Source organism: Nomascus leucogenys, chromosome 6 (assembly GCF_006542625.1).
Source record: "Nomascus leucogenys isolate Asia chromosome 6, Asia_NLE_v1, whole genome shotgun sequence".
Lineage (NCBI taxonomy): Eukaryota > Metazoa > Chordata > Mammalia > Primates > Hylobatidae > Nomascus > Nomascus leucogenys.
The window spans coordinates 61,617,074-61,905,431 of NC_044386.1; the positions used below are offsets into that span (position 1 = coordinate 61,617,074).

At 40.0% G+C, this 288,358-nt stretch overlaps 3 protein-coding genes across 3 annotated transcripts; 2 read left to right on the forward strand and 1 right to left on the reverse strand.

Moving 5' to 3' along the window:
- The first annotated feature begins 10,347 nt into the window (after nt 1-10,347).
- LOC100604454 (fibrous sheath-interacting protein 1) lies at nt 10,348-127,311 on the forward strand. The gene is made up of 12 exons (XM_030815112.1): nt 10,348-10,427; nt 17,719-17,851; nt 23,883-24,066; nt 28,423-28,577; nt 30,267-30,360; nt 61,077-61,172; nt 63,140-63,264; nt 64,701-64,811; nt 76,175-76,333; nt 89,040-89,177; nt 90,247-90,302; nt 127,164-127,311. Exons 2-12 carry the CDS (start codon nt 17,726-17,728, stop codon nt 127,309-127,311), a joined length of 1,392 nt encoding a protein of 463 aa, XP_030670972.1. The 5' UTR covers nt 10,348-10,427; nt 17,719-17,725.
- A 65,626-nt stretch (nt 127,312-192,937) lies between these two features.
- LOC115835486 (fibrous sheath-interacting protein 1-like) lies at nt 192,938-217,151 on the forward strand. Its single transcript, XM_030814339.1, has 2 exons — nt 192,938-193,442; nt 216,878-217,151. The coding sequence occupies exons 1-2, from the start codon at nt 193,151-193,153 to the stop codon at nt 216,922-216,924; spliced, it is 339 nt and encodes a 112-aa protein (XP_030670199.1). The 5' UTR covers nt 192,938-193,150; the 3' UTR covers nt 216,925-217,151.
- Nucleotides 217,152-220,349: 3,198 nt separating this feature from the next.
- THBS1 (thrombospondin 1) lies at nt 220,350-236,713 on the reverse strand. The gene is made up of 22 exons (XM_003266711.4): nt 236,561-236,713; nt 235,880-235,975; nt 235,041-235,600; nt 234,102-234,177; nt 233,606-233,805; nt 233,371-233,493; nt 232,252-232,345; nt 230,296-230,469; nt 229,598-229,774; nt 229,114-229,287; nt 228,727-228,854; nt 228,459-228,611; nt 227,794-228,012; nt 227,194-227,301; nt 226,467-226,626; nt 226,194-226,312; nt 225,026-225,260; nt 224,601-224,828; nt 224,160-224,431; nt 223,631-223,728; nt 223,386-223,525; nt 220,350-222,459 (listed from the first exon to the last, which is right to left on the reverse strand). Exons 2-22 carry the CDS (start codon nt 235,944-235,946, stop codon nt 222,452-222,454), a joined length of 3,513 nt encoding a protein of 1,170 aa, XP_003266759.1. The 5' UTR covers nt 235,947-235,975; nt 236,561-236,713; the 3' UTR covers nt 220,350-222,451.
- Between the last annotated feature and the right edge of the window lie 51,645 nt (nt 236,714-288,358).

Here is a 288,358-nt window from a genome sequence, read left to right on the forward strand (position 1 = left end):
ACCCAGATAATACCTTTGGCTTGGCTGTATGAACTAGGCAATCATGGGCTACAATGAATTCTACTTTTCTCCCCATATCTTCTCTATAGCCAAGAAGAAAGATTTCTTCTTTCTTCTTTTGTGTATTTTTACAGTGCTTTTAAGAATTATTGCTACTTTGTTATATAGATTTAATTTAAGTAATGTTGGTTTGCTTTAGAAATTAATTTAGAACCCACAAAATATTTTGGATTAATATGTCTAAGATATTGAGTTTAATAAGTCAAAGCATCCTAGGATTTATTTATTTGTAATTTATCTTCTCATCTACTTTAAAAAAATCTAAAGTGTATGCAATACAAGTACCTTTGCATCAACCAAAGGTCAGTAGAATATTACTTAGAAGTTCTTAATTTTAATTTATAATACTTTGTCTTAAAGTTTATTCCCTTGATAACATTTGGCTTCTTATTGCCTGCTTTATATTTAGATATGATGTTTCACTGGAGGATATTAAAGCACAGTCCATGGGCTTTCTGTAGGAAATGATACAATCTCTTTTTTGCAGATGGGGAAACTAGAGACACAGATGGCCACGTCATTAGCCCTAAGAGATGAAGCAAGTTAGAGACAGAGCTAAAAACAGTACAGAAGGCATTAAAGCCCAATTCTTCCACAGCACCCTCTAAAGTAGTGATGATCATTATCATCTATCATTATCATAACTATTTTTTGAATACCCACTTGGCACATATCATTAAACTGTACTGGGGACTAGATGAAAATCCTTGATGCTTGGCAGCTGTTTTGCTCAATGTTGTTTTCCAAATTTACTTCTTCTCCCTCATGATTTCCCCTGTTTTGTTGTAGAGGCATTCAGTTTAAAATAAATGTTAAGATACTCTTGAAGGAATGCCAAGACTGAGGTCGCTCTGCGGAGAGCACTCAGAGGCATCTTCTTATGTCTTGTGTCCTCCATGTTAATATCTTCGCTTTTTTTTTTTTTTTTGAGACTTTTGAACATGAGCAGACAGCCAAGGATGACCAGTCCTCTGAGGAAAGTATCTAACATACAGGCAGATGCCAAAACAAACACACAAGAAAAAAAAAATTGGGGGGAAAAACAGGATATACAAAAAGAAGAAAACTTAAAAAAAAAACAACAACCCATTCTTAATCTCCTCAGGGAGACATAAGAAGATGTTATATGGCCTTAAAAGGACATTCAAAGGGTCCTTCAGAGGGCCTCACTCTGTCACCAAGGCTGGAGTGCAGTGGCACCATCATAGCTCACTGCAACCTCAAACTTCTGGGCTCAAGAGATAATTTTAAAGAACTTTTTTGTAGAGACAGGGTCTTGCTGTGTTGCTCAGGCTGGTGTTGAACTCCTGGGCTCAAGCGATCCTCCCACCTCCCCCTCCCAAAGTGCTGGATTATAGGAGTGAGCCACTGTGCTTGGGCCTCCTTGTTAATTCTGCACTGGGTTTACTTAACTTTAAAAGTTTCTGCCATCGAATCACTTTCACCCATTGCCCACATTCCTGAGAGTCACTTGATACTCTTCCCTGTAAGGATATGAAACATTAACAAGATTCATTTATTCATAACAGTAAATATGATTGCATTTGATACATGCTATTGTAATGGAATATAAAGTGTTCAAGATATGGTCCCTGCTCTCCAATGATTTCTTTTGATGAATGACAAGTCTTTCTTAAATTCAAAAGATTTCTTTCTCCATAAAATTCTCATTTACTTTATATAGTGATAACATTTTGAATTTGGAAAATTTTAGCCTAGTCATATACCACCCCTGTAATTTAATATAAAGAAATTGAGGTCCAGGAAATTAAGTGCTTTGTCCAAGACTATGGATCAGAACTTATGATTCTTTTTAAATTTTTTATTTTTTTAACTTTTAAGTTCAGAGGTACATGTGCAGGATGCGCAGTTTGTTACGTAGGTAAATGTGTGTCACGGGGGTTGGTTGTACGGAGTATTTCATCACCCAGGTAGTAAGCCTCGTAACATTGGTAATATTTCCTGCTTTTCTCCCTCCTCCCACCCTCCACCCTCCGATAGGCCCCAGTGTGTGTTGTTCCCCTCTATGTGTCCGTGTGTTCTCATCATTTAGCTCCCGCTTACAAGTGAGAACATGTGGTATTTGGTTTTCTGCAGAACTCATGATTTTTTTTGTTTGTTTATTTGAGATGGAGTCTCGCTCTGTCGCCCAGGCTGGAGTGCAGTGGCGCCATCTCGGCTCACCGTAAGCTCCGCCTCCTGGTTCATGCCATTCTCCTGACTCAGCCTCCCGAGTAGCTGGGACTACAGGCGCCCACCACCACGCCCGGGTAATTTTTTGTATTTTTAGTAGAGACGGGGTTTCGCCGTGTTAGCCAGGATGGTCTCGATCTCCTGACCTCGTGATCCGCCCACCTCTGCCTCCCAAAGTGCTGGGATTACAGGCGTGAGCCACTGTGCCTGGCCCTTGCTAGAAGATTTAACTCAGAAAAAGTGACCAATGAATGATAGAAAATTGAATGCATGGATGCAAGTATCCACTCGAATACAAAATTCTCACAAATTTGGGTCCAGGTAATGATCTCTAGGTTCATTTAAAAAATTGTTGGCAATTTTCACAAAAATACCATCATCAGTAGCAAGCTATACAAGATAGATGAGCATTTAATGCACACCAGATATGAATTGAACCTGATAATTCATCTACTTTTCTTTCATTCTCCAGCATGGATTGGATGGTTGCTGTTATTTGACATAAAAGTACTCATTTTATTAACAAGTGCAATGAAAAATTCAGTATGGTGTCTCAAGAACATATTAATTTCCCTATTTCAACAAAATAAAGAACAGTGCTAGAGAGTTATCTTCCCATTGTTTGACAGATAGGCTGGTAAACTGAAGTCTGAAGGATGAAGAGGCTTGCCCTTCCATAACAGAGGTGGGATACATATACAACTCTCATAAAACCTAAGCCAATTCTTAATCTGTTCTATTGCATCGTTCTATAAAAACAGCGCACTTCTCTTGTGGTTTTGCTTAATTCCTTGTTCGACAATTGCAGGGACAAGACAGATGGCTGTTACCATTACCCAGATGTTTCTAAACAAGCAATTCTTGCTGCCATGCACGTTGAGCAGATGCCTTTTACATTGGTATGAATGTTGGGTTGAGATACATGAGCAGGTCATTTCCAAAGAGAGCAGAGACTGCTTAAATCAGAAAATCCCAGGGTCTCAGAGCTGGAAGTAGTGGTAGAAACCTTTATCTACCTCTTATTTACTAGACGAAGAAACTGAGGTGGAAAGAGGTTAAGAGACTGGGCCCAGGCCACACTGTCCTTGGCAAAGACAGGGCAGAAAATTCAGAGATGTGTATTTTAAAATGTGTGTCAGTGATGAATTACAAAAATATAAAACATAACAAATTTTGAACTAAATTAAAACACTAATTTTAATTTGCCTATTATGGCAAAATGAGGGGAAAATAAGCCAGCTTCTATTAAGAAAGGAGTTTGGATGATCAAATTTTAAGAATGTAAACAAGAAAACCAATAGTCTTCAAAGTGATGACTAGTTCCTAGTGTAATAAACACCGTATGTTCAGATAGAAACATTACTTTGGATTCGAGCTAAGAAAAAGATTGTGAAAGAAATAAAGTGAGAAGCTAAGAACGCCAGGATGAGGCTTAAATATTGTGATGGCCTGACCCATGACTGATGAACAAACCCCTGGGGTGGTTTACTTCTTATTTCCTTATGTCTGAGATGTTAACTCTGAGAAAAATCATTTCCATACCTTGCTGCTTAACACCCTAAATATTTGGCTTGAATATGTTTCTAATATGGCATCTTAATTATTTTAGCTTCATTTTTTGTTAAAATATGTACAAAGTTTACATAATAATGAAGGCTTACATAACTTATATACTAAAACTTCATTTTAGTATTGTAGGAAAACAGCCTGTTGCATAGCAAGATGACCAATGTGTTCCTGTAGCATAGATAAACCCCCACAGAGATGCTTATCTAACCACCCCAGGGGTCACGAGTTTTGCAAGAAGGCCTGAGGCATGACTGGCTGCACATCTTTTCCTAAAATCTTGCTATATAAAAGATGCTTTCTGGAGGGCAGGTGCGGGGATCCACTGTCTCTCTGGCCGCCGGAGACATGGCTTCTCTTTGTAAGCCCCTATTGAACGTTTCTTTCTGAGAAGCTGGACTTGTCTGCTTCTTTCATTGGCCTCTCAGCTTCCTCGGCCTTTGGGGGTAGGTTTCCTAGACCTGCTCACCTCAACCAAGTACATAGATCAGGAGATCCAATTTAGAACAACAAACTAACAAACCCCTATGGGATTAGAGAGACCAAGCTCAATACTGAAGTTAGGTTTTGGATTCAGAGACAAGCATACCTGTAGGTTGAAAGCATGAAGCATGAAACCCAATGCATGGGCAATGTTCAGAATCTGTTGGTTTCAGCCCAAGATTGATAGTTGCAGTGAAATTTCAGCCATTATGTGCAAGCAGTGTCACATCCATTCAGCTGACCGAGGAGAGACACTAATCTCAGTGGGCATCCAGCAACTGAAACTGCAGCTGGCCTTGGGAAGTTTCTGCCAACTCTTTAAATCTTTACAGGTACAGAGTTGCTGCAGGTGACCAAACTTTGTACAGTAAGATCATGAGAAAGTTAAGCAGTCTGTTACTTTGAGGGAATTTCCTCAGAAAAGAAGAGAAATCGATTTTTTTCTCCTTTCTGGTGAGAATGACTCACTTGGCAGAGCCGATTGCTTTAGGGCCGACTTGACATGACACCTTCCCCCTGCAAATGACTCCGGATATTATAACATACCTTCATTTTCATTGATTTACTTTACTATCTTTAAAAACAACCCTCTAGGCCAGAAGCATGTAGCTGCACTGCTCTGTGTATGTGTGTGTTTGTGTGTGTGTGTACGTATGTGTGCACTGATTTTTACACAATTTCACAATGTCCTGGAAGTTTCTAGCCCCCTATGTTGACATTCGGATCCCTCGAGCCAATTAAATAGTTATATGACAATACATGATCTAACTTCTTTCACTGAAAACAAACCTAAAGTCATCACTATGTTTTTGGACCAATAGGCATTGAGAAGTCTTTTAAACAATGGAGACATCCACTGACCAGCAGCTACTTCTGTGTAACACTCCACCGCAGACAGGGAGAGGAGGGAAAGAGTTCTATAGGGAGAGCATTTTTCAGTCTCTAGCCTGCTGTTTACAAAGGAAGTGCTGGATGTCACTGTTCACAGCCTCCGTGTAGAATAGCTGCAGGGGGCTCCATGGTGCCTCCGGGAGCAATGTCCTTGCCAGTATTTATCCTCTAAAACATTAACTTGAAGTCAGTGGTTCATCTGTACCACAAGCACCAAGGGACTTGTTAAAAATGCAGATTCCTGGTCTGCATTCCAGACCCACTGAATCATGTAATAGGACTAGAATCAATATTTTAAATAACACCTGAACTGATCCTTCTGAACAATAAAATCTGAGAACCCATTTGAATCGGGTTTATTTCACAGCTTTTAAGTTCTAAAAAATGTACTAAAATAAGGTACTAAGCATATACGAAACATATACTTAACATGTATTTTACTTTCAATAAAAATAGCATTAAACCTGGGCAACATAGGGAGACCTCACCTCTACAAAAGAAAAAAAAAAATTCAACTGGGCGTGGTGTTGCATGCCTGTAATCCCAGCTACTCATGAGGCTGAGGTGGGAGGTTGCTTGAACCTGGGAAGTTGAGGCTGCAGTGAGCCATGATCATTGTGCTACTGCACTCCAGCCTGGGCAACAGAGTGTGACCATCTCAAAAAAAAAAAATAAAAACAAGTGTTACTTGTTCCAGAACCTGATTGTTGTTTCTTTCCGGCTTTATTTACTTCCCTGTTCATGACCCTTGCCAGCATGGATGGCACTGTGGCCAAGCAGGATTGGGAGATGCTGGAGGGAGTACAGTTGCTATAAAAGGGGTACATGGAATAAAACATGTATTTCTTTTTAAGTCTACTGATTTAATGTAAATACAGGTGTGTGAGAACTTTCAGTGTCTCAAAGTCACCATGGTTTTTTGATATTATTTATATGTACTAACATTTTAAAAAATGCAGTTTTTTTGAGATCAAATTTTCACTTTTTCTATTTGGGTGGCTATTTAAAGACGCATCCAAGCACAGTTCAAACATACAAGATACTTCAGTTCAGTGGTTTCTTGAATTACACCTAAAATCCAAACGAACGTGTTTCTGAAAGCGGCTGCCAATTGTTTTTTTTTTTTTAAGAGGACAATCAGCACCATCTAGCGGACACAAATATCTCCTCTTCTAGAATTCGGACCCCCGAGGAGATGAAGAGGGCAGGCTTTGGAACCTAGGCTGGAATCCCAGTGCCAGTTAGTTCTCCAATGACCTTGGGACAATTACTTACCCTTTAGGTGCTCTGCTTCTCAACTCTAAATCCAGGTAATACTAGTGCCGACTCATAGAATGTTATGAATGAAGTGAAATGATGCTTCGAAGGCAAGTCTGAAACACTTTGTAAATGTAATTTTTCAGTAACACTAAGCATAGATTCACAGGACATGGGAACTGTCCAGTGATAAACACTATTATCTGCTCTCCAGTAGAAATGGCTATTCTACACAAAATCCAGTGTGTAGAATCTATGATATGAGGCTTAATGAGATCCCTCTCCTACCATATTGTTACATTTGGTTGAAGTTTATGGTGAGAAAAGGGAAACTGGGGCAACAAGGCTGAAATGGTAGCTGGTGCCCAGATGGCAAACAATGCTCTTGCTTGCTTTCATTCACTCAAATCTGACTCCACTCAGAAGGAGGATGTCAAGAGTAGGGAGAGACTGCAAACAAAAACAAAACCTAACTCTGAAACTAACACTGCCACTTCCATATGTCATCAACCTGGAATGAGACCAGGGAAATTTTAGCTTCAAATATCTTGACTCTAGAAGAAATTTTTATGAATGACTTTGAAGGGCACAACACTTTCCAGGATGTGTTTGCGATTTTTGAAAATGGAACTGCAGAAAACACAGTATAGACATTTGGTGCTCTCGGACTTACATCCGAATGTTGTTTTGAGGGTGTCACCTGCAATAGCTGACACAGAAGTATTTGGGGAAATTAAAAACAAATACACAACAAATGCAATTTATTAAAGCTGGCCCTTAAGGCACACACAGCCTCTCGGCAGCTTACAAAACGGAAGCATCAGGAGGTAAATAAACAACGTGAGAGTGACACACAGACAAAACAATTCAAAATGAGATAAATAGTTTTATGCAAAATATAGTCAATAGCGACTTAGTCTGGAAAGGTTACAAACAGTGAAGAGACACAAAGTTTACGTGGAGCCCGAATTTTATTTTCACTTGCTTTATATGCATCTTATGTTGCATTTTAAAAGCAACAGTTAAAAAAATGAAAACAGTAGTAATCATGTGCACTAATCATAGGTCCACTTTTTCTTAGTTCAGCCCCTCCCCCCCAAGAAATTGGGAAGGTATTGTTTTCTCAGTGGACACTTTAGTCACCAGATTAAAAACCGGAAAGAAGGGCCTTCGTTTATGGTGTATGAGAATTGTGCAGGCACTTGGCAATGATCTTGTCTTGCCGCTAGGTAAACAGCGGTCGGTGGACGGGGAGCATTGGCATCTAGGAGCCTGTTAGTCTCGGGTCTCATCTGATACTGAATCAGCATTTTTTTTTTGAATCAGCATTTTTAAACAGATTCTTTGGTGATTTGTCTGTACATTAAAGTTGAGAAGCCCTAGATTCATTTGATCTCAGGTACACCCCCGGTTGAGTAGTTTATGAAATCTCCCCAGGTGGTTCTAATGTGCTGTGCAGTTAAGCACTGCAAAACTAGTCCAACTTCATTTTTCAAATGAAGAAACTGTGGCCCACAAAAGCTTATGTATTTACCTAAGATAACCTAGCTGTTTAGTATCAAAATCCAAATAATGTCGTCTCTCTTCTTCATAAAAAAACAAAGCAGGGTTGAGGGGAGAGAGGGTAGGGAGTGTGGAGATGGGGATAATTATTTTATACAAGGTGGCTGGAAAAGGCCCTCCTGAGGAAGCAGATGCCTGAGGAAAGAGAGGAGCAAACCACGTGGATAGCTGGGAAACTGTATTTCAGGCTGGTCTGTGTGTTTGTGTGTGTGTGTGTGTGTGTGTGTGTGTGTGGTTATTTAGATTGGAGGAACAAGTGTTTCCAAATTTCTGACAGATACTGATCTTTGGGATGCAGAAATAGGAAATCAGAATTACCAGCTGTTCTCAAAATCTTATTCTTAAAATATTCCCTACCTTCTTCATATTCTTTACTAGTTATTACAAGTATCTGAAGCCTTTGTTTAAAAAATGAGAACTATTAAATTTAGAAGTGTTTACAAGAACTGGAGTTTATAGCAAATATTCAAATTCCGGAAAACACAGAGAACATCATAGAGTAGTATTCAAATAATAGATCTCCTAGCAGGGTTAACTGTACTACCCAGAATCATGGGTTGGAAACTGCCAATTTAAGGATTTACTTTGAATCCAAAACTCGTTACTTTTTTGAACACTGCTCACAGAATTTGTATAAAGTATACAATGAGTATCAACCTATTTGTATTTTATTTGCAAGAATGACTCACTGCCAGCAGCACACAGGGCCAGGAACATACACTTACATGGCACCAATTACAAATAAGACTGACTGATGAGATTGTGGCCATGCTTTCCCAAGTGCTCCTGTCCTGGTTCCTGAAAATGTTGACCTCAACATCGAAATAAGCATTTCCTGCGCTGGTTTTCAACTTGACATTGGTGAATTTCTTCAGTAACATCTCTAGGTTGGCTGCTAAGTTTTAATTCTCATAGGAGAATTAGGATACTTTCTCCCATTTTCTTCATTTTGCAACTTTTTTTCTTTTGAGATTTGGAAAGCCACATAAATTCCCTGGGAAATGCTGGGAAAAAATCCCTGCACAGAAACACTTAACAATGAGGACAGTGAGGCTGGAACCAGGTTTACCAGGGGAAAGCAGTAGGTAGGAGTGGAGGTCAGAGAGCCAACAGAAAGCCTTATCATTTAGAGATGATGTCAGTATGGACCTGAATGGAAGCACTGAAGTTGTGACAAATGTTTGGATTCTGGATATATGTTGAATGCTGAGCTGATAGGACAAATTGATTGTAGAGTGAGAGAGGAAGAAGAATCGAGGACGACTCCAAGGTTTTTGGTCTAGGCATGGCAGGCTGAAATTACCATTTGCTGAGATGGATAGAAAGTGGGTGGGGGACTCTGGAGAAGTTGTTTTTTCCCGTGTGAAGTTTGAGATGCTTACACATCTAAGTGGATATGCCAAATAGGCAGTTAGGTAAAGGAGTCTGGAGTTCAGGGAAGTCTGGGCTGCTGATAAGATGCAGGATTCAGGAGCATAGGGATGGCATTTATAGCCAGGCTTTTATTCCCAGCACTGGCCTAGACTGCAGCTGTGTTCTTTCAGCAACTCAACCTATGACCATTTGCTTCGCTGAAAAAACCACATCGTACCTAGTTACAACAATGAGGACAAAGGGGCCCTGAATGTGAAAATACCCTGTAAACGGTAATTTGCTGTTCAGACTGGAAAGCAGGAGAAATCTGATGGCACTGGAGGTGAGGAAAATCAGTTTGTGGTCGTAGGGAAATAATTTGCGTGCACTGAGAATTAAGAGAAACTACGAAATGAAAGAAGGTGCAAAAAGCAATTATAACTTTTTGGACTGTAGCCGAATCTGTGCAAAACTCATTTTAAAAATTTCCATAGCGCCCCAAATTTACTAGAGCTTCACATACATGGTCTTTCTGAGCTGCACAAGTCTTGTGAGAAGGGAATTATCATTGTTCCCATTTTACGGAGGAGGAAACTGTGCTCGGAGAGGATAACTGACCTGTAAGGCATCACAGCAATATGAGGGACAGAGATACATACACAAGCATCCAGACGTCCCCGTTCTGAATCCAACCTAAAGACGAACAAATCGCTCCCAACCCCCACCGTCGGCAGCGAAGACGGAAAGACACAGCCCGGCAGTCCCAGCTCGCAGGGCTCCAGCACCCGCCGGCCCCGGTCCCATTTCCGGATGGTACGGCCCTTTCCCCTATCGCGAGACCGGAAGCGTCGCGCATCTGGTTGCCAGGGAAACAGCGGTCCCAGAGGCAGGAGGGATCTGGACCGGCGGCTTCTTCCACCACCAGAGAGGCTGCGGTGGCGGGAGAGACCCCTCTCCTCTCGGGGGAAGTGGCTGGCGCGGCGAGTGTCGGCGGCGCGCTTCTGCGGCCATCTGCGCCCTGACTGACCGCAGCCAGTTCCTCGAGGAGGCCCGGCGGGAAGGTGAGGGGCAGCGCAGATGAGGGCGGAGCTCGGTCGCGGGGCGGTGCGCCGAGCAGTGGGCGGGGCGGAGTTGCGTCGGGCCGCTCGGCACGTAGATGGACTGTCAGGGAGAGCGGACAGGGCCAATGAGAGGGCGGGGGCGGGCTCATTGGGGGCGGGGCCCCAGGGACGTCTGCCTCCGCGGAGGTTGTTTCTCCATGAATCATCTAACATTAGGACCTGTAACCAAGGTTCCCACTTTCCCGAGATCTAGATCTTCCCACCAAGATCTAGAACTGATCACCAGCCATTTAAACTAGACTGTAAACGGCAAAGGATGCAAATAGGCATTTCACAGGAAAAATAAAAAGACACAAACAGCAAACAATTGATTAGAGACTCAACTTTTCTCGTGAAGAAATGTAAACCAAATTAACAGATACCTCTTACACCTGTCAGACTGGAGAAGCTGAAGCAGCTTTGACATAACCAGATGGGCCCCAGGCCAGTGTAGGGGAAGTAGTGTAATTTGGTGCAGCCTTTTTGGAGTACAATTTGGTGAACTACCAAAATTTGAAAATAAGTGTTCTTTGACTCAGCAATTCTAATTTATTTTATGGATGTATGAGCATAACTAAAGAAAGATTGGCACAAAGATATTAATTTAAAATTGAGGTATAACTTACTTATGGTAAGCCTCACCCATTTAATCTACAGTTCAATGAGTTTTGATAAATGCATACAGTTATGTAATTACCAACTACTGCAATCAGAATACGGAAGTTTCATCATGAACCCAAAATTCCCTAGTGCTCTTTGTAGTTAACCCCTCCCCTGGCCCCATCCTTGGCAACCACTTCTTAGTTTTTTTGTTCCTGTAATTTTGCCTATTCCAGAATGTCATATTGATGGAAGCAAACACCCTGTGGCCTTTTGAATCAGGCTTCTTTCAGCTTGGCATCATGCAGTTGCTATTCATTCATGTTCTGTGAATCTGTTGTTTGTTCCTTTATGTTGCTGAGTAATAGTGAGAGGTGAAGCCAGCTGGGCTTCTGGGTCTAGTGGGGACTTGGAGAACTTTTCTGTCTAGCTAAAGGATTGTAAACACACCAATGAGCCCTTTGTGTCTAGCTAAAGGATTGTAAACACACCAGTCAGCACTCTGTCTAGCTAACGGTTTGTAAACGCACCAATCAGCACTCTGTAAAAATGCACCAATCAGCGCTCTGTGTCTCACTGAAGGTTTGTAAACACACCTATCAGCACTCCCTAAAAATGGACCAATCAGCTCTCTGTAAAATGGGCCAGTCAGCTCTCTGTAAAATGGACCAATCAGCAGGATGTGGGTGGGGCCTAATAAGGGAATAAATGCTGGCCACCCGACCTAGCAGTGGTAACCCACTCGGGTCCCCTTACCCATCGTGGATGCTTTGTTCTTTTGCTCTTTGCAATAAATCTTGCTGCTGCTCACTCTGGGTCTGCACTACCTTTATGAGCTGTAACACTCACCTGAAGGTCTGCAGCTTCACTCCTGAAGCCAGTGAGACCAAGAACCCAGTGGGAGGAAGGAACAACTCTGGACGTGTCACTTTTAAGAGCTGTAACACTCACTGTGAAGGTCTGCAGATTCACTCCTGAAGCCAGCGAGATCATGAACCCACCTGGAGGAATGAGCAACTCTGGATGTGCCATTTTTAGGAACGAACAACTCTGGACATGCCATCTTTAAGAACTGTAACACTCACTGCGAAAAGTCTTGGCTTCACTCCTGAAGTCAGCAAGACCACAAACCCACCAGAAGGAAGAAACTCTGGACACATCAGAACATCTGAAGGAACAAACTCCAGATACACCATCTTTAAGAGCTGTAACACTCACCGGCAGGGTCCGTGGCTTCATTCTTGAAGTCAGCGAGACCAAGAACCCTCGGGAAGGAACCAGTTCCAGACACAATAGTCCATTGTATGGATGTAAGGTAGTATATTTATCCATTTCCTACTTGAGGCACGTTCAGATGGGTTCTTTCCAGTTGTTGACTGTTACTAATGAAGCTGGTATAAATATTCATGTACAGGTTTTTTTGTGTGTGTGAATATGTTTTCATTTCTTGGGGAAATATGAATGAGATTGTGGAGTCATATGGTAAGTATATGTTTAACTATAAGAAACTGCCAAGCAATTTTGAAAAGTGATGATTTTGCATTGTCATTGGCAATATGAATGTTACAGTTGCTCTCCAACTTTGTCAGCACTTGGTATTGTCGGTTTTCTAAAAAATTTTTGTCATTTGAATAGGTGTGTAGTGGTATCTCATTGTGATTTTTATTTATTTTTTTGATGACTATCTTTTCATGTGCTCTTTTGCCATCCATACATCATCTTGGGTGATGTGTGTGTCCAAATCCTGCTTTCTTGTTATTGAGTCTTGATACTTGTTTATATATTCTGGATATGAGTCCTTTGTCAGATGTGTGTTTTGCAAATATTTGCTCCTAGTCTTTGGGTTTTGTTTTCCTTGTCTTAACATCTTTTGAAGAGTGCAAGTTTTAAATTTTGATGCCTTCCAGTTTATCATTTTCTTTTATGAATCATGCCTTTGATGTTGTATCTAAGAAATTTTTGCCTAACCCACAGTTGCATGTTTTTTTTTTTTTTTTTTTTTTTTTTTTTTTTTTTTTTTTTTTTTTTTTGAGACGGAGTCTTGCTCTGTCACCCAGGCTGGAGTGCAGTGGCGCAATCTTGGCTCACTGCAAGCTCCACGTCCCAGGTTCACGCCATTCTCCTGCCTCAGCCTCTCCGAGTAGCCGGGACTACAGGCGTCCGCCACTACGCCCGGCTAATTTTTTTGTATTTTTTTTTAGTAGAGACGGGGTTTCACCGTGGTCTCGATCTCCTGACCTCATGATCCGCCCGCCTCAGCCTCCCAAAGTGCTGGGATTACAAGCGTGAGCCACCGCGCCCGGCCTTGCATGTATTTTTTAGAAATTTTATAGTTTTGGCCGGGCATGGTGGCTCACTCTTATGATCCCAGCACTTTGAGAGGCTGAGGCAGGCAGATCACTTGAGGTCAGGGGTTCGAGACCAGCCTGGCCAACATGGTGAAACCCCGTCTTTACTACAAATACAATAACAACGACAAAAAGAACATTTTATAGTCTTAAGTTTTACTTTAGGTCTGTGATACATTTTGAGCAAGTTTTAGAATTGCTTTTAATAGCAAATATTCTATACACAACTTAAGTGAACTGATTAAAACAGTGCTACATCTATGGGATATTACGCTGTTGTTTGAAAGCATGACGTATATCTATAAATGGTGATATAGGAAAATATATAAAATAGATTTTTTTTTTTTGAAACAGAGTCTCGCTCTGTCACCCAGGCTGGAGTGCAGTGGCGCGATCTCGGCTCACTGCAACCTCTGCTTCTCGGGTTCACGCCATTCTCCTGCCTCAGCCTCCTGAGTAGCTGGGACTACAGGCGCCTGCCACCACGCCCAGCTAATTTTTTGTATTTTTTAGTAGAGACGGGGTTTCACTGTGTTAGCCAGGATGGTCTCCATCTCCTGACCTCATGATCCGCCCGCCTTGGCCTCCCAAAGTGCTGGGATTACAGGCGTGAGCCCCCGCCCCTGGCCAAAATAGATTGTTAACTGTGAAAAAGCAAGTTGCAAAGCACCATGCCATTTGTGTGTGTGTTTGCGTTAGGGAGGAGTCGATGAGTATAAAGGATAGAAGGTTTGCATATGCCTAAAAAAAATGAGACTTGGAAGTCTCTGTTAACACTAATTCTTGGGGTAAGCCGAATTTTGACTTAAAACATTTTTTATATTCACCTGTATTGTTTTTTTTCTGCATGGGCAAGTATTTCTTACAGAATACACAAATATATAAAGTAAAAAACTGACCATACGTAAATAGTTTTTAGACATAAAAATAATGAAAATAGTCCCATTTTTTAAAGGCTTGCTACTCATAATGACTAAACAGAGGAGGATTCATTTTCTTTTGATTGTTTTATTCATCTCAAAATACCAAATTATAGCAGCTATATGTCCCCATTTTGGCTTTAAATCATCTGTGTTGATTGCATTTCTCACAAGCCAGTATGAAAAACTTTAAATTAATCTTGTTTGAAATGAATGTTACAAAAAGTTGGCACTTGTTATAATTTAGGTTCTGGTCATATATCTAATCTATCTATTTTATCAAGTATCGTGAATTAAATACGATTCTCTTTTGAAGTGTTTTAATGTCATAAGAAAATACTTATTATGTAGTGGTGAGAAACACATTAGTCCAATTTTGTTGAAAAAGACATAGAGTAAAAATGGGAAAGAGATGTACCAATAGTGTTTAGCTCAGGGTGGTGGGATGTTGGGTGATTTTTATTTATTTTCAAATACCTTTTAGTACATTCTAGAGATCTTTCTATAATAAATGAATTCTTTAGTTATAAATACAAGATATAGTTAATAGAAAAACAGAAAATACAGATAAGCAAGGGGACAAGAACATCCAGAAACCCACCAATCCAGAACCCCCTACCCTTACTTCCTTGATGTGTCATCATCTTTCAGGTCCCTTTGTGTATATTCCTTTAATTAGAGAAATTGGACTTTCTAAAGCAGGATTATTGACAATTTTTATGTCTTTCTTTCTCTATTTTTTTTGATATGTGCATTTCTGTTTAAAATCTTTACCCAGTTTTCTATTAGAATTTTCCTACTGACTGGTAAGAGCTCTAAATATGTGAATATATTAACCTTTTGTATCTCATCTTTGTTGCATTTATTTCCCCAGTTTCTCAGGTTCCTTTTAATTTCACTTAGAGTTTTTTTTTCATGTTTGAGACTCAAGAGCATTAACTATTATGTAGCTACATCTGTTAGTCTTTTCCTTTTTGATTTATACTCTTAGTATCATGCTTACTAAGTCATTAATTCCATAATTGTGAGATTTATCTTTACGTTTATGTTTATAAATTTATCTTTATGTTCCTTCCAGTCTGTTGGAGATTTCATATTTTTTATTACTTATAAAATTAGTTTTTACTTTTATTAAAGTATTATGTTCAACTATTGTTTGGCTTTATCAATCTCTGGACAGTCTCTGATTTCCTATGGTAACAGATTACATTTCTGATACTACCCGCTTCCTTTTGTGCACTCCTCACTCAGTATAATTAAGGCATAATACTTGGTTAAATCAACATTCAATGCTTACGTAATTATAACTATTTACATATTGTTTGATTGCTTTTTTCTTGTACAATGCTTTATTTTTCTTGTGGAATTTCTATGTGGCAGTTGCAATTTCTTCTCAAATGCTTAAATACATCTATAAGATCCAATTTTAATACCCTTTACCCATACCTTTTTCTAGATGGCCAAATTCATAAGATAGTCTGTTATTGCGTCCCCACCTACCTCAGGAACTGCGTTTTATTTAATTTATTATTTTCAGGAGTGAACCTAATAGAACAGACCTATTTCTAAAGCAGAATGAAAGATTTGTGGAGCCGTTTAGCTGATCCAGGTCATTGTTGGTTGCCTGTGCCTCTGCCTTTATTGACATGTATTATGCGGCTCTGCGCATGCTTCCATCTCATTGCTCCCTCTGCAAGCTGTAATAAGTCTCCCTTGACAGGCTGCTTTGGGCGTTTACAAGACATTTGGCCTTTTGGTGACTTACGCTTTTTGGTTGTGATGTGAGGGGCCAGGGTGATTCATCATCCCACAATAATAATGTCAGTGCTTTCCTGAGTGAGCCCAAACTCTTTTGCAGAGTTTGAATAATGTTGAGATCAATGCTTTTTTTATTTGCTGAGATGGGAAGAGCTGACCTCCTGGTCTCTTAAACACAAGCTTTGACACATTGAATGGTTGGAAGCCAAGCCATAACATCGCTCTGTGTACCTAGGTGAAGCCTCAGCTTGTTTATATTTGTGCTTTCTCCTGTGTCCACAGCTTCTCTGGACCCTGCCTCTGCTGTTCAAAAAGCAGAAGAAAGATGAGTCATTTTGTAGGATAAGAAAAGGACATTGTTGGGTAGAGGCAATTGCCTTTTTCATTTTGTTATGGTTGAATGTATAATTGATAGGAATTTAGGAAAGGATTTGTTCTAAGACACCCATTCACATGTAAAGCCGAATATGAGAGGGCAAAAGCTGGAATTACCCTCTTTCTTCCATTTGACTCAGCATGCATGTTGCCGCAATGTCACAGGACAGATCTGGAATGGTCTTGGTCAGCTACACGGTTTGGAAGGATCAATGTGCCTGCATCACTCACTGTGTCTCTTTAGCTTATCTTGCTTCTGGAAATAGCACTAGACATAAAGCAGCCAGGGTGGTGAGAGGCGTGTGGATAATATCATGTGAAACACAGTTAAATAGATTGGTAATGTGTAGCCAGATAATGAAAATCTATCCTCTAATAAAGGAAGTAGGGCAGAAATAGAATTACGGGTTTTAGAAGGGGAGGGTTGATAAAATGAGAGCAGTGCCCTGGAGATAGGTACTCCATGAAAATGCATCCCCATGGGGGAGAGGAGAAATCAGAGCTGAGAGGGAACAAGGCTGAACTAGAGTGGGCAAGGCTAGAAAAAAGAAGGCAAAACTGAAAGAAAGCAGCAGGGGGACTTTGGGAGGCCGAGGCGGGCGGATCACCTGAGGTCAGGTGTTTGACACCAACTTGGCCAACATGGCGAAACCCCGTCTCTACTAAAAAAAAAAAAATACTAAAATTAGCTGGGCGTGGTGGTGGGCTCCTGTAGTCTCAGCTACTTGGGAGGCTGAGGCAGGGAGAATTGCTTGAACCTGGGAGGCAGAGGTTGCAGGGAGCCAAGATTGCACCACTGCACTCCAGCCTGGGTGACAGAGTGAGACTCATTTAAAAAAAAAAAAAAAGTAAGTAGCAGGAGGGCCTTAGCAAATCATTAAGATGAAGTGGATCTTGCTTGAGAGACAGAGGTGCCCCTGAGTGTTCCCTTGGGGAAGACCAGGGACACGTAAATGTTTTTTCCTGGAGGCCCAGGAAGCAACCGAGATGGCATTCACTTCTGTGTTCTCTTTTAGCCATATTCAGTATCTAACATCCTGGGCAGTATATTTTATCCATACTGTGGCATAAGATTGAACAATCCATGTACACAAGATGTCTTTTGGTGAAGCTGGGGAACCCTTAAGTGTGACTTCAGTAGCAACATAATCTGTAAAACAAAGCCTCTGAGTAATTGGATATTAATACTAACTAATGAAAGATTTAAATATCCAAGTCGCTTGGTATTAAATATTTTATTTGTTGTTCCAGGATTTCAATGGATATTATAAAGGGAAACCTAGATGGAATTTCAAAACCAGCTTCAAATTCAAGAATATGCCCTGGGAGCAGAAGTTCAAATGCTTGTTTGGAGGTGCTCTCAACAGGACCAGGATCCTTCAAGGTAATTTACTGTTTAGAAAAGATTTAAACTCTTTTCCCCAACCTCTCAGCAGTTGATGAAACTAAGGTTGTTGTTAACATCCCATTTAAAATTTTCTCCTTAGATGATGTGTTTGGGGAGCACTTGCAGATTTCTTGGGTTTTTTTTTTTTTTTTTTTGAGCGGAGTCTCGCTCTTTCACCCAGGCTGGAGTGCAGTGGCGCGATCTCGGCTCACTGCAAGCTCCGCCTCCCGGGTTCACGCCATTCTCCTGCCTCAGCCTCTCCGAGTAGCTGGGACTACAGGCGCCCGCCACCACGCCCGGCTAATTTTTTTTTGTATTTTTAGTAGAGACGGAGTTTCACCGTGGTCTCGATCTCCTGACCTCGTGATCCGCCCGCCTCGGCCTCCCAAAGTGCTGGGATTACAAGCGTGAGCCACCGCGCCTGGCCTGATTTCTTGGGTTTTAATCTAGATTAACATGAAAAAACTCTACTCCATTCCTTCCCTCCCTCCCTCCCTCTCTCTACTCCCTCCGATCCTCTCCTCCCTCCCTCCTGCCTTCCTTTTTTTCCTTTCTTTTTTTGGAGTGTGGTTTATTTCTCTACACTGTACTTTGTTAAAACTTGTGCATTGACTCTTTTTTTCTTTATAAGGAAGTTTTGTATTCCAACATCTAATATACCACCATTGGTTTTTACTAAAAACACTTACTTAAAAAGATTCAGTATTTTAAAAAAATGGTTTGGTAAAGGCCATGTGATGTATATTTGGGGTAGGTATATTGTATTAGTCCTTTCTCACATTACTGTAAAAGAACTACCTGAGACTGGGTAATTTATAAGGAAAGGAGGTTTGCATGGTTCCACAGGCTGTACAGGAAGCATGGCTGGGGAGGCCTCAGGAAACTTAAAATCATGGCGGAAGGTGAAGGGGAAGCTGGCACATCCTACATGGCTGGAGCAGCAGAGAGAGTGAAGGAGGAGGTGCTACACACTTTCAAACAACCAAATTTCATGAGAACGCTGTCACAAGAACAGCAATGATTCAGTCACCTACCACCAGGCCCCTCCTCCAACACTGGGAATTACAATTCGACATGGGATTTGGGTGGAGACACAGAGCCAAACCATATTAGATCTTATCTGGCTGTGACCTTATTTTTTTTTTCTTTAGCCATCCCTTTTTTTTCCTTAAAATATCTAGACTTCTAGACTTGATTTTTTTACTTAAAGCATTATTAGTTTTCCCATTTATTTTTTAAGGTTTTAGGAAATGAATAATTTGAACATTATAATGAAAAATTTTGGCAAGTTAATGAATTCATACTCATTTTTTTTTTTATTTGTAGACTAGATTCTGCATTATGGAACTCTTAGAGTTCTGTCTGTCATGATGTGGTTCAAGAATAGCATTCTATGTATTTCAAGCAGAAAGGGATTGAATACAAGAGTTAAACCCTGGACAACATTGTGAGACCCTAAGTCTACAAAAAATTTAAAAAATTAGCAGGACATGGTGGCACATGCCTGTAGTCCCAGCTACTCGGGAGGCTGAGGCAAGAGGATAGCTTGATTTCAGGAGTTCAAGGCTGCAGTGAGCTATGATTGTGCCACTGCACTGCAGCCTGGGTGACAGAGTGAGACTGTGTTCCCCCTCCACCTCCCCCACTGCAAAAAAGAGTTTAGTTCCTCAAAATCAACGGAAGACCTCAAAATCAACAGGCGACCACCAGCAAGAAAGGGAGTTGAGGGAGGGGCTTTCCCTGGATTATGGGTTCTCAGGTCACGCCACCAGAGCTGTAATCCAGAGATCAGAAAGTTGCTGCTGCTGCTTCCGCCACTGCCACAAGTCCCTCAGAACCACAAAGCTGGTGACTAGACATGCAGAGATGGCTGCCTTTGATATTTTTCTGCCAGCTTCCTATCAGGAACTTAGGACGATGCTTCTACCTCACGTCTGCTTTCTAAATCTTGTGCAGGTTCATCTAATTGGATTATCCTAACATACCTCCAGAACCCTAGCTGTAAGTGACTTTGTACAAAATACAGTTTTGTTTCATCTAGTCCTGCATCATTACTATATGGTGTGTTAACTCTTACAGCTTTGTAATAATTACTGATACCTGATAGTGGCTCTTCCATATTATTTTTTTTCAGGACTGTCTTAACTATCCTTGGCTTTTTGCTCTTCTTATGTATTTTTTTTTTTTTTTGAGTCTTGCTCTTTTGCCCAGCCTGGAATGCAATGGTGTGATCTTGGCCCACTACAACCTCTGCCTCCTGGGTTCAAGTGATTTTCCTGTCTCAGCCTCCCGAATAGCCAGGGCTACAGGCACACACGAATACGCACACCTAATTTTTCTATTTTTAGTAGATATGGGGTTTCACCATATTGGCCAGGCTAGTCTTGAACTCCTGACCTCAGGCGATCCACATGCCTCGGCCTCCCAAAGTGCTGGGATTACAGGCATGAGCCACCGCGTCTGGCCTATATGTGCTTTAGATCAGTTTTTTAAGTTCTGAAAAATCCGGTTGGGGTTTTGATTGAAATTGCTTTGACTTTACAGATTAATTTGGGGAGAATTTCTAACTTTGTGATATTAAATCTTCTCATGTATTAATATTGTATCTCAATTGATCTATTAACTTTTAATCGTTAGTTAAAAAAATTCACATACAATAAAATTCACTTTTTGGTGTATAGTTCTATGAGTTTTGGCAGATAGATTAAGTGATATAACTACCATTCCAATCAAGATATGGAACAATTTGTTCCATCATCCCTGAAAACGTTTTTTCATTCTATTCCTTTGCAGATAATCCCTTGTCACCCTTAATCCCTTACAATTACTAATCTATTCCCCTTCTCTTTTCTTTTTCCTTTTCCAGAAGGTTGTATAAATGGAATCATACAGTATGTAGCTTTTCACTCTGGCTTTTATCTCCTAGCATACATAATACATTTGAGATTCATCCATGTTAATATATGTGGCTAATTTCCTTTTTAAAAAATTTTAAGTAGAGACAGGGGTCTCACTATGTTGTCCAGGTTGCAAATTTTAGAGTAGCGTAGAATTAGTATTCCTGCTTATTTATTTCTGGGTGACAGTTTTTTTAAGCAGCAACTTCATGATATTGATACTTATACATATTTTAATACACAGATTACTATTACTTCATTCAAGACTTATTAAAAGGAGAATATCAGTGATCATGTAAACTCAGATTTTATTTGAACCTGCTAAGCTACAGGTTAAACTCTAGAATATTTATTAGCCGATCTGGACTTTGACACTTATATTGAAAGCAAAGTTTTCAAAGTTGTGATTTGTGTTAATCAAGTTCATAGAAAGTCAGTAAAGTTCACCTTAGATTGGGGAAGAAAGCTACAAATATATTGTTTGCTGACTGCTGATTGCAAATCATTCAGCGTCTAGAAAACCTTACATATTGTTTGATTAATAAATCTTGGTGTGCTAGTTAGTTTTATTGCTCAGATTTGTCTCTTATTAAATTCTTACCAAAGATTTTCTTCACAGCATAAAATAAGCTTAAAATATTAGTGTTTTAGTGACATGTATTTAGTGATAATATATTTCTCATTCTAAAAATTTTGGCTTGTTGTTGCTTATGCATTTTTTTTTAAAGAGCCAATAGTTGTATTTTGTGTAAAAATCCCATGGGTTTCAAGTAGGAATCTAAATACTAGTAAGGGGTTTCATGAGGTATTTGCGTTTCCTGTGATTAACATAAAGGTATGGAATGGGGGAAGTGGAGCCATGAGAAATGGAGGTGGGGCTGGGCACGGTGGCTCATGCCTGTAACCCCAGCACTGTGGGAGGCTGAAGTGGGCAGTTGAGCCCAGGAGTTTGAGACCAGCCTGGCCAACATGGTGAAACCCCGTCTCTACTAAAAATACAAAAATTAGCTGGGTGTGGTGATGGGCGCCTGTAATCCCAGCTACTCGGGAGGCTGAGGCAGGAGAATTGCTTGAACCCGGGAGATGGAGGCTGCAGTGAGCTGAGATCACACCACTGCACTCCAGCCTGGGCGACAGAGTGAGACACTACCTCAAAAAATAAAAATAGGCTGGGCACGGTGGCTCATATGTGTAATCTCAGCACTTTGGGAGGCCAAGGAGGGTGGATTGCTTGAGCCCAGGAGTTTGAGACCAGCCTAGGCAATATGGTGAAATCCCGTTTCTATTAAAAAATACAAAAATTAGCTGGATGTGGTGGCATGCACCTGTGGTTCCAGCTAGTCAGGTAGGCTGAGGTGGGAGGATCGCTGGAGCCCAGGAGGTCGAGGCTGCAGTGAGCCGTGATCACACCACTGCACTCCAACCTTTGCAACACAGTGAGACCCTGTCCAAATGTATATATATTTATATAGAGATGGGATGTGATGTTAAGAATGAGGAAGAGAGAAAAATCATGCATATAGGCCACAGAGCAGAAGAGCAAGGGGGTTAGGAATGGAGAGACCAGTGGGCAATGGGTTGGGGAAGACAGTTGGTAGCTAGTGGGGTGGGAAACTATGGGAAAATTTGTGTAATTTGCCTAGTTCTTCAGCTTCACCTTTGTACCTCATTACCTTCTGCTCTTTCTAAGTTAGGATCATATGAGATGATGGATGTGAAAGGTCTTGGGGTACCCTGAAATGTGCTATCCATCTAGTCATATTTTGTGTATTCTTTATTCCCCCATGTGAAACCCAGCTGCAGAGGAAGGTCTGCTAAGTTCATTTATACCAATATAAATGACAGACAGAACTTGTGTGACTTCTCCCAGAAATGTTAGCATTTTCACAGGACAGAAGGCCTTAAGGATTAACTGGATATTGTGGAATTACAGGCTTTTTCTGGCATTTGGCAGAAATATGTTTTTGAACAGGGAACCCTGTTTAACCACCTCCCAGATTACGCAAAGTAGACACTATTTTGCTTATTTATAAATTGGGCCTTCACTAGTTTCATTTTCTGCTAGGTCTGTTTTCTTTTCTGTTAATTCATGGTAGAGAAACTTACACCATAGGGTCATTGTGAGAAGTGAATGAGGCAGGCCGTGACTGATAGTAATTCTTCAATAAATGATGGCTATGATTATTACCGCTGGGTTTATGTCCTGGCTCAGGCAGGGACATACCCATGGAGGCCTGCATTCCTGGCAGTTTCATTCTCAGCACTGCCCATCTTCCACCCTGGGGATTCACGAGGGGACTGCAGATTGTGGTGGAGAGTTGAACATGTGGTGCAGAGAGAACACAAAACCTACGGAGGGCTGAGAGCAGATGGGCTGGAGGAGACAGTCTCTCTGTTGGGAGGGGAAAGGTACTCATTTGAGAAGGGGCTGACTCTCTCTCTGAGGTCTTGCCTCTCTCCCTTGGGCTGTGTTAACTTCTGAAGTGATTTTCATCACAGTTTACAAACCCCAGGGCCTGTGATCCCTGCTTTTCCCTTACCCGGCCATGGAGGTCCTTTTCTGTTCTCTCTTAGGAAAACACAGCTGTGTCAATTGGTGTTTTCAAAATGAACTTTGCTGAAATGTAAAGGGAAACTAAAATGAAATAGAAAAACTGTGAATAACGTAGAAATAAGTAAATGACCAAAGCACAGGGTTCTGATTAGGAGACTCTCACTAGAAAGCACATCTCAACTCAGACTAGCCACTTTTCAGCCATTCTGTAGCAACATGTGGCAAGTGGCTGTCGTATTAGACCTTTGACTGCCCATCCTGGTGTAAGCTCAAGGAGCAGGCCCGTCTGCCTTATCCCAGAGCCCGGCAGATAGCAGTTCCCTTCAGGACTGAGGTAGACTCTTCTCCATTATTGCTAGGGATTGCTGAAGAATGGTGCAAATATTATTACGTGGAATTGTGTAGTTAAATTACATTTAATTAGAGTGTTATATTTCTAGAATACTTTAATGCTAGTGTATGCATTTATGTACATTCTCCATCTGCTTCCATTAGTGTCAAAATATTCTAGAAATGTAAAGTTTAAAAAAAACCAGTATTTTCAGAAACTGTTTTTTTTTTTTGAAATTACTTTTAGGGCAGTACTGCAAGCAACTTGAACTCTGGAAAAGAGGACCACTCTGAAAGCAGTAATACAGAGAACAGAAGAACTAGTAATGATGATAAGCAGGAAAGCTGCTCTGAGAAAATAAAATTGGCTGAAGAGGGATCAGATGAAGATCTGGATTTGGTTCAACATCAGATAATCCCTGAGTGTTCAGGTAGGATAATCACTAGGTGATTGGCTAATGATAATTACAAATGTTATATTTAAGTTGTTAGTTTTACCTGTGTTTTTATCAACTAAATATAAATAATAGACCAAAAAAAGACATAGACTATTTGTGAGCAATCACTTTTTATTTATAAGAATGTTAAGAGCCCTTAAATATATTAGAAATATAACAAAATATGTCATTTAATAAAATTGTGGTCATTGTGCATTAATCAAGTAGGGAGTATTTCTGCATTTTATGATGCAATTTATTGATTTTTTGATGACTAAAATTGTACAATAAAATATATGCTATAATTTATAGGGATAGTCCCACCCAATAACATTTGGATTTTCAAAGATGACATTTTTTATGCTGGTAAATTAATTCTAGTCAGATTGAATTAGAATAGTGTTTCTCAAAAAGTGGTCTGCAGAGCCCTGGGGTATGGTGGGAGATGGTGTCCCTGAGACCCTTGCAGGGGCCCTGCAAGGTAAAAGCTGTTTTCAAAGTAATACTGAGATGCTGTTTGCCTTTGTGTCCATCATACTGACGTTTGCACTGATGGTATAAAAGGAATGGTGGGCAAAATTGCAGTGCTTTATCATGAATCAGGACAATGGCACCAAAATGTACTAGTAGTCATTGTATTCTTTGCAACCAGGCACTGGCAGGAAAAAGAAATAGCCGGTGTCACTGGCTATGAATCAGTAAAAACTATCAATTTTATGAAATTTTGACCCTTAAATATGCATCTTCTTAACATCCTGTGGGGCAAAATGGGAAGTATACATAAAGCAATTATGCTGTATACTGAAGTTTGAAGGTTGTGTTGAAGAAAAGTACTTTTGTGATGGTTGGAGTCGAGAGCTGAACTGGCCACTTTTGTAATGGAACACCATTTTTACTTGAAAGAATGACTGACAAACAATTCTCATTCAGATGGGTATTTGGTAGACTTCTTTTTAAGAAAATAAACATGTTACTTCGAGGATAACTACTGACAGTATTTGTTGCCAACGGTAAAATTTGAACTTTCAAGTGAAAATTACAGTTTTGGAAAACTGCATATGTCACTGTGAGGTTGATAGTTTTCCAATACTTAGACTTTTCTTATAAAAATTGGTGGCAATATTAACTGATGCCATTGTGTAATGAAATGTGTTAAGAGGTTGAAGGTCTGCGTAATTTATTTAACCACTGTTTTCCAAATGATCAATGTAGGATAAAAGATCCATTCAACGTGAAATATAGATCCATGGATTTTAATGGAGCAAATACATAAAGCTCACTGATTTGATTACAGATTTCACTTAACAGTTAACCTGTAGGAAACCACCCCTGTTAAGTTTTGGTGTAGTATCAAAGAAGACTATCCAATTATCTGAATAGGCTATTAAGTTTCCTCTTCCTGTTTTAACCACGTATCTGTGTGAGGCCAAATTTTCTGCATATACTTTAGCCAAAACAACAGATTACAATAGGATGACTGTCTTCCTATGAGAATATGAGAATCCAGCTGTCTTCCCTTCATCCAGATATTACAAATTTAAACAATACCACTCTTCTCACTAATTTTTTTGCGAATATAGTTATTTGTCATAAAATGTGATACTTATGTTAACATAATTAGTAATAGCATGTTTTTTTATTTTTGAAAGTGAATTAATAAGTAAATATCTACTTTTCAGTGTTGATTTCTAATATGTTCATTATCAATAGCTATAACTCACATAAGAAAAGTTAAACTATTTTTAAGGCTGTAAAGGGGAGCTGAGAAAAGTTTGAGAGCTGTGATTTAGAGTATGTTTGGGATGAGATAAACTCTCATTGTTAGGTCAGGTGACTCAGGATTATGGTTTTCAGGAAACAAAGTGAAATGGGAGAGTTCCCTTATCCCCCTTGAAGGACGTGTGACAAGGGTACGGCTCACTTCTTCAGTGCCTCCCTGCTCAAACCCCTAGAGGGGGCAGGCAGATGGGCAGGTGCAGAGGCCATGGGGAGTGCTTTTGAGCTCTGACCCCATGGCAGTGTCTAAGGGTGAGTGTTTACAACTCCCAAAGCCCAAGTGGGAGTGTTCCAGTGTGCTCTTTCAGCTTTGCCATCTGCTGGTGGCTTGTGTTAATCAGCTCAGTTAGACCATCTGCCTTATCACAAGGGCAGAGGGCTTTGCGTATCCTGGGTGCTTGCCCTGGTATACCAGAAGAATTGAATCACATGTTGGCTTGGAGGATGAGTGCAAGGTTTTATTGAGTGGTAGAGGTAACTCTCAGTGAGATGGATAGGGAGCTGGAAGGGGGATGGAATGGGAAGGTGGTCTTTCCCTGAAGTCAGGCTGCCCAGTGGCGGAACTCTCCTCTGACTGCGTCTGGCTGAACTCACCTTGGCATCCGCATTGTTCTGTAGTCACTGGTTTGCCAGTGTCTGCTGGTGTGTTCCTCTGCTCCTCTCAATGTCCAGCCACTTGTGTCTTGTACGCTTAAGGTCTCGGGTTTATATGGGCCCAGGATGGGGATGCCCCCAGAGTGGGGCAGGCCAGAGTGGCCTTGGAAAATGCAACATTTGGGTGTGAAAATAGGAGTGCCTGTTCTCACTTAGGTCCATGGGCACAGGCCCAAGGGTAGAGCCCTCACCAGGGACTCTACCTTTCTCTACCCAGCACTCCCCTGTCCCCTTCCCATCTCAAAGATATTATAATTGAGATTAGCTGCTGACACAGTTTACATTGGATTTGTTTATATTGTTTTAGTACTGCATGAGTTACTTCAAAATGCCTGCTATATAGACTACCTATGTTCACGGAGCCTGAGAATGCTAGGATTGGCAGTTGGGAATGAGAACTAGAAGGTGTTGCTTTTGAAGTACATAAGCAATAAGATTCAAGGAACCTCCTTATTAATAATATCCTTTTTCCTTTTTGGATAAGTTGCTTTTCTCTTTCTTTTTTTCCTTTAAGAGGAAGTGATGGAATTGAGAGCAGTAGCTCACACCTGTAATCCCAGCATTTGGGAGGCCCAGGCAGGAGTATCACTTAAGCCCAGGAGTTTAAAACCAGCCTGGGCATCATAGTGAGACCCCCATCTCTACAGAAATTTTTCAGAAAAATTATCCAGGTATGGTGACATGCGCCTGTAGTCCTGGCTCTGGCTATTCAGAAGCTGATGTGGGAAGATTGCTTGAGCCCAGGAGTTCGAGGTTGCAGTGAGTTATGATCATGCCACCACACTTCAGCCTGAGTGACAGAATGATATCCTGTCTCTTAAAAAAAAGTAGAAGAAGAAGAAGTGATGTACATTATAGGGAAACATCACTGAACTCTTTGGGTTTTCAAAAGTTGATAAATTTGGCCTTATTTAGCACAATATGCCACTTCTAATAACCTGGGGTGACTGAGACTTACTGTTTGAGCATTCATGCTTATTCATTGCTGGATTATCAGCTTTCATCAGATTTAAACGGAGAGAATATCATCTGTGGCTAAGAGGCTAAGAGCTTTGGCTCTGCAGTCAGACAGATTTGTGTGGAACCTGACTGGCATTTACCAGTTATATGAACTTGGACATACATGTAACTCAGTTAAAAATTAGCTTCAGTTTACTAATTTGTAAAATGAGAACAGTGATTATACCACCTCAGAGGGTTAATATGAGCATTAAATGATATAATGTTTAAAAATAAAGCACTTAAAACTGTGCCTATCAGGTAACTCTATAAATGTTAGTTATTATTGTCATTAATCATAAGTTAATGACAGAAGTTCTAAAGAGTCTTTCATTTCAAAGAAGTGACTATCAATTGTACTTTAAGAAATTAGAACAAAGGAAGCAGCATAGAAAAAAGATACAAGCTACGCAGAGTACTTGTTCTGAGTTTTTTTTCTTTCTACATGTTGCAACCACTTTGTGTCACTGAAGACATACGGCTTTCTGCTGTAGCCATTTGTGTACATGCCTTCTCTTTCAGTTAGTCTGAAGCAGCTTTAGGACAGGATTCTTGTCTTATTCCTTATTTCCTATTTCTTAGTCATGAACATAGAAAGTATAACAGAATGAAGGAGAAAGAATTTGGGATTTAAAATCATGAGAATCACTTCTGAGTCCAGTGCTATAATTTGTTATGTATTTGAAAGGACCCAGTTATCTCAACTGTAAAATAGAGATAAATGTCTATTTCATAGGGTTGTTAGATAGTTATATAGACAAACACATGTGAAAGCACCTTGTAGATTGAGATACATGGTACCAATATAGTAGTTATTACTATCAGCTATAAATATTTGTTGAATGAAAGAACAAATTATAAGAACAAAACAAAACTTTATAGTTTTACTACAAACCTATTTTTACTTTCAACACAATATAGATGAACCCAAATTAAAAGAATTAGATTCTCAACTTCAAGATGCTATACAGAAGATGAAAAAACTTGATAAAATATTGGCAAAGAAACAACGCAGAGAAAAAGAAATTAAGAAGCAAGGTCTAGAAATGAGAGTAAAGCTGTGGGAAGAAATTAAGGTAAGAATTATCTAACCTTATGCTGACATGTAAGAAACAAATTCTCCTGGCTGGGCATGGTGGCTCACACCTGTAATCCCAGCACTTAGGGAGGCTGAGGCAGGAGGATTGCTTGAGGCCAGGAGTTTGAGACCAGCCTGGACAACATAAAGAGACCCCCATCTCTACAAGAAAAACTAAAAAATTAGCCAGGCATGGTAGTGTGTGCTTGTTGCCCTAGCTACTTGGAAGGCTGAGGTGGGAGGATCCCTTGAGCCCAGGAGTTCAAGGCTATGCAGTAGCTATGATCATGTCACTGTGCTCCAGCCTGGCTGACAGAGCAAGACACTCAAAAAAAAAAAAAAAAAAAAAAAAAAAGAATTTCCTCTATAAGATGAATAAGAAAATCATGGACCATGGTGTTACTGTGGCCAGCCTTTATTGCTTTATTTTGTGGAGGTGGTGGCAGTAGTATGTATATGTGTGTATACGAAGGAGTCATAGGGGTGATATTTTTCTGGAACCTGAGAAGAAAACTTGGTCTGCAGCATTCAGATTTCAAGCACTGCACTGGCGTGTTCATCTCCCCAGGGACAGACCCAGGGTACCACGTCTCCTACCAGCAGCAGGCTGGTAAAGTGCTGGGCCCCTCCATCTCTGGAATAGGAAAGGGTATAATAGCTGCTTTCATCAAGTACGTATGTCTGCTTTTTCTTCAGCAGCCTTATAGTTCGGAGATAAGTAGACATAATTTAACCCTCTGGTTAGCTTTATTATTTGGGTAAACCTTTGTGACAAACAAGTTTTGGGGAGTTGACTGTTTCCTGTGCTGATCAAGATCTTTGGGAAGCTGTAAAGTGCTTGAGGTCTGGGACCATACTTCATTTGCTTCTGTCTCAGCAAATTCCTGGTGCTCAATGAACTTTCCTTGGCCTTCTTGGACCTCTTATTCTCTATAATATTGAGGGCTTGAAGTTGACTAGATGTTGACATTGACTTGGTATATAGCTATTGGCTCATATTTGAATTTTGACCGTCAAAGGAAAGCACCTTTAAGGTAAGGAACCTCGTCATAAGAGATTGGTTGTTTTTGATAAAGTCCTCCTTGAACAGTTGACTGACTTCTGGGAAAGTTTCCTAGGCAATAATATGAATTAAAAATGTAGTAATTAAAAATACATTTTTATGAGGTTCCCAGGAAGTCCATTGGGATGGAAAGAAAGAAACATCCAAAATGCAATGCTTTAAACTAGAGAAATTGTTTCTGGAAATTTTAGCAGAAAAAGTTAGTCTATCACTTTTTCCTATTGAATCTCAAAGCAAGTTTTTATTTCCTTTGAAGCAAGAACTATAAATGGAAACATAATAAAACATAGTAACAATCTTGAAATGTCTGAAAATTTTTAATTTGATGATGTATCTTTAAGTTACTCGCAGATTATAAAAATATCAAGCAGAAACTTATGATATTTTAAGCAAGGTAATTATCATATAATGATAGGCATATACTCTGACTCTATCTGGGAATACCCATTGACAGAATTTTGTGAGAACAGAGAACATTTACAGATTTCCTCAAAAAAAGAAAAAAAATAGCCTGAGACTTCTCGTTTGTATGTATGTGATTGGGAGCCTTGTTGGAATTTAAAAAATCAATGATTATAGTTGCCTTCTTTTCCCATGTTTAAATTTTAATTTTTCTTTCATTAGTCTGCAAAATATAGTGAAGCTTGGCAAAGTAAAGAGGAGATGGAAAATACAAAAAAATTTTTATCTTTGACTGCTGTTTCTGAAGAAACTGTTGGTGAGTAGATGGAGATGTCATTCAACTTTGTTTTTATCTGAGTCGTGGAATATTTGGATTAAAGTAAAATTAGCAATCCAATTTTTATGTCCTGTTCTGTGTGAGTTTGACTGTTCTTTAGGGAAGTAATTGATCACATTAGGTAGGATTATATGAAACTACTCCGAGCTTAGGTATGTTTCGGTGTCTTTAAGTGTTTGTGGCTGCTTGACGGTAAGGGGGACAGGGCAGGGACAAACTGGGAAATAGACAAAAGTATGTCATTGCCTTTACTTCCTGTCTCTTTTAGGTGTCTTTAGACCCCACTTTCTGCATACAATTCCCTAACTGCCTACGAGCCCGTGGAACTCCTTTTGTTAAAATCTATGACTGATTTGTCCTATTTCCTGGTCTCTCACAGTCCTATATTTTTGAGATGAGCCAATTCTGCACATTTATTTCTACCTTTCTCCTTTGTTTGTATGTATATTTGTGAATCTTCTTTTTTGAAAACAGAAATATTATGGAGTCATGTAACCTTTAACCCATTTATATGATGGTGAAAATTTTAGGGATTAGAAACATTTTGTATTTTTGTATATCCTAGTTGAAACATCAAAAAATACTAGTCTGGCCTATATGAAATTCATAGATCATTTACTTTTTGCATCTTCTGTTTTGTTACGGAGGTAACACATGTATAATCTATATAAGAAAATATTGGTTAAACCGAAAAAATTACCGTCAGCTAAATTCTCAACTTGTAGAGATAACTGCTATTAATATTTTAGTTTACTCTTTATCTTTTGATATGTGTTTAATGCAAATATCCATGTATATATTTTGAGAATAAAAATATGATCAAATTATATATGTATATGGTATTTTGTAACCTTTTCCCAATTTGTATTTCACGAGCACCTTTAACTGTCAATAATAGATGTGTGTGGTAGTTTGTTTCCAAACAGCTACCATTAGTTCCTTCCTTTTATTTGTGTTCATTCTCCTCATTTAGAGATGGAGTCCATGTTTCCTTCCCATTTCAGTCTTGGCTATCCTGGAACAACTTTGATTGATATATTACAGCAAAAATGATACTATGCCATTTCCAGGCCTTGTCTTTAAGAAAACAGGCAATTTCTGCTTTCCTTAGAAGGCTCACTCAGAGGAAGACCAGCCATTATGTAAGAGGTCAGGTTACCCAAGGCTGCCATGCTGTGAGAAACCCAAGCAAGCCATATGAAGGGGCTATGCAGAGAGAAGATGATGGTGGCCAGTTGCTGGCTATAGTGATTTTGGTAACGTCTCTCTCAAATTCATGTCCACTTGGAACATTGGAATGTGTCTTTATTTGGAAACAAGGTCTTTGCAGAGACTTAGTTAAGATGAAGTCTTACTGGATTAGGGTGGGCCTTTAAAAAAGAGGAGAGGACACAAAGAGACATAGAGCCACAGGGAAGAAGGCTGTGTGAAGATAGAGGGATGTAGCTACAAGCCAAGGAATGCAAGGATTGCTGTAAGCCAGAAGAAGCTAGGAAGACCCAAGGAATCATTCGGAAGGAATGCACTGCTGACACCTTGATTTCAGATATCTCTTGATTTCAGATATCTTCTAGAACTGTAGAGAATAAATTTCCGTTGTTTTCAGCCACCCAGCCTGTGGTAAATTGTTACAGCAGCCCTAGGAAACTGAAACACTGACTGTTCAACAGTTTCAATGCAGACACTGAATAAAGGAGCAAGCTTGGACATTTCAGCTCCACCAAACACAATGCAGAGAATAACCAAGGCTAGACATACGGCCCCCTGACCTGCTCCAGGCATCTCCAGCTAAAGGGAGCTACCCAGCCATCTGAGGTCCCATTCATAGTGGAGCAGAGATAAATTGTTCCTGCTGTGTCCCTCAAATTCCTGGCCCACAGAAGCATGAGCATAATAAAGTGTTCGTTCTTTTATGCCATTAACTTAAAAAATTTTTATTGTAAATTGACAATTTATATTTATGGGGTACAAAGTAATACTATGATTTATGAATACAATATAGAATAATTAAATCAAGCTAATTAGCCTATCCATCACCTCAAATGCTTAACATCTTTTATGGTGAGACCATTTGAAATTTAGCCTCTTAGCAATTTTGAAATGTATAATACATCCTTATTGATGATATTCACCACACCGTGCAATAGATCTCAAAGAAAAACCCTTATTCTTCCCGTCTAACTGAGACTTTGTACCCTTTGGCCATTATTTTCTCATTTTCCCATCCTCCAGCTTCTGGTAACCACCATTCCACTCTGCTTCTATAAGTACAATTGTTTTGGATTCCACATATAAATGGGAACATGTAGTATTTGTCTTTTTGTGCGTGGTTTATTTTGCTTGGCATAACGTCCTCTAATTCTATTCATGTTGTTGCAAATGATAGAATTTCCTTCTTTTTAAAGACTGAAAAGTACTCCATGGTGTATATACACCACATTTTCTTTATCCATTCATCTGTCGGTGGATACTTAGGTTATTCTGTAACTTGGCTATTGTGAGTAGTGCTGCAGTGAGCATGGGAGAGCAGACATCTCTTTGACAAACGAATTCCAAAGCTTTTAGGTAAATGCCCAGAGGTGGGATTTCTGGATCATATGGTAATTCTATTTTTAGTTTTTTGAGGATCCTCCATACACTTTTCCATAATGGCTGTAGTAATTTACATTCCCACCAATAGAATGCAAGGGTTTCCTTTAATCCACATCCTCACCAACACTTTATCTTTTGTGTTTTTGGTGAGAGCCATTCTGACAGGAGTGAGATGATATTTCATTGTGATTAATTTATATTTCCTGAATGATTAGTGAGGTTGAGCATTTTCTGTGTATTTGTTGTATGCCATTAAGTTTTATTTTTTACTTTTTATTTTGAAATAATTTTAAATTTATGGAAAATTTGCATAAGTAGTACAGAATTCCATATACCCTTCCCCCCAGCTTCTCCTAATCTTACATAACCATAGTGATTGAAACTCAGAAATCAACATTGGTATAATACCATTAATTAAAGTATAGACTTTCTTAAAACTTTACCAGGTTTCCCATTAATGTCCTTTTATTTTTATTTTTTTTTATTTTTTTATTTTTTTATTATACTTTAGGGTTTTAGGGTACCTGTGCACAATGTGCAGGTTTGTTACATATGTATCCATGTGCCATGTTGATTTCCTGCACCCATTAACTCGTCATTTAGCATTAGGTGTATCTCCTAATGCTGTCCCTCCCCCCACCCCACAACAGTCCCCGGAGTGTGATGTTCCCCTTCCTGTGTCCATGAGTTCTCATTGTTCAATTCCCACCTATGAGTGAGAACGTGCGGTGTTTGGTTTTTTGTCCTTGCGATAGTTTACTGAGAATGATGTTTTCCAGTTTCATCCATGTCCCTACAAAGGACACGAACTCATCATTTTTTATGGCTGCATAGTATTCCATGGTGCATATGTGCCACATTTTCTTAATCCAGTCTATCGTTGTTGGACATTTGGGTTGGTTCCAACTCTCTGCTATTGTGAATAGTGCCGCAATAAACATACGTGTGCATGTGTCTTTATAGCAGCATGATTTATAGTCCTTTGGGTATATACCCAGTAATGGGATGGCTGGGTCAAATGGTATTTCTAGTTCTAGATCCCTGAGGAATCGCCACACTGACTTCCACAATGGTTGAACTAGTTTACAGTCCCACCAACAGTGTAAAAGTGTTCCTATTTCTCCACATCCTCTCCAGCACCTGTTGTTTCCTGATTTTTTAATGATGGCCATTCTAACTGGTGTGAGATGGTATCTCACTGTGGTTTTGATTTGCATTTCTCTGATGGCCAGTGATGATAAGCATTTCTTCATGTATTTTTTGGCTGCATAAATGTCTTCTTTTGAGAAGTGTCTGTTCATGTCCTTCGCCCACTTTTTGATGGGGTTGTTTGTTTTTTTCTTGTAAATTTGTTTGAGTTCATTGTAGATTCTGGATATTAGCCCTTTGTCAGATGAGTAGGTTGCAAAAATTTTCTCCCATTTTGTAGGTTGCCTGTTCACTCTGATGGTAGTTTCTTTTGCTGTGCAGAAGCTCTTTAGTTTAATGAGATCCCATTTGTCAATTTTGCCTTTTGTTGCCATTGCTTTTGGTGTTTTAGACATGAAGTCCTTGCCCACGCCTATGTCCTGAATGGTATTGCCTAGGTTTTCTTGTAGGATTTTAATGGTTTTAGGTCTAACATATAAGTCTTTAATCCATCTTGAATTAATTTTTGTATAAGATGTAAGGAAGGGATCCAGTTTCAGCTTTCTACATATGGCTAGCCAGTTTTCCCAGCACCATTTATTATATAGGGAATCCTTTCCCCATTTCTTGTTTTTGTCAGGTTTGTCAAAGATCAGATAGTTGTAGATATGCGGCATCATTTCTGAGGGCTCTGTTCTGTTCCATTGATCTATGTCTCTGTTGTGGTACCAGTACCATGCTGTTTTGGTTACTGTAGCCTTGTAGTATAGTTTAAGGTCAGGTAGCGTGATGCCTCCAGCTTTGTTCTTTTGGCTTAGGATTGACTTGGCGATGCGGGCTCTTTTTTGGTTCCATATGAACTTTAAAGTAGTTTTTTCCAATTCTGTGAAGAAAGTCATTGGTAGCTTGATGGGGATGGCATTGAATCTATAAATTACCTTGGGCAGTATGGCCATTTTCACGATATTGATTCTTCCAACCCATGAGCATGGAATGTTCTTCCATTTGTTTGTATCCTCTTTTATTTCATTGAGCAGTGGTTTGTGGTTCTCCTTGAAGAGGTCCTTCACATCCCTTGTAAGTTGGATTCCTAGGTATTTTATTCTCTTTGAAGCAATTGTGAATGGGAGTTCACTCATGATTTGGCTCTCTGCTTGTCTGTGATTGGTGTACAAGAATGCTTGTGATTTTTGTACATTGATTTTGTATCCTGAGACTTTGCTGAAGTTGCTAATCAGCTTAAGGAGGTTTTGGGCTGAGACAATGGGGTTTTCTACATATACAGTCATGTCATCTGCAAACAGGGACAATTTGACTTCCTCTTTTCCTAATTGAATACCCTTTATTTCCTTCTCCTGCCTGATTGCTCTGGCCAGAACTTCCAGCACTATGTTGAATAGGAGCGGTGAGAGAGGGCATCCCTGTCTTGTGCCAGTTTTCAGAGGGAATGCTTCCAGTTTTTGCCCATTCAGTATGATATTGGCTGTGGGTTTGTCGTAGATAGCTCTTATGATTTTGAGATACGTCCCATCAATACCTAATTTATTGAGAGTTTTTAGCATGAAAGGTTGTTGAATTTTGTCAAAGGCCTTTTCTGCATCTATTGAGATAATCATGTGGTTTTTGTCTTTGGTTCTGTTTATATGCTGGATTACATTTATTGATTTGCGTATGTTGAACCAGCCTTGCATCCCAGGGATGAAGCCCACTTGATCATGGTGTATAAGCTTTTTGATGTGCTGCTGGATTCGGTTTGCCAGTATTTTATTGAGGATTTTTGCATCAATGTTCATCAAGGATATTGGTCTGAAATTCTCTTTTTTGGTTATGTCTCTGCCAGGCTTTGGTATCAGGACGATGCTGGCTTTGTAAAATGTGTTAGGGAGGATTCCCTCTTTTTCTATCGATTGGAATAGTTTCAGAAGGAATGGTACCAGTTCCTCCTTGTACCTCTGGTAGAATTCAGCTGTGAATCCATCAGGTCCTGGACTCTTTTTGGTTGGTAAGCTATTGATTGTTGCCACAATTTCAGAACCTGTTATTGGTCTATTCAGAGATTCAACTTCTTCCTGGTTTAGTCTTGGGAGGGTGTATTTGTCGAGGAATTTATCCATTTCTTCTAGATTTTCTAGTTTATTTGCATAGAGGTGTTTGTAGTATTCTCTGATGGTAGATTGTATTTCTGTGGGATCGGTGGTGATATCCCCTTTTTTGTTTTTTATTGCATCTATTTGATTCTTCTCTCTTTTCTTCTTTATTAGTCTTGCTAGCAGTCCATCAATTTTGTTGATCTTTTCAAAAAACCAGCTCCTGGATTCATTAATTTTTTGAAGGGTTTTTTGTGTCTCTATTTCCTTCAGTTCTGCTCTGATTTTAGTTATTTCTAGCCTTCTGCTAGCTTTTGAATGTGTTTGCTCTTGCTTTTCTAGTTCTTTTAATTGTGATGTTAGGGTGTCAATTTTGGATCTTTCCTGCTTTCTCTTGTGGGCATTTAGTGCTATAAATTTCCCTCTACACACTGCTTTGAACGTGTCCCAGAGATTCTGGTATGTTGTGTCTTTGTTCTCGTTGGTTTCAAAGAACATCTTTATTTCTGCCTTCATTTCATTATGTACCCAATAGTCATTCAGGAGCAGGTTGTTCAGTTTCCATGTAGTTGAGTGGTTTTGAGTGAGTTTCTTAATCCTGAGTTCTAGTTTGATTGCACTGTGGTCTGAAAGACAGTTTGTTATAATTTCTGTTCTTTTACATTTGCTGAGGAGAGCTTTACTTCCAACTATGTGGTCAATTTTGGAATAGGTGTGGTGTGGTGCTGAATAAAATGTATATTCTGTTGAACTGGGGTGGAGAGTTCTGTAGATGTCTATTAGGTCCACTTTATGTAGAGCTGAGTTCAATTCCTGGATATCCTTGTTAACTTTCTGTCTCGTTGATCTGTCTAATGTTGACAGTGGTGTGTTAAAATCTCCCATTATTATTGTGTGGGAGTTTAAGTCCCTTTGTAGGTCACTGAGGACTTGCTTTATGAATCTGGGTGCTCCTGTGTTGGGTGCATATATATTTAGGATAGTTAGCTCCTCTTGTTGAATTGATCCCTTTACCATTATGTAATGGCCTTCTTTGTCTCTTTTGATCTTTGTTGGTTTAAAGTCTATTTTATCAGAGACTAGGATTGCAACCCTTGCCTTTTTTTGTTTTCCAGTTGCTTGATAGATCTTCCTCCATCCCTTTATTTTGAGTCTATGTGTGTCTCTGCACGTGAGATGGGTTTCCTGAATACAGCACACTGATGGGTCCTGACTCCTTATCCAGTTTGCCAGTCTGTATCTTTTGATTGGAGCATTTAGCCCATTTACATTAAACGTTAATATTGTTATGTGTGAATCTGATCCTGTCATTATGATGTTAGTTGGTTATTTTGCTCGTTAGTTGCTATAGTTTCTTCCTAGCCTCGATGGTCTTTACAATTTGGCGTGTTTTTGCAGTGGCTGGTACCGGTTGTTCCTTTCCATGTTTAGTGCTTCCTTCAGGAGCTCTTTTAGGGCAGGCCTGGTGGTGACAAAATCACTCAGCATTTGCTTGTCTGTAAAGTATTTTATTTCTCCTTCACTTATGAAGCTTAGTTTGGTGGGATAGGAAATTCTGGGTTGAAAATTCTTTTCTTTAAGAATGTTGAATATTGGCCCCCACTCTCTTCTGGCTTGTAGAGTTTCTGCTGAGAGATCAGCTGTTAGTCTAATGGGCTTCCCTTTGTGGGTAACCCGACCTTTCTCTCTGGCTGCCCTTAACATTTTTTCCTTCATTTCAACTTTGGTGAATCTGACAATTATGTGTCTTGGAGTTGCTCTTCTCGAGGAGTATCTTTGTGGCGTTCTCTGTATTTCCTGAATCTGAATGCTTGCCTGCTTTGCTAGATTGGGGAAGTTCTCCTGGATAATATCTTGCAGAGTGTTTTCCAACTTGGTTCCATTCTCCCCATCATTTTCAGGTACACCAATCAGACGTAGGTTTGGTCTTTTCATATAGTCCCAAATTTCTTGGAGGCTTTGTTCATTTCTTTTTATTCTTTTTTCTCTAAACTTCCGTTCTCTCTTCATTTCATTCATTTCATCTTCCATCAGCGATACCCTTTCTTCCAGTTGATCGCATCTGCTACTGAGGCTTCTGCAATCTTCGCGTAGTTCTCGAAACTTGGCTTTCAGCTCCATCAGCTCCTTTAAGCCCTTCTCTCCATTGGTTATTCTAGTTATCCATTCTTCTAATTTTTTTTCAAAGTTTTTAACTTCTTTGCTATTGTTTTGAATTTCCTCCCGTAGCTCAGAGTAGTTTGATCATCTGAAGCCTTCTTCTCTCAACTCGTCAAAGTCATCCTCCATCCAGCTTTGTTCCGTTGCTGGTGAGGAACTGCGTTCCTTTGGAGGAGGAGAGGTGCTCTGTTTTTTAGAGTTTCCAGTTTTTGTGTTCTGTTTTTTCCCCATCTTTGTGGTTTTATCTGCTTTTTGTCTTTGATGATGGTGATGTACAGATGGGTTTTTGGTGTGGATGTCCTTTCTGTTTGTTAGTTTTCCTTCTACCAGACAGGACCCTCAGCTGCAGGTCTGTTGGAGTTTACTAGAGGTCCACTCCAGACCCTGTTTGGCTGGGTGTCAGCAGCGGTGGCTGCAGAACAGCGGATTTTCGTGAGACCACAAATTCAGCTGTCTGATAGTTCCTCTGAAAGTTTTGTCTCAGAGGAGTACCCGGCTGAATGAGGTGTCAGTCTGTCCCTACTGGGGGGTGCCTCCCAGTTAGGCTGCTCAGGGGTGAGGGACCCACTTTAGGAGGCAGTCTGTCCGTTCTCAGATCTCCAGGTCTGTGCTGGGAGAACCACTACTCTCTTCAAAGCTGTCAGTCAGACAGGGACATTTAAGTCTGTGGAGTTTCTTGCTGAGTTTTTGTTTGTCTGTGCCCTGCCCCCAGAGGTGGAGCCTACAGAGGCAGGCAGGCCTCCTTGAGCTGTGGTGGGCTCCACCCAGTTCGAGCTTCCTGGCTGCTTTGTTTACCTAAGCAAGCCTGGGCAATGGCGGGCGCCCCTCCCCCAGCCTCGCTGCCGCCTTGCAGCTTGATCTCAGACTGCTGTGCTAGCAATCAGCGAGACTCCATGGGCATAGGACCCTCCGAGCCAGGTGCGGGACACAATCTCCTAGTGTGCCGTTTTCCAGGCCCGTTGGAAAAGCGCAGTATTAGGATGGGACTGACCCGATATTCCAGGTGCCGTCTGTTTCCCCTTTCTTTGACTAGGAAAGGGAACTCCCTGACCCCTTGCGCTTCCCGAGTGAGGCAATGCCTTGCCCTGCTTCGGCTTGCGCACAGTGCGCTTCACCGACTATCCTGTACCCACTGTTAGGCACTCCCTAGTGAGATGAAACCGGTACCTCAAGCAGAAATGCAGAAATCATCCGTCTTCTGTGTCACTGGGGCTGGGAGCTGGAGACCGGAGCTATTCCTATTCGGCCATCTTGGCTCCACCATTAATGTCCTTTTTATTTACTAGTATCCAATCCAAGATCCCATGTTACATTTCGTTGTCATGTCTCCTTAATCTCCTCCATGCTGTGATAGTTTCTCAGTCTTTCCTTGTCTGTCGTAATGTTGACCCTTTGGGAGAGTATTCGTCAGCTATTTTGTAAAATATCCTTCAGTTTTGGTTTATGTGATGTTTTCTCATGATTAGATGAAAGTTATGAATTTTGTCAAGCATAGTCTGGAAGTTATGTGCCCTTCTCAGTCAATCACATTTGGTATACCTAATGCTGTTATATATTATTATTGGTAATGTTTCACCTGGATCACTTTGTTAAGATGGTGTCTGCTGGTTTTCTCCACTGTAAAATTACTATTTTTTTCGTTTAACATTAATACATATCTTGGGGGAGATGCTTTAAGACTATGCAAATATCCTGTTTCTTCTCCAGCTTTCACCTACTAATTTCAGCACCAATCTGTAGATCTTGCCTGCAATAATTTTTACCATATGCCACTAGATTTGGGTGATTTTTTTAATGCAACAATAGATAACTGGAACGATGTGCATGAGCATTATTTTTAATGATTATGTATTAATTCATTAGATGGATGTGCCATCATTTGTTTAACTATTACCCTTCTGTTGAACATTTAGATTATTCCCTTAGTTTTTCAATGTTTTAAATTACACATGTTGCAATGACATCCTTAGTCAATTATTGCAATGATTACCTTCTGTGGTAGGCTGAAAAAAAACCACCCCAATCCCCCAAGAGATATCTATGTCAAATCCCTAGAGCCTGTGAATGTTACCTTATTTGGAAAAAGGGTCTTTGCAGATGTGATTAAGTCCTGGAATATTGAGATGGGCCCTAAATTCCATCATAGATAGCCTTATCAGAACTAGATGGAGGGAGAAGAGGTAGATAAGGAAGAGGAAAAGGTGCTGCAATGACGGAGGCAGAGATTGGAGTGATGCAGCCTCAAGCCTGCTGGCAACCACCAGAAGCTGGAAGAGGAAGGAACAGAATTTCCTCTAGAACCTCTGGAGGGAATGTGGCCCTGCTGACACCTTGATTCTGGATTTCTGGCCTCCAGAACTGTGAGAGAATAAACTTCTGTTGTTTGAAGCCACCAAGTTTGTGGTAATTTGTTAGGGCAGCTATAGAAAATGGGTATACTTTCGAATACATTCCTGTAAGAGAAATACTTAGTGCAGGGTTGAACTTTCACAAGATTTTTATTCACATTGACTTACTGAAATCAATTTAGACTCTTACCCACATTGTATCTGAATATTGTTTTTCTATGCCAACAGTGGATTTTGTAGTTATTTTTAAGCTTTGTTTATTTAAAGTGGAATCACAATAATTTGTATTTCTCTGATTATCAGGGAGGTTATAGATTTATTCTTTTGTTTAGCCAAGTTGTGAGTTACCTATTCATGTCTTAGTCTCTTTTATAAAGTGAGGTATTCTTTATTGATTTGAAAGACTTTTTTAATATTAAGGATGTTAATTATTTGTCACAAATACCAAAAGCATTTTTCTAACTTTTTTTTAAATTTGTGACATTTCTTGCTCTAGTTAGTCACTTCCTTTATGTTATCATTCATTGGTACTCTGCTTTAAAAGGCCTTTTATCACATGGATACATATGTAACAAACCTGCACATTGTGCACATGTACCCTAAAACCCTAAAGTATAATAAAAAAAAAAAAAAAAAAAAAAAAAAAAAAAAATAAAAGGCCTTTTATGTCTCAAGATTATATAAAAATATATATTTTCCTTTCATCAGTTATAATTTAATGAAAAAATTTAAATATTAACCCACTTGAGATTTATTTTGGTATTAGATATGAGGTAGAGAGTTGATTTCGTTTTTTTGCCCCAATTTGCTAACCAGCTATTCCAAGACCCTTTATTGGTTAATCCGTCATTTCCCCACTTATTTGAAATGCTAGCTTTATCATGTAGGAACTGGGTTTATTTTCAGATTTTCTATTTTATTCCATTAAAATTTCTGTCTGTGCTGATGTTAATACCACTCTATTTTGTTTATTGTGTCTTTATAATATATTTTATTAGGGCAGTATTTTGGAATAACATGTTTTTCTCAAATCTATTTTTTTTCTGAGTTTAGCAATGACTACATTATTTTTTAAAAAAGAGATTGCAAAAGCACCTCTAAAGCTATATCTTATGAACTGCTTTTTTATTTGTTTAAATGTCTGAAGACCAGTATATGAACGTAGTCAGCTTGGAAAAGTACAACTTACTAATATATTTCATTCAATGTTTATCAGTAATTCTACACCTTCATAGAAATGAGACTACACCTCTTATTCAAAAAAAAAAAAAAAATCCATGGACAGTGTCAGGAATGAGATTCTGGATGTTATAGTATCTCAACATCTATAGTTTGGAAACCAGCAGTCAAATACTGATTTTTCTAGTGGATAGGGCTTTTCTGAAAGACCACACCTGCTTGTGGTTGACTCTGGAGCAAGCAATGGAAGACAGGCCACTCTGTAAGTGGATCTATGGTGGCCTTTTAACCTTAACCTTTTTGGTCACAGAGTTCACTACCCAGTGAACTTTTGGTCCTGGAAGGCAAGACATTTGTTTTCAGTTGCCCTTTTTTCAAAACCAAATCAAAACTATCAAATATGTTTAATTTTTAAAGCTCCTGGCATGTATATTTGGCTTAAGTCTATGTCCACATTGTATTTCTGGAGTTATGTGGCTGCTATAGGCCCTGTAGACACTTCCCATAATGTTAGATTAGTCCTGATGTTCTAACATGGAAGTTAAGTGGACTTAATGATACGAAAGCTGGAGCTGCAAGGGGCTTGAAAGCTATGTTCAGAGAGAATCATTGTTTTAAACATGATGACATTATTAAAGCTTCAGTTTTTGGTTCAGACTTCTTAGCTATTATGTATTGGCAGTGTGTGCAAAGCAGGTAAGATGGAAAAGTAGGGTCAACGTAAAAGGAAAAGGGAATACAAGATACTGTTAGGTGAACCAGATGTCTGTTGCCCTTCACTCTTGCTACTGACTGTCTTAATTAGTTCACACTTGACCAGTTCACCAAAATGAAGAGGTAACATTATTGTATTACTGGCTTCTTCAGATTTAATTAGAATCTTTTTTTGATGATTGTTCTTTTACAGAAAAGCCAAATTCCTTAATGAAATTTCCTGCTTGCTGTTTACTTCATAGACATATGTTTGGGAGTCATTTACTGCCACACATATCTGGTTTTTTTTTTTAAATTCTTAAAAACAAAAACGTAGTTAGCATTTACTTTAGGCTGCATTATTAACCTAATTATATTAATTTGTATTTTGGACTACTCTAAAAGAGGAAACTTTTGGAATAATCAGCTTAAACTTGGTATTATTAGCAGAATATTTTCACTGCAAGTATGAAAGAAATAATTAGAAACACAACAGTCCAGTTTGACCTCATGCCACGGATTTTTGAAAGTCTCATATTCTTGCTGTTTCAACATAAGCACTATCATAAGGTGGTATGAAGCTACTTACATCTGTTCTACACTGAAATGAATTTCCCGTTACTCATTGGATCTCAGCTACTGTTTTAATTAGAAATGTATAAAAATTTAAAAATTATTTTAATCAATCATATATAGCCATACATTTCTAAATAAGATATTTTTATAAGTGTTATTAGGAAAACAGGAAAATTTTGCCTTTTTTTCCTGTATGATAATTTTTTGTTGCCAGCACAGTTTAAGGCACTTGTAAATTGTCCAGTAGGTGGCAGCATCTAGTTACAATAAGTACTTTAAAAAGCCTTAAAGCATTAAAAAATTTTTTAAAGCTCCTGGCATACATTTTTGGCTTAAACCTATAGAGCTCCCATTGTATTTCTGGAGTCACGTGACTGCTGTACACTCTTCAGACACTTCTTATAATGTTAGATTAGTCCTGATGTTCGAACATGGAAATTAAGTGGACTTAATGATGTGAAAGCTGGAGCTGCAAGGGACTTGAAAGCGATGTTCAGAGAGAATCATTTTAAGCATGATCACATTATTAAAGCCAGACCTATTTCAGCATACCTATCAATATACCCAAACCTACTGTCTTTCTGTTTTTTGTCTTTAAACAAAGGGAGAAATTCTTAGGGTGGATATTTTTCTTTTCTAGTCAGTTTTTCTTATCCTCTTATTTAAGAGTTAGCTTCAGGTTGGGTGTGGTGGTTCATGCATGTAATCCCAGCGCTTTGGGAAGTGGAGTCAGGAGGATCGCCTGAAGCCAGGAGTTCGAGACCAGCCTGGGCAACTTAGCAAGACCTTGTCTGTACAAAATATTTAAAAATTAGCCAAGCATCAGGAGGCTGAGGTGGGAGGATTGCTTGAGATCAGGAGTTTGAGACTGCAGTCATGCCATTGCTCTGCAGCATTTGTGGCTTTGTGAAACCCTATCTCCAAAAAACAAACAAACAAAAAATTAACTTTAAGGACTTTGGGCTGATGGCTGAATGGCAATTTCCAACCTGTTTTCAGCTTCCAAAGCACAAAACCCATCCCAGTTTGCTTATAACATCACAAATATGCAACAGCAAATAAATGAAAAAAATAACTGTAGTTGGATAGTGCATTTACTTTTATTTATAGGTGCTAAACACAAAAGAGGCCTTGACTCCAAGAGAAAGTTGAAAACAACATTAAATTGATTTACATCACATTTGAACCTTATAATCTAGACATATTAACCTCACTGGGATTTTGAAGTAAACAATTTTGTACTTGCTAGAGATCTCTGAAATATTTTAAAAGTCTGTCCCATCCTGTTACTGAGGGGTCACTTTTGGGTATTTTTAGAGGCATGTTGCAAAAATCAAAACTCTTTACAACACCAGGAGTTTTCCCTTAGTTTCTGTCATTTATCTAATGTATACAGGTAGAATTCAATATTCTTTGAGACAAATACATCTAGTGACAGGTTTGCTTATTATCTGCTTTTGATAGAGGTTGTTATTTTTGTCTTTGTCACATTTCTCTCTTGTATTTCTAGTTCCAAATATATAAATGAATATAAACACAAAACATCAACATCATAACCAATTAGGCTTTTTAAAATTTGAGAATACTTTTTTCTAGGTGCCTTTTCTGTGAGATTCAGATGTATGATACTTCTGCTCTTGGATGCTTGGGTTAAATACTCAAAGAAAATCTGGTACTCTCTTTCTACTCTGATATGCAGAGGATAGAGGGAGGAAATCACATAACTGTGCTGACTGACACAGGCAAGGATTTTGGTTTTTAATTTCTGTTGGAGTCTCAGCATTGCTTAGCAATCTCTTGCATTCTCCAAAATGGTGATTCCAAACTATTACTATGTGCGTCATCTCCTGTCTTCTGCAAGACCTTCACTGTCTTGGTTGGTCTTCCTTTCCAGAGAAAATGAATCTACAGGGTAGGAATTCCTTTTATGTTTGTTCCTTCTGTTTCTAAGCTTCATCCTGACTGTGTTCATTCATCCCCTCCCTCTTGCTTCTAACTTTAGATGGAAGGAAGGTACTCTTATTCTCTGAGGCCAAAATCAGTAACATCCCATCCCTTTCACTGTGTTCCTGGCTGTTGGTTTGTTTGTCATTCCATTTTTTCATCTAGAGCTTCAATCTCTGTGGCTCTTTCCCTTTAACTTACCATGTTTAACTCTTCTAGTCCTAAAACAGAATCAAAAAGCCATTGAACCAATGAATAACCAACAGAACATACAAATAAGCCTTTTTCCTCATATTTTTTTTAACCTTACTCTAAAACAGACACCACTCAGTTTCCCTCTTCTCCTCAAAGGTCAGACTTCTTGAAAGAATAGTCCACATCTCTTGGTGCTACCTGGTCAATTTCCATTTACTTCTTAACTTTTCAGTGTCTGTATTTTCTACTGTCACACTATGGAAGCTGCTTCATCAGTGGTCCTCCTAAATTCGAAATCTAATGGCATACTTCCAGTTTTGATTGTACTTGACATCACTGTAGAATCTGACACAATGACCTCTCGTAGCGTAGCACCATTTTTACTGGATTTATTATTCCCTGCTGGTTTTCTTTCTTTTCTTCCCTTCCTCCTCCCTATTATTGAAACCTATTCCTTCTTTTATATGTTTTCTCTGCTTTGGTTAACGGTTGCATCCCCACCTAGTCTCCTAAACTAGAAACTCAAGAGCCAGCCTCAGTTTCTCCCTTATTTTTCTTTTACACTTTTCCCCTGAGTTCCCCAAATGAGTATCTGTTCTGCCCTATCTGTATCTGACCTTTTTTTTTTTTTTACCCCCATTATTAAATGGTTTGATCTCAGCATTTCTCTATCAGACTATTCAAACAGTTTTCTGTCTCGCCTCCATGGTGTCATTAATTTCCTGCATGATCATTGTACTGGTTATCTAGTGCTGTGTAACAAATTACCCCCAAAACATGGCAACCTAAGCCAACAAACATTTATAATCTCACAGTTTCTGTGGGCCAGGAATCTGGGAGTATCTTAGCTGGGTGGTTCTGACTCAAGATCCCTCGTGTCAAATGGTTGCCGGGGCTACAGTCATTTGAAAGCTTTACTGGAGTTGGAGAATCAGCTTCCAAGCTCACTCACATGGTTGTTTGCAGACCTCAGTTTCTTGCTGCCTGTGGGCTGGAGACCTTAATTTCTTACTACACGAACCCCTCCATAGGATGCGTGTATGTCCTCACAACATGGTAGCTGACTTCTAGAGCACATAGTAAGTGCTCAACAAATTGAGTTATTATTGGTAATCCTGGGATTACTAGACATTACTGCATCAACAGGAACATGGTCTGTGTCTCTTATATTATCATTTATATGTCAAGGAATTTCTGCAGGTTTCATACATCTATTAGCTGTACATAGGTCTTATATATCTTTTTATTGTTATTACCCTGATTGGTGTTTAGCCTATCATATTTACAAAGGCTTATTAATGACATAGGCAAAAGTTAGTGACTTTTTAGACATTTATAATTTGTTTTCTATTTGTGCATTTAACTAAATTATCTTATTAATTTTAATTATTTTTACTTGTTTACCTTTTTTTTTTAGTTTATGAACATATCACCAGGAAATAATGTTAATTTTTGTGTCCTTTTTAACAATTATTCCTATGCTGAGAACTATAAGAACTTAGTGTTGAAATTTATTGAATGCATTTCAGTATATATTTAAATTATAAATTTTTATTTCATGTCCAACATATTTAATGTTTTAAAATTAATAGATTTAAATACTAAATGAATCTTTTATTCATGGGCCAACCTTTCTTGGTTCTGGAAGATTATTCTTTTAATTTAGTACCAGATTTAAATGGATGAATTTATTCAGACTTTTTGCATCTGTATTTATAAGCAAGGTTAGTTGTGTTTGTGTGTGCACACACAGGTGTGTGAAATGTTTGTTATGGTATAGGGAGTGAAGTTGGGGGTGGAGAGTTGATGTATGTGTGTTTGCTTTGTCAGGCTGTGTGAACTTCATAAAATGAGTGGGGGTGGCTGCTCACTTATTTCTATGATTTGAAGCAGTTTATATAACACAGGGATTATCTGTTCCCTTAAAATTTGAAAGATTTCACTGGAAAAACCATCTGGTTCAAATAATTTCTTGGAGGCAATTCTCTGACTCTTTTCTCAGCTGCCTTCATATTTACTATTCTATTTCAGGTTACTAGCTATTCTGGAGTCAATTTTGGCAATGCATCCATGTCACTAAGATTTTAAAGTATCCACTTCATGAAGATTTAAAAATTTAATAACATACAATCTCAGTATTTTAAATAATAATTCTTTTTCATATTGTTTGTACATCCTCTTTATCTCTAATTTTGTTCATGTTTTCTCAGTCTTTTTAATCTGGAAGTTTTTTCTAAACTTTTTATTTGGGCACAGTTTTATATTCATAGAAAAATTATGAATATGGTACAGAGATTTCCCCTATACCCACCCCTAGTTTCCCTTATTATGAACATCTTGCATTTGTATGGTTCATTTGTTTCAACTAGTGAACCAATATTGATATATTCAGATTTCCTTAACTTTTACTTAATGTCCTTTTTTTGTTCCAGAATCCCATCCAGGATGCCACATTCCATTTAGCCCTCATGCCTCCTCAGTCTACTCTTGGCTATGACACTTTCTCAGACTTTTTTTTATTTTTAATTACCTTGACAGTTTTGAGGAGTACTGGTCAGGTATTTTGTAGAATGTCCAACAGTTGGAATTTATCTCATGCTTTTCTCATGATTAGACTAAGAGTATGTGTTTTTGGGAGGAAAACCATGGAGTTACAGAGTCATTTTCATTACATTACATCATATTATTAACATAACATTGCTATTAATGTTAACTCTGTTCACCTGGCTGAGGAAATATTTGTAAGATTTTTCCACTATAAGTTACCGTATTTCCCTGTCCTTTTCCACACTGTACTTTTTGGAAAGAAATTGCTATTTGCAGCCCCTGCTTAAGGAGTGGTGCTGGGAAAACTTGCTAACCATAGGAAGGGGATAAAACTGGATCTCTAACTTACCATGTACAGAAATCAACTCAAGATGGACTAAGGATTTAAATATATAAAAATTCTAGAAGAAAACCTGGGAAATACTCTTCTGGTTATTGGCCTAGACAAAGATTTTATGACTAAATTCTCAAAAATAATTGCAACAAAAACAAAAATTGACAATGGGAACCTCATGAAACTAAAGAGCTTCTGTGCAGCAAAAGAAAATATCGATACAATAAACAGACAACCTATAAAATGGGAGAAGTTATTTGCAAACTATGCCTCCAGCCAAGGACTATTATGCAAAAGCTATAAGGAATTGAACAAGCAAAAAACAAATAATCCTATTAAAAAGTGGGCAAAGGATATGAACAGACACTTCTCAAAAGAATACAAGTGGGGAACAAATGTATGAAAAAATGCTTAACATCGCTAGTCATCAGAGAATTGGAAAGCAAAACCGCAATGAGATACCATCTCACACAAGTCAGAATGACTATTATTAAAAAGTCAAAAAATAACAGGCATTGGTGAGGCTGCAGAGTGAAGGAAATGTTTATACACTGCTGGTGGAAATGTAAATTAGTTCAGCCATTGTGGAAAGCAGTTTGGAGATTTCTCAAATAACTAAAAATATAACTACCATTCAACCCAGCAATCCCATTACTGGGTATATACCCAAAGGGAAATAAATTGTTCTACCAAAAAGACAGCTGCATGCATGTGTTCATCACAGCACTATTCATAATAGTAAAGACACGGAACCAACCTAGATGCCCATCAATGGTGGATTTGATAAAGAAAATGTGGTTTATATATACCATGGAATACTATGCAGCCATAAAAAAGAACAAAATCATCTCCTTTGTGGCAACATGGATGCAGCTGGAGGCCATTTTCCTAAGTGAATTAACACAGAAACAAAACTAAACATTGCATGTTCCCACTTATAAGTGGGAGCTAAACCCTGGGTACACGTGGACGTAAACATGAGAACAACAGATACCAGGGACTCCATAAGGAGGGAGGGAGAGACAGGGACAAGGGTTGAAAAACTTTCTACTGAGTACTATGTTTACTATCTGGGTGATGGGATCAATAAAAACCCAAACCTCAGCATCATGCAGTATACCCTTGTAACAAGCCTGTAGTGTACCCCCCGAATCTAAAATAAAAAAAAAAAAAAAAATAATGAAAGCATCATTGCTGTGAATTTGTTTCTGAACATAGCTTTATCTCTGTAGCACACTCCTGTATGTGGTTTCATCATTTTCCACAAGATGTTATGTTTTTATTTCCTTATTGATCTAATAGTTATTTAGAAAATGATGATGACTTTCTTTTCTTCTCCAGAATTTTGTATAAGTCCTATATTTTAAAAACGAATATAGAGTCTCATAATATTGTGGTCATGGTTTTGATATTTTTAAAAATAAATTTTATTGTGTATATTTAAGGTATACAACATGATATGAGATACATATATCTATAAATATATATGGTAAAATGGTTACTATAGTGAAACAAATTAACATATCAGTCACCTCACATAGTTACCCATTTCCTCTCCGCAACCCCCCATCATGGGAAGAGCAGCTATAATCTACTCATTTAGCAAAAATCCTGAATGTAGTACACGATTATCAATTATAGTCCTTGAGTTGTACATTAGATCTTTAGACTTGTTAGTCCTACATATCTGCTACTTTTTATCCTTTGACCTACATTTTCCCATTTCCTCCCAGTGTTCTCTCACTAGGTAATCATTGTTTTATTCCCTTTCTCTGTATATTTGACTTTTTTTTTTTGGATTCCACAGATAAGTGAAATCATGATCACTCAGTATTTTTCTTTCTGTGTCTGGCTTATTTCACATAGTATTATGTCCTCCAAGTCTACCCATGTTGTGGCAAAAGGCAGGTTCTCCTTTTTTAAGGCTGAGTAATATTCCTTTGTGTGTGTGTGTGTGTGTGTGTGTGTGTGTGTGTGTGTGTGTGTGTCTGTGTGCGTGTATGTATTACCGTTGCTTTATCCATTCATCTGCCAATGGACACCTGGTTTGTTTCCGTATCTTGGCTATTATGAATAATGGAGCAATAAACATGGGAGTGCAGATGTCTTTATGAGGTGGTGATTTCATTTTCTTTGCGTTTATACCCAGAAGAGGAATTGCTGAGTCATATGGTAATTCTTCCTATTTTTAATTTCTTTAGAAACCTTCATACCGTTTTCCATAATGGCTCCACCAATCTGTATTCCCTCAAACAGTATACAAGGGTTCCCTTTTCTCCACACCCTCACCAATACTTTTTTTTTTTTCTTTTTTTTCGAGACGGTGTCTCGCTCTGTCACCCAGGCTGGAGTGCAGTGGCGCAATCTCGGCTCACTGCAAGCTCCGCCTCCCGGGTTCACGCCATTCTCCTGCCTCAGCCTCTCCGAGTAGCTGGGACTACAGGCGCCCGCCACCACGCCCGGCTAATTCTTTGTATTTTTAGTAGAGACGGGGTTTCACCGTGGTCTCGATCTCCTGACCTCGTGATCTGCCCGCCTCGGCCTCCCAAAGTGCTGGGATTACAAGCGTGAGCCACCGCGCCCGGCCCACCAATACTTGTTATCTCCTGTCTTTTTGATAATAGCTTTCCTAACAAGGCGTTATCTCACAGTAGGGTTGATTTACATTTCCCTGATGATTAGTGATGTTGAGCACCTTTTCATATTGTTGGTCATTTTTATGTTTTCTTTGAAAAAATATCTATTCACTTTGCCCATTTTTAATCAGGCTGTGTTTAATTGCTATTGAGTTGTATGAGTTCTTTATAAATTTTGAATATTAACACCTTATCAGATATATGATTTGCAAATGTTTTTCCCAATCTGTAGGGTTTTTTCTTTTATTGATTGTTTCCTTCGCTAGGCAGAACCTTCTTAGTTTGATGTAGTCCCATTTACTTATTTTTGCTTTTGTATTCTGAACTTTTGGTGTGATACCCAAGAAATCATTGCCCAGGGTGATATTAAGGCACTTTCCCTCTATGATTTCTTCTAGGAGTTTTATAGTTTCAGATTTTATGTTTTCGTCTTTTGTTCATTTTGAGTTGATTTTTGTGTATGATGTAAGATAAGGGCCCAATTTCATTCTTTCGGATGTGGAATTCCAGTTTTCCCAGCACCATTTATTGAAGAGACTACCTTTTCCCCATTGTGTCTTCTTGGGCCCTTGTTAAAACTTAATTGACTGTATATGTTTGGATTTATTTCTGGGATTTGTATTGTGTTCTGCTGGTCTATGTGTCTGTTTTTATGCCAGTATTATACTGTTTTGATTACCTTACTAATACTAATTTGATTACCTTTCTGTGTGATGCCTTCAACTGTAGTTTTTCTTTTTCAGAATTGCTTTCGCCATTTGGGGATCTTTTGTGGTTCCATATGAAGTTTAGGATTTCTATTGCTGTGAAAAATATTATTGGGATTTTGATAGGGGTTGCTTTGGGTAGTGTGGACATTATCACAATATTGAATCTTCTGATCCATGAGCATGGAGTATCCTTCCATTTATTTGTGTCCTCTTGAATCTCTTTCACCACCGTTTTATAGTTTTTAGTGTCCAGATCTTTTACCTCCTTGGTTTAATTTATTCCTAAGTACCTTATTTGATTTTTTTGATGCTATCATAAATGAGATTGTTTTCTTGATTTTTTAAGGCTAGGTTGTTTGTGTATAGAAATGCCACAGATTTTTATATGTTGATTTTGTATGCTTCAGCTTTTCTGAATTTATTTATTACTTCTAATAGGTTTTTTTTGGTGGCATCTTTGAGGTTTTCTACATACAAAATCATGTCATCTGCAAGTAGAGATAATTTTACTTCTTCCTTTCTGATTTGGATGCCTATTATTTCTTTTTCCTGTCAGATTGCTCTTGCTGGTCCTTCCAGTACTGTGTTGAATAGAAGTGGTGAGAGTGGGCATCCCTACCTTATACTAGATCTTAGAGGAAAAGCTTTCTGTTTTTCCCCATTGGTTGTGATGTTAACTGTGAACTTCTTCTATACCTAAACTCTTGAGAGTTTTTATCAAGAAAGGATGTTGAACTTTGTCAAATGCTTTTTCTGCATCAATTGAAATGATCATGTGGTTTTTGTCTTTCAATCTGTTAATGTTATTTATATATCACATTGATTGATTACATACGTTAAACCACCCTTACCTGCCAGGGATAAATCCCACTTGATCATGATGTGTAGTCTTTTTGATATATTGTTGAATTTGGTTTGGTAATATTTTATTGAGGATTTTCACATCAATGTTCATCAGAGACTCCTGGTCTGTAATTTTCTCTTTTGTGTGGAGTCTTTTTGTGGCTCTGGTATCAAGGTGATACTGGCCTCATAAAATATGTTAGAAAGTATCCCCTCTAGCCCTGTTTTTTTTTTTTTTTTTTTGGAAGAGTTTAAGAAGTATTGGTATTAATTCTTCTTTGAGAGTTTGGTGGAATTCAGCCATGAAACCATCTGGTCCTGGGGTTTTCTTTGTGGGGAGGTTTTTAATTACTACTTCAATCTCTGTGTTTATTGTAGATCTGTTCAGGCTGTCTGTTTCTTCCTGATTTAATATTGGTAGTTTATATTTTTCTAGGAATTTATCCATTTCCTCTAGGTTATCAAATTTATTGACACATAATTATTCATAATAGTTCCTTTTGATACTTTTTGTTTCTTAGGTGTCTGTTGTAATTTCTTTGTTTTCATTTCTGATTCTAGATATTTGAGTCGTCTGTGTTTTTCTTAGTCTAACTTTTGTTGATTTTGATTTTTCAAAAAAACAACTCTTAGCTTTATTGATTTCCCCTTCCCTGTGGCTTTTCTGTCCTCTCTTTGATTTATTTCTGTTCTGATCTTTATTATTTTCTTCCTTCTGCTAACTTTGGGTTTAGTTTGTTATTTTTCCAGTTCCTTGAAGCATAATGTCAGGCTACTTATTTGAGATCTTTCTTGTTTTATAATGTAGGCATTTGTTGCTATAAACTTCCCTCTTAGAACTGTTTTTGATATTTTTGAATTTGTTGAAATTTTCTTTATAGCTTAGTAGAAAGGTTCTCAATTGTAGGAGACATTTGGATGTGTGCATTTTTGGTTGTCATAAGGATGTGCTGCAGGGGAGAATGAGGGAACTACTGGAATTTATGCCACTATGCCAGGGGCCAAGTTTGCTAAAGGTCAGGAATTGCATAAGGAAGCTCCACACAGAGAATTGCTTTGCCTGTAATATGATTAATACCCCCAGCGAAAATTCACCTAATATATGATTAACTTTTATAAGTGTTCCATGGACACTTGAAAAGAAGGACTATTTCTCTCTGTGGAGAACAAACTGAAATATGCAAAATGTCCTTATAACTTGTCTACTTGATTTGCATTCATCTTAGAGAGTTCTGTTAAGGTCTTTCAAAATAATTGTGCTTTTATTAGTTTCTGAAAACTGATTGGAATCCTTCAATATAGTAGAAAATGCATATTATTTGTGAAACCAAAAAAGAAGACCCTGAAGAAAGAGTGTATTAACATGAAATGACAAGAGGATGATTTAAAAAAGAAGCTGAGTAAGATGAGAAAGGATTACAAGGAAAAATAGGAAAAATGCACTTATTGGAGTAATGAGCATAATTAAGACTGCAGGAGAATCAAGGCAGTGAAGGATGCTCCACAACATGAAGGGATAAATAGATGAGGAAATGATGAAGTAAATGATAAGGGTGGAGATAGGGAATAGGAATTCCAACTAAAAATTATAGAAATTTCTGAGAAAGTAAACTAGTATCACTATTACAGAAACAATGATCACAGGAAATTTTTCTGATTTAAAAATATTATATATGCACTATTAATGATAAAAGGCCAATACCCATATATACACAGGCAAGATTCTGAGAAATCTTACAAGCATCCAGGCCCAAATTAGAATAATCTTATTTTACCTATAAAAATGGAAGCTGAATTCAGATATCTTTCTTGCAATAAAGGAAAAATATAGTAACTAAGGATTACATATTGCTTCTGTTATTGTGGTGTGAAGACAACAGAAAGACATTCTTAGATATGGTAGAGTGGATAATTCACTGCTAATATTGTTTTTGGAATAAATGTACTTGAAAACATACTCTAGGCAACCAGCAAATGAGTCACAATGTACAATCCAGGATTACAGAAGTTGCTATATAAAGGAATTATCTGTGAGCATTATAACCAGCCAAATACAGAGGTGAACAGAAAGAAATGTATGTTTATAAATCCAAGAATTACTCTACACTAGAAGATAAGAATAACCATAGGTAGGCCTAAAAGTCCAGATTATATTAACAGAGGCTGAAAAGTGGGAGAAAAGTGAGGGTAAGTAAAACAATTCTAAATTCCTTGTACTACTTTAGAGGAGAGGCAGAAAACCATTTTTTGTTCTTGACTTTCTTCTTCTTTTTTTTTTTAAGATTATTCCTTGTCTTTTCTTTCTTTTTTTTCTTTTTTATTATTATACTTTAGGTTTTAGGGTACATGTGCACAATGTGCAGATTTGTTACATATGTATCCATGTGCCATGTTGGTTTGCTGCACCCATTAACTCGTCATTTAGCATTAGGTATATCTCCTAATGCTGTCCCTCCCCCCTCCCCCCACCCCACAACAGTCCCTGGAGTGTGATGTTCCCCTTCCTGTGTCCATGAGTTCTCATTATTCAATTCCCACCTATGAGTGAGAACATGCAGTGTTTGGTTTTTTGTCCTTGTGATAGTTTACTGAGAATGATGGTTTCCAGTTTCATCCATGACCCTACAAAGGACATGAACTCATCGTTTTTTATGGCTGCATAGTATTCCATGGTGTATATGTGCCACATTTTCTTAATCCAGTCTATCGTTATTGGACATTTGGGTTGGTTCCAATTCTTTGCTATTGTGAATAGTGCCGCAATAAACATACATGTGCATGTGTCTTTATAGCAGCATGATTTATAGTCCTTTGGGTATATACCCAGTAATGGGATGGCTGGGTCAAATGGTATTTCTAGTTCTAGATCCCTGAGGAATTGCCACACTGACTTCCACAATGGTTGAACTAGTTTACAGTCCCACCAACAGTGTAAAAGTGTTCCTATTTCTCCACATCCTCTCCAGCACCTGTTGTTTCCCGACTTTTTAATGATGGCCATTCTAACTGGTGTGAGATGGTATCTCACTGTGGTTTTAATTTGCATTTCTCTGATGGCCAGTGATGATAAGCATTTTTTCATGTGTTTTTTGGCTGCATAAATGTCTTCTTTTGAGAAGTATCTGTTCATGTCCTTTGCCCACTTTTTGATGGGGTTGTTTGTTTTTTTCTGGTAAATTTGTTTGAGTTCATTGTAGATTCTGGATATTAGTCCTTTGTCAGATGAGTAGGTTGCAAAAATTTTCTCCCATTCTGCAGGTTGCCTGTTCACTCTGATGATAGTTTCTTTTGCTGTGCAGAAGCTCTTTAGTTTAATTAGATCCCATTTGTCAATTTTGGCTTTTGTTGCCATTGCTTTTGGTGTTTTATGTTTATATAACTTAGACTTCAAATTAAAGTGCAAACTTTCCAAATTGTTGTATAGTTAGGATTATGATTTATAAAGGAGAAAGGAAAAAAAGACAAGAAAATGAGCATTAAAAGAAAGGAAGAAAGGGAGAGAGGGAGGAAAGAGGAAGGAAGAAAGGAAGAATGGAAGGATGGAAGGAGGGAAGGAGGGAAGCCCAAACAGGAAAACCATTAGGGTCTAACAGGGAAATCACTAATATGTCTAGTGATGTACATGTTAGGTGAGGCAATGAGTGTACTCTTTTAAACTAGCCTGTTAAAAGATACACTTTCACATTGGTTTTCTTATCATCCCTTCTTATTTCACTCAGTTCCCCCCTTCTTCCCCCTTTATTTTTATAATCCCATCCTCTTGTCTTTTTACATTCATCAGGTCTTTCCTGTGACTTACTCCTCTGGTTTCACAAATGTCATATATTTTGATATATTGAGGATGCCAACAAGTTTTTAGAAATTTTATGATTTTTTTATAATTATTTTCAAAATATCTGCTGTCCCATTGATTACCAGGATGCTGTTTCATTTGTTTTTCATTTTTTTTTCCTTCTGTGTCTTCTCATCCTCCAGTGAGGTAAAATCCATCCACACCTGCCATTTACCAACAGAGCAAAAAGGCACATCTGCCTTGAGTCTGCTCATTGTCCATCTGGATGCTGGTAAAATTGTGATCAATGTTCATTGCTGATTTCTGCCTCCTTTCTGTCCAGTTGTTTTGTAAGAGCTGCAGCCTCTGAATAGATGTAGAAAGAAGTATGACAGCAGTTGAGTAACAGCATTTGAACTGCCTCAAGAAACAGTGTTGTTGCTCAAGGAGATGGGGACTCTAATTTCTGGTTGATTTTTTCCTTTTATCTCTGAGTCAAGGGGCTGCTTTCCATCTAGATCTAAGTCTGCCCCTGCGCTGTTTCAGTAGGCAAAGCTTGCATGGCTACTGATTGCTTTTCTCTTTCCCTTTCTATCATTTGTGTTGGTGGCAATTGCTTCCAGATTCTGGAAACAGATAACAGTAGATCCGTGAATGACATTGTTTCATTCAACATCATGTTTTTTTATTTTTAATTTTTATTTTTTAGAGACAGGATCTCATTTTGTTGCCCAGGCTGGAGTGCAGTGGCATGATCACTGCTCACTGCCACCTTGAATTCCTGGGCTGAAGGGATCCTCCCACCTCAGCCTCCGGAGTAACTGAGATTACAGGTGCATGCCACGATGCCCGGCTGATGTTTAAATTTCTGTAGAGATGGGGTCTTGCCATCTTGCCCAGTCTGGTCTTAAACTCCTGGGCTCAAGAGATTCCTCTCGGCCTCCCACAGTGCCAAGATTACAGGTATGAGCCACCACGCCGGGCTCAGTGTCATTTTATTATAACATTGATGAGAAAAAAAATGGATTCCCAGCTAGGGCCACTGTCTGTATGGAGTTTGTTTGTCTTTCCCCTGTCTGCATGGGTTTTCTCCAGACACTCTGGTTTCCTATCCATCTCAAAGACGTGCATGTTAGGTTATCTATGTGGTTCCACTGTGAGTGAGTGTGGGTGTGTGTGAGCACACCCTGCCATGGCATCCTGTCCAGGGTGCGTTCCCGCCTGGGACTCTGAGCTGCCAAGATATACTCTGGCCACCCGAGACTCTGAATTGGAATAAGCTGATAAAGAATTACCTTACTTATTTTTATTAATTTTTCTTAAATGTACTTATAGCCCACATTTGTGTCAGTGTTTAATATTACAAGTGTTTTGGTCTTTATTTAGAAGTTTAATAATGTTTTTGTGACCAGAAATGTGCCATAGAAACTTAATTCTTATTTATATTAATTAGATTGTGGTAAAATTGATTTTGTTATATGTCGTTTTGCTTAAAGTCGCAGTTTCCAAGAATCTATAGATGATGTTAAGAGAGGATTTACTATACTTGTGTATGGCATCTAAAAATTGTATGGCATAATTCAGTATTCAGAAATGAGGCTCTTTTTCCCTTTCTGTTTCTCTCTGCCTTTTCTCAGGGTGGTGTCTGGGTTCGGGAGGACGCTTGTGTAGCATCATGGCCTGGGGTGGCGGGGGGTGGCGCGCACATCTGGTCCTTACTGTTCTCTCAGAGGCATCCCGTCCTGCTTGGTCTGTGGATATGGGAAGCCAGCTGGGGCATCTGCTGACTTGTAGCTGGTCCCATTTAGCCTTTGTCATCTGCCAGCAGATGCTGATGTTGTGTGTTGTCCCTGCCACATCCTCTCTGGTGGGAGGCTCTGTGTCACCCCCTCATCACGACCCCAGTCTTCTTCACAGGGGCATGTGAGAGCTTCTGGTCTCCTTCAAGCCACAGGCCAGCCAGCCATGGGGAACTGTGTGTGTGCGTGTGTGTGTGTGTGTGTGTGTGTGTGTGTGTGTGTGTCTGTGACTAAGGAGAAGAGAGAGAGAGAGAGAGACAGACTACTTCAGCCTCTGTCTCCCTGTAAGCATGCCACACTGCCTTTGCTTCTCTGCAGCTGTCATGGGTGGGTGGAGAGCACTGTATTCCTGTGTGCGGGGTCTCCCCTCAGTTCCAGGTGTACAGTGAGGCAGAGCTCACTCTGCCCTGGGTTTCTCCATCCTTTTCAGGTTCTCTATGTACCTCTGGGATTTCCCTTCCAGGGGCCGTGCCAGGGAGTAGCTTAATACCTGTATCACTTGTGTCTACTCTAAACTCATCCCCTCTGCTAGTCTTCTAGGACCTGTAGGTCCTTATTTGGGATGGGCTTTAATTTCTTCCGTGGGTGGCAGGAAGCAACTTAAATCACATCCTGCAATCCACCTCTTTCAGGACTCATATTAAAAACTTAATCATCAACATTTTGGCTCATGATCTCTAAAGGGAGATTTTTTTTTCCTTCTCACATGAATGTTTGTAGTGAAGAGAGGAATTTTTAAAATTTTCTTATTAACTTTGAATTTTGATGTAACTTCAGATTTAAAGTCATAGGAAAAGTACGAAGGATTCTCAAATACTCTTTATCCAGAGTCTCCAAATGTTAGCATTTTACCACATTCTCTTTGTCTTTCCCTCTCCACACAAGGGCACACATATACACACATACATGCACGATTCTACATATAAATCAGGAAATGATTATTTTGCAATTATCTATAGGCTTTACTGAAATTTTGCCTATTGTCCCTCTAATATCCTTTATAGCAAAAGGAAAATCTCTGGCTATGCATTAGATTATTGTCATACCTTTTAGTCTTGGTGTTTTATGACATAGGCATTTTTGAAGACAGTGGGCCTATTATTTTGTAGCATGTCCTCTAGTTTGGGTTGGTTTGTTTCTGCTCGGTTAGGTTCAGGTTATGTGTTTTTGGCAGGAATCCCACAGAAGTGATAGTGTCCTTCTCAATGAATCAGATCAGGAAGTGCATGATGGTGATTGTCCTGATACTCACAATGTTAACTTTGACCACTTTAGATGGAAATGGTGTCTACCGGGTTTCTCCATGGTAAAGTTACTATTTTTCCTTTGGTAATTAATAAATCATCTTGTGGGGAGATAGATACTTTGAGGCTATGATCCTATTATTCCTCAAACTGTCACCCACTAGTTTTATCACTCGTTGATGATACTTACCTGAGTCAGTTATTATGATGGTTACTAAATGGTTAATTCCATAATTTCTTCTACATTAGTTGTTTTTGAAAAAGAAGGAAGAACTTTCTAAAGGGAGACTTTTGGAATTCAGAAATTTTTTTTTTCCTCCAAGGGTTAAGCTCTTGCAATTGAATGCCCAACTTTTAAAACTGTTGTCTTTTAAACTCAAAGCCAATCGATGGCACCTTTGCTGTAGGTAGTACCCACCTCTCTCTGAGGCAGTGAATACCACTGGGATGATGGGCAAAGAGCCACAGGGTCACAAGAGTAATTTCAAATTTTTCTTACCACCTGCATGACACTGGTCTCAGATAGTCGCTGATCACCTGTGAGGGTTTTCTATATTGTAAATTTTCATATTTTTATGTCTTTTCAGGTGTTTTAATATAAAATTGAGTGAACTGTTATCATAAAGGAATTATGGGATAGAAAAATATATTACCAGTTCAGGACTGTGATGTAAATGTAACTTAAACTGATAATAAAATGTTGCCGAATTGCTGACTTGCTGAGCCTACTTTTAATGAATGTTGAAGCCCCCCTAATAATAATGGTTGCAACAAAAAAATGAAAGTTCAAAAACAATTTTAAACCTTTTAGTTTACTAAGTAGTTTACCCCTCTCTCCCCAGGCTTACACCACAAATTTGCTTGATTAACTCATCAAAGATTGTACAGAGATTAACAGTGTAATGTCAACCACAGTTCAAAATTCATTATTATGAATTCCAAAGTAGAGAATTGGAATTGATGAATTAGTGTTTGTAGCAGAAGTTTTGTGTTTTGAATTTGGTGATTGTGTGTTGAGGGTGAATGTATCTTCTGCCTGCTTCCTTTGTCTGTATCTGGTTTGCTTTCTGGGAGAGGTGGTGGATCCTGTAATATCCTCAAGACTTCCCATGTTTTCTGAGGCAAAACCATTTCTGTGCTACAACCTGGCAGATTCTTTCACATTAGGGTATAGAGACACTTTTAATAAAATGTTTATGTTAGCAGCAGTCTTGCAAATATACAGTGTCTGAATTAGCTAATAGAACATAAAAATAAGCTACATTGAAACAAAGAAGTTGAAAAACACAATATCCTATTTTCTTTATGGAAGTGCCAAGAAAATACATCAGAAAAGAAGAAAATTAACTGCTAAGAGTCTCACAACTTATCTCTCACATTCCTTTATCTTAATGACTGATCACATATTTGAAGTCTCCACCTTGGGGACCTAAAATCAAAAAAGAAAACCATAATTATAGTTACTCAGTATGCATATTCTCTGTATTATGAACATCAAGATTTGGGTGCATTATCTCTGGAGAGTTAATGTGATATTTTAGCACACTCTTACACATCCTTTTTGTGCTTAAGTTCTAGGGAAATGCTGTTTAACTATCTTACTTCTGTAGTTTGTTTCATTGGCTCCTGTATGTCAATAATAGTGGTTGCAACAAAAAAATGAAAGTTCAAAAACAATTTTAAACCTTTTTGTTTTCTAAGTAGTTTACCCCTCTCTTTAAATCACATAAAGGTGATTGTCATTTCTACTTGGAGGTGACATTGACATTGCCTTAAGAAATTTATGTGTGTGGAGGGGATTGAGGAACACTGGAGAGAATATTAAATGTTATCTTTTTAAAACAATTTTGTAGACAACTACTTAATTTATTTTGTGAGCATTGAACAGGTGATTTTTTAAATCAACAGGTCCTTCTCATGAGGAGGAAGACAGCTTTTCCTCAGTGTTTCATACTCAAATCCCTCCAGAAGAATATGAAATGCAGATGCAGAAACTCAATAAAGGTATATTTAAATTTGTGTGATTATACACATTTTCACAAGGGAATACTGGCTGTATACAGAAATATTCATGAATGAAATAAGTTCATGTAATTTAATCCAAAGGTAAATGGAAGCAGGTAGAGTTCAAGATGACACAAGATTGGTTATTGTTGCAGCTAGTTGTTGAGAGTTTGTTACACCATTCTACTTTGGATGCTTGAAATTTTGTATAATAATAAAGAGTTTTTTAAAAAAAGCTGGCTGGAAGTAATGAAAACCTGGCTTAAGCAAAAACAAGTCTGTGAAAATGATTTTGGTGGGAGGCAGCTTTCTTTGGTTCCCAAGAGCATATGCTGTGGTTAGTCATTCAGAGGTTGGCTCAGTTCTGCAATCCTAGAGAAGAGGCTGAGTGATCCAGCTGGGTCAGGGGCCTACCCCTGGCTCAACCAACTTGTCCAACCCAGCAAGGTTTGGGATCACTGTAGGAACATGGCAGCTGTGTCAATACCAGACTGGAGAGGAGAAGAGGACATTTCCAGTGAAGACAGTTCTGGCCAGATAACCCAATGTGTTTTCCCTACTGTTATTAGAAATATGTTTTAAAGAAGCTCTGTGATAAATGTAAACATGGCTGTATTCAATTTGTATTTTTTAAATGTTGTGTTGCTTAAGAGTATATGAAACTTCAACTGAATGAATAAACAAATGTCATATTTCAACTAAAAAGACTATATACAACTTGAATTATGGAAAGCAGTGTTATATTTTATATCTATTAGGCCACTCACCAAAAAAGTAACTCATACTTTAACTATTGGTAGTTGATTTAAAAGATAATTATGTGATTGTTAAAAAATAAAGCCCCAGGTATAAAGCATAGGTTTATTTGCCTGTAAGCTTATATAACTTAAATTTGAGTAAAATATTTTTTTTACTCAAAGCTACTTTTGTTTGAAAAGAATTTTAATCAAGAGATCTTACTCTTTCCCTTGTTCTTTCCAGCTATTTTCATCAAAAAATTTTTAAATGGTTATATCTGTATTGACTCTTTGATAACTAGCTATAACCCACCAATTGACTAGCTCCCTTAATCCTTTTTGTTCAGGTAACCTCCCTTATAAAACAAAATTAACTTTTATATAAACTTTGTCTGGATTGAGCTTGTGACTGGTGTTTTTTTCTTTGGTGGACTTGAATGTGGAAATGCATCCTGTTTTGTAGGGTGAACTGCATGCACTATATAAGGAGACATTTCTTCTTCGTGCATATTTTCAGAGCTTTAATGAAGGGTTCACATGATCTTGTTTTAAAATATTTTAATGTGACACATAGAAAACAAGATATTTTATAAAGGGAATATGAATCCACAAGTATTTTTCTTATTCTTATTTTGAGCACTCAGTGTCTGAATATCTCAGACATTGACTCAAGCCTCTTCCGAAAGGTCGAGGAAAATTGGCCAACTGAGATGGGCTCTAGGGGTTTGTGCAGATGGGAGCTAGGACATGGGATGCTAACTCCCAGACCTTGCTCAAAAGACAAGCGAAACAAAATGCACTGTTCAGAAAGCGTGATGGCAAATTAATAGAATAGCAGGGATGACCTAGTCTTTAGGGAAATTTTTGTTTTGTGTCAAGACTGAAATAAAAAATATATTTTAAAGTCTCCTTAACATCAGCGATTTCTTCTTCTCATGTCTGTCTTGAAGTTCTATTGATATTTCCCATCATTCTCATGGAATCAACAGGAAGAAGTTTGATACATGATAATGAATTACACAAGTTTTATGAGAACTTCATTTGAAGCTACAGTAGCACATTTATCTTTTTAAGAATAGATCTCCATTATATATTAGGTTTCTGGATCTGGAATGTAGAAGTTAGTTCTTCTGTGTGTTTTATTTCTTATATAAATATATGCTTAAAGTGAACGTTTAGCATAATTGACACTTTTAATTATGAAAAAATTTTGAACTTTTTTAATATTAGATTTTACCTGTGATGTGGAAAGAAATGAGTCATTGATCAAATCAGGAAAGAAACCTTTCTCAAATACAGAAAAGATTGAGCTCAGGGGTAAACACAACCGGGATTTTATTAAGAGAAACATTGAGGTATGTACTTAGAAATTCAGAAGCCAGAATTTGGGGCTAAATGAGTTGAAAAAATGGCAATAGTTTTGTTCAGTGTCTTTAAATATTTTTTCAACCATCCTAAATGTATAAATGATTGAATTAGTAGATATAATGAAAGAAAACTTTTATAAACCAGTACTTCATTATTTCTATGTTCAACCCACTACATCCTATCCTATCCTATCTCTTTTTAAAAATGCTAGGTGCATCTATCATTTATTTCACTGTCCAGAAATAGTCTGTTTCCTGCAATTTGCAAAACATTTATTTAGATAACAGCTTTGGACAATGTTTCTCAGATTTTAAATTGCATATTAGTAAAATTTTTTTTTTTTTAAGTAATGAGACTGATTTTGTAGCTAGTTCATTTAGAACTTTGAATCTGGAGAAGCCAACTGGTTGTCCGTCTCTTTGCTGGACCTCCTGGCAGCTGGTCACTGGCCCTCATTAGCTTCTGCTTCAAGCACCTATCTTTGGTCTTACAGGCCTTGCAGCCTGTCTTTAAGGCAGACTCAAACTAAACAAGGGCACATAGGTTCCTGGGTTAGACCAGAATGTGAATTAATTAATTGACAACAAGAAATGTAGTGAGGAGGACAGAAGCTCTGCACACCCTTGAGCAGCGTCACTAGAAAACTGCATGGGCCAGTGTGGAGTATTGACAAGAGAGAGTTAAGTAATTTTTTACCCTTCAAGCCTGATGCTTTCCCTATAAGTCGCACATCATTTCCAGGCAGACTGGATTCGTGGGTCAGCCTGCCACTGCCAGGACTGGCCTCTGGGGCTCTTGATTTTTGTGTTCCACATTCACAGGATCTTCTTCAGGAAATTTTCTCCATCTTGTTCTGTCTCTGTCTTTGCAGTGGCCTGTTGTATGTTTATTTACTGTTCAATTTTCCTAGAGTAGTAGAGTTCCCCCCTTATCCAGGTTCTTGCTAACACAGATAGCAGGTCTACCATAGATTTCTCTTTCCCCTTTTTAATAGTAACTGAATATTTAAATTCCTCATATGATGGTCTTGAAATTTAAAAGCACTTTCATTTAGTGGAGAAGTACCCCAAAGAAAGTGGCGAGAAGATTTCTTCCAAATGTCTCAGCAAGTATGTTTTTGCATTTATATTTTTTATTTATAATAGAGAGGTTTGAAAACTGCTCATATTATTTTTTAATAAAATGTCTGTTGGAATGGTTAACAGGAGGGCCTGCTTATAGGGATAATATCTTTGGATATTAGAGAATGGCCCTATACAAAAATTTTGGTATAAAATAAAATTACCTAGAAAATGTAAAATGCCTAATCTTGCAACTTTTCTCTTTGTGTATCTGTAGTGTAGAAGTCTCAGATTCCATTTTTATTTTCCTGAACTATGAATTTCTTTGACTATATGATATTTTCCATTAATAAATTCTGTAGTTGGCCAAGGAATCAAGAAACCCAGTGGTTATGGTTGACAGAGAGAAGAAAAGGCTGGTTGAGCTTTTGAAGGACTTGGATGAGAAAGATTCCGGGCTCTCCAGTTCTGAGGTACGTAAACTCTGATAGGGAACACTACAATTCTTAATTTAGATTTTAAAAAATCATATTATTGGCCCATTATCACAAATTTACAATAATTTTTCAGATTCTGAGACATTATTCTCTGATTTTAAAAAAACCCTGTTTTACTAACACAGGAACAGATAACAAAATAACGCAAGTTCTCACTTTTAAGTGGGAACTAAATGATGAGAACACATGGCCTCATAGAGGGGAGCGACACACACTGGGGCCTGTTGGAGAGTAGAGGCTGGGAGGAGGGAGAGGATCAGGAAAAATAACTAATGAGTACTAGGCTTAATACCTGGGTGAAAAAATAATCTGTACAACAAACCCCCATGACACAAATTTACCTGTATAGCAGACCTGCACATGTACCTCTTAAAATACAACAGACCTGCACTTGTACCTCTGAACTTAAAATACAAGTTAAAATTTTTTTAAAAAAATCCTGTTTTATACAATTATTTTTATTGAGGTTTTCAAATTTATTCTTGGTCAATTCATTATTGACTTTCAAAGGATTATTTAATGTCATTCTAAGAAGTGTTTACACATTGGTTATCACAGTAACTTCTGCCTGTGATATGATGTGCTTATTACTGATGACATATGAATGTGTTTTTCTGTCTCCTTTTCTTGTTGTCCCTAAACTGGTTTTGTGGTATTTCAGTGTAGTCTTCTTCAGTAATCCTAAAGAATTCCATCCTGTTCCTGCCCAGTTAACTTTGAGCAGCCAGTTCCCTGGAGAGTCCTGGGGTTAACAGGAGGGCCTGCTTATGGTGATAAGTCCGGGTGGAGACAGACTAAACTGAAAGAGGGGAACAGCATGTAATGGGGGTGAGGTGGGGCAAATGCAGGTATTTATAGGGCCCGGGAAGGTCACCTAAAGAGTGCTGTGGCCCAATGTTTGCACTTGTTTACATACTAAACTTGAGGAATATTCTTTGCTTCTGTGAATAAATACACTGTCCTATGTTCCTTGAAGCACTTAGCTCTATTGTATATCTTTTATTCCCCTGCATTTAATAAGGACATGATGGAGTGAATGCTGCTGGCACCCTGCCCATATCCCCTTTCCCTGACACCGGTCTGTGCATCCATGCCCCAGCCCTGTGCTAAGGGTGCACAGCTGTCCCCTTCCCCTGAGAATTTCCCTGAGCCAAACAGCCGAGGATATCACTCCCTCCCTACCCTAGGCCCCTTACCTAAATGTGAGATTAGCTCTGTGGTGCAGTGTGTCCTCCAGAGCTTCCCCAGGGATCAGACTGAAGCTGGTCTTCAGCTGAGACCACATCCTCTCTTGGCCCTGTGCCCTTGCCCTCGGCTGTTTCCCTCATGTCCCTGGTCCCAAAGGCACTCTCCCAGTGAATCACTTGAACAAGAATCCTTGTCTTAGTTTCCACATCTAGGGACACAGAGATTCGGAGCATAGTTTTTTTGCTGTAAGTCCAAAAGCAGTGCACATGCAGTGACCTCTGTGGCCCACAGGGGAGGGTGTGCCCATCCAATGGGAGCTAACACTCGATGTCTGCTGGTGGCGGCGCATGGAAATCCCAGGCCAGGCCTGCCTGGATCCTCCAATTTTTCAAGGGAAGCTAGAAATTCAGATTTTTTGTGAGAAACATTAAACTTGTAAAATGTTCACAACTGCTCCTATTTTAAAAAGTTCTGCTGGGCAAACAAAATATCCTTCCCTTCCGCCAAAAACCAAAAACGTATCTACAGAATATCACAGATAATAATCCTCTAAATAATCCTTCCTGAGATGGTGAGGTCCCAGTGGGGGCTGTGTCTAGGAGCAGGTGAAGGTGTTGCTATTCCTGGGGCTGATGAAGTAGGGGAAAAGGGTGGGTGAGAGAAACTGCTAAATGCCCACATAATTCTGAGATATTTTAGCTTTGCTGATTCATGGTATAGTCATGTGCCACGTAATGATGTTTTGGTCAACATGCATATATGACAGTGGTCCCATAAGATAATAATGGAGCTGAAAAATTCCTGTCACCTAGTGACACTGTAGCTCTATATTTTAGAGTGTGCTCCTTGTACTTATATATAAAAAAGTGAATTGTAAAACAGCTTCAGGCAGGTCCTTAGGAGGAATTTCAGAAGCAGGCATTGTTATCATAGGAGATGACAGCTCCATGCATGTTACTGCCCTTGAAGACCTTCCAGTGGGACAAGATATGGAGTGGAAGACAGTGATATTGATGATCCTGACCCTGTGTAGGCCTAGGCTAATAGGTGCATTTGTGTCTTAGTTTTTCATAAAATCTTAAAAATAAAAAAAGAAAATTTTAAAATAGGGAAAAGTTTACAAAGAGAGAAAATATTTTTGTACAGCTGTATACTGTGTTTGTGTTTTAAGCTAAGTGTTATTATAAGAGAGTGAAAAACAAATTTAAAAGTTTTAAAAGTAAAAAAGTTACAGTAAATTAAAATTCATTTATTATCAAAGAAAAATATTTTAAAATAAATTTAGTGTAGCCTAGGTTTACAGTGTTTATAAAGTCTGCAGTAGCAGCCAGTAATGTCCTAGGCATTCACATTCACTCACCACTCACTCACTGACTCACCAGAGCAGCTTCCAGTCCTGCAAGCTCCACTCATGCTTAAGTGCCCTTTACAGGTATGCCATTAAAAAGATTTTTATACCATATTTTTATTGTACCTTTTCTAAGTTTTAATATGTTTAGATTCACAAATACTTCCTATTGTGTTAACAATCACCTACAACACAGTAACTACAAAACATGCTGTACAGATTTATAGGCTAGGAGCAATAGGCTTTACCATGTGGCCTAGGTGTGTAGTACACTCTACCATCTAGGTTTGTGTAAGTACACCCGATAATTTTTGCACAATGACAGAATTGCCTGATACATTTCTTAGAACACATATCCCTGTCGTTAAGCGACACATAACTGTAATTTGTCTACTTTATTAACAAAAGCTTAGATACCAGTAAGAATTAAGGGATCTGGGTTTCATTCTGGTCTTGTTATTAATTGTGAAATTGGGTAAACTGCTACCCATGGTCTCACTGCATATCAAACTATGGCGATAGATTTTCTTTATACATTCTAGGAATGCTTTCATAATGACTTTTTGTTAATAATACTGCCTTTTGCATATTATTTTGGTTAGTATTTATGTCTCGTCTTTCTAGTTTAAGGTCATCTCTATCATTTTAGTTTTTGATCTTTTACAAGTACTATGTAGCTAGGCTTTTGCTGTTGCTTTTGTGTCTTCATCTTTAATTGTTTCTTCATCCTTTATCTTTTGTTATTATCAATATGAGGATATTTAATTTACTCATATTCATTATGACCACATACTTTTTGAATCTTTTCTTGACATCAAACTTTATATTTTATTTATCATATTTGTTTTTGTTTACCTCCCTATCCTCTTGTGGTTTGGAAACTTAATATCCTATTTCTGATCTGGTACTGTTAACCTTCAGGTTTTAAAAATACATTAAAATGCATATTTTCTTTTCAACTTCAATAATTAGTTTCTAAAATTTCATATTTTAACAAGATTGGATCTTTGGTGTACTTTCATTTCCCTTGTGTTTCGTTTTCTTTCCTCCAGGATATATTGAAATCATCTGGAATTTTAGTTCTAGAATATTACACATTTTAGCCTTTACCTTTAAAAACAGTATGCTTCTTGTATGTTAGGAATCTCTCTAAACAAAATTTAGCCAAAACTTTTAGCCACATCATTAGCTGTGTATTTGGACTCAACGAATTATTTATTTGTATAAATCATTCCTTGAATTATTTTTCTGGAAACTTTCTGAAAAATTTTGCTCCAAGAAATGGTGAAGTGTGGATAATTTTTGAGTGTTTGTGTATTCAAATATTTATTTTTTCCTCCTTTGAATGTTAGCTTAGCAGATAACTAAATTCTACTTGCAAAATCCTTTTTTTCTTGAAGCATGTAGGATATTCTCCTTATTTTGGAGTTCACAGTTTTATCAGATTATATTTGTATGTGTCTTTGAAAACATTTAAGTTCCTGCTTGGTACTTTGTAGGCTCTTTCTTTCTGAAGGTTCAAATCTTCCTTCAGCTCAGAAAATTATCTTCTGTTATTTCTTTCTTTCAATCATCTCTTTTTTCTCCTTTTAGGATACCTATAAATGGGGTATCAGCTGAGAATGTGATCGGCTGCCACTAACAGTGGCTTAAACAGTAAAGAGTTTATTTTTTTCTAGTAACAAGAAATCCAGGAGTGAGCTGCTCATGTCTTTCTGTCCTCCTGTTCTACATTCCTATGTGGATTTTGTCTTTAGGTTTGCAAGATTGCTGCTGCATCTGTAGGCAGTGTGTCCATTTTCCAAGCAGACAGAAAGAGGGAAGGGTAAAGAGCAAAGAGACTCTCCTCTGAGGCTTTGCTTTTTCACTGGGGGTGGAATGGTGTCCCTATGACTTCTACCTGCACCTCACCAGCCAAGCTGTATCGCATAGCCATTTGTTCAGTATGTTGCTGCAAGTGAGAAGGGGGATTCAGGTATATGACTTTCTCTTTTTTTGTAGTAGAGGTAGAAATGGGGATCATGTCAGTCAGTAGACAGTGTCTGCCACAGGTGGCTATAGGACCTCTTGGATCTCTCTTCCAGGTCTTATAACATCTTTCTCATAATCTTAATCTTTTTTGTCATTTTGTACATATGAGCTCATTCTACAGTTTTCTAAGTTGGGTTTCAACCAGTCTATTCTGCTGCTTAGCCACGCAGCTCTCTTTTGAGATTTTTAAAGCCAATTGTTTTTAGGCCCAGCGTGGCGGCTCACGCATGTAATCTCAGCATTTTGGGAGTCCAAGGTGGGAGGATCACTTGGGGCTAGGAGTTTGAGACAACCCTGGCCAATATGGCGAAACCCCATCTCTACTAAAAATACAACAATTAGCCAGGTGTGGTGGTGCACACCTGTAATCCCAGCTACTTGGCAGGCTGAGGCAGGAGAATCGCTTGAACCTGGGAGGTGGAAGTTGCAGTGAGCCAAGATTGTGCCACTGCACTCCCACCTGGGCAACAGAGAGAGACTCTGTCTCAAAAAAAAAATATTTACACTAATATTTACTAAGAGTTCTTTCTGCAAGTCCTCTTACCTGATGTGGGAGGTAAACATACAGAAATTCTAGAGTCAGATGGATGGTGACAAATTTTAGAATAGAAATTCAGAGGAAGAAGCAGTGCAGCAGGAAAAGTTTAGGAAAACTTTGAAGAAGGAACCTATTTACTATATTCTCAAATCATTCCGAACTTCTTGCTGTTCTCAAATTCTCTGTGCTCTTTTAAATCTGTGTTTTCAAATGTGCCCTTTCCTTTATGAAGTGCCCCACAACCTCATCTTTGACAAATAAATGCACAACTTAAAGAAGATGACTAAAATGATAATTATGTTTTAATTCCCCTGAACTCTTGTTCTCTAGTTGTTCTTTTTAGTGGCATGCATAATTTTTTTTTTTTTTTTTTGAGATGGAGTTTCACTCTTGTCGCCCAGGCTGGAGTGCAATGGCAGGATCTTGGCTCACTGCAAGCTCTGCCTCCTGGGTTCAAGTGATTCTCCTGCTTCAGCCTTCCAAGTAGCTGGGATTACAGATGCCTGCCACCACACCTGGCTAATTTCGTGTTTTTAGTAGAGACGGGATTTCACCATGTTGGCCAGGCTGGTCTCGAACTCCTGACCTCAGGTGATCCGCCCACCTCAGCCTCCCAGAGTGCTGGGATTACAGGCGTGAGGCACCATGCCCAGCCGTCATGCATAATTTTATGGATGTAATCTTCTCTTGAATCTCTCTAGGACACGGGGCTGGTACCAGTTGGGCCCATGGCCTGTTAGGAACTGGGCTGCACAGCCGGAGGGGATGAGCAGTGGGCTAGCGAGCATCACCACCTGAGCTGCGCCTCCTGTTACATTAGCCGCAGCATTAGATTCTCATAGAAGCACGAACCCTGTTGTGAGCTCTGCATGGGAGGGATCTAGGTTGTCTGCTCTTTTTGAGAATCTAATGTCTGATGGTCTGAGGTGGAACAGTTTCATCCAGAAACCATCCTTTCTAACCCCATTCCCCCCAGTCCATGGAATAATTGTCTTCCAAGAAACCTGTCCCTGGTGCCAAAAATGTTGGGGACTGCTGCTCTAGGATACTTATTTAGAATTTAAAAAATATTTTCATCTATGTTGGGAACTCACACTTGCAGTGAATGGCACCCGCTAAGCCAGATGTCTCTACTACCACCCTCGCCAGTGAAATGGGTTTGCATCCGATCTCAAGTCACTCACATCTAGTAGTACTGAGTCGGGGAGTCTGGTGGTGGACCCTTAGTTACCTGCCTGAACCCTAGCTATAAAGGATGCTGGTGAAGAGCATTTTCTGTTCTGTCTTGGGAAGGTAAGATTCCTAAAAGCTAGAAGTTCCCCACACATAGCAAGGGTGTATAGAGGCGCTAGACAGATAGAAAAACATGATGCCATTTACTACCTTTTACATATATCTTATTTCTGTAATGGCATAGTGCATAAAACATTTACATTTCTGGTGAATTTCATCTGACATGCTCTTTTAACTTCAGTGTCATTTGAAAATAATCCCATTCAGACAGAATTTAAAATTTATTAGCCACTATTTCATCATCGATTTCATAGTTTTACTTTTTTGTGATTCTTTATTGTTTATCATTTAGGCTATATGGTATTGACATCACTTTTATTTAGGAAAAATTACCAGAGTTTGTGAGTAATTAGGTAATATATTTTAAAAATTATGCATAACTTTCTTTTTTTTTTAAAGCTGTCCATGTTTATCTTCAAGGGAGAGCAATAGAATTTAAATCAGAACCTGGAATTCTGTCAGTTTATTAGAGTTGTGTGCCTTTAGCTAACTGAACCTCACTGAGGCTCAATTTCTTTATACCAACTTACAAGTGTATTTAAAAACACTTATGACTATATCATAATCCTTATATTGATATACTACAATCTACCCACTTTTCCCCTATTTTTAGACGTTTTATTATAAATAGTGTAGCAATAAATTTTTTACCAGTCAGTGTTCTGGGTTGCAAGTAACAAAGATGGACTTTGGCTAAAGCAACAGAAAATGAATTTATTGGGAGTCTTGAGTAGTCCATAGACTCAGTGGGAAGTTTGGGGAACCAGGTTTGTACACTGGGCAGATGTCCAGGCAGCCATAAACATGGCTTTAGGAACAGCCTGGTTAGGGGCTGGGTGCCCCTGGCTCCACAGCCACCAGACATTTGCTTTCCATGAGATGCTCATTGCTGCCACCATCACTGTCCCTATTAATATTTCCCTGCACCTTTGCTTCTGTCCCTCAAGGTTCAGGGTGTTTGCTTTCGATTAGCTGAATCTAGGTCATTTGTTTGTCTTCCTGATATCAGAGGGTGGGGAGGAATGTCTTGTCGTGATCCTCCCCTGCCAAGACTCACACACTGTTTGGTTTCACTGAAATGGACTGTGAATGCCAGGGTCAAGAGGATAAAAATATAAGAGTCTTTGTGCCTCTGATTATCACCTAGGGCTTAATTCCTGGTATTAACATCATGAAATCAAAATGTATGAAATAAGTTTCTTTGCCCTCTACTTGACACGTTATTCCAAATATTCTTCATGATTCTTCTGTCCTCTTTTTGCACTAATGCTTCCCTTTACGAACTTATCCATTCTCATAGCCCCCAGGGTTTGAACCACTGTAGATATGTGGGTAAGTCAAGTGTATTTATTTAATCCCAAGTCTCTATCTTGAATTTCACGTAAACATATTTAACTGCCTAACATAATCTGTGGATATCCTAGGGGGATGTCTGCCAGTTTCAAAAGGTCCCAAACAATTCATTATCTTTCTCTCCAAACCTACTTCTTCTATAGAATCCCTAGTTTAGATAATGTGACCACCATAACCTACTTCACAAAATCAGGAACTTGTTCTTTTTTTTTTTTCTGGTAAGGCCACAACAAAGTTTATTATTTTTTAAGTCATTTATTTTAAATCAATAAATACTTTTATTTTAGGTTCAGGGGTACACATGCAGGTTTATTCTGTAGATAAATTGGATGTCACAGGGCTTTGGTGTACAGATTATTTCATCATCCTGGTAATAAGAATAGTACCCAATAGGTAGTTTTTCGATCCTCTCCCTCCTACCACCCTCTGCCCTCAAGTAGGCCCCAGTATCTGTTGTTCCCTTCTTTGTGTCCATGTGTACTCAATGTTTAGCTCCCACTTATAAGTGAGAACATGTAGTATTTGGGTTTTCATTCCTGTGTCATTTTGTTTAGGATTATGGCCTTCAGTTGCATCCATGTTGCTGCAAAGGATGTGATCTCGTTCTTTTTTATGGCTGCATAGTATTCCATGGTGTGTATGTCCCAAATTTCCTTTATCCAGTCTGTTGAAAGGCATTTAGACTGACTTTTGTGAATAGTGCTGTGATGAACATACGCATGCATGTGTCTTTTTTTTTTTTTCCTTGAGACAGGGTCTTACTCTGTCACCCAGGTTGGAGTGCAGTGATGTCATCATGGCTCACTGCAGCTTCGACCTCCCAGGCTCAAGTGATCCTCCCACCTCAGCCTCATTAGTATCTGGGACTACAGGTGCATATCACCACATCTGGCTAATTTTTAAAATTTTTTTGTAAGGATGAGGTTTTGTCATGTTGCTCAGGCTGATATTGAACTCCTGGGCTCAAGCCATACACCTGCCTTGGCCTCCTGAAGTGCTAGAATTATAGGCATGAGCCACTGCACCTGGCCTGTATGCGTGTGTCTTTATGGTAGAATGATTATATTCCTTTGGGTGTATACCCATTAATGAGATTGCTGGGTTGAATGGTACTTGTGTTTTAAGTTCCTTGAGAAATTGCCACACTGCTTTCCACAATGGCTGAACTAATTTACATTCCTACCAGCAGTGTATAGGTATTTTTCTCTGCAGCTTTGCCAGTATCCGTGGTTTTTTGACTTTTTAATAATGGCCTTTCTGACTGGTGTGAGATGGTATCTCATTGTGGTTTTGGTTTGCATTTTTCAAATGATTAGTGATGTTGAGCGTTTTTTTCATATGCTTGTTGGCTATGTGTATGTCTTCTTTAGAAAATTGTCTGTTTGTGTCTTTTGCCTACTTTTTAATGGGGTTATTTGTTCTTTGCTTATTAATTTCTTTAAGTTCCTTATAGATTCTGGATATTAGACCTTTGTTGAATGCATGGTTTACAAATATTTTCTCCCATTCTGTAATGTGTTTACCCTATTGATAGTTTCTTTTGCTGTGCAGAAGCTCTTTAATTAGGTCCCATTTGTCAATTTTTGTTTTTGTTGCAATTGCTTTTGGCATCTCCATTTTGAAATCCTTGACAGGGATTATGTCCACAATGGTATTTCCTAGGTTATCTTCCAAGGGTTTTATAGATTTAGGTTTTACTTGATTTTTGTATATGGTGTAAGGAAGAATTCTGGTTTCAATCTTCTGCATATGGCTAGCCAGTTATGCCAGCACCATTTATTGAACAGGAGTCCTTTTCCCCATTGTTTGTTTTTGTCAACTTTGTTGAAGATCAGATGGTTGTAGGTGTGTGGCTTTATTTCTGGGCTTTCTCTTCTGTTCCATTGGTCTATGTGTCTGTTTTTGTGCTAGTACCATGATGTTTTGGTGACTGTAGCCTTGTAATATAGGTTGAAGTCAGGTAGCGTGATGCCTCCAGCTTTGTTCTTTTTGCTTAGGATTGCCTTGACTATCCAGGCTGTTTTTTGGTTTCATATGAATTTTTAAATAGTTTTTTCTAATTTTGTTAAAAATGTCATTGGTAGTTTGATAGGAATAGCACTGAATCTGTAAATTGCTTTGGGCAGTATGGCCATTTTAGCAATATTGATTCTTCCTATCCATGAGCATGGAATGTTTTTCTATTTGTTTGTGTCATCTCTGGTTTCTTTGAACAGTGCTTTTTAATTCTCATTGTAAAGGTCTTTCACCTCCCTGGTTAGCTGTATTCCTAGATATTTTGTTCTTTTTATGGCTATTGTGAATGGAATTGCATTCTTGATTTGGCTCTCAGCTTGGGTGTTGCTGGTATATAGAAATGTTATTGATTTTTGTACATTGATTTTGTATCCTGAAACTTTGTTGAAGTTGTTTGTCAAATATAGGAGCTTTTGATCAGAGACCATGGGGTTTTTAGGTATAGAATCATGTCATCTGCAAACAGAGATAGTTGAACTTCTTCTCTTCCTATTTGAATGCCTTTTATCTTTTTCTCTTTCTTGATTACTCTGATTAGGACTTCCAGTACTATGTTGAATAGGAGTGGTGAGAGTGGGCATCCTTGTCTTGAGGAACTTATTCTTTATCCTTGATCTTTATGTCTCCTTTTACTCTTCCACAAAATTATCTCCAGGTTCTGTAAATTCTACTTCCTATGTATCTCTGGATTCTGTTCTGTATTCCCAGAAAACATTCCTTAGTTCAGCCATTCAGCACTTTTGTTCTAGATTATAGCTATTGCTTCTTAACTGGTCTTTCTGCCTCCACTCTTGCTCTCAGTAGTTCCAGTTTTAAAATACAGACCTGATCATGGTTTTTCTTTGATTAAGGTCCTGTTTTCTCCAGCCTCTTCCTGCTCACAGAGGTTAGTTGATCCTTTCTGGTTCCCATGGTGCCCAGGGCTTACCAGCACTCTTCACACCTTGTTAAAATTGTTGTTGCCAAGAAATTGAGAACTCCTCGAGGGCAGAACCTTGTGATATTCATATTGAATCACCAGTGCCTAGCATAATACATATGTTCAGTAGGCATTATTTTTGAATGAATGTAATGAATGGGTTTTATGAGATAATGTGGAACAAACATTAGTTGAATGAAAGATGATCAAGTAAGTTTGTGAAACCCAAGCAACTGATTTTATAGATGCTATGTTACTTTTAAGGGACAGAGCTTGAAAATACCATGTCCCATTACAGGGTAAACCTGATTTCTTCCTACTTAACATGTCACAAAACATTTTTTTGAATGTAGATAAATGAGAATGTCATGAGAACCAGACTGTGAAACTAAGAGATTTGTTCCACAGGGGAGCCCCCCCTCAAAATATTAGAAGATACTTTATACAGGCTGGCAGATAACAAAACCAGGAACTATTTCATATTATTCTTTTACTAACCCAATGTTAATTCTGTTTGCGTGTGTGTGTGTGTGTGTGTGTGTGTGTGTGTGTGTGTGTGTGTGAAGTCCTGGGCACTGTTATAGCCACTTGAAAGGTATATTTTGGCAAAAATATAGCCTGAGAATGACCTCGTGACCCTTGTTTCCTCTTAGGGTGATCAGTCTGGCTGGGTGGTCCCAGTAAAAGGATATGCACTCGCAGTCACCCAGCATCAGCAACTTGCTGAAATTGATATAAAACTCCAAGAACTCTCTGCAGCCTCCCCAACAATTTCCAGTTTTTTTCCAAGACTTGAAAATCGGAATAATCAGGTATTTGAAGAACCCGTAGACTGTTCAAGTTAATGTGTGCTAAAGCTGTTCACATAATTTTACAATCTGGTTGTTAACCAGTTGCTTTTTCCAGTGATCATAGTTTCATAACAGTGTGTATATTCCTTTGGTTACTTCCACTTTCTACTCACTTTTCTTTCATTTGGTAATTTTCTGGGATGGCGTCACTGAGGAAATATTTATTTTAATATTATTATATCTCTATGATTTAAGCTAAATCTTGATCATGATCAAGAGAGAAGGGAGAGAAGAAAGCGGATATGGCACTCATGAGTCCTTTGAGAGCCTTATTTTTCTTTATTCCTGTGGCACTAGGTATTAGCAGTGGCAGCCATTGTCCCTTACTCCGCCACATTCTTTTAACTCCTTTAACATCAAGCAGTGAAGCACATTATGTTGACTTCTCTCCTATGAGAGTTTTGAAATGAATGTGTTTCTTCTCTCAGTAGTTCCCTCAAATATTCTTTTACAAAGCAGGTGCGATGGCTCACGCCTATAATCCCAGCACTTTGGGAGGCCAAGGTGGGTGGATCACCTGAGGTCAGGAGTTCAAGACCAGCCTGGCCAACATGCAACATGATGAAACCCTGTCTCTACTAAAAATACAAAAATTAGCTGGGCGTGGTGGTGCGTGTTTGTAATCCCAGCTACTCGAGTGGCTGAGACAGGAGAATCGCTTGAACCCAGGAGGTGGAGGTTGCAGTGAGCTGAGATAGTGCCACTGCACTCCAGCTTAGACAACACAATGAGATTCTCTGTTAAAAAAAAAATCTGGTAGAAGGTGTGGTGCATCAGAAAAGTAAATTTCTCCCTCACCTCTGTATTTTAGTACTTCATGGAATCTGGTTTGGTTTGGGTGGTAGACTGAGGAGAAAATGTATGATTGCAGAAGAGATTAATAACCCTTTAGCAGCTTTGTAAAACTTTTCACCAGATCATTTTCTCTACAATTGTAGATGGCCGTGATCTTCATGGACCATCCAAAGATTTAAATATCAGTAGCCTATAGGTAATCCTTCTGATTTATAGTAAGCACTTTCTCTAAGCTGTCAGTTGAAGGTTGGGGATCTAGCTTCATGCCAGTTGAAGCAACCTCAGGGGAAAGGAGCAGTATGAAGGTGTCCCAAGGAAATAGTTTTGTGACTGGTTGCATTTCTAACGAACAGGAACGGCTGCTTCTGACCCTTTAAACAGCAGTAGTGGTGCTGTTGTTCCCACTATCGATTTGAAATTCTGCAGTGGGATTAAAATTCTTGGAAAACAGAGATAATTGGAATCTTCGTCCTCACTCAAATGTGTCCCAGGACTTTGTATTTTATTTTATTTTATTTATTTTATTTTTTATGGTGGAGTCTTGCTCTGTCACCAGGCTGGAGTTCAGTGGCGTGATCTCGGCTCACTGCAAAGTCCGCCTCCTGGATTCAAGTGATTCTCCTGCCTCAGCCCTGAGTAGCTGGGACTATAGGCGCCCGCCACCACGCCCAGCTAATTTTTGTATTTTTGGTAGAGATGGGGTTTCACCATGTTGGTCAGGATGGTTTCTATCTCCTGACCTCGTGATCTGCCTGCCTTTGCCTCCCAAAGTGCTGGGATTACAGGCGTGAGCCACCGCATCCGGCCATATCCCAGGACTTTGACATGAGTTAGGCTAGTTTATTTATGTTACTGAATTCTATTTTTCAAAAAGGAGGAATTATAGATGGGATAATAAAATGTTTCAGAGATACTCTTTGTTCTTTTCATGTTTCAGTTGATTTTTGTCGTTGTTGTTAGATTTCAAGGGTAGCTGAAATCTCAGAGCTGAACTGTGGTCTTAAATATAGAAAATGTTTCACGGCTGTCAAATGAAGTGAAGTCTGTGAAGTCCGAGGCACTGATACCGCCGTCCAAAAGGTGTATTTTTGGCAAAAATATAGCATGGGAATGACCTGGTGACCCTTGTTTCCTCCTCTTCTTGAAAGAGATAGAGAATTCAGAGATTTGTTTGGCCATTAGAACTTCAAGTAAAAAGCATGAACATGGTCCCATTTTCTCATCATCAACAAAATCACATTTTCAGAGTTCACATTTATGATTCAGATAAGACATTTTAAAAATAATGAAAGGGAAAACCGGTACATTACATTTTTGTTACATACTGAGATTATTATGTGTTTTTATGTGAAACAACATATATTTGGAAACAACATATATTTGAAAGAACAGGGAAAACAACATTTTGGGACTCCCATTGGATGTAGAAACAAAAATGTAATGTAGTTGTTAAAAAGAAATAATTTATGCTTCTTGCATGCAAAAAAAGAATATCTTTTGAGCTTTTGTTCAATTTCCCTTTGGCATTTCTTCATTTCTAACTAAAACCAGCATTGCACATTGAATTTTCAAAGCAGAAATGCTAACATGGCAAAGTGTTTTAGGGATATTATTTTTGGATTGGATTACGTTTTGTATAAATACACTGTATCTTGAATAAACCCTGTGTATCTATGTAGTTGATGAATGAGTTCCAATCAGTTGTTAATCCACAAATATTCATAGTTCATATTCACTTTAACTCTTCTGCAAACCATTAACTCATCAGTAATTTTTCTTCGTCCTCAAGAAAGAATTTCTTTTAAGTGGAATATAAATTTCTGTTTTTGAACAATTGATTCAACACATATTGAGTGCTGCTGGATGTAAGGAATTGTAGAGAACTTAAAGATTAATCAGGCAAATAAAATACTTTGGAATCAAAAAGTCTCACTTCAGGCTGGGCATGGTGGCTCACGCCTGTAATCTCCGCACTTTGGGAAGCCAAGGCGGACAGATCATGAGGTCAGGAGATCGAGACCTTCCTGGCTAACATAGTGAAACCCCATCTCTACTAAAAATATGAAAAAACTAGCCGGGCGTGGTGGTGGGTGCCTGTAGTCCCAGCTACTCGGGAGGCTGAGGCAGGAGAATGGCATGAACCTGGGAGGCGGAGCTTGCAGTGAGCTGAGATCGCGCCACTGCACTCCAGCCTGGGGGACAGAGTGAGACTCTGTCTCAAAAAAAAAAAAAAAAAAAAAAAAAAAAGCCTCACTTCAAATTTGGCTCTAGCATTTACTAGTTCTGTGGACTTGGGCACTAATTAGAAGCTTTCTAAACCTCATTTTCCTTATTTATAAAATAATGGTAATATTCTTTAGGGTTCTTGTAAAGAGTAGCTGAGTTAATACTTCCCTATGGGAGGTATTGAGTATACATAGAAAACTGTGGACAAGACAGCACAGGCAAGTGCTATAGAAAGCTTTTTTTTTCTTCAAGAGACAAGGTCTCGCTCTGTCACCCAGGCTGGAGTACAGTGGTGCAATCATGGCTTGCTGCAGCCTTTACCTCCTGGGCCCAAGTGATCCTCCAACCTCACCGTCCCCAGCAGCTGGGACTACAGGTGCACGCTGTCACACCAGCTATTTTTTTTTTTATTTTTTGTAGAGATGTGGTCTCACTGTGTTCCCTAGGCTGGTCTTGAACTCCTGGCCTCAAGAGATCTACCTGCCTCAACCTCCCAAAGTGCTGGGATTACAGGCATGAGCCACCATGCCCAGGCTCTTAGAAGGCTGTAAGTAAAGTGCTGTGGTGGTTCAGAGGAGAGAGAGAGAGAGTACATCCAAGGAATATTCAGAAAGTCTATTTCCATAAGTGAGAGGCTGGAGGAGGAAGAGGAACTAGGGAAGGAGGCAGATGGGTCAGAGACACAGAAGAAGACCACCATTATGTATCACGAGGCTGAAAACTGGTGGCCTACAGCAGTGATCCCCAACCATTTTGGCATCAGGGACTGGTTTCGTGGAAGACAATTCTTCCACGGGCCCAGGAAGGGGGATGGTTTTGGGGTGATTCAAACATGTTACATTTATTGTGTACTTTATTTCTATTATTATTACATTGTAATATATAACAAAATAATTATACAACTCAGCTTAATGTAGACTCAGTGGGAGCTCTGAGCTTGTTTTCCTGCAACTAGACGGTTCCATCCAGGGGTGATGGGAGACAATGACAGATCACCAGGTATTAGATTCTCATAAGGAATGTGCAACCTAGATCCCTTGCACGTGCAGTTCATGGTAGGGTTCACACTACTGTGAGAATCTAATGCTGCTGCTGATCTAACAGGAGGCAGAGCTCAGGCGGTAATGTGAGTGATGGGGAGCGGCTGCAAATACAGTTGACGCTTCACTTGTGCCTGCTGCTCACCTCCTGCTGTGGGCCCTAGTTCCTAACAAGCCACCTACCAGAACCGTCCATGGCTTGGGGGTCAGGAACCTGTGACCTATAGGACAAATTAAGCTCCCAGATGGGTCTCCTTTTGCTTACAAAGGGTTTAAAGATTTTATTTTACCCAACATTTAAAAATTAGGTAAATTCCTATAAAAATCCAAATTTCTAGTTCTCTCTTGAAAAATTCAAATTAGAAAATATGTCAGCATTAGACCTAACTTCTTGCTTGGCAATTACCGTATTGAGCTGAATAGCAACTGCTCTTTCTATGGGTCACAGATTCTCCAGTTTGCTGCAGTATCCACCACTCTATATTGTATGGCAGGCCCTAAGGCCCACTTCATGCATTTATGTTACTTGTCCAGCCTTTGCAGAGATCATCAATACATTTTTGAATGCCTGCTTATTTCATAGGAGACACTGTAGTGGCTGATGTAGTGTCCAGACTAGTATGAAGCTTGATCTCTGACCTCAAGGTAGCTTGTAGGATACCAGAGGATATGATATAAACATAGAACAAGTTGTGGAGTGACTGTGCAATGAAACAAGAACCACCACCAGATGGGCGCTGATCGGATGAAAAGTACGGAAAGTGTATGCTGCGGGAGCACAGAGAAAGGAAAGGTTATTTGATGAAGGCATGATATTTTTAAAATTCCTTTGAATATTTATCCTTGTTGGTCAAGAAAACAGTTTTCTGAACAAGTTGAAACATAGACTTTGTGACTTATCCGTGTATGGTAACTATAAGGTAGTAAGTTGGTATGCATATAGATTTAAGATGATAAATGTGGTTGAGTCAATGTGGTTGAGTCAGAATAGCTTGAGGAACTCTAGGAATGTGGCTCAGAGATGAAGGAGGTGTTGGTCTTTGTGAAAAGGGCAGATAAGAAGTCTTCTTTTCCTTATGGGCTCGCTGATTGTGCTGTTCTCATATAGATGCCCTGGCCCAGCGCTCAACTTTATGGCAATGTTTTAAAAGCAGCATTTGGCATTTACGTATCTGATTTCCTTAGCATAAATCAAAGCTTGTGGTCACAGTCAAAAGAAAGAATGGCATATTACTGCTCTTTCTGTAATGTGAATAATATGTGGTTGCAGTTTTTACATCTGCTTTTTATTTTCATTTTGTCTTAGCAAGAGAACTAATTGGAGCAATTTTTTCTTAAGATCTGTGGTTTAACTGTGCATACTTTTCTGTATCCATCTCCCAATCCTCAACAAATCAGTTCGTTCTTTCCACGTATTGTAAATCCCACCATAAAACTGAGTGATGTTCTATAATTTAGTTACCATACTTCTTATTTGCAGATGTATCAGATTCCGGTTCTCTCCCGAAATATCTAAGATATAGGAGTTATTTAAGCATTCAGTTTCTTAAATCCTTAGCAACCGGATTCAATAGTAAATTCTATTCCATTTGGCTCTTATATACAAGTATAGTTTATTCATCTCTCATGAAATCAGTTTTACTAAATCTAGAATTCCAGTTCACTGTTAGATTTTTTTTCTGGTTGGGGAGGGCCTCAGAAATGGCTCTCCTTGACAGGAGGCATTGCTGTGTTCTTAAACTAACTAGTTTAATTAAATATAAAGGTCCTCCTTAATTTGATTTATTTTCTTATTCTTGAAATATTGATTCAATTGTATATAATTTGGTAAGCTCAAGAAAAAATTAGCAAACATTTGATTGAAGAAAATTGTAGTTTATATTGATCTCCTTTCTTGCCAAGATCATGCTATTATTGCTGACAGCAACAATTAATTTTTTTGGTCTCTTCCTGTCTCAATATTAGCTAAAATTGAGGAAATACAGACCATTGTTTGACATGTAATTCTGAAAGATGTTTTATTATTGGGTCCAGGGATTTGTATAGTTCCAGTAAGGGCCATGGACTCCACTTGACCCCAAACGTACTTAATGTGTTGGTTGAGGGCAGGAATTTAGGATTTTTTAGATGTATGCTAGTCACAGGCACAGAAATCTTATTGACCATCTGCTCATTTCCAAAACCCATAGAAGCCACAGGAGCATGGATTTCTGGGTTTGAGGAACAAACAAGAAGTTACTTCAGAGCTCTTTACCTCCAGTGCCAATCTGTTAGATCTCCAGTTAAATCTGGGAAACTGCCCTTGCCACCTCCATTTCACAGATTACTGTGAAGTTTATATTTCTTTGCTTTCCTCTGTTGAGCTTCTGATGTAGTCAAGGTTTCCTTCATTTTATGGCATTATTCCAAGGTGATAAAAACAATCTGCCTGAAATATTTTTCCCTACTTTTGGTACTGCCAGGCACATGATCCATCTGATGACAGGAAATAGCAAGAACCTACAGAAATGTATAGCATTATCTTGAAAACGTAGGACAAGCTGTCTTTATTTAGGCAGGTTTGTATTTTCCCAATCCTTAACGCATGCCTTATTTGCATATCAGATAACTTAAGAAGCTGTGGGTAATTTCCTCTGTTTGTGATTTTTGAAAATGAGTTTATTTTGCTTCAAAGAACCCTTTTGGCCTAGTCAACACCACAGATAATTTTTCTAAGGATAAACTCAGAATCTCTTGGCAACCAATTAGTCAAATCAACAAGTATCTGTTGATCTTGGCCTCAGGGACAGTTCTCTTCTTGTGGCATATTGAGGAGAGCTTTTATTGAATTCTCCATAGAAGCATTCCTATATGACCCAGAAACACAGAAATGATATGTTGGTCAGAGAATCTGATTAAACATTTCTACTATGAGAAATCAAGATATTTCCTGATGATCACAAGGACAGATAGTACTGGTTGGCACTTTGTTGTGACAAAAGAATCTTTCCTGGCACCACAGAGCTTTTTGCAGCTGGGCAATTTTCATCAGCCTCAGTGGCAACCTTTTCTTGCTCCCTCTTGGCCTCTGCTTTCATCATACGATATTTTTCAAATATTTGAACTATATGGTTATGCCGTCGGAGGCCATGACTGAAGAAAGCTGTTATATATCCTTTGGGTCTAATTGTAGAGAACTACAGACTCATAAGCTATTAGCAGGGGAAATAACTTTCTCAGAAGTAACTAAGACCCAGAAAGAGGAGGTGACTTCCTCAAAAGCACACAGCTGATTGTTCCAGCAGAACTGAAGCTAGAATCCAACCTTCTGGTGTATACCTCTTAGGTATGGAGAGTCACATTGTCAGAGCAAGACAAAAATGGCTTTGGCAGAAAAATTTATTAAAAATAAAAAATCAGTGGCTCACGTCTGTAATCCCAGCACTTTGAGAGGCTGAGGTGGGAGGATCCCTTGAGCCCAGGAGTTCAAAATCAGCCTGGGCAACATAGTGAAACCCATTTCTTCTTCATACAAAAAAAATCAGCCAGGCGAGGTGGTGTGCACCTGTAGTCCCAGCCACTTGAACTTGAGAGGCTGAGGTGGGAGGATCGCTTGAGCCTGGGAGGTCGAGGCTGCAGTGAGATGTGGTTGTGCCACTGCACTCCAGCCTGGGTGGCAGAATAAGACCGTGTCTCAAAAAAAAAAAAAAAAGGTTTGTCTGCTTATGAAATTGATGCGTGTTTATTGTAGGAAATTCAGGAACTACAAAAAAATAAGAAAAATAAGATTAAATAATCAGGATTTTTACCAAGTTAATTATTGTTAAATTTCCTTCCAGTCTATTTCTCTATACACACACAGACTATATATATATATATATATCTATATATATACACACACACATATATACCCACACATATATATAAATATATATACATATGTGTGTGTACGTGTGTGTGTATATATATGTGTGTGTATATATATATATATATATATAGATAAATAGATAGATATAGATATGTTAGAGTTGTTGACAAGAAACAGAAGGAATACCTAGCTTGGATTTTGAAGATAATTATATGAAGGGACTATTTGTATAGATTTAAAGGAGCTAACAGTGGATGTTGGAACACTGAGAGACGAGCCACAGTGGACGGGGGAAGAAAAAGTGCGTGGGAGCTCAGCGACAGCTGGAGTTGTGGGAGAAGAACTGGCCGTCTGAAGTTGTAATAATAGAGGACATGGGCAAAGGGTTAGCCAACCCCAGCCCCCTCAGCATGAGCATTTGAGCTGTAGTTAGTTTCCTAACTCTGTTTCCTTGGCAATCTGAGAAAAGTTGGAATGCTGAATAGGTTAGGAGGCGACTTTGCTTATGCTTAAAATGATCCCTGGATTGGGAGAATTATAAAGACCTGATGGAGAAGCCATATTTTGGGCATCTCTGACTGCAGTGATTCTTGTGGCTGGGCACGTTTCTTGCTGGGTCCCTGGAATCGGTGTGCCTATGAGGGCATTTCAAGGCACAATGGCTCCTGTAGGATATGCGGATTTTAAGACAGGCAGCTTATAGCTGTTTTGGTCTTTATACCTGTATTGTTTTGGCATGGACTGTAGCAAACACTCCCATTGAAAAGGGATACCTGATACTGCCCTGCTGTGTTTCCTGTCTTATATCCTTCTGAGTAGAGTGGCTCTAAGTTTGTCCTCTGTTAGTCTTTGAGCATGAATATGCAGTTGAATCTAAGAAAACTCTGCACATCTCAGGGATACATCACTGCCCAAACTGTGATGCAAAAGCATGAGGGAAAGGGGAAAAAATACCCCAAGCTCTCTCTCCTTCTGTCCTGTACTCTCCCCTCACTTTGACTAAACCTAACCAGAAGATGGAGCTCAAGGAGAAACACTCTGATTGTCCCAGCTGTGGCAGGTGCGCACCATAGTTTATCATACTTCTATTGATGGACACTTGGGCTGTTTTCAATTTTTAGCTGCCATGAACATTTGTGTACAAGGCTTTAGTTATATATTTTAATTTCTTTTTGATAAATTCATAGGAGTTGAATTTTTAGATCACAGGATCGACAAACATTTAACTTTTTAAGAAATGGCCTGTTTTGGCGTGGTGGCTCACACCTGTAATCCCAGCACTTTGGAGGCCAAGTTGGGTGGATCACAAGGTCAAGAGATTGAGACCATCCTGGCCAACATGGTGAAAACCCGTCTCTACTGAAAATACAAAAATTAGCCAGGCATGGTGGTGCATGCCTGTAATCTCAGCTACTCAGGAGGCTGAGGCAGGAGAATCGCTTGAACCCAGGAGGTAGAGGTTGCCGTGAGCTAGGATTGCGCCACTGCACTCCAGCCTGGCAACGGAGTGAGACTCCCATCTCAAAAAAAAAAAAAAAAAAAAAGAAAAAAGACATGGCCTGTTTTTCAAAGTGGTTGTACCGTTGTATAGTCCTGCAAACAATGTAAGAGAGTCCCCCTTGTTTCACACATTTCCAACATTTGGTGTTCACAGTTTTTTTCATCTGGGCCATGCTAGTGGCTATGTAGTAGTGTCTTATTGTGGTTTAATTGCATTTCCCCAATGACTAATGACTTTGAGGAGGTTTTCATGTTCTTATTTGTCATGCACATAGCTTTTATGAAGTATCTGTGCAAGTCTTTATAGAATTTGATTCTCATTTGATTAATTATTATTGTCTATTTGATTATTTTTATTATCAAGTTGTAGGAGTTCCTTATATGTTCTGGATACAAGTCCTCTGTCAGATTTGTGTGTTATGATCGTTTTCTCTCAGTCAGTGGTTTGTTCATTTTCACAATGGTGGTTTTGATTAAGCAACATTTAAAAATGTTGTTAAGCGCAACTTATAATTTTTTTCTTTTTGTGCCTTGTCTTTGCTTGCCCCAAGATTTAGAAAAAATCATAGTTGTAGATTATTAAAATAATTTCAATTTAAAAATGAAATCCAGGGTGTTTTTCAGATTACCATGTGTCCTACTTCATAGGTGGTGTATCATCATAAAAGTTTATAAAATGCTGACTGCTTAGCATTGCAAAGAGACCTTGATACCATTTTTTCCAAACTTCCTCCTAACATTAGAGTTCCTTTAAAAAATTTCTGATAATAATTCAGCCTCTAGATGTGTATTAGTCTGTTCTCTCACTGCTATAAAGAAATACCTGAGAATGGGTAATTTATAAAGAAAAGAGGTTTAATTGGCTCACGATTCTGCAGGCTGTACAGGAGGCATAGCAGCTTCTGCTTTTGGGGAGGCCTCAGGAAACTTACAATCATGGCAGAAGGTGAAGGGGAAGCAGGCACTTCTTACATGGCCAGAGCAAGAGGAAGAGAGAGAGAAGAGGGAGATGCTACACACTTGTAAACAACCAGACCTCATGGTAACTCACTCACTCACAATCATGAGAACAGCACTGAGGGTACAGTGCTAACCCATTCATGAGAACTCCACCCCCATGACCCAATCACCTCCCACCAGGCACCACCTCCAACACTGGGGATTACAATTTGACATGAGATTTGGTAGGGACAGAGATCCAAACCATATCAGGATGCTTCTAGAGATTGAAAGCTACCAGAAGTGAGAAATGAAGCCAAATATAAAATAATCACTTCTTGAAATTGACGCACTCTTTTAATAATTTGCTTGGTAGAATTGTATACAATAATAATTTTACTGAAATTCATTGCTAGTTTGATGAAAGTTTCAAAAACCCAAATTACAATCTATTGGCCAGTGCTTACATAGCTTTGGGATTATAGTTTGCATTAGGATACAGAGAATAAGGTCAGCCATGTCACTGTCTAGGCAGTGACAGTGTGGTAAGTGCAATGAAGGAGCATGTGGCGTGGCTGAGAGAATAATTTGTCCTTCGTGGGTATGTCAGGGAATATTATAGAAATATGCTTGAGCTGGGCCCAAAATGGGTAGGAGTCTCAGGAGTTGGAGGGTTGGAATGGGGGGAACTAGTAGTAGTGAATATTGCTGCAAATTTGAGTCTGAGTCTCAAGCAGTGGGAAATGAGATGAAGAGATTGGCAGGGCCTAAAGCATGAATACTTTGCACCTTGTTCTGTGTCTTCCCTGCAAAAAATGGAATCAACAGGGTGACTGGTAGCATCAAGACCAGCCAGGAGGCTCAGGCAGCAGCCTAAGTCAGTAGTTCTTGAATTCTCAAGAACTTCAGTTTATTAGTCCTTAGTCTTTTTTTTTTTTTTTTTTTGAGACAGAGTCTCATTCTGTTGCCCAGTCTGCAGTGCAGTGGTGCGATCACAGCTCACTGCAGCCTCGACCTCCCAGGTTCAAGTGATCCTCCCACCTCAGCCTCCCAAGTGGCTGGGACTGTAGGTGTTACCATGCCTGGCTAATTTTTTTTTGTTTTTTATTTTGTAGATATGGGGTCTCACTGTGTTGCCCAGGCTGGTCTGTAACTTCTGGGCTCAAGGGATCCTCCTGACTTGACCTCCTGGAGTGTTGGGGTTACAGGTGTGAGCCACCATGCCTGTCCTGTCCTTCCCTTTTGAATCAGAATCTCTTGGGTAGAGGCTGATCCTTTGGATTTTTTCCTGGGCTCTGGAGGTGATTCTGAAGCTTACTGGAGTTTAAAAACTGCTGGTGAATGATGAGGATATCTTAACTAAGACAGTGAGAAAGAAACAAGTGCCTTGATTAGAGAAGTATTAGGGAGTGGCAACTAGATAGTATTCCTGGTGACCATCTCTATGTGAGGAATGAGGGAGTAACAGGATTATGGCTTGAGTGATTTCAAAAATGTCATTCCTGCCCATCACTTATATGGCAACACAGAGCATATGTGTGTGAGAAAGGAAGTTTAATCTTAGATACAGGACCAAATTCCTATCAAGAAATGCCCATTTTTATCACCCAGAAATAACATTAACTTTGGGAAAATATGGTTCTGTCAATATAAATATTGCAGAAAATAATGAAGTACTTTCATTATATAATACTTAGTCTTTCCAAAGGATATATTCAGCTCGCATTTGTTGCTTGCCTACTACATACTGTGATGACTTTTAGCCTAGATCTATTATTACTGTTACTGTTTTACAGATGATGAAACTGAAGCTCAGAGAGGTTAATTCATTTCCCTCAGGTCAGTCTAGTCAGGAACCAGGCAGGGTGAAGATTCAAAACTTCTGACCTTGCCAAATCCAGTTTTCTTCCCATTATTACACAGCTGCTTCTAATAATATGGATGGGCAGGGTTTTTTCCTTCTTATTTATACATGATAAACTTGAAGTCCAGAGAAAAGTCCAAGGTCTCAAGCTGGCAAGTATCAGAACAGGGACCAGAACCCAGGTTCCTGTTTCCTGGCCCAAGCTCTTGTCACTGTCTCCTTCTGCTTCCCAAATGATTACAGAAGCTGGGTTCCTCTCCTACTTGTTATATGTACAGTTGGACCTTTACCTCCTAAAATGGGAAGACTTTAAAGCGTTATAAATATTGTTTTGAAGGGAAGAAATAATTGTTTGAGAAGCAAAGCTAACCCTCAAGGCTCAGTTGCTTTGAGGTGGTATGTGACAGCACATTTCCAGCCTGTGAATGATGTTTTTTTTTTTTTTTTTTTAATTAGGAACCTGACCGCGATGGTGAAAGAAATATGGAAGTGACTCCAGGAGAAAAGGTACTTAGGAACACCAAAGAGCAACGCGATCTGCATAATCGGCTGAGAGAGATTGATGAAAAGCTGAAAATGATGAAGGAAAATGTGGTAAGTCTTTCTTTTCGTTTTAGTTAATTTTTTTAAGAAAAAAAATAGAGGCAGGGTCTCACTATGTTGCCCAGGCTGGTCTCGAACTTCTGGGCTCAAGTGACCTGCCCACCTCAGCCTCCCAAAGTGCTAGGATTACAGGTGTGGGCCACCACACCCGACAATCTCTCTTATTTAAAGTTTAATTGTAACCAACACTTGTACCAAAAAAGGTTTCAGTCCCTTTTGACTGTTTTATGACTGTTCTCGTGTGTTAAATCAGCCATCTGAATTTGTCAGTAACAATGTGAACAAAAGCTAAAAATATAATTCATAGGACTTTGATATTCTTAATTTAAGCAATTTATATTATATAAAACATTAAATAATGTATAAAACATATTCTGACTTCAGATAGTGTGTAAGATACTATCTGAAGTCAGAATAATAATCCATAATCCTAATATTCTGACAGTGACACAAATATATGTTTTTCGTGGAAAAATTTGGTAGTTCTCCCTAAAATCATCCCTATGTTTTGAACTTATAGCTTAAATTCTGTCACTTTTTGTGTGTAATTACTAATATATTATTAGTAACTAATTAATTTTAATGCATTCCAAATCTTTCTTGGCCTACTTCATGTTTTTCTTGCTTAACATAAAGACATGTCATTACTGATGAGTGAAAACTCTTAAAGCAACTAAATTGTGAGCTGGTTGACGCTCTGAACCTGTTAGAAATGCTCTATCATACTATGATTTTCCAGCTACCCATAGAATGTTTTCAGCTGGATACCTGGATTTTACCTAAAATTAAACACATCAAGGCTGAGCTTGTGATTGTGGTCTTGCAGAATTACCTGCAGTAACCCCTTTTGGTCTCCTACTAAATTCTGCTATCTTTGGTGATCTTCAAGCCTCTTTGAGTTTTAACCAATGTGACTAGTTTGTTGCCATATTCTTCCTGAGTGGCTTATGACTCAAAATCTTTATTTTTTTGTCCCTACTTTTATCACCCTTTTCTCAGTGTTGTCACCTCATGCCTTAGCCACTTATAACCTGGTTTTTGTAGGATTTCTTGTTTCCAGTCACTCCCTTCTCTCATTATTCCACTTAATATGCTGCATCGTGGAGTAAACATCAGGTGAGTGATTTTAAAATGTGATCCCCTTCAGAGCCCCTGAGAGTGTGCCACAATCCCGTCTTCACACCTTGTAATCAAGCCCAGCTGAACTGCCCCTCACTGCCTGCAGGCCCACAGATAGCTGCACTGACACAGAGCCTAATGGAGATCAGGGCCACCTAATGAGAGTTAGGCAGCAGATCTAAAGGGAATGAATACATCGTGCTTCTTTTATAGCTCATTTTTATTTGCTTTGCATGGGAAATCTCATGGGCATTATATTTCAGGGAGACCTCTATTTCCATTTTCAGAGAGATTTCTCTGATTCTGTTGATGAGATGAAGTAGAAGAAGTAGGAATGGGCCGGGTGTGGTGGCTCACGCCTGTAATCCCAGCACTTTGGGAGGCCGAGGCGGGCGGATTGCCTGAGCTCAGGAGTTCGCGACCAGCCTGAGTAACAAGGTGAAACCCCGTCTCTACTAAAACACACAAAAAATTAGCCGGGCATGGTGGTGTGTGCCTGTAGTCCCAGCTACTTGGGAGGCTGAGGCAGGAGAACTGCTTGAACCCGGGAGGCAGAGGTTGCAGTGATCCGAGATTGCGCCACTGCACACTCCAGCCTGGGTGACAGAGTGAGACTCTGTCTCAAAGAAGAAAAAAAAAAAAAGTAGGAATGGTAGGGAAGTGTAAGGGGGCTCCTGGCCAGTCATTGTAGTGGTAATGATGGTACATTGTAAATTCGATGTGATTAATGAAATGTTTGTGGTTTGGTTGGTTTTGAAAACTGTTGGTACTTCCTCTCACCCCATATCTGCCAATCCAAGGCGGGCTAAGCCTGTCACTCCCCATGATCCATTCTCCTGATTTCTGACTGCTGTGGTTTGGATGTTTGTGTCCCCCCAGAATTCCTGTTGAAACCCTAGTCCCCAAGGTGATGGGATTAGGAGGTGGGGAATTCGGGGAAGTGATTAGGTCATGTCAGTGAAGCCCTCGTGAGTGAAATTAGTGCCTTTATAAAAGAGGCCCAAGGGGACTCATTTATTTGCCCCTTTTACTATGTGAGGATGTAGTGAGAAGTCACCCCTATCAACAAGGAAATCAAACCTGCCAGCTCTTCGATCATGGACTTCCCAGCTTCTAGAACTGTGAGAAATAAATTTCTGTTGTTTATAAACCACCCAAAATACCATTATTTTGTTGCCCAAACAGACTAAGACACTGGCCATTTATCACATACCTTGAACATGTGCCTGTTATTTTCTACCACGTCTCTGCCATTATTTAATTTTTGGCTCAAAACCAGGGTCCTTTAAGAAACTGTAAGTCATTCCAGTGCCTTATGAAATTTGGCTACACTTAAAGGGATGTGATAAATGTCAAGAGTTGGTTGTTATCCAAGTGGAAAAGAATAATATATGAGTAGATAAGAGCAATTATTGAATACCAACTATGAGCCAGGCACTGTCCCAAGTATTTCGCAGATACTAAAGTATTTAATCATCACACTGCTCCATGAGATAAATACCACAGTCCTCATTTTATGGATGAAGAAATGGAGTCAAAGAGAGGTTGACTAATTCCTTGACGTTATACAGCTAGTAAGTGGAGGAGGTAGGATTCAAATGGTTAGCATTTAACAACTATGCTGTTATTGCCTTTCCGGGACTTGCTTTTCTTTTCATGATTAATGTTTTTTTTTGTGAATTAAAGTGTGATAAACTTGTTATAATCAGTAACATTCATGAGCGAAATGTTTGGGTTCCCCATACAAATTTTATTTTCATAGTTTTTTGTTTTATAGTCAACACTTTCAGAGGCTGCCATCTGCATGATAAAGGCCCATGAATGTTGATCTGTACTGCTTTATGTTTTTTTTTTTTTTTCTGAGACAGAATATCACTTCCGTCACCCAAGTTGGAACGCAGGTAATCCTCCTACCTCAGCCTCCTGAGTAGTTGGGACTACAGGTGTGTGCCACCTTGACCAGCTAATTTTTTTATATTTAGGAAAGACAGGGGTTTGCCTTGTTTCCCAGGCTAGTCTCTAACTCCTGGGCTTAAGCATTCTGCCCACCTTGGCCTCCCAGAGTGCTGGGATTACAGGCGAGAGCCACCACGCCTGGCCCTGTTTTATGTTTTCATTGCTTAGTGTTTCATAACTGTAGATTCATAACTGATTTCATAATTGTGGATTCATATTGTGTACCATGTGACCTGTTGAGGGGAAGATACTGTGTGTTTCAAACTCTGAAAACACACTGTATCTCATAGATGGCTAGATATTATTTCAACTGGGAATCTGGAGACCTGAGTCCTTGTTTCAGTTTTGTTAATAGCTTGCTCTGTAACCTTGAATAAATTACATAGTTTCTTAGAGCAGGGGTCCCCCACCCCTGGGCCAAGGACTAGGTACTGGGCCACTCAGCAGGTGGTGAGCAGCAGGTGAGGGTGGCTTTGTTTGTATTTACAGCTACTCCCCATCTCTTGCTTTACCTGAGCTCTGCCTCCTGTCAGATCAGTGGCATTAGATTCTCATAGGAGCATGCGTCCTATTGTGAACTGCACATGCCAGAGGTCTAGGTTGCATGATCCTTGTGAAAATCTAATGCCTGATGATCTAAGGTGGGGCAGTTTCATCCAAAAACCATACCCCTCTCCCACCCCCCATTGCCGAAAAGGTTGGGGACCACTGTCTGAGAGACTTCATTTCATTGCTTTAAAGTCAAGAGAGTAGTGCAAGATGACCTCTGTTCTTTTGATGGAGATTCTTGGCACACTTATTTTTGATAAGAAGTGATATTATTTGTAATATATAGTATCTAAAACTAGTTTGTGTATTTCCTAAATATTTGGTATTAATTGGATTAAATCTTCTATTGAAAGTTACTTTTGAAAGTTTAGTAACACTTTTTAGGAGAATGCAAGATTGTCTTTTCTATATACAAAATTAGTCTACTGCCCTCCAACCAGAGAATGTGGTTTCTGAATGATAGGAAATGGCCAACTTTGCAGTTTTGCCTTATTCTGCCTCCTGCAATGGAACATCCTTTCAGGATTACTGGTGGAAGAGGTAATCTGTGGCCATTGAATTGGTGATCTAAGGATCAAACCCATATCCTCTTTTAGGGATGGGAGAAGAAAGAGTGAGCTAAGGGGCAGTATAGGAGCCCTGTGGGGTCCTGGAAATGCCTGCATCCAGGATTGATTTGTCAGTAAAGGCTGGAAAAGTATCTTAATTCTGTGTTTCCGGATTAGGCTGAGGCTTCTGATTCACATTTGTCTTGGTCAAGACTGGTTGAGGAAGTGGGATTTGATTTAGTCCGTAGGAGGTGGTAGTGTTGGCATCAGTGGATTTAGCTATTAGGAGCTAGGGGAAGTAGACACAGTGAAATAAGATGGAAGCTCACACATTTACTATGAAATTCAGTAGGCATATAGGGGTCTTGAAAAGCAGCTCTGAGAGTGGAGGAAGGATGAGCCGTGGGTGCTGGAAGCAGCATGTGTGAAGCACATCTGTAGAATTTCCTTAGTGTGAGTCAACAGTGTCATACAGCTGCTCTGGGACACATTAAGAGAGAAGTAAGCAAAATGGATCATAGTTAGATATTAGAGTGACCAAGATGAGGAAGAGATGTAAAACCAGGTCAGATGAAGGATTGTTAATGGGGCTACATGTATTTATTTAGCCCAGCAAAGAAGAGACTAGTGCATGTATGTTTTGTGTGTGTTGGTTGGGGTAGGAGGGAAGGGGAGTGGTTTGGTAGAAAAATCATAGATGGTAACTTCCCAAAGAGATTTAAAGGGCTAACATGTTAAATGTTAATTTGATTCTTTATAGTGGAGGAGGAAAATGCCTGGTGATTGGGAAGCCAAAAAGAGATGTATTTCTGGTAAATATTGAGGAAGAAAGTTAGAATTATCTCATTGGAAATGGTCTGTCTGGGACTAAGTATTCAAAGTAGACTGGAGTGACACTGGCTGGGTAGAGAGAGTGTTGAAGTATCATGGGGTGCTGGATGGTTTAGGTGAGTGTCTCAGGCACAAGCAGGCAGCCTGTAGATGGTGAGTAGGTGGAGGAGCTGTGCTTTGAGCTCTTTACACATGTCAGGGAGTTTGTGCTGAGCCACCTGCTGCTTGCCCAGTTGGTTCCCACGGTGTTAGGTGTAGTGGCTTTAACTACGGGTAAGAGTTTTTCCACCAGGTTAGCTACTTGTATCGAGACAATTTGAGATGTTGGAATGAAGAGATAATGGGAGTATCTGCTTTCATAGAGTAGGCGCCATAAGACAGCCCCCACAGACAGTCTTTTCATCATTTGCCATACAAGTGATGTTTGTCTCTGGTACTTCAAACCAGACAAACAAGAGAGCAGTTTTCTGTTGGTTCGGGTGCTCTACAGGCTTTTCTGCCCATCCAGTCTTCTAACCCCACTCTGCTCTAAATCATTTCCCTGGTCCTATTATGTAAGCTTCATATAGGGGTCATGGTGGTTAAGGGCCAGACTACTTGGGGTTTGAATCTCAACTGTGCACTTAGTAGCTGTGTGAGCTTGGCAGGTCCCCTGAACCCTCTGTGCTTCAGTTCGCTAATCTGTAGAATGGAGATAATTACAATTACTTTAACACTCACCTCTTAGGGCTGTTATGAAGTTTAAATTAGTATATATAAGGTACTTAGAACAGGGTCTGGACATTTTAAGTGCTATATACATTTTTATTATTAACATAATTAATACGGCATTTACATAAGCTTGTTTCCAGGATAAGGGGGGAAGGACATCGTATGGAGGGCAACATTGAAGATGGAAGGGTAAGCCTTGGAGAAGAACCAAGGTATCCTTTTCCTGACTCAGGGTGAAAGAAAGGAAGGGTGGGCCAAGAAAGGCAGGCTGAGAGATGAAGAGAAGGTGGGCGAGGCCATGTTTCAATGTTCTCTACTTACCCTGTAAATTAGCGACCTCTCCGTATGGTCAGAGTGGGAGGGTAGAGTGGGGATTGAAGAAGGGTAGGAAGGGACTGGAATAGAGCCAGTGAATATGAGAAAAAAGCCATGGGCTACAATCAGGTAGCTCAGGGGAGGTTGGAAACCCTGCTGTGAAATGGAGTCAGTCAGGAAGCCTGAAAGGTTTCTCTGACAGCCCTCAGCAGTCCACCAAAGCTGGAGATGAACGATGATGAGTTAAGGCAAGGGTGAGGAGAGGTTGGGTGATTGCAATGAAAAATCAAGGGGGCAGAGGAACTGGTGGCAGATACCTATGGGGGCAAGGGAACTGGTGGCAGTTACCTATGAGACCATAACTGAAAAATTGTAATATATATACCTCAGATATCAGCTGGGATCCTTTTGCCTCGCTTTCACCCAGTTTCATAACTTATTGTACCAACACAGAATAGAATACCATCTGCCTATCAAAAGAATGAGGTAGGTCTATGTATCTTGAAAAGATGTCTGTGATAGAGTATTAAGGAAAAAGCCTGTTGCAGAAGACAGTGATCAGTGTGATTCCTTTTTTATAAAAAGAGACATAGAAAAATCCTGGAACAATATACATATACCAAATGCTTAACAGCAATTACTTTTAGCGGGGATTGGGATGGATGGGGAGGCGAAGAAAGGAAGTTAACTTTTTGTAACCCACAGTATTTAAAGGGAAAAGTGTGTTGGGATTATGGTGATTTTTATATTATTCTTGTGCTTTTCTTTATATCTCAGACTTTCTGTAATATACATGTATTGTATCTATAAACAGAAATAAATTAATGTTTAAAAATGTGGAAAGCATCTATGTGTACAAGAGATCATTGCTTATTGTATCTCAATAAGTGGTTTTTATATATTTAGAAAAATAGAGTGAGTCATCACAAGGAATAATATTCAGCCTTATTAGCAATTAAAATTCATATTCAGACAACCTGTAGGAACTATATACACCTGTTAGGCCAGCCAAAAGAATGACAAATGTGATATCATTATGTGTCAGTAAGAGTGGTGTAAAGATTGGGACAATGATAATTGGACATTATTGGTAGCTTTTTGAATGGGTTATTTTTTTCTCCTGGAAAACAATTGGTCAATAAATGTAACAACAGCTATAATATGATTCATATTTTTGACCTTTATAATTCTACTTTTAGGAATATTTTCAAAATAATAATGCCCAAGGAAACCAACCAACCAAACAAACCAAAAAAAACCCAGGAAATAAATGTTCTCAAAGAAGGGAATGTCAAAGCAACTTATATAATATTAACCCATTTAATACTATGGTAGGATGATAAAAATGACAAGTATGTGGACTTTGTCAATAGAAGACTTTTAGAAGACTTTTTTTTTGAGGCATAGTCTTGCTCTGTTGCCTAGGCTGGAGTGCAGTGGTGTGATGTCTGCTCACTGCAACTTCTGCCTCCCAGGTTCAAGCGATTCTCCTTTCTTGGCCTCCTGAGTAGCTGGGACTACAGGCATGTGCCACCACACCCAGCTAATTTTTGTATTATTTAGTAGAGACGGGGTTTTGCCGTGTTGGACAGGCTGGTCTCAAACTCCTAACCTCAAGTGGTCCGCTAGCCTTGGCCTCCCAAAGTGCTGGGATTACAGGCGTGAGCCACCGCACCTGATTAATGTATAACTTTTAATTGAAAATATATGATACGAAACATAAAAATAAACATTTAAGATAGATTTTTATCAACTATGTTTTATATATATATATATTCGTATATTGGCGCATATGTACTAACAACCATCTGAAGGGAAATAGAATATGTGCTGTAACTTACCTTTATTAGATAATTTTCTACTTTCTATTAAATTGCCTTTATTCCTAAAGAAAGGGGAGCCATAATTGAGGCAATTTTATTATATCACTCTTTTATTTAAGGATATTTTGCTCCGTTAACATAATGATGGACTTTTCGAGTAATTTAAATGAATATTAACAATAATTCATGATTTGTCTCATTTTTCAGAGGTGTGAGTGTTCCATTGTGACAATAAAGATTTTTTGTTTTTTTAAAAAATAATGAACATTTTTGACTTCTAGGGTTAGGTAAAAATACCTTTGATGAAGTTGCATAATGATCCTATCTTTCACAAATCAAAAGAATTCCATTTTAGTTTTTGCATTTTAAATAAAAAATCATCAATCTGACCTTATCCCATTGATCCCACTAATGATAAAATACTCTCAAAGATGTTTTGTTAGTATTGTTAGGAAAAACTTTCCCTGGTTCTAGTCATTCCAAATGCATTGACCACACTTTTTAGGTCTTTTTTGTGTCTCTTTTTGATTCTCAGTTTGAACTTCATTCATTTTCTTCGTCATTTGAAGTCTCTACTATTTCTATCCACATTCTTTCTCTTTTCAGTTTCCTGGAAACCACTGAGCTTGGCCTTGTTTGGTGAACTGCATTGTCATTATTGCATCAAAATGTTTAGCACTCTAAGCCCTGTTGCTGAGCATTGAGGATAAGAATGTGGCTCACAAAGAATGATAAATCCTCTCATTCTGATTCTTATTTCGACATGCTCTTGTCATTTAACCTGATATAAGCATATATGAACCCCAGCCAGAAGACTGGAGTGTTCTTTCTGCTTAGAGAATGGGTTGGAAAGTCTATATTCAATTGTTACACATGCTATAGATTCAGAATTCTTGAATGTGAGAGCTAAAGGGGCTTGGAGGTCATGTGGGCCAGTTCCATGGATTAGAAACCAGTCTTGAGCAGCTAAATGATTTTTCAGAAATAATCAGAAGCCCAACTCTTCTGACACCTCAACCTGTGAACATTTCAATAAATCCAACCTCTGTAAGTCACATCTGTATAGTTCAGCCAATTTCAGCTAAGATTTGTGGCCACCCACAAATGTAGGCTTTATTCTAAAACCTTTAAGCTGTTACCAACCGGATATACATCTTTTCCACATTCAACACTACTCCAAACAGACCTGACATATTTGTGGTTAAACAGGAAGACCAACTAGTGTGCTTTGGTATTCATACATTAATGAAGGTCTGAATTGGAAAAATAGTTATACTTTGGTGTCTTTGTTTAGAACTGCAGAGATTATTTTAATCTTTTTTTCACTTGTAACAGGTTTTAGAAACGTGGATAAAATAATAACACTGCCACATATAATTGGTATTTAGAGTGTACAACTTTTGTTCTTTCTGTAGATGGTGGCAGGTGTGTGTAATGATGCAAAACATTTGGTTGTAAACTTTGGAGAGTGAGATTTGTACATTAACAGAGAAATGTTAAAAAATTTGTTCTCTTAGTCATAGGCCCGTTTTGAAACAAGCAAGTAGAACGTAAAATTTTCAGAATTATGTATTTCTACATCACTTAATGCAGAAACCTTAACAAAACTCCTTGCAGTGGAATATTATCATTTAATAGTTGAGAATGTAGTACAGTTATAGATATTTGGCTGATGATCATGAATTATCCTGCAATGAATAAATGACCCAGTAACCTTTTAAAAGTTATTGACTACATAGATCAATATAATTTATGAGAAATTTAAAACATAATTAGCTGGAGTTCTTTGAGAGGAAAATGTTTTTATTTATTTATTAATTAATTATTTTTAAAAATTTTACTTTAAGTTCTGGGATACATGTGCAGAATATGCAGGTTGTTACATAGGTATACATGTTCCATGGTGGTTTGCTGCACCTGTCAACCCATCATCTAGGTTTTAAGCCCTGCATGGATTAGGTATTTGTCCTAATGTTTGAGATGAAAATGTTAAGGATAGTTGGATATTTTTTCATTAACTTACTTTGTTTCAGCTATCATTTTAAATCAATTTATAAAATATATTAGTAGGTTTCAGTTTCAAATTCATTTTGGAACAAGAGAGGTTATAAATATACTTTGTATTCTACCTATACTGTAAACATTTAAAAAGTTATTAAAGATGTTTGGTTCTGGATTATGGTTTTTCACGTGTTGTGATAATGCAGATGGTATGTTATAGAAGATGTAGGCATTGTGCTGTTTCTGAACAATAATGTGCCGTATCTTGAGAGGCACCTTAAAAATGACAATTATGGGCCGGGCACGGTGGCTCACGCCTGTAATCCCAGCACTTTGGGAGGCTGAGGTGGGTGGATCACCTGAGGTCGGGAGTTCGAGACCAGCCTGACCAACATGGCAACACCTCATCGCTACTAAAAATACAAAATTAGCTGGGCGTGGTGGTGCATGCCTGTAATCCCAGTTACTCGGGAGGGTGAGGCAGGAGAACTGCTTGAACCCGGGAGGTGGAGGTTGCAGTGAGCTGAAATCATGCTATTGCATTCCAGCCTGGGCAACAAGAATGAAACTCCATCAAAAAAAAAAAAAAAAAAAAAGACAATTATGATAGTAACTTTGTTTTATAATATTACTTATTTTTCCTTAAATTCTTATTGTTGAGCAGAGGCTCTAGAAATAGGTAATAAGACTAGTTAGGTTTTAACATAACTTACCTTTTGCTTTCTGAATTAGTTTTTAAAGTTCATTCGTAGAGGCCATGTGCTGTAGGTGTGATTACATGGAACAAGTACAGGTACATGCTTCAAGAAATAAATAAATGTGAATATAATTAAGTATAATTATATAAAATAATTATTGTAAAGATTATAATATGTGATACACATACACCATATTTAAACAGTATAGCACTGAGATAAAAGAAAAATGTATACATAAACATACTGATTTTAGAGGTTGAAATGAAGCCTATTATTTGGATGTTGACCCAGGGTAGTAATATGCCACATGGGACTGTTTACAGCCCTTATGCAAATCTCCGGAGGGGAGAGTTCCAGTTCTAGCTGTATGGCAGACTAGATGTTAAGAGAGACCGTGCTTGGGAAAGCAAACCTGAACATGCTAGATAAAATATATTTTGAAAAAGGTAGTTTTAAAAGCATGGCTGAGCTGGCAGAAATGTAAGGGAATTCCTCGGAGGGTAGGAATGACAAGACACTATGTGTCAGGAGGGGTAAGTGACTATTGGAACAAACATTGGTCCCTGTGGTATCTGTTAACCTCTAAAGGCCTAAAGTGTGGGTTTTAACCAGGCATGTGTAGGGAGCACAGGAAACAGAGCCCAAGACAGGGTTGAGGTCAAGTCAGAGCTCTCACATAGAGTCAGCACACCAAATGGTTAACCCCAAGTGGAAACACTAGGAAGAATCTGCTCTGGAGAGGGCATGGTGGGGACATAGATAACTGTCTCTGCTTTGGTTGTGGGTGGAATGGAAAAGAAAAGTCCCCCATGAGAGTTACTCACGATAAGCCTGCATGAATGTAGGCTTTGGGTTTGAGTTCATACCACCTGTAGGGCCAAGTTGAATGTTCAGCTGAAAATGGTCTCAGATTGGCAGTAACCCCAGCTCCTGGTAGAAGGAAAGGGAAACCTCTCTGGAAGAACACAATAATTTAAACCTAGACCTGAATAAATTCCCACAAATAAAATTGAAAGGCCATGAATCCACAGTAGAGGACTCCTCCCATCCCCAACACATAAAGAAATAAACTATCATGAGCAATCGTTAATTGAAAAACCACACTATAGAGTCAGTTCCACGTAGACTGCAGAGTTTGGAGTGGTCTATTTCAGAATGTAAAATATGTCTGTTTAATATGTTTAAAGAAATAAAATGAGATTTGAGAATATGACAAAGATTTGAAATGAGACCAGATAGAATTCGTAGAAATGAAAAGAGAATGTTAGGTGGAGATTCTTGGAGTTAGACCTTCCTTGATCCTTTAAACAGGATCCTGGCACTTACATCTATTTTCCCTTCATCATTCTGTAGCTTTTTTAAAGCTTTGCACCATCCCTCTAGTGAGAACAACATCAGTTTTTCAAACCAGTCAGAGAAAAGTTGTTATCTAGTTTTTCTAGAACAGCATGTTAGCCTCTGAGACCTGGGGCAGAAGGAAGAAAAAGAGATACATTATAATCACACACAACCTACATTTGCAAGAATATTATTTTTTTGCCAGTAAGATGGATTTTTTCCAACTTTTTTTGCCCTTCTTATTGCCCTTCTTAGCTTCTGCTCTTTGTTCCTTAAAATGTTAATTCTTATCACCCCAACTTTTTACATTATACAGTTTCACTCAAAAAAAACACAAAACCTCATAGTTTATTTGGAGTAACATCCCTTTACCCTTTAGCTCTTGTAAATGTTGTAAGACTACATTACAATAAAGTTCTGGTGAGTCTAATTGTTGACCAGAAAGATTGTTTTTTTTTTTTTTTTCTTTTTTATTTTTTATTATACTTTAGGGTTTTAGGGTACATGTGCACAATGTGCAGGTTTGTTACATATGTATCCATGTGCCATGTTGATTTCCTGCACCCATTAACTCGTCATTTAGCATTAGGTGTATCTCCTAATGCTGTCCCTCCCCCCTCCCCCCACCCCACAACGGTCCCCGGAGTGTGATGATCCCCTTCCTGTGTCCATGAGTTCTCATTGTTCAATTCCCACCTATGAGTGAGAACATGCGGTGTTTGGTTTTTTGTCCTTGTGATAGTTTACTGAGAATGATGTTTTCCAGTTTCATCCATGTCCCTACAAAGGACACGAACTCATCATTTTTTATGGCTGCATAGTATTCCATGGTGTATATGTGCCACATTTTCTTAATCCAGTCTATCGTTGTTGGACATTTGGGTTGGTTCCAACTCTTTGCTATTGTGAATAGTGCCGCAATAAACATACATGTGCATGTGTCTTTATAGCAGCATGATTTATAGTCCTTTGGGTATATACCCAGTAGTGGGATGGCTGGGTCAAATGGTATTTCTAGTTCGAGATCCCTGAGGAATCGCCACACTGACTTCCACAATGGTTGAACTAGTTTACAGTCCCACCAACAGTGTAAAAGTGTTCCTATTTCTCCACATCCTCTCCAGCACCTGTTGTTTCCTGATTTTTTAATGATGGCCATTCTAACTGGTGTGAGATGGTATCTCACTGTGGTTTTGATTTGCATTTCTCTGATGGCCAGTGATGATGAGCATTTCTTCATGTGTTTTTTGGCTGCATAAATGTCTTCTTTTGAGAAGTGTCTGTTCATGTCCTTTGCCCACTTTTTGATGGGGTTGTTTGTTTTTTTCTCGTAAATTTGTTTGAGTTCATTGTAGATTCTGGATATTAGCCCTTTGTCAGATGAGTAGGTTGCAAAAATTTTCTCCCATTCTGTAGGTTGCCTGTTCACTCTGATGATAGTTGCTTTTGCTGTGCAGAAGCTCTTAAGTTTAATGAGATCCCATTTGTCAATTTTGGCTTTTGTTGCCATTGCTTTTGGTGTTTTAGACATGAAGTCCTTGCCCATGCCTATGTCCTGAATGGTATTGCCTAGGTTTTCTTGTAGGATTTTAATGGTTTTAGGTCTAACATATAAGTCTTTAATCCATCTTGAATTAATTTTTGTATAAGGTGTAAGGAAGGGATCCAGTTTCAGCTTTCTACATATGGCTAGCCAGTTTTCCCAGCACCATTTATTAAATAGGGAATCCTTTCCCCATTTCTTGTTTTTGTCAGGTTTGTCAAAGATCAGATAGTTGTAGCTATGCGGCATCATTTCTGAGGGCTCTGTTCTGTTCCATTGATCTATGTCTCTGTTGTGGTACCAGTACCATGCTGTTTTGGTTACTGTAGCCTTGTAGTATAGTTTAAAGTCAGGTAGCGTGATGCCTCCAGCTTTGTTCTTTTGGCTTAGGATTGACTTGGCGATGCGGGCTCTTTTTTGGTTCCATATGAACTTTAAAGTAGTTTTTTCCAATTCTGTGAAGAAAGTCATTGGTAGCTTGATGGGGATGGCATTGAATCTATAAATTACCTTGGGCAGTATGGCCATTTTCACAATATTGATTCTTCCAACCCATGAGCATGGAATGTTCTTCCATTTGTTTGTATCCTCTTTTATTTCATTGAGCAGTGGTTTGTAGTTCTCCTTGAAGAGGTCCTTCACATCCCTTGTAAGTTGGATTCCTAGGTATTTTATTCTCTTTGAAGCAATTGTGAATGGGAGTTCACTCATGATTTGGCTCTCTGTTTGTCTGTGATTGGTGTACAAGAATGCTTGTGATTTTTGTACATTAATTTTGTATCCTGAGACTTTGCTGAAGTTGCTAATCAGCTTAAGGAGATTTTGGGCTGAGACAATGGGGTTTTCTAGATATACAATCATGTCATCTGCAAACAGGGACAATTTGACTTCCTCTTTTCCTAATTGAATACCTTTTATTTCCTTCTCCTGCCTGATTGCTCTGGCCAGAACTTCCAGCACTATGTTGAATAGGAGCGGTGAGAGAGGGCATCCCTGTCTTGTGCCAGTTTTCAGAGGGAATGCTTCCAGTTTTTGCCCATTCAGTATGATATTGGCTGTGGGTTGGTCATAGATAGCTCTTATTATTTTGAGATACGTCCCATCAATACCTAATTTATTGAGAGTTTTTAGCATGAAGGGTTGTTGAATTTTGTCAAAGGCCTTTTCTGCATCTATTGAGATAATCATGTGGTTTTTGTCTTTGGTTCTGTTTATATGCTGGATTATATTTATTGATTTGCGTATGTTGAACCAGACTTGCATCCCAGGGATGAAGCCCACTTGATCATGGTGGATAAGCTTTTTGATGTGCTGCTGGATTCAGTTTGCCAGTATTTTATTGAGGATTTTTGCATCAATGTTCATCAAGGATATTGGTCTGAAATTCTCCTTTTTGGTTAAGTCTCTGCCAGGTTTTGGTATCAGGACGATGCTGGCTTCGTAAAATGTGTTAGGGAGGATTCCCTCTTTTTCTATCGATTGGAATAGTTTCAGAAGGAATGGTACCAGTTCCTCCTTGTACCTCTGGTAGAATTCAGCTGTGAATCCATCAGGTCCTGGACTCTTTTTGGTTGGTAAGCTATTGATTATTGCCACAATTTCAGAGCCTGTTATTGGTCTATTCAGAGATTCAATTTCTTCCTGGTTTAGTCTTGGGAGGGTGTATTTGTTGAGGAATTTATCCATTTCTTCTAGATTTTCTAGTTTATTTGCATAGAGGTGTTTGTAGTATTCTCTGATGGTAGATTGTATTTCTGTGGGATCGGTGGTGATATCCCCGTTTTCGTTTTTTATTGCATCTATTTGATTTTTCTCTCTTTTCTTCTTTATTAGTCTTGCTAGTGGTCCATCGATTTTGTTGATCCTTTCAAAAAACCAGCTCCTGGATTCATTAATTTTTTGAAGGGTTTTTTGTGTCTCTATTTCCTTCAGTTCTGCTCTGATTTTAGTTATTTCTAGCCTTCTGCTAGCTTTTGAATGTGTTTGCTCTTGCTTTTCTAGTTCTTTTAATTGTGATGTTAGGGTGTCAATTTTGGATCTTTCCTGCTTTCTCTTGTGGGCATTTAGTGCTATAAATTTCCCTCTACACACTGCTTTGAACGTGTCCCAGAGATTCTGGTATGTTGTGTCTTTGTTCTCGTTGGTTTCAAAGAACATCTTTATTTCTGCCTTCATTTCATTATGTACCCAATAGTCATTCAGGAGCAGGTTGTTCAATTTCCATGTAGTTGAGCGGTTTTGAGTGAGTTTCTTAATCCTGAGTTCTAGTTTGATTGCACTGTGGTCTGAGAGACAGTTTGTTATAATTTCTGTTCTTTTACATTTGCTGAGGAGAGCTTTACTTCCAACTATGTGGTCAATTTTGGAATAGGTGTGGTGTGATGCTGAAAAAAATGTATATTCTGTTGACTTGGGGTGGAGAGTTCTGTAGATGTCTATTAGGTCCACTTTATGTAGAGCTGAGTTCAATTCCTGAATATCCTTGTTAACTTTCTGTCTCGTTGATCTGTCTAATGCTGACAGTGGGGTGTTAAAATCTCCCATTATTATTGTGTGGGAGTTTAAGTCCCTTTGTAGGTCACTGAGGACTTGCTTTATGAATCTGGGTGCTCCTGTGTTGGGTGCATATATATTTAGGATAGTTAGCTCTTCTTGTTGAATTGATCCCTTTACCATTATGTAATGGCCTTCTTTGTCTCTTTTGATCTTTGTTGGTTTAAAGTCTATTTTATCAGAGACTAGGATTGCAACCCCTGCCTTTTTTTGATTTCCAGTTGCTTGATAGATCTTCCTCCATCCCTTTATTTTGAGTCTATGTGTGTCTCTGCACGTGAGATGGGTTTCCTGAATACAGCACACTGATGGGTCCTGACTCCTTATCCAGTTTGCCAGTCTGTGTCTTTTGGTTGGAGCATTTAGCCCATTTACATTTAATGTTAATATTGTTATGTGTGAATCTGATCTTGTCATTATGATGTTAGTTGGTTATTTTGCTCGTTAGTTGCTATAGTTTCTTCCTAGCCTCGATGGTCTTTACAGTTTGGCATGTTTTTGCAGTGGCTGGTGTCGGTCGTTCCTTTCCATGTTTAGTGCTTCCTTCAGGAGCTCTTTTAGGGCAGGCCTGGTGGTGACAAAATCACTTAGCGTTTGCTTATCTGTAAAGTATTTTATTTCTCCTTCACTTATGAAGCTTAGTTTGGCGGGATAGGAGATTCTGGGTTGAAAATTCTTTTCTTTAAGAATGGTGAATATCGGCCCCCACTCTCTTCTGGCTTGTAGAGTTTCTGCTGAGAGATCAGCTGTTAGTCTGATGGGCTTCCCTTTGTGGGTAACCCGACCTTTCTCTCTGGCTGCCCTTAACATTCTTTCCTTCATTTCAACTTTGGTGAATCTGACAATTATGTGTCTTGGAGTTGCCCTTCTCGAGGAGTATCTTTGTGGCGTTCTCTGTATTTCCTGAATCTGAATGCTGGCCTGCCTTGCTAGATTGGGGAAGTTCTCCTGGATAATATCTTGCAGAGTGTTTTCCAACTTGGTTCCATTCTCCCCATCATTTTCAGGTACACCAATCAGACGTAGGTTTGGTCTTTTCACGTATTCCCAAATTTCTTGGAGGCTTTGTTCATTTCTTTTTATTCTTTTTTCTCTAAACTTCCCTTCTCTCTTCATTTCATTCATTTCATCTTCCGTCAGCGATACCCTTTCTTCCAGTTGATCGCATCTGCTACTGAGGCTTCTGCAATCTTCGCGTAGTTCTCGAAACTTGGCTTTCAGCTCCATCAGCTCCTTTAAGCCCTTCTCTCCATTGGTTATTCTAGTTATCCATTCTTCTAATTTTTTTTCAAAGTTTTAAACTTCTTTGCTATTGTTTTGAATTTCCTCTCGTAGCTCAGAGTAGTTTGATCGTCTGAAGCCTTCTTCTCTCAACTCATCAAAGTCATCCTCCATCCAGCTTTGTTCCGTTGCTGGTGAGGAACTGCGTTCCTTTGGAGGAGGAGAGGTGCTCTGTTTTTTAGAGTTTCCAGTTTTTGTGCTCTGTTTTTTCCCCATCTTTGTGGTTTTATCTACTTTTTGTTTTTGATGATGGTGATGTACAGACGGGTTTTTGGTGTGGATGTCCTTTCTGTTTGTTAGTTTTCCTTCTACCAGACAGGACCCTCAGCTGCAGGTCTGTTGGAGTTTACTAGAGGTCCACTCCAGACCCTGTTTGGCTGGGTGTCAGCAGCGGTGGCTGCAGAACAGCGGATTTTCGTGAGACCACAAATTCAGCTGTCTGATAGTTCCTCTGAAAGTTTTGTCTCAGAGGAGTACCCGGTTGAATGAGGTGTCAGTCTGTCCCTACTGGGGGGGTGCCTCCCAGTTAGGCTGCTCAGGGGTGAGGGACCCACTTTAGGAGGCAGTCTGACCGTTCTCAGATCTCCAGCTGTGTGCTGGGAGAACCACTACTCTCTTCAAAGCTGTCAGTCAGACAGGGACATTTAAGTCTGTGGAGGTTCTTGCTGAGTTTTTGTTTGTCTGTGCCCTGCCCCCAGAGGTGGAGCCTACAGAGGCAGGCAGGCCTCCTTGAGCTGTGGTGGGCTCCACCCAGTTCGAGCTTCCTGGCTGCTTTGTTTACCTAAGCAAGCCTGGGCAATGGCGGGCGCCCCTCCCCCAGCCTGGCTGCCGCCTTGCAGCTTGATCTCAGACTGCTGTGCTAGCACTCAGCGAGACTCCGTGGGCATAGGACCCTCCAAGCCAGGTGCGGGACACAATCGCCTAGTGTGCCGTTTTCTAGGCCCGTTGGAAAAGCGCAGTATTAGGATGGGACTGACCCAATATTCCAGGTGCCGTCTGTTTCCCCTTTCTTTGACTAGGAAAGGGAACTCCCTGACCCCTTGCCCTTCCCGAGTGAGGCAATGCCTCGCCCTGCTTCGGCTCGCGCACAGTGCGCTTCACCGACTGTCCTGCACCCACTGTTAGGCACTCCCTAGTGAGATGAAACTGGTACCTCAAGCAGAAATGCAGAAATCACCCGTCTTCTGTGTCGCTGGGGCTGGGAGCTGGAGACCGGAGCTGTTCCTATTTGGCCATCTTGGCTCCACCCCCCCCATTATACAGTTTCTTAATTGGAACACATACCAGATTTACTAAATAAGTGTGCTCCCTGATCCATTAAAATTTTTTTTTTAAGACAGGTTCTCACTCTGTCACCCAGGCTGGAGTGCAGTGGTGCAATCTTGACTCACCGCAACCCCTGCCCCCGGGGCTCAAGTGATCCTCCCACCTCAGCCCCCTGAACAGCGGGGACTATAGGCATGCACCACCACGCCCAGCTAATTTTTGTATTTTTTGTAGAGGCAAGGTCTCACTATTTTGCCCAGGTTGGTCTCGAACTCGTGGGCTCAAGCAGTCTGCCTGCCTCGGCCTCCCAAAGTGCTGGGATTACATGAGTGAGTCACTGTATCCAATCAAAGCTATATTTTAAATGGGAACTCACCTGGAATGGCACAAAAATTCTGTGTCCCAATTTTTGGGTTCAGGAAATCTATTCATCCTTTGCAGATGCTCAAGAATCTTTGTGTAACTGGATTCTGCTGCTGAATTTATATGGGGACCTATGGGCTGCATAGTGGAGTAGTGAAAGCCTTGTATAGACACTGGGGTAGGCAATCTTTCCTCTCTGCTCAAGGCCATAGGACATCCCTTCATATATTTGTAATAATTTTCTCTGGAGCTCAAAATGGAAAGCAATGGGCTGATTATTATTTTGACAGTCATAATTTGTGACCAGACTTTAAAAAAACATTGTGGTTAATGATGTTGCACAATTACTTTTTGTCTGTCACATAGAAAAAACAAATCCAGATTTAATTTAATGCAAACAAATAAAGAAAATGCTCTGCTAAGAGTATAGAGTCAAGCTTTTGACCTAGTGGGAGAGGCTGGGACTGGTTGACAAATATAAGGCAGAAATAAATGACATGAGAGAAATAGAAATAAAGTGCTATATTTGATCAAAATAGAGAACAGTTATAGCAGAGCGATTTGGAAAGGCTTTGTGGAAAATGTGAAATCGGAATTGAGCCTTGAGGAATGAGTAGGGTTTCATTTGGTATAGAAGGGGGTGGGTGTTACAGAAAGAAGACACTTTGTGGAAAAGGGCCAGCTTTTGGAAAGCTTGGGCCATTATAGGGAACAGAATTGATCAGTAACATTTATGAATTAATCATACAAAGTTCTGACTTTTTGCCAGTGCCATAAATATATATGTCATTTTAGAAACTTGAATTTTGCTGAACCAAGAACTTGAATCAGGCTTTCTGCAGGGCTCTTGTTTGGGAGTGAATCACTTAGTGAGTGAGTGAGTGCTCCCAGCTGAGGGCCTGGCATCCTCAGCCAGTGCGACTCTCCCATTCTCAGCTTGGCATGGCGTGGGCCTTAATACTTGTGAACTACTGAAACTATGTTTCTATGTCTTTTAAAAAAAATATCTTCTAGTGGTAGTGATTGAAAAACAGACAGTGGTTCTTATTAACAACAACAATGCTTCAGGAATTTGAGTGGAATACTGAATTTGGTATTGGATCAGATGGGTGACAGGAGTGTGGAATTTTGCAGATGACTCAGGAAGAAACTCCTTTTTACATTGGAGGTCTGCTTTCATCCACTCCGGATGAAAGGAAATAAAGTTATAAAAGTAGAGTGAGGCCATGTTGAATAGCAGGCTGTGACTGGTGGATAAAGTTTTCTGAGCAGCTTTTTGATTTAATATGAACTAAACTTTTAGAAAAGATATTATTGGCAGGTTGATGATACTTTTACTATCAGCAAAGATACATGCTGAAAGTTGTTATAAGAACTATTCAGAAAAGTGGACGTTCAATAAAATGAAATGATCCACATAATAGACATTATATTCTCAAAGTTTCCATTCTCCTAACTTTGTGTCCAACATTAAGATTGTGAATTTTGTTGGGTTTTTCTTTAATCCCCTTATCCCTAGGCATTTATTCCTATGCCTAACAAAATTGCAATAATATTTGTGAAAATATAGCTATGGTACACATTAACAACTGCCTACCCCAAATCCATTTACCGTTCTTCCTTACTGGTAAAATTCTAGTTAAAAATACTGTCCCAGACTCCCTTGTAACTAGGGTGACCACATAAGTTAGTTCTGGCCAGTCAGATAAAAGCGGAAGTCTCCTGATAAAAAGAAAAACAGCTGACATGTGCCTTTTGCCCTTCATCTTTTCCCTTCTTGGTTGGAGCATAGATACACTGCCTGAACCTTCAGGAGGCATCTTGAGACCACAAGCGCAGGTCAGAAAGACAGAGGAGGCTAGGGCAGTTGTCCCATCATAAAGCTATTGCATCACCTCTTCTCTGTTTACCTCTGACCAATTTCTTAACTTGGAAAAATAAACCAACCTTGGTTATGCCAGGCAGGTCATTGGGTTTCTTTTATGAAAGCAATCCTAACTGATACAGTAGCCCACTTTTGGGCAGGTATCAAATGGTTAACATTCCTCCTGGTGCATTGGGAGAATCCAGGGAATGAATGAGTTTTGCGAGGGAATTGTGGTGGCACTTTAGTGTGTTTGCCCTGTGGGAAGCGAGTTTGAACCCCAAACTGAAAGTTACGCCATCCACCAGCATTGGCAAACTATAATGCCGCTCCAGTGCTCAAGTGTATGTGGCACAAAGGGGCAGAACACCCCTGGGGAAAACACTGATCATGAGGAGTGCAGAGTGCTCAGATTAAAGTAGAGCTAAAGCTTCTAGTAAGCACAGACTTTAATTTTGGGGAAAAGGAGTAACTAGTGGCAGGTGTTTTACTGAGTGTGGTGGAGGGAGCAAACCTCTTGAGTAATGCCACTGATGAAGACCTGTTATTTAAAGAGAATACTGAGTATTTGCAGAGTTACAGAAATGGCAATAAGAATCTCAACATGATGAACTAGCATTCCAGACCAGCACCGTCCAACAGAAACACAATGCAGCCACATAAGTAATTTTAAATCTTCTGCTAGTCACATCGAAAAGGTAAAAAGAAGCAGATGAAATTATATTTAATTCACTATATTCAGACATCATTTTGACATGTAATTAATATAAACATTATTGTATATTATATATATATATATTTGAAATCCAGTGTGTTTTGTACACTTATAACACATCTTGATTTGGACTCAGCCACCTTTCAGGGTCTCCATTGCCCCATGTGGCTAGTGGCTATTAACAGGGCAGTTGCAGAGTAGAAAAGGGTGATTTATGTAGTACTCAGATACATTGGTTTATTTTTTTAAAAAAGTAAACATTTCCCCAATATTCTAATTTTCTAGGGGTGTAGAAGAAACAGGCATTAGTAGGATTCTAGGAGAGTCTAAAAATAGTGAAGAGAGAGGTCCCATAGAAGTGTCTAGCTGTGTGTTTTTAAAGTGAGTCTGATGTGGGTTGTTAGATTTGATCTAAAAAATGATGGCCAAGAAATGAAAATTGAAATAAAAGAATTATTGAAACCATATGTGTAATCTTGGAAAAGAAAGAATATGCTCAATTTCACCTCTTGGACATATTGAGAAGTAGGAGAAGTGTGTCTTTGTAGAATTATTCACAATGTCTATCTAAAATGATGGAAACTTTATTGTTTTATCATTTTTCTGTTACAGGCTTTTCCTTCCTTAAATTGGGAGTAATAAGAGAAGACAAATTTGGGGAGCACAGGGCAGAATATCTTACTTCATTCTTATAGCTGCTGAACTTGATGTCAACTCAGTTTGTATTTGATTCCTGAAGTTAGAATATCTCAGAAATCTTTCTTTGGACACTATTTGCTAATGTAATTATTATTTATCCCGGTTCATTCCATACATGAAGTATTCTGGAAGGGTATTTAACTCTTCACATTCTTATTGGCCAACCAGTATCTAATACATGGAATGAGGTTTCAGGCCCTGCCTCTACTGAGGCGCTTCCCACTGGCAAGTACTAGAGAATATTTTTAAAGAGTCTCTGTGGACACACAGCAAGTTTTAGGGTTTTTTGTTTTTCTTTTTGTTTGGTATACCTAGAAACACACTTTGTGAATGTGAAGGGTTCTCTTGTGCCCAACTAGAAATAATAGCTGACTGCCTCTGAAGATAAGGATGGAGAATTTGTTGAAAGATTTCTCTTTAATTATAAAGTGGTTATGCAAATGTGATTATAGTTTAAATTTATTTTCGTAGTGAAAATAGCTTTTGGGGGCATTCAGGCATTCTAGAAAAATATAAAGAAGAAAAGAAAAATTATGCATACAAGCATAGTTAACACTTGGTCATTATCCTGTGAGGTTTTCCCTATTCACATGTACCCCAAATGCTCACCTCCCCCCATCCCAACACACACACACACACACACAGACACACACACACACACACACACCCCTTCCCCCTCCTCCTTTCCTCTCTTCTTCAATCTCCTTCCCTCTCCTCCCCTTCCTTCCTCCTTTTTTTGTCTTTTTACAAACCAGGATCATATTCTACATACATTTTATAGCCTGCTTTTTCACTTAACAATATGTTATGGTACTATATGAGTGTGTCTATTGAATGAGGCCTTTCTCTGTTCATTTCTAGTAATGTCCAATATTGTTATTATAAACCATGACAGAGTGAACATTTGTTTAATTATTGTCTTAGGATATATTCTTAAGTGGAATTGCTGAGAGTGTATGTGTAGAGTTTGGCTGTGTGTTGCCAAATTGTCCTCCAAAGAGGATGTGTAATTTATTCTTGCACTAAGAATATTCTAGAATGCTATACCTATAGTGTTAGTATTCTTTTTTGCCAATCTCAGAGTTTAAAAATGATATAGTTGCTTTAATTTATATATATTTTTTGGTTACTAGTAAATCTGGACATGTTTTCAGTTGTTTATTGGCAGTTTATGTTTCTTCTTCAGTGCATTGCCCATTTGTATCTTTTTTCATTTATTTATTTTATTAAGGCATTCTTTTCGTTTTGTACTGGAAAGCTGTCTTTATATATTTAAAACATATACTCTTTGTCATGTATGTTACAGATTTTACTACCTCTAAAGTGTTAATTTTATTTACTGTTCTACAATATTGAAAAGTTTTGCGAGGTGCTATTTTTCTATCTTATTTTCATATGGAGTCATTTGTGAGAAATATATGCTGGGTATTGCAGCCTGCTTTTTGTTTCTTGAAGTGATCCATCAAAGCATTTATATACTTTCATGTATAAGCCCTGCATCATCTCTAGAGTGTGTTTTGAGTAAGTAATGTCAATGAAATCACCATCTAATTATGTTCTTGCTAAAGCGCCTGCTATTACCTTTGAAGTTTGCTGCTAATCTCTTCTTACCTTCGTTTCTTAGTATCTAAGGTTTAGATAAGCAGTGACAATTAAAAACATAGAAGAATGTAATTTTTTTCTTGAGCGAGTCTACTTTTAATATTTGAATTGAATGTTAGCTAAGAAGTAGTAAGCTCACTGTTTTAATTTTTATTTATTCTATCTCTACATTGTGTGCAAACACACATGATCAACATCAATGGCCTAAGATTATCCTTCAGAAAATTTTCTTAGCAACTCAAACAATGTCCTGTAGTCAGTGGGCTCCTAACAGTGTATTAAGATTTAAATATCTGTCAAAAAGCAGGAATTTGCATAGTTTGGGAAGTCTACCCATTGTCATACTTCTGCATATGAAAGTAATATGGGCCGGGCGCGGTGGCTCACGCTTGTAATCCCAGCACTTTGGGAGGCCGAGGCGGGTGGATCACGAGGTCAGGAGATTGAGACCACGGTGAAACCCCGTCTCTACTAAAAATACAAAAAAATTAGCCGGGCGTGGTGGCGGGCGCCTGTAGTCCCAGCTACTCGGAGAGGCTGAGGCAGGAGAATGGCGTGAACCCGGGAGGCGGAGCTTGCAGTGAGCCGAGATTGCGCCACTGCACTCCAGCCTGGGTGACAGAGCGAGACTCTGTCTCAAAAAAAAAAAAAAAAAAAAGAAAGTAATATGGTAATATTAAATTTGACTGTGAAAAATAGTAATATTAAATTTGTGTCTATAAGAATTTAAAATTATATAGGGGACCCAAATAAATATAACTCATGGGTGTATATAAACAATAATTTAAAGGCTTTGAAGGGTAAAGTGTGTAAAGTAGAATGTGATACTTTGGTAAGAAAACTTTATAGGCAGAGCTTGAGTTATCATTTAGAGACAAGGAGCAGAGTGAGACAAGCAGAAGAGGAACAGTTGGGTACTGGGTGCCACAGGGTACAGATGGGGATTGGCAGCCATGGAAGGCAGGCTGACAGAGAACACCAAAGGCAATGAAACACCAAAGGCAATGACCAGAAGTGTATTTTGATGTAGAGGTCAAGGACTAACCCCGGGTAGGCAGCTAGTACCTTTTCAAAATGGTGGCATGGCATGGCTATTGCATACAGTTTAAGAAAATAGGTGAAATGCTGGCATATGCAAATGTTAGGGAAGTACAACCTACATAAAAGCAAGACAGAGTTCTAAAACCCTATTGTTCTATGATTCCGTTTGCTGGGAACATGTAAACCCTACTGACAGCACATCTCTATTACAGATGTATGGGCAGATAAATGGGCTAAGAAAGAGATTATGTGATTGATTATGACCTTTCTATAGTACCTGACTTACATTAAGTATGTATTTTTTTTTTTTTTTTTTTTTTGAGACGGAGTCTCACTCTGTTGCCCAGGCTGGAGTGCAGTGGCGCGATCTCGGCTCACTGTTAGCTCCGCCTCCCGGGTTCATGCTATTCTCCTGCCTCAGCCTCCCGAGTAGCTGGGACTACAGGCGCCCACCACGACACCCGGCTAATTTTTTGTATTTTTAGTAGAGATGGGGTTTCACCGTGTTAGCCAGGATGGTCTCAATCTCCTGACCTCGTGATCCACCCACCTCGGCCTCCCAAAGTGCTAGGATTACAGGCGTGAGCCACCGCGCCTGGCCTACATTAAGTATGTTTTTAATACTTAAAACTAGTTGACTAAAAATACCTTTAAAAATGAGTCTTTATATATATATATATATATATATATATATATATATATCTTTTTTATTTTTTTATTTTTTATTTTATTTTATTTTTTGAGATGGAGTCTCACTGGCTGGAGTGTAGTGGCATGATCTCAGCTCACTGCAACCTCCACCTCCCAGGTTTAAGCAATTCTCCTGCCTCGGCCTCCTGAGTAGCTGGGATTAGAGGCACCCACCACCACACCCGGCTGATTTTTGTATTTTTAGTAGAGACAGCGTTCCCCATGTTGGCCAGGCTGGTCTCAAACTCCTTACCTCAAGTGATCCACCTGCCTTCGCCTCCCAAAGTGCTGGGATTACAGGTGTGAGCCACCATAACCGGCCAAAAATGAGTCATAATATAATTCAAACTTTGCACGTAAATATGTATAAAGTCATGAACTTACATAGTGACTGAGGATTTTGCATATATAATTTGAGTCTTTTCAAAGTTGACTTTGTTTTATGATGCTTGCTGGTTTTAGCCATCTATTTTAAACCATATGTTCCCTTTAGACAAATTTCATAATTCTTAAAACTTTGATATTCTGATTTCTATATTCTTGATACTGAGTTAGGGAATTCCTAGTGATAACTCATAGTAAATTAGTAAATGCAATTAGATTTCAAGGTCTCCATGGCTATGATGGTTACATGCTAAAATCCTTGAATTAGAGTGACCAAAGAAAAAAATAAATCACTTGGTATCATTTGCAGAGAATAATTATTCCTTTATTTATATAGTGCATCATAGTTTGCAAAGGGCTTGTTACTGCAGTTTTTAAATTTATTTGACAAATAATAGTTGAATATATTTATAGGGTACAATGTGGTCTTTTGATGTGTATATACATTATAGAAAGATTAAATTAAGCTGATTAATATATATCCATCACTCCACCTCCTTATCATTTTTTTTGTGATGAGAATATTTAAAATCTATTTTTCTATGTTCCTGCAGTTTTTGTTTCATCTTCATGAAAACCTTGGAGGCAGGTGGCATAGCTATCCCTACCTCTATTGTTACAGATAAGGACACCAGACATAGGGCTTTGGTGACTTGTCCATAAGCCACATCTGACTTCCAGGAGCGTTCTTTAAACACATACAGCCTCTATCACTATTATTTGATTGCAACTCCTCAGTTAGATGATACCTGAAAGCAGTTTTCTTGATTTTCTTCTCCTTTGTATATAGTATTCTATTTTGGGCCTTAGCAGAGTTGATATTCAAACACAATATCTGAATGAATTCTTTTACTGAGAAAGGTAGTAATATAGTCCACCTTAAATAGATGGCTAAAATACTTAGATCTTATTCTGGCTGATGTTTTGGAAAAATTAGATGTAGGGACAGGTCAACAACCATGCGTTCAGTTTGATTCCTTCGCAGAGACTTATCGTAGCAGTTAAACACAGCGAATAAGGTGGGCAGACAAATCTTTTCATTGGCCCATGATCATGGAGTGTGCCTCAGTCATTAAATAAATCTGCAAGGGCACAAAAAGTGGTTGCTTCAAATCATTTTTATACTGTTTTTGTGGCTTATATACTTGGCTGTTCAGGAGCTACCAGACCATAAAATCCAGCCAGTGAGAGCATTGGAAGTCACGGAGCTCAAAGGTTGATTACGTGGTGTGAAACTCTATTGTTTTGTGCATGTGTTAAATAATTGCTGTCAGTGCAGGACTGATAAAAATTCCCGGCTAGTAATAACATGAATGCACTTTATGGCTTCAAAAGGAGATAAAAGAAATTTCTTAGTCAGCACTTTGGCGGCATCACAGCTCATGTCAGTTTTGTTATTGTGAGGACTTTACTTTTGGCAGATGCTCTCCCTTCTGGCAGCAGAGCTCTAATTACCATATAAATTAAGCTGGGAAGTGAGCGGAGGGCATGCAACTCAGCCCCTTCTGCCTTGTACCCAGGTTTCCAGGGCTGCAGTGCCAGGCAGGCATAGCGTGGGCTGACGCCATGGAGAGGGCTCCACTCCCCTTCTCCCCTTTCTTCCCATTCAGATCCATTAGAGGGACATTAAGCGGCTTAGCTGCTGTGCAAACACAAAGATCATTCTTTTTTGTTCTTCTTTTCTTTCTTTTTTTTTTTTAAACCTAGGGTCTTCTCTCTAATAGCATTCCAGGAATTAGCCTAATCCATCCTGCTTTAATTCATAGGCACTAATTATATTTCAGCATACATTCTTACACACTAAATTATAAGTATCCTTACTTTAATCAGTTGTAACTAGTCCTTAAATTGAGGGTTTAGTACTCTCCTTTTATCGGATAACAGGCTTTGCTGTGTTATGTGATGGGATTAAACTGTTTATTTAGGATGTAGAATTGAAGACGTGGATGATGTGTTATTTTTTTTCCTAAAGCACTCTGTATTTTCTTCAGCCAGAGTGTATTTCAGAACTTCCTAATGACCTTTTATAATTTGTAAAATGGTGTCTAATGTTTAGGTCCTTTTGGGATGTGAACTGACAAGCACAATTTGTAGAAACATAATTATAATGCAGGTGAATAATCGTTTATAGTTGCAAAGCATTTCACACATAAACCATTCTGTTTGGTATTTAAGTAGCCCTCCAGGTGGGTAACTGAAGGATTCCTGTGAGGTGGTCACTGAAGGCCACATAGTTGGTAGTGCAGCTGGTGTGGAGTGCAAGTCTCATCTCCCTCTGGGGGTTCTTTCCTTCCACGTCACACTGCTTATTGACTGGAGTTCCCCCTACATTACAAAGCGCCTAATAGATGATCTTTTCCTATCAGCATTAAAAAAATTTTCTTTTTCAACTTTGTAGAAAATAATCGTTTTGCAGCACTTAAAGAGAATCACTTGCGGGAATTCTGTAAAATTTTACATTTTACTGACAGCACAAAACAGGAAATTGTTTTTTCTTTTTGGCAAGTAATTGCTAGTCTAGCTTTTAAAATTATCTATCTATCACTCACTCTCTATCTGTCTATCCCCTCAACAGGGCTTTAAGCCTCTTGAAAGAAGTGTAAAGAAGATAGACTGATGACTGCCCCCCTGGTAACTGGCACTTCAGAGAGGGTGAGAGAATTCACAGATAATTCTCTTTTCTGAGCTAGGAAGGAGTCACATTAGTTGAGAGACTTCATCACTTTCAGTCCAGTACTTCCCCAGCCCCGTGAAAAAAAGTGTACCCATCAAACAATCCCCTTCTGCCATCTTTATCGTATCAGGATCTCTCTTCTTTAATAGATGAGACTCTTTGGAAAAGACTTTAATTGGCTGAGGTCACAGACTCATCCCGGAACCTAACTTCTTGAAGAAGAACATTCTGCCTTGGCAGTTTCAGGCAGGCCCACTGGGTCACTGTGCACTGTCCAGAGGTGACTGGCTGAGGGAAAGAAGGGGCTGAAATCTGCTGTGTTCCATTTGATGAATGGTGCTTGCTGGCACACTGCTTCTTCTTACACAGGAGGCTCCAGTCACTGGCCAAGCCTTGCAGTGGGGCGACTTTCATCCGGGGCCACTGCCCTGTTGCTGGCACTCAGAGCAGGAACAGTTGCATCCCCATCTAGTTGGTCACTAAAGACAGACACTTCTTTTTTTCTTTTCTTTTCTAAATTGTGAGGAATGTCCAGGCACTTGCTCTTTAGCTGTACATGGAAAGTCACCCTTCCCCAAAGACTGGACTTAACCCTATTAATTATGCAAATATAGTGCAAATGAGTAACCATGATTCTGGGAGAAGAGTGACAGGAAATTGGTGGCGAGACAAAGTCTCACAGTGCTGATTGCCTGTATAGGGGCCAAGGAACTGCCTGGAGGAAATGGAGTCCAACTCTATCCCTTTCCCTTTTTTGGCTCAATTTTACTTGAACCTCTCTGATGGATTGATGTTGCCCCAGTGGAGGTCCCTTGGAAAGAAAGGACTCCAAGGGGCCCAGAGGGAAACTCACTATGGAGAAAGGAGAAGGTTGAACTGGCTAACATTAGGGCCTTTCTAGGCTCATGAGGGAGGGCTCATGGCTGAGCCTGGGTTTCTGGCACAGCATTGATCCTCTGACAGTGTATGTGAGTTAAGGTAAAGCAGCAGTCGCCTGGGATCCCAAGTGTGAGGCATCACTGTCGTCTTTGCAGGGATCTGGAACACCAGGGTTTGTGGCAGCAATGGACACAAGTGACAACTCTGTGATTTTACCAGGAGTTGCAGCAGCTAGAAATGTGGACTCATCTTGGACTGATCAGGCTTTCTATTCTGTTTTGAGCTGGTATTTGGAATCAGGACAGACCTCAGCATTTTTCAACAATTTGGGGTAGGGCTGCGGAGCAGCGTCAGGAGGGAGATACTGGAATTGCTGCTAATAACATAGACTAATGGAGTCTCAAAACCAGTGAATTGGGAAAAGAAGAGATTGGACTATATTTTACCCCACAGTTATGAAGGGAGTCATATCAGTGTATTCTTTCTCCTTAATGTCTTTCAAATCCTTTATCTCTGTCTTACCACATTAACTGATCCTTCTGCAACTAGTCTGTTCAGTCCATTTCCACACTGCTGCAAGAATGATCTTTCCAGAATGCAAATATGATATGTCACTCCCCTGATTAACATCCTATAATGGCCCTGTAACCTTTAAGATGAATCCAGATTTCCTGGCTGGCTGTACGCTTTTCAGCCTCATCTCTCGCCATAGCTCCCAGTCCACCCAGCGTGCCCACCGCTGTGAACGACTTGCTGTTTCCTAACATACAAACCTTCTTTATGCCACTGAGTCTTTGCCCATGTTATTCTCCCCTGCTTTTCACTTTCTCATTCTTAAAGGCTTATTCAAATATCTTCTCCTTTATGGTAGAAAAACTCCATTCCATATCATCTGAATCCCAACCTGAAAGCCTAATACATGGGTGCTGGCCTTCTACCTAAAAGGCTGGTTTAGAATGAGTGATTTTCAGCATGAGAAATGAATGACTTAAGAAAACCCATATCAGAAGAAGAAAGGTAGAAATATAATGATCATGGACTCAAATGATTCTCCATTTGCCTCTAACATTTTCTTTTTGAGGACTTCAGTGATTTATGCCATTTGTGTGGGCATTTAGATAACTAATCTTACTATTATTATAAATATAGTAATTTGATTATGTATGATATTGTGATATAATAAGAAATATATATTTAGTCTTTGTCCCCAATTCCTGACACAGAGCTCCTGAAACCTTTGTAATATCCTGAGTGAGAGGGGTGATAGGAGCAACTTTTGTTGTAATAGTTGGTCTTAGTCTTCGGTTTCTGACACAAGACTTTCTAAGACCCTTGGACTCTCTGGAGGGAAAAGAGTGTCTTGTTTGCTAATGAGATAACTGGTGACTGGAGGATCCTATTTAATTTCAGGATGAAGGCTGGTCACTGGAAAGACCAAAGCATGATTAGAAGGTTGGAACTTTCAGTCCACCCTAGATGTCCAGGGAGGGGAGACAGTCTGGAGATTAAGCTCATCACCAATGACCGAAGAATTAATCAATCATGCCTATACAATGAAGCTTTCATAAACACCCCTAAATCATGGGTTTTGGAGAGCTTTTGGATTGGTATACATGTAGAGGTGCTGGGAGGGTGGGGTGCACAGAGAGAACAATGACATTCTGTGCTCCTTCCATGTACCTTTCCCTGTGCATCTCTTCTGTTTGGCTGTTCCTCAGTAGTATCCTTTACAGTAAAGCAGTAATAGCAAGTTAACTATTTTCCTGAGTTCTGGGAGTCATTCTAGTTGTTGAACCTGAAGAGTGGATCATGGGAACCCCTGATTTATAATTGGTCATTCAGAGAGTCCAGGTCAGAGAGGCCTGGGATGTATCTACCTGACATCTTCATATGTCAAATAACTCATCCAAACTAGTTAACACCACTGAAAATTCTTGGTGAAACAGACCTCTAGAAAATACACTTCCCCATTTTTAAATTGTTCTTAGTAATTCACTAAAATTTAGCCTCTGAAAATTTTTCCAGTGGTAGGCTCTACTTAGGAGGCACAAAACTGGAGAAGGACACCACCTCACCCACAGGTGTTAGGCAAAGAGATTGGGTGCTGGGTCAGAGCCACGTGAAGCAGGGTTTTAGAGGGCATAGGCCTGTATGTATTTGAACACTCAACGTGGAACAGAGCTGTGCTTCTGCACAGGACTTAGAATCTGGAATACAAATAGGTATTTTTCTCTTCAGTCCTATACCTTTGCTACCCAGTTTTAAAAGTTTGTGGCTTTCTGGAAATCACAGTACAGATGGTCCCTGACTTATGATGGTCAATTTGATGATTTTTCAACTTTACGATGGTGCAAAAGCCATATGCATTCAGTAGAAACCATACTCGAATACCTATACCAACATTCTTTTTTTCACTTTAGGTACAGCTTTCAAGAAATTACATGAGATATTCAACACTTTATTATAAAATAGGCTTTGTGTTAGATGATTTCTCCCAACTGTAGGCTAATATAAGTGTTCTGAGCATGTTTAGGGTAGGCTGGACTAAACTATGATGTTCAGTAGGTTAGCTGTATTAAATAAATGGATTTTTGGCTTACTGAATTTTCAACTTACAATGGGTTTATCAGGATGTAAGCCCATTGTAAGTTGAGGAGCATCTGTATTCTGATCATTATCGTCTCCCTGAAGTTGTGGTTTCTTATAGGTATGTATGTTGTGAATGCATACGATTGCATCAGCTGGTCTGATTTCTCAGCAGTGACTAGTCTGTCTACTTCTGCTTTGTATTCAGAGACATTACCTATAAGCAGAGTTGGTTGCTTCCTACCAATATAGTTCCACGGATGCTTGGCAGGCCCCTTAGCCCAATAATATGCCTCTCTTCTGATTCCTAGTGCTTGAAGTTCTTTGGCTTGGTTTGGTTCCAAATTTCGGGAGTTAGAGATTCCTTTAAGAATCTCATTAAGGCCGTGAACCTCTTTCCTGGAAAAATGCTCATATAGATGTACATAAAAACGTGTTCTTGAACTCTAAAATTAAGAACTCCTGTGTTAGGTAGAGGTAAAGCCTTTCCACAATTAGAAAAGAGGCTTAAAATGTAAATCAGGCAAGGCAAGAGGATACATTCATTAAACAAGCATTGATTAAGGGCTTACTGTTTACAAACACCATGGGTAGGTTTTGGGCATACAGATTAAGACCTGGTCTTCTTTCTTGACAAACTTTTAGCTTGGTAGAGGAGGCCCTCATGTAGACAGAGAGTTACAATGTGAGGTATTCAGGCCTGAAAAAGAGGTGGATACAAAGTGCCAGGGAACCACATGGGAGGTAGGGACCAACTCTGCAAGTGACTGGCACATGTTTACCTTAGAATAGAAATGGCTGATTCTAGACCCTTGCCTCAGTCAGTTTAGAAAGGTGAAAGCTGGGTGCGGTGGCTCATGCCTGTAATCCCAGCACTTTGGGAGGCCGAGGTGGGTGGATCACCTGAGGGCAGGAGTTTGAAACCAGCCTGGCCAACATGGTGAAACTCCATTTCTACTAAAAATACAAAATTAGCTGGGTGTGGTGGTGCATGCCTGTAATCCCAGCTACTTGGGAGGGTAAGGCAGGAGAATTGCTTGAACCCAGGAGGCGGAGGTTGCAATGAGCCAAGATTGTGCCATTGCACTCCCACTCCAGCCTGGGCAACAAGAGCAAAACTCCGTCTCAAAAAAAAAAAAAAAAAAAAAAAGAAAAGAAAAGAAAAGAAAAAAAGAAAAAGAAAGGTGAAAGGGCACTGGGCGTCAAAGGCAGGAGTGTTATTGAGTAAGAGGCTGCAAAGCGGGGAAGGACACAGATTGGAGAGAAAAGGAGAGATTGAGATTGCCAAGGAGAAACCTCACATTTAAAAAGTTTACTTGGGACCCAGCCATTTGTAGCTGCCTGAAACTGGGGTGATATTTTGCAAATAGATACAGACAAGTAGGCAGAACTGTCTGCCCCATGCTCCTGCCAACAACAAACAAAACATAAAACATAATTCCAAATAAGCAAAATGCCCATTACTCAGACTTTCCCTTTGAATCTAATAATGTCACCCAAGTCTTGGGAAATTTGCTAATTGTTTGTAGATCCTACAAGGTCATAATGTAGACCTGTTTTAAAAAATCTTTTAAAACCTCAATATATTTATTTGAAAGGGATGAAGAAATGATATACATTCTACCCAGTCTGCAGGATTACTTGACACTTGCCGTCATAGGCTGGGACTCAAGAAGTATTAGAGGCCACCATTTGTTTTTTCAGTTAGTCACAGCTTTTGCTCACAGGGCTTTTGAAATTATTTTAATTCAGTTACACATATAGTTAAAGCTGCTATACCAGATCAAGTTCCGTAAGATGAGCAGTCTCTAGAGTCATTTTGGTGAGTCCTTTTGTGTGTATTTATAAGTAAAGAAGTTTAATTCAGTTAATTGCCTTTGTCAAAGCATTTTGAAGAGAGTGGCACTTTGTATGGAAGATTTCATTCTCAAATAAGCACCTTCTATGGGGAGGGGCAGAATAGACTCCTGTTATGTACATTTAGAAGATATTTGTGATAAAAAGGATGAAGACAAATTTATCTCAGTTCTACATTGTAATACTGGAACAATGCATTGCCAAGGGGCGATAAAGTCACAATACCAATTTATATTGACGGTTTGGTGAGATATTCTTCTGTGATTATACACCAAAGGCTTATATGTAGAAATTAATGGGAAAAGTTTCTAATTAAAAATATATTTTCTGATTTTTTAAATTTAGTTTTTGTTAAAGTGAGGCACCTGTGTTTTGAATTTTATACTGCTAATACTTTGGGAAAGCCATAGTAGAGGTGGAAATATGGTTTTGAGATGAAGCAGTGTGAAGGTGCCACCTAGTGGTCACATAATCACGTCTGTGTTCTCTTTCTTGCCCGTGGAAATTGGGTACCCGTGGTGGGTTTCCTAAAGAATCCCCTTGTAGACGGTGAATTCGATTAGCCTATTGCTGTCCTTGATAGGATAAAGTTTTTACTTTTACTTTCTGGTCACTGAAATTATCCTCCTCCAAATTTGCTATTTGAAATTAGTTTTGTTAACTGGACAGCTCTTGTTACCCTTTTTGCTAATATTTTTAGCTAATTATGTCGGCAAAAACTTGGGTTAAATGTAAAAATTATAGTGTAGTCATAGTTTCCCATTCCATTGGAATGGTCTGACATGTAATATACAGAGAACATGCAGAATGTCTGGAGTGTATCGTGGGACACAGCTAAAGCCTGGGTTATGGCCAGCTGCTGTGAGGTTTCATTAAAGGCCTTTCTTGTTGTTTTGGGATTAATCTCTCTTTAGTAGAATGCTGTAGGAGAAAAAAGATCAATGGAAAAACTCATCTTTTATATAAACTTTTTTTTTTCAGATGAGATATGTTCAGTAAGCACATACCGCATTAGAGAGATGGCCGTGGATGGCTGACTACAGTCATTTCTTTTCTTTACCCTTAAACCACATGTAACCCAGAATTGAAACAAATACTTGTATTGAGGTTTTCCAAAACAATTAGTGATAGAGATCTTAAGAAGGACCAGAATTCCTGGAGGGTGTTGTATATTTTATCTTCTCAGTGCAAGACGTCTTTGAGGTTTCCTTTGCCATCAAAGGCTTTCTATGTGTGTTTGTTGAGGATGGCAGGGGGATTTATAGGAGAGGACTTTCACTGAGATATAAAATAATTTTCCCCAGGAGGATTTTTACTTTGCTAGTGTTGTTTTGGTATCTATTTTGGGCAATATTTACATTAAAAACTTAACATCTGGTAAGTACTAACATTTTATCTTTATCACACATGAACAATTTTTTTTTTTTTTTGTCATGGAAATCCTCATGGTGGAATTAACTAAACATTATAGAAAGTTCAGGAGGGCTCTTCGGAACAACAGAGACTTTAGCTAAAAACTTTCCCTAAAGATGCTCTTGGAATTTGTAAATACAGCCCAGATAGTACACCAGTCATTTAGATTTTAAAGTGTGTGCTGCATACCCAACACTGTCCTAGGTGGACATTGCTGAGAAAAATACACAAAAATAGTGTGATTTATAGGAGTCTGGGTTCTCAGGCTCCTCAGAAGAGGCAGTATCGAGTCAAGTATGGAGCCAAATTGCCTGTGTTTGAGTCCGTGCCCTGGCCCGGACTAGCAGTGTGACCTTGGAGAAGTTACTTGACCCTCTATGCCCCAGTTTCTTCATCTGGGAGAGGGGATACTAATAACTTGCTTTGCAGGGTTGAGCTTTCGGAAAGCACTTAGAACAGTGCCAGGATATATGGCGGGAACTCCATCAATACACATCAGCTGTTTCCATCCTCACCACATGGTAAAGCCCAGGCACCGCACACAGGAGGACAGTTCAACGCTGTATTTGATTGAGTAAGGAATGTTAAGGCCACTTACTAGAGGAGTTCATAAAAGAGAAAGCAGTGTAGGCTGGGGTATTTTGGAAAAGACATTCTATTTTAGAATTTGACATTCTAAAATAAAATTTATTTTTAAAGCAGCTTTCTCTATTTGGTTTTCAATTAAGGAGATCAATTCATTAGGATTCTTGGTGCTATTTCCTTCCATAGGGTTCAGGAAAAAGAGTAAGCTTTCCCTTGGTGCGTCATTCACTTTTTATTCATTGAGCAGCTATTTATGGCCTCTGTGCTCTACGCCAAGCACTGAGTTTGAGTGAGTGAGTGAGACAGGCAGGAATCACAGCTGTAGTGTCTGTTCTCCAGCCTTTTAATAATGTTCCCCACGTGCCTCAGTGACCTTTCCAGATTCTTCCTATTTGGTTGATTTTAAATTTTATTTTTAAAAACCATTTATGATGAAAAATTTCAGACACAGATGTGTCTATTCCTTTGGCAATACCACACTGTCTTTATTGCTGTTGCTTTATATTAAATTTTAAAATCAGCAGATAAGATTTTTCCAACCTTATTTTTCCTTTATCAAAATTGTTTTGGTTATTCTAGTTCTTCTGTCTTTTCGTATGAATTTTAGCATCAGCTTGTCTGTACCTACAGAAAATCATACTGGGATTTTTATTGGGATTGCATGAATTTATAGATCAGTTTGGTGAGAATGGATGGCTTTATTATGTCGAATCGTCCAGTTCATCAAATGGTATGCCTCTATATTTATTTAGTCTTCTTTCATTTCTTTCAGCAGCATTTTGTCATCTTCAGCATATAGATCCTGTATGTGCTTTTTAAGACCTGTGCTTAAGTATAAATTGTAACAATGTAAGTGGTATTTTTTCTTGGTTACTAATATATGTGTTTTTTCTTTTGGTTTCTATGTATACAAGAAGTGTATATATAGAAAAATGGTTAATTTTTGTGTTGAACTTTATCCTGTGAACTTACTAAAATGACTTATTAGTTCTAGAAATTATTTTTCCCTTGATTCCTTGGGATTTTCTCCATAGCCAGTCATGTTGTCTGTGAATAGGAACAACTTAATTTATTTCAAATCTGCATGTCTTTTATTTCTTTTCCTTGAGTTATTTTCTTGCATTGGCTAGAACTTCTAGTACAATGTCAAGTAGGTGTGGTGGGAGTGGACATTTTTGCTTTGTTTCTGGTCTTAGGGGGAAAGCATTCAATCTTTCACCATTAAGTATTATGTTAGACGTAGGTGTTATCAGAATGAAGAAGGTCCCTTCTATTCCTAATTTGCTGAGATTTTTTTTTTAATCATGAATGTATGTTGAATTTTGTCAAATGCTTTTCTGCATTGATTGATGGCGACTTTTTTTCCTTTTAATCTGCTAATCTCGTGGATTACATCGGTTGTTTTTTGAACACTCAACCAGTCTTGCATTCCCATGACAAAGCCCAGTTGGCCATGGTTTGTATCAGGTTTTGAAGTTCCAGCTGGAAATCTCTAATAAGGGACCAGCCAGCAGAGAACAAGTAGGCTTGTGTTTGGACCAGTGTTTTGGAAACAGTTGGCTCATTGGGCTAGTGACCACCCTGTTAACTTCTGCTGACCTGTTTTCCAAGAACCCACCTGGTACCAACATGCCTTTACTGCCAGTGTATTTTGCTTCCACCCTTCTTTTAACTCATATTTACCGTTATTCTCTTTCCCTTTCTGTACTGGACCAGGAACTTCCATCAACTGGAATCATCTCTGGGCATCTTCGTCTTCCATTTGTGTTTTAATTTATAGCAGGAGAGTTTGGGAATAAATCATATTTTAAGAAACAAACATTTATTTAAATATAAACACGTGATTAGAGTATTAAAATTTAAATGCTATTAAAAGTTTTTGCAATTTTTGTCATTTCATGAGGCAAGAAAAGAAAATATACGGGTGTCTTGTTATATGTAGTCTTCTAAGATCTGATTTTAAATTGCAATGTATTTTGGAAGGTAATGGAAACAAACCAGAAAGTAATGTAGATGTTTTCTTGTGGTTAACATAATTTGCCTGCCTCCTCAGAGGCTAAATTCCAAGGAATTTTGCTTTCTGTGTTCTTAAGTCTAGAGACACAATGGTCCAGAGATCCCTGTGAAAGGGAGCCCTCATCCGGGGAGCCGCAGCTTGCACAGTCACCCCCTCACCCCTTCCTGGGGAGCAGTGAGAATGCCATGGGCTGTGCCTGCAATGAGAGTGCTGCTTTTCTGTGAAAACACAGTCAAGTGCACATGATAGGTTTTAGTTCCCAAGCAGTGTTAAAAGCAAATGTGTGGGGTTTTATATTTCCAGCTGCTTTTTTTTCCCAAAGTAAAATATGTAGGTTTTGGTTTGCAGCAGGCCACATTTCTTCTAATAAAAACAGTTAGAACAAAATGTGTTTTATAAGCATATAAAAATGTCAGACCATAATGATTTTAGTGCTGCATATTTAAAAATGGTCAGTAATATTTAAGACATTAGTATCTGCAAAGAAAGTGAATTATGGAAAGTAAATTACAGTATATCATTTATATAAAGGAGAAGGTGGTTGGAAACTTGGCCAGGAATTATATTGAGACCATTTTATTTGCATTTCTATATAATATGCATGCCTTTCAGCTTTCAGTTAAATTTTGGCCCCCAAATTATTAAACTTTTATACATGCAACTGGGCCTCAACATTTAAAAAAATCCTGTTTGTGTTTGGACACACAATTCATTTTGTGAAAAAGCACCTTCATTCTGTGGACTCATTAGAGAAAGCATCTCAGTAGGTCCTGGTGCCAAAATCAGTTGTGCTTCCTTCTGAACCATTCACTTCTTATTATCTGATGGACACTCTGAGCTCCTTTTTGCCTTGTCTGCTAGGAAGCTTAGAAAAAAAATTCAGCGTATCTGTAACAAGGCTACAGAACCTGAGCCCATGTGTTTTGCACACTGACTGTACATCTGGAATCATTTTCATCTTATTTCTTTCACCTTTACTTTCCTTTTTGCTTTCAAATTTTTTTCACTTAACTCTCCTCCTGTGTTATACTGTAGTTGTTGTTATAAGCTGCTTTAAACCCATATTGGAATAATATAGTTGGAAATAGATTTTTAAAAATTGGTATGTTTCTTTTATTATTTTATCTCTATAATTACATTTCTCTAGCACTTTGACACTTTTAATCATAACTTACAATTGCATTCTCATAAATAATAAAATTCCAAGCAGGAAAATTTCTGATACCCATTATGACATGTTTTAAAAAATCCTTATTGTCTTTTTAGATGATAAAAGTAATACTGGATGATTATAAAAATTTCAAACCTTATAAAAATATATAATGTAGAAAATAAAGGTCTTCCATGATCTCCTCCTGCTGAAAGAAAAAAAAAAACAAAAAAACCAAAGCCAAAAAACTATAAACCATTTGGTGTATAGCTTTATGGCATGACTTTAAGTTGCATTGTATTGGAGTGGCAGTGGGAATGATTTCTTTTTCCTCTGTGACTCTTGGCTATATAACTCTTTCTTCATTTCTGTGCTGTGATGTGATTTTTTTTTCTTCTTCACAGTCCTGAAGATATGCCATTTAAATCTGGGGGTCATAAAACTCAACGTTCTTGGAATGCTTTGTAAGAGGGGATTGTGGCTGGTCTCCATCCCAGGCAAATGGAATTTATTGTGTGTGTGGTTGTGGCTCACAGCCTGACCATGGCATCAGCATCATATAGGCCTATGTTCAGGCCCTAGTAGCTGAATGACTCTGAGAAAGTTATCTTTTCTCTATAAGGCCTGGCTTTCTGAGGATAGGAATAATTGCTTGAAACTGTTACTGTCTTGAGCAAATGAGAGAGTTTATGTAAAGCACTTAGCACAGTGTCTGGTATGTAGTAAATGTAAAATAAATGTTAGCTATTGTATTATTTTGACTAATAATTGTTATTTATAGAGAAAACCCAAGTAATCATGGTGCAAACAAGATAGATATTTATTTCCCTACTATCCACATGGCTAGAATGAAGGTCCAGGCCTGATTGTGGTTCTACAGTTACCAAGGACCCAGGCTCCTTGTACCTTGATGCTCATATATCTACTATTTCATGGCCTAAGATGGCTCTGACCATTTCAATCAGATTCTAACTAGGGCAAAGATCATGACTGAGAAGTTGTGTGTAATATGTATACTCACATCCCATTGGCCAAATCTTGGTCATATGACCATACACAGCAGCAAGGGAGGCTGGGAAATGAATCTTGCATTAAGTGACTGTATGGGCGACTAGAAATTATGATACCATGTCAAAAGAAAACAGACATTGGGCGGCAACTCACAGTCCCTGCCACCCCATCTATAGCATTGTCTGTCAGATGCTCTGAATAAATACACTTTAAGAACTGGTTCCTGCTCTATTATCTATGCATTTATCAGATACTTTTGTAAACTTGTTTATATTCTCATCTTTTATTAGTTTTTGAGATAGTGAATCCTAGATGTTTATTAATAGAATCTTTTTTTCTTACAGTATTTTATTTTATTTTTTGAGACAGAGTCTCGCTATGCTTTAAGATCTCCCCACTGTCTGGAATTTCAGGCCTATTCTTTGCATTTCCCCAGTTCTATCACTGCATGTTTTAAGATGTGCACTTTCTTCACTGAAATTAGTTAAGTACTGTGGGAGCTTGCTCAAGAGTTCACTACTTCAGATTAATGTTGTATAGACTTCAGTTACGTGATTATAAACGTTCAAATGAATGCTAAGTTTAAGACCTGAAAAAGCTGAAGGTTTATAATCTATAAATAATATATTTGGTAACTTGTGGCTATTTCAAATAGTAATTTTAAAATTTGCATCTATGACAAGTGGAAAATTATGTAGCTAGGGAGAATCCTGTGATGACGTTGTTTGTGATAATGTTGTTTTTCCCCCCTTAATCAATTAATACTTTTTACATTGAATAATCATTAAAATGCTTTAGCATAAATATTCCTTCAGTAACTGCAATATCCTTGCATATAGTAGTAAATTCTCCTGTTTGATCAGGTTGTCTTTACATGAGGATTTTTGTTTTTTGTTTTATTTTGTTTTCAGAGACAGGGTTTCATTCTGTTGCCCAGGCCGGAGTGCAGTGGCCTGATCATAGCTCACTGTAACCTCAAGCTCCTTGGCTCAAATGATCTTCCCACCTCAGCCTCCCAAAATGCTGGGATGACAGGCATGAGCCACCATGCCTGGGCCAGAACTCTTATTTTTAAGTTAGATTCCAAGGTTGTCTCAGCTAAATAGTAGCTGAGCCTATGACCAGAATTTGGGTATTCTCTTCCCCTGTCAGTTTGTTGGGGCAACAGGTCAGACAAATGTACAAGGCCTTGCAATATTTGTCCTGATCTCTTTGGCTTGTAAAGCCAGATTTTAAGATATTCAGGGTTCCTTATTCCTTAGCCGTTAGCGTTTTTGGACTTCCTGGCTACTGTAATAATTATTCTGAACCGTTCTCCATCTTTCTTAAAAGTTTAATGTAGGTTATCTGAGAATAGAACTTCCTAAGAATTCATAAAAGGCAATTTAGCTTGTTTTAATTAACAAAGAGAAAAACTGATTCAAAGACACAAAACAGCTTAGTAAACTCTGCTGAAGAATGAACCTGTGTATATGGAGAGCTGAACACCCAGACAAGATCCATTCTTTTCAGTTCTGCTTTGAGACCTTTGTAGTAGGGACTTTCCCCGGATTAAAGAAAAAAGATAACAACAATAACAAAACAATACCCAAAGAATTAAAAAACCTAAAAACCCTTTGCTGGCCTATCAGTGAATCAATTCTCCACTGTTTAATTTTAGTAGCTTTTGTGGTTTGGTTTGTGTGGACTATACAGGGAAGCAGACTCAGGCTGTGTGATTTCGCGTTGTTTTCCAATAGGGATGGAATGTTTTCATCAGATGAGCCCAGAATTCTGATACAGTTATTGACTTTAGGGAGTGATAACATAAAACAGCATTAAAAAAGGAAAATACCATACCCTTGTTAAGAATTAGTAGTAGGATTTTATTTTTAGAAAGTAAAATTTGGAAACAACTGTATTTGTTTTCTAGTGTATATTATTTTAAAATATTTTAGAATATTTTTGTAAGGTATGTTTCCCGATTACATTACTCTAAATATGAATGTTTTTATATTTCCAATAAAATATTCACTAATATTTACCTTTCCAATGAGATATTTCACTTGCATGACTATTTTTAAAGTATGTGCTCATTTTGGTGGAGTTGCTCTTATGGTGGTTAAACCATATTGGTGTATTTTCCTTTTCCTTATGAAGGTCTCGTTTCTGAATTATGAGACTAAATAGCAGATGCTTTTTTGTGGTTGTTGGTTAGTTTCTAGATAGAGCATATACACAAATGGAGTATGTTTATTAACTAAAATTATTTATATTTCATTTTTAAGTATAATTTTAGTTACTTTTGTAAATTTTAAAGTATATCAACTAAGTTCTATTTATTAGCAAAATGTGTTAACAATTTGGTGTATTTTCACAAGTTTTTTTCCTACAGATATAAATATACTCATGCATATGTATATAATACATTAGAATCTAGGTGTATATGTGTATTAAATATACTGGACATATTATGTTACATTATGAAAGTTTTCCTTGTCAATAATTATACTTTGTAAACAGACTTTTTTTTTTTTTTTTTTTTTGAGATGAATTCTCGCTCTGTCACCAGGCTGGAGTGCAGTGGTGCGATCTTGGCTCACTGCAACCTCCAACTCCCTGGTTCAAGTGATTCTCCTGCCTCAGCCTCCTGAGTAGCTGGGACTACAGGCGTACACCACCACGCCCAGGCAATCTTTGTATTTTTAGTAGAGACGGGATTTCACCATGTTGGCCAGGATGGTTTCCATCTCTTGACCTCGTGATCTGCCTGCCTCAGCCTCCCAAAGTGCTGGGCCACCACGCCCAGTTGTAAACACACTTTTAAAACACTGCCTAGTACTACGTTCCTTGTTTGATTTATGACATTTTATCATTTCTCTGTGATTGAACATTTAGATTTTGTGCTATTAGATATAATACTGTAACAAACATCCTGTATATGTGTCTTTGTGTCTCTGGTTATTTCCTTCAGATAAATTCCTAGGGGGTAGAAATACTGGTTTAAAGGGGTATGAAAATAATTTTAAAAGCGCTTGGTATATAATACCAAGTTGATTCATTCAGTCAAAAAATATTTTCTAAGCACCAAAATTGAATCACACCCTTGGGATGCAACAAGGAATAAGACAGTCCCTGTTCTTAACTCACAGCCCAGTTGGGAGGACAGACACATATATGGCGAAGTTCAAGCCTGTTCTCCCCAGAAAGCTCATATTAATTCGTGTGTCACCAACATTGTCAATATATGCAAGTGGTTTTGGAATGTGTATGTTTGTTCTTTTGAAATCAGTACATCATGGAATACTTTTCCGAAAAGAAAAATATTTTTATTTTGGTTATTGCATTTAATGAATCACATACTTAATGGTTTTTGACATTATTGATCTAAAAAACCTAATTCATTTTGATATCCTTATTTCTGTAACAAGGAATTTGTCTACCTTTGTACCATATTCTCATTTCCATAGTTTTATGGGGGCTTTCTTAACTGCCCTCTCCTAGTGTCTTGATACCTTCCGCCACTCACAAATAGAACACTACTCTGACACTTGCAACAGTTAATTAAGAACTCAACTCATATTGTTTAAAACTATCTTACCACTATTTTGTTCTTTATCAAAGGCAGAAAAGACCCTAATTTTATGCGTATTCTTCATCAGTGTGGAAAAGTCATGTAAGAATGGAATCTAAATACCTGTAGTAGTGAAAACTCATGGTAATCCTATTATATTTAATTTACAGATTCTCCAGCATCTGCTATGTACTTCCTTAATATTTAGGACAGGAAGAGCAGATTTTCCAGTTTTCAGGACAATAGGCTGAGCGGCTGCATCTCTATATAACTACTATATTAAATATATGGCTATTAAAGACAATTGTTTATTATCAGAGTATGCTAATGACATTTAGGAGGGGAAAAACTCATTTTTAATATATTCTGAGAGTTGGGAAGGCAAATGTGCCTTTCACGGAGCACTGAGCCGCACGCGTTCCTATATCCAGAACACACAGTCTTCAGGAATAATTATTCTAGTCACTGCTCAATAGGTTTCCCACATGTGAAGGCTGCCAAGCTCCTCTGGCTTCTAATTTGGGAGCTAAAGAGATTTCCTTACTGGGCCCAAAAATTATCTTTAAGCAAATGTATGACCTTATTCACTCAAAAATGGTCACAGATGGACACTGTATTGTGGCAAGATGAATGATGTGACTGAGCTGTTTTCCAGAGTGTGCTTTTTCAGGATAATACACCTAGTGTTTTTCTGGTCCACTAGTTTCTCAAGACTCTATGACTGAGTGTATGAGGTATGATATTCATTTTTTTTTTTTTTTTGAGACGGAGTCTCACTCTGTCACCCAGGCTGGAGTGCAATGGTGCGATTTTGGCTCACTGCAACCTCCGCCTTCCGGGTTCACGCCATTCTTTTGCCTCAGCCTCTTGAGTAGCTGGAGCTATAGGCACACACTGCCACGCACGGCTATTTTTTTTTTTTTTTTGTATTTTTAGTAGAGACAGGGTTTCACCGTGTAGCCCAGGCTGGTCTTGAACTCCTGAGCTCAGGCAATCCACCTGCCTCAGACTTCCAAAGTGCTAGGATATTCATTCTTAAGTGAGCAGGCAAACTATTCCTAATTAATAATGAGAGAGGGTGTAATATCTACTACTGTACAGTTGTGGTTTTATCTATTTGCATTTCACTTCATCTTGATGAAATGCAGAACTTTATCACATGAAGTACGTGAAGTAGACTGCATATGACACCATGGAAATTCTGGAGGTTTGTACTTTTAAGATAAGTTTTTATTGAGGTAGGGATTTCAGTTTGATTGTTACGTTGATCCCTGGTTTAATATATCCTTACATTTTATATTTAAGTTTACATTTGATAAAAGAGTATCTTGGTATTGATCATCTTTCAGGAGTTAATTTTTCAGTCTGTATTATGCTGCCAAGATCTATCTATATTTTTGTATGCAGTGGTGCACCCTTTTTTAGGACTGTATAACATTCCATAGTGAGAATGTACCTAAATTTATTTCTGCATTTTCTCAAATAGACATTTGGGTTATTTTCAGATTTTCATTATGAATGCTACTGTGATAAACATTCTTGTACGTGTTATCTGCTCTACATGTACAAAATTTCCTCTAGTCTTCACAGAGGAATGGCATTGCTGGGTTATAGAGTATCTGAATGTTATAAGATAATGCAATAATGCCTTCCAAAGTAGTTGTACCAGTTTACATTCCTACCAGCAATATTTAAGAAATCTTGTTCATCCATATTCTCTTGAAACACTGGCTACTATCAGACTTAAACATTTTTGCCAATTATGTGAGTTTATAATTGATGTGCGTTTCCCTGATCACTAATGAGGTCAAATATTTATTCAAATCCTTATGCCTAATATATTCCACCCCCCCCTTTTAAAAAAAAGCCTATTCATGTCTTTTGCCCAGTTTTTTTTGAATGTCTGAGTTTTTCTTGTTATTATAGAAGTGCTTTATATATTCTTGATTCTAATCTTTTGGTGATTATACAGATGAGAGCTATCCTTTCCCAGTTTGTAGCTTTTTTTCACTTTTTATAAGGTGACTTTTGATGATCACATGTCCTTGTTTTTAAAAGAGTCGAATTTACTAATACTGTATCTTGTTTTATAATGGGTACTTTTGTGTCTTTAAAAAATACTTTTTTATCAGATTCAGAAAGAAGTCTGTAAAACATATTTTCCACTAAACATTTTAAAGATATGCTTCTGATATTTTAAGTCCTTAATCCATCTGGAGTTAATTTTTGTATAATGTAAAATGGAGGTTCTGTTTTCATTTTTATCACATAAACTCACCATCTCTGTCATATATTAAAGTTATGCATATGTGTGGGATTTTTTTTTCTGGGCCCTCTTCTACTTCATAGGTCAATATGTCTCTCCCTGTCCAGAGTTAGATTGTCTTAGCCTTGTAAGAAATGCTGATAACTGATAGGGTGCAGGTCCCCTCCTTGCTTTTCTTTTTCAGAAGTATCTTGGCTGTTTTACTATGTGAATTTTAAAATCACCTTCTTAAGTTCCATGAACAACCCATGTATGATTGTGATTAGAATTGTACTTAATTTTGGCCGGGCACGGTGGCTCATGCCTGTAATCCCAGCACTTTGGGAGGCCGAGGCGGGCGGATCACGAGGTCACGAGATCGAGATCATCCTGGCTAACATGGTGAAACCCTGTCTCTACTAAAAATACAAAAAATTAGCCGGGCGTGGTGGCGGGCACCTGTAGTCCCAGCTACTTGGGAGGCTGAGGCAGGAGAATGGCCTGAATCCAGGAGGCAGAGCTTGCAGTGAGCCAGGATCGTGCCACTGCACTCCAGCCTGGGCGACAGAGCAAGACTCTGTCTCAAAAAAAAAAAAAAAAAAAAAAAAAGAATTGTACTTAATTTTTGCATCAATTTGGAAAGAATGTCATCTTTATGATATTAGGTCTTCCTAATTATGAATCTGGTATATCTCTCAATTTACTTGGTTATTTTAAAATGTCTCAATACAATCTTTAAAATTCCCCAGTTTGACTCTTGCATCTCTTTTTAAAAAATATTTATTCCTGGCCGGGCGTGGTGGCTCACGCTTGTAATCCCAGCACTTTGGGAGGCCGAGGCGGGCGGATCACGAGGTCAGGAGATCGAGACCACGGTGAAACCCCGTCTCTACTAAAAATACAAAAAATTAGCCGGGCGTGGTGGCGGGCGCCTGTAGTCCCAGCTACTCGGAGAGGCTGAGGCAGGAGAATGGCATGAACCCGGGAGGCGGAGCTTGCAGTGAGCCGAGATCGCACCACCGCACTCCAGCCTGGGTGACAGAGCGAGACTCTGTCTCAAAAAAAAAAAAAAAAAAAAAAATTTATTCCTAATTACTTGATACTTTTTGGTGCTATTATAAGTCATATCTTTAAATTATGTATTCTAGCTATTTATTGCTAGGGTATAGATATGTGATTAGTTTTTTTGTTTGTTTGTTTGAGATGGAGTTTCACTCTGTCACCCAGGCTGGAGTGCACTGGCGTGATCTCAACTCACTGCAACCTCTACCTTCTGGGTTCAAGCGATTCTCCTGCCTCAGCCTCCCAACTAGCTGGGATTACAGGTGCCCGCCACCACACCCAGCTAATTTTTGTATTTTTATTAGAGACGGGGTTTGGCCGTGTTAGTCAGGCTGGTTTCGAACTCCTGACCTCAGGTGATCCACCCATCTCAGCCTCCCAAAGTACTGGGATTATAGGTGTGAGCCACCACTCTTGGCCTGTGATTAGTCTTTATGCATTTGTCTTGTATCTAGCCATCTTGCTGAATGCTCCTTTTTAAAAATAATAACTTATTGGTATTCTATTGGATTTTCTATGTATACAGTCATAGTTGACATTTTTATATCCTCCTTTCCATTCCTTTTGCCTTTTTTTCTTGTACTGTTTGGAGCTCTATGATTATGTTAAGAAGTAATGATAATAGGCATTCTTTTCTAATTCTTGAGTTTGAAGTCTGTGCTTTTGATGTTTTCCCATTAAGTGTGAAGCTTGTTATAGATTTTAAAAAAATTGGCTGGGTGCCATGGCTCATGCCTGTAATCCTAGCACTTCAGGAGGCTGAGGCGAGCGGATCACGAGGTCAGGAGTTTGAGACCATCCTGGCCAACATGGTGAAAACCTGTCTCTACTAAAAATACAAAAAATTAGCTGGGCATGGTGGCGGGTGCCTGTAGTCCCAGCTACTTGGGAGGCTGAGGCAGGAGAATGGCATGAACCTGGGAGGCGGAGCTTGCAGTGAGCCGAGATTGTGTCACTGCACTCCAGCCTGGGCGACAGAGCGAGACTCCATCTCAAAAAAAAAAAAAAAAAAAAAAAAAAAAAAAATCGGGTCAGTTTAAGGATGTTCCCTTCTCTATACTTAATTTACTACAGTTTATATCAGGGATTTATATAAAATTTTATTAAATGCTTTTATGAATCTATATGACATCCTTTTTCTCCTTTAAACTTCTAATGTGTTAAAATTAAAAATAACTAAAACAAAAAATATGCTTTTAAGAGATATATAAAATATATGATATATATATAGAAAAATAAGCCAATTATAAATGTATTATTCATGATAGCAGTTAATGCAGATGGGTTGAAGAGAAACACTTGATAGGTGTAAATTTTTAATGTTCTAGTTCTTGTGTCAGGTGGTGGGTTCATGAGGGTGTATCATATTATCTAGAACATACAAATACATGCATAAAATATAAATGATTAAATATAAAGGCAGGCCATGCACGGACCATTAAGGAGAGATAAATGTATGTGTTATGAGCCAGGCTCAGTGGCTCATCTTCGTAATCCCAGTGCTTTGGGAGGCTGTGTCAGGAGGATTGCTTGAGGACGGGAGTCTGAGACAAGGCTAGGCAAACAAAGCGAGACCTCATCTCTACCAGAAATGAAAAAAATTAACCAGGTGTGGTGGTGTGTGCCTGTGGTCCCAGCTACTTGGGAGGCTGAGGCAGGAGGATTCTTTGAGCCCAGGAGTTCGAGGCTGCAGTGAGCTATGATTGGGTCACTGTATGCCAGCCTGGATGACCAAGTGAGACCCTGGCTCTTAAACAAAAAGCGTATGTGTTACGAACTAAGGATTATGATTAATCTAACTCTGTAGTTAAAAAAGGAAATTTGATATTTGCTTTTATGAGACTGTTGCGTTTACTCCCAGGTTAGTAAAAAGAGACTTTTAAAAATGTCCATATTTGTTCTTCATTGTTATTCTTGAAGTTTCTCTTTTTCAGAAACCTTTTGGGCAGTTTTTGGTTGTGAGAGTTGATGTCATGACTGACATATGCGTTAGAGTCCATACATTCTAGGACTGACAAGTTCCGTGATTATCCTGTGGTCTCAGTTGTTTGATCTTAAAATTACCAGATGATTAATGGCCCTCATTTTAGATTGACACTTTGTGTGGAATGTTCTGTAGAAGGCCTGACCATTTCTTCTGTTTTTTTAGGCCACATAGTTCTGTATTGAGTGTGCCATGAGTTTCCATCCTACCCCATCTCATCCATCTCATTCCATCATGTAGTGGTTTTGTATGAGGCTTCTAGCTTGTTGGGAGTACACTTGGAACAGATTACAGTGATTATGAACATTTGGAATGAAACAGACTTAGATTCTAATTTTGGCTCTTCTCCTTACCAGCTATGTGGTCTTCAGAAATTTTAATAACTACTGTGAGTTATCTGAAAAATCTGTATGATATTATCTCTGAGGTTATTGTGTTAAAGTGTATCTTTATTACTACTATTATTATATTGCCATCAAATGTAATTAATTTTTGCATATCCAAGTATACTGGATGCACTTTCAAGCCACTGATCTGATTTTCCCTTGAGTGTACTCAAGGTACCAGTTGCTTTAATTCCTAAGTGTTATAAAGAACCGCAGTACCAAAATATTCTTACCTCTTAGTCCTCAACCACTGACTCTTCTATCTTGTTTGTACTATTCCTGGAGAGAAGGGAGAGACAGGCAATCATGTTGCTCACAGCCAAGCCCTTTCTAAGCACAGCTGACAGATGGAGGTGTTTGGGCTGATCACAATGTTGAGGACAACAGTAATCACAGCAATTGCCTCTTCATGGAGCACTGCTAAGGCAGCCGCTGTGCTGAATGCCCTACCCTCAGCATCTTGCTGGATTCTCACCGAATTCCCTAAAGTAGATCTTCATCTTGACACCTTCATCTTGACACAGGGAAGCTGAGCTTGGACAGATTCAGCAACTAGCCCAGTGTCATACAGTTAGTAATTGGCAAAATCAGGAGGTAGTCGCTAGTCTCCTTGACTCCAAAACCTACAGTCATAACTGCTGCTTATGCAAATACTATTCCCCCAGGTCTTTATCTCTTCCTATATTTTCTGGATGCAGGAAAGTATGTGGAACCTGTATCTGGTGAGATCTGGTGGGTAGGTGACTCTAGCTGGATTCTCTGTGCTCTTTGGGAAGGCTAGCTCCCTGCTGAGGCAAGAGTTTCTGGAAACTTTGGGGGCTATTTGGTCATTTTGCACTGAGAATTAAATCTAAAATGATTTAATGATGAGAATGGTAACTTTGAGAGATTTTTGCATTATTCACTTTGGAGCAGGAATATTTAGATACGTGGGCTTCATGACCGTATTTTGGGTTTTTAAGTCAGAAAACTAGGAAGGTTTATAAAAACCTTTGGAAAATATCTGTTGCATGCTGAACTAAAGTGAGAGCTTAATAAAAATATGCATTAATGCAGGACTCCACTGCCCTCAGACTAAGCACAAGAGATCTCTGTTGAACCTTGGGAAAAATAAACTTACTCCCTTGGCATTTATGAGGGTGGCACTAAAATTTGGTGGTTGCGCCCAGGAGTGGGGTAGTAGCATAGAATGAAAACAGTTTGCAGGAGCCTTCAGGTTCTTTAAAATATAACCAAATTAAACATTAACATAGTCTTCATATAATTAGTCTCTGAGTCCCTCATTCCACACAGTTGGTTTTTTGAAAAAAAATCAACATTAAAAGATAGTTTACTTTTCTCCTTTTATCAAGTATTTAATTCATCATAATGAACTAAAGGATAAAATGATAAAATTTTCTGTTTAAAATTCTTTGGGAGTGATAGAAAATGTGAAAAAAAATTATTTTCTTCTCTAGAACACCAAAAAATTGACAAATAAATTTTAGGAAGAATTGTTAAATTTTGCCTTTTGCCCTTTTGCTAGTTCCCTACCTTAATCCAGTTAATATAAAATGCTCAAAAAGCGATTATCATTCATCTTTCAACTTGATGAACAAGTATTTTCTTTGCAAATGAAGTATGTCCTGTAAATGATTAAACATTAATAAAAACAAGAATCAACCTGATTTGTTTTAACACCTCTCTTTCTCTGCAGGAGGTAACATTTTTCTGTCAGTTTGTCAAGTGTTATTTTTTCAGCCTCCCTCTGGCCTGAGTGGTATATATGTGGTTTGGTTTTGAATTTAGTGAAGAATATGACTGAATTCTAAAATGAAAAATAGTATCATACTTCTCAGATTTTGCTTATAAAAATGTTGTGTAAGTGCTTACGACACCTTTAGAAGTTTGTGACTCTCCAGAATTTCTGTGGCATTCCTAAACACTCAGTATTTACAATGAATGTAAGTGATTGGTAACACTGGAATAACATGCAGTATAACATGGCAGCCCTATTGGGCTTTCCATTTGGCAGTCTTAGTAAGACAGCAGTTGACCGAAAGCTGGCAGCTGTTTCTGCCTATGAACTAAGTAGGGTTCAACATTCCAGGTTGACCTTTATTCAGTATTCTTTTGGACACCATCAAGAAAATAATACTGAGGCTGCAGTGAGCTATGATCGCAGCACTGCACTCCAGCCTGGGCTACAGAGCGAGACTCTGTCTCTAAAAAAAAAAAAAAGAAAAAGACAAAAGAGAGAAAATAATCATGAATCTTTAGTTTGCATCTAATATATGGTTCTTTTCATTTATTTTTAATAGGTAGGAGTATACTTTTTGCCATTTCTTAAGTGTAGGGATCTTTTGGCAGAGTTTGTTTCCTGCATTCCTGTTTCTGTTCACCAAGCAAGATAACCACTATCGGAATAGCTCTGCCTACCCGAACATTGACTGGCACATAGTTTGCAAATGAAGTGCTCACTAAATAATATTTGAATGAATACATTCTGGACATTGAATGAAAGGACCTTTTGGGCTCTATGCGTATCTAATTCACTGGTCATATTATTTAGGGGTTTAGAATGACCATTTCACTTCTTATCACCACTATCCATGTAATGTTTTAAAACTTATCCTCACTTGGATAGCTTAAAATTACAGTCTTTAAACATTACCTCCAGATTTAGATAAAAGTAAAATTGTAGTGTTGGCTATAAGCAAGCAGAGAAATATATTAATTTCCAGTTTCCGGGAGGGTTGGAAGAAATACTTTTCCAGAACGAGCATGATTCCACTCTGATATGAGAACTAAATTAAGTGACACTAGTTGTATAAAGCTTTGGCAGTGGGCCTAATATCCCTTGTTGGTTTTATATGCATGCTGCTGGCTTTGCTGGCAAAAATGCTGGTTGTTAATTTATTGATGCCAAGCCCTTATAGAACCAGCTTTGTGTAACATATTAAAAACTAGACTGAAATGTATTTGTTGTCACTGAAGTGACACTCTAATTATATTAGATGTCCCAATTTAGTTTTATCCTTTTATTTTTAGCCTCAACTTTCTTCCAAAGTTATCTGGGATAAAAACTTGAATGTTCAAACTTGGCATATAATTAAATTGAGATTAATAAAAAATATCAACTAGGACTTGATTTGTTTAAAATATGAAATAAAGATATCTTTCTGTTAATTAATAGAACAACTTCAAATTAAGTTACTCAACAGGCCTGTTCTTGGCACTTCAAATATGTAATTAAGTTTTATGATGACCTAGTTAATATCTCCAAAGTAAGAAAGTACAGTGTCATGGTTTTGGTTTTTTAGAAGCACTGCCAAGATAGAATTCGGGGTACAGGATGTTTGTTAGGAATCATTACTTGTAAAAGGAAGGGGGAGGAAGCAGTTTTGGGTAAAGAGAGGAGCTGAACTGCCTTGCAGGCCTGGCAAGCCTTGTGAATGCAGCAGGGTTTCTAGTCAGCGGTGGCCTGTGTAGGCTGAAGTGGACAGCCCTTCTATCGCCCTTGTTCAGGGACTGAATATGGGCCACATTGGGAAATGGGAGAGCTCAGGCAAGCATCACTCTGCAGCTGAGGCTGGCCCTAAGGTCGCTGCCTCCTGAAGGCTGTCTGCTGACCACCCACCCCACAGCTGGGCACAAAGGCCTTTCTTGAAGGGCGTGGAGTGGCACCTCTCTGTGTCTACTGCTTAGAACTCTCATTACTAACAATAATACGCATAATTCATATACTTACATCATTATCTTCATCTGACCAACGAAAAAATAGAAGCAGAATACTTTGCTTAAGATCTTAATGGTTAATTCTGGGCCACACTAGAAAGAATAACCTGTGTCTTATTCCTAGCTTTCAGCAAACTAACATCATGCTGCAGTGGACGTATTTATTATTTTCAAATGGGTGGCCAGCCAATATATGTGAAGAAAAAGCGAGGGGAAGGAACTGTAGCTACTTGTGAACTAGTGTGGTAAGCAAACAGAAAAGGCTGGGTTAAGATTCCAACCGATCTGACCTCCCAGTTCATGTTCTCTCTGGCTCTGTGACCAGACAAGTGACACGGTCACTCTGACCTCTAGGGAGCTGATGTGGCAATAAAAGGAATGAAGTTGGCTTGTCATTTAAATAGTGTAGATGAAACATAGTATGGCACCTGGTGTTCATAGCAGGAAACACAATATAGGCTAATTTTCTTAAATACCCAAAAGAAGTCAAGCTGCAAAATGCTGGTTAGAGACATGAAAATTTGAACTTGAAGACAGAGAGAATTTTTATCCCTAGTATTTTTCCTTTGTATCCTCTTATTCCTTTAGTGCTGACATATTAAGATATGAATTGACAGATTTTTGTTCTGGAGAAATTGCTTCTGCAAGGTGGGTCCACTCCAGACAGACCTGGGGAGGGGACTTCACAAAAAAGGCAAGGAAGAAGGAAGAAGCATGGAATGAAGAAGATTAACTGAATCAACAAATATTCATGGAATGCTTATTATGGGCCAGGTTTTTTTTTTTTTTTTGAAATTTAATGATATAGTTCATTGGAAGATCATCAAAAGTACTGTATCTGAGATCATTAAAAATGGCCCACTTCTCTCTTCTTTTCCATTGCCACCCTCTTGGTTTAGGCTACCATTATTATCCTAGGTTTACTGCAATAGGCCAGCCACTGTTTTCCTCCTGTCTGCTGTAGGTTTATTTTCAACCCCGTTCTTCACTCTACAGACATTCTGGTCATGTTATTCACTGCTTCTGAGGACTTTAATAAAGCCTGAAAGACTAGGCATGAACTGTTGCCTAGCACCCACCAGCCTCAACTTTCACTAGTTACATTACTAGACCCCAACCCTCAACACCTGCCTTTTCAAACTCACTAATTCCTCTGACAGGCTTTGCCCCTCTTGCTTCAGGGCTTTGCCTAAATTGATTTCTAATTTTGGAATGTCCTTTCCCTTTCCTTTTATGCCTGGTTAACTTCTACTTGGTGTAAACATTACTCCCTTTGGGAAAGCTTTCCATGATCCCTAGAATAGATTGGGTCTCTCTCTCTCACTCTCCCCTAAGACTGCCTCCTAGAACTGCTCATGGGAGGTAATAATATGTTCCTTTGTGTGATTGTCTGTTTCCCTCAGCAAGCTTCAGCTCCAGAAGGGCAGTGACTGGGTCTGTTTCGGCTTACAGTTGCCAAGCACAGTCCTGACACAGAGTAGGGATCTGATAAATCTTTTTGAATTAAGGGCTTAAAAGGGTCACACAATCCTCTTCTGACCAGCCTATGCTTTCCATCTCACTCCTGGGGGCATCTAAGGATAGACAGAGACCGGTGTAAATCCCACTTAAGTCAAGCTCTACATGTGCTACCAGAGACTAAGAACCAGGCCTTTACTCTGATGTCTACACTTAAATTCTTTGTTTAAGCTTTGTACTCTTCATGATATTTTAGTGTATGCTGTTGTGTCACGTTAAAAAAAAATCATGGTACTTTTGATTTATTAAAAAATTATTTTCTTTAATCAAGTCATTGAGTTATGAGAAGTGATAACCTTTAAATATAATACCAGTTTTCTAAAGCGGCAGTTTATTTAGAGGAGGAAGGGAAAGTCAAGCACTCGTCCATGTTTGTCCTCAGGGCTCTTCTGATCAGTGGTTTTTCCTTGAACCACTAGGCCATCTTTTCACAGTGCCCACTGTCTTGTGATAGTAAGGAAGAGCTGAGAGGCAGATTTAGGGTGGAGCTGAAGAATGGAAATCTCTAGAGTTTGCTTACAAGAGCAGATGTAAACCTCCCAGTCATAAGTGTGCTTCTTGGCTGTTTTATGCTGGTATGAGTTCAGGCTGGCCTACTTTAAAATGGACATCTATTTTTATAGGAAACTCATGGAATGTCTGGAATTCTGCTTAGAAAAAGGAATCTGCATCCTGCTGTGAAGGAGCAAAGTACTTGCTTTTTGTTAGTTGTGGTCTTAAGCCTTCAATTCCAAAGGCATCCTAAAAATTGGACATGATTGACTCTGAAGTTCAGTGCTGCCTCTAAGAAAACACAAGAACGCTTAGATGTGGAGCAACTGAAAATGAGGGACTCTGTATAGTTTGAAAAATTAAAAAATTTGGGTTCATTCACTTTGATAGTGTGATTTAACTGGTTATTTTGTCGTTCTGTGTTATTTTGAAACTATTTACTTTATGAAGCATTCCATATGAATATTTATTTTCACTATGAAAAAATTTAAACAATTGGGAGTTTAATTATTACCTCTGTGACATTCTAGTACTTCCTATAAATAAGTGCCTGAACGAATGGATGAAAAAATAGTTCATAATCATTCATGCAAATAACAATATTGAAATCATAATAAGAATAACTTTATTTGGAACCTTTTCTTATCTTTTTCATGTCACTATTAAAACTACTTCTTGTAAATTGCAGACTTATAGATAATGTTAGTCTTTCTAAGTCTTGAATATGCCATGCTGCTATATCTGGTAGCCAGAAACTCGGCTGGCTAGATTTTTAGTCACACACAAAGGTTTATCTTATTTTGTTTTTCAGCATAGTTCACCATTTTCACTTTAAGGAAACACAGAATGACAGACGACATAGTTGATTAACGCAGAGTTTCTTGCTTCACTGTTTATACCCTTTATTATTAACCAGAGGCTCCAAATTGCTGATGCCATATTTTATTTAATTTTTAAGTTTACTGGGGTTAATAAGTAAGTGAGATTCTTCTAACAGTTTCATTTTCCACATTGTGAATATAATCTCTCTGGGAAACATAAGAATCCAAGAAAAAAAGGAAATTAGGTGTTTTTCTTGCTTGATCATTATCTTGTAAGAATCTACAGAGAAAAGCAGCTCTTGTACTCTGAGGGAGTTTTCTTAAAGTGGCTTTTGTTTAGCTCTCTGTGGTATGGCCCAGAAGAAAACCTGTTTGTTCTTTTAATAGCTCCACCCACCTTTTATTCAGTATAATTAATTAAAACTTTACTCTTCTTTTACTAATAGACAAAATTATCAACTACTTCCATAATAATAAAAATCTTGAAATCTATGGATGTGGGTTGGTGGGAAATGAAAGCTCTTTTTGGTGTTGGTAAGATAAAGAGTAGTTAATTGACTTTGCCACTGCCTTAGTCTGTGACCTTGGGGAAAAACCATTTTCCGTTTTCTCATTACAAACTTAGACTATCTTTCCATTAAATTAGTGTTAAGTGGTACCCTGCTTGTCTACTTCATGACTAAATAACTTCTGTAAATAAAGAAAAGTAATATTTTGTTATTTATTAAATAGGTACTTTCTCTTACATATTTCTTTTGAAAACATAGGGGATGAGTTATAAATCAATTCATAAAGCAGTTTGGACTTTCTCCTCAGTGCAGTTAAAGAAACTCTCTTGAGCTCATTCAGGCATTGATTTAGGATCTAATAACCGATAAATAAGGCAGTCTTTCCTCTTAAGTACCTTGTTTTATAGTGTGGAATGAGAATCACAGTTAGGAAGAATGTATATAAAAATGTCTCTTCTGTGTTGTAGGAGGGATTCAAATGTTATGGGAGCCCAAAAGATGTAGTAATTAATTTTCCCTGGATGCAGCTGGGGTCATGCTAATGAATGAAGCTTTCGGTGGGATTGGTGGGAGAAGGGGAAGGCTTAATAGAAGATAGGACTTGCAACAAATATTTAAGGAATTTTTATTGCACAGCTCCAAAAATGGACGCCCTTGCATGTGTTAGACAGCCAGGTGAACAAGATAATGTCTGTGCTCTCATGGAGCTTATATTCTAGTGGGAGGAAATAGCTACATTAAAAAAGTAGGTAGTATTTTTACAGTTAGAGAGGAGGGAGATCATTTGCAGGCATCCCTGCACTTTCTCCCCTAGGATGGGTCTTCTGTGCTTTGAGGAAGGTCAACAGCACATGTAGGGGGGCTTAGTATTGTTTGGAGGGAGGGACATCTCTCCCTGGTAATAGGAGGGGCAAAGGGACACTGGAAATGGATGCTCCAAGGTTTGTAACTTGATGGTGGGGATTGGGTGAGCTCTTACCTAAAGGGTTTTGTTTTCCCACTGAAATGTAAGGTCATCGTCTGAGATTGGGGTCAGGTGTGTGTGTTGGGGTGGTTGAAGGAGAGAAGAGCAGGTATGAAATAGCTGTCTGAAACAGGAATACATGCGTATGAGAAATATAGCAGCCTTATGTGTCCATTTGTGGTGGCGATAATGAATCTAAAATAAAACACATTTGCTTGCTTATGTGATTTTTCTCTGTGAATATTCAGCTCCTTGGCTACAGGTTGATTGCTGGATTTTGCTGTAGTCCTAAAGGAATGAGCTTTTGATTGGCTGTAACTAAATATGATGACTGGATGGATTCTTGACCAATTTTATATAGGTCTGAGGGAACTTAAATTTTTCTTTTAAAAAACCTTTAAAATGTGCTCATTTAGCCAAAATTTTAACAGATTTCTTAATTCTAATTCTTTTCAAGCATAAAGAATTTTGCAATTTGACATTAAAAATATGACTCACTCACTTTTCAATTGACTTATCAATTCATTAGTTGCTTTTCTAAGTGGAATAAATTACCTTAGGTGAAACAGCTACTGCAGAATATTTTTAGCTGTTGAAGACTAACGTAATTTTAGTAGTATTAAGAAAACCTGCGTTCTTGCCGGTGCTATCTAAATGTGAAGACCCTTCCCCCACCCACCCTGGCCGGTTATGCTGCGGGCTGTACTGCTCTCTGCATTTGTTTCTTTTAACAGCCCTTTAATGTTTTCAATTCAAAAAGCTTTTAGTTACCATTAGGAATGGATCCAAAATCAGTGACAGAAATTAATAAACAATACCTTGGAACAATGCTTTGTTACATTCCATTGCACAATATCTATCTGCATGAAATTCTTTTCTTGCCGATGAAGTAGAGTTTAAATAGAGCATAGGATCACCGAATAATGCCTGTAAGAAACATTTTAAAAACCTAGTTGTCCCTTTGAGACTTTTGTCTATTTCCTTTTTTATCTCCCCTTGGACAGTATTTTATCCTGGAAATTAATTCTGCAACCCCTTTTGTTTCACACCTTATTTTTCTCAATACGTTGCACATTGTTACTTCTGCCCAAGTTGCCTTCAATGAAAATGGTTTAGTCCATTTTCATTCCTAACCTTATATTATAAGGCTGTATTATGAGTGTGCCAAGTACAGTTCCTATTGTTTTGATTTGAATATAACTGCAGCTACCTTAGAGGTCTAAGGGAATTTTCATTACCTTCCCTTTACTCCATGTTGGAATTAAATTGGACTGGGTATTGAGTGGGATATATTTACCGTAGATTTGAATACACATAGACAGATATAGAGGTTATTCGTATCTGTTTAGAAACAATTAAGATTTATATACTGATTTATATTTATATCTTATGTTCTCTGGGGAATACATTTCTTCCCTTGTGATATCAATTATTTGTGGTGTACTTAGAAATTCAACGCTGGCGAATCTGTAGGTTTTGTTGAAAACGAACAGAAGTGTCAGTGGGTTTAATAATGTGCACTACTCGTTTTCAAGTAGGAAAAAGTCGAATTAAATTTTGTCACTATTATATGGTATTTAGAAGATTTGAAAACAACAATAATAGATAATAGTAATAAACAACAACAGACCAGTAAGGGATTTTTTATTTTGCACATTATGAATCTTTTTATTTTGGGCAGAATTAATTTTTTCAGAAGAAAATTTTAAACAAGAGAGCTTGTTTGAGTTTAGCAAGGTTGCTGTCTAAGATTATGCTTTAAATATGTCATTTTGGGTTTTTGCTAGTTTTTTTGCCAGTGAGAAAATGCATAGAATATACAGGACAGTAATGCTTTAGCTGTGTTTTGATTTATGGTCTCTTATTTTATGACATTATATTCGTTTATATATGCAATTAGCAGTGAATTGTTTGCCTTTCCTGAGTACTATTTAGTAGGATTCACACTTGCATTCTGTTACCAAATTAATGGACTTTCTTTTAAAGTTAATACAAAGCATTAATTGTAGTACTTTTTATTTTTTTCAATGACTTAGTGGGTTTTTCTTAACTTTACAGTCTGGTGTTGGATAGTAAGATAATCATCCCTATCCAGCTGAGGCAGAAGGAAGTCGATTTGATTCCTCAGTACTGTTGAGTGTAGAAGGCTGGAGAAGACCTCACTGCTGATTAATGTATCCACCTCATTATTTTTCATTGAGCAACATTGTGCAAATTAATTGAGAGTTGCAGGGCCTGTGTCTACATATCCTTAATTTCCAGAATGTCTGTTACTTCAAAACATCTTACTTGCTAAATCTTTCCTCCTCCTTTTTTGGGTAGATAATGGAACTATAAAAATCTCTTCTAAAGAACCCTTCTAGGTGCTGGGTTTTCAACTTCTCTAAACCTTATACTTGTAGCTAAACTTTAAAACTTTATAATTTTGGGGGGCTTGATTACATTTATTTTAGGTATGGCACATCTAGACTCCTGCTAACTAGTATAACTTTATTAATTAATATTTTAAAATAATACAACTTGTCTAGTTTTTTGCTTGAGTGCCTTTGAATAATGATCTTCCTCCCCTCCTCACAGCCCTTTCCCCCACTCCGCTATAGCCAGAAAGAGAGGTGAAAGCAGTTGAACATTAGAAAAGAAGTCTTTTAATGTTGTAGTTAACTGTATTTCTGAAAACTAGATACTGCCCTGCTTCTAGTTAGTCCTGTGACTCATTCATTTGTGTTATAGTACTCTTCTGGGGGTGATCTAATAACTTTTCAAAGACATTCTGGCCTGTCTAAAAATATAACCTTTACAATGTTTATGCTGTATTAGAAGGTGTTAATGGAATGCAGGAGAGCAGGCTCCTGAATGGCTGATTAAATAATATTTTTATATCCTCAAGTGATGTTAAAACCATGCAGTCTTAGTGGAAAAAAAGGGTGACTTCCAGCTGGGCAGAACTCTACTTGATATGACCCAAAAATTAATATGTGTGGTTAGGAAGCTGTATCTCTTACAGAAGCAATTTTACTCTGGTGTATGACTTGAGGGAAAGAATAAGGTAATAAAGTTAATTAGTTCTGTAATCTATAACCAAACCCATAGTGCTTGGGGTCTAGATTGTCATATTTTCAGCACTTTGGGCAAAATGAATTTCCACCCGTACTGTCCAGAAAAATAACTGGTCATCTTTGAATTCAATGTGGATGAACCAAATCCATTTGGAATTATTTTCTAATTTTCATATAATTCATATTTTTTCTTAAGGTAATCATGTTATTAGATCCTAGTATAAAAAATGATCCAAGTAATAAGATTATACAAAATAATCTGGGATTAATTTAAGTGGTAAATTTTTACATTAGCTAAGCTAGGCTCAGATGAGTCAAAATTTGTAGCAGATGCTCTGCTTCCCAATTATCTGTCCAGATCTATTGTATACAGGAAGCCATCTCATCATTTGGATGTGACTAAGTAGAAGTTAAACGTGTTCTGTATATTGAAATAGAGTTTGTTAGGAAAATAAATGGGAGAAAAAATTGCCAGGGAAATATTTAGCTCCTTAATATTTTGAAGTCCCTAGTTTGCATACCAACAATCTAGTGTGTTTTTCCACTAGAGAAGTCAAAAGCTGTTCAAATGGTTAATTTTCTTATTATTGCATTTATTTATTTACTTATTTATTTAATTGGAGATGCAGTCTCTCTCTGTTGCTCAGGCTGGAGGGCAGTGGCGTGATCTTGGCTCACTGCAACCTCCATCCCCGGGTTCAAGTGATTCTTCTGCCTCGGCCTCCTGAGTAGCTTGGATTACAGGCATGTGCCACCACACCCAGCTAATTTTTGTATTTTTAGTAGAGATGGGGTTTCACCATTTTGACCAGGCTGATCTTGAACTCCTGACCTCAGGTAATCCACCTGCCTCAACCTCCCAAAGTGCTGGGAAAATCACAGGTGTGAGCCACCATGCCCAGCCAATTATTGCTTTAAGATTAAGGTGTCTACTTCACATAAGAAAATTCACTAAAATTTAGCATGCGGATATTAAAAATTTAGATAATACTAATTTACAGTTTTCTTTTTCTAAATAAATAAAATGTTACTCTAAATAATCTTTTGTTTTAACCCAGTAAGTTGTTACTTGTGTACTTTATCTTTTGGACTTTTATCAGCCATTTTTCATTTAGGCTAGAAAGTGCATTAATGTTGCTGAAATCTGCCAAAAGTTACCTGCTGATTGAAGAAATCTAATTGTAAGATTTATAATCAAGGAATTGATCCATTGACTTATATTCAATTAAAACTGTTACAACATCATAAATACCCAGTGATCTCTCCTCCCCCTACCCTTTTCTGATGAATTCAATTCAACTAGCCTTTCTTGAGACTTATTTGAATGTCGTGTGGGCTAGAGAATATATAAAAACTCCCTGCATTTACTGAGTGCTTCTGTCTGGGAGGAGATTGTTCTTCCTCTCTCTAGCCATGGGGACAGAACTCAAGGACATGTTGCCCCTTTCTTCACCCTCTCTAGCCTCACCTAGAAGGTGGGGCTGCTAATCCACTGGTTGAAACTATGGGCAACAGTGTGCTATGTTTTACTTACTACGTTGTCAAGGCAGAAATATAGGCCCCTCCTTCTCTCTTTCCTCTCTCAATCCTAGGGCATGCTGGTCATTCTTGCCCTTGGAGTTAGCTGGAGGTTGGCCATTTTTCTGTTTTCCCATAGATGGGTACTGGTTTTGTGAGGATGGGGGAAGGGATAGAAGTGAAAAAGAAGTCACACTAAGTCTTGTGTTTGTTTCATATTTTGAAATGATCCTTGGACTTAGAAATACTGCATATTTAGAAAACATTTCAGAAGTTCTTGCTATCATAACAGTACCCAACGACACTGAATTTTCTACGTTATTACGTTCCAATTTTAGAAGCAAAATTGCAGTAAAAATTCCAGAATGAACATGTTATAGTGATATACACACTGACAAAGCTGTCATATTTATTCTTGTAATTATTTTTATTTATTATATATGAGGAAATTAACCAGACACAAATAAAAACGGGCAAAAAGAGGCCAAGGAGGTTCAGGAAGCATTTGAAAAGCCATTGCTTTTTTTAAAAAAATAACAGCTTTATTGAGATATAATTCAAATACAGTGAAGTTCACTTTTTAAGAAGTGTGCAATTCAGTGTTTTTTTTTTTTTTTTTGAGGCGGCGTCTCGCTCTGTCACCCAGGCTGGAGTGTAGTGGTGCAATCTCGGCTCACTGCAAGCTCCGCCTCCCGGGTTCACGCCAGTCTCCTGCCTCAGCCTCCCCAGTAGCTGGGACTACAGGCGCCCGCCACCACGCCCGGCTAATTTTTCGTATTTTTAGTAGAGACGGGGTTTCACCATGTTAGCCAGGATGGTCTCGGTCTCGGTCTCCTGACCTCTTGATCCGCCAGCCTCAGCCTCCCAAAGTGCTGGGATTACAGGCATGAGCCACTGCGCCCGGCCCAGTGTTTTTTATTGTACTCACAGAGGGTACATCCTTCACCACTATCAAATACTGGAATACTTTTTTTACCCTCAAAAGAGACCTTATATCCATTAGCAGTCACTCCCCATTTCATGGCATAACCACTGATTTTTTTCTGCCTCTATGGATTTTCATAGCCTGGACATTTCATATACACGGAATTATACAATATGTGGTCTTTGGTGTTTAGCTTCTTTCACTTTGCATAATGTTTTCAAAGTTCATCAGTTTTGTAGCGTGTATTAGTACTTCATTCCTTTTTATTGCTAAATAGTATTTCATTTTATGGATATACCACATTTTGTTTACTCATTAGTCACTTGGACGTTTGGATTGTTTCCACTTTTTGGCGATTACGAATAATGCTGCTATGAACATTGGTATACTAATTTTCATGCGGACATGTTTTTAATTATCTTGGTGTATACCTAGGGGTGGAGTTTCTGGGTCATACGGCAACTCCATGTTTTGCTTTTTAAAGAATCCATTGACTTTTAATACAACTTCTAAATAGGAAGCAGTCAAATATATGCAAGATTTTGGAATTAGATCATTCGGGATGAGCTACGTGTTGCTATATCTATCTTAAAAATCTTATCTTAATACAACATTCTTATTTTGTAATTACAGAGAATTTAGGCAAACAAGTTATTTTTATTAAAGAAATAGATTATCATGTCTGTTTAGGCCAGTTGCAGTGGCTCACGCCTGTAATCCCAGCACTTTGGGAGGCTGAGGCGGGTGGATCACCTGAGATCAGGAGTTTGAGACCAGCCTGGCCAACGTGGTGAAAACTCGTCTTTGCTAAAAATACAAAAATTAGCTTGGCGTGGTGGCAGGCATCTGTAATCCTAGCTACTCAGGAGGCTGAGGCAGAAGAATTACTTGAACCCAGGACGCGGTTGCAGTGAGCTGAGATCATGCCACTACACTCCAGCCTGGGTAACAGTGAGACTCCATCTCAAAAAAAAAAAAAAAAAAAATCATGTCTGCTTAGGTTGAAAGATAAGTCAAATTTCCTTATATAATATTGGTTAATTTGCATTGATTATTCATATTTAATTGCCTAAGATGGTAACCTGAAAACTAATGTTAATAGATTCCTCATTTTTTAAAGGACAAGCTAAAAAACACAGAATAAATATTAAAAATTGTGGAAAGGTAGTCACCTATTTTATTTTATGTTAAAAGTACACAGTTAATACTCTCGTTAAGTTGCAAATTAAGTTAGTGTCACAGAGTTTTTGTATTGACCATCCATCACAGGCCCTACTATATATGCTGTTCTCGAATGAATGGCCCAAACCTTGAGGCATTTTTAGAATTTTTTGTTGATGACTTCTTTCCTGTGTATTTGTACAGTCATCCCAGTCTTTAGTAACTTTTTTTTACCCCGAATTCATGATTTTTGACATGGTCTTATATTCTTCAGTCCACATCTGCGGGCTATGATTTTTTATTAATATTGATTTTATGATCAGAGTGTAGAGACTTTGGTTGTTTTCATTTTTATGTCCTCCAGGATAACACAATGGTGGCATATCCTGGGTGCTACCAATGTGTTTGTTTTATGAATAAGTGAAAGAATGAATGCAATTTGGTACTGTACCATATTATTTTCCAGAAGGGGGAATGGTGGAGTAACATTTTATTTGCTATTTTTATAAACAATATTTAAGCCTCCTCAAAAATGGGAAGTTCACTACTGCTTTAAAGGTGTGCCAAGTTTTTCTCCAAGAACAGAAGAAATGGAAAAATCAAGTAAAATTTTTTGCTTAAGATTAAGACAATAGAAATAAACATGTTGTTTTTGTTGGAGAGTGTTTTTGGGTCATAATATCAATTTAACATGGTGACCATGTGGATCAAATATGATGTGTGTGAAGTCAGTTTGTAAATTGTGTAATCTTATCCCTGATTTTTTCTTTGAACTTCTTTCCAAGTTGAAGACATGAGGTCCTTGGTATGAAATAGATCTACACAGGAAGACTTAGTTGATTCTTTCTATTGATCCTGAGCTGGATTACTGCTTCCCTCTCTTCACTTAAGTGAGGTCTCTCATATGGAGAGTGAGCCTTGTCTCGGAGGGTAGCAAAGGTTCTGAGGTGTGGTGTCCTCCATCTTCCCTGGGAAATGCCCAGTCTTTGAGACTTGTGTTAGCACATCGCAGAGAGTTTGTGGAAGGGTCCCAGGTGCTGCTTTCCAAAGAAGGTGCTCTTTTAGCTGGCTATAAGCATTATCAATGAAGTTTGTAGCTTTTAATTGGTGAACAGATCTGGGAGCCACAAGGCCTGGGCTCAGTTTGCCTTTGTCAGCAACACACACGGACCCTCAACCTGTCTACTTTTCCTCCTCTGCAAATGATGGCATGAAATGCAGGCACACATGATCCTCTGAGTTTGAGTAGTTAAGAATAAATGATTGCCTTGTTCTTATAAACATTTTTTGATTTTTCTCTTTTAAAATATTAATAGTTCAGAACACTTCCAAAAAATGTCACTTACTTTAGCAAATTTCTGTTGTCTTTTGCATATTAATGCAAGCCCACAAGATTGTATCAGTGAGAACTCATGGGTAACAGAGTGCTTTCCACATAACTGTTTTGATTCTTACAAAAACTGTATGGGGTAGGTTATTCTGCTGACTTTATAGATGAAGAAATTGAGGCTCATATTGATGAAGCAATTTCCCTAAGTCTCCAGCTAGTAAGTGGCAGAGTCAGAGTTTGAACCCAGGTCTTTTGCTTCAAGTGCCACACTCTCAGACAATCGTTAGTTTTAGAGGAAGGAGGTTGGAAGTCTTAGAGGTGTTGAAAAGCCAGAAAGAGGACAAGATTTAGAACAATATTACCTAGGTTTGTAACTTCGTTTTGGTTTTACTTTCATTGGTGCTATAGGTATAAGGAATATTATACACCTTTAAGTAACACTATGATAATAATAACTTTGTAAATTGTTTACAAATGGCCTATGCAATACTCAAGGCTGAGAAGCATGGTATTAAAGATTATGCTGTCGAAACCTTTTTCTTCCTTACATTCTTATCTGAACTGTGACCACAAACTTAATTGACTTCACAGCCTCCACTCATTCCCTACCCCAGTCCAGTCTGCTTGGTGTCGACAAACATCTTTTTAGGGTTCAAACCTATTCATGTCTTCCCCTCTCTGTGTACAGATGTTTTCATCTGGCATTCAGAGCCCTTTGAAATATGCACAGCTGCCCTTTCAGCCTCATCTAATTGATAGTTGCCATTCTAGTTATGTGATTCTATATTGAATTCTTCCTGAACACTTCTTTTAATCATTTGTTACATTTATTAATTTTCTCTGTCTATATGCAACAGAAATGGTTGCATTTAGTGCCTTGGTGAGTGATCCTTGTTCTTGGAACAGTGGAAAGATCCAGAGCAACCTGCTTGAGATTCTGTGTCCTATCCTAAGATCATTACAAAATACATCATAGCCTTCCTCTAGGTTGACCCACGCACCTTCCTCCCAGTAGGGCATCTGAATAAGGAGGATGGGGTTTCTCTAGGTTGGTTCATAAAAAGTAGCTGCATACCAGCAACTAGTATTTTAAATAAGGATACTGAAACTTGAGAATTTAAGAAACTTATCCAAGGTTTCACAGGTTTTGAGTTTTGGAGCCATGATTTTCAGAGCCTCAGTCATTACAACACTGAACTTTGTAGTGGGCATTCAATAAATGTTTGCTGGATGAATGAACGAATGAATGAATGGATTGTCAGTCTTATTAGAATGTTGGATCAGCAGAAGAATTGATTGGGTGATTGCATCTGCACAGAAGAGTTACATTTTGAGGCTTGTTTTTCTGAAAAATATTCTAGGATGAAAATGTCCTTTTGATATAATAGGTCTCTAGTTCAGTACATTTGCACATAAAAGCTAACAGCTACTAGAGGAGGGGGATGGTGTATATCCATGGAGACCCTTAAGAAATCCCTGTAAGTTTACATTTCTTTTCCAGAAAGGATTGTTCTCATATAACAAAGTCTATGATAGGTTTTAAATCTCTTTTCATATAGTATTCCTTCTCACCATTGCCAATAAGGAGAAAACAGATACTGGGAAAACTTCATTTTGAGGGAACACAAAAGACATGGAATTTCCTTGGGATTTTTCTCTAAGTTTTATTAACTTCCATACCCTAATAAACTTTGGCCGATGAAAGTGATGAGAAATAGAGAATGCCAGCTCAAGCAATAGCACATAATTATAAATATTTTGATGTTTTTAACTGATTATTGGAGAAACCATGTTTTTATCAGCTGGTGTGTCTTTTTCCAGAAGACACGTGATTTCATGATTTGCCTTTAAGCCTCTGGGCAGACAAACCTCCCTTTAAAGGAAAGGAATTTACATGATCAGAAGATAGGCCAGTTGTTTTCTTGCCATTCATCATTTACCATACTTGGGGTCGCAGAATTTTGTTTCCTGTTTAGTCCATGAGCACATGAGAGCCATTGGGTCACAGGTCTTCCTGACTGATGTGGTTGTCCTTGTGGACTAGCTCCAGCCAGCCAGTAATCCCTGCAACTGCTGAAAAATGAATATACGTGTTATATCTGAGAGAATATATATTTTCTTGCATCGTCTTAAAACTTCTGAAGGGGTTGTCTTTGCTCTGACTGGGCAGACTGAATTGGATTTATTGTCTCTCAAAGAGCTCTAGCAGTTTTTCTATAAATGATCCATTTAAAATTTCTGCCGAGTTGCAATATTTCAAACATTTAGTACACATGTATCACAGAAGGATGTTTTGGTCACTGATGCACTGCATATACGACGGTGGTCCCATAAGATTATAATGGAGATGAAAAGTTCCTATCACCTAGTGACTAGGTAGCTGTTGTAACATCACAGCACAACAGGTTACTCACATGTTTGTGGTGAAGCTGGTGTAAACAAACCTACTGTGCTGCCATTCATATAAAAGTATGGCACATAAAATTATGCATAGCACGTACTTGATAGTGATAATAAATGACTATATTACTGGTTTATGTATTTACTATACTATAGTTTTTTTTTTTGAGTCGGAGTCTCGCTCTGTCACCCAGGCTGGAGTGCAGTGGTGCGATCTTGGCTCACTGCAGGCTCCGCCCCCCGGGGTTCACGCCATTCTCCTGCCTCAGCCTCCTGAGTAGCTGGGACTACAGGCGCCCGCCACCTTGCCCGGTTAGTTTTTTTTGTATTTTTAGTAGAGACAGGGTTTCACCGTGTTAGCCAGGATGGTCTCGATCTCCTGACCTCGTGATCCGCCCGCCTCGGCCTCCCAAAATGCTGGGATTACAGGCGTGAGCCACCGGCCCGGCCTATACTATAGTTTTAATCATTATTTTAGAGTCTTTTACTTATTAAAAAAATAAATTAATTGCACAGCAACCTCGAGCAGTTCCTTCAGGAGGAATTCCAGAAGAAGGCATTGTTGTCATAGGAGATGACAGCTCTAGGCCTGTTACTGCCCCTGAAGACCTTCCAGTGGGACAAGATGTAGAGTGGAAGACAGTGATATTGATGATCCTGACCCTGTGTAGGCCTAGGCTAATGTGTGTGTTTCTATTTAGTTTTTAACAAACAATTTAAAAGTAAAAAAATAAAATAAAAATAGTGTATTAGTCTGTTTTCACGCTGCTGATAAAGGCATAACCAAGACTGAGCCATTTACAAAAGAAAGAGGTTTAATTGGACTTATAGTTCCACATGGCTGGGGAAGCCTCACAGTCATGGCGGAAGGCAAGGAGGAGCAAGTCTCATCTTACGTGGATGGCAGCAGGCAAAGAGAAAGGGCTTGTGCAGGGAAATTCCCCCTTTTAAAGCTATCAGATCTCTTGAGACCCATTCGCTGTTATGAGAACATCATGGGAAAGACCTGACCCCATGATTCAATTATCTCCCACCCGGTCCCTCCCACAACACGTGGGAATTAGGGGAGCTACAGGATGAAATTTGGGCAGGGACACACAGCCAACCCATATCAAATGGAAAAAAGTTTATTGAATTAGGATATAAAGAAAGAAAGTTTTTTTGTACAGCTAATGTGTTTGTGTTTTAAACTAAATGTTATTACCAAGACAGTAAAAAAGTTTTTAAAAATTTAAAAGTTTAGAAGGTAAAAAAGTTATGTTAAGCTAAGGTTAATTCACTATTGAAGAAAGAAATATTTAAAAAATAAATTTAGTGTGGCCTAAGTGTACAGTGTTTATAAAATATACATTAGTGTAATGTCCTGGGCCTTGACTTTCACTCACCACTCACCCAGAGCAAGTTCCATTCATGGTAAGTGCCCTAATCAGTAATCAGGCATACTATTTTTCGTTTTTGGGTTTTTTTTTTTTGAGACAAAGTCTGGCTCCGTCACACAGGCTACGGTGCACTGGCGTGGTCTCCACTCACTGTAACCTCTGCCTCCCAGGCTCAAGACATTGTTCCACCTTAGCCTCCCAAGTAGCTGGGACTACAGGCACACACCACCATGCCTGAGTAATTTTTGTATTTTTTGTAGAGACAGAGTTTTGCCATGTTGCTTAGGCTGATCTCAAACTCATGAGCCCAAGTGGTCCACCCACCTCAACCTCCCAAAGTGCTGGGATTACAGGCATGAGCCACTGCATCTAGCCTGCATACCATTAAAAAAATATTTTTGACTTTACCTTTTCTGTGTTTAGATATACAGATATTTACCATTTTGCTGTAATTGCCTACAGTAATCAATGCGGTAACATGCTGTATGGGTTTGTAGCCTAGGAGCAATAGGCTATACCATATAGCCTAGGTGTATAGTAGGCTACACCATCTAGGTTTGTGTATAACAAATGAAATGACAAAGACTTAGAAAAAAGTGTTTGAGAAATCTCACGGATAAGATTACTTTGTGTTTGCTTTTGAAGTTATTGAAATTATATCCAGTAGAAAGGAAGCCTGCTTAGATAAGTAGGATCCAAGATTAAGAAAAAAAATGGAAAGAAATGTTTAGGCAGATGAAATCTTTTGATTCATCACCCGAAATGTGCAAAATCCACAACAAATTTTTATTTCAACAGTTCTTAGTCCTATATATATAAGTTGAACTTGCTTCTATAAATACAGATGCAAGTTCAAAATATATAACTAACAAAGTACTGCTCTGAATGTAGCAAATGTTTAGAATTAACTTTTAATCAAAACATCACTTCTTGCTCTCTTAATAAATGTACTGGAAAGCATTTATCTAAGTAAATGAGTTGAAGTTGTGTTCCAAAGGAACGAGAATTAAACTTCATTCTTGAATAGCACTAGCATTCTTTTTTAAAATGGTAATATTTAGCCCGATCCTCCCCTTCAGACTTAACTTTACAGAAAGCAACAGTGTGGGCTCTGAGGCTGAGCTGGAAGGGAACTATGGAGGTCATCTATTCTAATAGTTTCTCAACCCACTCAGAGTCACACAGCTGGCTATTGACATTTATGGGAGTGCAACTCATGCCTTCTGCCTGGGAAGAAAAACATCTCTTCCATTCACCCCTTTATTTGTCCTCCAATCTGTGTGTCAAGAATTGAGCTGACTGCTTTAATGTGGCTTTGTCTAATTTCATCTTAACTTCTTTCCCCATTTAATTGCATTAAGCTTTTTTTTGATGATGTGAATTGGGGGAGATAGATACGTTGTGGTTGAAAGGAGCAATCTATTAAAGGCAAAAGAGACCACACGATTTTCTGGGCTTTTCCAACTTGTATCTAACAATTTGTATAGGTTGACTTAGAACAGTGCAGAAAGAATTGGCTTTCAAATCGAAGTGAGGTAATCTCCAGAGGTTTAATAGAATTCTTTCTAACTGTCCTTTTTATAACAATAACACCAGTCAAACGATAATCATAATAACAACCATAAGCAAAAAAGCAATAACAATCACACAATGATGTGTTAAGTGTTTTGAATACTTTTTTTTTTTTTGAACACCCAGGACAACTCTATGAAATAAGCCCCATTTTACAGATGAGAAAACTGAGGCTTAGAGAAGTAACTTGCCCAAAGTCACACACCTGCTGTGAGGAGGAAATAATGCACTTTTCATTCATTAGAGCTTGGACCAGATATCATATTTATCTATTTTTTACAGATGGTTAAAAGAATAATATGGAAATTTGAGTCGCTTGTCATTTTGCATTAAACATTGTGTGAAAATCACATCAACGTCACAAAATTTATTGGAATAATGGAATAGGGATTGTTTTGACATTCATCATTTCCGGAGTCTTAGAATTGTGATGATCTTTTTCCAGTGGGCTCTGGAAGCTTAAGAAATTTAAGATTTGTTAACTTAGGAAACCCTACTTTATAAAACAAATTGGTTGGTTGGTTGTTCATCCACTAGAACCTGAAGTATAACTAGATATGGAGACACATGACAGCTGTTTTTCATGGGTTCATGTCCATGGGTTCATGCCCACGGGTTCATGCCCACCTTCCCATCAGACGACTTCCTCTCTCTGTGGCCCGTGCCCTCTGGGACTCCATCTGACCAGTTACTGGCTGCACTTGGGAAATGAAGGAGCACTGCAGGTGTGGCTGTTGCTGTGATTGCCGAGTCATTCCCTTCCCTGTCAAGTAAAGCCTGTGTTAACTCAAAGCCAAATGACAAGAAACCTAAATTAATAGAAATTGTTTTTATTCAAAGGAGGAAAATCATAAGAAAACAAGCTATTATTACATTAGTAAGAAAGCAGAGCACAAAGACTTCCGAAGAATGTTCTGGGGGTGATATCTGATTGTTTAGCTCTTACCTTTATAGGATTGTACAGTGAATACTCATTTAAGAATCACAACGCTGAGATGCTGTACGATAGACCGTCAGAACTGGGAAGTTCCCTTGTTTAGATGAGGACGCTAAGGCCAGGGAGGTGGTCTACATAAAGTCGTTTTCAAAAGTGCTGTTGTCTTTTTGCCATTTCAACCTGTCTCAGCCATCAAAGATCCATTCACTGTACTGCTTACTAAGGCAGGGAGGTAAATAAATACATATTAGAAAACTTTCCTCAAAGGTTGAGACAGTATTTTTTGGTTTACTCTTTACTTTTAGTCATAAGGGAGGACTTAATATTTTGGATATTTGAAAAGGACAAAGATGTATGGAAAGAAGATAGAGAAGTAACAGGATAATACCATATAGCCAGCAATGTGATTAAGTGATAAATTGCGTGGTACCAATTTTAAATAATAGTAGGCAACATTTCCCAAATAAGATTGTCCTGGGATTTCAGCAATTATACTGTAAAATTTTCATGGCCAAGGAATTTTGTGAAATTCTGAATATTATATAACCCTCTTAGGAATTCACAGCTGATGGTAGCTTATTAAAGCCTCTGAGAATTCCATAGTAGAGAAACCTGTCCAACTGAGTTTGAACCAGAGTTTCCAAATTTATTCGAAATAGAATGTCTGAAGGTATTCTAGAAAAGTGCTGTGTGAGTTCAGGTTGTGAATGCTGATGTGGGGAATCCTGAGGATAAGGACGCTGAGTGGGGGGTCAGCACAGCTGAAGAGAGCTTTGTGGAGGACTTGGCATTTGAGCCAGGGCAGCAGGAACAAAAGTGTGGGGCCAGAAATGAGCACGAGGCCTGACACTCAGCTGCTGCTCAGTAAGTGTTTACTGAGTAAGTATGTGAGTGAAAACATGATTTCTGTGGAAGGCAATCGGGATATTGGCTTAATTAGAATGAAAGGTTGGGGAACGTGGAAATAAAGTTGAAGAGGCAGATTCATCTGATTAGAGAGGGTCAAGCTGAGTGTTCAGGACTTGATCCGACAGGGAACGCTTTGTTGGTTCCTGGGCAGAGGATGGCACAGTGGAAAAAGTGTCTGGGAAGACTAGCTTGAGAGTGGTGTGGAGTCAGGCAGGGATGGAAAAGACCAAAATACAGTGAAGAGCAAGGAGCCTTAGAAAATGATGCTAACCTCTGCCTGGGTAGTAGTAGGTCACATACTGATTTCTATATGTGCCTAGATAGATGCAAAAACAAGAGATCTTTTTAAATATAAGAAGTAAGCCAGATTACATTCCATCTCAGTCATTTCTGGTACCTTGAAAAACAAAGGGAGAGTAAAGTATTATCAGAATAGGTGGGACAAATGTTCTTGGAGATTGAAAGCTTGAAGCATTTCTACTCGGAAACTTATAATGTCTTTATTACTAAAATATATTTGACCCTTATGCTTGCAGGATGTGAAATTTAGGATAAATTACTCTGTCAGGAAACATTACCAGCCAGAGTTCCTGGAGCAGGAGCCACACTGGCTTTACAGGCGTTTTGGTCTTTCATATTGCAAAACAGTTTATTGAATAAACAGTTTATCCTTATACATCTTATTCCAGCTGAAAACTCTGAAGACTCTTAAGTCCCTCCTCTTAAAGAAGGCTGAAATTGTGTCCAGTCAAATGTGTAGGTGTTTATGGTACTCAGCTTTTGAGCTATTGGTTGTTTCTGTTTGCTTAGTTCTCTTCCACTCACTCTTAGGCTGGACAAAGATTTCCGTTCCTTTTTAGGTGAAATGTTTTCCATAAGTTACAAAAAACCCAAATTAAAAAAAAAAAACTTTGCACAAGAAATCCCAGTCTGAAATAGCTTTCCTTTTTAAATAATGATATAAAGATAAAACACATGATAATTATAGCCATTATTACTTGGTGGCTTGAATGCTCAGATTATTTGAAGGGGTGATCTTTAAAATGCCTGCCTCTTTATTCTGTGATTTACTGACTCTTGACCTTTATAATTCAGTTTATAATTAAGACTTTCCCAAGAAGTCTCCCTGATAGGCCCCAAACCACCGATTACATCACACATTTCACCATTTCCAACCTACCTTTACTTTTGGGCACAAATGTTGGTATCTTATTTACATCACTATAATTTAAAAAATCTGTTTAACTTACTTCTTCTGAGTTACTCCTGGGTTCTTAACTGCTATACATGTCTTTTCTTTTCCTAACAAGGTGGGGTCTTGGAAAGCATTGGTCTGTGTCAGTGGTTCCCAACCATGGCAGATGAGAATCACCTGGAGAACTTTTAAGACCTTATGATGCGTATGTCTCACCTTCTAAGGTTATGATCTAGTTTGTGGAACCACTGGTCTACATCAAACCCAAGTTAAGAAAACATTATATATTGTTAGAAGGTACAAAACCTTCAATTCTATGGACATTTGGCAAATATCTTAAGTTAGAGACCAAAATTAAAATTTAGAATTCTAGAAAATTTCAAGCTGCCAGTACAATCTCAAGTTTCTGTCATTTTTCTTTTTTTTTTTTTTGGTAGCAATTTTATACTAGATTCTTGTGTGCATTAAATACCAGTGACTAACTTCTTGCTTTTGATTAAAGGGCAAAGCATAGTAATATTAATTTATTTTTGGATTTCAGACATTCTGTGTCATGCAGTATTTTTCACAATATACCAGTTTAATATCTATATGTCCTTATGCAGTCAATTTTTTTAGAACATTTAAACATAGATCTTTTGGAAAACTGACCTTAAGAAGTCTTTTTTTTTTAATGCCTTCCCTCTCCTATTCACGGCACATGTGTGTTCTCATTCTATAAGTGATAATTTTTTGAATGGCTGTTCTGAAGTTTTAAGTGTAAATTATTTTCCTATGTCCTGAGACTGTTAGAAAACACCAAAATCTGAGTAACATACCAGTGATGTCATGGGGTAGAAAAGATGTGGAAAGGGGTAGCACAAGTCTCTTCTGCGTGTAGGTTTGGCATGCCCAGGGCCAGAAGGGACAGGTGGATACCTGAGCCCTACCATAAGGCAGAGTCTCATATGTCAAGTGGAATAAACCCCAGATGATGCATCCACAGGGCTTTTGTTTTTGTATCTCTTTTTTTGACCACAAAAAGAAAAACCACTTTATTTTTTTATTGTATATATTTAAGGTATACAACATGATGTTTTGATATACATTGTGAAATAGTTATTATAGTCAAGCAAATTAACACATTCATTTCACATAGTTACCCTCTTTGCGTATGTGTGGAAAGAACACGTAAAATCTACTCTTTTTGCAAGAATTCAAATAAAAGGCATTATTACTAACTATAGTCCTCATGTTGTATGTTAGACTTCCGGACTTGTTCATCTTACATGTCTGCAACTTTGCATCCTTTTACGTATATCTCCCCATTTCCTACCAGTCTCACCACATCCCTGGTAATAACTACTTTATTCTATCTTCGTGTATTCAACTTTGTTTTTCTTTTTTTAGATTCCATATATAAATGAAATAATGCAGTATTTTTCTGTGTCTGGTTTATTTCACTTAGCATAATGTCATCCATGTTCATTCGTGTGGCAAATGGCAGGATCTCCTTTTTTAAGGCTAAATAATATTTCTCTGTATGTGTGTGTATCAGTTTCTGTATCCATTCATCCATCAACAGACATTTCAGTTGTTTCAATATCTTGACTATTGTGAATAATGCTGCAATGAACAAGGAATTGTGGATACCTTTATGAAGTTAAGTGGTGATTTCATTTCCATCAGTCTTTTTTTTTTTTTTTTTTAAGAGACCGTATGTCACAGTGTCACTCTGTATCCCATGCTGGAATGCAGTGGTGCAATCATAGCTCACTGTAAAGCTCAAACTCCTGGGCTCAAGCAATCCTGCCATCTGCTATCTCAGTCTCCAGGGTAGCTGGGACTACAGGCACACATCACCAAATGCAGCCTTTTTTTTTTTTTTTGTAGAGATGAGGTCTTGCTACGTTACGCAGGCCTGTCTCGAACTCCTGGCCTCAAGCAATCCTCCTGCCTCAGCTTCTCAGAGTGCTGGGATTACAGCCCAATCCAGTAGTGTTAGGAGATCTCTCAGGTGTCGATTTTTCTGGTGGGAAACCTCTGTGGCCACAGCGCCTTTGCCCGAGTTCTTGTCCTGCATCCAGGAAAAATGAGGTACACAGACAAGTGAAGGGTGAAGAAGCAGAGTTTTATTTAGTGTTAGAACAGCTCAAAGGAGTGAGTAGCTCCTCTCTACTGGCAGGTCATCTCTGCAGCTCTCAGCAGAGAGGGTACTCCTCTCTGCAGCTGGTCTTCCCATCGTCTCCAGCTATCAGCAGACAGGGTACTCTTCTCTGCAGCTTGTGGTCTGGTCCCAGTCTCTCTGCCGTCTTCGTCCTTAGCCATCCTCTGCCCTGCTCTGGCTGAGTACAGAGCTTTTATGGACTTCAGAGAGGACAGAGTGCATGCCAGTTGGTCCAGGAGCAAGCCAAAGAGGCACCATGAGTCTCCACTCCCGTCCACAGGACTGGCAGCCCGGCCTCTAGTCTTCAGGCCAGGGACGGCCTGAAAGTGGGGCCTTACTGGGGACCCTGCCCCCTTCTGCCCGGACTCTGTTTGCCTCCTGCTGCCATTCATGGCCCTGGGGCTTGGCCCCAACCCCGCTCCGAGATTGGAGCTGGAGACTGGGAGCGGAGAGAGGCCAGGCAGTGGGAGCAGACACCCCTGAGCCTTCAGGGACAGGGGGAGGGAACCTTCCTGGGGTGCCCGAGGGTGCAGGCTGCAGACTGCAGAGACGCCCTGCACCTGGGAGGGCGGCAGCAGCTGCACTCAGGAGCTCCCGCCTGGCCAACTCCGAAGAGGCAGGGCTCCCGCTTGTCTCTGGCTCCTGCCTGCTTCCCAACTGGGAGTCCCAGATCTGCAGCCGCCAGTGCCGTGGCTCCAGCTGCACCCAGGAGGGCAGAACCTGACTGTTCCTGGCTCCCCCAAGAGCACAAGGGAGGCTTGGATTCACAGCTGCAGTTTGGGTGGCCTGTAGCCTCACCCAGGAGGGCGGGGCTCTTGCTTGCTCCCTAGAGCAGGAGGCGTGGGTCTGTAGCTGCAGTTTGGGCGGCTGTAGCGGCACATAGCTCTCTTTCCAACTCAGAAGAGGCAGGGCTCCCACTGGCTCCATGGAGTGTGCAGCCTTAGCCACGCTTCCCTGCTGCAGCTGACGTGATGGCAGCAGCCACTGTATCAGTAGTTCTATTTTTAATTCCTTTAGGATCCTTCATACTGTTTTCCACAATGGCTGTACCAATCTACATTATACAGTATGTAATGTATGTATCTACATACATTACATACTATATAATACATACAATCTACATTATATAGTATGTAATGTAGTATATAGAATGTAGAAAGTTTCTCTTTTCTCCATACCCTCATCAATACTTGTTATCTCTTGTCTTTTTGATAACAGTTATACTAACAGGCATGAGGTGATATTGTGGTTTTGATTTGCGTTTCCCTCATAATTAGTGATTTTGAGCACTTTTTCACATAGCTGTTGGCCATTGTTATGTCTTCTTTGGAGAAATGTTTTTATATCTCTTAATGACAACTTTGTTCTGAAAAGTTTGACTATAACTGCCTGATGATTGTTCAGCTCACTTATACCTGGATGAGAAATGGAATACTATTTTACATGAGCAATTTGAAAACTTGAATTAAATCATTTTATTTTCTCAACCTTTGATGGCAGCTGGCCTTGGAATTTCCTGAACAATGAGAAGCCAGCTATAAAACAGGTTTACCTTTAGTTACAAATTCAAAAAATCCTCTTGGCTAAGTTTTTTTTTTTTTTTTTTTCAGTACTTGCCTGTAAATCACAGTGCTGAAAAGTGCTTTTGAACATTGTGTATCTAGATATTGCTTCTCATCCCTGGTGGAGATGCTCATTTGTCCCAGCTTCTGAATTTGAAACTTCTTTGGCAAAAGTTCTCATGAGTTCCTGGAGACCATAAAGCAAATCATGGGCAATTAAAACAAAGGTCTCTCCCCTCGTGTCTCAGATGCACACCTGAAAAGAATCATCCTGGCAGGTTTGACTGATAAATGGGCTGGAAAGGGGATGCATGGCAGCCTGGTTCAGCAGGACGCCTTGACTGGTGGCGATAACACAGGGTCTGGGGTGACCTGTCTTCGGGAAACGAAAGGTCTTCTCATTTGCAGTCATTAATCACCTCAGGAACAGCCGTTTTAAATGCTCAAGCCTAATTGATATGGACATGGCACACTCGGCCGGGCAGCTGGAGGTTAATGCATTTTCCTGTAGCGAGGGGAAGTGTTTGGGACAGTCGCAGGCATTCAGCTGTGAGGAGCATGAAATTTCAGGAGGGAGATGTGTTTGGAGGGATCGACCGTATAGGCGTAATTTCAGAAATTGAGTTTTTAAAATACTAAAAGACTGATGAGAAATCTCAAAGAGTAACTGGATGTCTCACAGACTATCTTAAGTGACAGAGTTTCAGCTAAGGAAAATTACTGTCACCAAGGTTTGTTACTCATAAACCTCATGACGTTAGGTCCTTTGTAGGCTTATAAACTATGTAGGGTACATTCAGATGTTATTTTAATTTATGGTTGGCACACTTCCTTAGCATTGCAGAATTTTCCAGTCATACCAAAACTAAACTGGAAGGTTGAAAAATGTGATTGATTCTAAGTTTTGAAGCTGAGATTCAATTTGAGTACCTTGCTTATGAAATAATATATGCTGAAGAGTAAACTGCAAAGGCACTTTTGTTACGAATGTAGCAACTTGCAGGCAACCTCAGAAATAAAGACCAGACTTGATGTTCCCACTTGTTTGGGTAACACCTACTGTTTTTTTACAAAAAGAAAGAAGTACGTTGTCTCAATTTCCCCAGATATGTCTAGAAGCTCCAGAATAAATTCAGGCAATTTGAGACTCACAAGTATTAACCAGTCTCTAATGGGTAGTTGGCAGGCTTATTTCTGATCAGAAAACAGTCTATATTATTTGTTTCTCCATCTTTTATTTTTGTATTAACTTTTCTCTGACAACTCCTTTTAGGTACCTCAGGATTTGGCAATGCCCGCATTAACCTAGCTGGGAAGCTCCAGATAAGAACATCATCTGGAATAGGTCTAGTCAGGCTTTGTGTGCACAAACATTTTCTAGAATTACTCTCAACACTTAAAAACTCATTTTTCATTTTCTCTAACAATTTCAATTTTGAAACCTGTAAGAAGGAAACAAACTTCTTGTGATACATCATTTCATTCTTGTCTACTCATCTTTTAAATATTTTCCTAAACATATAAGCAATGTTGAAATAAAATAGCAGCCACTTCTTATGTTGGATCTTCCTTTTTTTCCTTTTATCTTTCCCACTTTTTATTGAACTTAATTCTGCTCTGCCAGTGCCTAAAAATGATGCTATTATTCTGCCACATTTTAAACGTCGGGTGCAAAGGATTAATTATACTGCTACGGATTTTCTCTGAAGGCAGAGTCTGAATATGAATTTATTGATTCAAATGTATGGCTACCACCTAATAATGAAGTGCTTCGAGGACTGAACAATTGTGTCAAGAAACTGTCTCCGTTAGAGGAATTTTATTTTCTCTCTAAAACTCCTGGGAAAAAATTATAGTACAACATTGTTTTAGAGATATGCTCAATGAAGGTGGATGAACACAATGACAATAACCAGTGAGTTTATACACTTTACCATAGGAATCAACTTATATATAATTTTAGAGTCACTAGTGGAGCTTCATGGATGTCATCTTGTGATACTGACCATTACTTAGCAAAACAAACAAACAAAACAAAACAAACAAAAAAACTTTGAAAGTTTGTTTCATATCTTCCTTGAAAAAAGGTTTCAGGTTTTCTTTCTTTTACTGAGACATTTTCCCCTAAGAAATGAAAAATGAGTTTATAACTTTGATCTTGTAAGCTGAGTCACAGCAGGCCTGAATATGAAGCAGCTGAAAACACGTGTGTGCATTCCTACCCCATGCAGCATTCTTTATTCTGCAGATCCCTGTCACTAAAGAATTCAGTTAAATACAAAGACCTTCAGGTAGAAACAGGCTGCTAAGAGCCGCCCCCAAGTCTGTGAGTGAGCTGGAGACAGCCACTCATGTATGTCAGCCCTGCTGGAAAGGCCATTAGTAAATGCCTAGCACTCCAGGCTAGGAAATGGTTTCTTGGACCAGAAGCAGGTTAAAAATAATTAAATAAAAAACAGGGGTGGGAGAGGGGAAACTTGCATTGAGACTCTTCTGTCCCATTAAAATTAGCAAGCATGCTTAGGGCTTTATTCATTGTGATGACTGGATCTACAGGGAAGTTCTTTTGTCCTATGGCATTCTTTTTTGCACCATGAATACTTGCAGTATTATATAATTGTGATATTATAATAATATGAGTCATAGATAGTATCTGTGACTCATTTCAGTTTCATTAACTCTGACAAGTAGAACATTCAAATTGGAGGCTTTATAGCAAAATATCAAATGTCAGGTCAAAAAATGAAGGTTGATTTCAAGAGTCCCAACCCACATCCTATTCTTGTGACTGCAATTTGCATTTCTATAATACACTATAATCAAGGACTGCTTAATAATTTTATAAATATTACTAATATTATGAAGGCTTATAGACTGCTGTAAATTTACACAGCAGCTGCGTAATCTGTTTAGAGCTCCGGTGTTTTCTGTTTTTACATTTGCTGGTTGCTGCAAAGCTCTAGGATATGGGTGGTGAGGCTTGTGTTATAGTCTTGCGCAGTTTTGTTATGACATTGGAAGGAGAGCAGATTTTGGCCTTAAATCATGTAAATGGTAAAGTGGCAACCAGAGACTTGAGGCTATGACTCATAGTTCATTCAATGAACCTCTGAAACATTTCATCAGGTAAACCAGGAAAACAACTTTCATTGGAAAGTGAGATAGAACATCAAGTCGGTTTTACATCATTTTTATGCATCATATTTTATTATATTTGTCATAGTGCTTATTTGCTTTCAAATACCATAAACCCTGCTAATTATAGTCAATAAACAGTTTCGAGGATTTTTTTGCTTACTTATACAGCTGGTTACTATGCGATGAGAGGCAAATGGCAGGCATCCAGGGAAGTCATGTGTTTTTACCCATTGGTGAAATTGACAGTCACCAGCCACCCATGTTGATTCTAAAATGAGGGCCTGAACTTTGCTTTTGTGCTCTAGTGGTGGGTAATATGCTGATACCACAGCTCAGATGTAGAGAACAATTCTTGCTTTCCTCTCTCTGGAGAATGACAGGAATTAGAAAAACATTTTTTTTTTTCAGTTTGAATTAGGCATAGAAAAATCTTGTATTTGTAATGTGTTACCTTCCTTATGCATTCCCTTCTATGGCTATTTGAAGCATCTTTGTCTCCAAAGATTTCCAGGTGTCTAACAGATCTTTATATTCAGTAACAAATCATTTCTGTCCATGAGCCTTTTGGGATGTATAATTTAGTATTCTTTGCCATATGTTAAAGCAAACTAAATATGGCCTGAGAAGGACTCTGTACTTTTATATTTGAGTGCTTGTGATGAACTGTAACCTAGCTTAAAGACAGATGAGATTGAAAACCTAATTTAGTAGTATGCACCTGTAACAATAGCCAAGTCTTGGCCAATCTCAGCAGCCAGAGGCCAGACTTCAACCTTTCATACACTGCTCAATGTTCAAACTATGTTCAAATAAGACATATACACTGACCTGTAACCAACCAGCTGTTCTATACTTCCCTTCCAATTTCTGTATGTCATTTCCCTTTTTTTTTTTATCTATAAATCTTCTTCTACCATGTGGCTGCACTGGAGTCTTTGTGAATCTGCTGTGATTCTGGGGGCTGCCCAATTCGCGAATTATTCATTGCTCAAACTCCTTTAAATTTAATTCAGCTGAAGTTTTTCTTTTATCACATACCCCAGAACTCTGTGGAACAAAAGAAGTTTTCTTTCTGCTGCCACCCGGGGCAAGGCACTCAGAACCTCTGGGAAATTCCTCATCAATGAATTAAGGAGGTTGAATTAGATGGTTCATGTGTAAGGCTTTCTGATTCTATGATATTACCAGAGGTCCCAAACTTAATGCAGCCAGATGAGACCTCATTGAATGTTATTAGGATAATGGAGCAAGGAGGAGACCATTAATTATGTCCAGAAAAAGTGATCTCTCTGGAGGCTGCTGTGGCTATTCCAGTTGAAGGAATTCTAATAGGTTAAATGAGAATTTTCAAGGTGTCATGAACAATGGATAACTGCTTACAGGAATTTCCAGAGATTAAGTGATAATTCTCTATTTTATGCTTTCATCTCTCCTCTTTTCTCACCTTTCAACCTCTCCTTGTTAATTGACATTATTTGGGTCCTAAGCGTGTTTTAGTGTATGTTATGTACATACATAGGGTTAACACAAGCATTCATTTAATTATTAAAGTATTTATTTATTTAATCAACAAATACTTAGTGAGCATCTTCTCTTTGCTGGGTACCCTGTTAGGTGCTGGGATTACAATAATGCAAAGGCAAAATTGGCTCTTGTACAAATGAGACTTACAGTCTAGTGGGAATAAAATACTATATTTGTTGTTTTTAGATGAATTTGAAATGACTAAAATTTTATAACTAAGTTACTCTGCTTATTTGTGGGCTTTCATTTTTTTCCTTTTGCAGATTGTTAAGAATTTATATGAAAAAATAGTCCCCGTTCTTCCCTGTTGTACATTTTTGGGTATCCAGAGTGTGCTACTGGATACTCAACCCTTTACAGTATGTTCTTATTTGCATTTGTGATTTTAAACAGTAAAAATGCTCTCCATATACTGCTGTATACTTTAGGGTAAAATCAAAAGAACTATTTGGAAGACAGGTTTCTGAGAGTCACAGGACTCATGAGAAACCCTAGCATATTCACTTGTGTTGCAAAGTTCCTATACAAAATATACTGTATGTAGTTCCTGACTGTAGCCTTTTAAAGAAACATAATTATAGAGTTTTGTATACCAACTTCGAATCCATTTTTGTTGTTACTGCTTTTATCGCCTTTAACTAAAATTGTTTGTTTCAATTACAGACCAAGCTTGTGGTTTCCTAGATTGCTTTTCACTTGCTGGCAAGGGCTTGCAAAGAAGACCTACACGAGCCATGTTAAAAACACTTGAAAAAAAAGGTAGTCAGAGGAACAAGGAAAATGCTGTTTCTGCTTCATCACCTCCACTGCTCAGAGTCATTTCTCTTAAATTCCTCTGGACCCCTCACAGGCCTTCTAGCTTTGGCAATGACCACTATATCTGTAGCTTCAGAAAAAAGCAAAATGGTGAACTTTCGTCTTTGGTGTTAGTTGGGAACCAAGATAATTCAGTAAATTTTGAACCTCTATGTAAAAGCCATTTGCTCTTTTTTCTCTTTGTTTTCTTTTATTGTTTTTAATATTACTTCTGATTTCATAATATACCTCCGGTTTCATAGACTACATTTCAAATCTAAATGTATACCTTTATATTTTTCTTAATATAAAGCACTGAGTCTTAAATAAGTATTAGCTTTTATACTTAGAAATAAGAAAAAAAAGGAATTTTGAAGTTTAAAGTTTCTATTGAAATGGAGCAAATTTGCTAGGCAAAACCGCCCCCCACCACACACACACATGCACACACACGCACCCACACACACACACGCACCCACATGTGCATGAAATAGGAAAATATTATAGTCTCTTCGGTTCCCTCTTTGCCTCCTTGTTACTATCTTCTTTTCCCTTCTTCTTTTTCACTCCTCCTTATGGCCCATCTAAGCACATTTTATTAAGTCATTTGTCTTCTAGATGTTTGTTGTCAAAACACACACAGTGAAATGGATGCATATATCCAAATGCTAACAAATGGATAAATTAAAATACTTATATAATACTCTGAAGATTGTAGCAAGAGAGAAGACTACATACCTGCTTAAGATGAGAAATCACCGTGTGTTTCCATAGCTTCCAGATCCTCTTTTTTAACAAGGAGAAAGAACTTCCCTGCTCCTCACCAATGGCAAAGCGTCTAAAATCACTGAGTACTCACTAATTCCTTTGGCCACTCACACATTTCCTGTCGTTCTCCTAGAATTAAATTTCTGGTTCTCCACTGTTGCTCCATTGGTTCTCCTCTTAGCTGCACTTTTTGGATGGCAGGTTGCTTTAACATGCTTTGCTATAATGTACTCAAACATGCTTAACGGGAAGTGTGAAATCAGGTTATTATAAGAATTTTTCTGTTCTTTGATGCTCAGATCCATTCTAATTGGTAGCAAATGTTCTCTTGTAGGTCCTTGTAGAATTTTACAATATTCTTGGGAAATCCTAACAGATATTATAAATACTTTTTCTGAATCAGCCTTATTGAGGGCAGAAAAAAGAATGAGGGATCGAGAGTATTATTTCCAGATTCTCTAATTTGCGTGGTGAAACTCAAGGGAGTCTTTTCTCTTTACTTGCTTTCTTTTTATTCCCTATAAAATATTCCTAACTGCCATAGTTGCAAAACACCTACAAATAAATGAAACTTTTGCAACATTCTGTTTTTCCCTTAGCATGAAAATTTTCCAACTTTGGCTCACATAAAAATCCATCTTCTTTTTCTGTAATGATGCTTCCCCAAAATACCAAGAAGATACCTACAGGGGTATTTGTCTTTTTTTTTTTTTTTTTCCTGGTTGCCTTACATATGATTTCTCTTCCCTTGTTTGGGAAGTTCCCCAGTTTGTGAATCTTAGCAGGATTCAGAGCTTGCCTCTCATCATTGAATCTAGGAAGTTCCACTATTCAGTATCCCAGCCACATTGGCTACAGGACATGTGCCAGACCTAGCCTGTCAGGCATACCCACTCGGTACTAATGGACAGACCACAGAGAATGGGTGATGGTCTACTCAATGTGTGCAGTGATGATAGAAACATCAGTTTACTGAAGTGGCAGTGGTGGCAGTTCCAGCAGTCGCATCTGGTCTCTGCTCCTGATGTTGGTGTAGTTAGCTCAGCTAGCTAGCTGAGTGGTCCAGTGGAAGGAGCAGCGTTAAATTCTGTGGCATGATTTTGGTTGTGATTGGGTAGCCTACTATTGTTCCTGATTGTTTTCCAGTACCTTCCATAGCCTTCTCAGTGATTATGTGGGAATATCCACCATCATTTCAATTAATTCAATTTCTGCTTAAAGCAGCCAGTCTTTGTTTTGTTATTTCCGTTATTTGCAAGTAAGAACCTAGATTGATAGGGAGTTTGAAACCAGGAATGGTTCCAGGAAATAGAACCACAGAAAAATTGGGGGAAGCTGGAATTGGTTGTCTGGGTTAGTTGGAGCTGAAGATAGTGAAAAATCCAGCTGCATAAGGGATAAGACTGACACCCCATAACATTTGGTGGAAAATTAGCAAATAAATCATCTGTGAACTTCTAGAATGAGTTGCTAGTTGAAAGAAAACCTTTTGGGAACCAAGTAGGGACTTCCATGCAACAATTGCATAGGAATGAGGACTTGAAAAACTGGGCTGTTGTGATGGCTGCATGTAATGGTGGCAGACGGCTTAAAGAAAGGGAATATAAGCTCAAATTCCTAAATATTCTTACCTAAGGATGGATTGAAAAATAGGGACTTTCTATGAGTACACTAAAAGAATCTCTTTTGTACTATATGTATTACAAATTTATTTTGTAACTCTTTCAGGGTTAAAAAGTCAAAAGCCAAATGCAGTAATGCAAGTTGTCAACTAAGGATGTCATTTGAATTCACAGCTAGGTCCCTTATTTTGGTATTTGGTTTGGGTATTTAGAGAAAGAGTGGGACTCTGAGAACTAGAACAGGGGAGATGGTAGGATTTGGTGAATTCAGGGCACCCTGAATCCCTGAAGTCCATCAACCCACCCTTGCCAGTTGGAGCAGCCCTGTGGCCTTCTCTGATGAGGCTATTCGTGTCTTGATGGAATTTTCTGCCATCTGAAGGAGTTGCATTACAAAGGTAGGTCAGTTCTCCTTCTGCCCTACTCCCAGACGTGTAACTAAACTTAGATCCCAGAATACCTTAAAACACCAATGACAAAGTCAAAGGTAGGAGGTGATAGCTTATGGTGCTAAAAAGTTGCAAGACTTTCCCAACTGATACTGAAAAATATTCTGGGGGAATATGTACGATAATGGATTTTGAAAGTTTTAGGTCAAATAGAGAAAAATACCACTTTAGATGGCTTGAATTTATTGCTATGAGAGCACTTAACCAGAGGTTCTGAATTCAGTGTACTAGCATAAATAGATGGCATTGATCTATTTATGTTTTCTTGTCTGGTTGACCAAAACTGGGACTGTGGCACCAATGAGCTGCTAGAAATTCTGTCGTGTACTACTATAAGAGCAAGACGTCCAAGCACTTAGGGAGATAATATTGTTGGAGGGGATATATCATGGGTATAGAGATCTGTATTCCAATTGTTTTCCTTGAGAGGGTCCTGATGAGATGCTCTTCAACAAGAGCCTAACAGATACAGTGAGGAGGGACCAACTGGCTTCATTGGAAAAAAAAAAATTTGGCTGTTCTCTGTAGACCTCTGATGCTTGTGAAGTACGGTACCACTGAAATGGGACTCCCTAATCTTGCTAGGGATATTAGGATCCTGGGGTAATAGAGCTTAAGCAGTGGCACCTTACCATCAGAAGGCAAGGTGGGTAGGCAGCATGGCTTCCATAATAGGCAGCAGGATGGGTATTTAATCAGGATGACCAGGAATCTTTGGGAATGGCTACTGATAATGGGATTCCTGTGACTGAAATGAATAGGTGCTTAGCTATGCCACCTGATTTTTACAACCAAAAAACTCTGGGTCTTCTGGCAAATGGAGGCTTGATTTAAGCTATTACAATAGGAAATCATAGTCCCTCATCTGATTGTTCCCAGACAGGTCAGTTCATAAGCCCAACATCCCTTACATGGAACTAAGGTCAAGAACTTGCTAGATCTGGCCCTTTGAAAGAGACCTGAGTGTACTTACTAGAGTAACTGGGGAAATGGAAATATTTACATTACAGAGATTACTGGAATATGTGTCCTGTTCAGGATACAGTTTCTGGTAACTAAACACAGGCCTTGATCTTTGGTATGCATGTATCTATCTGGCAAATGCTTTTTTTTTTTTTTTTTTTTTTTTGAGACAGACTCTCTCTCTGTCGCCAGGATGGAGTGCAGTGGCATGATCTCAGCTCACTGCAACCTCCGACTCTCTGGTTCAAGCGATTCTCCTGCCTCAGCCTCCCAAGTAGCTGGGATTATAGGTGTGCACCACCATGCTCCAGCTAATTTTTGTATTTTTAGTAGAGGCGGGGTTTCACCATGTTGGCCAGGATGGTCTCGATCTTCTGACCTTGTGATTCACCCGCCTCGGCTTCCCAAAGTGCTGGGATTACAGGCGTGAGCTGCCGCGCCCAGCCCAGTGCTTTTTTTTACTAAAGGCACATAAGCAGAGAATAAACAGTTTGCTTGTACCTCATAGGGGCAGCAGAATAACTTCATTGCCTTGCTTTTAGGCCTCTATCTTCTTTTTGGCTCTGTGTTACCGTTTTGTATGCAAGGTTGTCACACAGGGCACAATGTTAGTCCAATATATTGTGACATTGTGCTCATAGGATCCTGGGAGTAAGATACATTAGGTACCATTGATGTCTTGGTGTAAGATGCACATGTACTAGTGGAAAGGAGACATGGCGTCCGCATGACTGTGAAGCTTCATTCTCTGTGCCTCACCATTTTCACAGTAATGATCACTGTGTTTTAGACACTTCATTTTGTTCTGAGCAGTAGTTCTAAACAGGTCACATGCTAGTGTGGTGAAGACAATGAAGAAAGGGGAAAATGGTTTGAGAAAGTTACAGTTCTTGGCCAAAAAATGAAATTGCTGGATAAATCAAAGTAGAAAGTTACATTGACAAATAGGGCTGAGTTATGAAATGTATAGTATGCTCTATCCAGATGTTGCCAGGTGAAGAGTGTTCAGCTGTGTTATATACACTGCTGAGAGGTCCGGTAAGATGGAGACTGAGAATGAACAGCTGCTGTAGAAATGTGCAGGGCATTGGTACCACAGACAAGAGCAGTTTTAATGGAATGGTGGACTAAACCCTGTTTGGGTTGAGTTGAAGAGACAATAGAAGGAGAGGGATTTGGTGATAGTAAGACCAACTATTTTAAGAAATTTTATTGTAAAGAAAGTAAGAGAAATGCAGTGGTGGGCAGAGAGAGGAACGGGATTAAAAGAGGGCTTTTCCTTAATATTGGAGAATAGCAGCTTTTTGTATGCTCATGGGAAAAATCCAGTAGATGGGGGAAAGCGGTGATGCAAAAGAGAGTGGGGAGATTGCCAAAGCAATGACCTTGAGTAGGCAAGACAAAGTGGTCTCCAGTGTGCAGGTAGAGGGACCAGCCATCAAGAGGAGCACAGGGAGTCCGTCTAGTGACATGAGGGATGGTGGGGCACTTGGTACAGGTGCTGGTAGATGGGTGGTGGAGCTTGTGGAAGAACTGAGGGCCTATATGTAGGTTTCTGTATCTGCAAATTTGGAGGCTGTGAGAATCTTTAGATCTTTTAGGAATGTTGTTGGTTTACTCTGCTGTTGGAGTTTTTTCACCTATTGTCCAGTATGTATGGCAGCAAAGTCTGGTGTTTCAGTTTACATGAAGATGCTATAATCAGCATCTATTACAACATTTTAATATATAGCACTTAAATATGAACTGTAGGTTGAAATAAATTAGAATAATAGAATAATAGAATAATAATAGTATGATGGCTTCAGTTTTGAAACAAAATGTTTAAATCCCTAATGAATCTTCAAATTTATATATTTATTCAATTAACTACTTCTAAAGATTTTCCTCTCCACTGGCTTCACAGTCCATATTGCAGGTTTTAATGTAGAAGTTAGTTATAATACAGTAGTTATACTATGCATTAATAGGTTCATGGTAATTTATAAATGCAAAATTGATTTTAACAAGTCAGTCATGAAGAAGTCACCTGGCTTAATTAACTGTTGAATTCAGTTAAGTAATGCATTTTATGAATTAAAAAAAACTAGATTAAGTTAATTAATTGTTTGGACATTTAAAAAGTATAGCCAGGCTGAGCACAGTGGCTCACGCCTGTAATCCCAGCACTTTGGGAGGTAGAGGCAGGCAGATCGGGAGGTGAGGAGATCGAGACCATCCTGGCCAACATGGTGAAACCCCGTCTCTACTAAAAATACAAAAATTAGCTGGACGCAATGATGCGTGCCTATAGTCCCAGCTACTTGGGAGGCTGAGGCAGCAGAATGGTTGAACCCGGGAGGGGGAGGTTGTAGTGAGCCGAGATCGCACCACTGCACTCCAGCCTGGTGATAGCAAGATTCCATCTCAAAAAAAAAAAAAAGTATAGCCTATGTGGGGAAGATTTTGGACATTAAAAATGATAATTATAGGAGTGAAATTTATATCTAGCAAAGGGAAGCACAATTCTGAATCCACATCTCTGTGTTTTCATTTTTATGCTCCTTGTATTTCGACCTATCACCCTTCAATTAATTCTTATTACCCGATTTGAGAGAAATTGTGTTTTTGCCCTGCCTACTTGAAGTTAAAACATTAATTGCAAATTAGATTAAAAGGAAATAAAGGCTGTTCATTATTTTGTCTGACTTCCAAAGACAGTTATTTATTTATTTTTTTTGAGACAGAGTCTCACTCTGTCACCAGGTTGGAGTGCAGTGGCCGATCTCGGCTCACTGCAACCTCTGACTCCCTGGTTCAAGCGATTCTCCTGCCTCAGCCTCCTGAGTAGCTGGGATTACAGGGACACGTCACCACGCCCAGCTAAGTTTTGTATTTTTAGTAGACGCAGGGTTTCACCATGTTGACCAGGATGGTCTCGACCTCCTGACCTCATGATCCGCCCTCCTCGGCCTGCCAAAGTGCTGGGATCACAGGCTTGAGCCACCACGCCTGGCCAAGACAGTTATTTCTATATTACAAAATCAGAAGTTGCCAGGCGCAGTGGCTCACGCCTGTAATCCCAGCACTTTGGAGAGGCTGAGGTGGGAGGATTGCTTGAGCTCAGGAATTCAAGACCAGCTTGCGCAACATGGCAAAACCCCATCTCTACAAAAAAATTAAACAATTAGCCGGGCATGGTGGTGCGTATCTGTAGTCCCAGCTACTTGGGAAGCTAGGTGAGAGAATAGCTTGAGCCCGGCAGGTGGAGGTTGTAGTGAGCCAAGATTGAGCCACTGCACTCCAGCCTGGGTGACAGAGCCGGACCCTGTCTCAACAACAACAACAAAGAAAATCAGAAGGTATAAAAATGTGAAGATTTAAAACAAATTTTCAGCCAAAATATTTTAGCATATTTAATTAGGTGACGTTTCCGACAACCACCACATTGAACATCTATTGTACTTGTCAGTCTTTATATAATCCATAATTCCATTCTATATAAGTGACTCAGCACCACCATCTAGTGCAGAGGCCAGAGCTTGTGCTAGCTCATTGGAAATCAAAGGAGAAAATATTCACGTGACATGATTAGAAAATGTTCACATGAAAGGTGGGGGCTCTTTTTTGGTTTGCTGATTTGAAATATTTATTTAAATAAAGTAAATAAGAAGAGCTTTCCCTGTAAATACTTATGAATAGCAATGGTTTTCTGCCATGTTTGTGAGGCTTTCTATTAATATATATGTACTTGAATAGGTTTCTATAATTAAACCTAACCACAATCAAAGACTGTGATTATTATTCGGTTCTATTTTCACAGCAGACCAAATTAAACCTCTATGTCAGACTTGTAGTGAATATCATAGCAATAGGCCCAGAATGCAGGCTTTTTATTGCGCTTGGGCATTTTTGCAAATCTGAAGCATTTTTTCCATGGTAAGTGGACATGAAGTCTGGGAAGAGGTGTCTTCGTTACTTCGCCTTTGCCCGTAGGTGGGGTGAGTCATTGCCTATACAGGGTGATATGGAGAATACTTTCAGCACCCTTCCTTTCAACCAGTTTGTCTGTCTGTCCGCCCTTGCTGGGATCTGAGGTTTCTCACATTGGGGAGCTCTCCAGGAGTTAAAGCATTGCTATCTGCTGTGCCCAAATCATAAACAAAGGTTCATTAATTGATTAAACCATTGTCATCCAAAGTCATGTGGGCAGTGCATGCTCTGGAGGGAACAAGACATCGGGGAGAGAAGAGGAGTTGGGCCTAGGATGGGCCGTGGCCTAGGACCACTGGTCAGTAAGGAGACAGACTAAGAGCACTGAGTTTTTAGGGGTGCGATGTCACTGCAGAGGGTGGAGGAGCACCCGAAGAAAGCATCATGTAGTCAACAAAGCTTTGTCCCGTGTGCATCTTATACCAAGGCTCTGTGCTAGGTATGGGAACACAGAGATGAGGAGGACCTGGTCCCAGCCCGAGGAACTTACATCCAGCAGGGAAAGTAGATGCAGAGGGTACTGGGATGGCACAGCCTGATGCCCCAGGTTTGAGAGACACAGAGGGCAGCCGCCACCCACTGGTGAGGGCTTCTTGTTTATACATTTGCCTCAGATGTATGAATTGAAAGGGGCTCCCCTTACTAGGCTGCTCTGTGGTATCACATTTTCAGATGCCAGATAGAGTGTGGAGAGGGCATGTTATGGTACCATGCTGCTGCCAGGTGCTCCCCCTCGAAAAAGGAGTTTAACTAACTCTTCTAAGCATCTGTCTGAAGATAATTAGTATGAAAAGGCCCTAACTTCATAGTCTGGCTTCATTTTTTTTTATTAGTTCTGGGCCCTGGACCATTCAGTTTCTCTGAGGCTTAGTTTCCTTATCTGTTCAATGTGGAGAATGATTTTCCGATTTTCCCCACTAGGTAGTTGGAAGAGGTAAATGGAATAAATACTGTATGTGGTGCATACTATATAGTCCAGGGCTATCAGCCCTGTTCACTCCATGCCCTACCCCCAGTGCAACTGACTAATGACCTGGGCTGGTCTGGACACCCACCTAATGTGGGACCCGCTGACAGGGAGGGAGGTGGATGGATTCATCTCTCTCTTAAAGCTTCTTGCTCTGTGTGAAAGGGAAACTATTTAAATGTGTCATTTAAGAGAGGATATGCATCAAGCTATTTAGATTCTTCTGAATTTGGATTCAATTCACTACACAGCTTTTTTGGTTTGCTCTCTAGATAATTTAACTTTCATAATTTGGATCATAGCACAACTTGGAACTTCTTATTCGCAATATATTATCCTTATTCTCAGCAGTAGCATGATTTCACATTCAGATTGGCAAATGTAAAAGGACAGTTCACTGAGCAAATATATTAATATGGAGCTTCATGTTTATGTAATGACGTTGGGCTTTGTGTGCTCTACAGAAGGTACAGGGGTAATTAGATATTTCAGATATGTGTCTAGACAGGGCAGAGCTTCAGGAGCACTTGCTCAACCCTGGGAAATGCTACAAGTCACCCATTTGTGACCAGAAAAAGCTCTCTGTGATTAGCAAGTTAAATGTGGAGTTAACTGTATGGCACTAGATTTATACCCAGGAGGGAAATCAGATCTGATGAAATTTGTCAGCACTGACCATTTGTAGAACCAGACTAGGCCTAACTTTGCCCAGTGTGGCCTGATTTGAGGGTGCTCAAAGTAATGTCTTTCAAATGTCTTTCTATCATCCAGCTATGGGGCTTGGATTCCATTCTTAGAATCACCTCTTCAGGTTAAGTCATTCTGATTCAACGAGGCTCCTATAAAATGTGAGTTTGTTCCTTGAGAGAGTTGTACATTGACCTAGATTGCTTAGACTCAGGGACAGTAGTGAGGAAGTACACCTCAGGATTTGATGTGAGGGCAATAGGAAATGAGTAAACATTTGAAATAGAGTTTGCTTCCTGAGGAGGGTGTGCGCAGGCGGAGAGGGCTGAAGGGCAGCCTGAGGAACAAGAGAAAAACTGACTAATGGGGCACGTGCCCCTGTGTGTGGCGCATGGGATGAACCTGGCTTAGCTTCAGCCCTGCGCTTTACAAGACTCACCTGGTGCCCTGACAGGGCTTATTTTAACCAAATGTAAAAGTATCTAGAAGCCAGCCCCTTTCTGGTCACTTTGTGGTTACTACATGCAGTACTTTCTGATGCTGAAGACTTAATAGAGTCAGCCTTGAAGTATAAACCTTCCGAGGGCGATGGTAGACAATCACATGCCAACCTTTCCCTCTTGGGTGCCCTCTCCCAGCATCTCATGGCCTCTGTAGCACCCCCTCCCCAGCCCCATGAATTTACAAGAGTACACATGACAGCTTACTCACTGTGAATTGTTAGTTGTGAGATCGTCCATAAAGCTCCATTCCTGGTATCCAAGAGAGATCTTCCAAAGTAGGGGCCAGTTGAACTTGCAAAGTACGGGCTTCAGTGTACAGCTTCCGAGAGAGGCCATCTGGCTGCTGCTGCTGCTGCCAGCTTCCAGACGGAAGCTGAGATTTGCTATTGATATTCCAACATTGATCGAGCTCCTGCCTCATCTGCATCAGGCATGGTGCTTGCAGCTTCACGCAGGTATTTCATGCTATTGCAAATTGTTGCTTGTTAGTATTCCTCCCAACTAGTTGTTTGGAGTCAGCTAGTTGTTAGTATTTTTACTCTACTGACTAGAAATCTGAGACTTTGAAAGGTTAAGTGATTTGCCCAATACCAAACAGCTGGGGAGTGAGAGAGCAGGAATCTAAAGTTAGAAATGTCAGCCTCCCCTTGCTAAGCTCTGCTGTTGGTAAGGGTATTTCCTCTCCCTCTGGGGCTTTCTATTGCTTTCAGAGAGAGAGTGTGCAAGCTTAAGGAACACTTAAGATGGAGATGCGTCTAAGATGCGAAGGAATGTCACACATGTGCATGGCTCAACTTGCACCTCATTTTGATTCCTCAGTGGCTTTTAGGGTCTTCTCCTGCTTCACTCCTTTTAGCCCCCTGGCCTGGTCTTACACTCTGCCCATCCAGAATGAAAGCAGGCCTCCTACGTCTTCGCAGTGGACATGCCTTGGCACTGAACAACATGCCGTGACCTCTTTTATACCTCATGCTTGTCATTCTTTCTGTTTATCTCGACACTCCAACCTAAGCCGTGACCTTGGCTTTCTCCCCCTGGCTCCAATTCATATTCTCCCTCTAGTAGTGCTGTCTCTGGCAGCCCTGGGCAAATCCTAGGCCTCCAAAGGATTTTCTCCTTTGACTCTGCCTTCTTGGACAGTACTCTGCTGCTCTGGTCCCAGCTCTGCCAGTAGAAACCACCTATTAAGCCATTAGCCCCAAGGATCCTGAAGCATCACTTTGCCTCCTATCTCCTATGGCGTTGACAGTGCTGGCCATAACCCTGCAGTACCTGCACCCAGCCAGTGCTAGCATGTGAGCCTTGTTGACAGTCTACAGAGGCTGGTTGGAGCTGCTGACCCTGTGCTTCCAGGCCCACTCTGTTTGGTTCGAGTTGCCCCCTTCAGAGCCCTGCCCAGCCCTGACTTGGAAGCTGTTGCTTATTGTATCTTAGTGTGGAGCAGCGGGGCCTGAGGCAAAAGTATATATGCTGCCGCTTCATTAGTAAAAGCATCACCAGAGAAATAGAAGTGGGGAACAAGAGAAGTGAAGCAAAGAAAGAGAGTAAATATAAGACCTGTATCATTGACCTGACTACTGCTTGCTAGCAAGTACAGCTGATTGTTTGATCTTGTGGGACATATGCAGAGAGATGCCATGTGGGTGACTTGTGGGACATATGCAGAGAGATGCCATGTGGGTGACTTGTGGGACATATGCAGAGAGATGCCATGTGGGTGACTTGTGGGACATATGCAGAGAGATGCCATGTGGGTGACTGCATTTCAGGGAGTCCTTCTGGGGAAGTAACTCCTTCACTGCCTCCCCTTGGTCAAAGTCTGCCCCAAGGGGCATGAATTCTCTTGCACTTCTGGTTTGTACAAGCCTAGAAGTGGCCAGCTGACCATCCCACACCTTATTAGCAACTCGCACCTCATCAGCAATAGACGGAAATCCTGGGAAGGAGCCAAGAGGGGCTTGATGTACCCATGTTTGACTTGAGGGGCCATAGCAGTGGCATCTGAAGTGACATCCAGGTCTACACCTGTGAGAGCAGCACAGGCCATGTTAGATCTGCTCAGCCCGGCAGCAGGCAAGCGCTCAGCCTGGCGGCAGGCAAGTGCACAGGTCTGGATGATGGGTAATCTGAATCCAGTCATGTTGAGCAGTGTAATGTCAGTGCAGCTTGGCCCTTTGACTTGTGTATGCTGCTGGGAAACTTCTTGGCCATGTAAGGAAATACTCAGTTTTCTTTTCCCGTTCCCAGGGTTGAGCATCTTTTTGAGGGCTCTCTCTTATATGGGTGGGGCCTTTCTGAGTGTTCTCTCTGATTGGGGTGAGGGGGCAGGGTCCAGATAGTGCTACACTAGTGAGATGCTTCTCACAATAAGAGGCAGAGGAGCTGCTGGTGATCGTGGCACTGATCAAATATTAAGGGCTCATGTCTCTGGAAAGCAGAAGTCCTGGTACCTGAAGCCTTGTCTAATTGTATTCATCCATTTTCACACTGCTGTAAAAATGCTACCTGAGATGGGGTAATTTATAAAGAAAAGAGGTTTAATTGACTCCCAGTTCCAAATGGCTGGGGAGGCCTTAGGAAACTTAGGATCACGGCGGAAGGCAGAGGCACATCTTACATGGCAGCAGGCAAGAGAGAGAGCACACGGGGGAAACTGTCACTTTTAAAACCATCAGATCTTGTGAGAACTTTCTCACTATCGCAAGAACAGTGTGGGGGAAACCACCCCTGTGTTCCAGTCACCTCCCACTAGATCCCTCCCTCAGCACATGAGGATTACAATCTGAGATAAGATTTGGGTGGGGACACAGAGCCAAACCATGTCACTGACCTATGGGCAGGCTGTGCAAGGCCAGGTACTACCTTCCAGGCCATGCCACATCTCTGCCTTCTTTCAGCACCAGTACAAGGTGGAGGGTGTTGGATACACTCCCCTGACCTGGCCTTAAATGAACCCCCATTTGGGAAGATCCTTTACAGACACAGCACCTCCATCTTCAGGCCAGCTCAACACAGAAGACACATGTTGAAGATCCCAGAGACAGAGTTCTGAGGATACTTTCTCTTCAATTGTGAAGTTTAGATGATATCAAGCAAAGTATTTAAAGTTCTAGAGACCCCTGTGGGCATACATAAGTTCTTTAAGTTTCATTTATACCAGATTTCTCCAATGTGACTCATCTATCAGCTGATTTCCTGCAAGAGGGTGAGGGTTAATCTGAATCCATTGGAGGTTAAGGTATTTAAATAGCTAATGGCCTTCTTGACTACTGACCTCATCACAACCTTCCTTGACCCAACTTATATCTACACAGTAAAATTAGGCATCATCAAACTGAGAGTACAGAAGGCCTTCACCCATGCAAATGATACTCATAACTAACAATAGCCAATAAACAGTCTTGCCAAGCAATGGGAGCTAGCTGCTCTAAAGTAACAAACTGGATCTACTTCCTGGAGTAGGGGGTGGAGTAGGTTCCAGTTCCCTCAGAGCATGAGAACTACTCAATCAGGGGCCCCTTTTTGGGCTCTTTATGCAAATCTGTGCACCTTATCTCCTGGCCAGGCTTTTTTAGCTGGGAGTTTAGGGCAGGGGTGCCAGGCCCCCTCCAGCTGTAGAGCTGGGCCCCAGACTTGTTTCGGGAAAGGAAGTGATAGACATGTGATAACAGGGCCATTCCGGCGACTTGCTAAGAACAAAGGGCATCTGATCCAAGTGGACTTGCTGTCTCTACTGCTAGAAAACAGCTACTGTTGGCAATCCTCAAATGGTAATTGTCTCACAAAATGAAAACTTAGAGTCCCTTTTCACCAGTCACCCTGTTAGAAAGCACAGTCTGGCTCTCCTACCAAGCACCTCCACACTTTTCTGCTTGTGTCCCCAGCAAGCCACGTTTCTAGCCCTTTTTCAAATAGTAGTACTTGAGAATCCTACCTCCTGCTTCTAGCTCCCTCGATCCATGCTCATCCCTAACTTACACACTGGGGTCCCACTGGCAGCCCACCTCTCTCATTCTGGTACATAGAAACAGAAAGCTTGGATCTTTGAAGCCATGGAGCCAGCCTGGGCACGGGAGAAGAGCCATCACAGAATGCCCAGGACCACAGCAGCCTCTCACCAGGCAAACCCATAAGGCAAGCCCTGCCTCACCCAGCTGCTTGGGGAAGATGGGTAGCCTAGGCATGGGTGGGGTCTGATTCTGCACGGTGACTTTGCCATGCCAGGCCCCACATAAAAAGGCCTTCCCACACCACCACAACGTTCACGACCTCGCTTCAGAGCTGTTTGCCTTGACCTACTTCACACTCGGTATTATTCTGTCCACTGAGCCTCCTGGCTGCTGACCTGGGAGCTGACTCACTTTCCTGTTTACAGCCTTGCCTCAACCCTCACTCTTCATGGTGGTTTACATAGTTTCTCTGGCAATGATATTTGCTTCCTTTTTGACTAGAGTTCAGATTCTCTTCTGGCCAGACAGCCTCTGACTATTCTGGTGAAAAATATGCCAGATTGTCGCTGGCCCCCAGGACCCTTTGTCCTTGGTTTGGCCTCTTAAGAGAAGTCTACCTGCTGGACTTGCCTTTATATGATTGGGGCAGCCTCAGTGTAGGAGAGGAAGGTGGGAGAATGGAAAAAGGAGGGAAGGAGCTAGGAGAGGAAGGAAGAACAAGCCCTTTTCTCCTATGAATCCTTAGCACCATTGATACAGACATTAAAATGAACACCAATTATTTTTCCCCCTTGATTTTTAGATGTGTTTAATCCAAAAGAGCTATAGCAAGTGATGTGAGCCTATTGCGAGCATTCAGACTTGATAGTGCTGTTCTGTAGCCTAACTGGAGTGCCTTTATTTTTCTATGCACAGGTAGATATTTTCTGTCAACTAGTTCAACATTTATATCTCAAATAACTCTTCAGTGAGTACCCAGATTTAACGAGATCGGTGAAGTTTGGAAACACTTCAATCATTAATCTTGTAGTTGACTATAGAACTAAATTAAGTGGCAGGTTCCTTCTGATGGTTACTTACTTCATAGTGATTATAGTTCAAAAATACGATATTTTTGAATCCCTGTTCTGTTGATACCCTCTTGTTTGGGAAATCACCTTACCCACAGCCCTGCCAAAACCTTGGGCTTGGATGGTTCTGTTTCTACTGTGTGACCCTCTGTTCAGATGTTTGGACCAGTGGTGGACACTTGAACCTGACACAGGCAGTCCATCAACCTGGCCAGTGACCGACCAGGTTATCTTGCTTGAAAATTTAAGCAAAAGAATATAGAGAGCTAAAGGACATAGTCAGTTGTTGGTGTGTGTGATACTCTTACAGAGTCAGTTCATGCTACATAGGCAAGCAGAGGTTGTGAGAAAGCAGAAACCATCAATAAGCAGAGAAAGCTGGTTTGCAGAGAAGAGGATGCATCAGGCAGGCAGTGAGTTAAGAGATGACATGGACCCAGAAAGACAGATGGGGCACATGACTTTGGTTCCTGGTGGCTTCTCAGCTCTAGACTCTGAAAGGGCAGTCTATACTCTTATCTCCTGCTTGTTGTTGTCCATGAAATGACTTCTTTGATCTTACAGCAAACCTCAACCCTAACACCTCTTTTTTTGACATAAGGGTTTCTGTTCCTTATAGCCAAAAAACCTTGACTAAAATAAACTACTACTGAGGTGTTGCCAGCAGTGGTTGCAACAGAGAGCTATAAACTTTTATCTTCGTCATTAAGCAAATGGTGGAATGTTTTTTAGTTGCTTATTTGGAAGTAGAACTAGGTGTCATTAAAATCTGTGTACATCCATATTCTCCTTGTTAATCATTTAGAACATTCTAGCTTTCCACCCTTTCTCACTTGTGATAATGGTATTGGTTTCATAGGGTGGGTCTTTAGGAATGCTGTTTGGGGGAAATAAAAAACACCTGAAGTACGCTTACATCAAAGGACAAGATTGCTTCTGCTGGTTTATAGTGGGTAGACTTTCTGATTATCTGCACCAGGGACATAATCTTGATTGCCTTGTCGACAAATCCATTGCCCAATTAACTGGAGATTTTTATGGCTGGGGAAACTCCGGATATATAGCATAGGGGCAGGGATGAGAGTGAGGTAATCCACAGTCTGTGTTCCATCTCCAGCAATTACAAGTTGCATTCCTCATCAAATTTAGCTTCTACATCAAACTGGCATTTATCTGGGTGGAGATGTGTAAACAGTGGGCATCCTGGGAATGGAGTTGTGGCTGGGGTTTTTTTTTTAATGAGCTAAAAGAGAGGGCACTATATATGTTTGCATAAAACATACACTGTGTATATTTGCATAAAACATACATACAAAAGCTAAACTGGGTAATAAAGTCACAAGTTAAGTAAACTGTTCTGCAGGGAGAGTTTCTGTATCTGATAGAATGGACAGAAAAATGAAGAGCAGTTGGGAAAAGGACACTTGGAGGGTGGTAGAGGGAGAACTCATTTACAGCGAGTGGCAGTGTAGCCACGTGGCTAGACACTTAGGTTCTGGACCCAGACTACCTGGATTCAAATTTCAAGTCCACCAGTTAGAAGCTATATGACCTTGGAGAGGTTACTTAATTTCTTAGTGCTTCAGTTTCTTCATTTGCAAAGTGGAAATGACAATAGTATCTACCTCATAGGTTTATTGCAAAGATTAAAGGAATCAATACATGTAATATGCCTAGAGCAGAGTCTAGTCTGCTTAGTGAATGCTACCTATTTATTATTATTCTGTAAGACATAACCTAGTGTGCCAACCAGATCAGCAAGATGCAGCAGAACTAAAACCGCATGTGTTTTCTATTCTTTTCCTGACGAAAAATCCAATAGATTTACTCTTTTACTATGAAATGTGTGTGTATTGGCTGAAACAAGAAAGAAGATTCATAAAAGAGCTACTAAAATGAAGGTGGGGAGAGAGGGGCTTTCATATACAGATTGAAAAGAGATTGGGTTCTGGCCTGGAAAAATGAAGACTGAGATGCACTATGTTGAGTTTTATGAAGGACAGGAGTAGTATGAATAATAACTTGTTTATGGAATACTGGGAAATTAGAGCTGGCACGAAAGATGAATACTTTGAGGTGAATACTTGAACAGATGGTTACTTGACAGTGCCTGCACAGTGAGTGGTTCAGTTATGGTGCTTATTAGCTCAGAATTTTCGAGAGCAATCTGGAAAAGGGCTGTGGGTTAGATGGTTCCTTAACTATTGAGGGCAGTTAGGGATGTTTGTGATGGAGCCCTAGTTTAGTTCAGTTCAGTATTTGTAAATAAATTACATTAATATATACCTTAAAAAATGGTTTAAGCATTCTAATCATTCAATTCTCATGATAGTCATTTACTGAGCTTTGACTGTGGGCAAGACTCTTCTGGGAACCAAAAGATGAGAAAGATGGGTCGTGTTGAAGTTTCCAATCTATATTGCACCCAGAAGCACTATCATTAAATTAATTTGAGGGCTTAATGTATTTCATTTGCTCTTACTTATATTTTGAGGCCAGAGAATTTTTAGTTATTTTATAAGAGTTCAGGATTGATATTGTGAAGGAGCTAAATAAATAAAAGTTCTCTTTTTGCTATTATTTTGTTTTCATGACTCTACCCAGGCTACATGCTAAAAGCGAGTAGAAAAGTTTAGTTTAAAATTTATTTTTATTTTTAGAGTAGTTGTTCATAAAAAGCAATTTTAGAGTTAGAATTTAATGTAGAGATTATCTTCTAAAGTTCCTCATTTTACAGATAAAGGAGATGGGCCCCTGAGAACTCAGGTGACAAGCTCAAGGCAGCAAAGCTTGGATGGAAGCCCAGGTTCTAGTCTTCTGTGTTTTCTTTCCTATCCAGCTGCTTCCCCCAGGAGGATCAGGGTAATTGTAGTCCAGCTTATTTCTGTGTACACACAAGCTGAAATGTGTAATGTTTTATCTCATAGTACCCAGAAGCAATTTACCATGAAGCCAGTGAAGATTCAGCTCAGGGCCTCTCACTTATAGGAGCTTTGGGGTGGGAAGAGGAAGCCAGGTTGCAATCAGCAAACATTTCTGTAAGCGCGTCTGGTCAATGACCTAAAGAGATACTGTAAGAAATGGACTCAACCCTCCCCAAGATCCCAGTAATTTGTTGTGATCTTTTTCACATTCTAAAATAAAAGAAACTCGCTTTTGTACCTGATTTTGAATTTGTAATTTTTTATTATTTTTTTTTTTTTAAGAAATACCCTTCTCTTGCTCCAAGATTATATAAATTTCTGGCTCCGTGAAACATGGGTCAGCTTCTGATGTCCAAACATACAATCACCTGGAATTTCATTTAAATATTTTAAATTTTATTTCTAAGTGCATTTTTATTAAAACATTTGGGCTGGGCATGGTGGCTCATGCCTGTAATCTTAACAATTTGGGAGGCTGAGGTGGGTGGATCACTTGAGGTCAGAAGTTCAAGACCAGCCTGACCAACATGGTAAAACCCTGTCTCCATTAAAAATACAAATATATATATATATTAGCCAGGTGTGGTGGTGGGTGCCTATAATTCCAGCTACTGGGGAGGCTGAGACACGAGACTCGCTTGAACCCAGGAAGCAGGGGTTTCAGTGAGCCGCGACTGCGCCACTGCACTCCAGCCTGGGTGACAGAGCAAAACTCCATGTCAAAAAAAAAAAAAAAAAGAGTACATTTAAATTACTTTTATTTTTATATTTAATTTTAACTTTTGTTATAGTAATAAAGAAAAAATTGTGTTAAAATGTTTTAAATAAAAATGGCAGCCCCTTGCCTCAGCCTTCCCTACCCCAAATATTTTCTCCAGTTAACTACTTTTAAATCTTTTATGTTTTTCCTAATTTTACCTGTATATTATTTATTAATAACTTTCTTAATTGATTAGTTTTAGACATTATATATTGGGTTGCTGTAATGGTAGGCAATAATTTAACTAATAAAGTGCAAACACCCCTTGTTTCTTCTCACATTTCCCCAAAATAGTTAAGTCACAATTTTTGCTTACCTTAGTCATCAGTATTTATATTATCATTGACTGTGTAAATATTATTCACAGCAGAAGCAATTATTAGCCTATGGCATCCTTTCTCATGTAACTTTTTGTTTGTCCTAGACTTCATGATTATCTTAGTTTCTTTTGCCTAATTTTCTGTGTATATGTCACTGCTTTTCCTTTTTTTTGTAAAACTTTTTGTTTTCCCCAGAGTTCATAATTGCTTTGATTTTCTTTTTGCTTCATTTTTGTGTATTTAGCCAAATACATCATCAGAACTGCCAAACATCTATCATATCAATATTACTTTTGGAAATGGTCAAGCATATTGAATAATCTACCAATCCTCCCTCCTACCGTTTTTTCCCTAGAGACCTGCTGTAATGTGGACTGATTTTTTTTCTAGTGTTTAAAAATTTCATCATAATAAGGCTTTGATGAGGATGTTTGGTAAGGATGACACTCAGCGGGCTCTTTCTAAATCCTAGGGAATTGTCTACACATTATAAGTAATTTTACATAAGCAAAGTTTGAAAGTGTATTTTAGGTATCTAATGTCATAGAAGGACTTCCTTCATTTTCTACTTGACTAGGTTTCCATAGTAGGGTGAAGACAATGCTCCTGATTCTGGAAATGGATGGATAAAATATTATATCTGGATTCCTGAAATGCCTAGTGACTAAAAGTAGAATTTGCTAATACATTATTCTAATCCTATTTCTTGACATGTATATTAACCTTAGGGTCAGTCACCTGAATTTTGAATTCCAAATAATTACTAAGAATATATTTCCAGACAATTTCTTATTATCCTCATACTCATAGTGACACTTGCCACTGTAAAAACTAGTTTTAATGTAGGTAAGTTAAATATAATTTTAAACAATATTTTTTAAACATGGCACAAAATTGTTTTACATGTTAGTATTTATTAGTTGCATTAGAAGCTTTACCTAATAGTGGAGAATTAACTATACTAGTATCAGTAATAGCTTTTTATTTCAGTACTTTACATATGCAGAATATTTAGTTATTTTTTACTGTGTACTTTCAGAGTAGGCCAATAACATTATTTTACTTTGCTGAAGTAGAAGTTAAAGTCATTGAAATTCATGATTAAGTTTTCTTATGGGGACTTCTTGTTCTCAGATAATTCATCCCCCTCTAAAGGAGGATTAGTCTTTTCCTAGATAATCCACATTTAAACCATGGAAGACACTGATTTTTTGGGGAAGTAGACATTTTTTTTCAGTGTGTTTCACTATATTTTAATCTAATTCCTTTTTGAGATTGTTGCAACTCAAATTCATGCTATTCAGCTGAAGTCTTGTAGAACATGGCTCTCTACTTTCATTTGGTTTTTAAAAATTTATTTCCTGAGAATAATGCTGGAAGAAAAAAAATGTTTTAAATATTTAAGGTCTTGGTTGAAACACTTAGCCCTGGTAACCTTTACAAGCAGAGATTAAATATGCATGATCAAATCATTCTTCCCAAATGCACCGCCTCTGGAATGCCCCTGGCCTCTGCCTAGACCTGTAGCTTTGCAGCAACGACACATCGCAGGATGCACCACTCTTCACCCTTCCTTTTCTGTCTTCAGCAGTATTGTCCACTGACAGTTGTGGACAGACATGGGAGTGCTGAACCCCCAGGGGTAGGGGTAGTCTGCCTTGTATGCCAATTTTTTTCCCAGTTAAGGAATTGGATGGTGGTGGGGTTCATGCTGAGGGATGGGTGGGGTCAGAGAAACACCAACCAAAGATTTTGCCAGGATTATGACATTTCCCCTACAGTTTTGGATACTTTACAATGAATTATTTTTCTATTTTTATGTGTTGCGTAAGGGGTTACTTGCATTTATATTGTATTACTGGATGCCTACCAAAAATAAATATGTTTACTCAGTCAACTGACTATGTAAACTTTTGGTTTGTTTCATCAGTTAGAGTCCACATCACGTCTCTCTGAAGAACAGTTAAAGTGTCTTCTGGATGAATGCATACTTAAACAAAAATCCATCATTAAACTTTCTTCAGAAAGAAAAAATGAAGACATTGAGGACGTAACACCTGTGTTCCCCCAGCTTTCCAGGTCCATCATCTCTAAATTGCTAAATGAATCAGAAACAAAGGTCCAGAAAACTGAGGTAGAAGATGCAGATATGCTTGAGAGTGCAGAATGTGAAGCTTCTGAAGGCTACTATCTCACTAAAGCCTTGACTGGACATAACATGTCAGAAGCTCTTGCCACTGAAGCAGAGAATATGAAATGCCTTCAGTTCTCCAAGGATGATATTATTAGTGACAGAAAAGACTATTTTATGTCGAAGACTCTTGGCATTGGGAGACTGAAAAGGCCCTCCTTCTTAGATGATCCACTGTATGGTATCAGTGTGAGCCTTTCATCAGAAGACCAACATCTGAAACTCAGTTCTCCAGAGAATACAATAGCAGGTGAGGCTTGGCGAACATGTGTTTTGGTAAATAATTCTTAAAAGCACCTCAATATAAAGGTATTACGGTTTAAATTAGAGTCAGATAGAAGGTATGTTTGTAAGTCACAGGTACCGTCAATAAGAGCATGCAAACATAAAACCTATTTCCCAATGCTCTTATGAAATCAAAGTTGAGGTTAGTACTCTATGAAATACGTTATTCTTGATGGTAATTAATTGTGTCATCCAGAAAATGTTGGTTTCACAGGAAAAGAGAAATTAGTTTGAATGGAGAGAAATACTTTGAATAGATTTGCTTAGTATTTCAACTTCAAACTTTAGTATTTTCAAACTTTAGTGATGAAAATTTGTTCTAATGAATGAATTAAAAATGTAAAACGCCATAACTCATTGTGGTTATATTAGTTTCTATACGCAAACCTCCTCTCCTGAGCCACTCCTATGTTCTTAGGTGTTTCGTCACGATCTAGTGTTTCATCTTGCAATGGCACCATGGTACAGGATACAGCTATAACCAGTTTTTGACACAAACAAATATTCAATTATTTATGTTAGAAATCTGTGTAACAATTGGTGAATCTATTTAAATTGATTCAACTTTTACCTCTATTGTAGATTACTCTAAAATATATTGGCTATTACATTTCTATTAATCTATTCCTTATTAAATCTATAATCCATTAACTCTGAACTGAGTCGGATTTTGGTTTTGACTTCCATTTCCTTAGTCACCCAGGCGCAAAATCGGAGTCATCACCGAATTACTTCTGTTTCTTGCTTCCCACTTCCAGTGTTCAGGTGTTGATTGTTATATTCCTGCAGTGTCTCTCATGCCCATCCCTTCCTTTCTCTTCCTACAACTTCAACTGGACCAATCCCGTAACCCTTCTCCCAGACCTCCCTGCCTCAAGTCTCTCTTCTCCTCCTACCATTGTTGACAACCACTAAACGAATTTCCTTAAAGCACAGCTTTGATAACCACACTTCCTTCTATGGCTCACCAATGCCTGTTGATCAAAATCAGAATTCCTTAACTTGCTGTTCAGTGTCTCCATGGTCTGACCTGAAGTTCTTTTCCTAATCAATCTCTAAGTAGTCACCTAAATGTTATTCAGTGTATAGCTAATCTGATCTAATGATTTCCGGTGATTTCCTAGCCTCTGCTGTTGTTCAGGCCCTCTTCTTCCCAGAAATGTTCAGGTACCCCTTCAATGGTGTTTGAATTCCAACCTTATCCTCTCTGATTGTAGCCTTCCCCGGTCCCCTCTGTTAAGTTTTCTGTCCTCTGTGAATGTCCAAGCACTTTGGTTTCCTATAGGATCACATACATACTCACCTTCTCTTCCTTAAAACTGCGTAACATTTTTAAAAACAGCGATTCTATCTTGCAATTCATTGTTACATTTTCCATCGTGTCTAAAGTGCTGCCTTAAGCCAAGTGCCTGTTTAATAAATAAAAGAATTTAAATGTATAACCAGTTTTGGAATAAAACACTGAAAACGTGGTTCACATTTATTCCTTACATTACCAATGAAAGTAGGTAATGTTGCTTAAGAGTTATGTAAGTCACACATTCTATATAAAGATTTGGATTTTTTGTTTCTTACATGAAATTTCGCAAGCTGTAATTTTTAAATTAATATTTTTTAAATTGGCATCATAATTATATACATTTGTGGGGTAAAGTATGATGATTTGATGTATGTATACAATGTGAGATGAGTAAATCAAGCTCATTTACGTATCTATCACCTCACTTACCATTTTTTTGTGGTAAGACACTTGAGATTTACTCTTAGTTATTTTGAAACATACGATATGTGATTAATGACTGTAGTTACCCTGCTGTGCAATTCATCTCAAAATTTATTCTTCCTAAGTGAAAATTGGTACCTGTTAGTCAACAACTCTCCATTCCCTTTTTCCCCCTCTTCATCTCCCAGCCACTGGTAACTTCCGTCCTACTCTCCACTTCCATGAGTTTGACTTTTTTTTTTTTTTTTTTTTTTATTTTTTTTTGTATTTTTAGTAGAGATGGAGTTTCACTGTGTTAGCCAGGATGGTCTTGATCTCTTCACCTCATGATCCACCCACCTTGGCCTCCCAAAGTACTGGGATTACAGGTGTGAGCCACCACACCCGGTCTCTTTCATCTTTTGATAATAGTTGTTATAACAGGTGTGACGTAGCATCTCATTTTGATTTTAATTTACATGTTCTTAATGATTAATGATGCTAAGTATTTTTTCATGAACCTGTTGGCCATTTTTATGTCTTCTTTTGGGAAATGTCTGTTCAGGTCTTTTGCCTATTTTTTAATTTTTTTTTTTTTTGCTATTGAATTGTTTGAGTTCCTTATATATTTCGGATATTAACCCCTTATCAGATGTGTAGTTTGAAAGTATTTTCTCCTACTTCACAGATTGTCTCTTTACTTTGTTCATTGTTTTCTTTGCTGTGCAGACACTTTTTGGTTTGATATCATCTCATTTGTCTATTTTTGCCTGTGCCTTCAAGGTCATATTAAAAAAAAGTCACTGCTTAGACCAATGTCATGGAGCATTTCCCCTGTTTTATTCTAGTAGTTTTACAGTTTTGGGTCTTATATTTGTGTCTTTAATCCATTTTGAGTTGATTTTTATATATGGAGTGAGATAAGGATTAAATTTTATTATTCTGCATATGGATATTCAGTTGTCCCAACACCTTTCCCCATTGTGCATTCTTGACATCTTTGTCAAAAATCAATTGACCGTAAATGCATGAGTTTATTTCTGGGCTTTCTGTCCTGTTCTGTTGATTGATGTTATCTTGTTTTTATGCCAGTAGCATGTTGTTGCAATTATAATTGTGTTATACTTTGAAATCAGGGAGTGTGATACCTCCAGCTTCGTTCTTTTTGCTCAAGATTTCTTTGGCTATTCAGGGTCTATTGTGTTCCATACAGATTTAAGGATTGTGTCTGGATTTTTGATAGGAATTGCATTAAATCTATAGATGACTTTGGATAGTGTGAACATTGTAACCATTAATTCTTTCAATCCATGTATATGGTACATCTTCTTTTTTTTTTGAGACGGAGTCTTGCCCTGTCACCCAGGCTGGAGTGCAATGGCATGATCTTGGTTCACTGCAACCTCTGCCTCCTGGGTTCAAGTGATTCTCCTGCCTCAGCCTCCCGAGTAGCCAAAATTACAGGTGCGTGCCACCTCACCCGGCTAATTTTTTCTATCTTTAGTAGAGACGAGATTTCACCATGTGGGCCAGGCTGGGAACATGGGACATCTTTTAATTGATTTGCTTTTTCTTCACTTTCTTTCATCAGTGTTCTATAGTTGTCAATACATAGTTCTTTCACCTCCTTGGTTAATTTTTTTTATTAGAGACAATTGTTAATGGGATTGTTTTCTTAATTTCCTATTTAGATAGTTTGTTCTTAATGTATAGAAATGTTCCTGATTTTTGTATGTTGATTTTATATCCTGTAACTTTACTGATTTTTTTTTGTCACTTCTGACAGTTTTTTGGTGGAGTCTTTAGCGTTTTCTATATACAAGATCATGTCATCAGCAAAGAGAGATAATTTCATTTCTTCATTTCCTATTAGGATGCCTTTTATTTGTTTTTCTTGCCTAACTCTGGCCAGGACATTAAGTACTATGTTGAAAAAAAGTGGTGAGAGTGGGCATCCTTGTGGAAAAGCTTTCCACTTTTCACCGTTGAGTATGATGTTAGTTACAGATTTATCTTATATGGCCTTTATTATGTACTTTACCTCTATACCTAATCTGTTGAGAATTTTTATCATGAAGTAGTGTTGAATTTTGTCAAATGCTTTTTCTGCATCTATTGAGATTATCATATGGTTTTTATCCTTCATTTTATTAATGTAGTATATCCTACTTATTAATTTGCATATGTTGAACCGGGATAAAGCCCACTTGATCATGTGAATGATTCTTTTAATTGTTTTTGAATTCGGTTTGCTAGTACTTTGTTGAGGATTTTCACATCTGTGTTTATCAGGGATATTGGCCTGTAATTTTTTTTTCTTGTAGTATTCTTGTCTGGCTTTGGTATCTGGGTAATGCTGGCCTTGTAAAATGAGTTTGGAAGCCTTTCTTCCACTTCAATTTTTTGGAAGAGTTTGAGAAGCACTGGTATTAGTTCTTCTTTAAATGTTTGGTAGAATTCAGTAGTGAAGGCATCTGGCCCTGGGCCTTTTTTTGATAGGAGGCTTTTTATTGCTGAGTCAACCTCCTTGCTCATTAGTGGTCTGTTCAGATTTTCTGTTTCTTTATGATTCAGTCTTGGTAGGATGTATGTGTCTAGGAATCTGTTCACGTCTAGGTTATCCAATAAAATATCTAGGTTATTATATGTTGGCATATAATTTTACATAATTACCCTTTGTATTTCTTTGGTATCAGTTATAATGTCTCCTCTTTCATTTCGTTTTTGTTTTGTTTTAAATAAGCAGAAGTTTTTAGCTTTAAGACTTTAAAAAGTATTTGTTATTGCTTTCTAATAGCACAACAAATGTAAATTTGTTGAAGGATATTTGAAACATACAGAAAAGTGTAGAAGATAAAATCATTGTCCAGACCTATTCATTGTTAATATTAACATTCATCTTTTTTCTAGTTGTATATTTTAAATTGTCTTCATATTCTTCTTATAATATATTCTGCTATTTTTTCTTTTATATTTTGAGCATTCTCTGTTAAAGTAAATATTCTTCTAAATCATTCATTATAATGGCTGCAATGTATCCTATTGATATATCATAATTTAAGCATTCCTTTATTTTTGGTCATTTATATTAAGACTTTTTGTATAAGCTAAAACTATCATGAGACAAAAATATGGGCATAATCATTATCTTCCCATTACATGATGATGTAATGAGTTCAGAGGATTTTATTCATTTGAGTTTTCTTTCTTTCTTTTCCTAGTTATTCTAGCTAAGGGTTTGTCAATTTTGTTTATCTTTTCAAAAAGTCAACTCTTAGTTTTGTTGATTTTTTCTATTGTTTCTAGTCTCTATTTCGTTTATTTTGGCTCTAATATTTGTTATTTTCTTTCTTCTGCCAACTTTGGACTTAGTTGGTTCTTTTTCTAGTTTTTTGAGGTTTAACATTAGATTGTTTACTTGAGATTTTTTCTTTGATAATAGGCATTTATTGTTATATATTTCCCACTTAGAACTGCTTTTGTCAGCATCCCATTAGTTTTGTTATGTTGTGTTTCCATTTTTATCTCAAAATATAGTTTGATTTCCTTTTTTCTGCCTCTGACCTATTGTTTGTTTAGGAGCATGTTGTTTAATTTCCACATATTTGTGAATTTTCCAAGATTTCTTGTTATAGATTTCTAGGTTCATGCCACTGTAATCAGAAAAGATACTTGATATGATTAAAATCCTCTTAAGTTCATTAAGACTTGTTTTGTGGCCTATCCTGGAGAATGTGCCATGTGTGCTTAAGAATGTGTATTTTCTTGCTGTAGGATGTGATGTTTTGTATATGAATGTGAGGTCCATTTGATTTAAAGTGTAATTCAAGTCCAACGTTTTCTTATTGATTTTCTGTCTAGATGATCTCTTCATCATTGAAAGTGGGGTTTTGAGGTCCCCTACTCTTATACTATTGCAGTCTATCTCTCAGATCATGTAATAATTGCTTTATGTATTTAGGTGTTCCAGTGTTGGGTGTGTATATGTTTACAATTATGTCCTCTTAATGAAATGATCCCTTTATCATTATATAATGACCTTCTTTGTCTCTTTGTGTAGCTTTTGACTTAAAGTCTATTTTGTCTGATATAAGTATAGCTAATCCCTGCTCTCTTTTGGTTTTGATTTGCATGGAGTAACTTTTCCATCCCTTCACTTTGTCTATGTATTTTCTTACTAGTAAAGTGAGTCTCTCATAGGTAGCATATAGTTGGCCTTTTATTACTATGTTTAAAACCCATTCAGCCACTCTATGTATTTTGACTAGCGACTTTAATCCATTTACATTCAAGGTAATTGCTGATAGGTAAGGACTTGCTACTGCCATTTTGTAATTTGCTTCTGGTTGTTTTGTAGATCTGTTGTTTCTTTCTTCCTCTCTTGCTACTTTTCCTTTGTGGTTTGATAATTTTCTGTGATGGTATGCTTTGAATCTTTTCCTTTTATATTTTGTGCAACTATTACAGGTTTTTGTTTGTGTTTACCATCAGGTTTATATAAAACATCTTGTACAGGCTGGGCATGGTTGTGCATACCTGTAGTCCCATCTACTTGGAAGGTTGAAGTGGGAGGATCACTTCAGCCAAGGAGTTTGAGCCCTGCCTGGGCAATATAGCAAGACTCCATATCTTTAAAAAATAAAAAAAAACAAAAACAAAAAATCTTCTTATAACAGGCTATTTTAAGCTGATAACTTTTATGGCATATAAAATCTCAATACTTTAACTCCCTCCCCCCGACATCTTTTATGATTTAGATGTAAATTTTACATCTTTTTGTAATTTGGATTCCTTTAACAATTCATTATAGCTGCATTTGTTTTTAATAGTTTTGTTTTTTAACTCTCATAATACAGAGAAAATTCCTTTACACACCATCCTTACAGTATTATTCTGAATATGACTATGTCTTACTTACACCATTTAGTGCTTTTTGCTTTTATACGTTTTATGTATCAATTAGGAGCCTTTTATTTCAGCTTAGCTCCCTTTAGCATTTCCTGTAAGGCAGCCCTAATGGTGATAAACTTACTTAGTTTTTGTTTGTTTGGGAAAGTTTTTATTTATCCCTTATTTCTGAGGAATAGCTTTGCTGAGTTAAGTATTCTTGGTTGCCAGTTTTGTTTTTCTTCTGCACTTTGATTATATTATCCCACCCTTTTATGGCTTGCAGGGATTCTGCTGAGAAATCTGCTGATTGCTGTTTTGGGACTCCCTTGAATGTGATACATCCCTGATCTCATACTGCTTTCAGGATTCTTTGTCTTTGTTTTATTTTTATTTTTATCTTATTTTATTTTAAGGCAGAGTCTTGCTCTGTCGCCCAGGCTAGAGTGCAGTGGCATGATCTTGGCTCACTGCAGCCTCTGCCTCCTCGGTTTAAGCGATTCTCCTGCCTCAGCCTCCTGAGTAGCTGAGACTACAGGCACGCACCACCATGCCCAGCAAATTTTTGTATTTTTAGTAGAGACGGGGTTTCACCATATTGGCCAGGCTGGTCTCAAACTCCTGACATTGTGATCCACCCACCTCAACCTCCCAAAGTGCTAGGATTACAGGCATGAGCCACCGTGCCCGGCCGTCTTTGTTTTTTAATAGTTTGATTATGATTTGTCTTGGTGCACTCATCTTTGGCTTGAATTTAATTGGAGATCTCTGAGCTTTCTATACCTGGATGTTGTTGTATTTCCACAAATTTTGGAAACTTTCAGCCATATTTTCTTAAATATATTTTCTGGGCCTTTTTCTTTATCATATCTTTCTTAGATTTTTATTATAAGAAAGTTAGTTTTCTTGATGGTGTCCCATAATTTATGTAGGCTTTCTTCATTCTTTTTTCATAGCTCTCCATTTTTTTCAGGGTCCATTATTGGGGCTTTATTAGTTTCTTTTTGTTGTGTCACATTTCCCTGATTCTTTCTAAACCTTGTTGTCTACACATTTGAGGAAATGGCCACCTCTTTTGGCCTTGAAGGTTTTCTTTCACACTGGTAGACCTTCACTAGTTAGTGTAGCATTTGATTATGGGTGGGCCAGCTGATAACAACCCCAGACAGGTAGACCTTGCTGTTGGGTTGCTGTTGGGCCAGCCTGCTGCCTGTGCTTTGAGGTCAAGCGGAACTTCTGTCTGTGCTCTGTGGTCTGATGAGACAGATCACTAGCTGGACTCCACAGTTAAGGTGGAGCTACTGGCTGGGCTCTGTAATAGCCTCTGATTGCACAGGGTTGCATGTTGTTTTCTCTGGCTGGGAAGTACTGCTGTTTTTAATCTGTAGCTGGGCAGGGCTGTGTGCTGGGCTCAGAGACTGGGCAAGGTTTCTGCTGTTGTGCTCAGCCATTCAGGATGGACCAGGCTATCATCTAGAGAAACGCGTCGATGCAGGCTTCCCTCAGGGAAGCCTTAAGCAAAGCACTGAGGCTTTGTGGGGTCACCATGCAGCTGCTGGGGTTGGGTGGGGCCAGGTACTTTTGTCCATAGATATTCATTCATTGACCTGCACTTGCCTCCCAGCCTGGGAAGCCTTAAGCAGAACATGAAGGCTTGGTAGGGTTAGGCTAGTTGGCTGCTGGGGTTGGGTGGGGCCCGTTGCTACCCTCCTTAGGTAATCACTGACCTGCCCTTGCTGCCTGGCCTGGGGAAGGCTTAAGGAGAGCACCAGAGCTAGGTGGGGAAGCTGGCTAGGGAGTGAAGCCTGACAGATCAGTTGACTGTACTTCCTGCAGGACAATGCTAATGCTGTTGGCCAGTTTCTCTGGTGGAGTGCCTCCATTGGCTAGAATGCAGAGCCACTGCAAGATCCACGTGCTCGTTTCTGTGAGTCTCACTTTTGTTCTGTGTTTCTGGCTGATCCTACGTGGTCTAGCCCTGCCTGAACTCCCAGTGTTTCCCGGGAGATAATAATGAGTGGGCTTCCTGCTCAGGGTCCCAGAATGTTGGGGAAGCTGAATGTTTGCCTCTAACTCTCTTTTCCCACTGTAGAAACTGTGGGCCCAGGGAATCTTCTGTGTGTGGTGCTGTGCTGGCTTGAGGTGTGGCAGGGTTTTGGGAGTGGTGATGTGGTCAAAGTGAAACCATTCCTCTATTCCGCTTACCCCTTGAATGAGGCTTTTTTCAGTTATGTGGTCCAAGGGGGTGTCTCAGCCTTTCACGTTCAAGGACTTCAGGAGTATTAATGAAGATATTCTTGCCTGTAAATAGTTGTTGGTTGGATTTTTGTTGGGGGTATGGGAGCTGAGCAACTCCCATTCTGCCGTCTTGCTGACTAGAACTTCCAGCTATAATGTTTTTATTTAGCAGCAGAGTTCACTTACAAATGCAATTCAGTTAGATGGGTGTGGTTTGCTTTCTCCACACCAAAGATCTTCATTTAATAAATGAACTGTGAAAACTTTGTTCTACTCTAAAATTGCAGTATATTGTCCTTCTTTTTGGATAAAGGGTTTTTATTAGAGAGAAAGTATCTGAATCTCTTCTGACTTCTGAAATCAAACTTACAAAATTGGATGCAATGATTTCTTGTGTATGGGATCTCATTCCCATGGAGTCCATATGTAGGGGGGTTTAGAAAAGTAATTTGCTAAGATATGACTTTATTTTTATGTGAACATGAGTCACACTGATGCATATCTGTCACTGGGTAGAGCATGACAAGATGGAATGAATTGGAACTTAATGTGACTTAATGGAAAGAAGCTATGGAGACACAGAACATGGCTCTGATTATACCAGATAATCTTAATATGCAATTATAACAATTAACCCTGTGAGTATGATTAAGATGTCATAGGTGTGAATATGTGAACCATATTTTACTTTCTGTTTATTACATAATAAGCTCAAAGGAATAGGTCCTACATTATTACTTTGAGCATGTTAGAATATCTGAAGTTGGAGTTTTACTAACCTCATTATTTACAATTATTAAAATAACTTGCTGATCAATTTTATTCTAAAATACTAAATTGTACATTATGTGCTTTCTACAAAAGTGTGCATCAAAACTGAATTCTGTGTCAGTTTTCTTGACAAAAAGCCCTTTGAAGACATAACTAATGAGGAGTCACTGCGTGTTCGGCTGTTACATTTCTGTTCTACCTCCTTCTCAGGAAATAGATACACAAGAGTGTGATTCCGATTAGATTTCTGGAAGCAGACAGGAAGAAAATAAGAAAAGCCATTTATTGTTTTCTCTTTCAGTAGCAAGTATTACTGATACGTAGTTGTCTTTTCCTTGATGTGCTGAGGTCTGTTCCAACTATTTCAATTCTGCTTCTAAAAGGCAGAGTCAGATAAGGCTTCAAAACAAGAACCAAACTCAGTGACCTTGAAGACCAATTTAAATGGTGGTATTGAAAAATAAGGATTTGCCTATCAGTTGTATTAAAAATTTTCAATGTGAAACACATTATCAATGTTTGTGCTTTAAGCTTCATGGTAACCATTATTATTTGAATTTTTGAATACAAGGTTCAGTAAATTCAGCATTGTACTCACTAGTTACTGGGGTTTTACGGGACAAATAAATAGTACTCTTCTCTTCCCCACCCAGGTCAGAACCAATTGAGAGAGAGAGAGATTCTGACAAATGGAGATCAAGGAGGTTCGCTTTATTGCTAATGAAATGTAGAGGATTGTCATGATCCGGTGGGCAGCCAGACAGGCTTCTAATGCTATGCCTTTAAAATAAACATACCCACCCAGTCACTGGCAGAGATGGAAAACCTCAGGCATCATCTGTGGAGACCTGTCCATGTAAAACCAATAGGGTGGAGGAGCAAAGCATGGAGCCTTGGGGAGCAGCATCAGGTGGGAGCTGGGTGCCGACTCCTGAGGAGGCAGGGGCTGAGCTGAGCATGCCACTTCATCTCCCAAACTTAGCTTCCCACGGACAGTGTGGAGCCTGTGAAGTGAGGCCAGCATGCTTCCACTGCAAGTTCCTCCTTGTGGAAGCATGAGGAGAGTGGGGATTAAGTGTTGTCAGGTCACACTTAACCTCAGAGACAATCCTGAATGTATTGGCACTTCCGAAGCAAAAAGCATCAGGTCTGTGAGTTAGTCTAATATTTAATCAAATTATCTAATACTGAGTTGCTTTCTAGGTAATCAAAGCAAAAGCCATCTATGCTTGTATAGTATCCTCCCTTCCTACTAAGCGTTTGAGCTAATTATTAACAGAAGTTCATAAAATAAAGATGAACATGGTATTAGCAAATAACAAACATAGTAAAATAGGGCAAAAAGGGACACAAAATCAGTTGTGCAGTAAAAAACGGGGACAGAACTGCACTAATTCTTTAAGAAAAACAAAGTGGAATTTCTCATTGGACCTATTGAGTGAACAGTATTCTTGAAAAGTTGTATAAGTTAGCAGGGAGGAAGGGATAGGGAGTTACTGGTTAAAGGATACAAAATTATAGCTATATAGGAGGAATAAGTTCTAATATTCTATAGCACTGTAGGGTGACTATAGTCAACAATAATATATATTTTCAGATAGCTAGAAGAGAGGATTTTGAATGTTCTTAACACAGAGAATTGATAAATGAGGTGATGGGTATGCAATTTACCTGATTTGACCACTAGACATTGTATGTATTAAAATATCACTGTGTATCCCATAGATATGTACAATTATGTGTCAGTTTAAAAGCCTATAGTAAATGCAGTAAGAGTCATGTAAGTTTTGTTTTCTTTTTAAAATAATACCTCTGAATGAAAACTATAGTGGCCAACTGTCTTGGATTGCTCAGAAGTGTCCTGGTTTTACCATTGAATGTCCCATGTCCCAGGAAATCCTCAGTCTCTAGCAAACTGGAACGGTTGGTCACTCTAAATTGAAACTGTGAACATAAAACCAAAGAGCAGATTAGTTACTCAAAGGACCAAACTAAGGGAGTCCAAGTAAGTAGCAGAATCCCAGGCTAGAACGTAGATTAGCAGAGGGAGGGTGGCCTACCACGCACCAGTGGGAAGTGGCCTAGTGGTTAGGAACATGGGTTCTGGGTAGGGAAGACCTGGGTTTGAATCCCTGTTCTGCTGCTAGATGGAGATCTTAGGTAAGTTAGTTAATTTCTCTCTCTCTCTCCTCTACACCTTGGTTTCCTTATCTATCACGTAAGATGGCTTAATACCCTGTAGGGTTGTAATGAGGATCAAATGAGAACATTCACATAAAATGATTAGCTCTGTGACTGGACTTGGTTGGCTTACATGGCATTTAACATTGAACGTTGTCAGGAGATTTTTCCATAAAAGGCTAGATTTCTGACATTTCTGACAAATCAGCAAGTCCTACCACCACCTACGGGAGCTGAGTAGCAGATGCTCCCCTTAGAAGGCATGTGTATTCTCCAAGAGGACGCAGCCCCCACCTAGCCCTCTCTACTTCATGGGCTTGGTCCTTTGGAGACATTGAATTTCCATTCCATGTTGTAAGTCTCCTCTGCTTGTAGTGCAGTCCTACCACTGGGAGCTTGTTAGAAATGCAGGGCCCCTAAGGGCCCACCCACAACCTAGGGCATGAGAATTTTCATTTTTTTTTTTTTTTTTTTTTTTTTTTTGGATCTTAAATTTCATTTTATTTAAATGCATTTTTTTTTTTTTTTTTTTTTTGCATTTTTTTTTTTTTTTAATTATACTTTAGGGTTTTAGGGTACATGTGCACAATGTGCAGGTTTGTTACATATGTATCCATGTGCCATGTTGATTTCCTGCACCCATTAACTCGTCATTTAGCATTAGGTGTATCTCCTAATGCTGTCCCTCCCCCCTCCCCCCACCCCACAACAGTCCCCGGAGTGTGATGTTCCCCTTCCTGTGTCCATGAGTTCTCATTGTTCAATTCCCACCTATCAGTGAGAACATGCGGTGTTTGGTTTTTTGTCCTTGCGATAGTTTACTGAGAATGATGTTTTCCAGTTTCATCCATGTCCCTACAAAGGACACGAACTCATCATTTTTTATGGCTGCATAGTATTCCATGGTGTATATGTGCCACATTTTCTTAATCCAGTCTATCGTTGTTGGACATTTGGGTTGGTTCCAACTCTTTGCTATTGTGAATAGTGCCGCAATAAACATACGTGTGCATGTGTCTTTATAGCAGCATGATTTATAGTCCTTTGGGTATATGCCCAGTAATGGGATGGCTGGGTCAAATGGTATTTCTAGTTCGAGATCCCTGAGGAATCGCCACACTGACTTCCACAATGGTTGAACTAGTTTACAGTCCCACCAACAGTGTAAAAGTGTTCCTATTTCTCCACATCCTCTCCAGCACCTGTTGTTTCCTGATTTTTTAATGATGGCCATTCTAACTGGTGTGAGATGGTATCTCACTGTGGTTTTGATTTGCATTTCTCTGATGGCCAGTGATGATGAGCATTTCTTCATGTGTTTTCTGGCTGCATAAATGTCTTCTTTTGAGAAGTGTCTGTTCATGTCCTCTGCCCACTTTTTGATGGGGTTGTTTGTTTTTTTCTTGTAAATTTGTTTGAGTTCATTGTAGATTCTGGATATTAGCCCTTTGTCAGATGAGTAGGTTGCAAAAATTTTCTCCCATTCTGTAGGTTGCCTGTTCATTCTGATGATAGTTTGTTTTGCTGTGCAGAAGCTCTTTAGTTTAATGAGATCCCATTTGTCGATTTTGGCTTTTGTTGCCATTGCTTTTGGTGTTTTAGACATGAAGTCCTTGCCCACGCCTATGTCCTGAATGGTATTGCCTAGGTTTTCTTGTAGGATTTTAATGGTTTTAGGTCTAACATATAAGTCTTTAATCCATCTTGAATTAATTTTTGTATAAGGTGTAAGGAAGGGATCCAGTTGCAGCTTTCTACATATGGCTAGCCAGTTTTCCCAGCACCATTTATTAAATAGGGAATCCTTTCCCCATTGCTTGTTTTTGTCAGGTTTGTCAAAGATCAGATAGTTGTAGCTATGCGGCATCATTTCTGAGGGCTCTGTTCTGTTCCATTGATCTATGTCTCTGTTGTGGTACCAGTACCATGCTGTTTTGGTTACTGTAGCCTTGTAGTATAGTTTAAAGTCAGGTAGCGTGATGCCTCCAGCTTTGTTCTTTTGGCTTAGGATTGACTTGGCGATGCAGGCTCTTTTTTGGTTCCATATGAACTTTAAAGTAGTTTTTTCCAATTCTGTGAAGAAAGTCATTGGTAGCTTGATGGGGATGGCATTGAATCTATAAATTACCTTGGGCAGTATGGCCATTTTCACGATACTGATTCTTCCAACCCATGAGCATGGAATGTTCTTCCATTTGTTTGTATCCTCTTTTATTTCATTGAGCAGTGGTTTGTAGTTCTCCTTGAAGAGGTCCTTCACATCCCTTGTAAGTTGGATTCCTAGGTATTTTATTCTCTTTGAAGCAATTGTGAATGGGAGTTCACTCATGATTTGGCTCTCTGTTTGTCTGTTATTGGTGTACAAGAATGCTTGTGATTTTTGTACATTAATTTTGTATCCTGAGACTTCGCTGAAGTTGCTAATCAGCTTAAGGAGATTTTGGGCTGAGACAATGGGGTTTTCTAGATATACAATCATGTCATCTGCAAACAGGGACAATTTGACTTCCTCTTTTCCTAATTGAATACCTTTTATTTCCTTCTCCTGCCTGATTGCTCTGGCCAGAACTTCCAGCACTATGTTGAACAGGAGCGGTGAGAGAGGGCATCCCTGTCTTGTGCCAGTTTTCAGAGGGAATGCTTCCAGTTTTTGCCCATTCAGTATGATATTGGCTGTGGGTTTGTTGTAGATAGCTCTTATTATTTTGAGATACGTCCCATCAATACCTAATTTATTGAGAGTTTTTAGCATGAAGGGTTGTTGAATTTTGTCAAAGGCCTTTTCTGCATCTATTGAGATAATCATGTGGTTTTTGTCTTTGGTTCTGTTTATATGTTGGATTACATTTATTGATTTGCGTATGTTGAACCAGCCTTGCATCCCAGGGATGAAGCCCACTTGATCATGGTGGATAAGCTTTTTGATGTGCTGCTGGATTCGGTTTGCCAGTATTTTATTGAGGATTTTTGCATCAATGTTCATCAAGGATATTGGTCTGAAATTCTCTTTTTTGGTTATGTCTCTGCCAGGTTTTGGTATCAGGACGATGCTGGCTTCATAAAATGTGTTAGGGAGGATTCCCTCTTTTTCTATCGATTGGAATAGTTTCAGAAGGAATGGTACCAGTTCCTCCTTGTACCTCTGGTAGAATTCGGCTGTGAATCCATCAGGTCCTGGACTCTTTTTGGTTGGTAAGCTATTGATTATTGCCACAATTTCAGAACCTGTTATTGGTCTATTCAGAGATTCAACTTCTTCCTGGTTTAGTCTTGGGAGGGTGTATTTGTCGAGGAATTTATCCATTTCTTCTAGATTTTCTAGTTTATTTGCATAGAGGTGTTTGTAGTATTCTCTGATGGTAGATTGTATTTCTGTGGGATCGGTGGTGATATCCCCTTTTTCGTTTTTTATTGCATCTATTTGATTCTTCTCTCTTTTCTTCTTTATTAGTCTTGCTAGCGGTCCATCAATTTTGTTGATCTTTTCAAAAAACCAGCTCCTGGATTCATTAATTTTTTGAAGGGTTTTTTGTGTCTCTATTTCCTTCAGTTCTGCTCTGATTTTAGTTATTTCTAGCCTTCTGCTAGCTTTTGAATGTGTTTGCTCTTGCTTTTCTAGTTCTTTTAATTGTGATGTTAGGGTGTCAATTTTGGATCTTTCCTGCTTTCTCTTGTGGGCATTTAGTGCTATAAATTTCCCTCTACACACTGCTTTGAATGTGTCCCAGAGATTCTGGTATGTTGTGTCTTTGTTCTCGTTGGTTTCAAAGAACATCTTTATTTCTGCCTTCATTTCATTATGTACCCAATAGTCATTCAGGAGCAGGTTGTTCAGTTTCCATGTAGTAGAGTGGTTTTGAGTGAGTTTCTTAATCCTGAGTTCTAGTTTGATTGCACTGTGGTCTGAGAGACAGTTTGTTATAATTTCTGTTCTTTTACATTTGCTGAGGAGAGCTTTACTTCCAACTATGTGGTCAATTTTGGAATAGGTGTGGTGTGGTGCTGAAAAAAATGTATATTCTGTTGACTTGGGGTGGAGAGTTCTGTAGATGTCTATTAGGTCCACTTTATGTAGAGCTGAGTTCAATTCCTGGATATCCTTGTTAACTTTCTGTCTCGTTGATCTGTCTAATGCTGACAGTGGGGTGTTAAAATCTCCCATTATTATTGTGTGGGAGTTTAAGTCCCTTAGTAGGTCACTCAGGACTTGCTTTATGAATCTGGGTGCTCCTGTGTTGGGTGCATATATATTTAGGATAGTTAGCTCTTCTTGATGAATTGATCCCTTTACCATTATGTAATGGCCTTCTTTGTCTCTTTTGATCTTTGTTGGTTTAAAGTCTATTTTATCAGAGACTAGGATTGCAACCCCTGCCTTTTTTTGTTTTCCATTTGCTTGATAGATCTTCCTCCATCCCTTTATTTTGAGTCTATGTGTGTCTCTGCACGTGAGATGTGTTTCCTGAATACAGCACACTGATGGGTCCTGACTCCTTATCCAGTTTGCCAGTCTGTGTCTTTTGATTGGAGCATTTAGCCCATTTACATTTAACGTTAATATTGTTATGTGTGAATCTGATCCTGTCATTATGATGTTAGTTGGTTATTTTGCTCGTTAGTTGCTATAGTTTCTTCCTAGTCTCGATGGTCTTTACAATTTGGCATGTTTTTGCAGTGGCTGGTACCGGTTGTTCCTTTCCATGTTTAGTGCTTCCTTCAGGAGCTCTTTTAGGGCAGGCCTGGTGGTGACAAAATCACTCAGCATTTGCTTGTCTGTAAAGTGTTTTATTTCTCCTTCACTTATGAAGCTTAGTTTGGCGGGATAGGAGATTCTGGGTTGAAAATTCTTTTCTTTAAGAATGTTGAATATCGGCCCCCACTCTCTTCTGGCTTGTAGAGTTTCTGCTGAGAGATCAGCTGTTAGTCTGATGGGCTTCCCTTTGTGGGTAACCCGACCTTTCTCTCTGGCTGCCCTTAACATTTTTTCTTTCATTTCAACTTTGGTGAATCTGACAATAATGTGTCTTGGAGTTGCCCTTCTCGAGGAGTATCTTTGTGGCGTTCTCTGTATTTCCTGAATCTGAATGCTGGCCTGTCTTGCTAGATTGGGGAAGTTCTCCTGGATAATATCTTGCAGAGTGTTTTCCAGCTTGGTTCCATTCTCCCCATCATTTTCAGGTACACCAATCAGACGTAGGTTTGGTCTTTTCACATAGTCCCAAATTTCTTGGAGGCTTTGTTCATTTCTTTTTATCCTTTTTTCTCTAAACTTCCCTTCTCTTTTCATTTCATTCATTTCATCTTCCATCAGCGATACCCTTTCTTCCAGTTGATCGCATCTGCTACTGAGGCTTCTGCAATCTTCGCGTAGTTCTCGAAACTTGGCTTTCAGCTCCATCGGCTCCTTGAAGCCCTTCTCTCCATTGGTTATTCTAGTTATCCATTCTTCTAATTTTTTTTCAAAGTTTTTAACTTCTTTGCTGTTGTTTTGAATTTCCTCTCGTAGCTCAGAGTAGTTTGATCGTCTGAAGCCTTCTTCTCTCAACTCATCAAAGTCATCCTCCATCCATCTTTGTTCCGTTGCTGGTGAGGAACTGCGTTCCTTTGGAGGAGGAGAGGTGCTCTGTTTTTTAGAGTTTCCAGTTTTTTTGGTCTGTTTTTTCCCCATCTTTGTGGTTTTATCTACTTTTTGTCTTTGATGATGGTGATGTACAGATGGGTTTTTGGTGTGGATGTCCTTTCTGTTTGTTAGTTTTCCTTCTACCAGACAGGACCCTCAGCTGCAGGTCTGTTGGAGTTTACTAGAGGTCCACTCCAGACCCTGTTTGGCTGGGTGTCAGCAGCGGTGGCTGCAGAACAGCGGATTTTTGTGAGACCACAAATTCAGCTGTCTGATAGTTCCTCTGAAAGTTTTGTCTCAGAGAAGTACCGGGTTGAATGAGGTGTCAGTCTGTCCCTACTGGGGGGGTGCCTCCCAGTTAGGCTGCTCAGGGGTGAGGGACCCACTTTAGGAGGCAGTCTGTCCGTTCTCAGATCTCCAGCTGCGTGCTGGGAGAACCACTACTCTCTTCAAAGCTGTCAGTCAGACAGGGACATTTAAGTCTGTGGAAGTTCTTGCAGAGTTTTTGTTTGTCTGTGCCCTGCCCCCAGAGGTGGAGCCTACAGAGGCAGGCAGGCCTCCTTGAGCTGTGGTGGGCTCCACCCAGTTCGAGCTTCCTGGCTGCTTTGTTTACCTAAGCAAGCCTGGGCAATGGCGGGCGCCCCTCCCCCAGCCTCGCTGCCGCCTCGCAGCTTGATCTCAGACTGCTGTGCTAGCAATTAGCGAGACTCCGTGGGCATAGGACCCTCCGAGCCAGGTGCGGGACACAATCTCCTAGTGTGCCGTTTTCCAGGCCCGTTGGAAAAGCGCAGTTAGGGTGGGACTGACCCGATATTCCAGGTGCCGTCTGCTTCCCCTTTCTTTGACTAGGAAAGGGAACTCCCTGACCCCTTGCGCTTCCCGAGTCAATGCCTCGCCCTGCTTCGGCTCGCGCGCAGTGCGCTTCACCGACTGTCCTGCACCCACTGTTAGGCACTCCCTAGTGAGATGAAACCAGTACCTCAAGCAGAAATGCAGAAATCACCCGTCTTCTGTGTCGCTGGGGCTGGGAGCTGGAGACCGGAGCTGTTCCTATTCGGCCATCTTGGCTCCCGGAGGTACTGCGCGCTCTGCAGGCTCATCCTCCGCCGCCGCGTCTTCCCGCGAAGCCTCCGTGGGTCTCTCAGGCTCCTCGGAGCGGCCCCGCGGCACCGCGGGTGCTGGCGGCCGCCGCCATCTTCCTCTCCTCCGGCTCCTCCTCGCTCGGCAAGGGGGGTGGGGGTGAATGAGGCGAGGGGGAGGGAGCCGGGAAAGCTGCTCTCGCTGCTGCTCTGGCCCGTGGGGCGCAGGGACACTCCGACCCGGGGGGGAGGGGGTGGGAGGAGGGGCGGGGGGAAGAGGAGAAGCAGAGGAAGTCGGCGACCGGGCGAGGTGGGGGTACCTCTCAGGAGATTTCAGCAGCGCCTGTCCCTCCCGGTGATTTCCGCCTCTCTGTAGCCGAGAATTTTCATTTTAATAAGATCCCTGGTGATAACTTCCCGGCAATAAAGTTTGAGAAGCACTGTTACAAACCACAGAGCATTATTCCTAACCACAGTGAGTATCAAGATCATCTGGGGAGTTTTTTGCTTATTTGTTTTCTAGCTGTGTCCAAGGACCTATCCAGACTTGCTGAAATCAGAGTTCCCGGGATGGAATGTCCAGGCTGCTAAATTAATGCTAGGGACAGGATTTCACTGTGAACACTTGAGAACTATCGATTTCAGTTTAGATGAAAGAAAGCTAATTATGTTATCTCATTGGGATCCTCAGATAAAAAAAAAAGTTCTACTAATAATGATGACTATATAATCTGAATATACTTGAGGTTGAAATTTTGCCCATTGATTGTAACTTGCTGGATGAGGCCTGGTTGCCGGCAGATTGACTTTTGGTAAGGGTGTTGCAGTGGTTTGAAGGGGGTATGTGTTGGTATATGTCCTTCGTCATACCACCTGAACAGTTTCAAGGCAACTAGATTGTTTCAGAAAACTTTCTTTGTTATAGTATAGTCTTACTGGTTTGCAGGAGAGCGGTGAGATTCTAGAAACAGTGACCCTATTAGCTGATCTTTTCCATTAAAAATATTTTGGATTGCTCTTAGGGAAGTCCTTAACTCATCATTGCCTTAATAGTTTTCTGTTTGTCTCAAACAGTGTGTGCCTTCAGACCTCATGGTCATTATTTGTTAAATTACTTTTCCAAGGCTACACATTGCTTCTTCAATGCCCTTAGTGACTTAACCTCCCTCTGTCTAGTCAAACCAACCCTCTTCCAGAGTTTATTTGGCCAAAATATCAGAGATGCCATATTAGAAATGTCTAATGTTAATTCATTTTTTAATATAAAACCTTAGTGTACAGTAAGTTTCTATTTGATTAATTTATATCTTCAATTTACTTTCAACTAATTTTCTTTAATTGTTCTTGAGGTAGACTTTTCATATAAATATTTGCTATTGATCATTTTCTCTATCATTTTGTTTAGCAATATAAAATGAACAAAGGTTGCTTGAGAGTTTTGATATTTAATTGTAATGTCCTTATCACTTTATCAATTATTGGAAACTTCTGATTCTGTTGCTTCATTCAAATTGGGTAAAGTAAAAAGTTACTGAAGATCCGCTATTGTGACTGTAAACTAGGTCTATGGACTAGTGGTGTCAGCATCAGCTGGAAGCTTGTTAGAAATGTAGAGTCTCAGCTGGGCACTGTGGCTCACGCCTGTAATCCCAGCACTTTGGGAGGCCCAGGCGGGCAGATCACCAGAGGTTGGGAGTTTGAGACCAGCCTGACCAACATGGAGAAACCCTGTCTGCACTAAAAATACAAAATTAGCCGGGTATGGTGGCACATGCTTGTAATCCCAGCTACTCGGGAGGCTGAGGCAGGAGAATTGCTTGAACTCGGGAGGTGAAGGTTGCAGTGAACTGAGATCATGATATGGCACGCCAGCCTGGGCAACAACAACGACAAAAAGAAATGTAGAGTCCTAGGCCCACTGCAGACCTACTGAATCAGAGCCTGAATTTTAAGATACCCCCCAGTGATTTGTGTGCATGTTAAAGAGTGAGAAGCTCCGGACTAAATGGTTTACTACTTACTTCTACTTTAGGATTATCAAAAATAGATGGTGGTAGTGAAAATAATGTACAGAAAGTATCTTTTTCCCCATCTGCTGAATCTCTGCTTTTTTCTTCTTAAATTTCTTTTTAATGAAGATACTGCTGCATCCACATTGTCTTGTGATCTCTCCAGCCATCCATCTTGTCATTCTTTTGGGCAACCTCTTAGTCAGAGCAAGCATGCCCCGGGACCCTCCCTTGAGTTCTCTACACTTTCCTCGTTAATATTTTATTTGGAGACACATATAACCAGTATGGAACTACCTATGCTTTGCATACTTTTGATTGCCCAGTCTCTCTACTTCCATCTGCCTTGAGCCGGCCTGGCATTTAAGCTATACTTAGTCTGTTCCTTAGCCGGTGCTGCCTCTTACCTCTGTCTGCATGTTAGAATCACCTGGTGAGATTTAAAACAGATTAGCAGCTTGGTTCCATCCCAGATGAATTTAATCAATTTCTAGGGGTGGGTTCTGGCAGCAGTCATTTAAGTCAGTCTCTGAGAACAGGGTCTGGGTGATTCTGCTGTGCAGCCATGCCTTAAAACCCCAGGGCTCCATGCTAGTCATTCATCATCCATCTGCCATCCATTCATTCGTCGATTTACCCCACAAACGTTTCATGAGATTCTACTGTGTATTAGATGCTTTTCTAAGTTCTAAGAGTTTTTCAGCATCAGCACTGTTAGCATTTTGAGCTGGACATTTGAAGGGCTGTCTTGTGCATTGTAGGGTGTTTAATGGAATCCCTGGCTTTTACTCACTTGATGTCAGTAGTGCCCTCTGCAGTTATGACAGACAAACATGTCTGCAGACATTGCAAAAAATGTTCTTTGGGGGCAAAATTTCCCCCAGTTGAGGACCGTTGTTCTAGGTCTATTGATGAAAAATTTTATTACTCAATGTAGGTCTATTGATGATGATTTTTAAGTGAGTAAAGACAGACACTTAAAACAGATAATTACAGTAGGGTAGGACAAACATAGTAAGAGCTTCAGGACAAAGTACATAGACACTACAGAGGGATGGGAGGTGGCATTTAAGTTGCACCTCCAAGGATGAATGGTTATTTGCCGGGTGGGCAAAAAGAACACTCCATAGTGAGAGAATAGCACTTACGAAGGCATGGAATTATGTCCCATCATCTCCCACCTCATGCATGGGGTATTGTGATCCACTTTTCATTCATCCCACCTCCCTCTACATCCTGTTTAATATTTCTTCTCCATGTGTTGACAGTACCACTACATTTATCACTTTGCTCTGAAACTGCAAGTCATCTGCCCTTCATTACAAGGTTGAGTCTTTTTTAAATAAGAGCTTTATTGAGATATAATTTATATATTTGTATTAGTTTCCTATGGTTGTCACAACAAATTACCATGACAGAAATTTATTCTCTCGCAGTTTTGGAGGCCAGAAGTTTGAAATCAAGGTGTCACCAAGGCCACACGCCACCTGGAGGCCCTAGGAGAGAATGCTAGAACACTTCCATGCTTCTTCCAGCTTCCCCTGGGTATGGGCATTCCTGGCTTTGTGGCCACGTCACTCCAGTCTCTGCCTCTGTCTTCACATTGCCTCCCTCCATCTGTGTGTGTTAATCTCCCTCTGTCTTTTTTGTATAACAACACTTCTTATTGAATATAGGGCCCACCCAGAGAATCCAGGATGATCTTCTTATCTCAAGATGCTTAATTTAATTGCATCTAGAAAGACCCTTTTCACAGGTTGCAGGGATGAGGATGTGAGTTTTGGGGAGCCACTGTTCACCAGCTTCCTACAATTCATCCCATTAAATGTGCAATTCAATGGTTTGTAGTATATTTACAGAGTTGTACCTCCATCACCACTATCAATTTTTTATTTTTTCCACCCCCCACAATGCAACATTGTACGTATTAGTAATCACTTCCCATTTTTCCCCAACCCCAGCCCTAGGCAATCACCAGTCTTTCTGTCTCTGTGATTTTGCCTAGTCTGAACATTTCATATAAATGGAATCATATGGCATATGGCCTTTTGTGACTGGCTTCTTACATTATGTCTTCAAGATTCATCCATGTTGTAGCATGTATCCGTACTCCACTCTTTTCTGTTGTTGAATAAGTCTCAATTATATGGATATATCACATTTTGCTTATCCATCATTTGATGGACATTTGGGTTGTTTCCACTTTTTGGCTATTACATATAATGTTGATATGAACCCTTGCGTACAAGTTTTTGTATGGATGTATGCTTTCATTTCTCTTGGGCATATACCTAGAAGTGGAATTGCCAGGTCTATGGTAACCTTCTCAGGAACTGCCAGACTGTTTCTAAAGCTACTGCACCATTTTCCATTCCTGCCAGTCGTGCGTGAAGGTTCCAGTTTCTCCTGTTTCTCTTTGTCTTTTTAAAATTTAGTTCTATTGTCAATTCTGCATTTTCTGATAACCTTCTCACCAAGGGTAGAAAAATATTTCCGTTCCGTTTCTGTTAATGTCACAATTTTTTTTTCTCACTTCAAGAAGTGAAAGGCGATCAGCTCTTATCTATTCTACATATAACATCTACTTTTGGTCTCACTCTACTTCCCAGAAACTTAGTATAAAGCAAAATATTAACTTCGGTGTGTGTCTCCACATCCATAATCATTTTAGCTCCAAAACCTGTAGTGTTCTCCCTGAGCTGTAAGCTCAGTGAGAGTAGGTGCCCTGATCTTTCCATTTTTCTTGTAAACTTTGTCTGCAGCTCATGGTGGCTGTTCAATAAGTATTAAATGAGAGTGTGATTATTGCCTCATGTGTAAAAGGATTTAATATTTTAAAGGCTGAGTTATTTTTCTTAATTATGCATACATTTCTGAATCTCTAATAACTGTGGTTATTGTTTTTATGTGCAGATGAGCAGGAGACTAAAGATGCAGCAGAAGAATGTAAAGAATCCTAATCAAGGACTTGCTGGGTGTGCTTTTAAGAAAGTTGGTAATGAAGTTAAAGTAAATTTTTCATTGAATTATTTGAATTCAATGAATGCACTGCAGAGACTATTCTTTATTGATTTTGACATTTGAAGTCGCTCTTTGTGGATTATATTTCCTTGATATTTTTGAGACTTGGGGTGTAATTGTTCAATGGTTTTTGCTCATTAAAATTTTTGGGACCATTGTTTATAAATTTATTGCTAATCTTACAATATTAGGATTCATTATAAAAACCAACATTTTAATGTATATGTGTTAGGGTAAAACTCGTTGAAGTGCTGTGATTGTCCTGTATTCAATTTTGTATGTTTCACCTCAACTGTGATTCAGACAGATCATGCTGGTCACTGGGAATTTTTGCTGTGGCCCTGCTTTTCCTTCTTCCCACTCGTCTCATTTCTGTGAAATTGGTACAACCTGCCATAAGATGAAATGAATTGCCTCAACAAAGCAATGTTAGAAGAGCCTTTACTACCTTATTGGTGATGACACGTTTCTTAAGTAGGAGTTTGAATTATTTGATATATTACTTTGCTAATAATAGTTAACAATAGTTTCTTATTTTCTTTCAGAGTTTGGGCCTTTTAGATTGCATCAAATAAAGATGAGCTACTTTAAAAGAAAGTCTGCGGTACTATTTTAAGAGAGATGGTTTAGTTACAAGTCAGTAACTTAGATTCATGAGAAAATTTTATGTTGACATTCCATAAGATGAGTTGGCATTAGGATTGGAAGTCCAGTTTATTTCTGAATCAAAAAATGAGCAGGCTATTGTGCTGCCTTTAATAAAATTTGGAGTAATGTATACATAACATTGTTTTTGCTGGCACATGTTCGTCCACTGATAGTGAATAACATTAATGATTGTTTACATGGAATTTCCTTGACTTTTTAAAATGAGGAATTCTATGGCTACTATTTTCAGAGGTATTGATAGGCAGTTTCTTTTTCCAGACACTATTTCAGTTTACTATTTGTTCATTTAAAATAGCAATTGTTCATGCTGATATCAATGTGCTACATATAATTTATCTTGATGCCAGGAGTTTTGCTGTGGGATGGAAGCATAAGTTAAAAGTCGTGATTTTAGATTCTCATTGGAATGCCATGAGGCACACTCTGTGTTTTAGGATTTGGGTGGGAAGAATCAGAGGGCAAAGGTGATACGGGTGAGAATTTGTTATGGGGCAGAGAGGGGCCAGTGTTGTCCATCAGCCTTTCAGAGGAGTTCAGCTTTCTAAATCTATGCTTTTCTGGTATTTGATGTTCGTATGTATGAGAGAGAGAGAGAGAGAGAGAGGAGAGAGAGACAGAGAGAGAGAGAGATGGAGGAGGGAGGGGAGGGGAGGGGAGGGAGGAAAAAGGGGAGGGAAGGGGGAGAGAAAGAAACACAGAGTAAAATTGTTTCTAGACTTGCACTGCAAAGGGCTTATGACTTTATAGTTTACTTCTGCCAATGATATTTGGGCCATAGTGAGCCTTTCTGTTATTTAGGTAAGGGGGAAGAAAATAAGAGTGATTTTAAGTAACGAATTCTGCCATAAAAGAGGTGAGACCCTTCATAGCATGTCAACTGAAGGTAACTCTAACAAGGACTGGTAACTAAGTCTGTAATATAATTCAACACAAAGCTTCTGGTTTTTTTTTTAAAAGTCACCCTCATTTAGATAGAAAGTGTTATTAAAAATAAGTGTTTTTATTTTGGATTTCCCTTTAGGGCTTAGTGTTTGTCCAGAACAAGGTGAAACTCCGTCTCTACTAAAAATACAGATTAGCCGGGTGTGGTGGCAGGCGCCTGTAGTCCCAGCTACTTGGGAGGCTGAGGCAGGAGGGAGAATTGCTTGAACCCGGGAGGCAGAGGTTACAGTGAGCCAAGATTGTGTCACTGCACTCCAGCCTGGGCAACAGAGCAAGACTTCATCTCAAAAAGAAAAAGAAAAAGAAATTATAGAAGAGAGAGAGAGCCAATTAATTTAGGGAATGAATTTAGGAGCTTAAAATTGGAGGCTTTTCTACATGTGACTCTTTAGAAAAAAAAAACTACTGGCACCACCTTTATTGTACATTCCTATAAGACCTAGAGTTTATTGCTCTTCACTTGAGCTCTCCCACAACACATGACAATAAACTGTTGGAGGAGGAAAAAAGCTATCATCTCGATGACATAATTTTAATTTTTAACAGTCCTTTATTTCAGTACAACCTGATTATTTGAAGGTCAGTCTCAGGGTGAAACTGGAACATGCCTGGAAGAAAAGCTTCTCTTCCCAGTAGCTTTTTCTGTCTTATCTTGGTATTTTCAATCAGTTTTGCTTCACTGTCCAAGAATGAATTAGAATTATCTCTAAGCACTTCAAACGTTGAACTCTTCTGAGAATGAATGATGCTATTTGTTTGCCATTTCAAAGAATTATTTCCTTCATATCAGTTTTCCTAACTCCACAGCTATTATCAACACTTTCTAGTTCCTGCTTCTTCACCTTGGTACTATAAAATGATTTGGCAATTTACATTTATATGTGATCATTGCTACTCAGAAAGATGAGTATTTATAGAATGAGAGTGAAAAATCAACAAGGAAGATTTTATCTCACCCAGCCAGTCCTTTCTAGTGTTTAATAGACCTCAAAGCCAGACCTTTAACCTACTCATAAAATTTCTTCTTTGATCTGTTTTCATTAAAACTGGAAATTAACTGGTCAGTATTCCACATTCATGATGAGCCCATCCAAAAATCAAGGTCTGCTTATTGGTACACTTGGGCCTTTTCTTCACACGATGGTTTGTATTTAGACACACATGCATTTATGAATTCCTTCCAAATTTTACATTTTTTTGTCTTCTTTTTTGATTAAACTTATTATTCCTTCTTCAAGAGGAGGTATCTGTAATGCTTGGCTCAACATTGCAAGGACAGCTCCTCCCTCATCCACATTTACTTCCAAAGTGTCTCCACAACATGCACTCGTGTTGCCCACCCAATGCATCATTCATGGGTCAGAAAATGTCGCAGTGAGAGTTGCGTGTGCTTCAGTGTTTTTCCCTTTGTTTTCATACTGCACTTTGAAAAGGATTCAATGACATCTAATGACATTAATATGAAATTTTATTCTTATGGGGGGGCCCTTGACTTGGGGGTAATTTCTGTTTTATATGTTTTTGATATGGCAGGCTAATGTACCATTTTGTTCTTTTATTCCACAAACCCAGCAAATTCTAAGCCTAGGCCTTAGCAACTCAGTCTTTCTAAATCGCATACAAACTGTGAATGTTGCTATGATTTACTGTAATTTCTTTTTGTATATGCTTTATTGATTTATGAATGGTATTTACCTATATACCTCATGACATAAAGCCAGTAGGGAACAAATAAGCATGGATACAGTAAGTATAAATAGAAATTTCCATATGATTTATTGTTGTTCCTTGTACATAAGAAACAGTAATATACAACTTACACTGCTTTAGAATGTAAAATGGATAAAAATGTGTACAAAAAAAGCACATTCCTAGAAAAAGGTATTGGCAAATAGTAAAAATGTGGGGAGGTCAAAAGCAAAAAAAAAAAAAAAAAAAGAACAAATCAAAACAAAAAAAAGAAAAAACCAACAATTCTTCAATTCAGTGTGCAAACATTATATAAAAATAGAAATACTAACTCTACAGGCAGTATTCCTGATAAATTATTTAAATAGCATATCTACACAATCTGAGATATCTATTCCAATGGCAATGAGAAAATAATTTATAAAAATAAAGCAATGGTATATAAGATGATAGAAAAAAACATAACTTTCAGAAATTGTATTTAACATTTCAATGCTATTTCCTTATTGGGAATACTTCTCTGCAGAGTTTTTATACTATGTACAACATTGACTTTTTAGGTACTACAGTAGCTTTAAGTTTGTTAGACACTTAAACTCTTTCTGCTTGATCCAAAAATTCTTTACTCAGTCACACAACAAATGAGGTAATATTTGTATGTAAGTTTCACCTTTGTCATTTTTTTCTCTTTTGGAAAAATGAAAGAAAAAAGTGTACATGCTTTCCTTCTCCCTGGAAATAGGCACAAGGGATGGGGTAAAACAGTATTGAAGACCTCATGGCTTTCTTCGCAATTTAAAACATTTGCAAATGGATAACCAACTAATTCCACTTGAAAAGATAAAACAGAGAAACAAAGAACCCCATCACATCCACTCTGAGCACAAGGGGCAGAGCAGCTCATGAGGCTGATTTTCCTTGTGCTGTTCTTGCAAGAGATTTGCTGATAAATGTCAACTACTTGCTCTCAAACACTTTCCGTATGAAGCCTACATTCCAGGCAGAACAGAGTTAATAAATAATCTGTATTTACAATCTTACAGTCACGAAGACTCTCAACAAAGATGACATGGATAGTCTTTACGCTTCTTCCTGTTCCATGAATAATCCTTCAGCCAGATCTTCCAGAATAAGTAAAAAATAAATATTTTACATCGTAAAGCATTTAAAAAAAAATCTACACTCCAAAAGAGAGAATTAGAAAACTCCATGATAATTCAGGAAAAAAGAGAAAAGGAATGTTTTAGTTAGGTTCATAATAATTTTGTGCCATTGTAACCATAAAAATATAAGCACGGCTGCCCCTCCTTTGGGAAGCAGCTGGTGCTCACTGAGATGGTAGGTTTTCCTATTTTCCTGCTACATTTGCACAAGCTACGTCTAGAATGAAACCACCAGTTTCAATGTGACCAGGCAATGGCAGCGAGCACTGCCTTACACTGGTTTGGTTCTGATTCCCTAATTCTGGCCACTGCAGGTGATAAGTAAGGGGTGGGGATCAGGGAGGAAGTCCAGAAGCCAGTCTTTCTCTCCCTTTCCTGCTTCTATTTAAGTGCCTATTTACATGGGTTAATCAGCTAACGCCAGTCAGCATCATGAAATCCAGCAATAGTCTTTCAATCCCCTGAAAATGACTTAGTACCGAACATGTAACAGTTCCTCCGTATTTTCTTCATACAATCGTCTCAGGTATGCGCCCTCCCCTTAGTGCTTTGGCCTCTGCTCCCCGTGTTCCTGAAGGAGGATGTCAGGGTGGTTTTGTTTGCTAATTCTAGTGAGTCCTCCCTTCTCTGACATGCCTGAAAATGCTTTTGAGTCCACTGCTCAGAGATGGCCTCACAATAGCACCCTGCTCTGTGACAAAGGCAGAGTGGAATGGGCACCTTCCCAACTGAAGCAAGTAGATGCTTTTTCAAAAGGAAACCAAAGCAATTGTTTATATGCTTGGAAGATGTCTTATTCATTGGAGGCTGAATGCTGAGTCTGTTTTTGAAAACTGCATTTTCTTGAGGCAGGTCACATATTCTAGGAGTCCACACTGATGCAAGCAGAGAAAAGAAGGAAGGCAAGGAGAAGTGATCCTGGGGGTTTTCTCAAGCCCACAGTTCCAGAAGGTGCAATACCAGCATTGGTTTATGATCAGTCTTTCAATTAACAATTTGATGATTAGGGATCTGTTAAATAAACAAATATAAATAAATATACAAATGAAAACGAATTCATAAAAGCGTAGACATCTTAGTATCAGTTAATAAGCTAACCACATAGGAACAGCTCTACTTTTCTAATGACAAAAGCCTAATTTTAAGATTGTTCAAGCACATTAGCATTTAATTTTATTAGCTGACATTGATGCTAGGAGACCGACACAGTGTGAACCTTCCAGAACGTATATTATGCTTTCCAAGGCTTTCAATGTTAAAAGTTTAGGGAGTCTTATTTTAAAAATTCAGACTCAAAAATTACATTAATAATTTAGATTTTTTTTTGAGTAAAATCAACCATCTTTCTCTACTCTGATTGATCTTTTAGGTATCTGGCCTTGGCCCAGTAAATATATATTAAGTACTTATTTTGTGGTAGAGCCAGTGTTGGATTCAGTGAGCTTAGGTAATCACTGAGTAAAAAAGAATGAGAAAAAATATGCTAAGTTTAATAGTGAACATTAATTTAACATGCCAATATGAAAGCAACATTCCTCTCCCTTCTTTATATACAGGGAAAAGTTGGGAATGCTAACTTGTGCTGTGATGGCATGCATAAAACACTAAGCAGTAAGATACATAAATATATAATTGTAAAGAACGGTATTATTAATGAAGTCCAAATTGTATAGAGCTTTTCTGCACCTTACCTTTGCACTGTGTATGAGGAGCACAGAGATTGCTAAGCAAACTAATATTATAACTAAGGACTCAGGAACTCATAAGCCACAGTGCCTAGGCATTATTCCATTTTTGTCCTTGTGTCCTCAAAAGCAAAATAGAAGTAACCCTGTCTCCAAAACAGTCTTTACATTGGACTCCCCCATAACTGTCATCCTTGATAGTAGTCTGAAATAGAGATGTCCAGTGTACATTCATGGTGATGTTGCCCTTACCTCTACATTCGTATTTCAGGTCGGAGAAGAACACCATTTCTTGAGAGAAGACAAACAACCCTAGTCTACCACCAGCATAGGTTTTATCATAGATGGGTCCTGAGTCAGCCATGATTTTCTTCCCTTCATACATCACCACTCTGCAGGGGAAAAAAAATCTTGTTCAGTGACAATGCTGTTTAATACTTTTTGTCTTTTTGTCCATCAGTGTGACTGTAAGTGAAATTGAATCAGTATGATCGTACCTAATGAAACCCGTCTTTGGCCTGTGGCTGAGACGCCATCTGTAGGCGGTGAAATCTTTCCAGCCTATGTGACGAGGGTCATGCCACAGGGTGCGCACCTGATGGAAAAGGAAAAGGAAAGGTTGAAACACAGCTCCTTCAGTTAAAGATTTCTATTTCATTCCATCAGAAGCAATGCTTGAAAGGTACTGAGCTGATCTAGGTTAGAGGGCTGCAATGGGGAATTTTTCCAAGTCCTCTCATATTTGTTGTGTGCCACTGAGCGCACATATAAAGCAGACAGAGAGGAGGGAAGGAGTTTTTTTTTGTTTGAAAAGGCTGAAGGCACCTTAGGATTTGCAGGGCAATTCTTGGTCAAGCTCCCTTTTCAACACTATTATGTTTTCACAAACCAGAGTTCAATGCTGCAGCTGGTGATGCTGGGAACTTTCTAAGACTCCCTGGTCAGAGTCTTGGTCAAAGCACAGCATCCCCAGTGCTAGTCAGGCACCCATAAGCTCTCTCTCTGTTGCAGGGCTTTGCTTCTTACCTGGCCAGGGGTGTTTCCTGTGTGCCACAGGGCGTTCCGCAGGTGCTCGCCAGGCCCTGTGGTGGAGTTAACAACTTTCACAGAAAGGCCCGAGTATCCCTGAGCCCTCGTGGGGTTGGTGTCCCAGTAGGACTGGGTGACTTGCTTCCACATCACAACATAAAAGCGGCTGCTGGACTGGTAGCCAAAGACAAACCCAGCATAGTCATCATCCCTTTCGGTGTTGATGAAGAAGGTGCCACTGAAGTCCACAGCATTAAACTCGTCAAAACCTGGAAGAAGAGCCCAGGGCCAGGTTAAAACCTGCAGCCTTCAGAAGGTTCTCCATCGTGTTCCCAGACATCCTCAGCACCCACAGGGGTAGGTACAACTGCCAGGTTTTATATTTGTTTTTCCCCATGTATGCATCAGCCTCTTAGGATCTAAGAACTCACTACTCACCTACAGCGAGTCCAGGATCACAGTTGACAGTCTGGACGAGTTCTTTACCCTGATGGCGTACAACCCAGTTAGGGTCATTTTGGGATGTCCCTTTGGGATCCAGAGGAATCATCTGGAATCGGCGGAAATCGGTCTCACTGATGTCAACATTCTCAGGACAGATGTCATCGATGTCTGGCACACTGTCATGGTCAAAATCATCTTTGCAAGCATCACCTCGACCATCGCCTGAGGTCAAAAAAGCAAGAGTTCAGCAAAATTCTGAAGTGCTATTATTATTCCTGGTGTCGGAAATGTCACTATCTTGTCTAAGTTGGCATTTGGTCCCTTCATCCTCTCAAATGCTTTGAGCCTTGGTTTCATTTCCTCAATCTACACAGCCGTGCCAGCAGTCCCTCTCTTAGAAGGTGGCTCCCCTGACTCACCATCAGAGTCCTTCTGGTCGGGATTGGGCACGAGTCTGCAGTTGTCCCTGTCATCAGGAATGCCATCGTTGTCATCATCGTGGTCACAGGCATCTCCCTTGCCATCTTTGTCATGGTCAGCCTGGTTGGCATTGGGCACATAGGGACAGTTGTCCAGATTGTTCTGGTGGCCATCTTCATCAATATCCTGATTGTTGTCACAGGTATCTCCAATGCGGTCTGAGTCAGAGTCCAGCTGAAAGAGAGAGGTAAATGGAGGGTAAATTGCAGAACAAACCATTCATGTTAAAGATAACTTGTGCACCCACCACAGGGAAAATTCTCCATTGTTTGATATAGCCAGTGGGGTGTCATGTCTATTTACATAGTCCTGCAGAAAGATAGCAATAGTAGCAATTACATTTTAGAAGTTTTTTTCCTTTATCCTTGTTTTCTTATAAAAATCTGAGAAGGGATAATTTAAAAATGTTTTAAATATAAAACTTTCTAAATGAGATCAAATAGAGTTATGTAATTACTAAAGATGAAATGAAATGTTAACTGTTTACATCTTAATGTTAAATGAAATTCTCTGGATACTTTAACAGAGAATTTCCTTAGAAGGTTTCAGTTGTAAAACTGTTGACATGTCAACTTCTGTAAGTCCTGAAAAGATGGAAACAGACCACTGGTCCCTGTGTTGTATACTGTCTGGTTAATGTTTATGACAGGGATAAATTACTTTGGTTTTGGATGTATCCTTAGTTTGATGATTTTCTCATAGCTAGATTACATCATTAGCCATGAACATGGTTATTTTGCTTATGCACATTTATTTTTCCATCTCTTAGTATTACATATTAATATTATTGTACAGTTGTCAGTCACAGATCTCTGCTTTGTATAATTTGTCTTAACAACAGTAGACCATGCTGAGCAAGTCCAGTAGCCCTTCTTACAGAACGTAAGACTGAAGTTACGAGATCTTCATGCTAAAGATCTGTGAGACTCTGTGCAAGGATCTCATGTCAGGCAAATTATTTACATGAACATATTCCAGTTGGCTATGAGAACCCGGGGAGCCACGGTAACGAAAGTGTTTGAAATTTGTTAAGCTCATTTTTCAAGGCCATGAAAGGGATATTCCAATAGTTTACCAAAAGACTCTGAAAGGAGTCCATCCACCTACCTGATCCGGATTGTGTTCCAAGGGGCAGTTGTCACACTGATCTCCAACCCCATCCATATCAGTGTCTCTCTGATCCACATTGTAGACATACTGGCAGTTGTCCCGTTCATTGAGGATACCTGAAGAGAACAAGGGACAAATAAGAGCTGGGCTCTCCAGCCTTGGATGTTTCCATCAAAGTGCATACTAATAGCCAGGACTAGACAGAAGTAAGTTTGGAAAGCTGTGCATGTCCCTCTCTCCTGCGGGCGCTCTGATCAGGCAGCACCTTACCGTCTCCATCAATGTCTGCAGCACAGGCGTCTCCTTCCCCATTGTTGTCTGTGTCTGCCTGATCTGGGTTGTGGTTGTAGGGACAGTTGTCACAGCGGTCTCCCACATCATCTCTGTCATAGTCATACTGAGCTGGGTTGTAATGGAATGGACAGTTGTCCTGCAAAGAGAAGAAATGGAGCACTTAACAATGTTGTCCTTGAAAACAGCTCAAGCCTCAAACCATGTGCATAATATGTCTAAAACTGTGAAAATCGGCAATACTTTCTACCTAGTGGATAGGCTAATTGATCACTCAGTGTAAAATGATCACTAGAAAAGTTAAAAGGACATAGTTAAAAAAATGGATCCCTGTGGGTTAGAAGTTAGTGAGATGTAGAATATAATCCCATCATCTCAGTTCGTAGTGTGCCCAAAGTCAATTTTACTGTAATTTCGATGTGACATTTGAAATGAATCTAGGGAACAAAGTGACATTTGTTTATGCATTATAATTTCTCAAGTGCAGAGAAAAACAGTTCTGATGAAAAACAAAACCCTCATTTAAAAATTCTCTTGGCAACATCTATATCCTTAAACTACTGGAACACAATGAATAATTTCTAATTATCCTGTGTATTGATTTGGTATATTTTTTGCCATAGCCATGTAATTTCCTTGAATCCTAAAGTGTTTCAGGCTGTTGCTGAATTAAAAAGATGAAAAAGGGATGGAAAACTGTTTTTACCCTGTCATCTGGAATTTTATCATTGTCATCGTCATCATCACAGGCATCACCAATTCCATCCTTGTCATAGTCTTCCTGCCCTGAGTTGGGGAGGTTGGGGCAATTATCCTAGGAAAGAGAAGATATATATCAGTGCTTCAGTTGCCTTCCTCATGCTGAGCTCATGCATGAGGGAGTGTACTTGGAATTCCAAATAGAAAAAGAACAGAATTTGGCTCCGTAACAGCGTGTTTTTTTATGGGAAGACAAGAAAATAAAACTTTTCTTGGGGCATATACATACATAATTTGTGTAAATGCTCTAGGCTTTATAGATGTTGTGAACGCAAGTCATGCTCTGCTGGTATTTGGATAGAGTACTGAACTTTTTTTTTTGGACAGAAGAGTTGACTATGGAACACAGTTGCCCAAAGAGCTAGCCCTGTTCGTGTTTTTGGCACCAAGTGATTTAATTTTGATAGGAATTAGTGCCCCTCTCCCTTTGGGAGATTTAATCTTTTAGTTTCATGTCCAAACTTTTAAGTATTTAAAATTCCTTAGGCTGTGTTTTGATAAGGTGATGGGCCCTCTTTCTGGAGGCACACAAGGGACCTGGCTCTACCTTTTTGCAGTGGTAAGTCGCATTGGCCACGCACACCAGGTTCTCATTGGGCCAGCCATCCAGGTCTGTGTCCTCCCCACAGATGATGCCATTGCCAGCGTAGCCAGGCTTGCACTCGCAGCGGTACATGGGGTCGCTATAGTGGCCCAGGTAGTTGCACTTGGCGTTCTTGTTGCAGTCGTGGGTCCCATCCGTGCAGGGGTTACGGGGCTTGCACACCTGAGGGTACACCATCCTGCTGTTACACAGAGCTTTCGAGAATCCTCAGATATCATGGAAACAAGAGTCCAGATCCCTGTCATCTCTGAGTAGACAGAGGCTCCATTTGGAAGAGTGTGGGTTACCTCTGTCCCCATTCTCCCTGAGGCTATAAGCAAACTTTGCTTTATGTTTATTTTTCTTGAATTTGCTCAGCACCTAGGCGTTTACAAGTCCATCTGCTCACAACTTATTCCAGAGCAGCATTTTTAAATATGGAAGACTATTTTTCCCTTGCAGGATTTACCATGGATTTTCTAATCACATTTCTAAAACGAGACCGTACATTCATCTCCTCGCCCTTTTTTTTTTGGTGAAGGGTATGAAATTACATTCCTCCGTCTCCTAGTTGTTTTGGTCAAGGACAGCTCTCCTCTCCTCTGGTTTACTCGTCTAGTTGACTGTACCTGCTTGTTGGCCGTGGCATATTCGACGCCCTGGCCGAAGGGCTGTGAGCCGGTGAAGCGTGGGGGGCAGGGCAGGCAGTTGTAGCCGGGGTCCGTGTTCTTACACCTGTGCTCTCCATTGTGGATGAAGCAGGCGTCAGGCACTTCTTTGCACTATGGAGGAAATAAGAGCGTGCTTCATGTTTAGAAGTCACTGCCATAAGGAAGCGACTGCACACGTTAGCTGCTTTCCTAGATCCAGAAACTTGGAGCCCCATCAGTTCCTCACCTCATCAACATCTGTGCACTGGATGCCATTTCCACTGTAACCAGGGGGACAAGCACCACATTTCCAGCTGCCATCAGGGTAGCTAGTACACTTCACGCCGGCAAAGCAGGGATTGGACAGGCATCCATCTGAGACAAGGAGAGAGAGACAGGCACAATAAATGATTGGTCTCAGCTGCCATACTGCCATGCTGGGCACTTAACACAGTGTAAGATATTATAGGGTATAGGGAACCGATAACTTGTTGGGATTAGGTTGTCCACCTGCATCTTTGAGCAATCAAACCGCTCAGGACTAACCAAGCTGGAATCTCCTTGAATGCTGACTGCAGCATTCAGTAAAATAGCAAAGCTCCTAGGTCATTTCTTCCTGGGCTGCGTGGCTCACCAATTGGACAGTCCTGCTTGTTGCAGATCTGGTTTTCTGTCACATCACCAACGCAGTCCTTGCCTCCAAACTGGGGTGTGGGGTTGTTGCAGAGCCGGCTACGTTTCTGTACCCCTCCTCCACAGGTGACAGAACAGATGTCCCATGGTGACCAAGGACCCCAGCCTCCATTGACTGTAAGAAGATGAGCCACAGGCAACAATTAAGATCAACTTTCATATCCCTCCCTTGTCATAGACTCTCCTAATAAGCCCGTTCAAGAAACCTCTGCTTCTCTGACACATGGAAAGAATGCTGGGGAAGAGGGTGAGTTTGTTTTTCATTAAAAGAAGTTGCTGAGCCTGCAGGACTTTGCTTCTGTTTGTTTCTCTAGTAGGTAACCTTCCTGCTCTATGACCCACTGAATTGCAGGCTGCAGATGCCAGGCAACCAGCTGGGCAGAGCTGCTGCCCATGCTCACCCTTGCAGCGGAGCTCACACTTACTGGGGCAGGCATCTTTCTTGCAGGCTTTGGTCTCCCGCGCTTCGCCTTCACAGGGTTTCCCATTCATCTGGGGGCTGGGAGAGTTGCAGAGCCGGATCCTTGTGATCACACCATCACCACATGTCACAGAACAAGATGACCACGGGGACCAGTGGCTCCAGCCACCATCCTGTTTAACTAAAGTACAAAGTTGATGGTCACAAATGGTTTTGGCTTAGAGACAGCCAAATAGAGGCTCTCATCAGGAGCACGCAGAAGTATTTCCAGGAAATGGTCAATGGCAACTAAACCCAGTGTACGGTAGAAATTGGCTCCTGGCCACATGCCCAAATGTCAGCATGGAATGTTTTCTACCAGAGAACGGATAAGTTTGCTGTTTTTATGGGTTGCTGTTAATATCCTAACATTTACAGGGTGCTTACCATGAACCAAAACTCAATGCCAACTGCTTTACATGCAGTATCTAAATAAAATGCTCAAGATAAACTTATCAAGAACTATTATTATCTCCAAGTTGCAAATGAGGAAAAAGCCTCAGAGAGGGTAAGTTGTGCTCAAGGGTGCACAGCTAAGCAGTGGGATTGCGATCCAGAGATCCTATAACCCGTGTTCTTAATGCACATGCTGTGGAGCTGCCCTTGGTGATGACAACAAGGCCAGGTCAGTTCTCCACGTCCCTAAGAGGCTAAGATGCTTACATCTCTTGTCACACTCTTGAATGTGGCAGGTCCGTGTCTGGACCGAGGAGCCCTCGCATCGGTTGTTGAGACTATCGCAGGAGCGGCCGCGCTGCTGAATTCCATTGCCACAGCTCGTAGAACAGGAGGTCCACTCAGACCACGGAGACCAGCCATCGTCCGCAGAGTCGCTGGCTGCAGGGGAAACGGGTTCATCAGGTACGTGATGATTAGGACAAGCTGTTGTTTAGAGGGCTATTCAGGGCCCTCCACTTGCCAGAGGGTGAAAAGCAATATATTTATTTATTTTTGGCTTTACTGAGGTATAATTGACAAATATTATATACATTTAAGGTGTATAATGTGATGTTTTGATATACACATATATTGTGATTACCACTGTCAAGCCAATTAACACATCTCCATCATCTTATAGTTACTTTTTTTGGGGATGACTTAAGATCTACTCTCTTAGCAAATTTCAAGCACACAATCCAGTGTTATTAACTATGGTCACCATGGTGTACATGAGCTCTCTAGAACATAATATGAGCCGGCACAAAGTTGCAGTTATACAGGATGAAAAGCAACATATTTCTTAGGCCAACGGCCCAGGGGTTTATCCCAGGTCATGATGTGTACAGCAGTGGGGTAATCGGATGTTTTGCCTGGCTCAGTACAGCTGAGCCTTCCCACAGTGTATGCTCTCCTATTCATTGCTTTTCCTTTCTCCTCTCAGCATTGCAAATGAGTTTTCCTTTACTGACTTAAGAAATCTGGGTAGGCATTTCCAGCCTCAGACTTCCAAGAATGCACGAGTACGAGGAAGCTTATAGGAGTCATTTCTGTCAGCGGAGCCATACGCCATGTGTTTGACAGATGAGTTTGAAGGCAGCCGAGCTGTTGTTGGCTCTGGCTCCAACTCGGCCGTGAGTTAGTCAGTTTGTTGTTCCTCTCACCCCAGCATTTGGGGCCTTCTCTGCACATATTGTCATAAGAGGACAGCATGTTTGTTTACCATCTGCCCAGGCACCACGGCTACAATCACATCTAGCTGTATCAGACAGAAGACAAAGAACTTATTTTCCTTGGTCGTTAGTTGTAAGTTTTCTTAGCAATCCCTGATTCAGGTTCAAAACTTTGCTACCCCCAGCTAGCTTTGTTCCTTTTAACGTACATGTCAAGTGAATGCGGAACAGCAAACAGATGTAAAAACGATTATTACAGTGCCAATATCGCTGATACGATCCCTGGAAGGAATTGGTTATTCTGAGCTGTGACAAGGGTGTATTTGTGTGTGTGTGCATGTGCGTGTGTGTGCATGTGTGTGTGAAGGGCAAGTGCTGTTTTCCTGTTTTCTTCCTTAGTTGTGATGAATCACTTTTATAACTTGTACCTGCTACATTAAATATTATCTCAGCAAAGTCATTAATTTTACTGGTAACAAAAGCCAGGGATAAGGTGCCATGGAATAATATCATGCCTTATTTCTTTTGGTGCTCTGGAGCTCAGATTGCTGTTATTCTCTTAGGCCCTCTTATCCCTACAGATGAAAGGGGCAAAACTTCCAGGCCCCATCAGGCCAATGCTCACACGGTAAGCCTGTCAATATCTCTGGTGAGCAGATTTTTCTTAACTCTGTGCCACTAAGGTCAAATTCTAAAAGCAGTCAACTTAGAGCTGTTGCTGCCACGTCTTCATCTCTTTTCCTCAAAGCAAAAAATCAGAATTAATGAGCTATACCAAGATCTTCACTGCCATTACTGCAATCCAGACGGGTAATTATGATGTACTCATAATGGAGTTTTTGGCTCCGTACAGCAGATAAGCTGTCAGTTAACCAGCTGCTGCAGCAAGAAACTGAATGAAAGCATGATGGAGATGGGGCTGGGGTTCCAGTGTTGTGCTCGGCTATCTAGGATGTATGTAGAACTGACCTAGTCACTGAAGAATAGCTATGCCATTTGAGGAACTTACGCCAACAGCGAGGGCAGCATTCTCCATCAGGAACTGTGGCATTGGAACAGGGCATGATGGGGCAGGACACCTTTTTGCAGATGGTAACTGAGTTCTGCAGGGCAAGAGAGTGAGAGGGGAACAGGCTGCTGAGCATGTTGCATACAGAAGTCTACATCCTGTTAACATTTCCTTTACAAGCCAAAACATGGTCAGGGCTGTCAATGGTCTAGTGGAATGATTTTCATAGAAGATCTGTCTCTGTCATATTTGCAGCCACCACTATCGTGGAGACAGTTCTAGTCCTAGTTTACGTGTCACTCCATTCCTTGGAAAGTTCTTTTTAATTGCTACTTAGTCAAGGGTGGAAGTTACAGTACAAAGAATTTATAGCAGAGGAACCAACAAACATCATGGGTCAAATCTATGTCTGAAGTCAAACTCAGAAAATTCAGCCAGGACTTTTACATTTTTATATTGTGTGTTTGGGGGGAGGAAGGAAGATCTATAAGCATTTTTTTTCTCATCTATAGATCTGTGATCTGTCTTTCTATTGGAAAAGAATGGGAATTTAATGAAGTTGGTTCCCAAAGCCAGTCATCTGTGATCTGTATTTCAGCAAATTCAAATACTTTGCTACTAATAGATGGCCACTGGCATGGGGGGATGCTAGAGTGAATCAGACACAGCTGGCAGTGCCATCTGGGCAAAGTAGACAGTAACGTCCTAACAGTGTCAGGCTAAGTGATTTGAAAAACAATTGCTACTGTACCAAAAGAAGCTATGCCAAAGTTGAATATAAATCAGGGTTGGGAAAAAAATGAATGTTCCAACCAGGTTTTATTTACCTGACATTCAACACTTAGTCTTTGAACTAAGGTAGATAAATTATTCAGATGTCTTAGTAGATTCATTCTCTTAGATACTTAGCCTGGGGTATAATTAGCACTTTGATAAACCATCTGAGAGTTTAAAGAAGAATTTATAGATGCTATAATTGCATCTTAAAGAAAAAAAACCACTTTGGTATCAGGCCATGGAACATAAAAAGAATCTCTGTGGCGCTTAGGGTATTTCCCCAAAGATGTAGGTTCAAACAAAAGCTGTCCATTCTTATTCTGGCTGGTGAAGGTCCCTTACCTGACAGCGACACTCAGTGCAGCTATCAACAGTCCATTCCTCGTTGTTTCTGTACTGAACTCCATTGTGATAGCACAGGGGAGGCCGCCTCAGCTCATTGGCCAACTCTTTGTTCTCTTCAGTCTAAATGGGAGAGAATATCATTAGTGTCCCCCCGCATTTTCAGTCATTTGGGACCATCTGCGATAAACCTTCCAGGGTTCATGCTAACAGGCTGCGTGCAGAGGTCACTGACCACTTTGCGGATGCTGTCCTGCAGCGTGGTGACAATGGTGCGCAGGCCCCTGAGTTCCAGGACCATGCTGGACAGCTCATCACAGGAGATGCCGCAGATGGCTTGCAAGTCCTTTGTCTTGTGGCCAATGTAGTTAGTGCGGATGGCAGGGCTGGAACCATTCACCACGTTGTTGTCAAGGGTGAGGAGGACACTGGTAGCTGGCAAGAAACCAAATGAAAACTTCAAATAGATACTCTTACCAACCGGCCTCTTGAGTTCTTAGTGGTAGAAGATGTTTCATTTGGTGTGAAGGATGCAGGTAGAGGGGTTGCATGTGTGCACACATGTGTGTATACGTGTGTGTGTGTATAATACCCCTTGGGGTCACTTCTGTATGCCTCTTGATCTTACTGGGGGTAATTTATGTATAACCACTATTGCTAAATTTCTCAGCTTGTTTTTGGTGGTATTCCCCCCGATTCCCTATGTGCCCTAAAAATAGAGGGGTACTCACAGCTGGAGCAGCCTTTGTTCCTGAGGATGTCTTCTGGTGTGGTTCCAAAGACAAACCTCACATTCTGCAGCACCCCCTGTGGGCAGAGGACACACATTACTTGTAGAATGCTGAGGGGGGTGGGGATGGGGTTAGGGGAGACTGTCTCGATGCTAGGAAAAGCATGCAATAGATGTTCTAAAAGCTTCAAAGAGCTGTCTTAAGATCACTATGTCAAAATAACACAGCAACATAAATCGCCAAACAACTTCAAAATCTTAATTGTGACTTCTGCCAAGTCTTGAGTATTTTACAAAGAATTCAGTTATCAGCCTACTTGGGTACACAGGAAATGGAATCTGATCCTAAGCCCAGAGGATATAATGACACTTTTCAGTGTCAAAGAGTTAAATGTGGGAGTACAAAGCCACCGTTGCAAAGATCTAGAAGTTAAGGCACAGACGAAGCTGTAACAGCAACAACTAACTGCTATTTTAACCTTTTATGTGAGACCGGCTGCATCCCCATGAGGAATCCAATAGCAAAGTGGCACTGATTCTGCCCATAGAAAGTATCCATTTCAAATAAGATTAAAATTGGGGGAATGCATTTGAAATAAGCTCTTTTCTTTAGAGCCTAAGGAGTATCTAAGGCTTGAACAGGCTGACTGCTAAAGGAAAACCACTTCTTGTTTCCCTGAGTAGTTTTCAAAGTGTGCTTCCCAGACCACTGGCATCAGCATCACCTGGTACTTGTTAGAGTTGCAGTTTTACAGAATCCCAGACCCTGGGGCTGGGATGCAGCAGGTGAGTTTTCACAAGCCCTCCAGGTGATGCTCATGCTGCCTAAAATCTGAGAACTGCTGCTTTAGTTTACAGCCAGGATTTCCTGTAGCCCTCCTGGCAGGTCACCTGTCTAGCAGATGATCCCACGGAGCAGGGCTCAGAGAAGAAGCCTCACCTGGAAATTGTCATTGACGCCCCCCTTTGCGATGCGGAGTCTGGCGATGCTGGCCAGGTCTCTGGTGAAGACGCTTTGGATGGGGACGTCCAACTCAGCATTCTCCATCTTTTCACAATCGATGTACAGCTGGGCCCTGTCTTCCTGCACAAACAGGGTGATGCTCTTCCACTGGCCGGTTGCCAGGAGAGCTTCTTCCACAGACACCACGTGCTGCTTTCCTTGGACGGTCAGGCTGAGGTCCAGGGTGCCCGCCTTGCCGTTGGACACCACGCTGAAGACCTGGCCAGAGTGGTCTTTCCGCTCCAGGGCCAGCAGCGTGCCCCGGGTCTTCTTCATCTGCCTCAGGGAGGCCAGAAGGAGGAAACCCTTTTCTGCCCGCACAGCATCCACCAGGTCTTGGAACTTGTCATCAGGCACAGGGGGGATCAGGTTGGCATCCTCGATGCGGAAAGCTGGGCTGGAAGGGTCGGGGCCCTTCACCAGTCGGCGCCCAGACCCCTTGCGGGCGGCCCCGGTGAGTTCAAAGATGTCAAATACGCTGTTGTCTCCCCCAGACTCTGTTAGATAGGAGAGAACACACAGTGAGCTTTCTAGGCTGGGACCAGCGTTAGGGGGCTGAGTCCTTAGGGGTGGAGACAAAGGGCTGGGGTGAAAACTCCTGGCAACCACTGAAAGAGCTGAATAAACACCAGGATCAGAGTGAAGCTGCGTCCTGATGTCCAGTCAGGCTCAAGAGCAAAGGAGCTGGGAGAGGACAGCACGTGAGGGGGCACACCTGGGGTAGCCAGCACCTCTTCCTCGTCCCTCCTTCCCCTAAAGGTGCCACACAAACTCACCTGGAATGCGGTTGGTGCCACACACATGCATCAGGAACAGGATGCCTAGTCCCCAGGCCAGCCCCATGGTGGAGCTGTTGGTGCCCAGCAGGGATCCTGTAGCAGGAAGCACAAGAGCGGAGGGTCAGAGATCAGCTAGGCAGGGAGGGTGCGCAGAAACGGGGCTGGGCATGGGGACAGGGCCGGGACCATCCTTCTTTGACCCCGCGTTTGCTGAAATGAAGGACAACGGGATTACTTTCCAGAGAGCATGAGAGAGAGAGAGAGAGGTGGAGGAAAGAGATGCTGGTTTTAAAGTGTGGGGGGCGCAAGACCAACAATTTGGGGGCTTTTGGGAAGTCGAAGGTGAACAAGATCAGGAACTGTAGTTTGGGGTTGCAGGGAGGGCACGGGGAAGTACAGACTCTTCCCTGGAGTGCGGATACAAAGGTTTAAGGAGGACTTCAGAGAGTAAGGAAATCTTGGGGTGTCCTGATGAGTTGGTTTGTGAACCTCAACGCTGGAGGGGATGGCTCTGGAGCCTTGCCCTGAAGAATCCTCCAGCGGCTGAGAGGGGCGAGCTGGGGCAGGCGAGCGGGGAGAGTGTAGGTTCCGGGGTCCACCAGAGGGACTGAAGCCTCAGCGCTCCAGGTGGATGTCCCGGGCAGCTTTGGTCCTCGGCGGCCGCCGGGGGCAACTTACCTGTGTGTACCGGAGCGCGGCGGCCGGGAGCGGTGGCGAGGGTGGCGAGGGCGGCGAGGGCTGGAGGGGCGCGGGGACTGCCTGTGCGTCCGGAGTAGAGGTTGCTCCTGGAGAGCGGCAGGAACCCTGAACTCGCAGGCCAGCTCGGGCGCAGTGGCTGGCAAGGCGGAGAAGCCGTGCGCTTTTAAAGGGGCGCTCGCATTCCTGGGGATTCCTCCGGCCAATGGGCGGCGGCCGGGCAGGAAGCGGGAGGGGGGCCAGTCTGGGCTCCTCTCTCCGCCCCCCGCTGCCTGGCGCGCAACTTTCCAGCTAGAAAGTGAAGGGGGCGGGGGTCGGGGCTTGGGAGCACTAGAACTTCTCAGAAAAGTCGGTGCCCGCCCACGCAGCCTTGGCGCGCACGGGCTAGGCGCTCGCGCTCTTGCGCCACGCGGGCTCGGGGTAATCAGCGAGCATCCCAAGCAGGGAGGGGGCTGGGGAGACCAACTAGGAGGGCTCGCGGGGTGGGGCAGAAGCTTTCGGGCGAGCTGATCTCCCGGAATGCCTGGTTGATGGCTGAGAGGTGGACACTAGAGACCGGGCCCGTTTTGTAAAAAGAAAAATGGGCCGACGGGGCGCAGGGGACACCAAGAGAGCCATTCGTTAAAGTACCTGCCCCTCGGGCCCTCGCTGACTCTCCTCCGCTGTCCGGGTGGGATGAGGACACGCGTCCCCCTAGCGCCTGTCCTGAGCTGGACCCACGCCCGCCCCTGCGGGAGGTCAGCGCGGCGTCGGCGGGGCCGGCGGGTTGGTGCGCCACGCTCGCCTTCGCTGCCTTCGGGCGCTTTCCTGCCGCGGCTGCCAGGGAGCCCACAGAGGCTCCTCTCCCGCTGCCGCGGCGCTCCCTCGGCCGGCCGCTTGGGGGCGGTGTGCGTATTCTCATCAAGGGGTCCGGGGAGGACAACTGCTTTCTACTCGAATTTTAAGGAAACTTACTCGTATCCAGTTTCCTCAAGCCAAATTGAAATTGTGTCTTGAAAAACAGTTTTTGTGCCCACTCGTGCTTCTTAACGTGACTCCTGTTTGGAGAATTTGCAGAAGCATCTGGCTCCAGAGTCTTCAACTATTTACAGAGCAGACCCATAGAGTAATAAATTACTCTCTGCCTATTATTGTATTTCCCTTTTTCCTCCCTAAACGTTCTTTTCAATTTTGGGCTCCTGAACCCGAGGTGTGGGTTACATTTCTGTGGGTGCAAACATTGCCATGAGTGCTGCTGCCTAGTGCTTCTGTCATTGAAGTCTGGTCTCCAAGCCACTGTCCCAAGCCAGCGTGACTCCAGCTGCCTGGAATTCCATTCATCTCTTCGGAATGGGACGTCAGCAGCCTCGCTGGCTCTGCTGTGGTCCAGCGCTATCGGGCTGGCTCTGAGGCCAGGGCATAGGTAGAAGCTTGACCAAATAAGGATCTCAGCATGGGCAGGGGAAACCCCTGGGGTTCACCTCCCATCTTAGCACTTAAACCTGGCAGGACTCCCGACTGCTGCAAACAGCCAAGTGTTTACATTCATCAAACAGCAGTTTCGCTTTTCTTGCGTGGGAGTGTTGTATGACAAGATGGGGTGTGTGTGTGTGTGTGTGTGTGTGTGTGTGTATGTGTGTGTGTATTACGGAAAGAGTGTTTTCCGGTTACTCAATATGTATATCAAATGCCTCTAAAAGATGACCGGTATGTTCTATGGCACATGTTTGTTGGATTTCAGATGTTGGGAGGCAGTAAGAAAAGTTTCTATTGGTTGATGAGTAAAATCAGATTCTTGTCCCTCAAATCATAGGTAATGATTAATTCAAGCAGATCTGAAGATTCGGGAGTCGGCACCCATCCATCTCCCTCCCCTTCCTTCTCCTTCTACAGCATTCATCTTGCTCTTTGAAAAGTAATTGGTTTTTTTTTTTCTTCTTTCCACTTGCTCCATGATACTGGACAGTCAGAAACAGTTCTTGGAGGGATGGGCAGCTGATGGCTTTGGGCTCCTCTGGCCCACTGGATCATTGTGTACAGATCAGATGGGGGCTTGAGGGCTGCAAGAGACCCACAAAAGCAGAATGCATCTTGTATGAAAAGATTATCTCCCCTAGGCTTAGCTGTGCAGAGAGAGTAGAAACCAGTACTCACTGCCCCTTCAGGATTCATGCTGCCATGGCTGAGGGATTGTAGGAATGCCTCTGGAGATTTCTTGGAACTTGGCTTCTTTCAACAAAACAGGGACAACAGTTTCCAAACTTCATCATGCTTTACCAATAAGAAGGTGACCTATATGGTGGCAGGAAAAAGCTTTCTTATTAGAGAAAGCTGACAGGTATAGGAGCTGCTTATCTCAAACACAAAGCCCTTCCTCTTATCATGATACTCCAGTTGTTCTGGGTGGAAAGGAAAGGTCATAGAAGAGGGAGTGTCTGTGCCCCTTAACAGGAATTCACCCACATTCTTGCCAGCCAACATGTGCTGCAAATATTCCCCAAACCTCATACACCTCTATGCAGCTTTGAGAGAAGCAGGGATGGGAAAAGGGAAAGAAAACCTATCCCCTTTAATGTGAGGGCAATAGTCTGTTTTGAGTGTGTCTCTACAACCTGGAAGCCCTGTGATTTTAAGGCAATCAAATTAACGAGGGCCGAAGTGACGGACCTTTCAGGGACCTGGTCCAGTTCTCTTTTTTGCCAAGTTGTCATCCTTGAGGATTAGTTACTGAAAATTGTAAGGCATATGGCATTTCACTGTAGGATTTCCTTTTTCTAAGTTTCTCTAATTGGAGGTGGGATTGACCTAAATACATTGGCAGTAAATGTGAGGAAAGGACTGTCAGTTACAGCTAGTTTTAAAATTGCGTGTAATTAAGGAGAGCAACATAATTGAGAAAAAATATTTTGTTTATTTAGCAAAGAACAGCAAGGTGGGCTGTGATTTTGTGTAGGAATTTTTTAAGTGTTGCAAATTTTCAGTAGTGGAACATTTCTTACAAGTGTGAAGCAGCCAAAAATCATTGTATTCTAGAATAGTCTAAAATCATAGCATCTTCAAATTGAAGACATCATAAATTCATTTCTCTCTGAATATGTTCCCTAGATCATGGTTCTAAGTTGCTTTACTTTAACTGCATCAGAGGTCAGAGCCAGAGGGAAGTTACCAACAGATTTTTCTTGTCCTTCAATCAAACACCAATTCAAGCTCTCCCTTCTCCATGAGGTGTTTTCCATCTGCTTTATGCTGTGTGTTTTAAAGCACACATTATCTCTATCATATAACTTATCACCTAACACTATTATTTAGTTTTTTAAAATCAGCTTTTATTTTTTCACATGTAAAGACTAGATTTTTTTTTTTTTGGGGGGGGTGGGATGGAGTCTTGCTCTGTCTCCCAGGCTGGAGTGCAGTGGTGCGATCTCAGCTCACTGCAACCTCTGCCTCCCGGATTCAAGCGATTTTCCTGCCTCAGCCTCCTGAGTAGCTGGGATTCCAGGCGTGTGCCACCACATCCAGTTAATTTTTGTATTTTTTAGTAGAGTTGGGTTTCGCCATGTTGGCCAGGCTGGTCTGAAACTCATCACCTCAGGTGATCCACCCTCCTTGGCTTCCCAAATTGCTGAGATCACAGGCGTGAGCCACTGCACCCAGGCAAGGACCAGATTTGAAGTGCCCAAAGTCTTGGGCTTGGGAAGAGAGAGTTCTTATGTTTAAATTTCCAAGTCTCTTTGTGTACAAGTCAATTATGGCACAGAAGGACGGGACTACTCACCATTTTCCTACCAGCTCTACCATTTTACTCAGTTATCCCTTAGCTCTTGGCAGGTAAATGTGGTGAGTGACTTACAAACATTGTACCCCTCTTCAAAGAAGTGAAGCAATACTTTTATGGAATTGATCTCAGTGGGCAGGGGTAGGCTTATTGGTTAAGGGCAAACACCTCCTCCCCTTTTCCCCGCTTCTCTGCTGGTGACTGATTTAGGAATTGGCACGTGGTGATCCAATTCTGGCCAATGAGAGGTTTGCTGAAGGCTTCCGGGAAAAGTCCTTTGTTGCTTTTAAGGAAGAGCCATGTGAAGTCAGGCTTTCTCCATCACTTTTGGATACCAACAAGAATGCTGATAAGTGCTGTTTGGTGCTATTGGCCACTGGGGAGCCAAGTTTAGTGTGAAACCAGTGTTGGAGGAGGAAGAACAAAAGCATAGAAAGAACTCGTATGTCAGGTCACATTTTTGAGCTGTTAAATTTCTCAACCCTTAAGGGCATCCTACTTCTAGATTTCTTTGGCTATGTGCTCATTATTTAAGCCAAGTTGTTGTTTTCTATTTCTTAGAACCATAGACATCATAACAGCCCCTTTTCCTGTGTTTGGATTGCCTTTTCACTCGTGCCTTGCTTAAACCTCTTCTTATTCCTTTAGAATAAAAGAAATAAGGATAGGTCATAGGATAAACACATTGTAAAGGCTCTTCACCTATATTACTAAGATGCTTTCCAGAAAATTTGCACCATTTACTGTCCTGCCCATGGCATGAGGCAGCCCTTCTCCCTGTCTCTTTGCCTGCAGCCACCCTAGTTCCACACACTCTTAACTGCAGGCCGGTAAGGGTGAGCATTATTTCTGATTTTATTGTGTCTTTGTATCCCTCTTTTGGGTAACTTTGAAATGTAGTCCAGCAGGTTCACAAAGAAAAGAATAACCAGGATGGATGGATTCCAGTGAAGGGGCAGGGACATTGACCTGCTAGGAAACCAAGTGTATGGAGGAAAGAAGATGGGAAAAGGAGATGGTGAGGTCTCACACTGGGCTGAAAGATGGAAATGGGGAAGATTAGCAAGGTAGGAAAGTGAGGACATGGAGAATAGGCTCTTAACGTGTAATAATGATAAATCCCCAAAAGCCGTCTTTGGCAAAAGTCTTTTTCATACTCTGGACGATAGGTGCAGGCTAATGCAGTGTTGCTGATGGGGAGGACTGTATTTGGGAGCAGCCTCTCTGACTCCGCCAATGTTTATCCTTTATCATCTTAGTAAAAAATGCCACCTTATGGGGCATCCTAAATATGGTCTGGTTTGGGTTTCAGCATGGAAGCTTTTTCAAGTGTTTGCCATTTTGCAGGAAGGCCACACACCCAAAGGCAGCCTGACAGATCAGGGTGGTGGGGGGACTGGAAAGTCACCTGTGATTTAATTTGATGAGTCCAAACCATACCTCTTGCCTCTCAGTTTCTTCTCTCTCTACCAATGCTTGAAATTCCTCCAGAAATGAAATCACGGAATTTTTAAGCCAGAAAGAGTCATCTAGTTCAACCACTCAGTTAATAGATGAAGTCGGTTCAAAGAGGTGAAGCAACTTGAAACAGGTCCTGGAGACTGTTGGTGGTGGAAGTCCAGAAGACAGCACAGGTGCGCCGACTGCAAGCCCACAGTCCTTCCCTTCATATGGTTCTGCGCCTTGAGACTCATTTCATATGGTCTCAATGATGTTTCAGGATTAAAATCAGCAGAAGTGTTTACTAGTTTCCCAATTAAGAGCAGGGTACATGTTTCAGATAGGGAGACAGAGAAAGGTGGGGGGCTCAAGAGTGAGGTAAGGAGGAGGAAGGAGAGACAAGAGGCAGCAGAAACTGGACATAGCCTATCAACCAAGGCCAACCCGTGTTATCCCACACCCTCTTCTCCCCATCACATGCAGCCCGAATCCCCCTAGTTCCCCAACTCTCTTTTGAGCCTACTCAAACACTTGCTGTTGCTCCTGGGGGTGGTGCTGTGCTGGCTTACTGTTGGGATTGTCAGTTTCCATAGAATTACACTGTTCCTTCATATTTACCCAGCCTAGGACATGATGGAGCATCTCTTTTAATTCTCAAACAGGTTTTATAGAACTGGAAGCAATCTGGCCTCTCAGGTTTCATCAACTCATCTGGCTGGCACCAACCAGAGTGAGGTGTTTAGTTGTTCGACCCACAACGGAGGGGCCCACAGAGCACGTTGTTATGTACAGGGTCCACACAGATCATTAAAGTACTGAAAAAGGTATAGACCTGTTAGTTTGCAGAAGAAGAGAATGTGGGCTGGGTGCAGTGGCTCACACCTGTAATCCCAGCACTTTGGAAGGCCAAGGCAGGTGGATCACTTGAAGTCAGGAGTTTGAGACTAGGCTGGCCAACATGGTGAAAACCTGTCTCTACTAAAAATACAAAAACTAGCCAGGCATGATGGCGGGTGCCTGTAATCCCAGCTACTCAGGAGGCTGAGTATGAGAATTGCTTGAACCCGGGAGGCGGAGGCTGCAGAGAGCTGAGATCACGCCATTGCACTCTGGCCCGGGCTACGGAATGGGACTCCATCTCAAAAAAAAAAAAAAAAAAGAGAGAGAGAATGTCCCTTAATTCTTTTCCTTTTTTTTTTTTTTTGAGATTGTAAAGGTTTTGATCTTGTTATTTTCACAAAAGATGTAGAGCAGTAGCAGTATCTTTGGAAATAATGAAGGATTTCCTAAAAGCGAGGATTATAACACATTGGAATGTTACTGAGATAGGTTGTGAAATATTTCCTGGGTGTCTTCACCAATAATATGGACTAGGCAGTTCATCTGGAATCCTGGGCTAGGTGTGGTCTCACCCAGTAACTTGGAGATTCATTGAGAGACCTCCAGAAGTTTCTGACAATAAATAAGAAAGTCTATGAGTCTGCAAATCTGTGAAATAATGGAGTTTCCAGGACTTCCATGACGGAGTCTGCTTCTGAGTCTAATTAAAGGCATTCCTCCTAAAGAATTTAATTTTTCTGAGGTTCAACTGGTACTTCAAGCCACCCATTTGTGAATTATAAGTTTTCAACTTTTCTGAACAGTCTTAACATGTGCAGTACAGATTAGGTGATATTTTCAAGTTTTCTGCTATTCTTTTTTCCTTGGAAGAAAATTATGAGTGTCAGTCAGTTAAAAGACAAGCAAACATAAAGAAAATCAACTCTTGCTGGAAAGTGTTGGAATTGTACAAAAGATTTTGAAGATTGAACATGACATGGAGCTTGGCATGGGATTGCAGTCTGGGTGAAAGGCTCACATGCCACTGGAAAATATGGACAGCAACCAAATGGCTGGCCCGCAGGGCATTCGCTTGAAGTGATAGCCATCTCTTGGGAGGTTGCTTTTTTCCTTTTTCCTTTTTTTAAGAGGTGAGATCATGACAACTTGCATTTTGCAGAACTGAGCCAAAAGAAATTGTCACTCTTTCTAATTTAAGAGGATGAGTGTATAGTCTGAAAAAAAGCTTTTAATTTTATTATGACACCAAAGATAAACACTGCTGCTTCCTAGGGAAGAGGAGTTCACCAGTAAACTTTCTCTTTTTTCTTTTATCTCTCTCTATCAGCTTACGTTTTCTTCTTTGCTCTTTTCCCTCCCCTTCCCTTTTTCTTTTTCACTTGATCTCTTTCTCTTCTTTCTCTTCTTCCTCTGTCTCTTCCTCCCCCTTCTTTTTTTTGAGACGGAGTCTTTCTCTGTCCCCCAGGCTGGAGTGCAGTGGCGCGATCTTGGCTCACTGCAAGCTCCGCCTCCCGGGTTCACGCCATTCTCCTGCCTCAGCCTCCCGAGTAGCTGGGACTACAGGCGCCCTCCACCACGCCCAGCTAATTTTTTTGTAGTTTCAGTAAAGACAGAGTTTCACCGTGTTAGCCAGGATGGTCTCGATCTCCTGACCTCGTGATCCGCCCGCCTCGGCCTCCCAAAGTGCTGGGATTACAGGCTTGAGCCACCGCGCCCAGCCCCTTGCCCTTCTTATTCCCCTCCTCCTACCCCTCTTCTTTCTCTCTTCCTTCTTCTTTTTCACATTCTTCTTCTCCATATTCTCCTTCCTCCTCCTCCTCCTCATCATCATCCTTTCTCTCACCTTTCTCCTTCCTCTTTTTCTTTCTTTTTTCCTTCCCTCTCTCCTTTTCCTTAGGGTGGTAGTGAGGATGAAAGCAGTAATCCATGTGAAGCACTTAGCTCATGGTTATTCAATGAGCTAGCGTCCACTTGCTTGAGTTCAAAGTCCCGGCTTTGCTCAGAACTCTAACCGCTCCCTCCATCTCTCTTTGTCCCAAGACTTGAAGGCAGAGGGCATCTGTGTGATTTACTCTTCCTGTTTCCTTTGCCAGTTTGTCCATCCTGCCCTAAGGCATTGCGCTCAGTGCCTTGAGCCTCATTGCCTTGCTGGACCCAGAAGCTTGGGGACTGGAATCCATGGGAAGATGTGTGAGAGGAAGGCAGAGGTGAGATTACCAAGAAGCTGTAGAGGCTTAGGTGTCAGGGTCCCTCACATGCCTGGGTTCCTTCCCAGGCCCTAGAGAAGCCCTGTGATGCGTTCATGTGGTCATTAATGGCAACATTTGCACAAGTAAGACATGTTAGCTACAACTGCTTACGTCCTCTGACTTTTCCATTTTAACTTGCCTCAGTCACACTTCTCTGTTAGAGAGTTAGAGTGACTACAGGCAATTTTTGGATCTAGCTAAGGGGACAGGGTGTGAAGATATATCTGTGTGGTTCACAGTCACTGTGTGAGGTGATGGCTAGCCCTCCTTGCGTTGGAATGGCTTCCATTCATCTTCCTATCGCCCACCTGCTGCCCTGACCTGAAGATGCAGTGCTAGAGGTCTTATCACGATGGTCATGTCAACCTACAGTGGCTGCCCCTGGATGCATGTGGGTCATGGAGGAGAGACAAGGTTTGAAATATACATGGCATAGTCAGAAGGCAGTCCGTGGACCAGTGCTACACAAAGAACTATCTAATACATTTATTTCGAGATTTTTTTCCCTTAGATTTTGTGATATTTGTTACTTTGTTTTTTAGTTTGATGAGACTTCTCATTTTAAATACATATTTACTTCTATCTAATTTTGAAACAATTTTTTTTCTGAGATGGAGTCTCGCTTTGTCGCCCGGGCTGGAGTGCAGTGGTGCAATCTCAGCTTACTGTAACCTCCGCCTCCCGGGTTCAAGTGATTCTCCTGCCTCAGCCTCCTGAGTAGCTGGGATTACAGGTGTATGCCACCATGCTTGGCTAATTTTTTTGTATTTTTAGTAGAGACAGGGTTTCACCATGTTGGTCAGGCTAATCTTGAACTTCTGACCTTATGACCCGCCTGCCTCGGCCTCCCAAAGTGCTGGGATTACAGGCGTGAGCCACCGCACCCAGTAGAATTAATAATTTAATATTATTTTTTGAAAATGAGAAACCCTAAACTGTGTACGTTTCAGTCCCATCCAATGTGAATCCTCCCCTGGAAGTAGGGGAAAAGAGAGAGAATGAAGAGGCAGAGAGCTTGGCAGTACTGGGGAGCACCACCCGGGGCCATTGCAGAGGCAGGCAAAACAGGGTGTGCAGGATTTTAATCTTTTGCTGCCTGTGCTTACGTGTGTGTGTGTGGTTGGCATTAATAATCCATGGTGTGGGGAACACAGTAGGCCAGACACTTGTACACATATTAGAGGATAAATAAAGCCAGAGGTGGAAAAGGAAAGTAACTTACTTGTGCTAATTATTAAAATAACACACATGAATTGCCTACATATGATACCTTGTTATTATGTGGCAGAATAATTATGTACACTAATTAATTTTTCAGATGAACCTAAGTTTTATTTGACTGCAATCTCAGATGTTCTCTAAGTGTGATAATCTTGCAAAGTTAGGAGTAGGCATTCCAACAACTAAAGCTTTAACGAGTTCAAGGTTTCAGTAGCTCAAATTATGTGCCTTCAGTGTGTTTGTGTGAGAACATTCTATTCTGAAATGCTCCTCACTGTTAAAAATAAATGGACCCTCAACCTTTAAGTGGATAGAGTTGGGAGTTAACTTTAGGCAAACTACCTCTCTTTTAGCAATTTGGAAAATGTATGGTGTTACATATACCCTGTGGGATAGGTCATTATTTCTCTTCTAATATAAGTCAGTCTTTTTCTGTTTAAATATGTGAACTTTCCTTTATGTATTATTATTATTTAAATGCACACCATGGGTATTTTTCTTTTATGTTTTCCCTTAAATTCATATGCTGAAAATTGTATAAACTATGTATTACAGTCCTTCAGAGATCATTTATGAAGGGCTTACAATGTGCCAGAGACACCCCAAGTGTCCACCAGGCTCATGAGGGATGCTGATAATGAGGCTGGGCCATGAGGGGTAATGCAGATGTGTGGAAATGCTAAGGAAGATCTGTGGTCTAGCTGGCGTGGTCGTGTGTGTGGGGTTGGGGGCAGAGAGGTCACAAAAGGTTTCCTTGAAAAGGTAGTGTCTGAGCTGAGTCTTGAAAGACTCCATTCAGAAAGGCTTAGACTTTTGGATACAGAAGAAAGACCAATTAATAGTGTTCACATTCACAACCACCATTTTTGTTTCCACTAAGCCCTCTTAGGATCTGGGCAAGAGGATCTGACCAGTCACAAGGGCCCCAGAGAAGAACATCTGTGTTTTAATTCTTCCAAGTATATTTTGGAAGGATGGCTCTTTCAGCCCCTTCTTGCCTTCTCTTGCCTTCTGTGTTAAGATAATACTGCAGAGCCAGGAATGCAATCCACCAAAGCCAGTAATTAACTTTCTCTTTGGATGGGGAGAGTGAATTCTAATTTCCTGGCTGATGAAATTTTCTGTGGGTTGTTCTGCCTGGTGTCTTCTTTGTTGGCCATTTTGCCAGATAGATGCCAATTTCCTCAGCTTTAATTAGTCCAACTGTCAGAAGCTCAAATCATAGTATCTTCAATGTGTGTGTTTGTCAACATCCTGCTCTTAAATGCTCCGGGCTTCTTCCTGTATATTTCTTTTAGCGCAGTGCCTTGAACCTGATAGATACACAGTCTTTTGTGAATGAAGGAGTATACGTATGAATGAATGAATATCCATGCTGAGCTTTATTTACATGAGTGAACCTCAAAGCCTGAGGATCATATAAGAAATAGTTAAATGATTTTCTTTTTTTCTTGATCTGCTTAATTATGCTAAACTTCCTCTCCTCCACCCCCCAAAAAAACTCCACTCAAAAACACTTTAAATTCCGAAGAAAGGGAGCTTAAGAAATAGTTCTTAATCTATTTTTAAGCTCACAGGGGTTTTAAGACTAATTCTCTGTGAAAATGCATCTAATTGAGAAAACATGCTTGGTCGAGGGATGAGAACAACATGCATTTTCTTTGAACAGTTTAGCTTTTAACACACACAAAAAAACTCAAAGGAAAACAACGGTAACAACAACAAACCTACAACCATAGATATGACTGGGTGGCAAACACAGAAGAGTGAATTACCCTGGATGACACACACAACCAGACAGCAGCGCCTCTCTCCTGTCTAGCCTGGTCTGGTTAGGCCGGGAGATCTTGTTTTCCTCTCCGTACCCTGACCAGAGAGGCCTCCCCAGCAACCTAAAAAGATGCCGACCTAAAGCCTAGCTGAACTGTAGTCTGAAACAGAGAAAAACATGCCGAACTGACCCTGTAGTGACTCACTGCCCAGCCTGGGGGATAGGTCACTCTGCAAGCTCACCTGGGCTCCAGCGTGTCTCTAATGAAGACCTGGCTGTGCAGCTTTTTCCTGATGTTGTCTCTGCCACCTTGGATTATGGGTTTAAACAGAAATGGAAACTTGTTCTCTCCTAAATTACAACCCCAACAACTAGGACCACCTATTATATTCATCTTCCAGGCTGACATTAATAGGTTTAGTTATTAAACCTAAATAAAAATAATCCCAGGCTAAGAATTGTTACAGGGGTTATTTTAAAACATCCTTTTGGGGGTAGGGATAAAAATGGATGTGGCCTGGGGCAGTCTTTTCTCTCTAGGACTATTTCTTCATCTGTATTAGATGACTGCTACAGTCCCTTCTAGTTCCAACATGATATGGCTCTCTAATTCTCCCTGCTGTAGGTATAGAGATGTCTAAATTAGGCAGGTCAACTGGTCAACCTGTGATTCCCTGGTTTTATGAGAGAGGAGATCACTATACCATAACATATCTTGCATATGCTTTCTGAAAATCTAAGGATTGGTAACTGTATCAGGTGCCTTGGCTGCAAAGAAATGAATTCTGGCTAGTTTAAGCAGAAAAGGGATTTATTACAAGAATTGTCTGTGAGGTAACACAGAATCTCCAGAAGACAGAGAAACAGTTGAAATAATGACATTTGGCCAAACCCCATCCAAGGCTGCTCCTATGAGGACACTACTCAGTTTATAGGTATAAACGGAGCATTTGTTGAAGTCTCCTTAGTGTTGCTACGTAAGCAACCCTCTAGTGTACATTCTGTATTAAGGTAATTGGCTGCCCTTAGCACTGAAGCTGGCATACAGATGATTTATCACATTGTCTATGCTGAAATATGCAAAGAAATACAGATACTGCAAAAAAGAGCCCAATTATATGAGTCCTTTCCTCCCAGGATAAAAGCCAAAAACATACTTCACCAGCCTGTCTTGCTATTAGGCTCAGTCAGTCGGATGCCCTTGCACCTGACTGATTATGGAGCTAGTGATGTAAGGAAGTGAGTGAGACAATAGCAAAGACATGGAACCAATCTAGGTGCCCAGCACTGGTGGATTGGATAAAGAAAATGTGGTACACATATGCCATAGAATACTATGCAACCATGAAAAGGAACAAAATCATATCCTTTGCAGCAACATGAATGCAGCTGGAGGCTGATATTCTGAGTGAATTAATGCAGGAACAGAAAACCATGTACCACATATTCTCACTTATAAGTGGGAGCTAAACATTTGGTACACATGGACATAGAGATGGCAACAATAGGCACTGGGTACTGCTTGGGGGAAGAGAAGGAGGGGAGTAAGGGACTGAAAAATGACCTATTGGGTACTATGCTACCTATCTCAGTGATGGATTCATTCATACCTCAAACCTCAGCGTCACACAATATACCCATGTAACAAACCTGCACATGAGCCCCCACATCTAAAAGAAAAGTTGAAATTATATTTTAAAAAAAAGAGAAGTGTATGAGACTTTGCTAATTAGCATAGTGAATATCCGAAAGGAGTTTTCACTGTGGAAACTAGTGACATTAATTAGCAAAATGAACATTAGATATGGGATATCATTTTGATAAAAAAAAATCAATATTTAGGATACTGGTATGGGCTGAATTGTGTCCCTGCTACCAATTCATATATTTAAGCCCTAAGCCCCAGTACCTCAGAATGTGACTATATTTAAAGATAGGATCTTTGAAGAGGTGATTATGTTAAAATGAGGCCATTATTGTGGCCCTAATCCAATCTGACTGAAGTCCTTATAAGATGAGGGGATTTGGACACTCAGGGACACCAGGGATGTGCATGTATGGAGAAAAGGCCATGTGAGGACACAGTGAGAAGATGACCATCTGCAAAACAAGGGGAGAGGCCTCAGGAGAAACCAAGCCTGCCAACACCTGGATCTTAGCATTCCAGCCTCCAGCACTCTGGGAAAATAAATTTCTATTATTTAAATTACCCAGCCTGTGGTCCCTCACAAACTAATACAGCTACCTCAATTGGCTAAAATATTAGAGCCCTTCCCTGTTTTTAATGAAGAGGGTATAAGGCTCCAGCAGAGACTGCAGCCTTTTTCTTAGGGATGGTACCCGAGACTTGATTGCTAACTGGCCCTGTGTCCACCCATTTAGTTGGAGAATTCCAAGTTGCCCGGCATGGCCTAGGAACCTTCCAGAATCCTGCCTCGGGCATGTTGCCATGTCTGTCTTGAGGAAATGTTTCAGTCAAGGTGGTGCTGAGAGCCCCTAAAAGGACAGAAAATGGGACTTCTTTGAGCTTACCAAACATGTTGTATGAATTGTTAATAAGCAATTGTAAATGTCTGTATATGGAGCAAAAAATTGGTTTAAGACTTGGTTTCCTTATTTGATAGTGTGATAACGGGCATGCCTCGCCTCATGTGTGGCCACACTGGTTTGGGTCAGTTCACGGCAGGTGTTCACAGGTGCTGAGCAGCCATTAAAATGACAAGTCTCTATCTTAGTGATCAAATGGGGACATGAACTCCATGACAAATCTCAGGCCTTAGTTTTCTGTGACCCAGATAATGGCCTCTATGTCAACTTTTAAATGAGGTTGTCCTTTCAATTAAGCCCTTATTTATGTTTTTCTTTCCTTTGGAATTGAGATTCTCAAAATATGTGCCACAAAACGTTCTCAAAAATAGGTTTCTGTGATTAAATAAGTTTGGGAAACAGTTAAATGCCCTCTCTCCTTTCTTGGAGATACAGAACCTATTAGCATCACATTAAAGATCTGGAGAAGTCGGCTGGGCGCGGTAGCTCATGCCTGTAATCCCAGCACTTTGGGAGGCTGAGGCAGGTGGATCACCTGAAGAGTTTGAGAACAGCCTGGCCAACGTGGTGAAACCCCATCTCTACTAAAAATACAAAAATTAGCCAGGCATGGACCTGTAATCTCAGCTACTCGGGAGGCTGAGGCAGGAGAATCACTTGAACCTGGGAGGTGGAGGTTGCAGTGAGCTGAGATTGCACCACTGCACTCCAGCCTGGGTAGCAGAGCAAGACTCCATCTCAAACAAAACAAAACGAAACAAAACAAAACCAAAACAAAACAGAAAAACATCAACAACAAAAAGATCTAGAGAAGCCTGTAGTGAAGGAGCCTGTTCAAATATACTTAACCTAGCATTACTCATGTGACCACAGATCATTTTTCCCCTTTTGGAATACACTGTTAAGTGGGGGGCTGGGAATGGGTAGAAATGGTTAATGGGAACACAAAATAGAAAGAATGAATAAGACAACAGGTGAATATAGTCAATAACGTAACTGTACATTTTTAAATAATGTATGGAGTGTAATTGAATTGTTTGCAACTCAAAGGATAAATGCTTGAGGGGACGGACAACCCAGTTGCCATGGTGTGCTTATTTCACACTGCATGCCTGTTTCAAAACATGTCATGTACTCCATATACACCTACTATGTGCCCGTAACAATTTTTTAAAAAGAAATAAAATTTGCCAAAAAAAGAGAGAATACCTGTTAATATCCCAAGGAACTGTTGTTCTGTGGAACACTTTTTGATTTATTTATTTTTTGAGACGGAGTCTCACTCTGTCACCCAGGCTGGAGTGCAGTGGCGTGATCTCGGCTCACTGCAAGCTCTGCCTCCTGGGTTCACGCCATTCTCCTGCCTCAGCCTCCCGAGTAGCTGGGACTACAGGCACCCGCCACCACACCTGGCTAATTTTTTGTATTTTTTAGTAGAGATGGGGTTTCACCATGTTAGCCAGGATGGTCTCGATCTCCTGAGCTCGTGATCTGCCCGCCTCGGCCTCTCAAAGTGCTGGGATTACAGGCGTGACCCACCTCACCCAGCCTCTGCGGGACACTCTTATCTAAAGTGTGGTTCTAGAAGGGTATTTGTGCCTGTGATTAGATTTGCCCCTTTTTTTCTTCACACATTATCTTTCACTATTCAAACATGCAGTAAAGTTGAGCTCAGCAAGACATAGTTTTAAATCTATGTGAAATAAGTAATTGATGAAATGACTCATATGCTATCTCCTTTGATTCAGTGGTTTTTCTTTGAGTGGCCAAGAGCTTGCTTGGGAGTCACACAATGTGCGATGTATCAGAACGCGGGAAGACATCCCTGCAGGCATGCTGGAAAGGTTGGTCTCAGGCCGGTTAATGATTTCAAATAGCAATCCCAGGCTCTACATGCAGTAATCCTACTCCTAGTTGTTTAAATTCAAACACTTATTCTCTTAAATACTCATTATTTTCTAAAATTCAAATGAAATAAAGTAAAAGTATATAAAACTAAAATGGCACAAGCCAGAAATTTCTGGATGCAGATAAGACAAGAAAAACAATGAGGGAAACCCTCTTCGTTGTTGCAAAGGCAGGGGCACGCCTTTGGAATTGTCCTTGAAGATGGGCACCCGTTCAGTACTGGGAAAATCCTGGGCTGGCAAAGGGTAGTTGCATTTGAAGTGAGAAATGTGTTCCAAAGAAAAGACAAAGAAGAGCCATTTCTAGACAATGCTGTAGCTAAGGTCTGTATAAACCATGGTGGGTAGGGTGGCATTCAAGGATGTTTCCATGCCAGATTTCTCCTCAGCAGTGTGTGACTTACTTTGATACATGGAAGCATTAGCAAAACCCCAAGCAAACAGCTGACTTCAAAGTCCTAATTGTGGGTCTCCCATGATAGGACAGTATGAAAAACAGCAAGAGAAAAAACACCCTCCTCTAGGATCATGTTTTAAATATGTTTAGATACATGTGTCTGTGTGTATAATTATGTGTTTAATTTGTAGATCGTGACTACAGTGTGTTTTATTCTCCTCTTGGGAACACGCATCAACCTACTTCTCTCTCATATACATAAATGCCATCAGGGCAGCTACTCAAGCAGAATCCTAGTAGCCACCCCGATTGCCGCTGCTTCTCCACCTGCCACACTCAGTCTATCAGCAGCTGCTGTTGCCTGCAAAGTGTACCCCAGAGCCACTCATTTCTATTTCCACTGTTATGACCTAGCCCAAGATACCAACACCTCAACACTGCAGTTCCTGCTAATTTGTCGTTCTGTAATGGCAGAATCAATTCAACGTTGTCAGTAACAAAATGATTAGTTGTTTTTCAGTGCAATGGAACCCCAGGTTGCCGGTCATATTACTTGAGCATGCCCAAATGAACTAAGGGTGCCTAATTCAGGACCCTGGAGCCAGCTGGAATAAAAAAGTCAACCATGTGTGGAACCCAAGTGCTCAGATCAAGGAACAAGGGCCAAATTAAGAAGCAAGGGGTGCCCTGTTTTGCTGCAGTATGGACTTAGCCAAAGACCTGGCATTACTTTGCATGATCCAGTCAGATCATGGCTTGTTTCATTTTCCTGTCCCTTGCATTGTTGCTGTTTGCCTGGAAAACCTGCTCTCAAACCCCAGTTCAGGAAGACAGATTTGAATGTTGGCTCCTGTCTCCTTGGCGGTTGACCTGCAATAAAGCCCTTTCTTTTCTCAAAAGCTGGTGCCATAGTACTGACTTCTTGGGCAATGAGGCCATTGTTTGGCAACATTCCTGCTGATGATTTTGGGGAAAACAGTTACTCTCTTGATTCAATTTGCTTCTGGTAAAATAGGGGTAATAATAGTTTCTACTTCATAGGATAGCAGTGAGGTTTAAATGAGAAAAGGATATCCAATATTTAGCAGAATGCCAGGGCTATGGTGAGTTCTCAACAAATATTAATATTTTTTACCACTACTACAATATATCCTCAATTCCAAGGAGAATTTCCATTGGAGATTTTAATGTCAATAGTGAAATCTCTTAAGGAGCATGTGCTATAAAATACCTTATTTTTCCGTGTAGCTAATAAGATATTAAATGCCATGATTGTATGTTTATAGACTCTTAGTTCACTGACATATTTTGGGGATTCATGAGAGAATTTCTATAACTGAAGTTTAGGGATGACAAATGCTAAATATACATAAAGTATCACTCCGAAAATGTTATCGTCTTTCACTGGGGAGTAGTAACTAACTCATATGTTGACTTTTGCACAGGCAGAAGCCAGGTTGAGGATTAGAGGAGTTTGTATAAAGAGATTAAGATAAACTGGAGAACTGAGAATTAAGGGCATCTTCCAAATGCTACTCACTATGCCTCTATGCATCTTTATTATAAACTTAGGATTCTGAGGCTAATGAGATTCCAAGATCCCAACTCAGAAGTCTCATGATAGGACTGAATTCACAAAGCAGCATCTACTTATTGGAAGAGTCTGTTAGTTCTATAAGGGACTATTAAAACGTTATCTTGACAACTTCCAGGGTTAGGAAATTGCAAATTACATGCTTATCAGTTAAACTCTGAATCTTGTAAGGCTGCCCACGTTTTGAAGATCTGATAATCAGATTGTTGTTCTCCTACAGTCCAGATATGTTCTGAGAAATGTGTCCTTAGGCGATTTCATCTTTGTGTGAACATCATAGAGTGAACTTACACACACCTAGATGGTATAGGCTATTACATGCCGAGGCTATATGGTATAGCCTATTGTTCCTGAGCTACAAACCAGTACAGGATGTTACTGTACTGAATATCGTAGGAAATTGTAACACAATGGTAAGTATTTGTGTAGCTAAACAGATCTAATCTTAGAAGAGATACAATAAAATACAGTGTTATCATCTTACGAGTCTACTGTCATATATGCAGTCCATGGTGGACAAAAGTCATTAGGCAGAACATGAATGTATTTTGCCAGAGGCCTTCCTTGTCTAAGATGGCATCTTGGCATTTCTAAGCAACTAAATTGATGATAGTTTTCAAATGCTGTTCATCAATGACAATGGATAACTTTGGTTTATGGACTGTGGATAAATGATGTCAATCAAACCAATTATGAATTTATTTAGTGTATACTCAGTGCTCTGTAATGTAAAATAATTCAATCTTAAAGAACAAGACTTTCAATCAATTGATTTTTTTATCTTATAATGCCAAAATCCCATTTGTGATATTTCTATCTTAAATTGACTAGTTTTAAAAATTAATGTATTGAGTACATATTTTGGCGGTTTACTATGGATATCAGAAGGCAGAAAGTAAGTTCTAGGACATGGTCATGCTATGGCCTAGCTCAAACTATGCATGAATGAAGCTTTGTGTTGTATATTGATTATGGAGCAGAGAAAAGAAGAAACAACTTCTTTATTTTGATACCTTTAGAAGAAGCACACAGACCAAGCCTCTGGATAGGATGATCTATTGCTAATTCACAGGTTAGAGGAGGCACAACTATGGGACATCCACTATAATACTGTTGACAGGATTGTTGTATGTTTATATGAATGGCCCAAATGCTCATCTGTGTGTTAAAAGCAATCCCTCATGTTCTCATTAGAGAGAGGTAGAAAATGGAGATATAGGGGCACATGAGTGAGCTTATTGCACACTGCAGACCAGTGCACTGGTTCCTGAATGCCTTCTCCATCCAGAGTCCACTTTATGTGATTTCATGCCCCAGGCCTGCCAACAAGGGCCTGATGGAGGCCGTGGCGGAAGAGCCTGTTCTGTTTGGGATGGTGAGGATTGAATGCCTCCATTTTCTTCACAGTAAAGAGTTGCCTTGTATAATGTATTAGACAGGGTTCTCCAGAGAAGCAGAACCAATAGAGTTTCTATTTCTCTCTAAGAGGGGTGTACATGAGCTTTGACTCATGTTATTCTGGAGGCTGGGAAGTCCCATGATATTCCAGCTGGAAGCTGGAGAACCAGGGAAGCTAAAGGTATAATTCGGTCTGAGTCTAAAGGCCTGAAAACCGGGGGAGATGATGGTATAATTCTCAGTCCGAGGTTAACGGCTTGAGAATCTGGGGGGTGGGGGGCACTGGTGTAAGTCCCTGAGTCCTAAAGCCCCAGAACCTGGAGTTCTGATGTCTGCGGGCAGGAGAAGGTGGATGTCCCAGATCCAGGAGAGCAGATTCGCCCTTTCTCTGCCTTTTTGTTCTACTTTGGCCCTTGATGGATTGTATGATGCTCACCCTTCTTGGTGAGGGCGATCTTCTGCTCTCAGTCCTCTGATTCAAATGCTAATCTCTCAGAAACACCCTCACAGACATACTCAGAAATATTATTTTACCAAGCACCTGAGTATCCATTAATCCGGTCAGATTGAGACCTAAAATTAACCATCACATATAAGAAATGCAATATATCTCAAATGAGGAAAGATTGAATGATACCTTTGGCTTTTGACACAATTGAAAATGGTTTACCAGGCTGAATTATTTAGTAATTACTTAGTATTTTTTGAATATACGGCCATTTTGTTATTATTCAATGTTATAAAAGGCAGTGTCTTTTCTAGACCATAGATTACCCAAATTTTGTGAAACAGGTAAGGTTTGACAATGAAGTATTGGCATCTTAGGAATCGTTTACACTTATAATTAAATTATTAGCTGTGCTGTACATGATTATAAATCTAAATCTGGAATTCAGCCACTAGTAATTATAGTAAACTTTAGTTAATTTATGCTTTCCAAGGGGAAGAGAAGAATTAAGTAAAAGCTCTTAACAACTCATGCATTTAAAAAATTTTTATCTTTGAGTTGACTCTAATCTTTATAAAAGGTGAGTATTATTGGATTAGAGTTCATTTAACAATCATCTAGTTCATCTGTGCAACTAGTTTAGATCACTCTGTCTCCTCCAAAAATCCAAAAATCTAATATTGAAAACCTGTCGCCAATAGTGAAGGAATGTCTTCTGTGCATTTGTGGTGTATATATGAAAGTGTGTGCTTTAGAGTGATATGGTAACTTATTAGCTCTGTCCACCCATATTTCCAAGCTGTTCTTTTAGGCAAATGGTAGGAATGAATTTCTATGCCCTTTTGGAACATGGCTAAGTGACCTGATTTGGCCAGTAAAATGTGATTGGAGATGATGTGTGTCACTTCTGGACCGAAACCTGTAAAAGCCAGTGCAAAATTTTCTAGCTTTCCTTCCTCTATTTCCTCTAGCTTCAATCACAGTAAATGACAGCCCTTTTTTTATTTTTTATTTTTTATTTTTCAGGAGTCTCGCTGTGTCGCCAAGGCTGGAGTGCAGTGGCGCGATCTTGACTCACTGCAAGCTCTGCCTCCCAGGTTCTCGCCATTCTCCTGCCTCAGCCTCCCGAGTAGCTGGGACTACAGGTGCCCGCCACCAGGCCAGTCTAATGTTTTTTGTAATTTTTAGTAGAGATGGGGTTTCACCGTGTTAGCCAGGATGGTCTCGATCTCCTGACCTTGTGATCCACCCGCCTCAGCCTCCCAAAGTGCTGGGCTTACAGGCGTGAGCCACCGTGCCCGGCCTAAATGACAGCCTTTGATTGAATAAGCTCTGGTGAAATGGGCCTGGATCTAGATGACCTGACCTGACCTTTCCATTGACCCATGATCAACTTGTAGCTTAAGTGATAAATAAGTTTTCGCTGTCCCAGGCTTTTGAGATTTTAGGGTTGTTTTACTAAAAGCAACACAGTTTAGACCATCCTAACTAACATAAATGATAACAGCAACTCTAGATGTGGCACGGCCATTCCCTTTAAGAACTGGAAAAGAGAGATACCAATTATGATTAAAAACCATAAATAGTGCTAATTATAAAGCCATCACAAAGTAAAATGGTGGCTTATTTAGATGAAATAAAATAAGAACTATAATCATAACATACTATTTGGAAGTAGAAGACAAAGTTATCAACATAAATTATAAAAATGATGTAATTGTCCATCTAAAAACCTGAGACAATTAACTAAAAAATTACTAGATCAACAAGATGAATGTAATCAAAATAAAGGTTCAGAAATCAACAGTTTTTTTTTGATATCAACTGTAAACAATTAGAAAATTTAATGGAAAAAACAACCTTTTCAAAATGCAATACCATTTACCAATTCCAGAAAGATCAACTAGATAATTGTTTTAAAGTTTGCAAAAAGACGTACTAAAAGGATCAGTAAGACACAAATAAAATTGCTTCCCTGCAGGCGATGGGGACGAATGAGGTGCGGATGGTATGGATAGAGGCAAGGCCTGTCAATGTATTTCTATCTATATAGATTTGACCTTTTCATCATGTAAATGCAAATGAACTTGGATCATCCGGGGAAATAGTTTCAGTATTTAAAATAGGGAGAAACTAAAAGAGAAAAACTGGATAGATTTGACTATATAAAGCTTAAAATTTCTGTGTGTTACCACCATGAACCAGATAAAAATTAAATGACAAACCATGAAAATATTTTCAATATGTAAAGATTCACAATCTTTTCAACTTAAGAAAACTATAAGCAGTCCAGCAGAAAAGTAGGTAAAAGATGGAAAGATAATTAATTATAATTACGTACAGATAAAATACAAGTGGCCATTAAATTGGAGAAAAGAATTTCAACAGTAATCGAATAAATAAAAATGAAAATGAGGTATAATTTTTAATTGAGCAATTTGGCAAGGATTAAGAAGAAAGCTAATATACAATGTTGAGAAGACTATGATAAAATAGATAATTTGATAACAGAAAAGTGAAAAAGTAGATTACGAAAATATTTGTAAATTATTTTTCAAGTAAAAAATACACGCATATATATTTAGAATTAAAAAATCTTGGACAGAAATACATATTAACTTTTAATTTTTGGTTTCATATTAAATTTTATTTTTTATATCTGTATTAAAAATGTTAATGTTTTGCCAAAATTTCCACAAAAGCATGTAGGATTTTTACAAAGAGAAAAAATTTTTAAAGAATGTGAGATAAGAATCTAAAGTCCTTATGAATGCAGTTTTCTCATACTTTCTACAGAAATCTCTTTCATTAAATTACAATTAAACATTATTTCCCAAGGATGTCATCGCTAAGGATAACTGCTCAAAAATATTTTTGAGTTATTTTAAATGTAATTATAATAATGTAGCAGAAATGTTTTCCTTGTTTTTACGGCACATGTGTATAATTTTAGCTATATTATGAGTTTGTTAGGTTTAGACTACACATCTGATGACTACAGCACTGTCCCTTTGGAGAATGTGTTCTGACATTTAAACTATGAATTTAAAAAGAAAGTTTTGGGATACAACCCATTTATGCATATCTTGTGCTTCTAGACCTTGTAATTCGAATTTCTCATCATTTATTGTTCTTTAACATTCTGCAGGGGACTTATGGGTGTCTTATGATCTCAGATGAGACTGGAAACTGGTCTGGAATGACAGGTATACACACTGCTAGGCAGGTAGGATCATTTCTTCACACTTCCAAGAGTATACAGTAGGCACTCAACAAACACTAGTAGAACAAAATAGAAGACAGTCTTGGTTTGGAAGAAGGCAGGGCATCAGGTTGCTGCAGAGGGCTGAGCCTGAGGCTGACAGACTTCATCCAGCACGGGTGAGGGCACGGCGTTGTCTTCCTGGTTCCTTGGCCTAGATACAGGGTGCAGATTGCATTTCACTTCATTGGCTTTAGGTTGGGAGCTAAGCTTGCTATTAATAGTTCCTCCTTAGTCTTGTGTTTAGTTTCTTCACTTTCACGCACCTGGTGAGGCTCCTTCTCCAGAGAGGGGCTGTTTCCTGAACTCAGAGTTTTGTGTGTCTTGGACTTGGGCTTCCAAGAATGCACTCCTCTTGGGATCAGTCAGCTTTGCACGGATGTCTCTCAACTCTGAAGAGAGGTCTCCTGTCGGAGCACTCGGAAAAATTTCTCTTATTATTTTGTTCCCCTAAAAACCTACCATTAAAATCAAGCCAGTAACAATGTAAAATTATTTTTATGATGCTTTGCAGCATACTACGCTCTCAATTTACCCGTATTTCATAGTAATGGGGGGATTGACCCTGTCCCCTTTCTAAAACTAAGCAATAAAAACCTCTATGTTTTCTAGGAATGTTCTCCCCAAGGGACACATGCTTTTACACAGAAGGCTTTTACTTCCTGTGACAGAAATTTTAGTGGGGCATGGACTATGGTTCAGATAATGCTACTCTCCCTTTCTCACCACTGGCCCCACCAGGAACTTCTCTTACAAATAAGCCCTTTGTTGATGAGTGGGTTTGCCTGTCATCTCCTCCAGAACATAACATGGTGCGTAGGTCTTAGAGGCTGCTGGTATCCATTAGTATTTAAGAGGCTAAAGAGATGCCCTTGGGGGAAAATGTGGCCAGCATGCTGATCATCTTTGAAGCTCAAGGTAAGGCTACCATTAAGTGGGACTTAGAACGGTTGTTCCTTAAAATGTGAACCACAGGCCACCTGGATCAAAATCATCCCAGGAGCTTGTTAGGAAAGCAAATTCCTGGGCCCCACTCCAGAATTTCAGTTCCTGGAGAGGGAAGCCTTAGGATTTGCATGGTTTTTTTTTTTTTTTTTTTAGATTTTTTTTTTTTTTTTTTTTTTGAGATGGAGTTTCACTCTTGTTATCCAGGCTGGAGTCCAATGGCACCATCTTGGCTCACTGCAAGCTCTGCCTCCTGGGTTCAAGTGATTCCCCTGCCTCAGCCTCCCTAGTGGCTGGGATTATAGGCACGCGCCACCATGCCTGGCTGATTTTGTATTTTTGGTAGAGACAGGGTTTCACCATTTTGGCCAGGATAGTCTCAAACTCCTGACCTCAGGTGATCCACCCGCCTAGACCTCCCAAAGTGCTGGAATTACAGGCATGAGCCACCACACCTGACCAGGATCTGTGTTTTTAACAAGAGCCTTGGGAAATTCTTTTACATACTCATTTAAAGGCTGGATGCCGAGTCTGGTTCTCTTTCTACCATGTGGGATGCCTCTCATCACTGTGTGCCTTAACGAAATGCATTTTCCCATCTTCTCTGGGGTGGACTACAGTGACCCAGCCACCCCTTTGCACGCACACTTTTATTTTTTCATTCTGCAGATATTGTGTGAGAATCTACTATGTTCTACATATTGAAAAATCATGAGAAATCCAAAGATGGCATCCAAAGCTGCCTTTGGGGGCAGTAGCTATAGTAAAATAGTATATACAATCATTTAGTTGGCTTGTCCAACCCACCTTATTTTGTTGTTCTTTTTATTTTGTTTTAGGCTTTTAGCAGCCTGAAGCCATGGTTTTTAGTTTCTGTCTCTAATGATAAATGGAAAAGAGGGATGAGGAAGGGGCTTTACTGGCCCAACCAGAAACAGCAACTAAGAACCTGTGACTGTATTCTCTCCCTTGGACACCCCTGAATTGTTCCCTGCCTTTGCCATTTCTCATGCTGGACCCTGTGTGTGGCAGGAAACCCTTCCACGTGGAACCCGCCCACTGAGTAAGCAGAACCCTCATCCAGTTCTTTCTTTGGTGGTAGAACACTGCTCAGGTTCCACCCACCTTGTGTTTTGGCAGCAGCAGCAGTGGCAGCTGGCCTAAGTAGTGGGTTTTTGATTCATGGTGAGATGCGATGGGTAGCGGGAACTGCAGGCTTGTTTGGGCTTGTTTTTGTGCTTGGGTTCAGGCATTCATGTTTAGATTTAATGTGTCAACATCCAACAGCTTCTCAGTTTGCCCAGAGGTCTAAATCACAGAAGTCTTATCTAAAGTAGGCAAAAAGCATCTGCTATTGCTGGGAATGTTCATATTGAATGCTTTGGAATCCAATTTTATGATCATTTCTCCTTCTTCCCCATCCGACAGCTCCTTCCCTTTTTTTTTTTTTCCCACTTAAATAAGTCCATTGTTTGCAGCCACTCAACTTAAGTGCATGTTTTGCTTGTTTGTTATCCCTCATCAACTTAGGGGAAATGGTTGCAAGACCAACTTCAGAGGTATATTAGTCTACACAAGACAAGAGAAACAAGGACTAGTCCCTGGAGAAGTGAACAAGGGAGATTAAGTTAAAGTTCTTCATCTAGGGATGTTGAAAGTGCATCCTGAGGCTTCTGGAATCTTTGCCTCTGCTCTGTTTTTGTTTCTCTAGCATCCACTGAGCATTACTAAGTGCTTTACCCTGTTGCTCACCACAACCTATTTTGCTGATATGAAAACGAAGGCTGAGCGAGGTTAGGCAGGTTGCCCAAGTGCACATAGAACATGCTGGGGCCAGGATTTACACCCTCACTCTCTAGCTCCAGCAGGGGCACTCCTAGCTGCTCTGCTATCTGCCCTTCTCAAGCGGTCCTGCATTTTTCTCTATGGCCTTTTAAATGCCTGCTGGCCGCAGAGCTCCTTTTCAATTCCTTCTACCTGATTCTTAATCCAGGGGGGCAGAGATTGACTCACCAGCAGCTGGAAACCATAGAATTCTACGTGAAGCATTTCCAAGGAGTAGGATCACTCCCAGAAGAAGGAGGTCTTTGCCCTTCCTGACTCCACAGGGAGCTAGCTAGTGGGACAGTGAGTTTGGTGGAGACTGCCACAAACATTTCTGTATCAAAGAAAAGCTTGCTTATTGGCCGGGCCCCAGTGAAAGGGTCTGTATGCCAGGGTTGTCCAATGATGCTCTCAAGGCTGTCAAGGCCTCTCAGGCACAGAGGCGGAATAGAGGGCGGTGGAGAGCTGGGGGAACTGGGGAGAAAACTCTCTTAAAGAGAACAGGGGGTGACTGAACAATGCAGGGAAAGAGCATAGATGGAGAAGTCCGAGGGACACAAGTTCAAATCCGGACAATTGCATTTGCTAGATGTGTATGGAAGTTGCTCAGTTTCTCCAAGTCATAAGTCGAATAACTGCCTCACAACTCTGCCATGGCAGTTAAAGTGAGCAATATGAATGATGTGTCTCATACAGGGCTAGACTTATACCAGGCACTCAGCTCATGGTGGCTGTTATTAGCCCAGGGGCAGATACAGGGAATGAAAATTCCTTTCTCCCTTTGACCACCAACCCAACCTCCCCTTTTTCTTCTTAGATTAGGCTGCTGTAGAGGTATGGATGTGTTTCTGGTTTTGACTGTTTGCACATGCTGATCAAATTATGACAGTAGTGTGAACTTAATCTGAAATTGGAACGAGAAACCAAATTATGAGAGCAGTTGGGCAAAAAGATCTTCAAGTGGATTATGTGGTTAATAGACATTCCCTGTAGCACTTCATTTTTTTTCTAGAGAGAAACCATTGATAGCTATTAATTAGTATTCTGAATGTACTTTGTCTTGGCAATGCCTCTGCTGATCCTGATCTGAAGGTGGGTTGGCTGCCTCCTGTACAGCCTGACCTCCTCTCCAGGGTGCTGGACACTCTTACCCATGTTGATAGTTGAGACATTTTTGTGGTCTGTGTCATTTTGTTTCTAAAATATAAGGGGCTCTAGTGAATTTTCCTCCAATGAGCTAGTTTGCCTTTTTGTAAGTAGTCTCAGCTATCTGCTGTTTTTGCCTATAGATTAAGCTTCGTGGGCTCACCTGTCTCATTTTGCTCTTCTCTCTGGGGGTTGCCCTCATCCTCCTTTGCAAGTCTTCTTCTGGTATCTTTCAGGGGTCTTTTGTTCTCTCTTCCACATTGTTAATTAGAAAGCAGAATCCAATCTGGAGTGAGCAAGCACTGACTCCAGGGCACCCTGCTAAGCACCTCTTCTTGCTGGAGATGTGCCACAGAGCCTCACCTTTCCTTGGTAATCTTTTGTTAGTGTTCAACCCATGTGACTAGCTCTCCCTGCCAATTTGAACCTTTAAATGTTAGCAATTAAAATTTCATGAGCTGTTGTATGAAATGCTGCAACTCAAGCCCCAATCACAGCAGCTGCTGTGTTTCTTTTGTCTTCTCATATGGTTACCCTTTCCAAAACAAGATATCATGTAGTTTTGGATTTTTTTGTCCTTAAGAAAGCCATTTTGCTTATTGCTTGAGACATTCCACTGTCCTGGATACATTTACAAACTACATTTTTAGCCACAACTATCCTTACTTTGCTAATTACAGATTTACAGGTGCTGGTTAGTTTCAGAACAAATGTCCAGACATTTTCAGCTTCCACTCCCCTCCACCCATCTGCTTCCCAGTAAGTTGTGAGAAATAATGAAACTTTTCACTGGTTTCTTACTCAGATCTTTGAACACCCCGAACGACTTATCACCTGGCCCCTTTGATTTGTAAATGTTCAGGTTGTCCAATTACTACTTTTTGTATTATTTTCCATCAGCTCTATTTATAGAGTCTTTGAAGTCATGCCATAGTATCTAGTTTCCTTTTTATAGAAGAGTCCCTATCTGTGAGCCATGGTTTTCAGCTAAGGCCATGCATTAGAATCCAGGGTAGAGTCTTTAAAAAATTCAGATACCGAGGTACCTCTCTTATCCCCTAAGGAATATTGATTTAGAAGATTTGGGGTGGGGATATGAGCATCTATATGTTTCTAAAAGCTCCCGAGTTAATTGTAAGGGCACCCTGGTTGACAGCCACATTATGAACTGGGTCCCAGGTCTGTGGTTTTGAGACCACCATACTGACTGGCCCCAGCAGGCCCCGGGGCCTGGTCTATGGACCCTGAGCCTGGGTTCTAGCTTCTGTTACCTCTCCCTGATGGAGAGGGTCCATTTGAGCAGGGGCTTGGCTATGTGGAGAAGGTTGATGGGAAGAGATGAAAGGAGGGCTTGGTAGTTGGAGAGAAGAGCAGGATGAAGCAGAATCCTGTCGCTAGTGTAGGGAAGACATGGCTGAGTTACAGCTTAGCCCAAAATGCCTGAGAGAGAGTGGTGGGAGTCCAGGTTGGATGTGGGTCAGGGCCTTGAACAACAGACTTCATGTGTACTTTACTCTGTGTAAAAAGCAGTGGTGGAGGCCAGCCCTAAGGTATTGCCAGGTAATAATAGATGGTGAATCCCTGTAACGTCACCTCTATAAATAAAGCAAAGTTTTGTCTTTCTTCTCTTCATTATTTCCAGGACAGATTATATAGAACCCAGAGCTCTTTGAAATAATTAAGAATGCACTTTGCTTTTCATGCTCTTTCTTAGGAGGATTATAAAACCAATGGCTTATTCCACACATTTTGCCTAGAGGCCTGGGTCCTGCCCAGGCGATCCCCTGGATTTCTTCACATTGCTCCAGGAACCTCCTCACATCTCCCAGCCAAGGCAATCAATTGCAGCAGAATTCCGAAGGTTCTCCCTATTCGTGATGGGGTTTCTGCCAATGCCTATAAATAAATAAAATCAATGTCTTTATTGTGTTTTTGCTGAGCTTTATTGGTTCCCCTTATGAGATGAGGAAGGATAGGATAAGAAATGAAGAACTTGTTTGTATTTAATCTTCCCGAAATATATTTGGACAGGCATTATTATCTGCATTTTGTGGCCAAGAACATTGAGGCTTAATCGAGGTTAAGTAACTTGCCTGTGGTCACAAAATAGTAAGTAGTGAAACTGGGGTAGAAAACCAGGTCTTTCTGGCCCCAAATCCATGCTTGCTCCATTATGCCACCTCTTCCTGTCTAGGCAGAAGGTCTGCCAGGAGATGTTGAGGCATCCCTGGTAAGGTTAAACCTCATTTACATTTTAAACCAGACACTACTCTAGAGGCATGTGTAGGCTGATTGAAGGATTTGGGGCAGATTTAGGGTAGGCTATGTGCATGTGATGTCTGGGAGATTGATAATGGGCTAAAGTTGGGATGGTTGCAAGACCAACTTTGGCTGCTTTGCAGTTTTGCCCAGAACTATAGTAGCACCCAGGGAGCTGGTGCTAAAGCTGAGATACTAGCCTCTCTTTGGAGTTATTAACGTATGTGTTCTCCAATTCAGTGTTGTTCTTCTGCTTGGCAGAGGAGGAGAGGTAAAAAGATGCACCTGGGCAGATTTTCTTGGGTCGTTCCAGGTAATCTTTTCATAGGATGTTTCTGGCTGGTATTTCCCTTTCTTAGCACTCCTGGGAACATGTCAGGGATGGATAAGCTCACGGCACTACTGTGCCTGACATTGTTGTGCAGTCTACCCAGTGTTGTGGGACAATCTTCTGACAAATCTGAGTTGCTGGAATACAATTTCCATGAGGGCAGTGTCCAGGCCTATGTATCTTCAGCATCTAGTACAGTGGCTGATACATAGCAAGTGCTTTAAAAATATTTGTTGGATAAACCCAAGTGTTCTGGTTTCACATGGGCTTTCTTCATTCAGTGATTCTACATCAAAGAGATTTCCCCAGTACTCTAGACAGTATGGGGAAGAGTTCATTATAATGCCTTTATTTTTTCACTGTTAGGTTTTTCTTTTAACCACGAAGTCATTTTAGGGTCCCTTTGTTTTGTTTGTTTGTTTTTTAGTTCTCTAGTCAACTGCTTCTGGGATAGCCCTGCATTTTAATCACATATTAGAGAAAAATGAAGTGAAAAGGGAAGTAAAGCTATTGGCACACCTTGATGACCCCTGAGAACACAAAATCATGGACTCTATTTGCTCTGAAGAACTCCACATCCATGGCCAGGCTAGGACATCCGTGGTTAGAAGGGGCAGGGCAGGGACAGACAGGGACTGACGCTCTTCACTGAAGGAAAGGCCACAAAGAACTCAAAGACAGGGCTCATCTCTGCATGGAGCTTAAATGTCATCTCCCCTGTCTATAGCATAGGCCAAGTTGCCATGTGAGTGCAGAGCAGTCGTTGGGGAAGGAATATCTTTAATCTTAAATTTCACTCCTTTAAGCCTTCAAATAATCAATTTCACATGTTTGAAATATCTTGGGTGGGAGTAAGAAATTGGGAAAATGAGAGTGTTTGGTTTATATTCAGGTCTAGAAAATGTTAAGAGGCTTGGTGGTGGAAAGGAGTCAGATTCTTTGACCTGCTTTGGTGTGGTTGAGTTCTGATGAAAGTGAGAGAATGTGCACCTGGGATTATTTAAACATGCGACATAACAACATCACAATTAGTTTGTCTCAATATACAATCTTATTTTCTAAAAGCACTGCCCTTCCCTTAATGGTGGGTCTGGGCTACTCCTTCCTATTTCCTAGAGATACTTGGTAGTATCATCTTACATGAGTTTCTTTTCTTTGAATTCTTTTCCTCTATGCTTGTGATAAAGGTCTAAAGGTTGTAGGGTTTTGAGGTGAAGATGATCAAACAAATTCCTTCTTGCCTAATTGTCAAAGTTAGCCAAAGAAGTCAGATGTCTTCAAGAGTTAAGGTGTTAACTAAGACAAATCAGACAAAGCCAAGCCAGCCAAGGGAAAGCAGAGGCAAGCCGACCAAAACCACACATCTCTAAGACACCCACTGCAGAATGGAATTCCAGAGGGCAAAATGGTGCCTTAAACATTAAAAATTCATGCTTAATTCTACTCTACAGCAAGTCAAGTGTCATTTGTGCTCTTCTTCAAATATCCAGTGCTAGAGAATTTACTATCTTTATTTTACCTAAAAATAGGTCTGGCTATGAGATCAAATTTTACTCAATTAAACAAAATTTGACTATCTCCTTAGATTTTTTTCAATATATTTACCACTGGGGTCATTGAATTTCTCTTAAAGGTGATAGTTCTTTAAGTAATATGTTTGCAAACCATTTATAATTTTATAGTTCTGTATCCTGCTGTTTTCACTTAAAATTATATTGTGAACATTTTCCTATGTCACTATATTTCTCAAAAATATGAATTGTAATGGCTGTAAAGAATTCTATACCATTATGTTAGCTATTTCTTTCTTTTTGAACATTTAGCTTCTTTATAGTTTTTTAAAAATTACAATGTTACAACAGCAAAGTCAAAACTATGATTTGATCTCTCATTACCTTAGACTATCTTAGATGTGAGAGTACTGGGTTAAAGTGGATGAATGTTTTCAAGGATTTTGATCTATATTATGTTATAGATCATGTTCCAATGAAATAGACTCAGAGACAGAGAGTCTCTGTGTGGGAATTTTTTAAAGGAGTGCCCTCAACACCCTTGAGAGGGTGAGGAAAAGGACTGGGCAAAGGAAGAAGATGAACTATGATGTATTGCAACAATGGCCTCAGCTGATCCTGAGGAGCGCTGGAGTTTGGAGCTCTCCTGTGAGTTGTCCCAAGCTGAGGCAAAGGGGCTGAGCTTTTGTGCTCTTGCATTGACCTCTCATTGGATGCAGGTTGTCTCCAGGGAGAGGTCATGACCTTGGGTGAGGCATCTGCCTTTGGCCAAGAGCAATTCCAAAAGAAAGACTCAATAGCTAGCTGTCAGCAGATAACGTATCTGGCCGCTGGGGGAATGAGCCCTCAGAACTGAAGTGGGGAAGCTTGTGGTGCATCAAAGTGACTGTTTCAGTTACCCCTTTCAACTCTTGGACCACATATTTCTTATTTTAAAAAATCACCCTATCTGGGAAGAGCTCCTCTAGAACTCTGGTTTGCTTCTTTTCCTAGGGAAATGTACAAGAGGAAGATTAATGGGACAAACTAGCTCTCAACAATGCAGCTGTTCTCAGGGACACAACTGACACTCATCAAATCCCTTCTTTACAACCCAGTGTAGAGTTCCCTCCCTCTTGGCTGAAAGCTCTGCTCCAGGTGGCTTACCTGGTTGGGTGACCCAAACCTTCATCCATGAAGGATCTGAGCCTGTAGTCATCAGGCCCTTCTCAAGCCATGACTACTACTTTTATCCATTTACCATTACAATTGGCTAGGGTATTACCAAGAGATGCCCAAGAAGTCCTTCTGGATGCCAAATAGTCTTTTCTGTCACCTTGTGTAACAATAGCTCAACCTTCTCCTGAACAATTACCACTGCCAAAATGGTGATGCCTTTTTTGGCCTGTTGACCTCTTGGCACAAGAAATATAAAGTGCCAACAGCTGTAGCTTAAAGTTTAATGGGATTCTTGTAGTGTTCCTGGTATAAGTGTTTCTGTTCTTGGAACCAGACTCTCTAGAGCTGCAGAGCTCAGAGTTGTGGGGATGGAAGGGATGAATTCCCTGGGTAGGTTATTGAGTGAGATGGTGAGAGGGACTAGCCCTATTTCCACCCTGAACCATGTAATCTATATAGAGGAGACACAGTACTGTATAATAGTCACTTATTATTAAGGGTGGACACTGCATCCTGGAGGATGCAGGATGCTTAACCACTCTAGCCTTAAGCATTATATTGAATGTGGTACTTCAGCAATATTTTCAAAAGGGTGTTCCTTTACTTTATAAAGTCAGCAGCTTCTGGATGGTACAGAAAGTGCAGGACCAGTGGATGCTGTGGTCCTGTGCTCATTGTTGCACCTCTTTTCTTCTAAAGTGAGTTTCTCGGTACAACAGGATGTTCTGTGGGCTCCTGTGTTAAGTGAATCGTACATGAAGTAAGTCCTTAGATAATGGTGCCGGCTGAGGATCTGTGGGCAGGAAGGGCAAACCTGTATCCTAAATATGTGTTTATTTCCTTCAAGATGAATTGCTGACCCTTCCATGGAGAAAGAAGTTTGATGTAATTGCTGTGCCACCACGTGGCCGATTGGACTCTTTGAAGAATTATTCTTTGTCAGGGGCTCGGCAGTAATCTCTGTTCCTGATAGTCTGGATATTCAGCAGCAGCAGAAACTAGATCAGCTATTTTGTAAGCTGCCTTGCACAGCCTCCATGCCTGCCACCATGGTTACTCTGTTCATATGCCTGCTGTGCCAGCACTGGGAAAGGCTTAATGAGAAAGGCTGGCTGACATCACCTGGCCAAATCAGTCTGTCCATTTGACTAGGAAGTGCCTCTTCCATGGTGGGTGTTAACATGGTATACAAAGATCTTTATGAAGCTCTTTGCACTTCATGTCCACTTCCGTATTCCTCTTCCCCAGACCTCCTTATTCCTTATCTTTCAGTCTTTCTCCTTCCAGGCCACTAAGCAGCCAGCCAACCCATTTACAATTGCCCCTGAGTTTAGATATATTTTACCTTCAGCCACTTTCCACACAAAGTGGGTGGCCAGGTACATCACCTAAAGTCCTTTGGGAGGATGTCCCCTCACTGCTGTCTTTTAGGGTTACTCATGAGTGGGACTGAGAACACTAAAGACTTTTTCTGTTTTGTATTCCTACATCAAACTGGCCCATCTGTTTTGAACAAAGCTTGGCTTTTCCCTTCCTCTATCAGCTGAACATAAGTGGTGCCCATATAGCCATAGCTGGTGCAACAGTGGTGAATGACATTAGGACTTGGGTCATTAGCTCATGCAATTTTCTTGTTTTTTCCCTCCCACTTGTATTGACGTATAATTGACAAATAAAATTGTACATATTTAAAATTTACAACATGATTATTTGATATAAGTATATATTGTGAAGGAAGGATTATCACAGCTATGTTGGTTAACATATCCCTCACCTCAGATAGTTACCATTGTTGTTTTTGTGGTGAGAACACAAGATCTATTCTCAGCAAATTACAAATACACAATACAGTATTATTAAATATACTGTATTGTGAGAATCTAATGTAGATTCTCAGAGCTTATTCATCTTATATTCTAAAGTTTGTATCCTTTGACCAACATACTCTTATTTCCCCTAACCTCCAGCCCCTGGCAACCATCATTCAACTTTCTGTTTCGGTGAGTGTGACTTTTTTAGATTCCATATGTGAGATAATACAGTATTTGTCTTCATTTTTATGGCTTATTTCAGTTAGCATAATGCCCTCCTGGTTCATCCATATTGTCACAAATGGCAAGATATTCTCCAATTTTATGGCTGAATAATATTTAACTACATGTATACCATAGTTTCTTTATTCATTTGTTGACAGGCAGTTAAGTTGTTCCCATGTCTTGGCTATTATGACTAATGCTGCAGTGAACACAAGAGTGCAGATATCTCCTTGAGAGATTGATATTATTTCCTTTGGATATATAGACACAGAAGTGGGATTGGTGGGTCATATGGTAGTTATTTTTTTAATTTTTTGAGGCAACAGCATACTGTTTTCCATAATGGCTGTGCCAATTTACATTCTACCAAGGGTACGCAAGTTTTCTCTTTTCTCTACATCCTCACCAACACTTACCTCTTGTCTTATTGATAATAGCCATACAGAAAGCATATGGTGATATCTTATTGTAGTTTTGATTTGCATTTGCCTGATGGTTAGCGATGTTGAACACCTGCCCATGAACCTGCTGGACATTTTTATGAATTTAGAAAAGTGTCTGTTCAGGTCTTTTGACCATTTTAATTAGGCTGTTAATTTAATATATTAAAATTAATTGGAGTATTAATTTAATAAATTGAAATTTAATTTAATTTTAGTTTAAATTATTATTATTATTTGCTATTGAGTTGTATGAGTTCCTTATATATTTTGGAAATGAACCCCTTAATGGATACATGGTTTGCCAATATTTTCTCCCATTCTATAGGTGCCTTTTCATTTTGCTGATTCTTTTGTCATGCAGAAGCTTTTTAGCTTGATGCAGTCCTATTTATTTATTTTTGCTTTTGTTTCCTGTGTTTTGGTGTCATATCAAAAAAGTAATTGTGAAGCCAATGTCAAGGAAGTTTTTTCTATGTTTTCTTATAGGAGTTTTATGGTTTCAGATCTTATATTTGTGTTTTTGATTTTGAGTGTTTTTTTTGTGTGTGTGCTATAAGACAGAGGTCCAGTTTCATTCTTTTGCATGTGGATATCCAGTTTTTCAACACTGTGTATGAAAATGATTATTCTTTCCACAATATGCATTCTTGGTACCCTTGTCAAATATTAGTTTACCCTATATGTGTGGGTTTATTTCTGGGCTCTCTATCCTGTTTCATTGGTCTGTGTGTCTGTTTTAATGCTAGTACTATACTGTTTTGATTACTATAGCTTTGTAATATGATTAGAAATCAGGACATGTAATGCCTCCAGCTTTGTTCTTTCTCAAGAGTGCTTTGGCTTTTTTGGGGTCATTTGTGGTTCCATACAAATTTTAGGATTGTTTTTCCTATGTCTTTGAAGAATGCCCACAGAATTTGGATAGGAAAGACATTGAATCAATAGATTATTTTGGGTAGTGTAGACATTTTAATAATATTAATTTTTAAAAATCCATGAAAATGGGATACCTTCCTATTTATTTATATCTTCTTCAGTTTGTTTCAATTCCTTAGAGTTTATGTACAGTGTACAGATCTTTTATCTCTCCTTGATTAAATTTATTCCTAAATACTTTGTTTTTGATTCTATTGTAAATAACATTTTTTCTTTATTTCTTTTTCTGATACTTTGTTGTTATTATATAGAAACACACTGATTTTTGTGTGCCGATTTTGTTTTCTGCAACTCTACTGAATTTGCTTATTAGTTCTAATGTTTTTCTGGCTGAATGTATAAGATCACATCAACTACAAACAGAGACAATTTTACTTCTTCCTTTTCAATTTAGATGACTTTTATTTCTTTTTCTTGCCTAATTGCTCTAGCTATAAGTTTCAATAATATTGGTAGTGGTGGGAGTGGGTGCCCTTATCTTGCTCCTGATTATTCATCATTTGAGTATAATATTAACTGTGGGCTTGACATATATAGCTTTATTATGTTGAGGTATATTTCTTCTGTACCCAACTTGTTGAGAGTTTTTATTATAAAACAATGTTGAGTTTTGTTGAATGCTTTTGTTTAAACATCTATTGAGATGATCACAAATCTTCATTCTGTTAATGTAGTTTATCCCACTTATTGATTTGCATATGTTGAACCATCCTTGCATTCCTGGGATTATCCCACTTGATTATGGCATACAATCCTCTTAGTGTGCTTTGAATTTGGTTTGCTAGAGTTGAGAATTTTTGTGTCTACATTCATTAGGAGTATCAACCTGTAATTTTATCTTGCTGTAGCATCCTTAACTGGCTTTAGTATCAGTGTAATGCTGACCTCATAAAATGAATTTGGAAGTGTTTCCTTCTCTTCATTTTTTAGGAAGAATTTGAGAAGGATTGATGTTAATTATTTAAATGCTTGATTGAGTTCACCAATAATGCTATCTGGTTCTAGGATTTTCTTTGTTGGGAGGTTTTCGATTACCGATTCAATCTCCTTGTTATTGGTCTGTTTAGATTTTCTGTTTCTTCATGAGTCAGTCTTTGCAGGTTGTATGCTTCTAGGAATGTATTCATTTCTTCTAGATTATCCAGTTTGCTTGTGTGTAATTGTTCATCATAGTCTCTTGTGATCCTTTGTACTTCTGTGGTATCAGTTTTAATACCTCCTTTCATTTGTAATTTTATTTTTTTGAGTCCTTTCTTTTTTCCTTGGTTAATCTAATTAAAGTTTTGTCAATTTTGTTTATGTTTTGAAAAAACCCACTGTAAGATTCATTGGTCCAACTTGCCCAGCTCTATTATCTGCCCTCTTTATGTCCTCTAACAAGGGAAGCATGATGATGCTTCAGTTTCCTAGGTATCCATGTTATTTTTGACCCTGCATCCATCAACCTCAAAGTGTCAGAATATTCCCCTTTCCTCAGTTTAGAGTTACTTGACTAAATGGCTATAGGTCCTTTAGGCAAAAACTGAGGCAGTCGTTACCTTACACACTTGCTGTGACACTGCAGAGCTGTTCCTTCTGGGTACCTGGTCTCTCCTTCAGTCAAACACTGGAAGATCTGAAAACTGGTTTAGTCCTGGAAAGTGGGTAAAGGATTATCACTTTTTAATTTCTTTTCTTTTTTTTTTTTTTTTTTGAGATGGAGTCTTGCACCATTGCCCAGGCTGGAGTGCAGTGGCATGATCTTGGCTCACTGCAAGCTCCACCTCCTGCGTTCATGCCATTCTTCTGCCTCAGCCTCCGGAGTAGCTGGGACTACAGGTGCCCTCCACCATGCCCAGCTAATTTTTTTGTAGTTTCAGTAAAGACAGAGTTTCACCATGTTAGCCAGGATGGTCTTGATCTCCTGACCTCGTGATCCGCCTGCCTCAGGCTCCCAAAGTGCTGGGATTACAGGCATGAGCCACCATGCCTGACCCACTTTTTAATTTTTATAATCAGCTTGGCCTACAGAGGACAGGCAACACTGAATTTCTTGATGCTGTTGCTGCTGTGCTCCCATTACCTCTCTCATCACTCTGGTGAGCACAATGTCTTTCTGATATGTCTTAGAACATCATCTGCTCGTAGGTTTTCCAGCTTCCATTTTATGTCTACATTTTATGCCCACCCCTTTGAGTCTTTTGGTTTCTTCTTTTATAATATATTATGGTAGAATACAGTAGTTTCCAAGAGCTATGCTAGCAGAACGTTAACCACCATCTGCCTGGGTGCCTACCAGAGTTGAACCCTGTATTGTAAGAGAGTAGCTTCACAGCAACAATCTCTCCCTTATTCAAATTTGTATTCTACTCCCCTTGATCCAGGTTTCTCAGGCTTTAGTTCCATTTACAGTTTACTGACCTCTGCTGGCACATTTTGGTCGGGACCTACAACCCCTTTGGGGTTTGGGCTCTTTATTTTCCTAGCTGACTCAGCACTTTCCTAGCCAGCTTCTATTGCAACTCGACTGTCTAGTGGCCAGGAGGGTAGATGTGAGCCAAATCCCAGGAGAAGACATATTGTTTTACAGGCAGAGAACCCTGTGTTGTCTTCAACTAAGGGGTCTTTACTTGAAGAGGAGTGCATCACTTCTATAAGAGCAAATGGTTCTGAGGGGATCTGGAGTATCAAGATTTGCTGGGATTGAGAATTCTACCTTTTTTTGAGTTGTACTATACTTATAATTAAGTTGTTGGCCTGATTCCCAGATTTTTCTGCTTTCAAACTATACAGGATGAGAGTCACTTTTTAGTGCTGCCAAGGAAGTCCTCTGGCTATCACAATTTGATTTCAATAGACAATTGATCAGCTCCCCTTTCCCACATTTCCCTTCTTTTTTCCCAGCACATAGATAATACTCAGCATCAGCAATCCCAGTTTCCCCAGAATGGCTCAAATGTCAAAGATATTGCATCCTTTGGTGCATTTCCTTCCACTTGTATCCCATCCCACTGACCACCAAGGTATATTTTAACACACCAGTATAACATGTGAGGGCCATACATACTTCAGTTTTCACTAGTGATGGGGTCCTCATTGTTAATGGGCTAGCAGGTGCCCATCTCCTAAGTTCTATTTTAGAGTCAGCTTCCTCTAACCATACTTGACATCCACTGCCTTAGGTTGGGTTTCCCATGAAACACTTTGAGACAGAGATTTGTTAGCAGGAAGATATTGGAGAGAGCTCTTGAGAACAACAACTTGGAGGGACCTAAAAAAACAAGACTAGTCCCAGAAAAAAGCTGAATTTTGGAATACATTGCAGCAATGGCTTTAGTTGATTCAAGGGGACCCTGGAGCTGGGATGGGTAGTGAGGATTGTTCCATACTGAGGCATTGAGGGGGGCTGGACCTTTGGGCCTTCAAATCAGCCAGTCATTGGATGCCAGTTTTTCCTGTGGAGCATAACCTTGTGTGAGGCAGCTGCTTTCAACCAAAGATAACTCCTGGGGAGAGACTCAGCTGTGAGCAGCTGTCAGACATGGTGGGTGGAACAACAGTCCCCAAACATGTCTATATCTTAATTCCTGAAGTCTATGAATATGTTAGATTACATGGCAAAGAAGAATGAAGGTCGCAGATGAAATGAAGATGTAGATATCATACTGGATTATCCAGGTAGGTCCAGTATAATTACAAGGATCCTTATAAAGAGGAAGGCAGAAGGGAGAGGGTGTCAATGATATAATGTAAGAAAGATTCAACTTTGAAGATGGAATGGGGCCATGAGCCGAGGAAGGCAGGCAGCCTCTAAAGGCTGGAAAAGACAAAAGAAAAAAAAGTAAAAAAAAAAAAAATCCCAGAAAACCCCAACAGAAACAAACAAAATAGATTCTCCCCAAGAACCTCCAGAAAGGAATGCAGCTCTACCAGCGTCTTGATTTTAGCCACACAAGACCCATTTCAGACTTCTGATGCCTGGAACTATAAGATAATACATTTGTTTAAAACAGTTTTAGCATTTGCCTAAAACATAAGCCATGAAATTTGTGGTAATATTTGTGAGAGCAGCTATCAGAAACCAGTGCAGCAGGCTGTCCTCTTGCAACTAGAAGAATGGCTCCCTTGGTTCTGAAGGAAGAGTCTGATGGCACATTACAACACTCACTACACATTTTCAATTACCCTCTAGGAAATATGTACCATTTTATATCTCTGCCTACAGTGTGTGAGTAATGCCGTCAGCAACACAGAGCATTATTTAGGTCTATAACTACTTTGTCTTCCCTTCTCAGCATGTTTGCAATATTTCAATGTTGAGCTCCATTCGAAGAAGTTCTGGTAATTTTTTTTGGGGGCAGACTCTTACTCAGTTGGCCAGGCTGGAGTACAGTGGCATGATCTCGGCTCACTACAGCCTCCACCCCTCAGGTTCAAATAATTCTTGTGCCTCAGCCTCCCAAGTAGCTGGGACTACAGGTGTGTTACCACCAGGCCTGGCTAATTTTTGTATTTTTAATAGAGACGGGGTTTCAGCATGTTGGCCAGGCTGGTCTTGAACTTCTGACCTCAGGCCAGATCTGCCAGTCCCGGCCTCCTAAAGTGTTGGGATTACAGGCGTGAGCCACTGCACCTGGCCACTGGTAAAGCTTTTGAGATCAGATTTTCCATTCAGTGTTGGAATCTTGTTTTTTGTTGTCCATGCTCTGACATTGGAACATAGAGGTCTGAGTTCATTAGTATTGTTTTTGCCTGATTTTTAGTTATTTCTTCATGTGGTTCACTGATCACCTTTCCAACTTTATATTTCTTTCCATATCTCTTATTCTTTATAGCTTCTCTTCATTTTTTTATCTGGCATTTCCTTCACATTAGTTAAAGCTTCTGGATTAGTTCATTTGGTCTCCAGGCATTGTGAGAGATGTTCCACTCTTAACTAGAGGCTCTACATTTAGTGTCTGAAATCCAGAACCAGAAATACACAAGTGATTTTGAATTCTGTTTGTCCACTGTCTTTTGTTTCTCATCCCTTCCTTTCTTGCCCGTTACACCCAACTTTTCGTTGGAAGAATCAATGGGTAAAGCCACTGATTATCTTATGCCATTTACATTTTCTGTTTCTAGAGAATGTGTCTTGAACTTCTTCTACTGGTACTCTTTTATCTCGGCATGAAGAGGATAAGAGAATAAATTAAATCTAAAGAATATCTATTAAGTTCCAGGTGCCATTTCATTCTAACTCTGTAGCCAAGATTGGGGTAATCAGCATTATTCCTGTTGTATACACAAAGAAAAGTTGTTTCTGTTTGACTCAAGTTTATACTCTTTTCATTACAACCATTGGTATAGAAATACCTAAGCACATCTATCATTGGGGGCAATAGTATTTTGCTAAATGATGGCTGCCTCCTTATCACCTCTCAAAGGACAATGTACCTCCTCATTGTCTACATTATTCAGAGAGCCAACTTCCTACCTGTCTTCCAAACCTCCTCTCCCACAGCCTGCAGGGGGTGAGTTATCATCATGGTTCCTCTTCAGTGGTCCACACATCTTTTTCAGAAGGACTGGACTTAACTTCCAAAGAATGAGGCTCAGACCAATTGTGTATTTCCGAGAAAGCAAACGTTTCCTTTTTTCTCGTTTCACTTCTATGCCAGGTGTTTTCATTCATCCTTGTCCTATCTCTGGTTTTGATTTCCCTTTGCCTTCTTGAAAGTTTGACTTCCTGTTTTCCTGATGTATTATTTTGTGTATTGCAGACAGTGACTCTTCCTGCTCTACAATAAATTAGAGAGAAGAGAGGCCTTCCTCAACCCTTTCACCTTCTCTTTCGATAGGATGACCTACTTTTTTTTTTTTTTTTTTCTCTCTCTCTCACGCACATACAGCCCTATCCACAGTCCTGGTGAAAACAGAGTGTACCTTGGCAGGTTGCTGGGGCAATTGCTCAGCACCCATACCCTTTGCCTAGAGTTGGCTTCTCCAATGAAATTACCACCCCTTGTATCTCTAATTGACACCACCCTTGGCTAATTTCCCTACTGCAGTAGCAAGATACTTTTGGCTGCGCTGTCCACTTCAACTTTATATTGCCAAGGGCACCAATAAATCATTTTTTACTTTGCTCCCTTCTTACTCCTTTCCTGGTACCTCCCTTTCTTAGGCCACGTATTGCTATTTGGAAATTCTTGGAAAATTGCTGCCAGCCAGCTAGCTACTCCAAACAGCTATTGGTTTGTTGCTTATCCAAGTAAATAGAAAACCTGGAAACATTTTAGAGAATTTTTCACCTTTTCTATCTTCCAGCCTCTGTAGCCAGGCCAAACTGGGATTCCACTCTTGAATCTGAACACAGGAAATAAGCTTAGGAACCATCTATGTCTGCTGGTTCCTGGGCATTCTTGGGATTGGAGAGTGTTTCTGTTTTGCCAAAAATGCTCGACTGGCTACAGGCCTTGGAGGGCAAAGCAAGGACAACTTTAAAGACAGAAGCAAAACTGTACCCTGTGTTCTGAGTCTGCCATTAAAACAAAACAGGAAAAGGCACACATCTTTCAGGACCTGAGTTAATTCTGTGTAAAGATGAAGCACTGTGAAGGCCACATATTCATGAAGGAACTTTCTCCATGAGCTGCCAAACTTCATGTGGTTGCCTTTCTGTTGAGAAAGTTAAAGTTCATTCTTTGGGATATTTGGGTGGCCATTCAGCTCAACAATACAGAGTCTTTGTTCTTTTCATTTATGTTTGCCCTTGTGGTCTTTTCTCAAGACAGGGCAACTCTATTCTCTCTCTGAGATACCTGGTTTGCCAAAATGGCAGACGCTTTTCTCTCTGGGACAAGGCCACAGATTATTTATGGGCACAAAAAGTTAGGGAATCTGAAGATTAATTTTCTTCTACAACTCTTTTTACCTCAGTACATTTTGAATCAGTTTTGTTTTTTCTTTTCTTGGGAGAAATAACATATTGCCCTATTCACAAAACACAACCTATCCGGGAAGACAAGAACAGTTTAATATATGTTGGCTTTCTCTTGCTTAGAGGATTTTCTCTTCCCACAAGGTTTTCAGCCAGACTTCAAGCATCTGGAATGCTGTGGGACTGGCCCAAATCCTGGAGCAGCCTTTGTGAAAAAGGTATCCTTGAAACCTCTCATCCTCGTGCAAAGGAGGCAGGGCCGTAGCCCCATGAGCTTTCTCATAAAGTCTCTGCTGCCATCCAACGACAATGAGATGATTATAAGGAGGGAAACAGCTGTGGCTGACTCAGGAAAAGTAAAGGAAGCAACAGGGACCCCAGACAGACACTTTCTGCAAATCTTTATCAATGAGGGGTTCTTGGGAAAGTGAAGAGTGGCTTATCTATAATTTTATAGAGTAGATACAATAGATAATTCTTACCTATCCTTACTTTCCTAGCCATTTCCACACTCTTCAATCTAGGCTATAGATCTCCAAGCCTCCAAGGGCTGGACTATGGCTGGTAACTGCTGACCGGCCATAGCTGCTCCCTATCATGGAAACTTAGCATAAGGTAAAATTAAGGAGATACAAGACTTGACAAGTTTCTCTTAGTCTCTTTGCTTGATTAATTTGAGGCTGTGAGTTAAGGGGCTTATAGACATCTGTGGGACTGCATCCTTATGAGATGGACCCTGAAGATATTCATACCTGGCATTCTTCATGGATCCTCCCATGGTTCAGATTTGTAGCAGCATCATTTACTTTACTATTATGAATCCTGCTCATTAGTGGGATTTTTTGAAGGCCTGCTGTGTGAAAAGCTTTCTCCAGGCATTGTGGAACATGAATATGGAATTATTCTTGCCCTTAGGCAGTTCAAAGTCCTCTGTGTGTGTATGCGTGTGCACAAGCACTTGTGTGTGTGTGTGCACTTGTGTGTGTGTGTACCTGTGCATATGTGTCTGAGAAATAGAAAGGTTGAAATGAGAAGAAATAAACTATATAACTCCCTAGAGCATCAGATTTGTCTTCTACCAGTGAGAGTGCAGTGGGGTGTTCAGAAGATGGGTTCTTACATGGAGCATGATTCCTTTCATCACAAAGCCAGCTGGGGGTCATGTGGAGACCAGACTGCAGAGTACCCATTGGTTCTGAATCCCCAAAGGCTTTGGGGCCACAGATGAAGCTCAGCAAGAACACGCCTCCAGCAACCTGGCTCAGGTGAAGATCAGGCCAGGCCACTGAAGTTCTTTCACTAATGCTCAGTCTCACCAGACTTGCCTTTACATGTCATTTGTGCTTTAGCCTCCACCTTCCTATGAGGTTCCATCAAGGTGTAGAAGACTGTGCCTGCCTAGTGCTTCCAGCCAAAGGTTACCTTTATTTGAGCCCAGAAACAGCTGATCTCTTCCTTCCCAACAGAGTACTTGAGATTAAGAAGTATCCTGATTGAGAGGGAAGACATTATCGTTGATCTCAAAATGTAGGTTCTCCTGTCTGACTGTTGCTCCTTATCTTCCAACTCTCCTTTCTGCCTTCGTACTCACCCCATTTGTTCTTTCCCTTCATGAATGCATGAATTCTCTGGGACTGGAAAATTCCCATGGAGCTGCTGCCCATGGAGGTGCCATACCAAGGTACAAGGATGCAAGGGTCAGGGGCAAGGTTGGAACAGGGAGCATGATTATATATCCAAGATGGCTGGAGGGAGCTTGCAAATCATCATTGTGCCGTGAGTGGGGAGAGAGAGGGTAGTAAGTGTCAAAACTGGAGTTGTATCTAATGTCATGTTCAAGGGCATGGCAAAACCTTAACAGTGAAGATGAAGTATCAGAAGATGAGAATAGGAACAGGGCAAGAAGCTGAATGTGAGTCCCAGAGGCTGCAAGGTGAGAACTAATGCTGTGAGGGGAACAGGGGGGCTGCGATGTATTTTCAGATGGTATGAATTGCATAGAACATGGTCAGGCCTGCTGGAAAAAGGGGCCATGCAGAAAGAATTATGAGGGCTTTAAATCACTTAGTCCCGACCCTCTGCCTACTCTGTGAGCTTTTTCCTGTCTGCACAGGACCCACTTTGTACTCTAGATTGCAGTCAACTACTTCAATATTATCCAGTATTTGGGCTTACTTAAATAGCCAAGTTTTCTAAAGTGCTTTATGATTATATCGTAAGCTCTTTGACAACACAGCTGTGTCATCTTTAGAATTTCTCATAGAACCTAGCATCATCCTTGCTGGAATAATAGATGTAGAGCAATTGAACTATGGCTTCCTTGCAGCACCTATGCTTACCATAGTTTCTGTTGAGGCAAGGGAAAATTCCCTAATGGACCCACGCTTCTAAAGGACTCTGCACATTAGCTGTAGATTTGGAGGGGCCAGGCCTCTTGCTTAGGCTCATGCCTTGTTTTCCTATATGTAATATGAACCTTATGCATTTAGGGTTTACCTGGTATGTGCTATCTGCCATACTATTGTGTGTGCCATCTGCCAGATCATGGGCTTCCAGAAGCTTCTCTGCGGCTTGTTCACCGTAATTACTCCCTTGCGTCTTTGAACCTGTGCTTCCTTTGGGCCTCCCAACCTAGTCTTTAAGCTGTGAGTGTGTTCATGTTCATTTCTCTGGACTCTGACCTTAAATTTGTCCTCAGGACTTTGAGCAAGCACATTCTCTCTAGAAATTACCTTGGCTAATGTCTCCAGTCTAACCGATCTTGTTCTACATCAGTGTCTCTCAAATGGCAATCCAGAGTCCATCTACATTAGAATCAGCTGGAAAAACTGGAAAAATGCAGATTCCTGCCTGCTGGATCAGAATCTAGGGCTGAGCTAGAATCTGCCTTTTAACAAGTTTTCCAATGGATTGCTGATACACCCTAAAGGTGTATCATCTGTTGAATGACCATCTGTTCAGTCCTACCCAGTTGGTGTGGCTCTGAGACATTGCCCTCTGTGTATCCTGTGTTTCAGCTACTCAGGACCTGGCTGCTGAATGCCTTCACCGTGGTGCATCAGACCCCACTGCTCACACCTATAAGGAGGTCTCCAACCCTGTGGAGCGCCTCTCACCTCTGGTCCCATGATCTGTCCTCAGCCACCCTTCAGGGACTCCCTGTTCTTGAATGTGTGTCAGCTGCTCCCAGAGAGTCTGAGAGCCACACTAGACCTGCAATGCCTCGGCCATGGCTTTCTTTCCACTGAGAAGAGGATGGAATCTTGTGAGGTACAACAGGATAACTGAAAACAGGTTGAAGTTTCTGCAGCTTCAGTCACAAGTGGGAAAAATTTCTAGTGTCCATTTCCGAATCAAGGAGAAGGGGGAACTGGTAACTCAGCAGCCCAGTTGTTGAATGGGAGAGCAAATAAAGCAGCCTCCTCATGTTTCTGCTTGCTTTTGTGATTTTAAAAGGACAATAAAATGTAGAGATTATAAAATAGTAAAGGCAAGCTTTGTAAAGGCCTTCCCAATATGAAAGAACTTTTACCATCTTTCATTCCGACCAGGTCTTAGCACAGGAAGCAGGATGCGAGCAAGGCCGGGACCTCTCCTGGGATTTCTGCTCAGGCCAGGCTCAGCCACAGGTCAGAGGTGGGAAGCGTCCCCTCCACTGCCCGGAGAAGGGAGAACAGACCCCTCTGTCAGTTCCTGCTGATAATAACGTAGCCTGCATGGGCAGACATTGCGCATCCCCTGGCTGGATAGAACACGTGTCTCAGTGCCTTGCTTGTTCTTCACCTTTGTGTAGCATGTGGCTTGGCAGGCGAGAGGGGATTCGGAGGCCTGTTGACAGAAATCTTGGTAGAATTCCATGTTTGAGAAACCCATCCAAAGGTGATAGCTTTGGGGCTTCATTAGGGTGGTTATCAGATCCAAAAATGTTTTCCAGAGTGTGGACCCCTCCCTCCATGTACCTGTTCTTATCTCTCTAATCTCATGAAAGTGGGGAAGGGCTAGAAACTCTTTCTCAAAAGAGAGTTCCGAGAAATAGCTCCCAGACTAAACTCTTTGCTCTGTGTTCACTCATGTACTTGTTTTCCAAAGCTTGCCAATTAAAAGAAAGAAAATTGTATGTGTTCAGACAAGTAGGGACCCACAGGTTGATGCAGTCAGAGGGCCACTGATGCTGAGGTTGCTCAGAGACTGGGAAGGTGGCTCAGGATGGGGTGAGCCCCTACTTCTCAGAGGTGCTGGCCTGGCCTATTTACTCCAGAACACTTAGGCCCTTAGAGGCCAGGGTTTCGGGGCTGCTGTGACAAATAGCCTTGGAAAGGTCATGCAGATGCATCAGTGGCATGCAGAACCTGCCATGAGTCTTGAATATAGTTGGTCTTCAAAATGTGATTGCTGAATATATACCATTGCCTTTTAGTGGGCTTTTTGTTTTATTAACCAATGCAGAACTATGCGTTTGTTTCATTCATTCATAGGTAATGGCAAACATAAAAGAACAGGTGTCTTACTCTATCTTGCTCCTAATGTTGAGTCAGAGGAACTCCAAGGGCAAGGTCTCTCAAAAGAGTGGTTCCCCCAGGTTCATGGACATATTATTTCTGTGTACAAAATGAATTAATGAATGTGCATAAGACAAGGCCAGCTATCTAGAGAGTATTACCTTGTTCCTCATAAGCTTCCTTTTGACTTTTGAAAAACATGCTGCTTGTCTTGTAAGCAGTGAGTACTCATTCTCTTCTACAAAGGAAGCTTTAAAAACCAGCTAGCCTCAAGGTGGTGTTTCCCTGTCTTTCACTGGGAATACAAGCTCCTTTATCTCAAACATCTCTGGTCAGTTGAGGCTCACTTGACATCCTATAGCAGGGAGAGGTCAGGGCTGGAGATGTAATGATGGAAATCATTAGTGGTTTTAAAGCCATGAGACAGGTGAGATCACCAGGGGGAGTAGATACAGAGAGAAAAGAGAAGAGGTCGAAGGACCAGGGACACTGTAACACTAAGTGTGTGGGGAGATGGGAAGAAACAAACAAAGGAGACCAGGAAGGAGTGGTGAGAGAAGTAGGTGGACAATCAGGCATGTGGGGTGTCCTGGAAGCCAGAGGAAAACAGTATTTCAAGGATGCAGGAGGGGTCAACCGTGAGGAATGTTGCTGAGAGGTGTAGTCAGCTAAGGGTAAGCTCTGCCACTATTTTAACAATGTGAAGTTGTTGGTGACCTTGGAAAGGACCTATTTTGGTGGAGAGGTGGTGGCGAAAGCCTGATTGGTGTGGGCTCAAAAGATTCATTCGTCTTTGCTGCTCCATGAAGTGGAACAAAACAAGAGCATCAGCAACCTCCAGTCAGGGCTGATGATACCCCGTCCTGCCTGTATTATCTCCCCTAACATCCTCTCGGGAATTTTCTACACATTCCTTAGTTGATGGACATATGGACCAAGTTCCAATCAGGAGGAACTATGTCACCAGATTTTGGGATTGTAACAGTTGTTGCCAAGTGTTTAAAATTAAAGCCTCAGCCTTTAGGTAGGACCATACACCATTTAAATAGGAAGGTGCCCCTTACAGATCATTGAAACTGAGTCCCCCTATTTTACATATTGGGAAGCTGAGGCTCAGATCTGGGAGATGACTCACTGAAGGTCATACAACCACTCTGAGGCATGGCATTACTCCCCTTCTTCCTTCCAAGTGTACCTGGTGGATGAGAACCTGTACTTTTAAAAAAGATTACTGGGGGACAGATCTCCTATTTCTTTCATTTCCTTCAGACACCCACTTTGGGGCAAATTTTCTTTACAATAAATAAATAAAACTACTCAGATTGTAATATAAGCCAATTTTCCATATAAAAGATGAAGCCTACTTGGGTCCACAAATCTGGGAAGGCCCTAGTTAGGCAGCCTATACTTTGAGAAATGAGAGGGACCCTGTGGCCCAATAAAGGGCTCATGTTCAGCAAAGACTCTGGGCTGGGGCTTCCCACCCTCCTTCTTGGACATTTTTTTTTTTTTTTTTTTTTTTGAGTTTTACTCTTGTTGCTCAGGCTGGAGCGCAGTGGCATGATCTTGGCTCATCACAACCTCCACCTCCTGGGTTCAAGCGATTCTCCTGCCTCAGCCTCCCGAGTAGCTGGGATTGCAGGTGCCCACCACCATTCCTGGCTAATTTTTTTTTTTTTTTTTTTTTTGAGACACAGTTTTGCTCTGTCGCCCAGGCTGGGGTGCAGTGGCGCCATCTCTGCTCACTGCAAGCTCCGCCTCCCAGGTTCGTGCCATTCTCCTGCCTCAGCCTCCCGAGTAGCTGGGACTACAGGTGCCCGCCACCACGCCCGGCTAATTTTTTGTGTTTTTAGTAGAGACAGGGTTTCTCCATGTTAGCCAGGATAGTCTCGAACTCCCAACCTCAGGTGATCCACCCGCCTTGGCCTCCCAAGCTGCTGGGATTATAGGTGTGAGCCAGTGTGCCTTGCAGGAATTTTTTTGGATGTAAGCAGAACCCCTTTTGCCAGCTTCCTTGGGCTTATTCCCTCATAGATGGCAGCTGGGATCCCAGCCTCTTGCCGGTTGATATTGTCGTTCTTGGAGGGGGCCCAGGTTGGGCTAATGCTCATGTAACTAGAGTTTGCTGGTGTTGAGGGTGTTGATCTGAAGTTCATCACCACTAGGCTTGATCTAAAAAAAGGGACGGAGCTTAGCCCCTCCACCGGGGAGTTATCGATTCTTAACCAGGGACCCAATACACCCTTTAGGCTAGTCAACTGCCTGCTCTGCCCCTAAAGTTCTCCTTCTGTCCAGATACTAAAGGACAAACCCTTGCTCTGCCCTCAGAGGGGAAACCAGGCTGTGGTTGAAAAGCTGTCAGTTCCTGGCTGGGCCTGTGTCTGCCACCACCTTCTGCAGACATCCTACCTCCATGGAAGATAAAAAATAGAAGCTCTGGACTCATTAGAGTTAGCAGCACAAAGCTTGGATTTAAAATCTTTTTATAACTTGGTTTATTAAAAAGAGAATGACAATAACCATTCGACCCAGCAATCTTATTACTGGGTGTATATCCAAAAGAAAAAGAAAGTTCTATTGAAAAGACACACGCACTCATATGTTCATTGCAACACTATTCACAATAGCAAAGACGTGGAATCAACCTAGATGTCCATCAACGATGGAATGGGTGAAGAAAATGTGGTGCATATACACCATGAACCATTACAAGGCCATAAAAAAGAACAAAATCATGTCCTTTCCAGCAACGTGGATGCAGCTGGAGGCCATTATCCTAAGCAAATAAACACAAGAACAGAAAACCAAATATCGCATGTTCTAAGTGGGAGCTAAACATTGAGTACACATGGACACAAAGAAGGGAACAATAGACACTGGGGACTACTAGAGTGGGGAGGAAAAGACAAGGGCAAAGGTTGAAAAACTGTTGGGTACTATGCTCGTTACCTGGGTGATGGGATCATTCATACCCCAAACCTCAGCATCATGCAATATATCCAGGTAACAAACATGTACCCCCCGAATCTAAAATAAAAGTTAAAAATAAAATTAAATAGAAAAAGAGAGCTTATAATTTGCTTTGTTCAGTAACTGGAGAGCGAATCAATGAACAAATAGAAGATCCAAGTGGGAGAGGAGTGAAACATTGGTTCTCAAGCTATGCTCCCCAGTGGAATCATCTGAGCTTTTAAAACCCTTAATACTTTGATCTCACCCTGTGTCAGATTAGAATTTTGGGAGGTGGGAGGTAAGCATCAATGTTTTTAAAAACTCCCCAGGTGATTCCATTTACACCTAGTTTGAAAAGTCTGTTAAAGTGTATCTCAAACTTGACTCTGTCTCACAATCATCTGGGATCATGTTGAAATGGCAGATTTGGATTCAGTGGGTCTGCAATGGAGCCTGTATTTCTAACAAGCATCCAGGTGACACTGAAGCTGCTGGTGTAGGGCCCACAATTTGAGATTTGAGTAGCAGGATGCTAAAAATGCTAAAGTCTTTGCCACTCAGAGCCCAGCAGGAGGACCTCAGCCTGCAGGGCAAGCGCTGTGTGCCCTGGAGCAGGTGGATGTGAGAGGCAGGGGCTGTAGCAATACAGAGAGAAGCTGTAACCAACAACACACTCACAGAACTAGTTGAGGGATATTTCAGCCTTCAGCTAGAACAGGGAGAGAAACATCTGGCCTGAAGGAGGTAGAAAGCCTGTGCTTACTTGTTGTGCTGACTTGGAGGGGAGTGCTCTTATGGGCTGAGCTTAGAGTTCTCAGTGCCACACTGCTGTTCTGGCTCCTTTGCCCTCTGGCTTTCATTTGCTTTTCCAGAAATGGTTCTTCTGTGGCTTGAGGATACCAGTGCCAAGTCTGATGCACAGTGCTTGCAGGCCCTGAGGCTCTCTGCTGAGATTTGGCATGGGCTCCACTATCAGATCCTGATGTTATCACTTCCCGAAAGCTGTTGCTTGCTTAGCTCTTGTGCTAACAGCAAGCTCCCTTTCACAATGAAAGAGAGTCATTTAGAGAATGCTTTTGATATGTGATTGTTTTGCATGCATTAGGCTTGTGCTCTAACAGAGGGAGTGCACAGATCAAGGGGTGCTATGATTTGATTGTTTGTCCCCATCAAGCCTCATGTTGAAATTTGATTCCCAGTGTCAGAGGTGGGGTAATGGGAACTATTTGGATTATGGCAGCGGATGAATAGATTGGCGTCTTCCCTGGAAGTGAGTAAATTCTCACCATTAGTTTCGATTAGTGCTGGTAGTTAAAAAGAGCCTGGCACCTCCTCCATCCCTCTTTCCTCCTCTCTAGCCATGTGACCTCTGCACATGCTAGCTCTCCTTCACCCTCCACCACAAGTGGAAGCAGCCTGAGGCTCTCGCCAGATGCAGACACCCAAGCTTGAACGTTTCAGCCATCTAAATCTTGAGCCAAATGACCCTTTTTTCTTTATAATTTGTCCAGCCTAAGGTATTCCTTTATAGCAACACAAAATGAACTAAGACATTGGAGAATGGTTAAAATCCAGAGGCAGGTTGGGAGGAAGGAGGAGAGTTCAGGAGGAAGAGCAAGATGGACTTGGGGTTGCACAGGAAAGCACTTGTGAAAGTGATGATGTGATGGTTAATACTGAGTGTCAACTTGATTGGATTGAAGGATGCAAAGTATTGTTCCTAAGTGTGTCTGTGAGGGTGTTGCCAAAGGAGATTAATATTTGAGTCAGTGGACTGGGAGAGGCATACCCACCTTCGATCTGGGTGAGTACCATCTAATTAGCTGCCAGCACAGCTAGAATAAGGCAGGCAGGGGAAAATGGAAGAGTAGACTTACTGAGTCTTCCAGCCTTCAACTTTCTCCCATGCTGGATGCTTCCTGCCCCTCAAGCTTGGACTCCAGGTTCTTCAGCTTTTGGACTCTTGTATTTACACCAGTGGTTTGCCGGGGACTCTTGGGCCTTTGGCCAC

Bases quoted from the DNA above. Each gene is read 5' to 3' on its own strand.
- THBS1 (XM_003266711.4), bottom strand. From the start codon at position 235,946: ATGGGGCTGGCCTGGGGACTAGGCATCCTGTTCCTGATGCATGTGTGT. The intron at 229,775-230,295 runs GTAAGCATCTTA...TTTGTACTTTAG, and splicing joins TCAAGAGTGTGACAAGAGAT to TTAAACAGGATGGTGGCTGG. The intron at 223,729-224,159 runs GTAAGAAGCAAA...CTTTTCCATCAG, and splicing joins CAGGAAACACCCCTGGCCAG to GTGCGCACCCTGTGGCATGA.
- LOC100604454 (XM_030815112.1), top strand. From the start codon at position 17,726: ATGGATATTATAAAGGGAAACCTAGATGGAATTTCAAAACCAGCTTCA. The intron at 64,812-76,174 runs GTACGTAAACTC...GTTTCCTCTTAG, and splicing joins CCGGGCTCTCCAGTTCTGAG to GGTGATCAGTCTGGCTGGGT. The intron at 76,334-89,039 runs GTATTTGAAGAA...TTTTTTAATTAG, and splicing joins TTGAAAATCGGAATAATCAG to GAACCTGACCGCGATGGTGA.
- LOC115835486 (XM_030814339.1), top strand. From the start codon at position 193,151: ATGCTTGAGAGTGCAGAATGTGAAGCTTCTGAAGGCTACTATCTCACT. The intron at 193,443-216,877 runs GTGAGGCTTGGC...TTTTATGTGCAG, and splicing joins TCCAGAGAATACAATAGCAG to ATGAGCAGGAGACTAAAGAT.